This window comes from Barbus barbus, assembly GCF_936440315.1.
Source record: "Barbus barbus genome assembly, chromosome: 21".
NCBI classification, from domain to species: domain Eukaryota; kingdom Metazoa; phylum Chordata; class Actinopteri; order Cypriniformes; family Cyprinidae; genus Barbus; species Barbus barbus.
The window spans coordinates 3,785,802-4,074,159 of record NC_136749.1 but is presented as its reverse complement, the minus strand read 5'-3'; the positions used below and the strand labels follow the sequence as shown (position 1 = coordinate 4,074,159).

General features: G+C 37.7%; 1 protein-coding gene across 1 annotated transcript; it reads right to left on the bottom strand.

The window, feature by feature from the left end:
* Positions 1–143,908: 143,908 nt before the first annotated feature.
* LOC306887162 (glutamate receptor ionotropic, kainate 3-like) lies at positions 143,909–269,894 on the bottom strand (the record flags this gene model as incomplete). The annotated part of the gene is made up of 16 exons (XM_079444707.1): positions 143,909–144,337; positions 145,666–145,916; positions 146,848–147,073; positions 151,888–152,105; positions 156,535–156,653; positions 163,471–163,694; positions 176,880–177,083; positions 184,154–184,267; positions 187,887–187,994; positions 191,749–191,892; positions 195,891–196,061; positions 199,785–199,838; positions 203,699–203,880; positions 204,845–205,102; positions 205,911–206,084; positions 269,795–269,894. The coding sequence occupies 16 exons, from the start codon at positions 269,892–269,894 to the stop codon at positions 143,909–143,911; spliced, it is 2,976 nt and encodes a 991-aa protein (XP_079300833.1).
* Between the last annotated feature and the right edge of the window lie 18,464 nt (positions 269,895–288,358).

Genomic DNA, 288,358 nt, shown 5'->3' with positions numbered 1-288,358 from the left:
GCGCGCTAATCCACACGCGCTGGCAGATCAAAGCGCTGTATGCAGAGTGAAACACACGGGGCTAAGCCGGCGCGAAAAATCACTCAACCTGATTGCTCAGCCTCACTCGCTGTTCCTGTCTCCGAGGTGACTGGGAGAAGAGAAGGGGGGAGGCGGGGCCTGCTACATAGAGGACCGCGAGCAAATCAGAGTAAAGCCCGGCTTTCGGTGAAAGCAGGCTGCCTGTGTGAGCGCAGTCTCAGTGACGCACACACATAACTTTCCACTCCGGTCCGCCAAAGAGAATAGAGCCGCCCAATGAAGGAGGAGCTCTGATTCTCACGTGTGAACACCGGCGGATCCGAGCGCTGCAGGAAGCTCCGTGGCTCTGATGTTTCATTCTCCGAGCTTTGCTGAGAGAGGGGAAACGGGAGAGCGGAGCTGCCTCCACAGAGACGGACAGCGAGCGGGAAGAGCGAGACTCATACTCGAACGAGCTGTCTCAGTAAGCGCGCAGTCAGTGCGTGGGCGAGACCCAGACAGGCGGCACGCGCTCACTGCTCTTTTGCATCGTGCAGGATCCCCTGCACGAGCCACACTCGCTGTTGCGGCATTTGCAACAACGCCGATAAATATGCATTTTTATAGCACTCACCGGATGGCTGCAGCGAACAGACCGGGGCTTCTGCGGGGCTGGAGCGCGGTGAAAGCGGCGTCTCAGCTGGCAGGAGGTCTCTGGCTCAGCTGCGAGGCGTGTCAACGGCGAGGCGGCTTCTTGGGATCAGCGAAGGCGAGATGTCGTCGCTGAAGGAGAAGAAATCTGAGGATCCTATGGCGAGACGGCTGATTATATAGCCAGATAACCCCGCCCATTCTGGCGGGATCTGGCGGGCTCCGTCGCCATAGGCTCGTGCAGCTCCGCTGCCGACACATTGGTTCGTTTTATCACACTGCACAAACCAATGATCGTGCAGTTTCACTGCGTGATTGAATAAGGCTTCAGTAAAGGAGAAAAAAGGCTTTTTCCCATAGCGTCTTTAGCAAGACGCAGTACGAGTGGAGTATCGATAGGGAACTCAGAATATAATAACTCCTAGAATTGTATCAAAATCATCATCAAAAATGGTTTTCCTAAAGAGCATTGCTCTCTATTTTTTCCTGTAGATTTTCATAGTAAAAGAAGAAAATTACTGCAGAGGAAACAATTTTTGTACTCTTGCTTTATACCCCTTTGAGACCCCAACACATGTAATGTAACATTTGTTTATCGGCTCTCAAAAGATTAGGAAAAGTCTTTACATATCAACCTGATATATCAATATATTGCTAATTTACTCACCATTTGCAGATCTGCACTTTTCTGCTTGTGAGAATTAAAGTATTAGAGAGGCTTTCTGAGAGATAATGGCGTGAATGCGCCATGTAGATTCTGATTCATTAATCTAACCTGCAATTGAGCATTGATTTTTCATCAGCATAATCTCATTACCATGCCACTCATATTGATAAGCTGTGCTTAAAAAGGAGCGGCAACAATAGTGTGTTTGTGTGAAAAGCTATAGGAAAAGACATCTTAAAAAGAAAGCACTCTGTACAAAGCAGCACATAATGATTCCATCTGTTTCCTATTCAAGCCTTAAAGACCATTTTCAAAAGCAACATCAAGACTATGAGATTGTCATCTGTTTTTATATCTCCTAACTTGACGTTACATTTGAGCGGTTTCCAAAACAACACTGTCTCTGCCTAAAATCTGTGCAGAAAGAGCAACGCCGCATTAGTTTTTCTGGAAAAATAAGGAATAAATTACTTAAACAGCTCCTCATAAATAGCTATAATTGTTTAACTGACCTCAGAACCATTTTCTCTCATTACGGGTAAAAAGGGGGAAAATGAAACAGTGGGCTTTTAACACAGGCTCTGCAATTGGTACAGTTGCAAATGAGTTTGGTTGCCAGGGAAACATAGTGCCAAAAATCAGGCTTGATTATGCTGCCATCATTGACCCAGCCCACACTGAACATGCACGTGCACGCACACACACACACACACACGCACCCTCCATTTCCCCATTTGTCTCCCTCTATAATTAACAAGGTCAAAACTGTGTTGCCAGTGTCGTCATGTCCCGTTCACAGACAAAGACTCTCTTGTTTTATTCCTTTGTTCTTATTTCCTTTCTTATTGCACAGACTAACGTCGACAGAAGTGAGTATCTCTCGTTCAGCTGAGCCCGTTTACACACTGACTTTGACTATGAGTGCGAGTGTGTGTTTGTGTGAGATGCTGTGACTGAAGCAATTTTTTGCAGCACCAAACTGCAACCAAATCACAACATGATAATTCGTGCCAAGAAGGTCTAATTTACCTGGAGAAGGCTATCTGTTGGCATTCAGTCATCTTAATGTTCGTTGCTCGGCTGGTGCATGCAGCCCTGGAGCAACATGGATGCTCCCAACTTCATTTTATGGGCAATCAACATTTTTTTGTGCCATGGATTCTTAATAGTTTTGCTTCATCCATATTTAACAACAAAGAACACAAGAGCTGGTACAAGGGTACAAACCCATGACTGCAATTCATCTCTCTCTCTCTCTCTCTCTCTCTCTCTATATATATATATATATATATATATATATATATATATATATATATATATATATGTATGTATGTGTATACACACACACACACACAGTTAGGAACCTAGGTGTGCTGTTTGATAGCAAACTTTAATTTGAAAGCCATGTTTCTAGCATCTGTAAAACTGTGTTTCCATCTCAAAAACATATCTAAATTGTGACCAGTGTCAAATGCAGAAATGCTAATTCATGCGTTTATGACCTCAAGGTTAGACTACTGTAATGCTTTACTGGGTGGTTGTTCTGCACGCTTGATCAACAAATTACAAATTACAGTTGGTCCAAAATGCAGCAGCTAGATTTCTTACTAGAACCAGAAAGTATGACCATATTAGCCTGGTTCTGTCAACACTGCACTGGCTCCCTATCAAACATTGTATAGCTTTTAAAATCTTGTTAATTACTTATAAAGCCCTGAATGGCTTAGCTCCTCAGGCGACTTCTTATCACATTATAGTCCTCCACGTCTGCCTTGCCTTGGATACTGTTGTTTGCTGGTGTTGGACCCTGCCTTGACAATGAACCTTTTTAATAAAAGATTGCATTTGGATCTCCATTGTCATGCCCATTCTGTTACACTAGGAAGTGATAGTTGTCAGCCATGAAGGCCTTGGCATCAGGATGACCAGAACAACGTGTTAGAAAAAGTATATGCATGATTTTTTTTTTTAATGCACATTTTGTAAATTTTATTCACATCTTGTTTTTTTCCATTCTGCATGTTTATGGATTATCCCCAAATTCACCAAAACTACATGGATGGTTAAGGGAAAAAAAATCCCTACCCAGTTAGGGAAAAAAATAGATATTTTTTGCCTAGATGCTAAAATTTGATCCCTTGATTTGAGTAGCTTTACTGCATTAATATGCTGACTATGTATCTATATTGGTTCAACCAGTGGTATGGATTTGAGGCAGGAATGCCTGTATACCTAATAATGGCAGACAAGGAGTGTATGAAACATTATTTGAATTCTGCAAGTGTGCATATCATGTGCTGCAGCTTTAAATGTTGGAAATAGAAGACCATAGCAGTACTAAATCTAAGGTGCAAGAACTCCATGTGTTAAAATTACTGAAATACAAGTCCTGCACTACATATCAGTGGCCTGGCATTGACCATGCCACAGTGCCAATCCCTTGTGGAAATTATAAACTGCAGGGTTTCACACGTAGAAATCCTTTCAAACAGACATACACGCCAGCCAAACATTCATTGCCTAGCAGGATAATAAGAAACATTAAAGTGACAGAGAAAATTTGAGAGGACATAATTAATTATGCCACCCTCGGGCATGCTGGGGAAGCATTTCAAAGCTCTTCCACACTAGAAAGTCTCACTGGTGCCTTAATGTGATGTGGCATCCGGTTAGGACTTCCTCAGGGAGCCACATCAGCCGCAGGTTCTACCCAGGGCAGGATGACTTTGCACCCATATGAAAGCTTCCTAACCCAGTCATGACTGGAGTCCATTTCTAGCAGCAAAGACATTAAAGAACACTAAGGAAGTGCAAGTCTCAGTGTGAAAAAAAAAGGTCTAATAGGCAACAGGGTCGAATCTTTGCTCACGGCATTTCTTCATAGGAAAAACAGCATCAATGTTCAAAAGTCATGACAGCACCCATGGGTTATTAGAAAGTGATAGATAGTGAAAAAAAGCTTGGCAAAAGCTAGGTTTTATTTTTTGAAAGAGTGAAGAAAAATTCAAGAATTAACACTGAGAAACTAACTGAATGCATAGTCGATATAAAAAAACAGGATGACGAGTAATTTCTTACTGCAGAATTCTGAAAAAACAGAGGTGTTAATTATCTTTCATTTGAAAGCCATGTTTCTAGCATCTGTAAAACTGCGTTTTTCCATCTCAAAAACATCTAAATTGTGACCTATGCTCTCAACGTCAAATGCAGAAATGCTAATTCCTGCGTTTATGACCTCAAGGTTAGACTATTGTAATGCTTTATTGGGTGATTGTTTTGCACGCTTGATCAACAAACTACAGTTGGTCCAAAATGCAGCAGCTAACGTCCTTACTAGAACTAGGAAGTATGACCATATTAGCCCAGTTCTGTCAACACTGCATTGCCTTCCTATCAAACATTGTATAGATTTTAAAATCTTGTTAATTACTTAAAAAGCCCTGAATGGCTTAGCTCCTCAGTACTTGAATGAGCTCTTATCACATTATAGTCCTCCATGTCTGCTGCGTTCTCAAAACTTAAACTCAAAACTCAAATCTTAATTAGATCAACCGGAACTGGGAACACTCCCCATAACACACGATGTACTCGTTACATAGTAAGAAGAATGGCATCTACGCTAATATTTGTTTGTTTCTTTCTTATTTTGTTTCTCAGTCCGTATCCAGATCAGGGGCCTCATGTATAAAACTCTCCGTAGATTTAATCCTAAAAGTGTACGTACGCATGCGTACGCCAGAACATGCGCAAAAATCCCTTTATAAATCCCAGTCAGGGGAAGATTGTGCATACGTGCATCTCCACCCCGTCTCCTCCCAGAAATCACCATAAATGGAGCTTACAATGCCTAGTTTTACAATGCATAACCTCATCTGCGAATCATTTACATGCATATTTCCATCCATGTGACACCATAATAACACCGTCAAAGGTACAAGACGTTAAGGAAATATGAAATACGGACTAAATGCTATCTGTGCCACATTAATTTTTATTGCCAAAATCATCCAGCATGTTTTAGAATATATCAAAATATCCATAAAACCAAAACTGTTTAGTTCTCAGATAAATAGCCTATTTTAGAATTTACTTGACCTCATTCTTTCCACTGACCAAATAATATTTAAATTGTTTTAAACAACTCAAATCAAATACAATTTATGTAGTTTTGCTGAAAAGGTGAACATCTTTTAGCTATTTTTAGTAGAAACAGGTAAGCTGTTTATTGCAGTGTAAATACAATTGTCTGAATCGCGCGTCATTATAATCGCGTCGCGCTATTATTCAAACCGGTTAAACCATTCGACCACCGAATCCAGCAGTGTCCACCATAACATTAAAGTAATTGTGCATCATTGATCATTGTTCTCGCTAAAAAAAATCTCATAACATGAGATCTGCAGTTTAGTTTAAATATATAAATTATTATGGCACTCATCGCTGTCATTAAAACATTGCATGCCACAGGGAAAGTGATTAAGCGTATCAACTACAAATATGTCTAAATTCATATAATTTTGGTTTAATTTCTGTGTAATCACTTTATGTAATTTCAGTGCCTATCTCCATTGATGAGAGTGGAATATTTAATGTAAATGTGTATTTCATGTAAATGTGTATATCGAAATTAAAACAGTTTAAAATCATTGTTTACTTCATTACTCCAGGAAAAAGAGTGTGCACACAGTCAAGAGCATCGTACGGTGCACACATATTTACGCCAAGTTTATTTTTTATAAATCCAGATATGTGCTTGGAAAACAGCGTACACACATTTCTATGCCCATTTTGTGTGTATGCAACGTTTATACATGAGGCCCCAGATGGTGGATCAGCACCAAGAGATGATATCTACAGCCCTGATCATCAGCGGAGACCGGGAACACCTAGATGAGCCTCAGAGACATATCACCAGTGAAAACCTTGAGTAAAAATAAAACAAAATAACTAAAAATATAATAAAATACCTAACTACATAATACTATTATTGTTAGAAATTGCAAAATACAAAAATAGAAATATAATACATTTATACATTTAAAATTTTAATTAAAACAATAATATACAAATATGAAAAATTAATAAATACATTTTAAATAATAAATAGTATAATATATGTGTATGTATATATATATATATATATATATATATATATATATATATATATATACACAACAGAAGTATATTCAAATATATACAACATAAATATATTAAAAATATATTATAAAATGATAATAAACAAATATATATATATATATATATATATGTCTATAAAAATATAGACCGAGAAACAATAAATGCATTAAACTATACATTACAATTATAGCAAATGAATAAATCAAAAACTTCAAATGACACAAATATAACAAATACATTAAATTATAAATTAAAATGCCTCATCGGGACAAGACCACAGGAATCAGATAAGCCCTTCACACAATCTAGCATGGCTGTGGGTTTCGTCTAGCCAGAGGAGAACTGTCCCCCCTCCTGAGTCTGGTTTCTCCCAAGGTTTTTTTTTTCCATTCTGTCACAGAATGGAAAAAAAAGGGAGTTTTGGTTCCTTGCCACTGTCGCCTCTGGCTTGCTCAGTTCGGGACACTTAATTTCTAGCGATTATCGTCGATTTGATTGCACAAATACTATTTAAATTAAACTGAGCTAGACAATGACATCTCTGAATTCAACAATGAAATGCCTTTAACTGAAAATTTTGTGTTCAATCTTATCATTATACATTACTGACATTCTATCCTCCGATTTGATACTGTTAAGTGCTTTGACACAATCTGTATTGTTAAAAGCGCTATATAAATAAAGGTGACTTTACTTGACGATGGCTTTGGTGAGAATATATACATATATTATTCACTGACATAACGGACATTCATGATTCAAATCAAGACCATTTCAGAAGTTCTCTAAAGTAAGCCACAATGTGGATTCATGAGGTGTAATTTCACTGAGAGCTATGTTCCTTACATGTATTTTTGTCGACTGAATTAAATATGAAATAAAATAATTTTAAGTTTAAGTACTAAAATAACAGTTAATATAGTCAAAACTTAAAGCTAATAAAACTGACATAATACAAAACAAAGTTACTAAAACTAAAAAGAAAAAATAGACAATATACTAAGTGTCACGGTGCACACACGAGGGAGGAACCAGGAACAGTAGACGAGGATATAACTTCAAATAATATACTTTACTAGGACAAGACATCAGGACAGGACATGGCAGGACAAGGCAAGGCAGACACGGACATCACACACCGGGGTTAACGAGTAGACCAGACGACACGAAACTGAACAGACAGAACTATAAATACACACGCAAATCATAGATAATGAGACGAACACGGCTGGACAAGAATTAACTAATGACATGACAGGAAACGAACCAAATATGGGCACAAGAGGCAGGAACACATGACACACACGACAGTTCCCTGACACTAAGATAATAAAAATATAAAAATTAAAGCAAATATAAAATTGTTGGTCACACTTTATATTAGGTGGCCTTAACCACTATGTACTTACATCAAAAAATAAGTACAATGTAATTATTGTGTTCATATTGTATTGCAAAACACTTCTGCTGCTATTGAGGTGGGATACGGGTAAGGTTAGAGAAAGGTTTGGTGGTATGGGTAAGTTTAAGGGTGGGTTAAGGTGTAAGGGATAGGTCAACAGTGTAATTATAAATGTAATTACTGAAATTAAATACAGATGTAATTACATATAGGTATTTAAAAATATAAGTACAATGTAAAAACATGTATGTACACAGTAAGTGCATTGTATCAAATGATTAATTTAAATGTAAGTACATAGTAGTTAAGGCCACCTAATATAAAGTGGGACCAAATTGTTAAATTCATCCTTTTTTGATTTGTTATGGTACTGTTTTCACAAGAAATGTGTAAATTTTCAAAACTTTTTTGTGCAAAAACCCAAACTAATCACACTTGTAACACTGTCCTTTTAAAACCAGAATACATAATGTAATTAATTTCTGTAATTACATTTATAATTACACTGTTGACCCATCCCTTACACCTTAACCCATCCTTAAACCTACCCATACCACCAAACCTGTCCCTAACCTGACCCATATCCCACCTCAATAGCAGTAAAAGTGTTTTGCAATACAACTGTTTCAGCAGCTCCTGTGGCAGGTTGAACTTCCTCAGCTGGGAAAGGAAGTACAACCTCTGCTGGGCCTTTTTCACAATGAAATCAATGTGATTGTACCACTTCAGGTCCTGAGAAATTGTGGTGCCCAGGAATCTGAATGACTCCACATGCAAGTTTGTCATGTCACCTTTACTTATATAGCACTTTTAACAATACAGATTAAGTAAAAGCAGCTTTACCATATTCAATAGGAAATTATTGTCTATAATAATGCAAAACCGTAAACACTCAATTTTCAGTTATAATCAGTTCATCATTGATTCAATGATGTCATCGTCCAGCTCAGTTCAGTTCAAATAGTAGCTGTGCATTCAAGTTGATGTTATCGCTGGAAATTAAGTGTTCCCCAACTAACCAAGTCAGAGGCAACAGCAGCAAGGAACCAAAACTCCATCGGTGACACAAATGAAAAAAAAAAACCTTGGGAGAAACCAGGCTCAGTCGGGGGCCAGTTCTCTTCGGGCCAAATTAAACCAGCAGTTTAATTCCAGGCTGCAGCAAAGTCAGATTGTGTAGAGGACTCATCTGGTTCCCGTGGTACATTTACATTTATTCATTTAGCAGATTCTTTTATCCAAAATGGCTTATTTTTGGGGAATACATCAAGCGATTCATCTTAAGAGGCAAATAGACACAGGAAGTGCTCGTAATACCAAGTTTCAAGCAATGTTCAAATAAGTACAAGGGTAGATTAAATAAAAGACAAAAAATATTATTTAATTTTTTTTTAGGATGAAGTCAGATACTGACGAAAGAGGTGCGTTTTCAGCTGTCGCTTGAAAATTGTAAGGGAATCAGCATTCCGGATGAAGGTTGGAAGATCACAGTCAGGAATGGTGAACGAAAATGTTCTGGAAAGTGCTTTTCTGCCTCTCTGTGATGACACCACGAGGTGTTGCTCACTAGTGGATGTCAGACTTCTGGTGGGAATGTAGATTCATAAAAGTGAGTGAAAGTAGGTGGGTGCTGAGCCTGTGGCTGAACTATATGCATCCAGTGCAGGGAGATAAAGAGAGGTATGACGTGGGCTCTTTTGGGCTCGTTGAAGACTAGTCATGCCGCTGCATTCTGAATCATTTGTAAAAGACTGATTGTGCATGATGGAAGTCCAGCTAAAAGAGCATTGCAGTAGTCCAGCCTTGAAATGACAAGGGCCTGGACAAGAAGTTGCACAGCATGCGCCGTTAGGAAGGGCCTGATCTTTCTGATGTTGTGGAATGCAAACCTGCAAGATTGAGCAGTTTTTGCAATGTTTGAAAGTCAGCTGGTCATCAAAGATTACATCCAGATTTGTGACCAAACTTAATGGGGTAATTGTTGATAAACCTAGCTGGATGGTGAAGTCATGCTGTAGAGTTGGAGTGTCAGGGAAGACAAGAAGCTCAGTCTTTGCCAGGTTGAGCTGTAGGATACCTCCACTCCCCAGGCCACCCTGAAAGACCTACCACTGAGACAGGATTCAAACCAGTGAAGTGGAATTACTGTGATTCCCAGTGATGAGAGGGTGGACAGGAGGATATGATGATTTACAGTGTCAAAAGCGGCAGATAGATCCAGCAAAATAAGAACTGATGATCTGGAATCAGCTTTTGCAATCCGCAAGGCTTCAGTAACAGTAGCACAGTCTTAGTTGAATGGCCACTCCTGAAACCTGACTGGTTAGCATCCAGATGGTTGTTCTGTGAGAGAAATAATGATACATGGTTAAAAACAACTCGTCCAAGTGTTTTTGCTATGACTGGAAGGGGTTATGTAGGAGGAGACTGTAGCTATCTATAAGTAAAGTGTTTAATGTAGGTTTTTGAGCAGTGGGGATACCCGAGCCTGCTTGAATGCAGTGGGGGAAGTGTCTGTGAGGAGAAATGTGTTGATGATGTGTGCGAGTGCTGGTAAGAGTGTAGGAGAGAAGTTGTGAGGGAATAGGGTCTAGTGGGAATGTTTTAGGATGGCTGGAGAGGATAAGTTTGGATACTTCTACCTCAGTGAGGGGACAGAAGGAGAAGAGGGGAGTTTTAGCAGTAGATGTGGTTGGTTTGAGTTCTTGTGTGTGGAGCTGAGAACTCACTACTGATTGTTCTAATTTTGCCTGTGAAGAATGTGTCAAAAATCATCAGCTGTTATAGAACTGGTGGGAGGTGCTGGAGGTGAACAGAGTAGAGAACTGAATGTTTTGAAGAGATTAAGTGTGTCTGGAGCGCTGTTGATCTTGTTGTGGAAATATGAAGATTTGGCAGTATGAACTTGAGTAGAGAAAGATGAAAGCAAAGACTGATAAAAAGAGATGATTAGTAATCAGATCTAGCAGTTTTTTAACGCTTTTCTGAAGGAGAATATACTTTCCTGTCATGCAATATGAAATACTTCTAGTTTGGTTTTTGGTATACTGGCCTGTATACAGTAGCCAGTATAAACATTACAGTGGATTTATCATTCACACTTGTTTATGTGGATAACGTTATTTGAAGCACCATTACTTCAAACGAGTTATACTTGAAAACCGACTTCTGAGAAATACTGAAAATATTGCTATAAATTGAACCAACACCTCCCCCTTTACCTTTTGGTCGCAGTTTGTGTTTATAACGGTAATCACGGGGAGTAGACTCATTTAAAGTAATGTAATCATCTGGTTTTAGCCAGGATTCTGTCAAACATAGCACATCTAGTATATGATCAGTGAATTTACAAAAAGCGCTTTCATAGAAAAATCTAGCATCTAATATTCAATAAGCCAAGCTTTATCATTTGTTTATCAGTGATTTTTTTATTTGTTGAACATCAATTCAATTATTTCCCTTAAATTGGTTTGGACATTTTTTGCTAGTTTGGGGAACAGACACAGTCTCTATACGATGATATGTAGGTGAAAGAGTCTCTATGTGCTGAGAATGAACTGATTTTTGTGACGTGTGGTGGCTAGCAGACGGTCATTTTGGCCAGTCTGTCTGTTTCCTCACCTGAGCCCCAGTTAGTCAAGTACAAATTCTAAGACTATGTGCCAGATTTCTAGAGAGAAGAACGGCATCACCCCAGGAGGGATGAAGACCATCTCTTTTCAACATGTCAGGTCTGCCCCAAAACTCGTCCAATTGTCTATGAAACCTATGTTATTCTGCGGGCACCACTTAGACATCCAGCCATTGAGTGATGACAGTCTGCATTGTATCTCATCACCACGTTAAGCAGGGAGGGTACCAGAGCATATTACAGTGTCTGACATCATACTTGCAAGTTCACACACCTCTTTAATGTTATTTTTAGTGATTTAGTGATCTCCGACTGGCGAAGTCGAACATCATTAGTGATGAAGTTTGAAATAGTCTCAGTGTGTTATCAAAAGGTGTGATGAAGTATGACACGACCTTAGGTTTATGCTACAAGAGAGTTTGCTGTTGATACAATAAATGTTCTCACTGTACCGTATGACTTAATCTGTACTGTAGTTGACCTTTAAACATGAAGGGTGAGTTACAGTAATGTGGCAGTTTGATAGTAATAGCATTATGAAATGATGATTTTGTTTTTAAAGATTAGACACTTATTTTGTTTTGAAAATTATAATATGATATTTTTTTGTATTGTACTAACAATGTGTAAAATTTAAAATGCTCTATTTGAAATTTGATAGTAATAGTATTATGAAAGACAGTTACTGTGAATGAAACAGTCAAATACATGAAACCCTTATTTTTGTCTTGTGAAAAAAGACACTTTGTGACACTGATGTTTTGTAATGCAGTTGGAAACATGGTAAAATATTTTTTTTTTTGGGGGGGGGTGCATTTTAGATGATACTGTGAGAAACTTCATAAAAAAGGGATTGATACAATGATGATACAATGACCTGTGCTGTTTATCATAAATAGAATGTACCTTTTTGCTGTTTTTTTTTGGCAGACATGGCGAAAGTTAATTTGTGAATACAGAAGAACACCGTTTAATCTATTCATTATTTTGGGGAAACCAAAGTGCTGAATGACACTAAATATTCTGGGAGTATTACAAGGGATATAAATTTTGTTTACTTGTTTTCTGTCATTTTACACTTGATTTAGCTGCGCACATAATCTTTGCTTTACAGTTTCCTTTTTAAAATGATACAACTTTTTAAGGGGTAAGATCAAAAACTGATAAACATCATGGTGAATTTCTTATCAAGGAAAAGCATGCATAGCTAATCTTTGAACTATTATGTTGATCAATTAAGCAAGATATTGAGTCTACATAAAACCATTAAGAAACCAATATTTCATATTTTATTCACACAACATCCCAAAGCTAAGGTACGCTTCATTTTTGTCATATCCACAGTATATTTTAGCATCAAAAGCCTCGAGTATAATGACGGACAGTGCTACTGTGTGTTTCATTTGAGCTTTTGTTTATGTGACACATCTAGTCAATGTGCTGCGGCCACCTGGAGGGCGGAGAGTACACATGACATGCCTAACTAGCAGCAGGTTGCAATTAATTGAGACTCTACCCTTATTATTTTGCTCATTTGCTGAAAATGGTTGTCAGCTTATTGCTAATGAGCTGCCAAGGTCATTGCTAAACAGCACTTGAAATGAAATGCACAGGGACAAGCAATCCAGCTGTCTTTTGCTGGCTGAGAAAAGTCATTTTTGTAATTGTCAGTGATTTTATTATGTATCATGGATCATGCATATTTTATGTACATTTCATTGAGAAATAAACAGTCCGTCATTACTTTCAAAAACACTTTAAAGATTGCACATCAATGATTTTCAAACACAATATCTAATTAGACTGGCTTTAATAAGTTAAATTAAGCATTACCTCTGTGTGGATCTATGTTTACCGTCACTTATTAGATTTTAAAATCCAGTAAGCTGTGTAAATTAACATTAAGATTGTTTCAAATCAAGAGAAACATAATAATCATGGTAGCACTTTATTTTACAGTACGTGTACTTCTCTGGTACATACATAGTAAATATCTTTTACCTACAGACAAATGAATGGTAACTCAAGGTACTTACCCGAGGTGTATGTACGTGGTAACAAATAAGAGACATGGCTGTACTTAACAGTTGCACATTCATGGTAATTAGTTTGTACATACAGACAAGCATGGGTAAGAACGATCACTTACAGCTAATGCCTGTACATGGTAACTAATTAGATTCTTTACTGTACTTACTAATGTATATACATGGTAAATATGTAGTACTTATGGACAAGTGGGTACAAACAGGCAGGTCCTTACAGTATCCGTATATGGTAATTAATAAGACACATTACTGTACATACTAATGGTATGTACATGGTAAATGTGTAGCACCTATGGAAAAATGTGCTATTATGTGGTAACAAACAAGACACATACTGTACTTGGTATGCACATGGTAAAAATGTAGTACTTACAAACAAGTGTGTGTTAATGTTAAATTGCTCTCCACAACAGTGCTTACAAAGTTTGAAGAATTGGTAATTATTGTGTAATGTTTATCTAAAAAGGTGCACTTTATTTTACAGTTTGGTTGTGTTGTGATCATTTGCAGCACATGTGTTGTCAAATTGACGAAAGCTATTTTTCTTAATTTGCAGGCGTTTTTTCTATTTGCAGCGCGTTGAGCTCTCTCGGCCACCGTACAATTCTCCCCATTAGATGCCAGCAAAACTCCGCTGGTGCACACAGTGGTTGGATTTGTGATTTGCAGTAGAGTTTCTCTCTCTCAATTTTTACAAGAACACACACATACACACACATCATTTTTTTTATTACATACATACAAACCACACTCTGACATCCATACCAACACACCCACATAAGTACAGCTGCATTATTTATCCTATTGGCTCTATAATATGCAGAAGCAGAAAACAGGAATAAAGCAAGTATTTGCTTTATAGACCCTTTATAGACCAAACCTGAAAAAATGGCACCATATGGTAAAAAATTTAATTGTGAAGCCTTGCCAACAGAATGAAAGCCTATTAACAAAGATAGCATAATTTTACAGTTAAACGGCACTGAGAGTAACAATTTTGTGTACCTAGTGCATAAACATTTTAAGCTTGGCAGCACAGAGTTAAGTTTGGTCTCATTTTAAAGAAGATCCATGGCAGATTATGATTGAAGTAAAAACAAGTTTAAAAAATGAAACCTAAAAAAAGTTATAGAAGTTTATGAAAATGCTTTATGAACAATATTTTATATAAATATATATTTTGTTACATGTTGAACTCTAAACCTGCTATAAAATCAAAGCCATAAATCTAAACAAGTTGTGTTCCAAATTTGAGGTTGATATCTCAAAAAATGAGCTCTCAGGAAGATTTTGTTTGGGCGCAGTACCAAATTTTCCCCCATTAGATGCCAGCAAAACTCCGATGGTGCACACAGTGCTTGGATTTGTGATTTAGAGTAGAATTTTTCTTTCTCAAATATTACAAGCACACGCACACATTTTATTATTATTGTTTTTATGATACACAAACAAACCACACTCTGACATCTATACCAACACATCCACACAATTATAGCTGCATTATTTATCCAATTGGCTCTATAATATGCAGAAGCAGAAAACAGGAATAAAGCGAGTTTTTGCTTTATAGACCCTTTATAGACCACCATCTGGTAAAAAATTAAAAAAATAAATAATACATTTTGAAGCCTTGCCAACAGAATGAAAGCCTATTAACAAAAAATGCATCATTTTAAAGTTAAACGGCACTGCGATTTAAAAATAGCAGTTTTAATGGGTTTCAATGGGGACATTTTTGTCCAAAAGGTGCTGAGTGTTTCACTTTTTTGTACTTAGTGCAAAATAGATTTATTAAAAGAAAATGAGGGTGGAATATTAAAATTCCAATAAAAATACACACCTGAGCCAAAATTGATGCAGTTAGCATTAACACAGGCACAATTATAAAAAAAAAGAAAAAACTAAAATAGACAAAAATGTATAAATAATAATAATAATAAAAAAAGTTTCCATCTATTAGAACCATTATGCCCAATATGTGTGTGTCATGATTTTCTGGCTTGTTAAAGTCATCATTCTCAATGCTGGTCCTGGAGTATCCCAGTATTTCAATTTGGATGTACCCAAGTCCAGGGGCACAGAAGGCCCTTTGAAGCTTTTTACAGTATTGCATGTGCCCAAAATGTCAGAATAAAGAAACAGGATGAACACTAAATTTGTGCCAACTAATTTTCTAGAATCTATCATCTGAGAGTTATTCCAACGATTTTGTTTGTCTGTGTCATTGTCGTTATAGTTGGTAATCTTTTAAATTCTATACCTTTAAATTTGTATTTAATTCTATACCTGATTTTTAAATCTATACCTTTATCATTATCATTATAGTTACCGTCCTTGGTGTGCATGGGCCTTTAGTGAAGTCTCATAGTCTTCATGTGAGGAGAGCTATTAAAGAAGGTGCAGCCTATGGAGATTTTCAAATCAGTCACTTGTGAGTTCTCGTTTCAGTTGCTGCTGTAAAAGGTGGCATAAACCATAAAAAGATCAACTAGGAGCTACGGTCTGTATGTGGTGTATGTCAGTAGTACTTTTATCTTCAACATGAAGAACAGTAAAACCTCAAAGTCATTTCCCACATCAGCTCCCAATTATGAGAAAACGTTCATTCGAGTATATCTGGCAGGTTTATTATTTTTTTATTTAATTTTGACCTGAGAATCTTATGTGAGGCCATTGAAGAGAACTAATACATTAAGAAATGAAACTTCACTGAATCAAACCAATGTATAATACAACATCATTTCTAGAACGCCACTGTTATTTCTGCAGTCCAGCACCTGATCGTAAAGAGCTGTTTCAAATGATGATCGTTAAGCCGGTGTGTGTAATGGAGTGAACGGAGCACACCATTCTGTCACACACTTGGCTTTGAGCTGTCAAACAGAGAACGAGTGGCTACACTCCTCCTCATTGTTAAAAGAAATGTTCTCCTCTCAAAGCCCAGCCTCATTATGTCCAGCCAGTGTTTTAGGCACTCTACTGTCTGAAAGAAACCTTACCAAGACTCTGCCAAACCTCAAACTTTAAAGAACCGATGCATTTCACATTTACTGCGAAGGAACTGCTGAAAAGAACCACTGAAACATTCTTCTTCTGGGCGCCTATTATTTTTGATAAATGTGAACGATATTATCATCCTGGACGAGTATACAGAGCTGCTTTATGAATGTTTGCTGCTTCTTTATGTTTAATTACCAAAACCCTGCGAACCTTCATTTTTATGTTATTCCATGATGGATTTCCTGTGCATTGGATATTTGTGGCTTCAACAACATTACAAGTGGGACAGTAAGTCATGAATATACAAGGGTCACTAATCTTTATTGTGTAAAAGATAATGTATAGCACCAGCTTGGATATTTTTTTTTTGAACTAAACCATAAATGTGTGGCAAGTTAAATAATAAACAATAAATAATGTTCCACACTGCACAATTACAATAAATACTAAAGCCTGGCCCACTACACTTAACTGCCCATATTTGTCATGCATCACTTGAAAGCTCTGATATAGGAGAGTTGGTACTTTCCTTACAGTGGCAAGTAATAAGCATTTATTAAGACCTTACAGAGTCTATTACACACTGCTCTGTTTCTCAATGCACGACTAATCATTTTTTAGTGTGTGACCATTTAAATGCATTCACATGGGCTTTTAATGTAAATGTATGGGATCTTCACTTGGTATCTTTAATGCTTTGCATTGTGAAGATAGTTGTGTAAACTGAAACTCATTGCAATTCGTAACTATTTTATGTTTTGGTGAATTGTTGGTGAATTCCTATGATTTGACACACAAAACTCATGAAATAGTTATGCCTTCTCATTAGACTGGGTTGAAAAGCTTTTCACAATACAGTCTTCTTTTAACTCTGGTAAAGAGTTTAAATCTGTGTTTCTAAGCCCAAACTGCAATGTCAAACACATTATAAAACGTGTTACTAGAATGTAATAATGATGCAATCAATCAATAGCCTCATCGTTAGTGCGCCAGCATACAGTGCAACTACACTCGTGGTGACCCAAGTTCGAATCCCATCTTGTGGTCCTTTGCCAATCCTGCTCCCATCTCTCTCCACCCATTGCTATCCTGTCCAAATAAAGGCATACAAAAGCCCATAAATGAAGCTTCAAAAAACCCTGCAGTGATGGTTTATTAATACAATCTCATGGCCATTTGTAACTATATAATGTTTTGACAAATTGTCAGCTAATGTATGTGAATTTGTACAATCTTATTCATACGTTTTCACACAATCTGCTTATGCCCTATTGACGGTTATGTTTAGGGGTGGACTTGCATGCTTATTTTCTGAAAATCGTACATTTTCATATGGTTCACGTTGTACTAATTCAAATGAAAACACCACCTCGTAAAATAGTTACATCTTCCTGTGAGATCGGGTTTGGTTTGTAGGGATGTCATGGCGAGGAAATTTATTCTCACTTTCGATTTCAAATTTGTGATATTGGTGTCAACGTTGGACAAGAAGGTGCTTTGACAATCTTTATTTTACTTTTATAAATAAAGGTGATTTGACTTAACTTGATAAGTAAAGATCATTGTTTGTTGCACTTACAACTTTACACAAACAATAAAAAAGCCTCCCAAAATGTAATCTAATGTCAGGTAAACAGCAAAAGTTAACAGGCTTTTCAAAATTAAAACAAAAAGAAAATGAAAACTAAATTGGCTGTTGGTTACAGTGCTTGTATGTTTTCTTTTTGCCACGAAAACCATCTTGTTCACCTTCTGGTCATTAATATCACCAAACATGCACTTTTACATTTTGCGTGGAAACCAAATCCTCTGCCGCCATCAGTATTTGCATAATTTTTTGCCCCATGAACCAGGTTTAACTCTTCATGTGATAAGTAAAATCTGATTCCTGCTGCTTTGTTATGTGACTTTGCAGCTGGTTCTGTCTGAAACAGAGCAGCAATTTTCAAATTTCAATTGTAGCATCCATTTTCCAACTGAACTAAACGTCTATGAAAAAGCAAAACGACAGTGGGAGCGGTACAGTGGTGGAAAAGTAACTGAATCGGTCTATGGCTGAAACACTGAGTACTATGTATAGTATATTTGTATTGTTTCACTTAATTAGACACTTATTCATCAACTGGGATTGAATGGATTACTGTTGTGTTCACTTTGTGGGGTTTTTGAAGCGTCAACTTTGGGGGGTGCATACAATTGCAAATACAGTTGTGCTCATAAGTTTACACACCACTTGCCGAATGTGCAAAATGTTAACAATTGAAACAAAATAAGGGGGATCATGAAAATTGCATGTTATTTAATTTTGTTTAACGATCATATTTCTCAGTTAGTACTGGACTTCAGAAGCTACATAAATACTTACATGCTTCCCAGAACACAAAATAAGTACAATTTACCCTGATCATCCAATTTAAAAAAGCAGAATATATAATGGAAAACCGCAGCAGGCAGTTTGAACTGCTCAGGACAATCAAGGGACTCATGAACAACTAGCATAAAACATAAAAAAAAAAAAAAATTGTGGATCATCCAGGAAACTACACACAGTATTAAATTTCAAACGTATGTAATCTTTTGAAAGGGGTCATTTTCATAAATTCAGTTATTATTTTTTCTTATGAGTATAAATAAACATATTTTATGTGAAATAGATTATTCAGGACAGTACTACAAAAATAACATGCAATTTGCATGATCCCTCTTATTTTGTTAAAATGATTAACATTTCCCATATTCTGCAAGAGATATGTAAACTTATGAGCACAACTTTATATCTCAGAGATTATCATTATCTTTTTTTTCCCTTTTGTTTTCTAAAAATCTCCGTTTGCGTTAATCTGAAGAAAGAATGAAACCCATACATATCTGGGATGGCATGAGAGTGAGTAAATAATGAGAGAATTTTGGGTCGAGTGTCCCTTTAGATATTAATTTGAATAGTTCCAGAAACTGTCACACTCACGGGTGACAGCTGACCAGCATGGAATTTTTGGTGAAAAGTGGTCTTGCTGGTTAGACGTCTGGTCGGGACAAACCAGAACACCATCATCTAAAGTAGAACATGCTGGTGAGCAGTTCTTCTGCTCTTTTCAACATGGAATAAATGAAATAAAAATGACAGAAGGAAAGAAAATGATGGAATTCAAAAACTGGATTACAAAAACTGGAATCTTTTCATGGGCACTGAGAACTTCACAGGGACAAAAAGAGTGCCAAACACCCTCCCGTGCAGACTTTACCTACCACTGAGACGGACAGCTGTACCGAGAGAAAAACACTATACGAGCAAAGACAAACACACTCACCGCCTCCTACGTGTATTGTGAAATCAAGAAAAAGTGCACATTTTTGAAAACTACTGCAAACAAACAAAACACAAATGCTATCTGTTCTTTTGATACGTTAAAATCCTTCACAACTTTGCAGAACCCTTATGGCGAGGCTGTGCAAATTTTGTTCTGTGAAATCTCAGCACACTACTGAAGCCTTGAACAGCAAAGAGTGGGAAAACTTTTGTAATTAAATAATAATAACACTATATAAAAATCCCCTGTCTGTCTTAATTAATTGATTTTCATAAGGGGAATCAAAACAGGACTATTTCAATAGCAATGGGGAAAACAGGGGTAAAAGGTTAATAGTTGCCATTTCTCTACAGTGTTTGTTCATTATCCAAATGCCAAACAGGGGAGGTTTAATCAATGCTTGCTGCCATGAATTGGAGTTATATGCCACAGCCTGAATATGTTCATTAGATCCTTCATGTTTTATTTAAGCAATCAGAAGGCAATCTATTCCCATTCAAGCCGGTGAGTGGCCGTTTTGATCCAAAAACAAGAGAGCAGAATGAAGTTTATTATCACGACACCCTGACGCCGCTCTGGGTTGATGATGACTTATACAACTGGAGATGGGTTATTTGGTATGGGTGAATTATGTAGACAAGATGAATTACGCTTTTGTCAGACTTCATTAGTCATAAAAATGTGCATTCTTTCTATTCAGAATCTTAGAGTGTGGAACTACGTGCAAGCCAGGGCAACTTTTTGCTTATTTTTCATGACATGCTCAGACTTATAATGATTCCTAGGGAGGCTGCCTATGAGAAATGTCAATCAATAGAGGAAAACAGCAATATTTTGATGAACTTTCAAACAAAGTCGTCTTCATTAATAACATAAATTACATTTTATTGTATTTTTCGGACTTCCTGTTGTCTACTGCATTCACACATATGCAGTTCATGCATTCCCTGGGAAATGTTTGTTTACTGGCATTAAATTGTCATATCTCTGTAAAAATAAACCTAGACGTTTTGGTTTTAGTGTATGTATGTTTGTATGCATTTAAAAGGAAATTTACATGTGCTTTATACCACGATTGCTGTCTATTAAACAGGCTACGGTGACCAACAAGCGACAACCATGGTGACAATGATAACTTCTGATTCATTTGTCCTCTTGTCACAGACAGAGCAACTCGAAAAGAATCAGCTGCTGATAGCTGAGGCCATTAACTGAAGCCAAGGCTTTAAATAGTTCATTTAGAACATTTATATCACATTTAAAGTCCACACCATAATGCTCTGTTTCATAAAGCACTTAGAAATGAATAAAGCACCTAGAACTGGAAAAGTCTTTTAATGATTTGCTGTCTTTGAAACATTCTGAGACACATTTGCGTGATGAAATCCTGAGTCACTTATCTTGATAAATGAAGTCAACAAAAGACACATTTTCTTGTATGAAGTCAAGTGATCCCAAAGGGTAAATCTACTCAACAGAAGATCAATTATAGCATTAATGCATTACATAAAGGATTTTCCGAATGATCCATGGTAATGAAATTACGTTAAAGTAACCATTCGAAACAAAGTTAGTATTACAGCACAACACATGAACGAGCAAAATATACCTGAGAGAGTGGCAAAATGTATTTTGTAATTAAGTACTACTCAAAAGAGTTTACCTGTAGAGGATATCAAACTTAAAATGCCCCTCCAAGAGAGGGGATGCCATTACATTGAAATCTAAAGGGTCTGGTCGGGAATAATAACTTCACCCAAGCGCATTATATTACAACACTTCTGAAGAGATGGCTGAGAAATGGCAGCTGTTGGAAATAATGCAATCCATTCTGCATTGCTTCGGGATACTACCGGGTCCTAAATGAAGCATGTCTTCTATTAGACCCCTAAAGAAACAAACTAATAGCCTGCAAAGCCTTGCCATTTGTAATATGACTATAACTTGCATGATTCATTAAGCAGAAATGGAAAATGATAGTATAGTCTGATTAAAAAAAGACCTTGGGGAAATTAGCGCTAAATTTATTCCAAAAATCTTAAAGCTGACAAAAAAGGCAACTTTTCTTCATTGTGAATTGTGTTTGACATTCATATTTGATTGCATTGACTGTCACAGTGTATGTGATTTATATCAATATCATCTTAGTCATAACTGAATCAATTAAAAATAAATGTCTCATTTAAATAATTCAGATTATGACTGTTATAGTGTTTTGATTCATCAACAAAAATAGCAAGAGTTTTGAACTATACTGGATATTAAGGAAATGCAGATTCTGTAAAACGTTCAGCTTAAAACATTCTGTCAACAAATGACAACCTTAGCAGCAATTAATGTTTTTTTATGAAATCCATTCCCAATCTGCTTATTGGTATTAGCAATCAAGGTGAGCTCCTTGTGGTTAACTGGAATAGTTTAGCATTTCTCTGTTCAGATTTAGTCAAGTGGGATTTTATACATTAACTGAGGTTGCGTTTTTAAATAACTGCTGTTTACCTTATGGCAACAGGCATATTTTCTGATAAATGGATGCAGGTAATGTTCTAGAGACCACTGAATGACTGAATTCAGAAGGAGGGAAAAAGATTATTCAATAAAGAGGCATCAGTTCTACATTGTGTTGAGTTAGAGTGAGCTGGACCTCCGTGGGACTAATTGTTAGGCATCCTGCCTTCTGGGTCATTTGTCTGGAGGATAATTGCCCTCTGCTTTGCCATCTTTCACCTTGCAGCTGTACAACTCCCTGTGCAAGATGAGAAACTACTGCAAATTGTGTGTGTGTGTGTGTGTGTGTGTGTATCCACCTGCAGTGCAGGAGTTAGTCCATTCATCACATCACATTAAAGCTGCTCCTCTGGTGGTCTTTGCTGTGGGGTCTTCTGAAAGCCATACATCGCCCGTCATGTGTACTCTTTGTTAGCTGGAACATAATTTGTTAATTACCCAGTGCAGCCTGTCAATGCAGGCCATATATCACTGGCCTCTGGTGTAAACACCATACGGTCTGATATAGTGAAAGATAACCTTTCACCTGTCTCCTCTTCAAGGGTAAACCAACTGCCTAGTACATATGCTGCATAATAATAATAATAATCACACTATTATTATTAGACATTTAAAATTATTTAAAATATTTTGTAAAGATACTTTTGCAGCACTTCATTTTGCATTGATTATGCTGACCTGCAAAATCTTGATGTCTTTGTATTGCACTATAACAACACTATTGCAGACAATGCATTAATCGGTAAACAATTTATTCACTTGTACGCAATGTATGTTAATAACAATATATTTCAAGAATCTATTTAAAGAGGCATGAAAATGAACTTAACTTCCATACCTACTTCTTCACAACTCACTTGTCTGACAGATTCAGGTTTTTTTTTTTTTTTTTTTTACAATTATTTGTGGATTGGGGCCGTTTGTGAGGGAACAATGTTCAAGGCAATTGTTTTTCTTCTGTGTAAACTTTGACCTTCTGCAGCACAGGGGTTATTAATTTGTATTTATACGTTATTTTTGTGTAATTAGTCTTTCAATAAAATATTAACAGATTATTTTTTATGACTGATAAACCTTACAATCAAATGTTCCAATGACACTACAATATAATGCCCTTATTGGTTATATAAATATAATTACCATATTTTGTTTAACTTAAACTAAATGCATTATCAAGGTCCTATATACACCAACATATACAACAATGATAATTTATAGATTGGACAGTTTCACTGACTTCAGTTTCAGCATAGGACCCTATTAAACATGGTAATGCAACAAATCCAAATAAATGCCTTGATGTTCTTATGTTTGATAAGTATTTCTGAAAGGTATGTACAGTAGAGCAGGGGTGGGTAATTCTGGCCCTTGAGCTTCATTTTCCTACTTTAGCTCCAGCCCTTACCAAACACACCTGAAGGTCTAACCAAAGTCTTGAAAATGTACTTGAAAGGTATTGGTGTGCTGAAGGTAATCTCAGCAGGATGCCAGAGTTGCCCACCCTTTGATGTAGAGTGGCATCTAGCCAACACCTCGCTTCTTTCGGAACTACCTTCATTGCACTACGAACATCATGAAAATACCACAGGTATATAGTCTGGTGATCTGTGATGCTGATATACCAAACACGTCATGTTCTTTTGTTGGACTTAAAAAGAGGTTTCATAACAGACAGTAGGCAATAATGTGAATTTTCAATTCAGTAGTGTCAGGATATATATTGAATCTTACCAACACTGATGATAATAAGTAAGAAACCAAACTTTATCCTCCATGTAATCTGTCAGAATTATATTTGAATTCAGAATCTTGCTCGAATCAAGCTTGTACATTGCATTTAAAATCTCATCATTAGAGAATGCTAAATCACTCAGGAAACGGTTGGATGAATCAATGGAGCCTTGTAAAACTGTATTCATAACCTGTCTCCAATAGAGTTACATGCTTGTATGGCCACACTTGACAATGTTGCATAAGAGACTGCAATTTGCACCCATAAAAGGATGGTATCTCCTTGATAATGTGTGCAAGCACTTGCAACACCTGACCGAGTAGCATTGTCCTTCTAAAACTGAAGAGATGTGAATAGGATGTCTTAATACTGACCCAGGTGAATTTATTTTTTATTTATTTATTTATTTATTTATTTATTTATTTATTTATTTATGTATTGATAACCAAGCCTCTTGATTTTTGCTGCATCAGGTCTTGTGCCTTTGTAAATTACGTCACCAGTGCAGCATAGCATTAATTCAGAGTTGTTAATGCCCCAGGCCCCTTGCCTCACCTATATAGTTTTGATGTTTTTTTTATTGAATGCATCATGTGCCTGAAATATATAACAAACTGTATGTTGTTGGACAAATAGAACATTGTGATGAAGAACATGTCTCTGTTCACAAAACACAGATTAATTCATACAAAATACACTCTCCAATAAAAAAAAAAACTAAATAAATTAAAAAAGACAAGGCTTTGCATATTCAAAAAACATGTAGGCCTATATGTAACACTTTGTTTATGGATATTATAAATTCAACTTACCAGTTATTACCAAGTTTTTTTGTACTTTGGGTCTAGGTTACATTGCTTTCCCCCATCTTCTCCCCAGTCATTCTTGTCGTCTCCCTAATATCTTATACATAAAAAGACATAAAGACCTTGTTGCTCAGCGATCTGGGCTGCCATCCACTCCTGTGTTCTGACACATATGGGTAGTGCAGCTACTTGAAAATGTTTTCCACTCGTGTGCACACAAATTCTACTTGACTGTACATCACTCCTCTTTCACTGATTTGCATCTGTTTGGGTGGCAATACACTGAAAGACCCACATTGTCATTATTGCAGTTTAGTCTGGCACCCTGAGGTTTTGCATGGTGCCGTTCACATGTACATTGTACATAATGCATTTTTCCCCTCACTGTTTAGTCCATTTAAATATGGCAACTACTAGAAATGTGCCTAAATTGCTATCTTTTTTTTTTTATTATATGCTTCATGTTTTAGCAACTTTTGAACTGTTGTCATTTTAGTACACATACTTTTTGTAAAAACATGTGTAGTGTGGAAAGTTCAGATTCCTTTTTTAAACCATGAATAGAAATCGGTGCTTCAAAATCCAGACTGCAGGCAAACACAACACTTCTTGTTCTTTGGAGGTTGTTCAGCATTTAATCACTGCATTTCAACTCTACCTTTTCTTTTCTCATATGTAAAGTAAGGACCCAACTTGTCCTTTCTGGAGTGACCTCCAAATCAAAACCAGAAAACTTTGATTAATCAATTGTCCTGTCACCCTGGTATATTATCTCATATTCCAGCAACATGAGAACCGACAGTTAAAACTGTTCATTTTGCCACCATCTTTGTGCTTTTGAAGTCCTCAGATGCCCCCAGGTCTTTGGACCCATTGTTTAGCTTTTTGTGAAAAGCACTTCATCCCCGCTGTGAGGTTTAGCATCTTTAGCTGACAATGCTGTCAAAGAAACCTGCCCTCTCACTCACACTCTCCACCTCTGAAGACACCCCAGGCACCAATTTAAAGAGCAGCCTTTAAGTGCCAATACCTACAGTAGCTGCAGATGACAGCCTAAGAGAGGACCGATGGGGCTCGCAAACACTGAATACCTGTTCTGGCTCTGTTTACTGCTTACTGAACTAATCATGAATCAGTATTTTGTCTGTATGTACAAAGTGTGAATGTATATTATAGAAGGTGGCAGCTTTCTTTTTTTTGTACCATGCACCATTTCAGCTGAATCCCAGAAACGTGCCTGAGCTTTCAGTCTTGTCATGTTCGGTATTATTCTGGAGCTATTGGCATCTTGAGAAATCACACGTCTCTTTGACAGTTTTGTAAACAGAGTCAGGAGAATGGCTTGCACATTTCTTAGCCAATCAGAAAACAGTCTCTGTCTGTGAATCATTTTGCACATTTGGGTTTGCTGACATCAGGTTGTCTGACTTGTCTTGGAAGGGCAGAGTATTGGAGAGAGGCTGTGTGGTTGAAGAAATGGATGTGCTCTAATTCTGTGGCTAAAGTGAAATTGAAGAACGAACTGGTGTGATGACATTTTGAACATATTCAGGCCAAAATGATGGTCATGTGGAATTCATTTCAGGAGTCCCCATTTGCTGAGCTTGTGCAAACTTAACCACTTCGCTATAATCAGATGCTTTCCCAACTGCTGTTTTCTCACAACTGTAATTTTTATTGTGCATTTATGTTGTTATTGAGAGGGACAGCGCACACTTATGTATCCTCACCTGTGGTCACAGCATAAAAATACTATTACAAATAGGGATGCACCGAATCCAGGATTCGGATTCGGATTCGGCCGAATCCTGGGCTTTTTGACGGGGTTCGGTTTCGGCCGAACCTTAGATTTATTTTCCACCGAAACCGAACCCTAGACTTGCGCTACGACGTCACACGGCCGTTGATTACGTGAAGGTGTTTACATAGGACCCGTTCGAAAGTAGTATGTAAGAATCTGAAAATGGAACTCGTAAGCAAAAAAAGTTTTGTTTGGCAGTATAATTTCAACCAAAAGAAGGCGATTCAAGTCGAGCTTTATGTTCAATTTGCAATGCCAATTTGTCTCGTGGTGGCAAGTAGAGCCCTGCGCGGGACTGTTTTCTTCATCCTGCGCCCGCCGAATTTCTGACCATTACCGCCCGCTCCCGCCCGCTCCTGCAATATGTATGTCCACTCCCGCCCGCACCCGCAAAACTCTGAGAATTTATTCCCGCACGATAATAGAGATGCATTGATTTTGTGTCTTCTCCCGTCCCGCAGGAAAAAAAAAAACGTATTGTATTGCTATTATTAAAGAGATTCATGTTTGTTCCTTTCCCTGACCTGCATGTATTCTGACGCACTGGTAGGGAAGATGAATATAGCCTGGGCTATCGGGGACATCTGAAACGCTTAGGCTACCGCGCGTTTCTTTAGACTTCAAGTACTTTGATTTTGCTGACAATGACATCATGTCGCTAGGTTAGCCGCCCATTCCCGCCCGCAGCAAAGTTCAAACCGCCCGCTCCCGCGAGATTTGCGTTGGGTCCCAATCCCAATGCAGCCTTGGCAAGGACCCTAAGCAGTACACAACATCGCCGATGTTAAAACTAAGGATGCGAGTAGGATTCGGTATTCGGTTTCGGATTCGGCCGAATCTTAAACAGTGGATTCGGTATTCGGCCGAACCCCAAAAATCTGGATTCGGTGCATCCCTAATTACAAATAAATTTGGGAAGAATACTTATTTATATTGCCTGCCTTTCTATTAATGCATTACATTGAATGACAATCGTCTCTAGTTTCCCAGTAATGTACATCATGGGCATTATGTGATATAACTCTGCCGCATATTTTTTGATTTGGAATCTGTGCAATGAATTGTGTGTGATTGGAGGACATGAACCATACACTTGATGCATCATTCAAAATGCACCGAGAGAAGGACGTGAAATGAAGGCTGATGTCCAAGGATCCTTCACATTGAGACAGGCTTTGATGGTACTTGATGACGTGGCAGACGAGGTACGCAACCTTAGTAGGGCTACAATTCACTTGGCTTTTATATGCCCTTCCCTTGCTAACTTATTTCCATCTCGTTGATTTGGCTGTTCGTCATTGCTTAAATTGCACAAGTGCCTACTACTAGCAGCATCCTTGCAGTGAGTTGAATTAGAACATCCTAAGCCCTTGATCACTTGGAATCCACAATGGAGCTGATTTAGTATTTTTTCTTTCCATGATGAATTTGTTTTATGCACCATGCTATATGCATATACTGGGACTGTTAAAGAAAATAGAATTACAGGTAACGCTTTAGTTTGGGGATCAATTCTCATTATTAACTATGACTTTTGCCTCAATAAACTCCTAATTTTCAGCTTAAAAAAGGTTAGTAAGGTTTAAAGTTGGGTATGGGGTAGGATTAAGGGATTTAAGATATGCTCATGCAGAATAAGACATTGATATAAGTGCTTTTTAAGTATCTATAAATGGCCAATAATGCTGTAAGCAACTAGTTAATAGTCAGATTTTGTCTCTAAATCACAGTGTTACCAAATTACAAAAATTAATAAAAATAGCAATAAAATATATGAGTAATAAACAGTCTGCTTAAGGCATCAACACGTTTTATGTGGTTAAATCACGGACTCATTTATATATCATAATCAAGAGTTGTGTGTGGTTTTGTGTTGTTGTCATGTAAACGTAAATTGCAAGTTTTTAAAAACTATAACTTATCGTCTCTGTGTAAACTGCAAAAAATAAAAAATGTGTGAAAACTGTGGTATCATGCACATGCATATTACATGTTTGTTCCATAGGCATGCACGAGTACGTTTTGACAACATTGTTGTCCGTAAACAAAACCTTTAAAAAAACGCAAAGGGGAAAAAAAAATGTTTCAGTACGTAGATGTTGTGTAATTGTACATTGAGTCACTACAGACTTCCAGCCAGGTATGTCTGAGCTAAATTCCTACAGAAAGGTATCCCTTCTGGAGCAGAATTAAATATTGCTTGAATTATTAATGTCATTTCTTAATAATGCTTCCAAACTTTACTACATTTTTGTTTTCTTTTTATTTGCCTGGTCACTATTCTCCTACTATTCAGTGTCCTTGATAATTAAGCACTGATGTTTAAAGGGCCTGTATAAAGGACATTTACAAAGAGACGGCATTTGATAGAGTCGCGTTTAGTGCATAGTACTTTTGGGGTGTGGGGATGGTTGCTGGTACACTGGCCACATTAGATGTTCTGTACCCATTCTGTTTTAGGTTTTTTGTACACATCACATAAAACCAGGGACATCCCTGTTTTGTTGCCTCCAGTGATGGCTTAAGTGATTTTAAAATTTAACACATGCATGCTGTATATACCCATGAGGTTTGTTCACGTATTTATATTATTAGATATAACATTTTGGCACACGAATGGCTCTAAGTAATCATTCCCATATTGAATTTTTTTGCTTTCCATGTTCTTTTCAGTGCCAGTCGATATTACAGTTTTTCTCAGTCACTTTGGTACATTTCTCGAATCATCCTTGACATTTACAAAACAATAAGTGCATTTCTCAAAACAACTCGTACAAATAGCAAAACACCATGGATTACGTGCAAGTCTCTTGCTCAAAATAATTAGTTCATCTCTCAAAACTAAATATCTGTGTCAATGAACATGTCAGTGCCATCAGAATGACAAGTCCTTGTGTCATTGTGTATGGATAAGACAGTCAAATTGCTTTGTCATGTTGTCAATATAACAGTGTACTCTGGAGGGATGTTCTGATGTAAACTATGGCTACAGTTTGGATGACAGTTACTGTACTGAAATACAGAAGGCTTCACTTCTTATGTATGCCATATTTCCTTTCAAAAGTACAAATTTATGCATTACTGTATGTGGGATATTGATTGAAAGAGACTGTTTCAAAATGTTTGAATTATTGAGGATATGGTCGATCTCCCAATTTTAGCTGCACCCTTCAGCCATTGTAAGGCCATGATTGACAACATTATTAAATCTGATAGGCAGCTCTGTCCTTGGCCTCTTCTTCCTATGTTTTGCCTCTGTACACTTCCATGCATCCTTACTCATCGTCTTCCTCTCGGCTGTTGTCCCTGATCATTTTCTGGATGTTCATCCATCGTCAGAATTTGTAAATTTTGTGTTGTCCTCTGTCTATATATGCTTTCCAATTGAATGAAATGCACCTTTGAGCTATTTCAGAGAATTGGTTGATCTATATTCTCTTCATTAGTGAGAGTCAAGATTCACTTGCACAATTCATGGCAAATGTACAAAAAGTACATAATAGAGATGTGTAGAAAATATGCTTGACAGATTATGACAACTAGATCAACCATTTTGCATTTAATGACTTATACGATGAACTAATGACTAGATGTTTTGAGGGGTAAGACAATAGCACAGAGATCTATATAATAAATTTTGAGCAACATGACATAAGCAATTGATAATGTAGGAAACAGCAGAGAATTGTACATAATCATTTGCATGGATGTACCAAAGCATTTGCAACTTGTTCAAAGAAATGAGAAACTGCTTTTTTTTTACGTGCACAAATGACACAATGATGTGAAGATTGAACACGTAGTTTTGAAAATTTCAATTCTGATCTGAGAAATGTACCAAAGCGACTGAGAAAAACTGTAAGAAACATTTTGGTGTCTGAGTCATTATGGCCATTATGAGTACAAAACATAATGAGTAATTTCAATGTGGATTTGGATATAACGTCAAAGAATTGGATTCCACTTCAAACTAAGACAAGTAAATGTGACTTTTACCTTAGAAAAGCCAGTGTGAATCAAATCTGGTTGATGCCATATACAGTATTAATTAATTCAGTATTAATTATTTATTGATTAAAGTCCATAAAACACACATTCATGACTAATGTCCTATTCATTTGCACACAGTTTCCTTACTCCTCTCTTAATGCATTCTCAGGCTACAATATGCTGCATATTTTCGTTTCTGTTCAACTTTATCTAAATCAAGCTGGCATATGCTAATTGGGGGAGTTCATTTAACATTTATCCTCAGTGCAATTACATATAAAAAAGGAGTATAAGTTTCTAGTGTTAACAATGAGAAGAAAACTTACTGTTATCCATGATCATGAAAGGAAAATGTGCATGCAATTTATTTGCATGTTTTTCAGAATTCCAATAAAAATGTGATGAGTGAAGCTGACTGTAAAGTTTTATATGGCAGAATCTCTAGAGAAAGCCCAGTTGAATGTATCAGCACAATGATTTTAACAGCAGAGCCACAGAATGGGTGAGATCAACTGTGTAGTTCCCATTTTCTCCAGCATGTAGAATTGAAATTGCCTCTTCATATCATAAGATGATATGACACCTGACAGAAAAATTGAAGCCCTGGTTGGTATTCACGAATGCTCAGGAAGGAAATATGGCAGGAATGCGAGGAAGATAAGTTACTATTCTGAATGTAACAATATTATTCTTAGCCCTTTCAGATGAAAATTTCCCAACTAATCAGGCAGTTCACTTGAAAAAGTCAATTTATTAACTACATAAGATATTTAGTTTGTCAAAAAATGCATAAACTTTGTTAGTATTTGGTAGCATTGACTTTGATAAAAGGGACAGTTCACCCAAAAAATTTAATATTTTGTCATCATATACTATCCTATTTCCTTTCAAACCTGTATGACTTACTTTCTACACAAAAGAATATATTTTGAAGAATGATTGTGTTGGAAAACGAATAAATGTATTGTTCAGTCATGAAACTAGATGGCGCAGGATGACTGATTGTTAACGTAACTGATGATATTCAGAGAGTTAAATGACTTGGCACAAGCTGATTGGTTGATGTTTCATATGCAGCCAATGAGCTTACTGGTTATTTTATATGCTATTTGTGCAGCAGAAGTATGTCTTAACCTGTTAACCTTTGCCACAGCGACAGGGCACTGAACGCTCTTTGTTTGCATGTGTCATTGTTTTCTAATAGAATAAATGAAACGGGACAAAGTTAATCTTGACAAACTATATATCATTCTGAAGGTCTAAGCCTCAAGCATTGATGACAGATCACTGTTTTTCGATGGAAAGCTTATAAGGAATGTATTTGCTACATTTGTGTAAGCAGTACACATCAAAACATGCAGAATAAAAAAGCAGTACGTACCAGATTCATTGTAATAACGAGTCACAAACGCATCCACTGCTGAAATCCCAGTTTAGTTAGAGAGGTAATTGTCCACAGAACAACATCCCAGCGAGCACTTTTAGTCCAGCGAAACAATAACGTTGTAATAAGGATGAATATTCCTTTGTTTACATTTCATTTATTCGGGAGAGTTATTGTTTGCGTCCGTTATGGAATAAATTACGCTCAAAAACAGCATCTTGGTGGTAAAAATACAACACGGTGTTGTAGCATACGGTTTTACAAACAGAATGAGACCGTCCACGGAAAACAAAAGTCTCAGATAAGCGCAATATAGTTTATTTGAATTTGGCGCTCTCTCCTGAAAGCGTGACGCTCGCTGTGACGCACCTGTCATCTGAGCGGGGCGTAACTTAGCGATCTGCTTTTTCCATAAAAAAAACTTCTTTTTTTTTTCTTCAACATTTTTTATATGTGTGTGTGTGTATTGTGTGGGGAATGTGGCCGTGTCTGCATGATTATAATATGTATGGACGAACATCAGCGTGTTTATTACCGACTCTATGACGGCTATCATTGTGATTCATTGATCAGCTATTATTGATTATATGGCCCATCTGTTTGATTATCATTTGAATGGAAGCACATCAGCGTGTGATTACTGACTGGATGACCAAGTCTGACAATATCACTTCATGTCTGGCAATCAGAATATATACTTCAGTATACATACTATATACAAAGCAATTTTTTTCTATTTTTTTTCCTTTTTTATTACTCAAATAATTATTTTGTATTTTTTAGTGCTCAAATAAATCACTTATATGATGTCTAAAATTCTGTCTATTATTTTATAATTGAAAAACTATGCAGGAATATGTATAATGACTAAAATAATTTGTATAATTCTGCAATACATTTGGTAGTTATTTTTCCTCAAACAGGGGGTGGGGGGGGGGGGTGGGGTGGAAGGACTATAAATAGTTTCAGGAAAAATATTGCAGGAATCTCATTTTTCATGTTATCTTCTTCAAATTTTAAATATAAACTCATGAGACACGTGGCTTTCAATCCATTACTTATTTTATGTATTTGTATATGAAGTAAAAAAACATTCAGTGAGGAAAAATATTTTTCAAGGCACGTCAGTGTTTATAACTGTTTATCTTTTTGAGCATTATCAACTCTGGATGATAGATAGTAAAGCCCAGAGTGTCTTCTTTCCAAAGATACCTAATTTGTTTGTGTAGCACACTTTGTCAGGAACTGTTACCGTTTTAATTTAGGTAGGTTATTTTCACCTGTGAGACCCAAAATGGGGGGCGAAGGTTAACAGGTTAAATCCTCACAGCACTGTATTGCCATATGCATTGGCAGTAGCAAGTTCCTGTTCTTGCTTTCAGCAGCTCAATAATCTACAACTACAGCAATAGCCAACAGCAGCAGCAATTCAGCAGCAGCAGTGTAGCAGGTCTATTCTGCCAAGACCAAATACAATAACATTCTCATAACCATTACCATGCTAAAATCTTCAGAGAGTTGTCATGATTAAACTATTTTTTTAACTTGAATCAAACGCTTGAATGTAGCATCTCATTTTCTGAAGCTAAACACTCCCATCATGTGATGTTCTCATCACTATGTTTCACAGGTGGGATGGTGCTCTTCAGACTCAAAGCCTCACCCTTTTTCCTCCATACAAAATTCTGATAACTTTTATTCCAAGTGTGTGTGTTAACTTGAGTACTTTGTTACTTTGGAGGTCTTAGAGGGTACCTATTATGCAAAATTCACTTTTTAATGTTGTTTGAACATAAATGTGTGTTGACAGTGTGTGTACACAACCACCCTATAATGATATTTTTGAATAATAATTAATTTTTTAAAATCTCTATAAACCATGAGCAGTGTCTTAGAGCTTACTGATCACAGAATCCGTAAAGTGTGACTTTACCAACCCCACCCACGATAGTTGACTGACACAGACGTATTAGCCGTGACCCTGCCCTGAGTGGGCCACACACACACACTATCTGCCATGTTTATATTCACATCAGAGCATTTAAAAGCAGCATTGAAGTAAGAAATATCTTCTTATTAGCGCTTTAGAAGATGTTCAGTCCAGAGAGCAATGAGTGATTTTCTGCTTTTATTTTATTGTTTGGGTCATATTAACAGCATAGAACCAAACAGCGGTCAGTATAGGTACTGTTTATTATGCTGCTGTCACTTAATACACCGATCTAATATAGACATTTGATTTCTTTCCCAGCTGTTTAACTTCACAGACATAACAGACTGTGTTTTTGTAACTTAAGCGTGTTTTTAACATAAACTTGTGTGTGAAAGAGAACTTTGATTAATCACACGCTTGTGACAGCCGCTCTTTGTTCATGTGCTTTTGGATATGTGAATCCAGAAATAGAAATTTAAGGCAGCGGCTATTTGCACTAAGTGTAAATAACGATAGATGCTATTTATGTCAGGAAACAGGTCCATGGACTGTCAATCGCTCGCCACCAGTGGTCACTCTTCCATCAAATCGACTCTCACACCACACAGAATGTCATATATTACCCTGGACTGCATTTCCCATCATTCATTGCACTAAGTACACACAGCTGTCTCAATCACACGCTCACACCTGAGAATTATCAAACAATCACACACCCTACTTAAACCATGGACTTCCTCTTCCTCTCTGCTGAGTATTATTCTGCGAATAGCACTCTCCTAGTGTTAGCTGCCATACAAAGCCATTCTGTGTTTCTGTTTAGTTCCAGTATTGTTCTGCATTTATTACTCTCCTAGTTTTAGCTGCGATACGGAACCTGTTTCTTGTTTTCTAGTCTGTGTTTCCTGGATTTACCCTTGTTTTGCCGTTCGGACTCTGTTTGTACTTTATCTGGACTATCACTCATGTTTCTGGATTACCCCTGTTGTCAAGGCCTCTGGATATTGTTCACCGATCAAAGACCCACGCTTGCCCTCTGGATTTTTCTTGTATCTTGTCTGTGCCATACCTGTGTGCTGATGTTTGGACCCTGCTTGTGTTTTTTGACCACGTCTTTGTTTAATAAAGTTTGCAAATGGATCCGGATGGATCCGTCTCACGTCTCGTTCGCGCCGTTACACACTAAGTGAAAATAGCTGTATTTTTTTACGATATGCTATTTACACTAAGTGCAAATATCTATAGATTCTATTTACACTATGTTAAAATAGCAAGATTTTCTATTTATACTATTATTGCAAATAGTGGAAATTATCTGCACCTCAGTATTGTAGTACATTATAAAACAGTACACAATAATAACGTACTGAGTGTAAATTATATTTTTATTTAAATTACTAAATGGATGCCACCTTATTGGGACAGTAAAGCCCTCGCTACACCTACCCTAACCCTACCCGATACTTTTATTTTTAAATTTTTTGACCATTTCCTTAATTTTTATTGAAAATAAATGCCTTTCTGATGTGATATGAGATTTGAAATGGGAAAATAAAAGTTTGGCAAAAGGCTGCCTCGAACTCGGGTCAATCGCATCAAAAAGCACATACTTTACCATCTATGCCACTGAGACTGATGCTGAGTGAGTGTCTTTTTCAGTCTTGACTAACCCAATCACAAGTTAGTGGGCGGAGTTAGTGTAAATGGCCTTTGCCAACAAGGTGGGCTATTTGCATTTAGTGTAAATAGACACTCCAGAAATGTGAATTGATATGGCTTTAAGGTGTGATTTCAGTGCGAAATACATGATAATCAAAACCAAACAGATGTTTTTGGCAGAGATCTGAAGAGCCCTGTTCTGTGAAAGAGGGCGGGGAGCATCAGCTCATTTGCATTTAAAGAGAAATGGACTAAAACAGCCTGTTTCTGCTTCCAGACATTTTCAAAATGATATAATACATGATCTGTGGGGTATTTTGAGCTGAAACTTCACAAACACATTCTGGGGACACCTGAGATTTATAATACATCTTGTAAAAAAGGGGCATAATAGGTGCCCTTTAAGGCTGATTTGTTGATTTCCCAGTGGTATCAAATGGGAAAAGGCACTGGTTTTTTAAGAACCTGCCAGGTTCAGGTCACAAGTAATTTAATCAGAACGTTTAACTCTTGTTAGAGTATTAGCACACTGTCAGTCATTTTTTTAGGATTAGATATGATAGGAGTTTATTGGGGAAATAGAGAGGGAATGGGATTTGGGACAAATGAGGCCAAACTCTTGAACCTGTATCATCCGCAAGAGCAAAAAAGTCAGTGCCGTGGGTCCAACTACAATTTCAATTTCAAATTTTTGCTTTGGGAGAAACAAATATTATCTTCTCAGTATGGTACAGAAGCCCTGAGGAGCAAGGTGAAAAAAAAAAAAGAAAAAGTTTTGAATCTTGAGCTATAGATCCCCATTTTTCAGCACAGCAACATATTTGCATATTTTTGTCCCTATGATTATTTTTTTTTTCTAGAGTAAGTGTTCACAATTTAAAACTTAACACGTGTTTAATTATGACTGGTCTATTTACATCCTCTTCCATACTCGATTGTGATTTGACTTGTCTTCCTTGTATATATTGAACATGTGACATTTAATTTACACAAAACTTACCTGATAATATTGATTTACTGTATTACAAGTGTAGGATTCTCCTTCAGGAATAACAGAGAAGTACAGTAATTTAGGTGATACAGCTTGTTGAGATCAATTTAATGATAATGATTAAACAATTAAATATCTGTTGTACAATGGACGCATGCATTATGTGCCAGGTTAGAATAATAAAAAAAAACAAAAAAAAAAAACAACTCCACATACACATATTTGCAGCTGAAACAAATATTTCTTCTTTATTGCAAGTTAATTACAGAAATTAGCATCAGTAGAAAAAAGTAATCTTCAGCCCAGCTGCTTCCGTCTTGATTGAATCTACTGCTTCCTTCCCTCTCAAGTACCTTTAGTCTAATTAGCCGTTTGTAACTGAGATTTGAGCTTCCATGCTAAACCAAACCACCACCAGTTACCATGGCAACTATACATTTGTAAACCCCTAAAAATCCCTCTTCCCTTTTCAGAGAGTCAATCATGCGTGATCCTTCAAGTCAAGACCCTACAAGCTTTTCGATCAGGCATCAGTGTTTAATCACATCTGCTCCATCTCTGAATGGTCTGAGCCCTTCCTGCCTTTCTGAATTAGCAGCCCTCCTGCATTAATGCAGATTCAGTCCCATCACAGCTTGAATGCACATGGAAGTTTTGATAAACTCCAGGAGGAATGTTGTTTGTGCTGGAGAAACCATCACAGCTTGTTTGCTGAAAGGTTTTTACTTGGCCTTCCAGTTACTTTTCACCTCTGGAGTCACATTAAATGTACACCAGATTTTGGAACCTTGGGCAATGTGCTTTTGATATAACTTATCAAAAAGCGACTTCTCCCTGCAGCAAAACAAATTTAATACCAATTAATCTTAAATTATGAGCAATACATTGCCCAAATGAACAATTTGTCTTCTCCACTTCAAAAGCCTTTTCTTTCATGTTCCTATATTAAGTGACATTTGTTTTTACATTGCTTAAACAGAATTATGTGAGTTTGCTTCTGTCAATGAGGAACAGTATACTCGAGGTCAGTGTTTGTAGGTGAAAACTTGGATGCATTTCTTTTCTTTTATATTTTAAAATAAATACCCGTTGTTTTTCAGCATACATTCTATAAAAAAAGGGGATAGTTCAAGTAGTTGTAAGAAATGAAATCCCACACTCCAAAAAGTTAAACATCACACATTTTGAGTGAAGTGTAGAATTCACATTACATTTTATCATTCTTCACATAGTATGTACATTGATATTATGAAAGTAGTAACATGTTTCCAAGACCTAGTTTGCATAAAATCTCTCTATTAAGATACAGATATGAAAGCTATATTGTAATATTTATACAGGAATTAATTAAATGGGACTTTCAAATAAATACTGTAAGTCAGATTAAACTTTATCATAGTTTATTTCTTTATTGCAGATGGATCATTGCCAACCCACACAGCATTGATTCGTGTTTGCAGCGTCACAAACTTTATGTAACTGCAGAATTAGGTATATCAGCTGCACAACAAACTCTGAAGACAAACTTAAATAACTGGGACCATAGTAGGACTGAAATCAACAGCAATTCTTGTAAAAGAGCATTTGATTTCTTCATGGGTGCATGCCCTTTGCATATTATTGAAAGCATGCTTTTTTGGCATCCTCGTTAGTGATGTTTGGCCAGTTAGTGTCACTGTCAAAAATGACTGTCAGAATCACACACCCATTGGTGCCAGGAAACTAAGATAATTAGCAAATAAAAGCTTTGCATATCACTTCCATATTGTTTTGGTGGTTATTGAGACAACAACTTATGAGGTGATTTGGGGAAAAGCTGTTGTCTTTTTATATGGTAAAGGAATGAACATCCCCTGATTTATTCAAAAATTAACAAGCTTGTGTTCTTGCAATCTATGTTTTCAAATGTATATTAAGTTAAATTTCTAAAGCTGTTCATTGTGTGCCATTTAAAACATTCACGCACCAGATAGGAATGTTTTTCAATTAAAGATGCTATCAGAAGAGTGTGTGTGTAAAGTTGAGGACAGCTGGTCACGTGGACGACTCCTTCTTGATCATCAAAGACGGCAAAAATTATGCATACCTCATCGTCTATCAAACACAAAGGAGTATCAGTGTGTCTTTTATGAGCCAGCCAAGTGATTAAAACTGTTAGTGAGTGAGATTTCGTTTTCAGACAAGGGGTATACACCAAAGAGACAAGAGAAGATAGTAGTCTTTCATGTTCTTATTGATGTTTAAATTGGGTATTTTATATGCATGTACATCCATTACCATCCCACCAAACTATCCTAATACAGCATATGGAATGTATGTAAATGTAATGAGAGAGGATGTAATTGTTATGAATGGTATATTTTCATCCATATTTTCATAAACAACGCTTTGTGCTATAGTTGTCAAATTTCTGAAGATGAAAAAAAGATGTTTCACTACACCTTACACTCTTACACCTTCTAACCATTAGAAGAAAAAAATAAAATAAAAAAAAAATATATATATATATATATATATATATATATATATATATTGGAATACCACCAGATTTTTTTTCTATTGTCTACCTTCCATTATCAAATCAAACATATGAGGTGAGCAGATGGTTGAGTAATTTATAGCATTACAGCATATGCAAATAAGTTCTGGCAAATATTGTGAAGGTCTGTTTCCTGTTCACTATCTTCTCTTTTGCCATCTGTTAAATTTGAGCTCAGGTTTCCCTCCGTCTGAGTAATAATTGCAGCTTCACCTGAATCTGTTGCGTGAAGGAAACCTTAAAAATTCTGTAAAAAGTATTTCTTATTTAGTTCCTAATTTAGTATTCCTTATTTAATTAAATGAATAATGTACATAGATGTACTGTATTTTAGTTTGATTTTATGACACTAAATGCAATAGTTATTATCAATTCATTACCTGTTAAGCACTTTTTGAGCATAGACCTGAAAATTAAATCCTCAACTTCATGAATATAACTGATTGCTTTGGAGCACGGACTTGAATTTGGTCTGTTTTTAAAGAATACACATAGAACAAAAATGCTATTGATGTTTATATTTAAAATACATTTTCCAAAACATGTTTTACTATAAAACTATACAATCCAAACCATAAATCTAAACAAGATGTGTTCCAAATTTTAGGGTGAAATATTAAGATATTTCAGTATGATTTAATTTAGGTGCAGCACCAAATGTCTCCAATACATGAAATATGACATTCAGTTCCTGTTGGGGTGTATATGCATGTATGTACTGTATGTTTGTATGTGTGTGTGTGTGTGTGTGTGTGTGTGTGTGTATGTATGTATTTAGCAATATCACACTTATCGGCACGGCTGTGATTTGACTGTAGGCACAAATCATAGCTAAGCCCTAATTCCAAAACATCACTTTAGAACTAGTAACAAAGGAACGTTAAGTTGCATCATTAAAACTTTTGAAAAGCAAATTTTCAAATAGACATATTTGAAGCCCAAACAAGTGCATTCTTGCCTAAAAGACTCTTAGAACTGACAGTATAGTTGATTAGAGCATCCGCCATGCCACTCGCTGTGAGAAATACAGCAACTTCGGCAACGGGAGTGATACAAACAGTGGAACGGCTTTTGGAGTTCTGTTGGACTCTAATATCAACACTCTTATCAGCCAATCGGATTTGAGGACCAGAAACAACTGTTTTATTTTATATATATATATATATATATATATATATATATATATATATATATATACACACACACACACTGCCCTCCAAATGTTTGGAAACACCCCAACCTTCCTAAACCTTCCAACAAGACAATGACCCCAAGCACACTTCCAAGCTGTGCAAATCATATTTGGAGAGGAAACAGTCAGCTGGCATCATGTCTGTCATGGAGAGGCCTCCCCAATCACCCGACCTCAACCCAATTGAGCTAGTATGGGAGGAACTGGACCGTGATGTCCGTAAGAAGTGTCCAACCAGTGTGAATCATCTCTGGGCAATCCTTCAGGAGGCTTGGAGTAATATACAGTATCAAGTCAATGTTTGAATAAACTGACAGCTCGGATGCCCAGATTATGCAGAGCTGTAATAGCTGCTAATGTTGATATTTTGATGAATCGAAAATTTAAGTTTTTTCTATGTATAAGCTGTTTATGTAATAAAATGTTTTCGTAGCTTGTGTTGTCCCTTATTAGTGCAAAATTATCACAAATTAAAGAGCATTCATGCCAATATTATCCAAAACCCCACTTTTCTAGGGCGTTTCCAAACTTTTGGAGGGCAGTGTATATTAGGGGTGGAACGGTACACAGATGTCATGGTTCGGTACGTACCTCGGTTTGGGGGTCACGGTTTGATACGTTCTTGGTACAACAGGGAACAAATAAAAATTCTACTATGCTTGGTTTCTTTTCATTTATTTTGAACAGACAGTAGTACTGTCACAGAATGGCCCATCTCCACCTTCACTGATCACGTTCACCTGCATTTCATCACTAATCATGCGCACCTGATCCTTGTCACCATAATTCAGAACTGGATATAAGCACTCACCTCAGTCACCACGATCGTCCGTTCTTGAAGTAACACTGCTGCAACAACGTCGACCCAACAAGGACCCAAGCTTCACAGAAGCTGCTAGCTGAGTATACTTACCTGAATTCCTTACCAGATTATACTTACCTTCTGTTTTGCTCCTCTTCATCTTCCTCGCCTCCAGATTGCCATCATAGCGTTGAACTCTTGGATTACACTGGCCTTCCGGGATTCCTGTTCGTCACGATCCTGCAAGGAACAGAAGCTCAGTTAGAATCCCAGCTCACTCCCTTCATTCCTACCTAGAATAACCACTTACCTCACTCGAAGACTTTCACCTTTGTTGTTCTTGAGAATACCTGTAATAAACTCACTCGCTTCAACACTTACCTGTGTCTGACAGTTCCGTTACAAGTACAAATGACTTTTTTTTTTTTTTTTTTTTTTTTTTTTTTTTTTTTTTTTTTTTTATAGTATTACATTGTTACATAAAATCTGCAGTACATATATACATACAAGGAATACATTCTTGAAATATATTTGATTTAGTTTACAGATGACCAAGGGGAAAAAAACAGAGTGACACGTAACGTAGACTATATGCTGAGTTTCAGTTAATTTTTGTGCTAAAAAGGTATATAAAAAAAGTATATAGGTATAAGGAAACAGTTGAAGAGATCGCGCCGGAGCGCGCACACACACAAAACACATCAGTTCCAGCATTGCTAACTTGAGAGCGCAGTTGGTACTTTATAAAAATAAAATACAGTGAACCAAAAATCAGCGTGCCTGCCTTTGTGTCACAGTTGGAACGCGACTGAAGTACAAAGCTTATAATTTACATAATAAATAATAGTTTAGCATTCAGATATGTTACATCGTAAATATGGAAATATTATGGAATATTTGGATTTGTGCCGAATGAGAGAGGTAGGATACACAAGCACAAAGCTCCATTTCGCAAACAGTTGAGTGCGCAAGCCTTTAAAGTATACTTTGTCCGTCTATGTGAGAGACGCATTCAGGATCAGCGCATGGTCACTGTCTAGAGGGCTTTGTTTTCAAGTGCGCTACTCATGGCATTCGCTGTTCTTCTGCTGGCGGTTATTAAAGAGCGTTGCATTACTGCAGGACCCTCCTTCTGGATTAGGGGTGATTTGCCTATATTCGTTGTAAGGCCTCATGCACCGAACTGAGATGTCCGTACCGTGACAGTTCGGTACGAATACATGTATCCCCCCCCCTAATATATATATATATATATATATATATATATATATATATATACTATATTGACAAAAGTATTGGGTCACCTCCTTCTAATGAACATGTTTGACTACTTTCGTAATTTCTATGAGTACAAATCTTAATGTTAAAGCATATAATGATATTCTAGGGAATTGTGTGCTTCTAATTTTATAGCAACAGTTTGGACAGGACCCTTTTCTATTCTAACTTGACAGTGTCTCTGTGTATAAGGCACGGTTCAAAAAGACATGATTGATTCAGTCAGTGTGGAAGAACTTGACTGGTCTGCAGAAAGCCAAGTGCTGATCCCAGCTGAACACCTCTGGTGTGACTTTAAATGCAGACCTTGAGCCAAAAACTCATCACCAAACACCAATGACTTGTACATAAGGGTACTGTCATTTTAGACATGTCCAAAACTGTTGCAACAGAGATGGAAATACAATTTTTAAGTACATGAATTATGTTTCCATCTTTATTGCCACAGTTTTGTTAGTGTTTTTTTCTGTTCTAAAGAAGGGGGTGTCCAACACTTTTGTCCTTATAGTGTCTATACAAGTAATTGGTGTTTGGTGATGAGTTTTTGGCTCAAAGTCTGCATTTAAAGTCACACCAGAGGTGATCAGCTGGGATCAGGACTTGGCTTTCTGCAGACCAGTCAAGTTCTGAATCAATCATGTCTTTTTGAACTGTGACTTATACACAGAGGCACTGTCATGTTAGAATAGAAAAGGGTCCTGTCCAAACTGTTGCTATAAAATTAGAAGCACACAATTCCATAGAATATCATTATATAAACATTAAGATTTGTACTCATAGAAATTACTAAAGTAGTCAAACATGTTCATTAGAAGGGGGTGACCCAATACTTTTGGCAATATAGTCTATATATATATATATATTATTTTATATATATACAGTGATGAGAATTTACCATTCACAACATCACATTTTTTTCCCCATTAGAACTGTGCATGCATGTGATTCATGAGCAAACTTTTAACGTCAGCATTTGTCAGGTGAACTCAGTGCTTTAAATTTTGCTCTAACAACCAATGAATTGCAAAGCGCCCTCAGGATTAGCATAAAGGACGTCTCTATGTGAACAGGGTGTTACTGAAACCTTGCTACATGGTGAGAAACATTTATATGTATCATTACAAGCTGACTGAAAAAAGCAGGGTTTAGTGGAACACAACAGGCTGCAGTTTAATTATTTACCGCACTAATGACTGGTGGATTAAATCAGAGTCTTGGTTTCAAAAGAATATGTGGTACACTGCCAGCCTCCAGAAAAACCACATCGATAAGATGTTGTTCAGGCATTGGAGTCTGGATTAACTCAGGCTCGATGTAAGCATTAGCGGACGATTGACAAATAAAGCGCTAACAAGATTGCGATCAGAGAGTCTCGGACTGACAGCCTTAATAATCTGCCATTCCCATTCCACACTGCTTCCTGTAATCTGACTTCACATAATACTTCTGAGTGTTTCTTTTTTATTGCTCCCCAAAGCCCTGATCAAGTAAAAGCTTAATTATGGCTAATGAATTATCTCCAGAGCTCCACAGTAAACACTATCAAAAACAATCACACCAATTTTGAGAAGGAAAGAGACATCCAGTGAGAAACACAAGCAGCAGAGAGGCGATACATAAATATATAAGGATGATTTCTGATCATTTCACGCCTTTGATCAGCCCTGCTGAGCCTAAAGGAGTGAGGCCAAGATTTGTGGCTTTTTTCTGCATGAAACTGCACTAAGAAGAGATGCATGACGTTTTTTCAGGGCCACTAAACAGTTTAAAGCAGCATCCATGAACAACCCAACTGGGCGATGCTTCAGCAAACATTTGCAACTCAGAGAATTTCGGGGGGAAAAAATGCTCAAGAGTACCCCTCAATGCAACACATCTACATTTTTAAAAATGTTAATCCATGATTTGATTGAAATGTTCTGAATGTTTAGGTTAAATGTGCTTGGAGCTCCAAAAGCAATAGGCTTCCCTATTCCATCTAGTTTTGTGAAGCCATTTTGAGACTCATGAATATGGCAGTGATAGTGTCATGTGGGTTAAAATAAATAAAATAAATAAAGATGCGTTTTGGCTGGTCATTTATACGTCTGCATTTGGGGGGTTTCAGAGTGTAAGTTTTTGAAAACAATACCATTATTGTCTCTGTTTAAACTAAAACAAATATGATTTTGTGAAAGTGGTGACGTCATTTCCATGCATATTATGTGTTCAGTCTAGAGGAATAAGTATGTCTGCAAGCGAGTTGTATTACTTTACAAAGTGACATTGCCAACTACTGGTCTGGCATTCATAGTCCAGCAATTTTAGTCAGTTTTGTGGATTTACAGTGATAATTTATAACAATCTGAATACAGAATTTTAATGTAAGATATTACTGTTAAATCATGCAAAATCCTGGCAGCGTTACTGTTAAATCGCAGTCCTGAGCATTGACTACCAAAAACATTATTGCACATATATAGAATAGTTCTTGGACATTTCTGTTTTAACAGACAAACCAAATGTGCACAGGCCTACCTTTGAAAATGAAAGATGTCACCTTGATGTTGTTAAAATATTTGCATGCAACACTGACCTTTGGCAAAAAAGTGGAACTTGGAACAATCAAACCATTGCTTAGGGTGTTTTAAGATGTTGTTGTATTTATTTACAGCTGTTAGAATTGTATGGGCCATTGGCTAATTGAAAGACAGAACAAACATTCTGCCTCATGTACATACTTCAATGATAAATCTTCCCATGAGACTGCAAACCACCCTAAGCAAATTAGGACATTTTTGGTAATGTGTAAGCTATGCTTCCATTGTGGAAATAATGTAGTTGAGTTTTTTTTTTTTCTTCTTTTTCTTTCATTCAGTATAAAATGCAATGGAAGTGCAGCTCTTGATAACCAATAAAGTAAAATAAAACACACACCATTTTAAAGTGCAAGGAGAGGACTAAATGATGAACAAATATAACTGCACACTCTCTTAAGCACAATTTATGTATTATAGTGTTTCAGGCAAAAAAGTAATATTTGTTAAGGTATGATTTCATACAAAATGGAGAACAACATAAATAAGGATGGTAATTTGTTAATTATTGGATGGTGACCCGGATTACATTACTTTCACCTGTGCATGATCCCTTATCTCCATTTTGTAAGGAATCATAGGGTAGAGTGGGGGAAAATGCCCCCTTAAGGACTGTGCAATTTATTTATTTATTTATGTGAAAAGTAATCAAAGTTTTTGTGACAATGACATAAATTAGAAACAAAGTATGAAAAATCCCCAGAGTTTTCATGTTATTAGATTTTCAACAAAAAAATAATTTGTATCAAGGGGGTCATTTTACCCCACACATGGGGTAGTCTGACAAAGCAATTTGCTTTAAACATTTACAGCAAAATCAGCGTACAGACAAGTTTTGCTTAAAACTAAAAATAATATAATCAGTAATTATGAATTACAAAATTGTAATAGCCTATTTGAAACATTTTGTTAGCTGATGCTAACTTGCCAGCTACCTGATGCTAAAGCCTGAAATACACTATACGATTTTTGCCCCGATTTTACAGTCTGAACAAGTTGATGCTAGTTGAGGAAAGTCAGAGCCAGTCTGCAGATTACAGCTGACAGATTCCACAGAAAATCGAGTAGTGTATGATGGTCACAGACTCCGATTTTTTTGCTTCAGACTTTGATTCCATCCAGTCGGAGGATATCAAACATGTTTGATATATTCAGCCGATTTTAGAACACATATTGTTTTCATTTGACATGCGCCTCCTAGCAATAAGGCGCACATTTCTTCATGAGTTTGTCATGATCGGAGCAACTTTAAAGTCCTGTAGTGTATGATCCTCGGTCTTGTAGTGATGCCTGGTGTTTTAAAAGTCGTGTAGTGTATTCCAGCCTTAACTTGAGGTCATTTTTAAATATAAAATCAAAATATTTTTATTCAACCAACTAGTTAGAATATATTTGATGGAAAAAGAAAAAGATTTAATGCTTAGAACAGAATAACTACAGTATTTGCTCATTGCCCCCTCTAGGCATTTTACCCCACCTGGGCTGGGGGCGTTTTACCTCACAGACTATTTTTTTATTTAAAAAAAAATGTCATTCTGAAAATATAATTATATTTTTATTAAATAACACATGCTTACTATCTACAGGCCCTACTGTTATCATATCATACAGTGCTGCTGGAAAGTTTGTGAACCCTTTAGAATTTTCTATATTTCTGCATAAATATGACCCAAAACATAATCAGATTTTCGCAAGTCCTGAAAGTAGACAAAGAAAATCCAAACAAACAAATGAGACAAAAAATATTTTCTTTGTCATTTATTTATTCAGGAAAATGATCCAATATTACATATCTGTGAGTGGCAAAAGTATGTGAATCTCTTGGATTAGCAGTTAATTTAAAGGTGAAATTAGAGTCTATCTGCGCAGAGGTGTTTTCAGTCAGTGCAATGACTGTCAAATGTCAGTAGTGACCACTGTTGGGGAGAGTTACTTTTAAAAGTAATGCATTACAATATTGCGTTACTCTGTTTAAAAAACTAACTGCGTAACTTAGTTACTTTTTATGCAAAGTAATGCATTACCTTACTTTTGTGTTACTTTTTGTCACCTGGGCTGGGCTCGCTTATTTATTTTTAATAACAGAAAACCCCAAAATTCTATTTTTGACAACTGTAAAGGCCCTTTCACACACAGAGTGAAATTAATAAACCTCAAGCTGAAGAAAATCCCTCTGCCTCTACACTTACTCCCAATTTCTCTTAACATGGGAACAGGAAACATGTCAGTGAATAAATAGGAAAACAAAGTAACTTGTGTTACTTATTTGAAAAATTCAGATATTTTCTTGTTAATTTAAAAGTAATGCATTACTTTACTAATTACTTGGAAAAAGTAATCTGATTACGTAACCCGCGTTTCTTGTAATGTGTTACCCCCAACACTGGTAGTGACCTGTTTTATTCAAAGAACAGGGATCTATCAAAGTCTGATAATGTTTGTGGAAGTGAATCATGTCACGAACAAAGGAGATTACTGAGGACCTCAGAAAAAGAGTTGATGTTGCTCATCAGGCTAGAAAAGTTTACAAAACTATCTCTAAATAGTTTGGACTCGACAAATCCACAGTCAGACAGATTGTGCACAAATGGAGGAAATTCAAGACCACTCCAAAAGATCCCTCCAAAGCAGAACGTGTAATAGTCTGCGAGGTTGCAAAAGTTCCCAGGGTAACGTCTAAGCAACTAAAGGCCTTTCTCACATTGGCTAATGTTAATGTTAATGTTCATGAGTTCATCAGTAGAACACTGAACAACCATGGTGTGCATGGCAGAGTTGCAAGAAGAAAACCACTGTTCTCCAAAAAGAAAATTGCTTGCTAAAGATCATGTGGACAGGCCAGAGGACTATTGGAGAAAGATTTAATGGATGGATAAAACCAAAATAGAACTTATTGGTTTAAATGAGAAGCTATCATGTTCAAAGAAAAGAACACACTGCATTCCAGCTTAAGAATCTTATCCCATCTGTGAAACATGGTGGTGAAAGTATTATGGCTTGGGCCTGTTTTGCTGCATCTAGGCCAGGACAGCCTGCCATCATGATGGAACAATGAATTCAGAATTATACCAGCAAATTCTAAAGGAAAACATCAGGACATCTGTTTAAGAACAGAGTTTCAAGAGAACGTGAGTCACAACCCCAAGCACACAAGTCATTCTACCAAAGAACGGTTAAAGAAAAACCATTAATGTTAATGTTTTGGAATGGCTGAGTCAAAGTCCAGACCTTAATCCAATTAAAGGACTGATCAGCATTTACAAGAAACTTTACCTTCAGTTACTGCAGCAACAGGGGGGGTCACACCAGATACTGAAAGCAAAGATTCACATACTTTTGCAATGCACAGATATGTAACACTGGATCATTTTTCTCAGTAAATAAATGACAAAGAAAATATTTTTCTCTCATTTGTTTGATTCGGTTGTCTTTGTCTACTTTCAGGACTATGCAGAAATATAGACAGTTCTAAAGGGTTCACAAACTTTCAAGCAGCACTGTATATAACTGTGATGTTCTACAAAACAACAAGATTTAAAACACTTTTTTATTTACTGTGAAATCCTTTTTTCTCTCCAGTATATCACCAGTGTAAGCTTCATGGTGAAATCTTCTACATCACTCTCGTCAACGTAGTCCATAGTTTTTAGCTTGATTTTATCTTGTGGTTATTTTGGGGAAAACAGTAGGGGGGTCGTTTTCCCCCACTCTACCCTATCTTAACCAAGTCTACTTGTTTGGCCGAAACGTTGGTAATAAATAAATTCTGGTTATTTTATATGCTATTTGTGCAGCAGCAGTATGTCTTAAGAGATTGTGAAGCTCATGATAAAACACTCTGGGTCTCATTCGATTAACTGTACATACAGAACTATTAGTTCATAACATTTACATCCAGAAATCATAACTCATCACATTTTATTATTTTCTTTTTATAGATTTTGAATAAAATTTATAACCAACTGAAACCATATCATTTAAAAATCACACATATGATGACCTTCAAAAACGTGAAAAAACTCTGGATGATCAAAAAGTGTGTGTAGATATAGGTTAAGGAATGAACTATGGTAATAACTACCTGCAGGCACAGGCTCCCTGAAAATACGTTTATCAGCATTAGAAAGGTGATAAGAACAATGTATGTGTCCGCACATGAAATTGTGCATGAGAACTTTAAGAACATGCTATTACCAGTGACTGAAAAAAATAAAATAAAATAAATAAAACAAATATAAATATATATTAGGGATGTGCATCTCCATGACTGAGGCCGATAAGACACGCATCTCGATGCATTGCCAACAATATGATACATTAAAGATACTTATGAAGCAGCTACCAATGCGATGCGATACGATTCACCCCGTTACGATGCAGTGCGATCCGATTTTGATTCAATATGATTGAACACAATGTGATTCGATCCAATATGATGCGATGGAAAATCACTTCTAATGCCTCGAGGCCTGTTTCATAAAACAAGTTTACTAAATAAGCCAGATTTAGTTCAGTTAGTCTGACTCATTGTCAAATGATTTGGTTCCATACAACAAATTTAACATAGACCTAGATCAAGCTTAGTCGCTGTGGCAACTTATGCTGGGAAACTAACATGGTCTAAAGCAGGCCAACTGTCAGGCTAAGCTGAGTTCCTCTAACACTGACCAATAGGAACACAATGATATTACCACTGTCTCACATACTATTATATGACTGTTTTTTACAGTTACTAGCCATGCAGCCTTTCTCTCTGGTTTTATGACAGCTGCACCTTTTATAGTTTGCACAACAGATAGCAGAACATTACAATTAAAAATTGCTTCTTAAAGCATTAACATAACTAAATTAAGGTTTAAAAAATAAGTTCAATGAAAAAAATAAAGAAAATGACTAGATTTTAACTGGTATAAGAAACACACAACTCATTTGAGCTTACTAATTAGGACTGTACAAGCTTACATTTGATTTACCTATTACAATAGTCCCTTTACAGTTACTGCTATCACAAAAATACACTTATATATAGGTTTAAATTTCCACAAAAGACACCTTTAATGTCCAACAACAAATATTTTAGCAAAATGTTTATTTTATTCATAATTATTGCGCTACTATTCGATTGTGCTCTGTCTGTTTAGTATGCATGCGCACAGCAGTGCTCGTTCACTCCTGACAGCAAAATGGATATGTTTGTGTGACTTTCTGACATTTAAACTTTCTGACATTTACTACTACTACTAATATACCTGTGACATGTCAGTTATGCACTGAGGAAAACACAACAACTCAAATGTATTAAACAGCACAGATATATCCGCTGTTTACCATGGTGGAATGATTTGATCCATGATCGACGTTAAGGGCTGCTTAAGAATAAGCGTGCACAAATTAATGAGATTGTGTGGACTTAATTTTTCGTTTATGGAACCGCTTTAGCCCCAATTGATTTGTTAGGTTATTTCAGGTCAGGCTTTGGACTTTAATCCCTGCTTTTCCTCGGGTCTCCGTAGTGTTGTTGTGATACGTCATATTCACGCAGCAGCGGTGATGAGACAAAGTGCTTGAGAAACAGTTTCGAGAGGAGAAATCAATCTACAAATAAAATATCGGTCACAGATTATTGGTCACTTTCTAAGCATTAAAAGTATAGTGCATCCACTAGTAATTATGTATAGATAAATAGTTTTTTTACCTATGCAAATTTGTTAGAAACGATGCATCACGATACAAATGCCAACTTGTATCCGATGTACACTTTTTAAACCGAAGATCCATTACAATTCTTTGCGAATGTGTTTATTTATTAACATTTGCATTTTACTCTTCTACTTGTACACACATATGCACACACACACTTAAAGTTTATATTATTCCATATATTTTTCATATTTGGCACAGATTTCTACTTTAAATGTTGTAGAATACATCAACAGGAATATTACCGGACTGAAGGAGTGTGTAAAGAAAGTACACTTGTCACCTGAGGCATTTGTGAATAATAAGAAAACACTTTCCCATGCAAGTGAGGAGGCTGAATCCCCTAAACACACTTTCCCATGAATAATCCTCTCACTTCACTAGTATCTAGAAATGTTCCATCCTACCTTGATGATGTATAGCAAACAAAACTCTCCGGCTGTCCATCAAGACAATGGGTCTCATTCACTAATAAGTGCGTACGTTTTTCGTGTTTATACGCACATTTGAAGTTCTCACGAAAACTTTCCGCCTAATTCACAACACGTGCGTACGCACATGAGCTTGTTCTTAAACTCGTTCTTCTGTTAGTGAATCTGGAGTCTTCTAAAAGAGCGCCCGCGTACATTAGGTTAGTGATTAGCATAATACACGGCCAAACCAGCTCCATATAAGGACTTTCCGCAAAGCGGTACTCGTCTAGAGAAAGACAATTATGGCATCGAAACAAAAGACAAAGAAAAATAACTTTAACAATAATGAACGTGAGGTTTTGCTGTCGGAGGTGGAAGCCAGAAAAAATGTGTTATTTAAAAGCAACTGAACAGCCATTCGTCACTCTCAGCAAACATCTGTGCGCCAGAGCCGGCGCCAGGGCACCTCCATCGGGGGGCATTTAAATTTATGGGGGGGGGCACACAAATCATGTTGTGTGTGTGTGTGGGGGAGGGGGTGTTTTCGTGAAGAGCGTGCAATCTGTAATCGCGTGCAGTTGCTGACGCTCGCTAAAGCGTTCAATTGCTTTCTTATGTGCGCTGTTTTATCGGTAACTTACTTTCGCTTTCAAAATCGATCGCGTTCAGCAAGGAGGGGAGAGGATGGAAAGTGGGGAGGCACAGTAACTCGTTTGGGGGGCCACGGCTAGTTAACCTCTAGTTACTTTTCACCCACCCTGTACATAACATATCTAATTATAGAGGGGTTCTTTATACATGCTTATAAGGCCCTGGGCGTACATGATTATTGCGTACGTGTGGTGTAAGTTGTTCTTGAATTTTTTCTTACATTTAGAATAAATTTTAGTACGAAAGTTTTTGATGAATCATGATTTATTCGTGAAAACGTCCGTATGCACATTTCACGCAAAAATTTGTGCGTACGCATGTTTAGTGAATGAGACCCATTGATTTTTTGTCAATGAGACAAACCATATATACAGTGTTGGGAAGGATACTTTGGAAATGTAATAGGTTACAGATTACAAGTTACCCCACTTAAAATGTTATAAGTAGTGTAACTTTTCAATTACTTTATTAAAGTAATGTAACTAATTACATTTACTTTTCTAAATTTCTAATGTTTTCAACTGTTAATCATTTTCAAGCATGTTAACCAGGCAGGGTTAACCTTACAGTAGTGCTCAACACTAATTACTGTCAGACTTTCAAAATCTTTCATCACTTGAATTAAGATTATAATATTTTAATTTTAAAGGAGACACTGGCTGAAAAATATCTTCATCTGCATATAAATGTGTCTTAGCAGTTTGTGGACACAACCACCCTACAATGATAGAAATTCACTCCTTTTTTAATCACCAAAAAACCTAAACAGTCTCAATTATCAAGCCATTCTGATTTTGGAGTGAATAGCCAGTGCTCTCTACACCCTCAATACCACAACTGAGACCCTTGAGCAAGGCCCCAAACCAGCAACTGCTCCCTGGGCGCCACAGCAATATGGCTGCCCACTGCTCTGTGTGTGTGGGTGGGTGGGTGTGGGTTTGGGTTTGGGTGTGAGTGGCTGTGTTTGTGTGGGTGTGGGCGTGTGTGCGTGTCTGTCTGTGACACTGCTCCACTGATCATGTGCTGGTTACTCACCTCGGATCACTTCCTCCTCACTCTTAACCTCAACATGATTCCTGACACATCACATACCCTCCACATGTCACTTTTCAGTGTAAATTACGCTCACTCTCACCCTAAACAGCTATCAGTGTTTAAAAAATTATCAGCTAACAGTGCTACTGATACTTTATGTTCCACTCTGACGTCTTGTTTAGATACTTTCTGCCCCTACCACCCCTTCTGCCCCTTGGCTATCTGACGTTCTCCGCGAACATCGTTCTAAACTCAGGGTTGCAGAAAGAGTATGGTGCAAATCACAAAATCCTACTGACCTTAATTTATATCAATCACTCCTCTCTGACTTCTCTGCTAATGTCTCCATTGCTAAAAGGACATACTATCATGACAAAATTAACAATTCGCCTAACTCTCACATTCTCTTTAAAACATTTTCCTCCCTCCTTTGTCCTCCTCCTCCCCCTCCTTCCTCAACTCTAACAGCTTTTCCACATTCTTCATTAATAAAATTACAAACCTCACTGCACAATTTTCCACACCACAATCTGTAAAACACATTTTACCAGCAAACATACACTCGTTCACATCCTTTTCTCCACTCTCTGAGGCAGAAGTCTCTAAACTCATCCTTGTCAGCTTGATCCTTTTCCATCTCATCTCCTTCAAGCCATTTCTCCTGCAGTTGTACCTGCATCACTCACACACATCCCTTCACACTGGTGTTTTTCCATCAGCATTTAAACGGGCTCATATAACCCTACTTCTTAAAAAACCCACTCTTAAGCGAACTCTTTTAGGGAACTATAAACTGGTTTCCCTTCTACCTTTCATTGAAAACACACTACGAGTTGTGTTCAACCAAGTCTCTGCCTTTCTCACACAGAACAACCTCCTGGACAGTAACCAATCTGGCTTCAGAAGTGGACATTCAACTGAAACTGCCTTGCTCTCAATTGTTGAAGCCCTAAGACTTGCAAGAGCGGCTTCCGAGTCTTCATTACTTATCTTGCTGGATCTGTCTATTGCTTTTGATACAGTCAACCACCAGATCCTCCTGTCAACCATATTGAGAAAGGGCATATCAGGAACTGCACTCTAGTGGTTGGAGTCATACCACTCAGATAGGTCCTTCAAGGTATCTTGGAGAGGTGAGGTATCCAAGTCGCAACATCTAGCTACTGGGGTGCCTCAGGGCTCAGTTCTTGGACCACTTCTCTTTTCTGTCTACATGGCATCACTAGGTTCTGTCATTCAGAAACATGGCTTTTCATATCACTGCTATGCTGATGACACTCAACTCTACCTCTCATTCCATCCTGATGATCCGACAATAGCTGCTCGTATCTCAGCATGTCTAACAGACATTTCTTGCTGGATGAAGGACCATCACCTTCAACTCAACCTAGCCAAAACAGATCTGCTTGTAGTTTCAGAAAACCCATCACTTCATCACAATTTCATCTTCCAGTTAGGCACATCAAGTGTAACACCTTCAAAAACAGCCAGAAACCTTGGATTTGTGATTGATGATAAGCTGAATTTCTCAGACCACATTGCTAAAATTGCCCAGTCCTGCAGATTTGTATTATACAATATTAAGAAGATCAGGCCCTTTCTCTCGGAACATGCAACACAATTCATTGTTCAGGCTCTTGTTCTGTCCAGACTTGACTATTGCAATGCTCTCTTGGCAGGTCTTCCAGCCAATTCCATCAAACCTCTATAATTAATCCAAAATAAAGCTGCAAGATTAATCTTTAATGAGCTGAAAAGAACACACGTCACACCTCTGTTCATCAATTTGCACTGGCTACCAATAGCTGCTAGTATTCAATTCAGGGCATTAATGTTTGCCTACAGAACCACCACTGGCTCTGCACCCCTTTACCTAAATTCATTATTTCAGACGTATGTGCCCTCTCGAAGCTTGCGTTCTGCAAGTGAACAACGCATTATTGTGCCATCCCAAAGAGGCACAAAATCACTTTCACGAACTCTTCCCATCTGGTGGAATGACCTGCCCTACACAATCCAAGCAGCTGAATCCTCACCCATCTTCAAGAAACGGCTAAAAACACATCTCTTCCATCTTTATTTTATCCTCTAACTCTAGCATTCTCTATTCTAATTTTAGTTTTATTTGATCTATCTGTCTTCTTTTTATTAAAAAAAACAAATTTGACCCTTTATCAATTGCATACTTATTCTCTAACTGCTAGCTTTTCTTGTAAAGCTAACACTAGCTTTCTTTTTTCTATTCTTGTCTTATCTACTTGTTTCTCATAAAATAACAAAAAACAAACAAAAAAACACTAGGTTTCTTTTTCTAAATTCTATGTAAATGTAAATGCGTGTTCACTGTGTGTGTGTGTGTGTGTGTGTGTGCACTTGGATGGGTTAAATGCAGAGCACAAATTCTGAGTAGGTCACCATACTTGTACTACTCGGAAGAGTTAATAAGAGTTAAGAGTTAATCTTAAAAAAATAAAGCATATACATATACCCATATAGGAAATTTAAGCATTATCTGATAAGCAAGTTATGAACTTCTCAAACAATAGTGTTTCATATTTCATAAATTTCAGCAGTTACTGAAATTTATGAAATAAATCAGTCTATGTGGGAGTGTGTGTGAAAAAATCAGATGTAACCCCCTTTGTAATCCTTTTTTATATATATACACATCATCTTGTATATAAATAATCTTGTAAATGATTGTGTACACACACACACACCTTGGTTTTTATGGTTTACGGGGACTCTCCATAGGCGTAATGGTTTTTAAACAGTACAAACCATATTTTCTATCATCCTACCCCAACCCTACACCTAAACCTACCCCCTTAGGGGTGGTGATGGCGCAGTGGATAAGACACATGCCTTTGGTGTGAGAGACCCGGGTTCGAATCCACTGTGAGACACCAATGTGTCCCTGAGCAAGACACTTAACCCCTAGTTGCTCCAGAGGCGTGCGACCTCTGACATATATAGCAATTGTAAGTCGCTTTGGATAAAAGCGTCAGCTAAATGAATAAATGTAAATGTTCCTTACAGGAAACTTTGTGCACATTTAGATTAAAAAATAAATAAATAATAATAATAATAATTCTGAATGATTAACAAGCCTTTTGAATTACGGTGACACTGAACATGTCATCATAAATCACCTTCTCGTTGTAATACCTATGTCATACCCATGCTGTCCTCATAAAACATAAATACACACACACATACACTACATAATCTTATACTTTATATTAAATGTTCTAGTACGCTGATTTTAATTTATTTATTTCTTGATTTTTAACAACACCCTTTCCTGTTTGCACAGCACCAAAACAACACACTTTTTTCCATTTGTCAAAAGTGATTTAAAGGCAGCGAGACAATCTATCCGGATTAACACACGCCAGCTTTTGTGTGACAAACAAAGACATTCTTAGGAGATCTGGTGCCCTGAGAATAGCTTGTCTCTGTGGATTAAGTTTCTATTGAATGACAAGGCAATCTATATTTACTGTATATATTTATATAGCATTTTATCTGCAGGAGGTCTATCTGATTCAATAGTGGCTACCTCACGGTTCGCTGAAGTCAAGGTTTGCACAAAACAACCTCATACAAATCCCCTGAAATACAGCGAGCAATAACAGCAGCACACCGGTTTGACCTTAAAACCCTGTGCGATTCTAATGACCAGAACAAGGCGCCCTCAGATGGAATGCCCTATGAACTTCTGTAACCAGAACATTTCAGATGGTATTTTCTATTGAGCTTTTCTGGCAGGTAACTAGGGAACAGGCTTGGGTTCAAAACAGGGTCAGGAAATGGAAGTAAAGAAGAGATTAAAAACATGAAAAGATTAAATGACGACACACAAAAAGAAGAAATGACAGTATCTTTCAAGGGGTCATATTATGCCCCTTTTTACAAGATGTAATATACGTCTCAGGTGTCTCCAGAATGTGTCTGTGAAGTTTGAACTTAAAATACCCCATAGATCATTTTTTTTTATTCCATGCTGTAAATGTCCCTTCTCAGATGAAAGCAAAAACATATTGTTTTCATGTGGGTTTTTTATTTTTTAAATGCAAATTAACTGCTGCACTCCACCTCCTTTTCCCTCAGTGGGTGGTGCCTTTTAAAGCCTAGCCAGTTTAAGCCATAACCTTAGATATCCAAAGCTGATAAGCTCTTATTACTTATGAATAGTAGAAAGTGCAACACATTTTATGGTAGAAGAGTCCCGCCTTCACTGTAAAATGTAACTGCTGATCTTACTAATAAAAGTGATTATAACTTATTTTGAATAAATTTGTTGACTTTACTAAGTTTAACAAAGTAATGACAACTTTTTAGCACTGAAAGTTATTAAACTAAATAGGTACAATAATGTGTATTTTGAAATGAGTGGTTATGCACAGTTCCACCAATAGGTTTTTGATCAAATTTTTGCATTGTGCTGGATTGTGTTCATCGAAATGAGCAGTCTAACATTTGCTAATCTCTGCATCTTTGGCTGCATTTTTTTTTATTAAGTTTTTGTTTTGAATGGCCTCATTCTTGAAAATTCACCTGAATGAATGTGTACACTGTTCATTCCGTTCTGATTTCATTTTTTTGGTATGTGAAAGTGTTTTCTAAATGTTAGTAGGTTTTACACCTGCTTCCAAGCACATTGAAAAGAGATTGTAGAGAAGGAGCCTCCAGTAAAAGAGACTACCCAAAGATGGCCATCATTTTTCACAGAAAGTCAGGTATTAAATTACACCATGATAACATAAAATATAAAGAACACTTAATTTACTTACCCTCATGCCATGCCAGATGTGTATTGCTTTTTTTCCCACAAACATTTAAAAAAAAAAGTTTTTAGAAAACTAGTCCATCTCAGTCCGTTTATTGCAAGTGAGCAGGTGCTACAATGTGAAGGCTCAAAAGCACTATAGTTACATTAATACATACACCTCTATATGAACTATATTATTATTTTATATTATACATTTACTCATTTGGATTCATCTGAAGGTAGTCATGAGTGTGAGTAAATGAAACAATTTGCAAGTATCCCTTTAAAAGAATAACAAACAGTTTAATAGACTTTTCTGTTTCCTTTTGCAAATCAGTTCAGAGTTTACAAGCAAAAACCTCAAGCAATATTTTTTCTCTGCACTTCTGGTCAAGAAGTCATGCTTCATAAACATGCTTCATTTCTGATTTCTGGACATTTTTGAGAGCAAGAAAGGGGCTGTTAGAAAAATACTCTGAATTTCTTCAGCAAATCAAACCTGTGGTAAGCTTATCAATGCTTCTTTCTTAAATTAAATTATGTCACTGTCTTATTAACTACTTTCATCTTTAATTTTATGTTATATATACACTGTAAAATGTAATTGTATCTTTTTTTTTTCCAGAGCACTGACATCACTGCAAAGCACACAACAATTCTTCATGGGCTTCCACGCATTCTTGGAGAAGAAGCCTCTGACTTTTTTACGACAGCCCTGGTAAGTACCTTTTACTATAACCCCCACACAAACATCACATATAGGCATTCAATTGTGATTTATTATGATTCAACTCCTTAATTTGGACCAGATAAATAAATTCTGCTTTTGTTTCACTTTTCTTAATCAAGCCCTTGTACTGTTAATTTTGTCAAGATTCTACAAAGTACTTCAAAGGGGTCATATGATGCTTTTTTTAAAGATCAGTATTTTGTGTATTTGGTGTAACAGAATATGTTGACATGCTTTAATGTTAAAACAAACTGTACATTATTGTAGGTCCTCTATGCCCCGCCTCTCTCAAACACTTTGTTTTCTACAAAGTCCCTCCTTCCAACAAGCGCAGTCTGCTCTGATTGGCCAACTGGCACAGTGCATTGTGATTGGCCAAACACCACAAGCACTCGTCAGAAATGTAATGTCCCTTTCCATAATCGTGAGCTTCAGCTTTCAAAATAAAAGTACAGACAGAACATTGTCCTGAGATTTACCATTAGTTCAAGCCCGAGAGGGGAACAGAATCGCGTGACAGACACAGTGATGAAGCTCGTATGTGTTTGCACACAAGCCGCGATTAAGACAGCTGACTCCACTGTGATGTGACTCTCTCTTTCTCTCTGCACGCACATACACACACACACACACACGACGCGTAAGTCCGCATTTGAACAGTCAATAGCAAATACTTAAACTAATAACAAAACATATAGTCGCTGATTCAGAAGCGCCAGATTGTCATAAGAAAGTCAGAATTACCTCCTCTCCTAGGTTCACGAAACGGTCGTCCATAAAATGTGTTGCTGTTCTGTTGTAAGCAATCTTAATGATTCCTAAATGCATCTACTTTCAGAAGGCCAAATAAAGTGCTTTTGCTTTCACACAGAAACACACAGGGTCTCCCTGACATGGCTGCATCAACACTAATGAACACTAATGGGTTACTGAAACCACGCCTTCTTTCTTTGCATGAACATTTGGGCGGTTTTACACAAATATTTCCACATTGTGACATAGACGTGTGGGGGCGTGTTTCAACGAGCCGTTTTAGGGTGGTGTGGCAGAGTCTTAACATTGATAAAGAATATCTCTTTGGTTTTGAGACTTTAGTCTTTGCAACTTCAGGGATCTTATCTATGCACAATTAGCTTGTAACACTCCAAAGAGAAAGGAAAACTTGAAATCGCATCATATGACCCCTTTAACAACAGTTTTGATTAGTTGTACGTAGAACATGGCCCAAGAGATGGTCCTGATTATTTAGGTGACATATACTTTTGTGAGATTTCCCATTTATAATGTAACAAAAATTGTAATATTGCTGTTCCTTTTTTTAAAATTAGGACTGTGAATGTGACACCCCAGATTTCCATCGGGATACTGACTGTGGCACCAGAAGATAGCCAGGATTCCCCACAAGCACTGCCTTCGGAGGCTTCGAAAACCGCAATCATCTTGGAATGAGTCGTTGTGATGGATGATCTTGAAAATCTTCCAGATGCCATGTGTCTACTTTTTGGGCTGATATATGCACTTAATTTGGAGTACCGCCCCAAAGCTCAAGAACACCTTTGATTTTATTCAGAGAGTGTTTCTTTCTCTTGGACACACATCTCTGAAACCAAAACTCCAGTCACTTAAAAACCTGCTGCTGATGTAAGTTGAGGCTGTTTGAGAAGGTTTTAAAGGAATAGTTGAATCCCTTTAATCTTCTGGTTGCACAGAAGTTTAATTAAACTTTTCAACTGTTACCTGTCACACTTTGTTGAAAATATTTTTAAATGTTAAAGAATGTTTAAAAAATGTTCTTAAAACTTTTAGAGCAGTATTATTGCTAAATGTATTTTTTTTTTAAATTGTAAGCACTGTTAAGACTAGTTAGCGTTGATTATTTTAAAAGGTCACCTGTTCATTTTCAGGTCAAAAACTGTCAAGCAGTCAGGATACTTTTTTAAACTGCACTTGCACTGCACTTTTAAGTTGCTTTAGGAGATTAACATGAGTAACGGTGTGTTTTTTTGTTTGTAAAAAATGTTAATGCTACATTCAAAAAAACTGTTTATAGAGTTGGGTCATCTGCCTTTGTTTGGTATGCTGTAGTACGTGAAGATATTTAATATATAATAAACAATGTTAAACTCAGTTTAAGTTCAGTTGTTGTTTTTTATCTTAACTTATTGTTTTTAGTTTAGTTTACTTGGAATTTTTAAGGCAATCGGTTTCCTAATATTTTCCTAGTAATGTGAACACTAATAGAAAGTTAACTCAAATAATGATTTTAAGTCAATAGTACTTAAGTATAATCAAGCAAAAAAACTTGGAGTGCGACTTGCTGAAAGGACCTCCGTTTAATGATCCCAGAAGGTGCTCTTTGGTTGGGTACAAAAATATATAGAAAAAAATGGATCCAAGGCACTTCTTCTGGTTCAAAAATATAAAAGGCCTTTATTAAGACATGGCTCACTCTAAAAACATAAAATCTGCACACTGAAGCTATCAGCATTTTATATTTTTAGCTAAATGCCTTATATGTTTTTTGCACCAGAAGAAGTGCCTTGGATACAGTTTTATCTATAGTACTTAAGTATACTTGATTAACAAGTTGTCTCTACAAATTGTTGTTACGTCAACTAAATATTAATACTTTACTTTACTTGGAAATGTTAAAGCAATCGGTTTCCTCACTTTTTCTAAGTAAAGTCAACTTATTACATTTTACAGAGTTCTAAATAAAAGAGCCAATCAACACCACATCACTGCAACTGCTGTTAGAATCTCTGGTTATATATATGTATATATATATATATATATATGCTGTCAAACTATTAATCACGATTAATTGCATCCAAAAAAAGTTTTTGTTTACATAATATTTTGTTTACATGATATAATACAAACACATGCATGTAGATATTTAATAAAAATATGTGATGTTTATATATTAAATATGTATATATAATATACAATTTAAGAATATAAATATATGCATGTAAATATTTCCAAAATATAATCTGTATGTGAGTGGATGTAGATATACATAATAAAAATACACAGTACACACCCATATATTATATAAAAAAATAAAAAAATATTTTGGATGCGATTAATCGCTCGACAGCAATAAAATTATATATATATATATATATATATATTAGTAAGACAGACAACTTTTAAAAAAAAATAAGTTAAGCGTGTTTCCAATATAGTTGTCACACTCCACTTAGGAGAAGGGAAAGACGGAGGCTAGGAACTTCTTGAATTACATCAGAGCTTTATTTACCAAACTCAGTGATCACTGGAGACACAGAGGAACATGGAATGACGATAAGACCGGACACAGAGGAAGGGTAACACAGGGCTTATGAAGGGCAGACTAAACTAGATAATTAACAACACAGGCCTGGGGACTAATGAACTAATTGATGACAAACAGGAAAATCAAATATGGGCACGAGAGGAGGGGAAACAGGGAGCACGTGGAAACACAAGACACAGGGAAACAAAGTCTGACTACTATGTTATGTTCCAAAAGCAGTGAGACATCCCTTAAAGATAAAGTATTGCTACAGTATGCTACTTGTCTCTCACAGTGTTAAAGTCACCAGTTCAGTACAATGTACAATGCAGCGGTTCCACTTGAAGTCACCATGACAGATCTCCTCAGCTGCACTGCTGCTTAGTGTTTCCCTGTATGGCAACTGAGAGCCTCCTTCAGAGGTCCGTCAGGGGGCACTGAGATTTTCTGGCATCTGTTGCTGACGATGATGAAAAATGTGCATAACAGGAGCTGACAAGCTCCATATGTACTATTATTGTAATCTGAAGGTCTTCAACTGCATAAGTCACGTTTGCAATCATGGTGTTAATTGACTGGATACATGGAACAACTCAAATCTCTGTGGATTAATGTGGGAAGAACCAAAAAAACATATATAGTAGCCAATGCTCAGGGATTGCAGATTGTTGGTTCCATGCATCTTCTAAAACAGCATGTACTTTATGAGACAATCTGATTTTAATTAACAATTGTTCTGCAACTTCTGTGAGAATTGTTCATATTAGTTTATTTGATACCTCCTCTGAATGTGAATTGTGTTTTGTAAAATAATTAGATAGGTTTATAACTTTTTCTCAAGGTAGAAATAAAACAATATTGATTGCCTATTTCTTTGGATTGCATCCCAGGTTAATCCAGGTCATGGCCATATATCCATATTACAACTTTTGAATATCTGCACATAAGACAAGCAGAACTCTGTTAAGCTTCATTATTGATGTGCATCTGAAATGCAGATTTTCTATATTTAGATGTGTGAATTCTTCACCTCAAATTATCATAAAATTACACTTTTCATAGCACAGTTACGTTCTTTCTTTCTTTCTTTGCATTAGTTTAACTGATCTTTATCAGCTATCCTAACAGGGTTGTGTGTTAAGTTTATCTGCACATAGCACAGGTGTTATAGAGGATGAAAGTGAAGTGCCGTAGAACAAAACATCAGTTACCGACACTGAAAACAATCACAAGTAGCACAGCTCATCATTTAAACAGGCATGTGTCTGACAAAAGACATTCATATTTCATGCAGGGTACACAAAATGCAAATGTTAACAAGAAAAGTTTTCAGACTTAGGTGCCCTATTTTAACGATCTAAACACATGGTCTAAAGTGCAAGGCGCAGGTGCACTTAGGGCATGTCCAAATCCACTTTTGCTAGTTTAATGATGGAGAAAACGGTCGGCGCACCCGGCGCATGGTCTAAAAGGTTTGTCCCTATTCTCTTAATGAGTAATGGGTGTGTTTTGGGCATGTGCAGTAAACCAATCAGAGTCTCGTCTCCCATTCCCTTTAAGAGCCAGTTGCATTTGTGCCATGGCGAATTCGCTATTTACACTGCAGAATTTGCAAGAGCAAAGAATAAATGCATCTCCAAAAAGGAAAAGGAGCTGCTCATGCACAAGCAAATACGTAGCCTAATTCTGATATATATACAATGACCATCCATTATGACATATAGGCATTTTTATATTTATGTAGCCTACACAATAATAATATTTTACATTGTAATCCTTTCATTTTTAATATTTGGCATGTTTGTGTGCTGCTGCCCTTTGTGTGTCATAAGTAGAGTGTACACACGCTGTGGACCTGCCTGTAGGTGCATATTATCTTTAAATAACAAAAACATAAAATAAAAAAAATATACTGTGCCATTGACTTTAGAACAGGTTTTAGTTGATCAATGGCGTAGTCTATTTCAGTTGCCTCAAAATGGCAACGTGACAACAATGCGCCTGAACACACCTGGTTTTCAGACCAGCACGCCCATGAGCGCACAAATGGGTGCAAATGCATTTGCTATTTAAACAACTTGGTGCAGGACATGAAAATGATAACTGCGTCGGACTGAAACTAGCAAAAAAACACTTGTGTCGTGCCTGGCACTTGCATTGCACCAACATTAAAGACAATGTAGTGGTTAGTTATTTAATTAATTGTGTTTCAAGGTAAAAACAGCACCACGCAGGTTAGGAATGAAACAAGGATGAGTAAATAATTGCTGAATTTTAATTTTTGATCATAATCCTTTATATTATTGATAAAAGTATATACATAACTGCTACAGTTCTTGGTTGATTTATCCAAACCTTGCTTACTCGAGGTATGCCAGTTCCAAAAACACATCCGGGACTAAGTTCATTCAACCTAGAGTATGTTCCTGGTTAACACAAAAGACATTCTGAACAGAGAGACAAATCAATGCGTCACTATGGAAACGGAAGCTAAGAAAAAGCATGCCATACTGTTTCTTTCTTCTTCTTCTTCTGTTCAAAGATCATTTACATGCTTAGTGCATAATGCCACCTAATTGATGGCTGTGCATTCTTTAATTTTTTTTATTTATTTTTTATCTTTAATAAGAATAAGAATTATATTGTTTGTTTGATACTAATTATATAAGTCATATCACATATGTATTTTTCTTAGTGCTGTCAAATGATTAATCGCGATTAATCACATCCAAAATAAAAGTTTTTATTTATATAATATATCTGTGTACTGTGTATATTAATTATGTATATATAAATACACACATATACAGTATTTATTTTGAAAATATTTACATGTATTTACATTTAAATACATGCATATAATTTATATTATATACATATATTTAATATATAAATGTAACATATTTTCTTAAATATATACATGCATGGGTGTGTATTTATATATACATAATAAATATACACAGTACATGCACATATACTATGTAAACAAAAACTTTTATTTTGGATGCCATTCACAAATTATTTGCAGCACTAATTTTTATTATTAAAATACATTTTAGAAAATACCGATCCATGATGTGTGAGCTATTCAAATATAATAAACATATATAATAAATAACATAAACTTTACCTTGTCATAATAGTGTTTTATAATTTATACAGATAACTATTACATATGCCAATTAGGTTCAACTTTATATCGATAGTCCACTTTAGACATTCTAATAACTATAAGTAACTGTAACTACATGTCAACTACATGTCTACTAACTCTCAGTAGGGTAGGTTTATGGTTGGTAGAATAAGTTGACATACTTGCAAAGTTTTTCATAGTCAGTATGTTGCATGTTGTGGACCCATCAAAATAAAGTGTTACCACCAATAAAATAAATGTAATAACCATATTAGAACAATATATTAACATATTTTAATTATATTAGTGCTTCATAATTTACATATTATACAACTCTATATATATATATATATATATACAGGTGCATCTCAAAAAATAGAATATCGTGAAAAATATTTTTTTGTAAAAATATTTGTTACTTTTTTTTTGTAACATTTCAAAAAGTGAAATCTTTATATATTCTAGATTCATAACACGTAAAGTAAAACATTTAAAATGTTTATTTTTTTATTATTTATTTATTTATTTTTAATTTTGATGATTAGATCTTACAGCTCATGAAAGTCAAAAATGCAGTATCTCAGATTATTTACATTTGAGTTTCATTAAATGACCATCCCTACAGTATAAATTACAGGTATCAGTAAGAAGACTATCATCGACACCTCCACAAAGCGGGTAAGTCACAGAAGGTCATTACTGAAATGGGTGGCTGTTCACAGAGTGCTGTATCAAAGCATATTAAATGCAAAGTTGACTGGAAGGGAGAAATTGGGTAGGAAAAGGTGCACAAGCAACAGGGATGACTGCAAGCTTGAGAATACTGTCAAGCAAAGCCGATGGAAACACTTGGTAGAGCTTCACAAGGAGTGGACTGAAACTGGAGTAAGTGCATCAAGAGTCACCATGCTAAGACGTCTTGAGGAAAAGGGCTACCAAGGCACTTCTGAAACAGAAACAATGACAGAAGCATCTTACTTGGGCTCAACTGGACTGTTGCTCAGTGGTCCAAAGTCCTCTTTTCAAATAAAAGTACATTTTGCATTTAACCCTCTGGGCCCTGAGGGTGTTTTGGGGGCCTGGAGAACTTTCAACATGCCCTGATATTTGTGCTTTTTTCAGTTGCTTATAAAAATATAAATGGCTAAAGTCTAATAACACTGTAAACAGCACAAACAGGGCTACACTAATATGTTAGCAGCATTTATGTACATGATTGTGTTTTTGAGAAAACAACGTTTATGCGTGGTTAGTGAAAAACTAAAATTTTGAAGTCACTGAAATAAGACCATAAAACACATACAGAACAATTGTTTACAAGACTTTTGAGAACCGAATCTTGTAAGATAGAATTTTTACTTCACAATTATGTGAAAATCATTCTGCTTACTCATTCACAGAAAACAATACATTGATTTACATTTTTAAAGACATGTTTTGTGATTGAAAGACAATATGCGAGGGAGTGGTAATAGTCTTGAATAGTAAGTGGTTCTCACCTGAGAGACAAAGGGCCCTCCCCTAAAGGTGCTAATGGCCCATCAGTGTGACTGAGGCAGGTAAGACAGAGTGAGGAGACTGAAAAAATGGGTTTTTAAAATGATTTGTATTTTATTTACAACACAGTATAATCAAAACATACATAATGAAGGTCAAAGACACATTATTGTGCACACTGATCTAACCACAGAGATGTGAACAGACTTTGACTCGTTCCTGCAACAGATTCTGAACTTCTGATGTTGCTGCAGCGAGGAAAACAGTTGGAAGAGACTGAAAGTCAGCAGGATTCATCATCTGTGGTGCAGGTGTCTGATTCAATAAAATACAAACAACCAAAAAAAGAGAAAAAAACATTTGTGAGCATGTTTATATCAGGAGCATCTATATATATATATATATATATATATATATATATTATATATAGGTTTTGTGAGTGAGTGAAGTGACATTCAGCCAAGTATGGTGACCCATACTCGGAATTCGTGCTCTGCATTTAACCCATCCAACGTGCACAGCAGTGAACACACACACCGTGAACACACACCCGGAGCAGTGGGCAGCATTTATGCTGCGGCGACCGGGGAGCAGTTGGGGGTTCGGTGTCTTGCTCAAGGGCACCTCAGTCGTGGTATTGAGGGAGGAGAGAGCGCTGTACATTCACTCCCCCCACCTACAATCCCTGCCGGCCGGAGACTCGAACCCGCAACCTTCGGATTACAAGTCCGACTCTCTAACCATTAGGCCACGACTTCCCCCTTTGTAGTCATAGACTCATTCATGCTTTGTATTATCGTAAAAAAAAGACATTTTATTTTTGAGAAACAAATTATTATTGTTTAGCACGCTATTAAAATCTATTTTTGAACAGAGTAGGTTATTAATAATAAACATGTTGTAAACATACTTAGACTCGTAGCATTCATCATGTTACAATGTACTCTCATATTACTTTTATTGTTTTATAAAAAGCATGAAATTTAAATATAATGAATTGCCCATCATATTCAAAATGTTTTACTGGATTTCAAACATTTTAGTCAGGAATTATAGTTTGGGGAAAACCCAACTATGATTTTGTAGTCATATAGCCATCCTGAACATCATGTATGATTTTATGACTCAAGCATGCTTTGTACTATAAAAGGATGTACTTCGTAATATAAAAAAAGGATATTTTATATCTGATAGCTAATTGTTATCGTTTAGCACACTATTCAAATATATTTGTGAACAGATTATTAATAATAAACATGGTCTAAACATTCTTAGATGCGTAGCATTCATCGTGTTGTAATTTGGGAACAACCCAACTAGTAATGTGTTCAAGTTTATGTCACAATAACAGTTAACTAATGCAAAACATAAACATTACTTACTCATTAGATCGATCAGCAGCCTTTACTCAGCGCGTCTTCTTCCAGAAACTAACAGTATCAGCGTTGAACAGTCTCCGTGTTTGTTGTTGGGCGTCTCCAAGCGCGCGCGCGTCACGTGGTTATTTGCATGTGAACACGAGGGGGCGGGATCTCATTAGAAATAATGAGTTAGACGGGACAGACTGAACATCGTGTTGGTTTCATACGGATTACTTCATCACAGAATATTTGTTTTCGATATGACTTACTTCATTTGAAAGAAGACACTTCAAGCTTTCTATAGAGATAACTCTCATGTCTGTGTGTAGAGTATTCGCTGAGTTACACTTCATTTTAGTGACGCATTTCTGAAAACAGATCGCGGAGACGGAGAAGACAGAGAGCGCACCCTGATTGTTTTCTTTATTCTTCAAAAGCACAAAGTTTAGTTGTTATTATGAGTGAATACAAATAAAAGAAGACCCCTTACAGATTCGAATGGTGTATTGCTCTTATCTGAACGATCAAAAATGGCAGAGTAATTCAAGCTCATTTCTGCCTTATCAGGAAAATCTGACCCAAAACGCGTATTCGCGTTTGTCGGGCTCAGAGGGTTAATTTGGAAAGCAAGGTGTGGAGTCTGAAGGAAGACTGGAGAGGCACAGAATCCAAGCTGCTTGAAGTCCAGTGTGAAGTTTTCAAATTTCAAGTTTGTAAATTTGTGTTTTCAGAACGGTGAAAGCTTGTTTAATCTAGTCACAATGTTATATTGAGTCAAGTTTATAAAAAACAAACAAAAAAAAAAACACTGATAAAAGCATATTTACCCCGCTTTATTGGTATTTAAATAGTATATGAAGAGTTCATTTGGAAAAACAGGTAACTCCGTTTTTAACAATTCACATGTTTTTTTCATTTATGTTTTTGCAAATAAACTCTTCTTACGTTTATTCTGAAATGTATTCTTGACCAGATGGTGCTGTATTATGCAGTATATAAAAAAAGTGTTTTTTGTTGCTTTTGAAAATGTTCGGAAACATCTGTGTATTTGACAAATATTGCATTTAATCCACTTCATATGTGGTAGAGCACTGTATGCAAACACTGCAAGAGATTCACTACCGGAAGCAGAAAGTATCCGACTCCGCCCCCGACTGCAAGTGGCTACTCTTGTTGACTGCCTTCTGTATAGTGATGTTACGTTCGTGAACGAATCGTTCTTTTTGAACGAATCTTTTAGGTGAACGAATCATTCTCGTTCACGTAATCCATTGACTCATATTTCTCGTTCACTGAAATTTCTCCCTCCACCGCAGCGCGCCGCTATTGCGCGCATGCGTAGCTCTGGACCGTTTCATCTGTCAAAGAATGACTAAACCTCGAGCCAATAGCCTTCGAGTATGATACGAGGACGGAGCATGTGATTTGTTGAATCTAGTGAACGAATACGCCCTTCATTGAGTTGCTTTGAGTTTGAAAGAGTCAAATGAACTGTTACATACATACATCTCGTCTCATTGTTACGTTCGTCGTTCGAACAACTGGTTCTTTGTTTTATTTTTTTATATTATTGTTTTTTTTTTTATTTTATTTTTTTTATTTATCATTTTGTTTTATTTCTTTATATTATTGTTGTTTTATGTTTGAACAGTTACATACTTTTAAATAAAAAAATATTTCATTATGTTAGTCATGTCATGCACTTTTGTTTGTTTAAAAACTGAAACATAAAAAAATATGGCAGTATTGATTATTTGCGTCACGTCATCCCATCTCATTTGCATCACGTGACTCACGTCAGCAAATAGCATTTCAGCTCGGGTTTAGAAGGGGCATGTAATTGGTTGGATCGAACGAACGAATATAATAGCATCATTGACCGAGATGGCTCTGTTTTGAGTCTGAACGAGAGAGAGATCTCCCGTTCGTGAACGAATTGAACGAACTGGTAGCTATACCCAGTTCGTTGACCGGGTAGGTCGGCCATTCTGTCAATCTAGTTCATCAATCAGCAGAAAGCGGATACAAAGCACAGGTATCCGTACTGTGCACGCCACGCTTGTTTATATTCATATTTTACATACAGAATAACTCCTCGTTTAACATAATCTCAGATTTGAACGTGTAAATCTCTGCCTAAACAATTAAATGTTAACTAGCCTAGTATGCAAACAAATAAAAAAACACTTGTGCTTTGGTCATCCGAAAAGAGTGTAATTTAAAAGATAAAAAGAGTAATGACTTTGATCACTTATTTAGACTTATTTTATTCATTTAATGAGAAGGGCACACTTTTTAATGAAGCCAAATCGGTTTTTATTTTGTAACAAGTAAATACGTTAGTTGAACAACACATTTTGCCGCACATGCTGACGTATTTGTGTAATATGGAAAAATGGTCACTGAACGAATTAGTGAACGAATCTGAACGAATCATTTTGGTGAACGAACGAAAAATGAACGAGTCTCTGGAAAGAATCAAAATTTCCACCACTACTTCTGTAGCCATGGTTCAAGTCGAACACACCTAATTTGAACCATGGTGAACACACCTAAGACACGAACACCAACAAATCCCAAAACAAACCCTGACCGGACACAGGCACAATTTTTATTATTTTAGCTGCTGACCAAAACCATATACTGTATGCTGACCATATTCAAGTTACAGTTATATACTGAGTATGGTCTTAAATTGTAATTTGAGGGTATTCTCATCAAAATTGGAGGGAAGGTTAAGGAATTACAGCTCTTTATATGTACCTCCCCCTTTTTCAAGGGAACCTAAGTAATTGGACAACTGACTCAAAAGCTGTTTAATGGACAAGTGTGGGATATTTTTTTCATTATTTCTATATCAATTAAGCAGGTAAAAGGTCTGGAGTTGATTCTGAGTGTGCCAATTGCATTTGGAAGCTGTTGCTGTGAACCCACATCATGCAGTTAAAGGATCTCTCCATACAAGTGAAAGAGACAATTGGTAGGCTTCAAAAACAAAACAAATCCATCAAATAAATGGGTGCGAACAAGGCCAGATTAGACTTTGCCAAAAAACATCTAAAAAAGCCAGACCACTTCTCGAAAAGCATTCTTTGGATATGTGAAATTAAGATCAACCTGTATCAGAATGATGGGGACAAAAAAAGTATGGAGAAGGCTTGGAACAGCTCATGATCCAAAGCATAAAACATCATCTGTGAAACATGGTAGAGCAGTATGATGACATGAGCATCCATGGCTTCCAGTTGCAGTTGGAATACGGAGGGGGCATTGACTAGGCCATACGGCATGACTCGGTATTCATAGTGACCGGTGGGCGTCACAAAGGCGGTCTTCCACTCGTCCCCCTCACGTATCCGGATGAGGTTGTACGCACTGCGGAGGTCTAGCTTCATGAACACGGTGGCACCACGAAGATGTTCCAGGGCTGTTGGGACGAGAGGAAGGGGATATCGAAACTTGACTGTGATTTTGTTCAAAGCTCGGTAATCAATGCAGAGCTGCAAGCCTCCGTCCTTCTTGGCCACAAAGAAGAAGCTGGAAGCAGCAGGGGAGGTGTACGGGCGGATGTAACCCTGTTTTAGCGCCTCGTTGATATACTCCTCCATGGCCTTCTGCTCCGGCAGAGAGAGTGGGTATATCTTACCCTTGGGCACTGGCTCACCTGGCAAAAGATCGATTGCACAGTCCCATGACCGATGCGGAGGTAACTTAGAGGCCTTCGTCAGGCTGAACACGTCACTGAAGGGGGCATAACAGGTTGGAATGTCTACGGATTGACTCTCGACTGGACTTTCTACAGAGGTGGAAATCACAGGAATCTTGGACACGACAGGGTGGAGTGGCTGCGGGACTTTCGGGAAGCAACCTGGAAAACATTAATTGCCCCACTTCAGGACCTCCCCGGTGCGCCAGTAGATATGAGGTTTGTGTTGGACGAACCATGGGCGTCCGAGGACTATGTCCGTGTGCGCTCCCTCCAGAACCAGCAGAGTGATGATCTCCTCGAGCAGTTGCCCAAATCTCAGGTGAACCGGTCCAGCACTGTATCGGACTGTTGTTCTTCCGATGGGCCTTCCAGTTATCGAATGGATTTGGTAGATGGTCGGGTTTGCAACTGTCGGGAGGTTGAGTTGGCGGCAGAGGCTCGAGATGAAGTTACCGGCGGAGCCGGAGTCAAGAAGGGCTTGGACTGGGAGGGAGACAGTGGAGGCAGTAAGCAATAATTCAGCTGTGAGTGGCTTCATATTCTGAAGGATAGGTTGAATGGCACTCACCAAGAGTTGCGAGGGATGTACAGGGCAGGCTACTCGGATGTGGCCACTGTCTCCACAGTATAAACAAAGACCTTCCTTCAATCGCCTCTGCCGCTCATGATCCATAAGGGGAGTACGATCTGTCTGCATGGGTTCCGGGCTAGGTTCTGGAGGGAGACAACGGGCTAGAGATGGTAAGTCATTGAAACAGGATTGCATGCGTGTGGAGACATGGATGGATTGCTGGATGAATCTTTCTAATCCACAGGAGTCGTCTAAACTGGCGAGTTGCAACCCTAATCTGGGCTCAAGACCTTGACAGTAGGTAGTGATCAATGCTCTTTCGTTCCACCCACTAACCGCCACCAGGGTTCTGAATCGCAGGGTGTAATCGAAGATAGAGCTGGTTTCCTGGCGGAGGTGGTAGAGCTGGTCACTAATAGCAGGATCTCCATCTAATTGCCCGAACACTTCCCGGAGGTGAGTGGTGAAACTCTGGTAAGACTGGGTAACAGGTCCTGATTGAGAGAAGATAGTTTCAGCCCATTGCAATGCTTTACCTGAGAGAAGTGAAACGATGAAGGCGACTTTAGACGTTTCTGTGGGGAACAGATGCGGTTGCATATTGATATGGAGAGAACATTGTAGTAGGAACCTGTTGCACTCCTCCGCCACACCAGTGAAGGGCGCTGGTCTGGCCATGGGACTGTGAATCATGGGTGGTGAAGGAGTCGTGGTTCCGGTGACAGGTGTGCTCGACGGTGCAGAAGGTGATGGTGGAACAAGAACTCGTCGGAGGTGATCCACGAGCCCCTGAAATGGATCCGGGTTACTCATCTGTACTGTCGGTGTGGTCCGGTCTTCTGTTACGGAAGCAGACGGACACACGGGAATATAAAAAGGTAGGGTTTATTGTACAGTGAGTTGGTTCAGGGGAATACCAGGAACGGTGACAATGGTACTTAGGCTGGATTGTGTGGTTTGTTGACAGGAGCTCATGGATAGCTGAACGCCACACACCTCGACGCTTCGATGTGACTTGAAGGAACTGACAGACAGGGATCCAGGACACGGAGGACAACACTCGGAGAAAGAACAAGCGGTAAGTTCACAGGCAGTGTAGCAACAGGTAAGTATCAGCATATACTTGCGTAGAGTCCCCTTCGTTGGAACGAGACCGGACATTTGACTGAGGTGAGGTGTGTGGCTTTATAGTGGTGCTTGATGAAGTGATGATGCTGTTCAGGTGTGCTGATTAGAACTCGGGTGATGACGTGCGTTGTGATTGGCTGGGGTGAGAGCCTAGCCGATCTGTGACATTACTCATCATTATACTATTTACACATTTATGGGCATGTAACTCATGCCCTGCCCCTATACCTTGCATTTGTCAATAAAACACAGGATATAACAGGCAGATACAACTACAGTCACAATTTATTCAAAAAGTATTAATAAGTCTTCAGAGGTAAATGATTGATTTGTGAGAGGAATCGATGCGATCGCCGTCTCCATCTGCTGTAAAACTCATCCTGTGTGCTGAAATTTGTGTGCAAATTAAAAAAATGCCGCTAGAAGAAGCCTTACTTCAGTCTTGGTTGTGAAATGTCATTGGCTCTTGTGTGTCTCGTGATGATTGTGTCATGCTACGGGAATATCTTTTTGAATGAGCGCATTAAAGAAGCGGGATCATTTACAGCGATTAAAACCTTATGTTTTACTCTCTTCTTTGCATAAAGATATCTTAAGGCTTCAGAAGACTTGGAATGCAACACAACTTGTTTGTAATATTTTTATACTGCTTTTTATGTTCAGTTTTGCAATATATACTGTAACTGTACTTATATTTGCCTATTACATGTTTCATATTGATCAGAAGTGGATAGTTTTAGGGTAGGGGTGGGGTTAGGTGCTCCAATGAATGTATAAATTTCTATAAAAGTATTTCTATTTTTACAAATGTACGCAAACCATTAAACTAAGACAACCAACTGAAAACAATAGAGGACCCTGTATGTTGAAAAGCAATGCCAAGGGGTCCTGACCATGTGTCAATATGTGACAAATGTGAATGAGAACGTGTTGGATTTTTGCTTTGAAATGAGTGAACAAACTACATTTATGATTGGGAATGGACTCTTTTTGTGTTCCGTACATGTGCATGACTTTATTTAGTGGGTATTTGTGTTGCAATGAAATGCAAGCTATGAATTCAATGAATTTAACAAGTTCGGTTGCATACTGTTTAAAGTTGTGTCTACTTTTGAGTTTGAGTTCAAGATCTAAAAGATTCACTGATGCTGTCTGTTTATCATCGTGCACTCTGCTTTTGTTTAATTGACAAACAGAGAAGTGCAACTTCAGAATATGAGAACACACAGATCCATTTCAGCTTAAAGAGAAAAAAAAGAAAAAGTTTACTACAGTGAATTGTTTATTTTTCTTTAAGAACAACTTCTTTAGTTTGTAAAAACATAAATAATGCACTTACTATTGTTAGTTATCACTGACATCCACATTTTCCCCCACACCCACACCAGGTCATATTGTTTTATAATGAGTTTCATATATACTGACACAAAGTTTTTTTTTTTTTTTTTTCTTTTTCTTTTTAATATGGTTTCATGCTAGGTGGTAAATGCATGCATTTTAATTTGGGCATTTATTGTCCCCAACTGTGAGCTCACATAATAGGGCCCATCGTCTTACTCCTTAATGAACCTCATCTACATTTTCTTGATTGATCCACATGCATTGATTTGATTGTCTGTCATTTGTAGCATAGTTTGCACTTTTGATACTTATTTGGCAGCAGTGAGAAATATGTAACAAAGACACTCATTTGGAGAAGAAGAATAAATGCACACCAAGTATTCACAAACGCACAAGTGCATATGTGTGCATACATACTAATACACTCAAATTGGCATATCTGGCCATTCTATATGCATTCCATCTTATGTACAATATGTATTTAGGTACAAAAGCAAATCTTAGTAGAACTACCAGTGTTAATCAGTGTTAATCGGCTCTGACTCTTGCAAACTAAACAATTGCATATGGAAAAGACAAATATCTTGAACAAGATCCAGCTGATTAGAATAATGACTCATCTACTAAGAGGCTAAATGACATGGCAGCTTAGTTGAGTGAGTGGGCAGAAGACTAAAATTGAGTTTCTTCTCCAATAATTTTTAGAATGCAATCTTAAACTGAATCCACCATGCCATTTAACTAAAGAAAATAAATAAATAAAAATGGCATGATCTAGAAAATAAATAAATAACAAATGGCATGATCTAGTAGTTAAAACTAGAAGCTGACTTTTCTCCCTAGAATTTACATGAAATATAGTTACAGTCTTGGTATTTTGTGTCCATATGTCAGTTATATCTGGACAAAAAAAAAATATTTAACCCACATATAGTAAGCAAACTGAATAAATTATGGATCTAGGGTCAATCTATAGTCATTATAGTTATATCATCAATACAATATTTTAAGATGTTTTATAATTCTTATGTTTGTTTGCATATACAAACCCGATTCCAAAAAAGTTGGGACACTGTACAAATTGTGAATAAAAACAGAATGCAATGATGTGGAAGCTTCAAATTTCAATATGTTATTCAGAATACAACATAGATGACATATCAACTGTTTAAACTGAGAAAATGTATAATTTTAAGGGAAAAATAAGTTTATTTTAAATGTCATGGCATCAACACATCTCAAAAAAGTTGGGACAAGGCCATGTTTACCACTGTGTGGCATCCCCTCTTCTTTTTATAACAGTCTGCAAACGTGTGGGGACTGAGGAGACAAGTTGCTCAAGTTTAGGAATAGGAATGTCTCACTTTCAACATTTGATATGTTATCTATATTCTATTGTGAATAAAATATACGTTTATGAGATTTGTAAATTATTGCATTACTTTTTTATTCGTAATTTGTACAGTGTCCCAACTTTTTTAGAATCGGGTTTGTACATAGCAAATTATTTAACCCACATACAGTATGCAAACTGAATAAACTATTTGCAAGCAAGAAGTAAATACATAAATAAATGTGAAAACAATCAAATGAAGCAAATAATAATTTGGGATAATTTATGCAATATCAAGACAAAAGAAAAGAAAAGAAAAGAAAAGAAAAGAAAAGAAAAGAAAAGAAAAGAAAAGAAAAGAAAAGAAAAGAAAAGAAAAATCATATTTGATTCACTTATGCATTTTATGTTTAAAGCTCTGGTATGCTGCAGGTTAAAAACTTGATCTATGAATTATCACAGTCTGTCCTTGATCAAGGTACTTAACCTCCGGTTACTCCAGAAGGACTGAGTCTGTTATACTGTAAATGTACTGTAAGTAAGTGGTGCAGGCAGTGTCTGCTAAATTAATACTTCATCTCCTACACTTGAGCCTCTCACCCACTGTGACTTTACTTCACCATCAAGGCCCCTGAACACCATGCGATCACCCTTCTGCATCTCTTCATTTACTTACAGTAAGAGCCACATACAGTCCTCTTCTGAGTGCTTAATCCTGTTTTGTACACACATAGTTTGGTTATTTACTGAAGAGACAACAGCTTTCTATGACTCAATTCACTCCCCAAAAAAGGCAGTGACAACCAGATAACATTATATTCAAGCATTGTACACACTCTTAAAAATAAGGCTCTTTGTTGGCATTGATGGTTACATGAAGAAACTTTAATATTCATGGACAATTTCCACTCCACAAAAGGTTATTTTTAGTGGAAAAAAAGGTTCTTTCAATTAACAAAATGTTATTCACACTAAGACGACAAAAAAAAAAAAAAACTGAAAGGAAACATTCACTGCTGTAACTAAATGTGACTGTCATTACAAAAACTTTGCCATGTGTCCGTGGCCAGTGGCATTTATCTCCATTCCCCATCGTACAATTAATAGATACCCTTTTTCCATTTAAGCAGCTATTATCTTTTTTTTTTTTTTTTTTTTTGCTGTATCATGGCATGTCTGAATATGTGGGCTACACATTTATGGGCCTGTGGAGAGAGAAAACACTATACCATTTTTTTAATCAGCTTGAAACAATTTTAATTTTTTTTTTCTCTCAAGCTACAACCACTAAGCTTGAGTCTGACTTTCAGATTAGTCTGAAATGTTTGTACAATAAGCAAAGCGTAACAATTATCCCATTATGATGTGCTAGCATGCTAGCAACAAACTAAAATTTTAAGCAACATGTTTAAATATACTAGCAATGTGCTAAATCATGCTAGGAACAGAATACAGTAAAACATTTTTAGCAACATGCCAAATCATGCTAGAAGCGTGTTAAATCATGATAGCAATGTTAAAACATGCTAGCAATGCTAAGAGGTGACAGGGATAAGATAAATGCGGATCCATATGCAAGGCTTTTATTCAGAGACGTGGTCATGAAATAGGCAAAGTTCAGACAATGGCAAACGGGTATATTGGGAGCAAGAAAAAAGATAAATCAAAACGGCCATGAGTCAATCGACAGCGAACGATATCAAGAGGCCTTGACAAGAGGGGTAATCCAATAACACGAGCGATAGTCCAGGAGAGGTGCAAACACAGTCCGAACGGTGAGACAAAAGGGTAAATCCAAGATACACAGGCAAGAATCAGGTAACAGGTAATACATGACAAGTCTAGACTAGACTATGAACTGAGACTGGAAAAAACTAGACTGGCTACGAAATGTAGCTATCGCTAGGGTGAATAAACTAGCAGTGAGGAGGAGGAAGTCCATGGTTTATGTAGAATGTGTGATTGGCTGCAGCCGTGTGCATAATCAGAGTGAAATGAGAGCGAAGCAGGAAGCCAGGGTGGAGCAGGGAACCAGGGTGAAGCCAGCAAAGCAGAAGACCACCAGAGCAGGACAGAAGACCACCAGGCTGGAGCAGACGGAGCAGAGGACCAACAGTGCAGGACAGAAGACCACCAGTCTGGAGCACATGGAGCAGAAGATCACCAATGTGAGACAGAAGACCACCAGTCTGGAGAAGATGGAGCAGAAGACCACCACGAAGGAGAAGACCACCATGCCAGAGCAGATGAAGCAGGAGACCACCACGGAAGACCAGGCAAATCAAAGAACCCTGGCAGAAACTGGAACCTGGGAAAAACCGAGACACGAGACATGCAGAGCATTCACAGCATCAAGGATCGAAGCAGGAAACACAAAAAGTTCCTCAATGTGCTCACTGACTGAGACAGGACAGGCAGACAGTTCATAAACAGGCTCACTGACTGAAACTGGACAGGCAGGCAGCTCGTAAACAGGTTCACTGACTGAAACTGGACAGACAAACCATTCAGAATCAACTGTATTGGCTGGAGTAGAACTAGCAGGTAGCTCAAAACCAGGGGCATTGACAGAAGCTGAAGCAGACAGTTCAATGACAGAAACTCGACAGGAAGATAAATCATACACTGGCTCATTAATTAACATAGGACAGACAGATGGTTTGAAATTAGAATTGGTGCTAACAGGAACCAGTTCAGCAGATCTGAGTCAGATTCAACCACTACGTTCGTACGGACAGAATGGTCATAACCAGTTGCATCGATACAAACTGGACTGGTAGACATTTCAGTGAGAAAAACTAAACTGGCAGACAATTCACAGTCAGACTCATTTGTTGAAACAGGACAGACAGTTCAAAATCAAGAGCATTAATGGCAACTGAACAGGAAAACTTTGACTCCCTGGTTGGAACTGGACAGACAGATAGTTAATTGACGGACACTAGGCTGACAGGAAGTTCGCAATCAGTCATATCGCTTGAAATAGAACAGACAGATAGCTCATTTTCAGAATTATTGGTCGAAACTGGAAACACAGATAGCTCAGGACAACCTGGTCTCACAGAATTCCGTCTAATGACCACGGACCCTTAACTCCGAATCTGTGGTGGCATCACGGAATCGCCGAAAATTCCGTGATTGGCTCACAGAAGTGATACCAATGTAAGTCAGTGACAGGCATCAGCCGTGGTCCACACACAGATAACCGGATTCAAATACAACTGAATCAGAGTCACTCTTTTTTTTACGTGGTCCACACAGGGATCCACTGGTTCAACACCAGCACTGCCTCAATTGACGTTGGTTTCTAATTTGGAAACATAAGCCTATCACTTTAAATATTCTGGGCTTTTTTAGACCTACTTAAAAAATAGTTCACGTGAAATATTTTTTCACCATGCTTGAATCATTGTTCTGCAGTCGTTTGAGCGCTAGCTTCCTCTGATCGGCTCAAGTTCCGTGATGGCATCACGGAATCTTCCGTGGTCACCACAGTTTCACCCTCACTGGACGTTATTTAGGCCATAGGCCAAAGTAGTTTGTTCGTTTTGACACTTGAAGTCTTCAAGACGGTGTCTGCGCCAATCCTTCCCATTAACTTCGGTGGAGAGCAGATGCATCCGAATACCATGCGACAAAAATATGAATTAAAAAAAATAAAAATACCACGCGACATCTTCTGGTGATGTCACCAGCAAGGCTCAGTTCGCCCGGTTCACCTGATGCCTGTACACCTTCAAACAGGTAAGTAAGGGCAACAATCTGTTTATGTTACGAGATCACGGGTTTACCGGTATTATTTTAATTATTTCAGTGTTTCTGCATCACATTAGATGAGGTAATGTGTTAAAATGGCAGCATATGCGTTCAAATGAGTTGTGAGTGGAACAGTGGTTTACTTAGTTAGCACAACTGGTAGCCTGCCATTGCCATTAGCCTAAGCTAACTTCTACTGTGTGTTGACCTGTTGCCATTTGAAATAAATAAATAAAACCGTTTCTAATCATGTTGTGACATGGGTCTTCAGCTTTTAGACATGGCTGATGACAGCACAACAAATCAACCAACCCAGTATTTTGTGATAATGTAGTGCTGTGTGATCAAAGTCCATACATTTACCATATTTTTACCATAGTAACTTGCTCGACCATGTCACGTGTAGTCAATACACAGTAACTAAAACATATGAAGTGAAGTGACATACGGCCAAGTATGGTGACCCATACTCGGAATTCGTGCTCTGCATTTAACCCATCCAACGTGCACACACACAGCAGTGAACACACACACACCCGGAGCAGTGGGCAGCCATTTATGCTGCGGCGCCCAGGGAGCAGTCCGGCCCGAGACTCGAACCCGGAACCTTTGGATTATGAGTCCGACTCTCTAACCATTAGGCCACGACTTCCCCATGAGACTTGTGGTATATACCATGCCTCTCATCACCGTAACTGTAGTTTTACTGTGGTATTTTTGTAGGTATGATAACCACAACACCTTTTCATGATTTTACCATAGTAAAGTAACTGTGTTTACTGTCTACTCTTTGTGTGAGTTTACCACAGTAACCGCTGTTTTACTGTGGTATTTGTAGTTAAAGCACAACAACCACAACACATATTATTAGTTTACCACAGTAACCATAGTTTTACTGTGGTATTTGTAGTTAAAGCACAATAACCACAACACCATGCTTTTACCACAGTATCTGTACTGTATATTATTTGCAAAGCAGTAACCACAATGCTTGCCACGCCTTTAATATGTTTTTGTGAAGTAATTCAATATTTTTTTTCTGTCTTGCAGTTACATCATATCACATTCTCCAGCAGCTCTTTTAAGAAGCCATCTCTCTCTCTCACTTTTTCAGCTTTTTCGTTCCTATTTTTTCGAACTGTAATTCATAATTTATTTATACATATTTTGCTCTCTCTCTTTCTGTGGTTCATCATGATATATTTTTAAATCTCAGAATTAAATTCTGACAGAAAGCTGCTGGAATTAACAGGGAACTTGAACTCAAAGCTCCCAATGCTGATCTTGAAGAAGCTGCCAAGGAGGCTGAACAAGTCCTTCAAAGATTCAATCCTTCACAGGTTTTGTTGAACAAATTTATCTACAGCTGATTTCCTTTAATGAACGCATCCTTATTTTACGTGTTAATAATAACTTTCCTTACAGTCCTTCCTCTCAAATATTTTGGTCACTTTGGTCATTTTTAACACTGTCTCAACATGTATATATTTATCTTCATTTCAGCTGAAAGGGAAGACCAAAGGAAGGCCTGACATGGGATTTGATTTTGGCCATCTTGCGTGTTTACGAGAAGGCCAAAAGCTGCAAAGTCAAACACTTGCAATGGTGCGTCTGTGTTGGTCTGAGAACCTTGAGTGAACTTTACTGCAGTTACATTTCCACATCATTTGATGTTTAACTTTGGTTTACATCAGGAAGAACCCTCAATAAATTGTCATGTAGAAGTAGTAATAATTAATACAATTTACAAAGTCAGCAAATTCATATGATATTGTACAAGCGTACTCATACAAAATTCTACAACTTTTACTCCTGCTGCTGTCATTGGCCATTGCCTCAACTCTCCTGCAGACTTAAGTCATTATTATTTGTATAGCACTTTTAACAATGCAAATTGTGTCAAAGCAACGCTTGATATAAAGCTGGGTGGTTTTATATCAGCTTTGCAGTATTCATATGCAGATTGTGCCCATTGTAAGTAGTCAGAGTGTTTGTATCAAAGTTTATTTTAAGTCTATTGTATTCTTTATTAACCTTTACAAATTGGTGCGGTCTCTTCCCGTTCTAACAGTACATGATATCTGTCCACACTTCATAGTCTACCTTTCTTTCCATGTTGAGTTTTATTGAACACATCTGTCTAAGTGTGATGGTGAACACACGAGGAGGATACAGGAACAATCAGACGAGGAGTAAACTCAAGATAAGAGTCTTTAACCTGTTAACCTTCGCCCCCATTGTGGGCCTCATAGGTGAAAATAACCTACCTAAATTAAAATGGTAACAGTTCGTGACAAAGTATGCTACACACACAAATTAGGTATCTTTGGAAAGAAGACACTCTGGGCTTTACTATCCATCATCCAGAGTTGATAATGCTCAAAAAGATAAAAAGTTATACACACTGACGTGCCTTGAAAAATATTTTTCCACACTGAATGTTTTTTTTTATTTCATATACAAATACATGAAATAAGTCCTGGAGCAATCCAGAAAAGTAATGGGTTGAAAGCCATGTGTCTCATGAGTTTATATTGAGATTCCTGCAATATTTTTTCTGAAACTATTTATAGTCCCCCTATCCCCCTGTTTGAGGAAAAATAACCACCAAATGGATTGCAGAATTATACAAGCTATTTTAGTCATTATACATGTTCCTGCGTAGTTTTTCAATTATAAAATAATAGACAGATTTATTTGAGCACTAAAAAATACAAAAATAATTATTTGAGTAATAAAAAAGGGAAAAAAAATAGAAAAAGAATGCTTTGTATATAGTATGTATACTGAAGTATTCTGATTGCCAGACATGAAGTGATATTGCCAGACATGGTCATACAGTCAGTAATCACACGCTGATGTGCTTCCATTCAGATGATAATCATACAGATGGGCCATATAATCAATAATAGCTGATCAATGAATCACAATGATAGCCGTCATAGAGTCGGTAATAAACACGCTGATGTTCGTCCATACAGATTATAATCATGCAGATACGGCCACATTCCCTACACAATACACACACACACATATAAAAAATGTTGAAGAAAAAAAAAAAAAGTTTTTTATGGATAAAGCAGATCGCTAAGTTACGCCCCGCTCAGATGACAGCGTGCGTCATAGCTCGCGTCACACGCTGGCAGGAGGGAGCGCCAAATTCAAATAAACTATATTCCGCTTTTCTGAGACTTTTTTTTCCGTGGACGGTCTCATTCTGTTTGTAAAACTGTATGCTACAGCACCGTGTTGTTTTTTTACTACCAAGACGCTGTTTTTGAGTGTAATTTACTCCATAACGGACGCGAACAGTAACTCCCGAAGAAATGAAACGTAAACAAAGGAATATTCATCCTTATTACAACGTTATTGTTTCGCTGGACTAAAAGTGCTCGCAGGGATGTTGTTCTGTGGACCCTTACCTCTCTAACTAAACTGGGATTTCAGCAGTGGACGCGTTTGTGACTCGTTATTACAATGATAAAGGTACGTACTGCTTTTTTACTCTGCGTGTTTGGATGTGTACTGCTTACACAAATGTAGCAAATACATTCCTTATAAGCTTTCTATCGAAAAACAGCGATCTGTCGTCGATGCTTGAGGCTTAGACCTTCAGAATGATATATAGTTTGTCAAGATTAACTTTGTCCCGTTTCATTTATTCTATTAGAAACAATGACACATGCAAACAAAGAGCGTTCAGTGCGACGTCGCTCTGGTAAACGTTAACAGGTTAATAAATCCAGACAATGCAAGGCTGAAACAGAGAGGAACACTGGGGAGTAACAAGTAGACAAGACGCAATCAAACTGAACAGACAGGACTATAAATACACAGGATAATTATAGATAATGAGACAAGCACAGCTGGACAAGAATTAGCTAATAAACACACTAGACGAGGACAGGAAACAAACCAAATAAGGAAACATGAGGCGGGAACACATGACACACACGACAGAGGACTGACATAACTCCCCCCTCCCGGAAGGCGCGTTCCGCGCCTTAACAGTTCCACCGGGGAGGGAGGGTGGGTGCTCTGGAGGCCTCTCAGGACACATACACTGACAGGAACACAGGACGGGGACCTCCAGAGCGGAAAAAAACAGAACGGAGGCCATGGCGGAGCTGGGAGCTCTGGAGGCCATGGCGGTGCAGGGAGCTCAGGAGGCCATGGCAGGTGGTCTCCAGCCGGAACACTTCTACCCCCCCCCAGAGCCTTTTCCTCCAGAATGAGACCAAAGACATAGGTGCAAGTTATGGAGAGAGCAACAGAAAAAATCTAGGCTTAAGAGAATGTTGCAGTTCCAGGGCCAGGGCCTTCAAGGTTAGAAAGGGCTACCATCACAGTATCACTTCACATTACAGCTTGGAGATAACAGAGTGATACCATGGTAATATCTACATTATTACCTAGAAAATGATATGCAATTTCCACTATTACCATGTCATTTCCTAAGTAATAATGTAGATATTACTAGAGTATTACCCTGTTGTTACTGTGCCGTAATATGATGTGGCACCACAGTTACTTTACATTGTGCTATTCAGTTAATGTCTATTGATTACATTTGCTATATCATAGTAAAATATACTTAATAATATATAAAGTTATAATTCCATAGAACTACACAGTTATTGAATAGTGTAACCTTTTAATGACTGTTAAATGGCATGATATGCATTTCTCATAGTTTAACATGTCCTCCATGTGACTCAACATTCTGATTTAATAATAACTAAAAAAAATCCCAAGATTTTTACAAATGGAAATTTACATTTCTGGTAGAATGTCCCAGGACGTCTGTGGCTTATGTAGAGTGTGTGATTGGCTGCAGCCATGTGCGTAATCAGAGTGAAATGGATTGTGGGAACTGAAGTCCAGGATAAGTGTAACAGTCTGTGTAGTGTGAGAGTCAATATGATGGAAGGGCGACCTCTGGTGACAATCTGACAGAAGGCCACGGGCCGGATTCGTGACAAGCAACATGTTACTGTAGATCAGTGGTCGCCAACCTGTCGATCGCGATCGCTAGTATTGAAATTGGCCATGGAAAATCATGACTGGTGCATCACTAATTAGCCTAAATAAAAGGCCTCAAATTGGAAGTACAGTCTGGGCTGTCTTTTTCAATCAATTCTACAACAGGTACATCTTGTCTTTCATAAAGGCCGAGGTCAAAGATCTTGTGCTTAAAAAGGTTGGTGACCACTGTAATGCCAGCAACATACTAAAACATTCTAGATCATTCTAATTCATGTCAGCAACATCAAAACATGCTAGCAACATGTTAAATCATGGTATCAATATGCTAAACCATGCTAAAACATGCTGTCATCATGTTAAATCATGCTGGCAACATGCTAAAACATTTTAGCTACATGTTAAATTATGGTAGCAGCATGCTAAAATGTGTCAGCAGCATGTTAAATCATGTTAGCAACATCCATTAACATTTTAACAGCATGCTAGAACATGTTAGTAACATTTTACTGAGTTCAAGTAAAATATTCAAACTTCAAGCTTTTCAAAGTTATGTCAAACTTTCAAACAAAGCTTTGTCAAGGCATCAACATTTGTTTGCGAACATCTAGTTAAATAATTGATTTTGATAATTTTAAACCATTGTTCTTAGTGCACATTTAACTGTGTTCATCTGCTAATAATCTATCTTTGTGGTGTTTCAGCTCCTTGTAGTTCCAGCAGTTTTCATGGTGTGAGTACATAGGCTGCAACGTTATACTAATTTAACGTGTGGGATATGACCATGGGCTTATAGAAACAGTTCATTAATTCACTGCAGATGGACTGGACTCACGCAGAATGATGATGCACTCAAGATTAAAAGAAACTACAAATTTTAATGGGCAAAAATAATAAGATAAAATAGCAACTCAACACCATCCCCCCAAATGAGAGACACAGTTATTGTGTTTAATAAGCCAATAACACAACCAAGGAAAGATCATGAACAGCCTGAACAAAAACCAATTGAGACACCTACATTTATTCCAGTTAGTTTGATTTTCACTTAAGAAACCCCTCTGTATGTTTAAGGTTTTATATTGAGAGTGTTGTCAGTTTATTGATTTGCATGTAAACTCTTAAAACAGCTATTTATTATGAGCTAGATATTGACAGTCACTAGCATTTGCTTGCACGTCAATGCACACACCTCTCTCTCGCTCTCTCTTTTCCTTTCAGTCGTTTACATTTGTAATTATTCAGCATGTCAATTATGCAATGACTCTTTGGAAGGTTGACTTTTTAAAATAATTTACATAGTTTATTTTCAGGTTGAGACTTCAGAGAGATTTTGGACATTTTTTTTTTAAGAATAGATTTCAGGGCAGTTTGTCTCATGCAATGCAAATGTGTGTGTGTGTGTGTGTGTGTGTGTGTGATGTATTGGTTGTATGTAAATGTATAGTATAATAAAGTGATAAATAATGACAGTTCTTGTCATGTTTTTTCAAGGCACTGCCCGATACTGATTGCAACAAAAAGCTCAAGCAGCTAACTGTTGCCATGGTTACTTCCTTAGGAGAATGCGACTTCTGTTCGTTAGCATTTATTTGGCATCAGGTGAAAATATGAGCTCTGACTAACTTGTATTCTAACTTTTGTGGTTACTAGAATTGTTGGAAAGGTACATTTTGTTTTTAGTCAAAAATAATGTAATCAAGGCTTATTGATCATATTATTATTTAAATACTATTAATACATATTGATACAAATTAGGGGTCACCCCGAATAGTCGAAGATTCGATGCTTCGATAGGAGGAGCCTGATTCGACTACCAATCTCACAGTCAAATTTTCGCAGAGGTGTTATGATCATGCCATTTTGGCTATATGGGGTGCTCAAATATCTGATTTCACATAGAACTATTGATTTTCTCCCAATAAGTTAATATACAGCCTATTATGATAATGGTGTTGTAATGAGCCCACTGAAGGCCAGCGTAGTGAGAATCTAAGTGCAGATTTTATTAAACAACGTGCATTCCACAATACAAACGAAGACTTGACCAGACCTTACAGCAGTAAATAAGAACCTGAAAAGAAAGAAGCTTTAAATAAATATTTTAACGTGCGTGAATAAATCCAACCTCCCCTATAGATTTAAGTTAAGTTTCCGTTCCATAATCCGTGACCGACAGAGGAGCATCTTGGCGGCAGGGATTTAAAACTTTAACAAGACTCAAACTGACACAGGCAGAGTGAAAGATAGGATTTTTTCGATCAGGTAGGGCAAAAGTGATTTCAAAACATTTCAGCCAGTTTATATACGTATATTGTGTATATATTATCTCATATAAAATTTATTTGGTTGAGTTACTTCTGCAGTAAATCACTTCAATAGGGACTTTAAGCAACAGCCACTGATGGAACGGCAACACGACGTCATATTGCGCATGCCCGACTTTAACTGCTACTTTGTGCGGTTCTAGGGTGTAGCATTTGGACCAATCAGAAACACAATTTTGTTTGTTATATTTAACAAATACTCCATAACACCCCTCAATCGACAAGCCAACTATGGGGGTCTAACACCTCAAAAAGGCAGAACAGGCCTCTGGTTCTGTGGCAACCAATACTAATAACACTGGTATTATTGCCCAAAGGAATGCGGACAGAGCAACACTCAATTAATTTACCCATAGGAAAGACACACGCGAGGAGGCAAACGACGCCGGGGTCTTCCTCGAGGTCTTGGGGCAGGCCTGTCCGGATGGTCTCTATGGAAATCAGTAGTGAGTGAAGGGTCGAGAATATCATCAGCATTGATCCAGGACCGCTCCTCCGGACCGTATCCCTCCCAGTCCACGAGATACTGGAGGAACCTGCCCCGACGATGAGAGTCCAGGATTTCATGGACCTGGTAAGCCTCCTGGCCGTCGATGATGATGGGAGGAGCTCTCTGGTCACCAGCCTCCTCTAGCCTATCCTCTCCTCTCGGACCACCAGCGGGCTTGAGCAAGGAGACATGAAAAGTGGGTGAGATACAATAATGGGCAGGTAAGGCTAATCTAAGAGAAACTGGAGTGATTTGTCTAATGATTTTGAAAGGACCCACGTACCTGGGACTGAGCTTCTTGCAGGGTAACCGGAGCCATATTTCATGGGTGGACAACCAAACCCATTGCCCTGGTTGGTAGTTGGGATTGGCTCGTCGATGACGATTGGCCTATTCTCTGGTGCGACGAACTGCTCTTTGTAGATGGACATGAGCATTGTTCCACGTCTCCTCACTGCGCTGTAACCATGAGTTAACTGCAGGTAAGTCTGAGGGTTCTCCTGACCACAGGAACAATGGGGGTTGGAAGCCTAGGATGCATTGGAAGGGGGCGAGACCTGTAGATGGCTTGAGGAGTGAATTTTGAGCATACTCGGCCAATAACAGATAGCGACTCCAGTCGGACTGATTTTTCTGGCAGTATGAGCGAAGGAAGCGGGTGAGTTCTTGGTTCAATCTTTCCACTTGACCGTTGGCTTGAGGATGGTATGCGGAGGTGAGGCTGACATTAATGTTCAGTTGTTGACAGAAGGCGGACCAGATGCGGGAGGTGAACTGCGGACCCCGATCAGAGACTACATCCTCCGGTAGACCATAGAACCTAAACACATTATTGCAGAGAACTTCAGAAGTTTTAAGGGCAGTGGGGAGTTTGGGAAGTGGTATCAGCCTGCAGGCTTTGGAAAAACGATCAATTACCGTGAGAATGGTAGTGTGGCCCTGAGAGGATGGTAAGTCGGTCACGAAGTCAATGGCGATGTGTGACCATGGCCTTTGTAGGATGAGTAATGGATGAAGACCGGCTGGTAATCGATGCGGTGATTTGTATGTATCGCAGATGGTGCAGTTTTGAATGAACATGATGGTGTCAGTTCGAAGAGAGGGCCACCAGAACTTATTGTTGAGGAGTTGTAATGTGGCCGCTTGTAATGTGGCCGCTATACCTGGATGGCCTGAACTAGGGTTAGTGTGTGCCAGTTGCATTATTCTCTGTCTTAGGGCCTGTGGAATGTACGTGAAGTTGGGTGGAGTTTCAGCCGGTGGTGGCTCGGTGACCTGGGCTTCGGTGATTTCAGTCATGATGTCCCACTGCACGTGTGCGAGAATGATAGTGAATGGAATGATGGGTTCTTGATCTGGGGATAGGAGGTCAGACTCATGAAGTCGAGAGAGAGCATCCGCCTTAGTGTTTTGAGAACCTGGACGATAAGTAACTTTGAAATCGAATCTGGTGAAGAAGAGTGACCATCTGGCTTGTCAGTTTGGCTGATTTCAGATACTCTAGGTTACGGTGATCAGTGAGAGCAGTGAACGGATGCTTAGCCCCCTCCAGAATGCTGCCTTTATTGCGAGGAGTTTGTGGTTGCCAACGTCATAATTCTGCTCTGTAGAGTTCAATTTACGGGAGAAGAATGCACAGGGGAAAAGTTTGGGAGGTTCACCCTGGCGTTGTGAAAGCACTGCCCCAATGCCTGTGCTGGAAGCATCTACTTCTACTATGGATTAACATTCGGGATCGGGATGGTGCAGGATGGGAGCGGTCGTGAATTTCTCTCTTAGTGAACGGAACGCTGCTATAGCCGCCAAAGACCAGGTGAGACGTTGGGTTCCCTTTTTGATCATGGACGTCATGGGGGCAGCGATCGTGCTGAAGTTACGGATGAACCGTCGATAGAAGTTGGCAAATCCTAAGAAGTGTTGTAGTTCCTTGAGAGTGGTAGGCTGGGGCCAGTGAACTACCGCCTTTACCTTCTCGTCCATGGCGACCCCTCCAGAGCTGATCACATACCCGAGGAAGGAGATGGTCTCTTGGTGGAACTCGCATTTCTCTGCCTTGGCGTAAAGTTGGTGTTGTATGAGACGTTTCAAGACTGCTCTGACGTGTTTAACATGTTCCTCATCAGTTTCGGAGTAAATCAGGATGTCATCATTGTAAACAATTACCTATTGGTTCAGCATGTCTCTGAAAACGTCATTAATGAAAGTCTGAAACACTGAAGGACTATTGGACAACCCGAATGGCATAACAAGATATTCGTAGTGCCCCGTCATGGTGGAGAATGCCGTCTTCCATTCATCCCCTTCACGAATGCGAATGAGATTGTAGGCATAACGAAGGTCCAGTTTGGTGAAATATCTTGCTTGTCTGAGTTGTTCGAGAGCCGCAGGGACAAGTGGTAGAGGATAGCGGAACTTGGTTGTGATGTCATTGAAGGATCGGTAGTCGATACAGGGACGAAGACCTCCATCTTTCTTCTTAACAAAGAAGAATCCTGCTGTTGCGGGTGACGTGGAGGAACGGATGAAAACTTTGGCGAGCTCCTCCTGAATGTAGGATTTCATAGCCTCTGCTTCGGGTTGTGACAGCGAAAAGACTCTGCCCTTGGGAGGTAGCGGTCCTGGGAGGAGATCTATGGCACAGTCGCTGACTCGGTGAGGAGGTAAGTGTGATGCTTTCACTTTGCTGAAGGCCTCGGCTAGATCCTGATAGACACTGGGAAGTGGGTCTTTTAAGGAAGTCTCGCTCCTCCTCTTGACGGGCATGCTGTGAAGACAGTTATGAAGACAGAAGTCTGACCATTGAATGATTTGTCTCTTAGTCCATGAGATAGAGGGGCTATGCTGCTCCAGCCACAGACGGCCGAGGATGACAGGATTTTGTGGTGATTGGAAGACAAACAGGCGGATGGTTTCTGTGTTGAGGACTCAGGTGCTCAACTGCAGATCTTCAGTGGTGAATTTGATGCAACCGGAGCCCAGAGGTCAGCCATCTAGCACTGCGACTGCCAAATGAGAGTCATAGGGAACAAGGGGAATATTATTATCCTTAGCGAATGATACATCGATGAAGTTTCCTGCAGCTCCTGAGTCGATCAATGCTATGGTCTCAATGACCCTCCCATTGACCTCCAGAGTGACTACAATCTCTAAACTGGTAGTAAATTTGGAAATTGAACTCACCGCAGCGGGATTGCGATATGGACGAGTGGGACAGGCTGCGCGTAGATGTCCCGGTAATCCGCAGTACAAACATAAGCTCTGTCGAATGTGTCTCTATCTCTCCTCCTCGCTGATGCGTCAAGCCAATTTGCATGGGTTCTATGTCTGAGTTAGCTGCTGAAAGTGTCATGGGAGAAGTGGGCAGACGGTTGGTGCGACGAGATCGAAGGAGATTGACGATCTTGATGGACAGCTTGATGAATTATTCCAGTGATTTTCCCTCGTTGCGACAGGCGAGTTCGGACTGCAACTCCATAGACAAGCCTTTATGGTAGTGGAGCTTGAGAGGAGATGATAGAGCATAATACACCGCCGAACCCCTTCCTTGCCGGAGAGATAGCAGTTGCTCACCCACTTCCTTTCCTCCAGCAGAGTGCTCGAACACCTCCTTGAAGCGTTGAATAAATGCTCTGAACGAAGGGAAGGTTGGTCTATCCTCACTCCATACTGCAGTAGCCCAATCCAGCGCTCTCCCCGTGAAAATTGAACACACGAATGCTATGCGGCTCTTGTCTGCAGGGTACAACATGGGTTGTCGATTGACAAACATAGAACATTGAAGTAAGAAACCCTTACATTTGTCTGGAGATCCATCAAATTTCTCTGGAAAGGCGAGACGAGGGCTGGAGGTGTTGGGAATAGCATGTGCCTGAGGTGGATTGGGGGGTGGAGCAGGATCGTTGGGTGCTTGGAGATGAAGCATTTGTAAAGCCTTTACCAGTTCTTCGGTAATCGAGGTCAATCGGTTAAGCTGCTACTGGTGTGTGGCCAGGACCAATGCTTGAGCAGAGACCTCGGTGGTGAAATGGTAGAATGCTGCTGGATCGAGATCTGGCGAAGTCTTCTGTAACGAGGAGTCAGTGATGTTAGGATCCATGTGCAGCTTTATTAAAAAAGAATGCAAATCAAACAGGCAGAGTTCAATCACGGGCTTCAAACACAACGTAGATAAGGCAGAATCAAAGTCAGAGTTCAGGCTAGAGATCAGGGCAGGCGGCAAACACACAGGATAATCAAATGACAAGGCAGATTGAATCAGAAAAGCCAGGCGGCAGAGGATCAGAGTCCAGTAAACAGTCCAGGTCATACACGGGGAATCACACACGGAATAAACGCTCCGTAATGTTTGCATGGCAAGACAAGACTTTGCAATAAGGAAGCTGGGAGAACAGTTTAAGTAGTTGAGAGTCACAGTTGAGTGAAATCAGCCACAGGTACGGGGCATGTGGGAAATGAAGTCCAATGATCGTTAGTACTCAGGTGACGGTGCCCTCTGGTGGTGAGTGGAGGGCGCCACAGAGGCTGAATTCGTGACAAATGCCATATAAATGGACTCACATTCACAGACAAATTTTTCTTTGACCTTCCTATCACATATCCTCAGGTCATTCAGGTCTATTACTGTTCTTGTAAATTGTCTTTTGTATTGTATACTGTTTTATGCATGCTTATGATATAATCACTCGTTCACGTAAGCTTACCTGTACCATGTTTGGTCTCTATGAATTTGTCTTCAGATGATCTAATTGAGAGTGTATTTTATATGTTTATACCTATGCAAGGCTTTGCATCAACATCCAGTCCAGTTAAATATGCAAATTACCATGTTTGGAGACTGGTGAACTTTCCCTCTAGAATTACAAGTCACCATTGGCTCTTTGATCTCCGAGAGGTGTGACCTCCACAGAACTTTAAAAGTCCTCACTTCAGTGAGCCTCCTAGCTTTTTAGTCTCTTGACTCATCTCTCATCACCTTTTCGTCTTCTGGTGACTAAGTTCCAGAGCCGGCGCAACCACGCCTGGCAGCCCTTGACACAGGCAGTCTAGCTTCTTTTAGATTCTGAGAAGATGGGGATGCTGAGCTAGAACTCTCCTGGAAAGTTTCAGTGTGTAAAATTAATACCCCTTTACGATTCAGATCAAGCTACATGTCCTAATGAATTAATGTTGTAAGAATGTTATTTTCTGTAGCCAAGAAAATATCATTGCTAAGAGATGATGTGAAATTACACTAAATTTTCACTGGACGACCAGATTGGTTGATGACAATATTAATTCTGCTAGAGTTACTACTGGCAGCTGATATAAATAATTGTTATTAATTATAATCAATTTTAATTATTTATACATTTCCCTTTTGAGCTAATTTGCTGCAAGGGATTTTAAGCAACAGCTCCGAATGGTACGGCTATGATGAGCGAAAGTAAGCTGTCACACCATCGTAGCCGAGAATGTAAAAATCACTAAGCAACCATAAACAAGACAGCTCGACGTGGTATTCAGTCATTTATTGAAGTGATATTTAGGCAATACTTACATTGTTTGCTTCACATCATCTCTAGTCTCAGACATATATTTGTACTATGGAACAATCGTTAAAATCAGTTTCATTTTAAAACATATTAACTCAGATTAAATAAAAGACTAATGGAAGAATCGTATACTGATGCAATTGCAATTGCATCTACTATAAAATGTAACATTTACCGGTAACACTTTATTTCGATAGTCCACTTTAGGCATTCTACTAACAGTAAGTAACTTTGCAACTGCATGTCAGCTAGTAGCAATTAGAGTATTAGTAAACTGTCTGCTTAATAACTTCTAACACTTTACTTTGATGGGTCCACAACATACAACATACTGACAATGAGAAACTTTGGAAGTATATGACAACTTATTCTACTAACCCAAGCCAACCCTAACGGTCTACTCTGAGAGTTAATAGACATAGTAGTAGTTAGTAGTTAGTAGTTGCAAATTAATGATAATTAGTTGAGATGTAGTTACAAAGTCACTTATAATTAGTAGAATGTCTAAAGTGGACTATCAAAATTTACCATTTACCAACCTAATCTGTCACATTGTAATGACTACGGTAAACCAGCTGTTCTCCCGTAATAGATGGTTACAGTAGATTAGAACCTCACGAAGAAGCAGTTAAAGTCGGGCACACACAATATGACGTCGGAATGCAATTGCCGTCCCTTCAGTGGCTGTTGCTTAAAGTCTTTATTGTAGTAGGTTACTATGGTGATTATCTCTTCAGCGTACAGTGCTAGCAGGACAAACAATAATGAATAATAATGACTATGACTGGGGCTGTCATATACTTTACTTTACTTTACTTTTAGTCATTTAGCAGACGCTTTTGTCCAAAGCGACTTACAAATAAGAAAAAGTAACTAAAACTAAAAGTTACAACTCTATAAATACCTTATACCTACATATTTAAGAAAATAAAGAAATTAAATAAAATTGACACATGCATATAACATTTCAATAATAAACAAATAAATGAAAAAACTACAATAAAAAGTGATACTTCTATCCCTTGCCGGTGTCCCTGTCCGGTGGAGTCGCACGGTAGAGTCGATGGTCTTTACACTCTTTACTTTTTACTTTTAGTCATTTAGCAGACGCTTTTGTCCAAAGCGACTTACAAATAAGAAAAAGTAACTAAAACTAAAAGTTACAACTCTATAAATACTTTATATACATAACATTATAATAAGAACACTATTATAATAAAGTGCTGTGAATTTTTGCTGTTTCTGCACATTGTTGCATGACGAACATGTCCACAAAAGGAGTTCATTCAGAGCCATGCATAAATGTTCTTGTGCATTCGGGGCGTTTTATGCAGATAGCCTATAAATCATAATATTAACGTAATGTTGAATAAAAATCGAAGCAAATTATATATGAGATAAATGAGTTAAATTCCATTGATTAAAAACCTGCTATGCTTCATTCTACTGGTCATCTTCAGCACGAGCAGCACAAAACACAAATGCAGAACATGAATAACTAATCATAAAAGCGTTGTGAATTCTTAGGGTTTTGCTGAAGTTTAATATTAACTATCTTTTAGTCAAAACATAAAAGTTTATTTACACCATGTGTATCTGCGAGGCATCCATTACACATTTTACCTGTGTGTTAACAGCAGTAATTATGACTCGAATGTTTGATGTCATTTTTAAAATAATGACGGTCTACTTGACTCTTCGTAATGTATTTTGCCCTGCCCCCAAATATGTTTCGACTACCAGTCGACTATCGGTAATTCGAAAATTCCAATTCGACTATGAAAATCCTTAGTCGGGGACACCCCTAATACAAATAATACAATATTATAATATTAATACAATTCAATCACAGAAGCTTAAATAGCATAGTCAAGATCAGATAGTTGTTAGAAACAAACAATCTTATACTGTAGCTTTAAGGCATACCATGATCAAATTCAACCCAAAAGTAGCAATTGCTGTAGTTTACTTTTGATCATTTTAAACAGACTTTCTGAAATCCAAGTGGGCAGAGGATGAAATTAGTCCTGCAAAGACTGGAACTTCACCTGTGGTTTAGAAAAAAGTATTAGAAGGAAGAATGGTTATAGATAAACAGATGGTGCATTAAATCCAGTTGAACCACAATAAGGAGCTTTATGAAAAATACTGCAGATGGGAGAAGCCATTACAGACTTGCAGGTTTGAATTACAGCTAGATTTCTTCAACCACCCTTTGGTCCTATCAATGAACTTCACAAAAGGCTTCCATATTCCAATATATTTTCAGAAAGAATTTAGATGCTAATTTTTTGGTAAGTACTGATTATAATCTTGGTTTGAAAGACACAATCTAGTTTTGCGGCATTATTGAATTGCGTTCACAGAACCATGCTTTAGTCTGCTCACATGGCTTAATAAGAAACTGTTTTTAGTGAGATTTTCAATAAGCAATACTTCAAAATACAGTTTGGTACAAAAAAAAAATCCTCTTAGGGAGCCATCTTGTTATTAGACTTATACTGCCTATTTTATTTTTTTTCTTCCATTCATGCACAGGTTTGAAAACATGCTGGAACAGAAGCTACAGTTCTGTTCTACCGATTGTAATTGTGTTTCTGACAAAATGAGGGAACACTGTAATAAAAATCAGGACTATTGCATTAGGCTCATTCAAAATATGTGCCTCTAAATACATTTCTGCAACACCATTATTACATACTTTACTGCATGTTGGCAGTTTCAAAGAGAAACGTCCAGGGAGTAGCACTAAAATGCGGTTTCAATACATGACCCTGACATGTTTTTGTTATGTTGATATAGACAAGTATTGCTGTGTTTGTCTTACGTTGCTTCAGGTGCAGATCTGAGCTGTTTTGTTAAACCATAGTTTCACGGGGTTCGTACCGAAGCTCTACATCTCTCATGTGCAAGACCATATTGCGTGAGCTACCGAGCAAACCAACTGAATTAGAATACTCGTGCATATGAAACTTGATATGTGACACATTTAAAAGTAACAGTTTTCAAATCTCGCAGGATGTTAAAATTGATTTGAATTCATAACAATATTCCTAAAGTAATTATGCAAAAACCAGGCTTTATTAATCAAAACTGTGGACCTGCAAATCCTATTTTGTGTGAAAAAGAATAAATGTTGTCATGGTTTTACTGCCTCTAGTGCTCATTTCAACTGGAAACTGCAGCGATTCGTCTGTATAGGTACGCTTTTGAGTTATGCAGAAATGTAGGTAGGGCCATGTATTTCCAATGAGCCAATGTCTGGGGTACAAAGAAATAATAAAAAAAAGGGCAGGAAAAGACCACCTTTTTACAAATCAAGAAATAAATGGCATGTGAACAAATTTGAAACCTCTCAGTTATCTAGATAATTCCTAACTGTGCTTATGTGGTATGAATGACATTCTACTAACTATTAAGGATGTACATCTCCATAACTGAGGCCGATGCGATACGCATCTCAATGCATAGCCAACGATACGATACATTGAAGGTACATATGAAGCAGCTAGCGATGCGATACGATTCACCCCTATTACGATGCAGTGCGATTCGATTCGATTCAACACAATGCGATTCGATGCATTACGATGCAATGGAGAAAATATGATTGCTTTCATGTCTTTGGTTCAGACAGACAGCAAATCATAAATTAACTTGTGTCTTCTGACTTCTAACGCCTCAAGGCCTGTTTCATAAAACAAGTTTACCAAATAGGCCAGGCTTATTTCATTTAGTCTGATTCAAAGATTATTTGGTTCCATAAAGCAAATTTAACAAAAATCAACCTCAGTCACTGTGGCTACTTATACTGGAAAGCTAACCTGGTTCAGGGCAGCCTAACTGTCAGCCAAAGCTGAGCTCACTGACCAATAGGAATGCAATATTACCACTGACTCTCTCACATACTATCATAACCATGCAGCCTTTCTCTCTGGTTTTATAACAGCTGTATCTTTTATAGTTAGAACAGATAGCATTAGAACATTACAATTTAACATTGCTCTTTAAAGCATTAACAATCACTAAACTAAAAGTTAAAATCACTAAATTAAAAATACATTTTAACTGCTATAAGAGACACAAATGAACTCATCTGAGCTTAGTAATTAGGACTGTATTAAGTTTACATTTTATTTACCCATTACAATAGTCCCGTTAGTTACTGCTATCATAAAATGCATATTTGACGAAATATTGCACTCCTATTTTAGCACGCACTCCTCACAGCAAAATGGATATATTTGCATGACTTTCTAACATTTACAGATGAGAAACATACTCGTGGCATGTCAGTTATGCACTGAGGAAAACAAAACATCTCAAATGCATTAAACAGCACAAATATATTCGCTGTTTGCCATGGTGGATTGATCCATGATCGACATTAAGGGCTCCTTAAGAAAAAGCGTGAACAAATTAGTTAGATTGTGTGAACTTACATTGTCGTTTATAACTGCTTTAGTCCAGATTGATTTGTTAGGTTATTTCAAGTCAGGTTTTGGACTTGAATCTCCGCTTTTCCTCAGGTCTCCATGGTGTTGTGATTCGTCATATATTCACGCACAGCGGTGATGAGAGAACGTGCTTGAGACACAGTTTCGAGAGGAGAAATCAATCTACATATAAAATATTGGTCACTTTCGACCAATCTTCCCATCCCTACTAACTATAAGTAACACTGCAACTACATGTTCACTAATTCTCATTAATTTGCAGTTATGTCAATTAACTCTCATTAGACTATCAGTAGACTGGTTGGTTAGAGTTAGGGTCAGGGTTAGGGTTAGTAGAATAAGTTGGCATACAGTGGTGTATTAGAACACTAGTATTTTCACCAGCTAAAATGCTTTTAAATTATTATTTATGTAATAATAATATTATTTATCTCCTTTGCTGTATTGTGTCAGTAGGAAATATGAGTTTTTAATATTTTACCATTAATTGTAGTAATCCAGTGAGATTTGTTATAATAATCTAATTGTCACGTTCCCTCTCGGGAGACAAGGAGCGCGGAGACGTGGAGGTACCAATAACCCTTTTATTGAACACACACACACACAATGAGACGAGGAGCTTGGGGAGAGACGAACATCAATGACGTTAAGACCGGACACAGGGGCTGGGAAACACTGGGCATATAACCACTGGAAATCAACATGGACAAACCAAAACAGGTGTGGGGCAATCACATGCAGGGCTGGGGACACATGAACTACTAATTAACTAAAGAACACATGAACGAGGAAGGCCAAACTGGGACACGAGAGGAGGGGAAACACAAGACAAGGACTGACATTACGCCCCCCTCCGGAAGGCGTGTCCTCATGCCTAACACCATCCAATGGGGAGGGGGGGTGGGCGCTCTGGAGGCCTCCAGGGCGGTGTCCGTTCCGGGAGACCATGGCGGGGCTGGAGACTCGGGAGGCCAGGGCGGGTCAGGTGACTCGGGAGGCCAGGGCGGGTCAGGGGACTCGGGAGGCCACGGCCCTATTTTTTCGGACCCGAGGGGTTCTGTGGCCTTGGCCCTTGGCCCAGCCACACAGGCTGTGACCCTCTTACCCCCCCCCAAAAATTTTATTGGGGAAGCTCCCCCCTGGGAGCCACAGAGGAGCGGACTCTGTCGGGCGCTCTTGCAGCGTGGACTCTGTCGGGTGCTCTTGCAGCGCGGACTCTGTCGGGTGCTCTTGCAGCGCGGACTCTGTCGGGTGCTCTTGCAGCGCGGACTCTGTCGGGCGCTCTTGCAGCGCGGGGCTGGATGGAACCAGAGGAGACGCAGGAGGGCACGTGCGGGGAGCCGGCACTGGAGGGCACGTGCGGGGCGCAGACACTTGGGGATGCTCTTGAAGCGCGGACACTTGGGGGCGCTCGGGAAGCGCGGACACTTGGGTGCGCTCGGGAGGAGCTGAGCTGTACGGGACCAGCGGAGACGCAGGACAGCTGGGCGGGACCAGCGGAGACGCAGGAGTCCACCTGCGAGGAGCAGGCACAGGAGGGCGCTCTGGAAGCCCGAGTTCGCGGGGGCGCTCTGGAAGCGCCAGTTCGCGGGGGCGCTCTGGAAGCGCGAGCAGCGGCGGGCTCGGGAGAGCCGCGGACGACAGCGGGCACGGGAGAGCCGCTGATGAGGACGGGCTGACACTGGAGTGTCAGCCCGTCGTCATCAGCCGTGGAGGGAGCGGGGAAAAAAGGAGCAAACAAAAACTTTTTCAAAAACGGAAAAAAAAGGCGGGGGTGGAAAAGCGCCGCTTACTTTGTAGGTCCGGTCTTCTGTCACGTTCCCTCTCGGGAGACAAGGAGCGCGGAGACGTGGACGTACCAATAACCCTTTTATTGAACACACACACAATGAGACGAGGAGCTTGGGGAGAGACGAACATCAATGACGTTAAGACCGGACACAGGGGCTGGGAAACACTGGGCATATAACCACTGGAAATCAACACGGACAAACCGAAACAGGTGTGAGGCAATCACATGCAGGGCTGGGGACACATGAACTACTAATTAACTAAAGAACACAGGAACGAGGAAGGCCAAATTGGGACACGAGAGGAGGGGAAACACAAGACAAGGACTGACACTAATAGTCTAATAACTGGTAGGCATGTATGTAGTTGCAAAGTTACTTATAGTTAATAGAATGTCTGAAATGGACAATTGAAATAAAGTGTTACAGACATTTCCTTAATTCATAAAACACTACATAATGCAATGTGTAATTCAAATTAACAACAACAACATCTATATGTAAAATTATTTCAAATTAGCACAGTACAAATATGTTTACAGAATAGTCAATGATGCAATAAACCTTTGTTTGGACCTCAACTAACCAATTTAAAACATCTCCTTTTATTAATGTTGGTATTCTCCAGGGTTGTGCACTGTTTCTCTTTCCACCTTTTCTCTATAAAAATGCCTGCACTGCCAGCCATCCTTTCTGCCAAGACTTCAGACAACACCAATGTGGTAAGTTTCATCAGCAACAGCGATGAATCCATCGATAGGTCCAGAGGAATTAGGCAGTCATCTTGGTGCTCGGCCAACAGTCTGATGCTCAATGTTCCAATGGCTGTGAAGATGATAAGAGACTGAAAGAGGCAGCCAGCATACTTTCCCTAATAATTAACAGTACGGCTGGGAAACTAGTAAAGTCACTTAAGGTCTAGGGGACTATCATATTAACAACACATAATCGTTCATTTAATGTTTGACTAACCAAAGTGCTTTATCATCACATATGATTTTGATCAGTAATTTGAAACGTTACCTGCTAGAAAAGAAGAGCTACGTATACAAATCAGTGCTATTAAAGCAAGTTACTATACAAACACCATATAGTGAGAATAAATCAAATAATATGTTGTTTCTTCTTCTTTTGTCACATGTTCTCAATTTTCTGGCATATGCCTATTCCATTTTCCCCAATACATAGTGGTTAAGTATTAAAGCACAGTAAAGTTACAACCTAGAAATTGTCAAAATCTCTTTTTTATTAAATGTTGACTGCTGATCTCAAATGTGCTTATCATAACACTGACAAAATTATTAGTGCTAATGTCCTGAGTGCCCTTATTATCATATCACTTCATTAATCACAAAAAAAAAACATAATCAATAATCCAGCAGAAGTTTTCACTGAACCTAACAGGACAATCATATGACTTTAAATGGCTGTTTTCAATTTTAGAAGTGATGATGTAAGATGCAATAGTCAAACAGGTTAATTAATGTGCAAGACACATTCTTTTCTTTACATGACCTTCTCTTACCATCACAAAGTCTCTTTAAAACAAGTCATGTCATTCGGCGGCCATCTTTGAAAAGCCTCTTGGGCATGCAAGTGAAGCTCCTATCTCTTTGAATGGGGAAACATCAAATTCTCCAAAACTCTTCACTAAGCTTACTATTAAATTTCATATTTGAAAACACCTGTATCATACATGTTGTTTCTTTTGCTCAAAAAGCATTATAAAAAGCTTGTTTTTCAGGCTAGATCAGCCAGTGTGCATGCGCAGTCCTGAGTGCTCATCTCAGAGCGCTGACTGTTTCTATAGCAACCAGGACTTCTAACGGCAGCTGCAGTGACGTGCTGACTTTACTGATTAGGAATTGGCTCTTTCCCCTCACATCCACGCAACTGAGAGCGACGTTTAGATGAATATGTGCTGTGTGATTTCCTCTCAATAACAAAATAAACACAAAAAATGTCCACGGTTAGAAAACAGCAGATAAGAATGCATCTGATCATAGCAATGTGGATATGTTTGGCCCAGTCAAGGCTGAACAGAAGAACCTGATATTGGTAAGCTTCGCCCCCGAAAGCAAACCCCAGGAACTTCCTGTGTTGAGGAAGGATGGATATGTGGAAATATGAGTCTTTCAGATCTATTGTGATCAGCTGACGCAGATCTAGAAAAGGATGCAACCCCCATCCTTCTTCGCAATGATGAAGTACCGGCTGTAGAACCCGGACTCTCTGTCAAGAGTGTCTACTTCTTGTTCCATGACCAGAGCCTGCTCGGGGCCCACCAGAGTGGGAAACACCCTGCTGAACTAAGGTGGACGAGACCTGAACTGACCAGTGTGCAGGACCCATTGAGACACATTTGGCAGAAGCTTCCACGCTGCCAGATAGTCTACTAAGGGAATCAGTCTCTCGAGACTGACCTCTGGTGTACTTAGAGCGGCTAGCTCTCTGCCCTGAAGCGGAGGACCTGCAGGGGATGTCCAGTCTAGCTGCTCTGGATACCTCCTTGGAGGTAGCAAGCCTCCCAGAACCTCTATATTTCTGGACTGATACTGAGAGATGCACTCACTGGAGACTGCTGTGCCCTGAAACACCAGAGGTGGCAGGTTTCACAGACCGATCTCCTGAGGGCACCATATGATGAGGTGTACACTGTTCTTCCTCAGAGGGGCTTGCCCTCAGAAGTTTTGACACGCTTGTGTCAGGACTTTTTGGCCAAAGCCTTCTTGTTGAAGATGGCAGTCTCCCTCGAAGACTTTGACCTGGAGCACCACCCTGACTTCAGCTATTTTTATGGGGGAGTGCGAGTGGCAATGTTTTTGGACTCCTCGATGCGAGGAGCTGGTACATGGCTGGGGCTGTTCCTGCCTTGCAGCCCATGAGAGCAGCAAGGGAGAATGCGCAGGAACGCCGCTGCTTGTTTCTTGGCCTCCTAGAACATGTCGACGACTGTATTGACAGTGTCGCCGAGCAGGCCAGTATGCACTAGCAGGGAGTCCAGCAGAAAAACCCTGTCTTTATAATTTAAATTTGACAGGGTCAGCCACAAATGTCTTTCCATGTCTACCAGGACTGCCATAGACTGCCCAATAGCTCTAACGCAGTTCTGTGATGTCGTTGCTTTCATTTTTTCTTCCTCATCAATCTCTTTGATCAGGTCAGCCTGGTATGCCTGCAGCGCCACTATGGTGTGTATGTGGCATGTACGCCTTACCCACCAAAACCGAAGCAGTCTGAAGCGGCTTGGTGGGTAATGCTGGGGCCTTGAGGGATGATGCAACGGCAGGAGAAAGATAGCCCAGAGGCGGGCCGAGAATGGCTTGTTCCACGATCTGGACACCTCAGTATGCAAATCGGCAAAGAACTCATCTCATTCTCTTCAGACTCTACAGCGCCTTCCTCATCCTTCTCAGAGGAGGAAGGTAGGAGGAGTGCCGGGCCTTTCAGAACGTGCCTCAATACCCTGAGAGAAGGCACTGGGTCTGGCAGGTGAGGAAGAAGAAATGGACATGCCTGTCTCCATTCCTCTGCCAAATCCACTTCCCCACGATCAGAGCCACCACAATGGGGAGAGCACCCTCTCCTCAAAGAGCATTCTCTGAGAGCAGAGCGTATATATGTCATACAAAGAAAAAAAAAATTCAGTTTTTTCCAAACAATGAAATTCAATAACAATCACCAGCCATGTAGATACTTGGGAAGAAACATCACTCTTGCTTGTTTAATATTGCTAAAATATACCATATGATAATAGGCATAAGACAAAGAACTCATACAGGGCTATTTTTCTGCCCCTCACATCTTGAAATTTATTCTCATAGTCTAAAAGGATTAATAATAATTCATAATTTTAACGTCCAATTAATCTAAATTAACATGTTAAATCAACTTTTTGTTTGTTTTGTTTTGTTTTTTTCCCCTCAGGGTTTTTTTTTTTTTTGATGAATAGAATGTTCAAATAAACATAATCTATCTTAACGATCTTCAATAAAATCTACTTTTTTCAACATTGATTGTAATAATCAAATTCTCAAACACCAAATCAGCATTTCAGAATGATTACTGAAGGATCATGTGACACTGAATTTGTTGTTGTTGTTGTTGTTTTTTACTATTGATCACATGGATGAGCCCAAGAGGAATTCTTCTAGTGCTCCAGATGGCCAGTCCAATACTGGGTAAATTAATAGGCATATCATTAAATCACAGGTTGACTCAACAGGGATATCTAATCTAAGAACAGAAGCATGCAAAGCTTTGTTAGGCAATAATAAAGCTACTGTTGTTTACAACAAAGAGCGCCGCATGCACAAGTCACTCATAACAAGCACTAGCCATCTGTCATGTCTAACTCCATGCAAAGACTCCTCCTTTTCTCTAAAAGCTGCTGGGACAATAAATGTTCATTCCCTTCACTAATGATCTGAGTGTACATGAGTAAGTCACTTCTATTCTTCATAAGCAACCTGGAGTTGAGATATATACAGTAGTTGTCAAATGTGTGTCTCTTAAATCTGTAATGAAGTTAAAGGCGAGCCGGCAGCCGGAGGCATTCTCCCAGTGGGAAGAGGGGCATATGGCATGAAGATGGAATAACTTGTTTTCCTGTGTAAGTAATCCCACAGGATCAGTTAAACAGTAATAGTGCTATCAAATAAATCAGTGATGTCACAGCCCTACAGGTAGTGAAAAAACATATGTATGGTCGTACATTTAAAGACCATTTTTTCTTATCTGTGCAAAGCTCTCAGCCTGTTGGACATTTGCTTTTGAATCTTTATGGAAAAAGGACATGACATACTATAAAATCAAGCCGCAATATTTAAGATAAAAACAGTATACCAGAATTATTTAGACAAAATATAACCCATAATTTGTCATTCATTTTGTCACTTACAGCTTAATTAAAATCTCAATTAAATTGAGTTATGACTGGAAATAATTATTTGCTAGATTCCTTTAGAAATAAATAAAAGAAACAGTTCACCCAAAAATTAAAAATGTGCTGAAAATTTACTCACCCTCTGGTTATTCAAGGTGCATTTTATTTTATTTTTTAATCCAGATTTGGAGAAATGTATCATTACATGACTTGGTCTCCATTGGATCCTCTGCAGTGAATGGGTGCCTTCAGAATGAGAGTCCAAACAGCTGATAAAAACATCACAATAAACCATTGTGCAATTTTTCACTTCACAAGAGGTTAATTGATGGACTGGAGTGGTGTACTCCAGTCCATCAATTAACCTCTTGTGAAGTGAAAAGTTGAATGTTTCTAAAAAAAAACAAAAAACAAAAACAAAACGATCATTAAGGCATTTTAACCTTAAAATGTTGCTAAAATATGAGTCCATAAACCATAATACCATTTCCTCCAGTGAAAAAGTCCATCTCCTGTTGTCCTCTCACATCCACCAGCATATTTGTTTAGAACTGTTTTGGACTGTTTTTACTTGTAAACAATGCTTTTGAAGTATTTTAATTAAGTTTTGAATCCTCAAAGGTAGTTATACAAAGTATTATAAACGTCATAAGAAGTATATATACTTTCCAGTAGTGTTTCAAACAACCTTTCATGAACTTTAAAATTTGCATTACAAGTGCATCAGTGCACACTAAATAGACGAGAACAGCACAACAGTTGTGATTGCCTGAGGAAGTACTTTGGTGACAGAACACTGATCAAGTATTGGCCTGTATGTCAACAAAACAACCTACCATAATTGTCTCTTTATTATAGATTTACATACAGCAAATCTAATAACAACAACTAACATATTGTCATGTTTAAAAAGTTTTAGGATAGTTGATGGTTGGATAATTGTGCTAGGGGCTCTCAAAGACTATTTGAGGAGTTGTACAAAGATAAACCAGACTATGCTCTAATTATTACTGACAGAAAGTCCTTTAAAATGTCAGATACCCTTAAAGCCATTGTATAATTCGCACACTGAAATTAGTGATGCTACAGTAATAGACTTGCGTTGCAAAAACTCAATAAAATAATGGCACAGCAATTTTTTTTTTTTTTAATGAAAACATTTTCTGAGACTTTTTGTAATGAAACCCAACAACCCTGAGGGTACATCTACATTCATATTCAATCACACAGACTCAGTAAGATGAACCAATCATGCCATATAATTGCATTATTTGTTAGGCTTAGACTTACTGTAATAGATTGTATAAATCATTTTGTGTGATAGAGTAATAGAGGTATTATTTATTTATTTAAATTTGTGGAATTGTTAAATGTGTATAAGATATATGAAATCAATTGATTGATTGATTGATTGATTGATTGATGTAAACTGTCTTCACTGTAAAATCTGTGATGGAAACAAAGACATCATCCTTGAATTCACAGCATCTGAATGGAAATAATGTTAATTTTTGGTGGATTTGATATCTATACAGTAAAATACAAGGTTAGACCAAATGGCAGTACAGATGTCATGACGTATTGTCATAATTGTTTGTTCACTGCTGTCCTGTGACTACTTTTCTAGATTTCTGTAAATAACCACCTAAGCTGATACGTGTTGCCCTTCACATGTCAAAACCATGATGCCAAAGGCCAAATCACACTTATAGATAGATGAATAATACAACAGCAGAAACAGTATTTTCAGTAAAATAAACAAAATAAGCAAATGCCAAAAGTAATGGTAAATACATTTGTTACAAAACATTCTCATTCAAATAAATGCTGATCTTTTGAACTTTCTAATCAAAGAATCCTCAGAAATAGAATGTATTATGGTTTCTAAAAACAAACAAAAAAACCTACTGTTTTCAACCTTAATAATAAGAAATGTTTCCTGAACAGCAAATCAGCCATACTGGAGGAAAATGTGACACTGAAGACAGGAGTAATGTTGGTGAAAATTAATCACAGGAAGAAAAAAAAAATCATGTTAATTCATGATATTTTTAATCAAATAAATGCAACCTTAACGAATATAAGAAACTTCGAAAAAAAAAAAATCTTACTAATTATTATTATCAGTATAAGTATTATTATTTATTTATTTTGTATTTTTTTTATAGGCTCCAGCAATTACAAAATCACCAGCACTTTTGCTCATATTTCAAGTTCGGAAGACATGATAACTTTGTGTGATGTAGAAAATGAAATGTTGAAATATGTTGTTATTACTTGAAAACGTTCCCCTCTGCTGTACCTCTATAATAATTATGCTGCAATATAAAAATGATACAAAATACAAAGAAGCCACTGTGTTTCATGTCATTCAAACAGACCAAAACAAAACCAAGCAAACGGTAGAAAAGAGCATGTTTGATGCAGCATGTTTCCCTTTTGAGCCACTCTGACAGATCATATTACACTTCTGGATAAATGGACAATAAAACAGCTGAAGCAATATTTTATATTATCTCAGTTTGATAGTATCTTCTGTCAAGGGCAGGGCCAGTAAAATTCAGAGGAAACATTGTCCGCCCAAAACTGCCATGATTAACATTGATATTAACCATTCAAAATCCTGACCTTATAAGAAGGATAAAAAAAGAGAGGAAATAAATCCCTTAAGAATGGAGCCGTTGCGTTGGGCAGCAGTGAAGCACATCTGAGTGTGCACATTATCAGCAACTAACATCAGGCAGTTCCCTACAGATATCAGCACATTATCACAGCTTCCACACACACTCTTAATCACAACAGACGCAGAAATCCATTACTTTCTGTCAGTCTCCTTGCAACACACACACATACCCTCGCGCCGATGAAGCCTGATCTCTATCATCCATTTGAATTTTGTGCTCCCTCTCGCTTCTCTTTCTCCTTTTTTATACTGTTATAACCTTTTTAGAGATACAGCTAAGACCATTGTATCCCATGTAAACCATTCGCTGCTTATATCCATTTCAGCAGTGTGGGTGAAAAAATCTCCAGACGTCACATCACTTGCTTATCTGTCAAAACCTTTAAATACGTGTTGGGCTTCCTGTTAGTAACTGCTCTGACAAGTGCAGTATTTCAGTCTGGCGGCTGACATTTACTCAAGCAGCATTTCCAGTCATGTTAAATTGTGCCTGTGTATTATATGTAGAGCAAATTATGGTACAGTGCTGGTATGTCATTGAGTGTAGCCTCTTCCACTTTTGTACAACCCACTAAACTAAAATATAAAAACCTATGACAAAAAAATATATATATTTTCCATTTAAAAAAAAAAATTATTTCTACAATCAGTTTCTCTCCAAAGAGTAGTGCCTTCAAGAAATAATTAAAATATAAATTGTTATTCTAGTTTTTGTTTGTATGTTTGTTTATTGTTTTCTGGTGTGAGTGAAATAAAAGGTTTTTGCAATTGTATTTGATTTTAAATACTAAATAAATGCCAATATGGTTTCTTAATCATATCTATGGAACATCTCGGGTTACTTGACTGTAACCCTATTCCCTGAAAAAGCGGGGAACGAGATGCTGCGCTTAAAAGGGGCAGTCGTGGCCTAATGGATAGAGAGTTGGACTTGTAACTTGAAGGTCGTGGGTTTGAGTCTAAAGTCTGGCAGGGATTGTAGGTGGGGGGAGTGAATAACCAAAACTCTCTCCACCCTCAATACCACGACTGCTCCCCGGGCGTCGCAGCATTGGCTGCCCACTGCTCCGGGTGTATGTTCACTACTGTGTGTACACTTGGATGGGTTAAATGCAGAGCACAAATTCTGAGTATGGGTCACCATACTTGGCCACACACCACTTCCCTTTCCATTTAAAGCGCTATTGGGAACGTTCTTTGTTCAACTGGTTGTTGAAGCATGTGTGTCAAACACGCCAAACTTTGTCTTATATAACCTTGGTTAAGGGACGTCACTCGATTACGAACACCTGGAGGTTATAAATAGATGTGACGCGGATACATCCTCAGGTCAAACTTTTGTCTGAAAGGATGTCCAGTCATGCTTTCAGTGTGTCATAGAGGCAGAGCATCTTGTTCCCGCTTTTTCAGGGAACAGGGTTACATTTGTAAAGAATTAGCCCTTATTTTAATTTAGCTTTTGGGGAATCTATTCTTAAGATTCAATATTGATATTTACATGATTAATCAATGTTAATCAAAACGTCCAACTTATACCTTGTTAACGATACCTCATTAACGACTTGTCCAGCAAGCATTAAAATCAGTATGTTATCTCTTAACAATTTCGTTTATCTTATTCGTGGCCAACGATAAAACAAACCAAATAGTACTTTATCAAAATTCATGAGCATAGGTAACGCGATCTTTGGCAAATAATTTAAGACTTGAAAATCACACAGCACCAGACAAAGTTTTCCTAATAAACTCAAAGTTTATTTTACTACTCTACACAACTACTAAGCTGAATAACACAAACAGAATACGTAAACACACAAACAGACACATTGCAATTAATTGTTTTGAGATGAAGAGAGTTTAAGGTTCTAATGCTCGTTTTCAAGAATGCTCTAACTTCAACCTGAGGGAGTCACAAGCAAGGAACTTTACTATCTTTACACTTAAAAATGAATGCAACCAGTGTCCAGCAGCATTAAGAATAATTGTTTGATTTTACTTCCTTTAAGTTGAGTTCCGTTCCTTTCCTGGTAGAGGGTGCAGATTGGCTGCTGAAATCGCTGTTGCGTGATGTCACTGGGGATGCCCTCTTGCGATTGGTTGGTTTGACTGAGTCTTGATAGTTGTTCGATGCTCGGCCAGATGTTAATGGCGGGAAGCGCTTAACAGCATGATCAGAGCAGGAGCCGAAGTTTCAAACAGTGCGCGAGCAAGCAAAGAGATCACAGCACTCCCAAAGGTGGGTGTCTGTCTTTTAACAGGCTGACTTCAGTCCGCCCCTTTTGCTGTTTGATCCAATCACAAGTGTCTCTGTAGGGTGGCGCCCCGCCCCAAACGGCTCAGTTTTCCGCCCATAAATTATCTGCCCAGTTATTTTATCACATGAAGAAACTATTGAAAGCAGATTTCTATACGTGTTGTAATCATACCTTATGATGATAAAAGACAATTTCCATCCACACCAGATTATTGCTGATGAAATCAGCTTTCATTCGAAATCAAACACCAAGTATTTTGCATACCCAAAGTACATATATCAATTTTATCTATTACGCGATTAATCTATTAGATTAAACGATCCTAAATTCTAAATAATCACATCAAGCTTGTGAAACTAAACAATAGTGATCGGGAAAAATTAGACATCAAAAGATTACAACAATACCATAGATTCCAGTACACAGCAAGCTTAATTTCATTTCACGAAATACAACCTGAATATATATTGTAAATATATTGTACATCTTGCTTTTGAGTATATTGCTTTAATAGAAATAGGAATAAATAAATATCTGTTGGCAGAGAGTCAATAAAAGTTTGGGTGTTCTTTGCACAAGAAACAAAACCACATTCCTTTGGAATGCAGGGAGGACGAAAGGGAGAGAGGAGAGTTGTTCAAGGTCATGAGAGATTTCCTTAGCTCGGACGTCGGTTGTAAAACCATCTCTCCTGGTTGATACGATCATTGAATTATATGTTAAGCAGTTAGGAGGTCGTGTCCAGATCCAGAGGTCTTTGTCCTGTTTCTGGTTGAATTATCGTTAAGTGATAAGAAAGCCACAGTAAAGTCCTGTTCTGGAATACGTCCAGATGCTCCCTCAAATTTATCCTGGTTTTTAGAGGTCTCCTGAGATAAGGAGATTTAGGGCAGGATATCGGCCAGCCAGTCAAATGCTGGGAGTGGAAGGCTTGCTCAGGAATGTTAGCTGTCTTGAAATTACCTGTGTGTGTCTTGGTCTACTATACACTACAGTCAAGTAACCCGAGACGTTCCCTTATCAAAAGCAACTCTCGATGCTGCGCTTAAAGCGCTATTGGGAACGAGAATACCAACGCCGCCACACTGGAAGTTTCTGGACCCCCAACGTTGTGTAGTGTGTGCACAATCATTGAAGAGGTCTCAGACATGACTCTGGGATGTCGACTCAAGGACGTGCGAGCCCGGAGTAGCATGAACATCCAAACTACACCAATTCTCGAAAATGTGCCATTTGAAAGCATAACTCCTTCTAGTGGAGGGAGCCCTAGCGCTTAGAATAGTCTCTACTACGTCGGGCAGAAGCCCACCATCTGTCAGTTGGTCCCCCTCAGGGGCTAGACATGAAGGTTCCAGAGCTCGGGCCGGGGATGAAATACTGTCCCCTGTGCCTGAGATAGGAGATCTCTCCTGACCGGAATCGCCCACGGCAAACCGTCGAGGAGAGATATTAGACATGAGAACCATATTCTGGTCAGTCAACGGGATGCTATCAGTAAGAGGCCCCTGTTGACGGACCCTGGCCAGGACTCCCGGGAACAGAGCGATCGGGGGAAATGCGTAAAGACCCCGTCTGGGCCACGTATGGGCTATAGTTTCCAGACCCAGGGGAGCTGGAGGAGTCAGAGAGAAGTAGAGGGGACATTGTGCTGTCTCCTGTGAAGCAAAGAAGTCCACCTCCGCTTCGTAAAATCTCTCCCAGATTTGATTGACTACTTCGGGGTGGAGTTTCCATTCGCCATATGTCACAGCTTGTCTGGACAGCAAGTCTGCTCCCACATTCATATGCCTGGGGATCTAAATCGCCCTGAGGGACAGGAACTTGTCCTATGCCCAAAGCAGAACCTGCTGCACTAGCCTGTTCAGGTGGCGCGAACGCAGTCCACCCTGGTGATTTATGTAAGAGACTACCGTCGTGTTGTCCACCAGCACTAGGACATGGTAGCCTCTCAACTGTTGGAGGAAGTATTTCAGGGCCCGAAATAGAGCCATCATTTCGAGCCAATTGATGTGCCATTCGAGAAGATGACCTCTCCAGATCCCTTGGGCTGGACAGCTATCCAAGACCGCACCCCAGGCCGTGAGGGAAGCATCTGTCGTTAGCATCTTGCGACGACAACATGGACCCAAAGTCAGAAACTGGGTTTTGCAAATCCTGTGTCAACAAATATACTTGTTCCGGTTTCACGGAAGTGGAGACCACGCCGTTGAAACGCGGAGGCCGATATGCATACTGAATCCTGTAGCCTTTCTCTACAGTCCTTTCTACCCATGGAGAGATATTTGGCAGTAACTTCCACGCTGCCAGCTTCTCTGAAAGGGGCAATAGTTTTGACACTTCGCTTTGATGGGGGGGATGTTAGATGTGCGGTGTCCTGAAATGTGGCAGGAAGCAACCGAACACATAACATTTTGCTGGAGACCGCTGCTCCTCGAAACACCAGTGGCGACGGAGATTGAACAACAGCCTCCTCAGGGTGCCAGGAAGGAGTCTTTATTCTCTGTTGGAACTTTTCATGCCCCTCCCGGGGCGGGGGCACCCCCGCAGTCCTGGGTGCGCATGCCTCAGGACTTTTTCTTGGAGCAGATGATGCTCCTCAGGTCCGGTCTCTTTGAGGCGAACTGTGAAGCGCAGCGAGTCGCACACCAGTCTCTACGAGGGGGTACTCTCTTTTTGTGCTTCTCGCCTCAAAGAAACCGGACCTGTTCGGGACCGGGTGGCCGACGGTCCCAACTCTTGACCACGGCGGGGAAGAAACCTCACAAATGCCTCATCATAGTGTTTGCCTCCCGGAACCTCGTGGCGACGGTGTTAACGGCGTCACCAAATAGGCCCGAAGGCGAGATGGGGGCATCAAGGAGGAAAGCGCGGTCTTTATCCCTGATGCCCTTGAGGTTGAGCCACAGATGTCTCTCCGTGGAAACCATTTCAGTCATAGAACGGCCGATGGCACGGGCCGTCTGCATGGTCGCACGGAGATAAATCTGTGGCCCGGCGAAGTTCTAAAAACACCTCTTCGTCAACTAACCCGCCTGTCCTCAAATCTTTCAGCAGGTCAGCCTGGTATGCCTGCAAAACCGCCATAGTGTACAAAGCAACACCAGCCTAACTCGCTGCTTGAAAGGCTTTCCCCACCAGTGAAGAAGTTACTCTGCATGGCTTGGTGGGGAGAGTTGACTTCTTTAATGATGATGAGCTCCCAGGAGAGAGATAGCCCACGAACGTCTCTTCAATCTGGGGCATCATCGTATAGCCCCGTGCCTTTGCATCAACGATAGTCGAGTAGATCAACGTCGATGGCACAAAAACATGGAACGAATAAGGTTTGTTCCATGAAAGAGTTACCTCATCATGGAGATCACCGAAGAAGGGGAGAGACCGTCGCTGAGGCCCCTCCCCCCCGGCCGTCCAACAGATATCTGTTATCTAACTTTGAGCATTTGGGGGTCTCTTGTTCCTGCTCCTTGCTCTCTTGTAACCACCTCGAGTTACTCCTCATAAGCTGTTTTTTTTTATTTATTATTATGCAAGAATATAAAGAATGTGACAATGTTTACATGTACCAAATACAGAACCCCATAGATCAAACATATAAGAGAAGAAAAAACCCCGGCCACTATCTCCATGCCACAATTATATATTTATTTATTTATCTTTTTAATGTGTAGATGTGTATATGTCTCAGCTAGTTTGTGATGCATTAAAAAAGTAAGACATGTAGTGCAGCCCAGGTCAGGGACCTGGCCCACCCACATGGCCCACTTGCCCTGTATGTAAATTATATTATTTTAATTTTTTGTGATGCATATGTCTCAGCGACTTTGTGATGTATTACAACAGTGAGACGTATGGTGCAGCCTAGGCCTGAGAGCCCAACCCACCCACACGGCACACTTACCCTGTATATATATATATATATATATATATATATATATATATGTTTGTGTTTGTATTTATTTATATTTATATATATATACTGTGTATATATATATATATATATATATATATATATATATATATACACATACATGCACAGGTTCGTAACAGGTGTGCATGTATTTCAGCTGATAGGTGATGCATTACAAAAAAGGGAGGCATGCAAGTCAGAACCCACCTGGGCAAGTGGCAGTGGAAGCGATAGCTCAGGGAGACGGCGGGGAGACACAAGCCCCACCTCACAGCCACCCACCCGTATTGCAACTCCACCACACCAGATACAGACCTGGATGTCATAGCCAGTGTTGGGAGTAAGGCGTTACAAAAGTAATGCATTACAGTAACGGATCACTTTTTGCTGTAACGCAGTAGTGTAAGGCATTACTAATCAATTTTCAGTAATATTTTACTCGGTACATGTTCAGTAACGCTTGTGTTACAACACACTTTTAGCCCCAATTATTATTATTATTATTTCATTTAAAGTCGGGCTCAGACTTTTTTACATCCCTAGGGCCGGGCTTCGGGCCAATATTCACGTCATAGTTCAGACGCGGGCCGGTCCTCTGGCCTGTTTTAGGCTTCTCCTTATCTTTATATTTTAGACATCCGTCAATTATTGATGAAAAAAAATTGCCGTTATTCCAAACGTTTTTTCTAAATGAACTTAATAAAAAGCCGGAATGAAATATAAACACTTTGTCATTAGGGCAGGGCTCTAGTACATTTTGTCATTTTATAATGTTAAGTTCTGCTTCTGTAGATATTTTGGTGAAAGTAACTCAAAAGTAATACAGGAGTCATGTAACGCATTACAATCCTGACACAGTAATATTGTAAGGTAAAGAATTACTTTTAAATAACAGTAACAAGTAATCTGTAATGTATTACAGTTTGGAAGTAACTTGCACAACACTGGTCATAGCCTACTGGGGACCGGAGGCCAAACAAAAAAGATGATGAAGAAGAAGAGGAGAGAAAAAAAATCTTATCGATGTTGTCCTCCACCCCTTCCCAAAACTCAAAGATTAATATTCAAATTAAGTTCAAATAGTAGTTTAGGTGAGGATGTGTTGTTGTGACTGGTCTCAGACAAAGAATGTCAACAGATTTATGACTGCTGGATGGTGATGAGAGCTGACCAGAAGGGGTGTAATTCTACTGTATTATGAGATGAACTGGATATATTTTCCATTGAGATATAATCAATTAGTAGGTTTTTCCAGGATGCAATATGTATGGATTTTCTTGATTTCCAGTTCATGAGGACAGTTTTCTTGGCGATAGCTAGCACTACCAGGAGTAACTGACTGTTTGTATTGTCTAAATTGATTATAGATATATCGCCTAGTAAACAAACTGATGGAGAATTTGGGATGTGACATCCCATAGTGACGGATAATGATTCAGTGACTTTTTCCCAAAAATGTATAATTGGGGTACAATACCAAGGGCGTGAACATAAGTATCTGTTTCATTTTGGGTGCAATGTGAACGTTTCTGAAGTGAATCCCATTTTAAACTATTTCTGTCCAGTTAAGTGAATTCTGTGAAGTACCTTATACTGTATAAATTGCAAGTTGGCATTTTTTGTCATAAAGTAGATATTTTTGCAGATTTGTGTCCAGAAAACGGCATCCGGAGCAATAGATAAATTTGATTCCCATTTAGCATGTGGTAAACTTAATGTGTTGTCTGATTTTAATATTATTCTGTATATTTTGGAGAGTAGTTTTTTTGAGGACGATATATTAATTAACTCTGAGGTTGAAGGTGAAAATTCTAGATTAACGGTTCGAATGTTGATTTTTGATTGGATAGATGATTTGATTTGTAGATATTCCAAAAAACTATTAATCCCAATGCCGTATTCCTGGACCAAATATGAAAATGAGGCCAGATTATTTCTATGAAAGATGTGTTGGAGTTGTGTTATGTCCTTTTCTGCCCATGTGTGTAAATTAAGTATCTTTTTATTAACTGTATAATCTGGATTATTCCAAATGGAGGTGTATTTAGATGGTACAAGAGGAGTGTTTGTGATTTGGTGAAATTTCCACCAGGCTGTCAGAGCTGCTGCTATAGTTGGTGCTTTAAAACAGGAGTGTTTTTTGATTGTCTGACTATAGAATGGTAAATCTGAAATTAGAATATCCTTACAAATAGTTTGCTCAATATCTAGCCATATGTTTTCTGATGAGTTTGGGTGAATCCATTTGTATATCTGTTGAAGCTAATTAGCCAGAGAGTAGTGGTAGAAATGTGGTGCTTCCAATCCTCCTTGTGTTTTTGGTTTCTGTAAAGTAGCTAGTTTAATTCTTGGGATATTATTTTTTTTTATTTATACAGTAAAATTTGATAATAATTGAGTCTAAAGATTTAAACCAGGTGAGGGTGGGTTGTGTTGGGATCATTGAGAATAAATAGTTTAGTTTAGGGTGTATAGTCATTTTGATTACTGATATTCTGCCCATAAAGGATAATGGTAAATTCATCCAGCATTGAAGATCATCATTTATTGTTTTGAGTAATGGGGTGAAATTAAGACTAACCAGCTCTGACAGCCTGGTGGAAATATTAATGCCTAAATATGTCATGTGATTTGGTGCATAGAGGGATAGGTGATGTCTGGGAGGTCACATCCAAGCTATTGTGATTTAATGAAAGAATGGAAGATTTACTCCAGTTGACTGAGTATTCAGAAATGTTTGAAAATGAATCAATAAGTTTAATTGTTTCTTGTAATGATGATGAGGGATCTTGTAAACATAATAAATAATATGTCATCTGCGTAAAGACTGATCTTGTGCTGTATGTTTGAACTCCTTTAATGTAGCTGTTTTGGCGGATGGATGCTGCTAACGGTTCAATAAAAATGGTGAATAATGAGGGAGAGAGTGGGCATCCTTGTCTAGTCCTGCGGTGCAGTGTGAACCTACGTGATGTTAGTCCATTAGTGATGACAGTGGCTGAAGGTGATGCAAATAGAATTTTAATCCAATTAATGAATGACTCCCCAAAACCAAACCTCTCTAATGTGGAAATCCTGAGATACGGAACGAGTACTGCGTCTTGTTAAAGACGCTATGGGAAAAGGCCTTTTTTCTCCTGAACTGAAGTCTTATTCAATCACGCAGTGAAACTGCACGGCTATTGGTTCGTGCAGTGTGTATAAAACGAACCAATGGGTCGGCTGCACGAGCCTATGGCGACGGAGCCCGCCAGATCCCGCCAGAATGGGCGGGGTTATCTGGCTATATAAGCGGCCGTTTCTCCATAGGATCCTCAGGTTACTTCGACTGAAGCGACGACTGAGTCGTGCAGCTAACTGGCACGGCAAAGTACGCAGTACTCGTTCCGTATCTCAGGGAACCGAGGTTACGAAAGTAACCGAGTACGTTCCCTATCGATACTCCATTCGTACTGCGTCTTGTTAAAGACGCTATGGGAACACAATTCAATCACGCCATGCCAAGGTAGAAGAACGACCGTCCAATGCACTTCCATGAGCATGTAAAGGCTCCTAGGTAAGTCCAACAGTGTACTCCAGGCTAAAGTGAGCTAAACTCATCGAGGTCATACTCGGCCTGAGTGATCGTTCCATGAAACTCTTACACACTAGGTACTACTAGGACCAAAGTATGCAAGGAACCCACCAGAGAGCTTGAGCGCCTCGCGGTCAAGGATTCTCTGTCAGGAGTATTCCCACAGCGTATAATCTATGCTCATCTAAGCAGAGAGGACCCTGGCCTGTAAGGCCGGTACATCCAGGTAATAAAACCTAGCAAATGTGGACGGCGAGGCCCAGCCGGCCGGCGCACAAATCTCTGTAATGGACACACCGCTAGACCAAGCCCATGAAGAGGCCATGCCTCTAGTCGAATGGGCTCGTACTCCCAACGGGGCATTGTAGGCCCAAGGAAGAGTACGCCAGCTTAACAGCATCCACTATCCACTTAGAGAGTCTTTGCTTAGTAACCAGAAGCCCTTTGGCACGGTTACTGAAGCTAACAAAGAGCTGTTCCGTATGCCTAAAGGAAGTGGAACGCTCAAAGTAGATCCTCAAAGCTCTGACAGGACATAACAAGGACACCTCCCCGTCCTCCTCAGAGGGAGGAAGCGCGGAGAGTGTAATGACCTGGGCTCTGAATGGAGTCGAAAGTACCTTAGGTACCTATCCATGCCTTGGTTTCAGGACGACCTTGGAGTCGTTGGGCCCAAATTCCAGGCAGGCAGGGCTAATAGAGAGCGCCTGTAGGTCCCCTACTCGCTTAACCGACGCTAGTGCTAATAGCAGAGCAGTCTTCAGGGACAGTGACCGAAGGTTCGTAGACTGTAGCGGCTCGAAAGGAGGACCTTTCAGGGCCTTCGGTACAGTGGGTAGGTCCCATGTAGGGACGGTAAGGGGCCGAGGCGGATTCAGCCTCTTAGCTCCCCTCAGAAAGCGGACAAATGTATTGTCTCTGCCCAATGATCGGCCCGCTATAGAGGCGTGAAAGGCCACTATACAGTAGATGCTACGAACACCTTGAGTGTAGAGGGAGAACGTCCTTTATCCAGCAGCTCCTGCAGGAAGGACAGAATCACCGCTAACTCAGAGGTAGAAGGGTTTTCACCATGGTCCAGGCACCAAGTGGAGAAAACCACCCACTTATGGGCATAGAGGCATCTCGTAGATGGGTCTCTAGCCTCAGAAATGGTGTTTAGCGTTTAGGCTCCCGTTGAGCGGCCAAAGGTAAAGGGCCCACAGTTCGGGCTGGGGGTGCCATATTGTACCGTTCGCCTGAGAGAGGAGGTCTCGTCTCAGGGGTACGGGCCAGGGGGTTGCAGTCAGCAGCTGAGTCAGCTCCAACAACCAAGGTTGGTTTTCCCATAGAGGAGCCACCAATAAGACCTTGTGTCCTTGTTCCCTGATCCGACTGATGACCTGTGGAATCAGGGCGATCGGAGGGAATGCATAAAGGAGGAGGTTGGGCCAGTCGTGGGCCAACACGTCCTTGACCTTCGAATAATAAGTTGGGCAGTGAGAGTTGTCTTTGAAGGCGAAAAGGTCTACTACGGCCTTGCCAAAGATCTTCCAAATCAACTGAACCGTTTGCGGATGGAGCATCCACTCTTCCGAGGGGACATTGCTCCGAGATAACATATCTGCTCCCTGGTTCAATCTGCCCGGTAAGTGTGCTGCTCTCAGCAAGCGCAGGTTGAGCTGAGTCCACTCCAGAAGGAGATCTACTAGAATGAAGAGGCGCTTCGAGGAGAGACCTCCCTGGTGATTTATATAGGAAACCACGGACATGTTGTCTGAGCGAATCAGCACATGGCGGCCTATTAGCTCTGGCAGGAAAAACTGGCAGGCTCGACATACTGCTAGAATCTCTAAGCAGTTGATGTGGAGGCCTTCCTCCGCCTTTGACCAAAGGCCAAAGGTCGGTTTACCTTCGCACAGCACCCCCCAACCCGTGTTGGAGGCGTCTGTCGTGACAACTTTCCTGTTGCAGACCATCCCCACGGCCATGCCCTTTTCCATCCATTGTGGGTGCTTCCAGGGGGCCAGGGCTGTCACACAGGCCTGACATGCTGGCGACCGTGCTGCCATGCATGAGGTGGAACCTGTGGTTTCAACCAGCGCTGAAGGGGGTGCATGCAGAGCAGGCCCAACTGTAGCACTGGCGATGCTGCGGCCATGAGGCCCAGCATTCTCTGAAACACTCTGAGGGGGCGAGTGGTACCGCTCTCGAAGGAGGCTGCAAGCTTTTGAATGGCCAGAGCGCGTTCTGGCGCTACCACAGCTCTCATCTGAGCTGAGTCCAGTACTGTCCCCAGGAACGACACTCGTTGGCTGGGGAACAGTGCGCTCTTGGCAAAATTGACCCTGAGCCCCAGGCGCTCTAAGTGGCTGAGGAGGAGGGTTCTGTGCGAAAGTAGCTGCACCTCTGTCTGGGCCAGAATGAGCCAGTCGTCGAGGTAATTGAGAATACGGCTTCCCATCTGTCTCAGAGGGGAAAGAGCCACGTCCATGCACTTCGTAAAAGTGCGGGGGGCCAGAGACAGTCCAAAGGGAAGGACCGTGTACTGGTAAGCCACACCCTCGAAGGCGAATCTCAAGAATCGTCTGTGATGGGGGCTGTCTGGATGTGAAAGTACGCGTCTTTCAGGTCCAGAGAACAAGAACCAGTCCTCTGTGCGAATTCAGCGTGATCATCCTGAACGACCGGAGGCCGCATTCCTTTTTGGGAACGAGGAAGTAACGGCTGTAGAAGCCTGATTCGCTCTGAGCTGGAGGAACCATTTCTATGGCTCCTTTTTCCAATATCGTCATCACCTCTGAGCGCAGAACGTGAACGTTCTTGCCCTCCACCGACGTGGAGACCACGCTGCTGAAGCGCGGGGACCTTCGAGTGAATTGAAGTGAGTAACGTCGTTTTATTATCCTCATAACCCATTCTGACACTCCGGGGATGGCCTGCCAGGCCTCAGCCCGCGTGGCAAGGGGCTGGATAAACCCGAGCGATCAGCTGCACGGAGGCAAGGCGCTCGTGAGGGAAGGAAGAGGAAGTCTGCTCTCTTTTTAAGAATTTTTGTGTTTTATTAATTTTTTCCACTATCACAGCGGATGGTTGCATGGGCGCTTGTACGGGCCCTGTATTTGCAACAAACACAATGTCCTCTGCACCCGGCAATGAGCGGGGTGAAAAGAGGCTCAAGAGAGGCTGTTTGGCGGGCGGTCCGGCCGTGGCGGGACTCGGCCCTCTCCTCTTCCTGTCCTGCATATCAGGAAGACGCCGGAGGCGCAGGGTCCAACGCAATCCTGGGTCGGGGGCCCTGGCGCTTCGGAGGGGGGTGGCGTCTGGCCGAGCGAGAGCGTCCTCGTGGCTGCTGAGTCTTGGCAGTCTGAGGAACGGAAACAGCAGGTGCAGGCTGCTGAGTCGGCGCAGGTTTTGGGCGATTATTAACAGCAGCAGAGCTCGAGCGCTTGGGCAGGAAGTGTCGCATGGCCTGTGACGCCTTCTGTGCCTCTGTGAAGCGCTCAGCGAATCCTTCCACCGCTGGTCCAAAGACGCCACTGGGGAAAATCGGAGCATCAAGGAAGGGGACCTTGTCTGCGTCATTGATCTTTGTCAGCGTGAGCCACAGGTTGCGCGTGAGCACCACTAGGCTGGCCATGGACCGTCCTATCACCGGGGCGGTGGTCTTGGTGGCACGCAGAGCCAGGTCTGTTGCACTTCGCAGCTCCCTCCTCGTCCACAGCAGAGAGGAGTTTGGCCTGATAGGCCTGTAAAAAGGCCTGGACGGGTGGGCGGCCTTTGCCCTCCAGCCGATGGCAGTGGGTGGGCAGAGATGTGCAGCCACTGACTCATCCAGCTGGAGTATCTGCTCGTACCCCTTTTCTTCAGCGCCATCAACTGTAGTGAGGGTGGATGAAGCGGAAGTACGGAGGCGAGCAGAGTAAGGGGAGCGATCCAATCCCAGCTCTTCAACCGCTCTCGAGAAGAGAATAAGACTTCAGTTCAGGAGAAAAAAGGCTTTTTCCCATAGCGTCTTTAACAAGATGCAGTACGAGTGGAGTATCGATAGGGAACAGGAATTTCCAGTTGACCCTGTCAAAAGCTTTTTCTGCATCCAGGGTGACTATGATGGCTTTTGCTTTTTGAATTGAAAAATAGTATATTAAGTTGAATAGTTTGCGTGTATTGGTGGATGCTAGTCTACTTTTAATGAAACCGGTTTGATCTGGATGTATTATAGATGGTGTGACCTTTTTTATTCTATGGGATAATACTTTGGCGATGATTTTAATGTCAGCATTGTTCAGAGAAATGGTAGCATGATGGTAATTTTGGATCTTTATTGGGTTTGAGAAGAAGTGAAATTGTGGCAGTATTCATATTAGCTGGGAGTTTTAATTTTTGTTGTGACTCACTTAAAATTCTGATGAAGAGTGGTGATAGAGTGGACCAAAAGTGTTTGTAGAACTCAGCGGGGAATCCATCAGGACGTGGTGCTTTATTATTAGGCATGTGTTGTAGTGCTGTAAGAAGTTTGGGTTGTGTGATGGGTGATTCTAGGCTATTTCTTTGGTGTTCATTCAGCTGTGGCAGATTGATACTGTTAAGAAATGAGTTGATGTCATTTTGATTTGGGTCTTTTTCTGATGAGTATAATTTGCTATAGAAATCTGGTTAATTTCTTCTTGTGAGTTGGTAGATTTTCCTTCTGGGTCTGTAATAACTGAAATTGTTGCTTTTTCCTTGTTTCGTTTGATTTTATTTGCCAAGTATTTACCAGATTTATTACTATGATGAAATTCTTCTTGTCTGAGCCTATGAATCAGGAATTGAGTATGTTTATTGATTATTGCATTTAATTTAAATTTATATTATCTTAATTTATTTTGTGTTTCTTCTGTTGGGTTATTTATATTGATGTCTTGAAGTTGTAAATTTTCTGCTCCAGTTCTGTTTCTTGTTCTTTTTCCTTCTTTTTTTTTGTAAACGGAGAATGAGATTATTTTCCTTCGTAGTACTGCTTTTCCTGTTTTTCCTCATAAGCTTTTTCATCACACACTTTCCACCTCCACAGAAGCAAGAGATGAAGTCTCCTCAGCCCGTTCAGCAGAAACGGTTCATGATCCGCCGAGAGCACAAGAGAAAGGTTTCACGGTTTCCACAAAAATATGTAGTGCATGTATCTCTCCATCTGTGGGAAGTATCAACCAGTGTTTCTCAGTGCTCAAACACTGCACATTTTAGATGTCTCCCATATGAATTAACTCATTGCCATCCTCATAATAATATATTGTGATTATTTTATGCATCATATAAACTTTTTGTATGTGCTGTACTACCTTGAAATTACATACTAAATATTTGGTTTAGTAGGCTTACATATTCTAAAACTGCCATTTTTATATGCTTTAGGGGTAAAATATTTAATTGAACCATTTGTGGTTAAGGTAATGGCACTTAATGCCTTTAGTAGAAAGATAAATTAGTGAGGATATTTCAATACATAATCATATTCAGTAAGTATTTTTTTAGTATACAAAATCAAAATAACAGTAATTTAAGATCACTAATTTTTATTAAAGTATAAAGGATAAGTCATAAATTAATGAGAGTTTCTCAAAAAGCTTGTGGATAATAGAGTAGTATGTTTTCTTTGGCATTAACATAAGAAGTGCTAGCAATACAAAATTTCAAACACTGTTGTGGTGGAATGATCTTACTAACCCTATCAAGACAGCCAAAATCCTTCTTCTAGCTTGCATTTTGAACACAGTATAATTGGCAACAGTATTCATTGATAAAGTCCTGATGCTAATTCGGGACACAAGACACTAGTTTTGTAAAACGACCCCAGAGAGATCACTATAAAACAGAGTTTGTTTGACACTGGTGATTCATGACCTTGGTGAAATTACTCGCATTATACAACCTTTTTCTCAGTGGACAAGCCAAAGGTAAAACAAAGAAGAAAAAAATGTGTGAGATAAAAAGGAGAAACTTGTGATAAAAAAAAAAAAAAAAAAAAAAAGAAACAAACTTTGGGAGGTTGTCACCACAGATGTTGTCTATGCATGCCCTGAGAAAGACTATTTTTGCTTATAGAGAAATCAATTGCACTTGAGTTATCAAATCCAGTGTGCTTGGAGAAGAGGTTGAGGGTGAGCAGCTGTAAAAATCGATCTGAAGATATTGCCTTATTGAGTAGACACTGTAAATAGCAGCATTATGATGTTGAGTACTGCTGAAGCTATCAGGAGGACAAGACGAGGGCAGGCAGTGCCCAATTTCTCAACACAGACATACTTTTCACATGACCATCTCTATGCGTTCCACCAATTTGCACCTTTGCTCAAAGTCAAAAACAGTACAAATGTAAAATGACCACAGTACATTTGGATAGTGCCCCAATCTGACTACTATGTTAAAAGGCAGGGGTGCCAAACTCTGTTTCTAGAGATCTACCTTCCTGCAATTATCGAGTGTTTCTGAAGATCTTAATGAGCTGCTTCAGTTGTGTTTCATTAAGTTTGGAGCTGAAGTTAACAGGGAGGTAAATCTTGAATTTAAACCATATCTGCAAAAAAAAAAAAAGGTGTTATTTGAGGCTGAGACTATGAAGCAGTTGATAATGTATTAAATTTCAACCCAAGCTCATTGTACAAACATATCTGTGGTTATGTTTCTGCAAAGTTGCAGTTCAGTTTTATCCAAGAGAGGATGAACGTGAATCTATTTTATTCTTTTAGTAATTTTATTATCACTTGTGTTTCACAAGACTTGCACTTGAGCACTTCTTGTCACAAATGTAACACTTGTACCAGGTGGGCTACCAAGCAAGCTTACTATGTCAACAAATCTATATATATATGGAGCTGGTGATGTAATGCAAACATCAAAATGTATTAATTTATATATATATATATATATATATATATATATATATATATATATATATATATATATATATATATATATACACACATATATATATATAAATATATATATATATATATATATATATATATATATATATATATATATATATATATATATATATATTCAATAAACATTTTAATACAAATTATACAAAACTAAATTTGTACCAAAAAAAGTATTCTTCAAACTAAATTTATGAAGTGGTCAAAAAGTGCGTCTGACCCACTCCATTTCTCCCAGCTTTCTAACGTCCAATTTTACCATGGCCCTTATGACGTTTTCTTTCTTAAAGCTGCAGTCTGTAAGTTTTCCCTCTTTGTCATCAGCTCTGTTTGAAAACCTGAAATTGCAGTTACTTGTGGAATTATCTTCGGTGCGTGGGGTTGGGCTCTGGCACGGCTCCATCTAATGTTATGAGTATGTGTGGCGGTCAGTCACCGCACCAGTGTGGATGTTTACTGTACTTCACAATCACAGATTCTAACCTTTGTCTTGGAATATATGACCCAAATAAGAATTTTCACCATATATTACCATCTGAACAAGTAAGTCTGCCACGATTGTTCTGACCAACTGTGGAAAAAAGCATTACAATAAATCGTGCTACCAATGGTGATTAAATCTTACAATCGGTTAGCTCATATCACATCAAACCATGGCAAATTATTATTATCATTATACTTTATTCTCAAATGATTAATGTTAACAACATCAGCATTGCATGACTATGAGTATAGTATGTATTAACGTGTAGATTTCGATTTCTGTACAATCTAATCTAATTGTCACGCCATTCGAATTTCATATTAAGAAATTCTTCTAACCCAAAAAGCAAACTATGCTCCCTTCGAACTGGTTTTCTTTAAAATATAAATCTTGTGTAATCTCAGGCTGTCTGTAATCAGAAGCACATTTAAAACTGGAATATAACTTAATTTCATTCACATGTGTTTCATAAACACATAATCCTCTCTGGAATGCAATCAGCCATCAAAATGATACATTTAATTATTCCAGCTGCTGTGAGAAAAGGCTAAACGATCTGCAGGATCCTCACGTGCGATAGCCAAGTAGTCGGGACAACTTCTTTATGTTTACAGACTTGATGTAATGACACAGTTCCATGCTTGAATGTCCCGCGAAAACCTACCCGTACCACTCAAATTAGAAAACAAATTTAAAAAAAATATGAAAAACTTATGCATTTCTGTTTTATGAATTTCTTCCATCTGCTGTACAGCTTTGAATAATGAGTCCAAGGAACATCTGTCCAAGTTGGGAGTGCCACAGATGGTTCTCAGGCAGAGGGTCACTCTCACAACAGGACCAGGACACAATGTCCCGAGCCCTGTGTGGAGGGAAGCTATTTGGCACGAGAATTCATCCAAAGCCACAGTCAGGCAATGATTAGCTCTTATAAGTAGATATAATACTATATGTCTCTAGATCACACTGACCCTTATCAAAAGATGGACAGTGACAACAGACAATGAACAATAGACAGTTCTTAAGGTGTTCCAGTCAAATGACGAATGGAAAGAGTGAGAGAAGTTGGCGGGGACATAAACGGGTAATGACAAGCACTCTGGGGTTATTTCTCGGCTCATTCACAAGTAAAGCGTCCGTTGGGACCTGGCAAGAGCAACTGCACCTGTGTCTCATAGCCCGCCATTTCCAACTAGAAACTGGACATGGACTTGAAGAGTGATGGATGAAAGAACGATGATAGAGAGAGAGAGAGAGAGTGAGAGTGAGAGAGCCTGAGAGAAAGAAAGTCAAGCAGGGGTTATAGTGGGCCAGAATGACCCTGATTGGTGTTCTGGGACCTTCAAAACAAATACGTTTGTTAATCCATCTATTCCATTTATTGTATGCTACAGTCCAGTACATTTCATTTAGCATTTTTAATTTTAATTACTATTATTATTATTATTTATATATATATATATATATATATTTTATTTTATTTTTTTCCCATTGGGAAGAAGTTTTTTTTCATTGGAGTTCATCCATAGCCAAATTGTCAATTTAATCGCTAAAAATAACAAGACAGCAAGAAGTACATGCTACACAGAAGATGGAGAGTTGCAGAAGAAGAAGAACAACAACAGGGTAAAGACAACTCTTGAGTTATAGGTGAAAAGTCATACATCTAAAGGAAAGGAAACCCTTTTATCGACGAGCCAGACTGTGCCCATAGAGGAACACCATATGGCCACGGCTGATAAAAACTGAAATAGCAGGTAAACTATCAAAACTCTTTCAAGATGCATCAAACACCCACATACATGGATGACTACAGCACTGTAACGGTAGCTACTGGAGTGTTTGAGTGATAGAAATGCATCAGATGAGTTTAGAATAGATGATGTGGGAAAAGCCAGGTCAGTTTGAAATCAAGCACAACTAGACTTCAGAAAGCACAACTGAACCATCAGTCTGAAGTTCTTACTTGTCAATAGACGAGAATGCTCATGCTAAACTTTCTCAACTTTTGGCTGCCTTTGAACTAGTAGGACAAGATCACATGACTTGTGATTTATGTGTGTGCGTGTGTGTTTTATACTGACAGCTCAAGAAGCCAACATAAGCTCAATTGAAAAATGTCCCACTATACCTACATTTTTGAAAAACTCAAACTATAAAACTAAACTAAAAAAAAAAAACATACCTAAAATGTGCTGCAGTTTACAGCTGAAATGCATTATATTGACAATGTAACACCAACTTCTATTATTATTATTATTATTATTATTATTATTATTTTATTTATTTATTTTTAAACACAAATCATGAATAAAATGCTACATTTTACATTTCAAATAACCTGATCCATATGTATGGCTTTTTTGATTTTGTAAACTTGTTTTGTTTAGTAGCCCATCCGGTATACATGTAGCATTGGTAGCTTCAATAAAGGCATTATATTTCATAAATAGAGAGTTTAGTTTAGAGCCACTTGCTGGACTTTTCATTTCTGAATTGCTGCAAATAACCAACATAAAACGTTTTCGCATTCATGTTCAGACACTCACTGGATGTTTCACTTCATGTTCATTTTGCAGAAATGTTGCAACTGGCACATTTTTCCAATGAGTCTGGGTTGCAAGATGCATAACACTGCCAATGGATTCATTTTTATGTGCATCATCTTAGTTGTTCAGAAAAGAAAATACAAAGCATTAGATTAGGCAGAAACAGAAAAGATCACTGAGTCTGCACAATGCATTTTAAGTCATTCATATAAGGCAAACATTAACCTCTGCAGGCCAGTCAAAATTAATTGTCTGACACAGAATAACTCTAACGTAGGCGGTTTAAACTAATCTAAAAGAACTGGCAATGAATAAATATTGAATTTATCAATTTAGCCCCTTTTTTTTCTCTCAGGAAGCGCTCCATCATGGCATTCGCTCACATGAGTGTTTCTTTCTGAGCAGCTGTTTGGGGTTATTGATGACCGCATTAGAATTCTGCCTGCAGCACACGCTGTGCAATAGCAAAACTTGCCCATATGCGACAGCACTAACCGTCACCCCAGCCCAGTCAACCACCTCTCTTGTGAGCTAGAATTTTAGCTGCAAAATGAATCTACAGGGAAAGGAGGAGGAGTTACCGAGGGTCAGCACAGTCCCAAAACGGAGGCTTCTCAGTGTCTGTGTTTAATTACCTTTCCCTGCCTCTCATCTGACATTTTCACATTGCAGTCTAAGGCTCATGCTGACAATTATCTGCTAAATAAATTATCTTGTTTGAGGAGTTCCTGACACAGATACATTTTAACTGAGGATGTGAACTGCACGTGATATTTTCACTTGTATCACAGAAAAAATTAAAAAAATAAATACTGTATAAGTATATCTCCATATTTGCCTTAAATTTCAACAGCACAGAATTTAAACAAAACATGAAATCAAAAAGGATCCCATCTACAGTAATTTCTTATGTTCATGGATATGCTCATTTATAAAATGTTGCGCAGAAACCATCCTAAATTGGATCTTACGATCATTTCTCAGCTATGCGTACATGTGATTCATAGAATGAACATACGAACAGAAATCGCGCCTACGTCTCAATTTCAGATTTGAAATCTATGAATCGCAAATGATCTTAAACTTGCGCGCAATTGAATGGTTTCAACTCTCTGCCTTGTAAATGACTTCAAATTAATGTCATTAACATATAGAATATCACCAATCATCACAATTTAGAACCGCGAGCTGCGAGAACAGCATACATTTTCAAAAACCTGCAATACTCCGACAATAAAAAGTGCGTACGTCTGCTCAGACCCTAATGTGACGCGAAGCACTTTTCCACGTCAAAGACTGTCTTTAAAAATCTGAGCGTACGTACGCTTTATAAATGAGACCCCTGGTAAATGTTAATGTTATAAATGTTTTGATTTATTTGATGAAATATACATTAAAACAGTAATATTTTAAAATATTCATACAATTTATAATAACTGTTCTGTTTGAATATAATTACAGAAAGAAAGAAAGAACGAAATCTTGTGAAAAACAAGGTCACAGTACTGCTTTCTAACAAAAAATAAATAAATAAAGGAACAAATGAAGATATGGAAAAAAAAAAAAAAAATAGTTACAAACATGTTAGATTTCATTGTCTCACTGTAATGTAAGCCTTATAGTTGTGCATATATAATGAACTCAAATAAATGTGGTGTCTATCGTGTTTATGGTGTCATCTGTTTTTTGATGGATTCCAACGTTAGGCTGCCATATGGAGAGTATAAATTATACAGCTAGCTATTTCTTACAGAAGACAAGGTATATGGGTTGATCATTGCATTTTAATTGGCAACAGTAAAACAGCTCGGCTGTGATAATGACAGCAGTGCACTTTTCATTGGACATTTATAGGCCTTGACATAAAACACTGAAATTTGAATGTCACTGACACATTCATAATATGAGTTGATGTCTATATTACCCAAATCGCAACCAGTGCTATAATCAAGACAGCAGTTTTAACAGTATAACTGCGTATTTTTACTTGTCTGTGAATGTTGAGCCTGATAAAACTGGATAAACAATCCAATTTTGCAAGCAGTCATTTAATGGATGCTTTTATCCAATGTGACTTCCAGCACACTTTTTATAGGGTCAATCCCCCTGGAGTAAAATGGGGTTAAGTGTCTTTCTCAAATTAAAGGGCACATGGATAACAGCTCATGTCTCACTTCTTGCGGGGAACAAGCCTGCTGGCTTCTGCATGACACCACAACATTTTTTTTTTTGTCTTTGACAATGATAAATATGAATGTCTTGTGAGACTGCAGATTTTTAATCTTTAGTGAGCTTTCTAGACACCATTTTAAGACATCATAGGAGTTCTGAGAATGTGTGTTCAAGGCAACAAAATTATACTGCTTTGTAAACACATCATAGGGGTGTAACCCCGGTGTCCTGGCCAAATTCCCTCTACTGGCCCTTGTCTATCATGGCCTCCTAATAATCCCTATACACTTGATTGGCTCTATGACTCTCTCTCCTCTCCACCTGTAGCTGGTGTGTGGTGAGCGCACTGGCGCCGTTGTACTGTGGCTGCCGTCGCATCATCCAAGTGGATGCTGCACACTGGTGGTGGTTGAGGAGAGACCCCCCCACATGATTGTAAAGCGCTTTGGGTGTACAGCAATACACAATAAAGCGCTATATAAATGCATCATTCATTCATCATTTTGACAGTTTGAAAGGCAGCACCGATTGTATCCTAAAGACACAATAAATATCAATTGCATTCAAGCTTTATTGCATATTTATTACACAGATATTACACCTTTATTACAACAAGCTAACTTTTATTCATTTACTTAATCCACTGAGGTTTCTAGATGAGTCAGGAAATGTTTAATGTAAATTAACTGCAAAATATTTTACCAATATTTTATGTTATATGCATTTTTATGTTTATTTTAGTAGTATTGAGTTGTCAATGTCAACAATGTCAAACTCTTTTGGAATCAGCTGTGAATGGAGTTCTCACAAGACGCATGCAAGACGATCTGTGTGGTGCATGGATTCCCTGTCTTTCAAAAATGTTTCAAATTACTCACTAATGAGGTTCAGTTTAGGACTGGTTGATGCCTTAGAACACGGCTCCTTATGACAGCAGACTGCAAGACAGCTTACTTTTTTTATTTTTTTTTAACAGAGCTTTACAGTCTGACATATTGTGATCATCTTGAACAACAGTATAATGCTAGGGATCTCTCAGAAATGCAAGGAGGATAAAACCAAAGCTTTTTCGTGAGGAAAATTGGTTACATATGAAAATGAATAACTAGAGGAATGTAAAAATCTCATACATTTTGACCTATAGTGTAGTATGTAATAAACTGTTATTGGAAGACTGCCAGGAAATTGCTCTGACAAAAAGAAACCACCTTGAATTTGATTTTAGTACTTTTTAAAATTAACTTTTACTTTTTTTGGGACATTGAAGTGACATGTTATTATGGCATATCTAGCAACATGCACAGGCAGAGAACATCGCTGCCAAACAGCAGTTTGAAGGCAGAATTAATTGATCTGAACTACTACAGTCTCCGTGAGATAGCAGCCATCGCTGCCAGCACCATCCAACTGTCAGTTCCTTATAGAATATTTATGAGAACTTCACACGACAAAACGTTTGCCTTGTTGTATTTCCTATTTCAGGATGCTAGGCAATGTGTCGCACTCTTTCCGGTTCGTAAGTGTGACTTTTTTGATATTCAAGGAGCTTGTAGGAAGTGACTGAAAACTTGAGTCAGCAGACAAGAGCTGTGTCATTGTACAGCTAAAATTGGCCTTCACACCTCATAAAGTCACCCAGTACACTGCAAGTCTTTCTGAAAAGTAGCAAGGACTGTGACATCCCTCTTTTTGGAAGAGATACAGTTATTGGTGATGCTCTGGTCTGGTGAGTGTCCACTCCTAACGCAAAATTTAGCTCCAGCCCTAAATAAACACACATGAACCAGCTAAATAAGATCTTCCAAATTGCTAGAATCTTCCAGGTATGTTAGGGCTAATTCTGCACAACATTGCAATGGCCCTTCATGAGCAGGATTAGGACACCCCTGACCTAGGACATTGCACAAACTGGTTTCCACAACCCATTTTATATCTTAAAAACAGATGTATCACAGAACAGGACATTCAAAAAGCAGAAATGTAGGCCGGTACTTGGCTGGAACTGGCCTTGTTTCATATTTAATGTGCTCTTAATATGTGAATAAAAACCTATATTACATCTTCTCATCATATAAAGTGACCATTTCTCTTGACTTGGCGTGAACAGCTTGATTCATATGGATTATGTTCACAGTGTCCTCTTGAACTTTGGTGGTATAGACTTGCAATGGAAGTAAAGCAAAATAAATCTCTTCGGTTTCATATAAATATCATAATTCAAGAAAGTCTCATGGGTTTGGAACAAAATTACACTGAATTTTTATTTTTGGCTTTTTGGCTCTTAGGCTATTTAAGAAGCCTAGTGGGAAAACCAGCATCTCAGACCAGCATTCAAAAACAACATCCAACGATAACCAGCAGATCTGATTTTACAAATTGAAAGCACTGATCAATAATGCAGGCTCATGTATGAGGTGAAATCTCTTTCATTGTCATGGCTGCCATTACCGTGCACACTACAGAGCTGTTCAAGACTGAAGCACTTACACTAGTACCAAAACAAAGATCCACGGACATAAGCAAACCAACAGCAGTCATGCTGAAGGACCCGCACTCATTCTAAAAAAGTACTGATTATATAACAACCCTTGGAATTGAGTGTGTGTGTTTGAATGACCCCTTTTTGGATTATCATTTATTGATTTTGGTAGGGTAGGTTGAAAGTAGTAGACAAGTCCCTCAGGTCCATGGCTGGAGTATTCATGCAGTGGACACAGGTGTAGTTTGTTTTTATTACATTGTTACAGATATTTTATTAACAATTACATTGTTACATTGTGACATATTGCTGAGTTTTTATTACGTTGCTTCAGGTATGTATTGCAGGGGGTCAGAATTCAAATGTCCAGGGAGTGTCGCTAATGCTCTATCGTGCTGGAAAATAACAAACTCCCACACCCAACCTTGTTAACAAATGCAAAAGTGCTGTAAAATGCATTTGTTGATGCAACCATGCTATTTTAACTGTTTTCTATGTGGGTTTGTGCTGTTTTGTCGAAGCTGTTTTGTCGTAGTGTATGTAGTGTTTGTCGTACTTATTTGCTTAATAAATTTTAAACCCAGCGAATGTTTTTTTTTTTGTGCATATGCTATACTTCTTTATAGTAAATGTCTTTTGGTTTGATTATTTATTTATTTAATTGGCATTTACACATTTTGAAGTGTGACTTAAATGACCCAACACAAGCCCAAGTGTCCAAATACATTTTAAAGTTTATATTACAGTGGATTACAAAATGTTCTTCTCACTTTAAATGACTTCAGGTTCCAGTACAATCCATAACTGTAAATTACCTCAATAAAGTTCCTTTCCAAAACTGAAAATAAATGGCTAGTCTTACCGGTTTCTTGGACATCAAAAGACTAGCTGTAGGCATTCGGCAACCTTGGAAAAGAGATACAAGCAGTTTTGTTTTGTTTTTTTCTCTCCTCAGGAAAGAAGGAGGGAAATATTAGAAGTTTGCCTTTGATGAAGAGCCTCTTCAGAAACCTGTGGCAGTCCCGTAGGAAACAGACACGGAACACATGGCTTGTCATCTGACATTAACCTTAGTAAATCAGTCTGAATCTGAATCTGATAAATTAAATAAGCACAGAAGGGTGTGATGTTATACTCTCATTGCCACCGAATCCACAACCTGAGTTACAGTAAAGCAATGTTTCACTTGTTCACACATTCTTATAAAGCAAAACTGTTTGAAAAACACTGCTGATAAGAAGTGAAAAGAAAAAGCTGCATTAATTCTCAGCACAAGAAAACGCCTCAGAGGTGATGTATGTTTTTCAGTTTGACCCAAACTTAAATGGTTGTTAATGATAGTCATCACACATCAGACCTCCACTGATTTAAAGATGCTAGAAGCTCATGATCTCATAGTCCAAGTCATTCTGTGGTGTATAAATACCACAACTAATTAACATCATTCCCAGCTGTCTATGATGAATAATGTTCTTAATGGTCTCCAAAATGAATTAAATAAATTAATGTTCTCAAATAGCACATGCTTTGCAATGAAAACATTCAAGATTGACTGTATCTCACCCACAGCTCACATCTGAAATTACACTCATATAACCTGACCTCATGAGTTATTTGCATGGATTGGGTATTGAGTAGAATAAGAAAACTTTAAAATGTAAGCTAACAACTGTTAACTCATTGTAGTAAAATTAATATGGGTAAAGAATGTAGGATTCCTCAGAAATCAAGCTCTCTTCAAAATAAAGAGCCCGGTCTCATGAAAATGAGTATAAATAGTACGCCAAATAAAAACGAAAACACGTGGTATTGATATGCATAAATGGACTTTGGTGTATATATGATACGAACGTGTTTGGCGTGCATAGATTATGCAGTTTTCGCATGCATATGATACAAATCTACCCCACAACCCTAACCTATCGCGTAGCATATACACTCCAAAGTTCATTTTTGCATATCAGTACCACAAGTTTTCATTTTAATTTAACATACTATTTGTACGCACTTTCACGAGATCAGGTTGAAAAAAAAAGCATGCTGTTTGCAAAGAGGCTTGTAACATAATGACACATGAAAGTGGAAATATGGAATGTGCGTGTGTATGTTTCTGTGATTTGAGGGGACTTTCCATAGACTAAATTTCAGGTTTTACTATCTTTGTAGGGACATTAGGTCCCCATAATGTAGCATAAACAAGTGCACACTCACACACACAAAGTTATGTTATTTTATTCAAAATATCTTCTTTTGTGTTCTACTAAAAAAAATAAAAAAAACTCTTTCTGGTTGCACTTTATTTTTTTACCACATTTTTTTTTTTTTGAAGGCACCAGAGAATTGACACACAATTTTAGACAGAAGTAGCAGGAAAGGCATCCGGAAATTACTCGAGCTGTATTCAAACTCGAAAGGCGTTGAAGTCAAGGCACGTACACTAAGACTAACAAACATCTTATGTTAAGAAAAAGTGCTGCTCTACACTATATCAGGTACAAAAGAGTTATTGTCGCCGGCTCTGAGGAGGCTTGCAGTGAGGATAGCATCTGCAGCCCTGCTGGGAACAATATCTCTGGTTCAGTCACCTCCTGCGCCAAGGTGAACACCTCTATCAGAGCAAACCTCCTGCTCCGCTTCAGTGCAACTGCACCTTTCACCCATGATTCCACAGAGATGCAGAGAGCAGTGGCTTAACTCATAACAGGTCAGTGATGCATGGCTGCTCAGCTGCAGCAGCGCTCTGCAGAGACATGGACCAGACCAAGGTCACACGCAAGTTAAGGTCATGTGGAGAAATTGCTGGCCTTTCTTGAATATGATAGCCTTCCTAGAAAATCTTCTGTAACAAATACATTACAAATATTAGGGGTATTTAGAAATAATAATAATAATAAAAATGCAAATTACAATAGTAATTAGAAATGATTTCTCTTTTTTTTTCTGCCTTTCTCGCAGACTTTTCTTGCCCTGAGGGATTAACTGATGGTGAAGAGTTCATAAATCTCGTCATTATGAGGGAGATTCTCACCGCTCATTATTCACTCACAGACCCGGCACTGCCTGTCCCAGAGCTCCTTGAAATGTTTGGAGAGACGTCTGAATCCTTGTCACTGTCAAGGTTAAATTCGCTCCAACTGTCTATCTGCTGCTCCACTTTATTACTGGCAACTTGAAGGTAAATTAACACGAGTAAATCTTCATTAATGCTCTTGTGAGACAGAACAACCACGTGCCTGGATTACTGATGCATGCAGAAAAGCAAACAACATTGGCTATAAGAAGATTAAATAGTATTTTAACCAAAAAAAATTGTTATCATTTACTCATCCTCATGTTGTTCCAAATCTGTATGATGCTTTATAACATGGAACACGAGGAGATCTTTTTGTAAAATGCATTTAGTATCTATCTATCTATCTATCTATCTATCTATCTATCTATCTATCTATCTATCTATCTATCTATCTATCTATCTATCTATCTATCTATCTATCTATCTATCTATCCTGACCCGCCATCTCCATATCAGACGCGCCTTTAGAGAGAACTGCATCTTTATGGATTATGATTATAATGAAAGAGTTTTTGATTTAGTTTTATTTCATTAAGTAATGCTTTCTATAGATATATTTGTCATATCCGTGAGTTTCGGTTAATTTTTGTGAAGCGCTCCTGTCCAAGACAAGATGGCAGAAAGCACAGCATGTTTGTGTTCTTTATTTTATAAAAGCACAATGTTTTGTTGATATTGTGAGTGCACAGAAATAAAAGTAGACCCTTTACTGTTCCGAATGATGCATTACTCTTACCTTTATGAACAAAAATGATGGCGTATCCACTGAAAAAAAAGGCAAGTGATCGAACTTGCAGCACATTTATCTAGGTTTAATGTATAAACACGTTATATGCTTATATGTGACGTTGAGTTGTTGTTTGAGTAACTTTTTTTTTTTGTGTGTTCTTTTCTTTGAGTTTTTCTTCTCTCCTTTTTACTTTCTTTTTCGCAGGTGACGTGTTGATTGGTCGTCTTACCTGTCAATCATTGGGGGTGAGCTGATTGGCTGTGATGATGTGAGGGGGCTGTTCTTCAGTTGTGATCGCTGATTGACGATGTTCAGCTGACTATATAAGGAGAACGCCAGTGTATTAGAGCAGCCGGCCTTTGTGAACTTGAGCTGTGATATTTGTTGTTTTTGTGTTTCTTTCTTTGTGGTTTGGTTTAGTTTATAATGTGCTTTGGTTGCCATATAATCAAATATATTTGGTTAATATATTTTAAAATATATTTGGTTGCCCAAATATATAACCTATGTGGGTTGTCCTGAAACTCTTTATCCGTTATATTTGAAAGCTTTAGATATATTTTCAGAAATGTGTTAGAACTGGAAGGAAGTGAAGGCATAGGTAAGTAATGTCATGTAACATACATGTTGGACATTTAGGTTGACTTTGTTGTATAGACACACTAGGCGAGGGATCTGTGCCGCCTTATGTGTTTTTTTATTTGGTTAGTCAGTGCAGTTGAGTTACGATGTCTTGGAAGATGTTTTTTTATATATATTTATCCTTTTTAGTTTAGGATTAGATTCAAATGGGTTAGTAAGATTACTTTTGGTTTTGTTTTTTCCTTTGGCACGATCCGGGTTCCCTTCAACTTCCCCAGTTCTCCAGTACTGTAAACATTGCCGGTGTGTCTCGTCTTTTTTTTTGTGAACAGATTTGATTTTCTCCTTTGTAAATATTTATATTTTGTTATTCTCACATATATATTCTTGAAAATAAGTGTCACAGTCTTCAACAATAAAAAAAGTTTCACTTGACTTAGTCTCCAGTTGTAGTTACTCTCAGTCACACCCAGTTTATAATGCCGACAGTGGGCCGATCTGGTCTAATGTTCCCATTCTTAATCCCCAGACATTTAACAATCTAAGAAGGGACATAATATCTATAGTTTTTTTTTTATTTTTGTAGGCAAGTTGTGATGGTTTGAGATGTCTAAATTGATCAAACATAGACTATGATCAGCTTACTGTATGCTGCTGGCCCCTTGGTCGTTAGTCTACTTTAAAAAAACAAAAAATTATAACGAACAGAAAATGCTCCAAACTTTTTTCTAAATTAACTTAATAGAAAAACGAAACTAAACAATAATTTTGCCATTACATACAAAACTGAACTATTTTAATAGCTGTAACAGTAGTATAAGCTCATTTGGGAGAAGGGGGGAAAAAGACGAGCTCAGGTTGGACTCGGGCCGGTAATTCTGATGAGCGTCTCTGGCCAGGGCAGGGTTAGGGCCTGAGCGTCTCTGGCCAGTGCAGGGTTATGTAGCACCGTGGTCCTGCGAGACACGACATTTCGTTCCACTGTATGTCCCCACATGTAGCGGAATGACAATAAAGCTCAACTTGAACTTGAACTTGAACTTGAGCATCTCTGGCCCGTGCAGGGCTCTAACTGTTCTAAAATGTTGACGTCCGGATTTCTTGTGATTATTCCTAAAATGTTCTACCAACTATTTTCACTCAAAATAAAATGCTATTTGAACATTTATTTATCATTTATCAGAATGTGCTACTAATGCTATACTAAAGTTATAGTTAAGATTTAGAGCTTGTTTCAGGCTGTTTGTTTCAATCATGCTTTTTAGTTAAACAATGACCATTGATTTGATTATATAAAAATATACTTGTATTCCTTATTAAGTTGTTTGTAGCATCTCCTAAATTAATAAATGCCAAGGAATCAGACCCTTTCACGCAGTAATCCTAGTCAGTTACAACAAATTTACATTTAAACATATTCAATTTTATCTTTGAAATCTACATTTAGAAGATAAAAGCATTCAAATCTAAGTCTTTCACTTCTGCCAATATGGATCAACAAATCTGAGAGCATCATTCTGCACTTCAGCTTCTCATCAGATTTCCTGATCAATCTAATGCTCTCGAGAATCTAAAGCGACACTGAAACTCACTAAAGCTGTGGCTGAAAATGATTGCTTCTTCACAAAATGACCATGTTATATTTGGTGAATGGCACAAATTGTACTATATTCACACGCTTTCAATTGGGATGAGCGGTTTTACGTCAGTGTCACGTGAACCTCCACAGCGTTTAACAAGCGGATTATATGTGGAAGTACGCACGAACCACAAAACGCGTCCAATCTGAATTCTACAGAACACTGCATTTTAAAGCGCAAAGGAGATCAAACATTGCAAACAGTAGTGATGAGGAGAAGAGATGTCACACATTTAGTATAACTTATTATTATTATTAAAGGGATGAGCAACTTGATATGTTCTGCCCCAACTTACTGTTTCAGTCGAAATGACATCAACACACAGTATTAACAAATGTCATGCTGTTCAGTGGGACTTTAACGGTAATTTACCAGTACATGTTGTATGTGTGAAAGGGATTATTAAAGCATGCAAACAAACAAACAAAAAGCCAGTATATTTTTCACTGTTTCAAAAAAAAGATGAAAAATGTCATACAGGTTTGAATAAATAAATAAACCTTTTACATGCGTGAAATATACCTTTTAAATATCCTTGTGGTCATAAATATTAGACCTTCCTTTTGCACAACTGATGCCTCAGAACATTCCAAGAACATTGTGTCTTTCCTCGAACACAATATAAGCGTGGGCTTTAGCAATTCACACTGCTGCTCTGTTGTTCTTTGAAGTGAGAGTGAAATGCTCTCCTAGCATGAGTCTCTTTATCTGAGAGCTGCTGAGCTCAGGTGGACGCTCACTTCAAAGAGTGCTCCTGCTACAGGCAAATTAAAACACGCTGCACAAGCCATAGTTCTTCAAAACACTCTTCTCTGTGTTCAGCGCACCCTATAAAAGACCACAGACTGACCTTCTTAAATTATTCCACTGTAGACGAAGCAGAAAATAGACAAAGAGGGGAAAATCAAATGGACGACTATGAATAAACACCACAGGCAAAATATCAACGAAACAGAAGATTTGTAAAAGTTGATTTCATTTTATTTTATTTTTGTTTCATACAATTTTGTAAAACAGCAATGTTCACATTGTTTCTTCATTCTTTTTATAAAATCGATGTTTATGCTCCGTAAATAGGACTGATTGAACCAATATCCAAAGTAAATGTTCAATGTAATGTAATTCATAGAAGATAGAAACTAATACGTCATGGTCTTTCATCAGTTAGATATGAAGGCATGTGTAATAAATATGGTTTTCACTCTGTGTTGCTGCAAATGATACTAAGTCATTAATTACAATGAATGGGGCACAGTGTAAATATATGATTTAATCCGATTCAGTAATAATTTTGTGTTCTACCACCATGTTTTTCCAACATCCTTAAAGTGCTACACACAAGGTGACAACTCCTCATTGAAAGTAAAGGAATAGTTCACACAAAAATTAATATTCTGTCATAATTTAATAACCCTCATGTGATTTTATAATGTTTTGAAAATACACACATCGCTCATTTCCATTACGAGAAAAACTGGCAATGACCAAGTTTGTCAAAAAAAAAAAAAAGGTAAATGTATTAAAGGTAATGCAGAGGCCTGTTGCTACTACTAGTTTCAGAAAACCAAACCGAACACTTTGTGATTCACTCTGAAGCATGTGCACCTGAAAGTATGACATGTTTACCAAACAGCCAATCACATGAAACACGGAGAGCCAGTTCACTTCTCAGAGTTGGCGGAATTCATATTTGTGTAGAAGATTGAGTGATCATTTTGAAAATGTCAAGATTTTAACATATTTACAAAGCAGAACGTAATACTGTACCTCAGCTGCAGCTGAAAGACTATATAAATGCTATATGACTAAGTCAAAGTGAATCAGCTGAATTTATTTAGTTAGTAATTGATATACGTTCACAACAAACTTAAAAGAAAACATGTACGCTTTTAGCCATTTTAAAAGATTTCAATACTAATTCTAAATAATTTATTTACAATAATGTAAATCTTTTCATTACATAATTTATATTAAAAATGTCATATTATCAAATTTTCTCATATGCAATGCATTCAAACGGCTTTAATTTACAGTAAGATATAGCTTATTGCATCAAACGTGTCATTTTTCGCACAGCAAACATTTACACCAATTTCCGTTTCCAGTCTCTTACCCAGAATAAAACAGAGCAGTTTGTCCATCTTGAGACAAAAAAATAATAAATAAATTAAAATAATTCTTGCTTAAAGCAATTTCGGTAGCCCAAAAATTGCCTTAGTACAATAGGCCTCAAATGACTTAGCACTATATGTCAATTGTATTAGGTTAACGATTGAAAAAAAAAAAAAAAAAAAGTATATATATATATATATATATATATATATATATATATATATATATATATAGTTCCTACAACCTGTGCTCAGTATTCCAAGTCTTTCCAAGAGTTTGTATGATAACTCGGAATGAAATTTGACTTTGAAATCTATTCATGAATTATGATAAATTAATATGTAGAATGGAGAGTGAGGTTTGAAAGCTGAACAAATTAAATTTCAGTCTGTTCCTCACACAAAGATATCATATGATTTCAGAAGACTTGAATTACTGTCACAATTGTTTTTTTTTGTTTGTTTTATGTTACGTTACGTTACGTTACGTTACGTTATGTTATGTTATATGGAAATAGCTGTGTAAACATTCAATTTTTGTTCCACTGAAAACAGGTTTTAAACCACATGAACAACAGTAACGAAGTTTCATTTTTGGTGAACTATTCCTTTTTCATGTATTTATTGATTTATTTATTATCTTTAATGATATAACTTTCTTTATGTTGTTTAAGGGGTCTGTTTTGTAAAATTGTTTTCCGACAACCTGTCAAAGAAACTATTTAGTGAGCAAGAATCGTACTGTGATATATATTCACTGAATAACATTTCTTAATTAAGTAAGTGATTATACGTAGATTTGAGAATGTAGAAATTTCTACAGAATCTATCGAGCCTTTTGAACACTGTGGGAGAAATAAAGGGAAAAAAATCAAAATAAATATAAACATAAAATAAATAAGCCAAATATACATAATGAGTGTTCATGGAAAGTGATAGAAATGACACGGAACCGGTCATCATATTCTTCTCTGAATATTCTGTTATATGTCTTATTTATATACATCTGATATGAGTACTTTATGTTGCAGAATATCTGGAGGTCTCACACACATCACTCAGATTTCCTATCAACTCCTTCTATTAATGGAACTGAATGTGCTGGAATTGGGGCCCGGGGCTTTAAATGATTATTCTTTAAATCCATTTTAGTAGTTTCTCAAGAGTAGATCTTATATTACAATATGCATGTACCACACTCGATACAGCATTGCACAAATTATCAAGAGCTGAGGAAAAAAATACAGGAAAAAAATCATCGGTATTTAGCAAAATACAGTAATTTTCTGTTCATCTAATATATACCCTACTTTTCAAGAGAGTGTTAAAATTACACAGAATTTGAATAACACATATACAATGAGCTTTCACCAAAGAAACATCGAGTCACATGAAGTTATTCTGATCGATACATAATTCACCATAAAAACACAAAAATGTTTTTTTGTTGTTTTTTGTTTTTGCTTTTGTTTTTGACACTGTCCGTTAGATTGACCTCACGGAGGTCTGTCATTGGTCGAGCTGCCGCGGGGGGGCGGGCAGCAGGTGAAGACTCTTAGCACCTACACCTCATCATGAGAACGTTTAGTAGCTTAGTAGAGTTTCCCACATGTAGACGACACATGGATTCAACTACCTATGAGAACTGTCACTAAATGCTCATCTGAAAAATTGCCACGTTCAGAGATGAGAGGGTCCAGTTCAGTATATCTGTGTTGTAGTTTTGATGTTCAACGTGCTTGTATTGCAATTTTACTGTAGCCGCCACTCTCTTTATTGAATCAAGAATCAAATATGCAAATGTGAATGCCACATTTACCCTCTTACACTTAGCATCCTGATCATCTGAAATCTTAAAGTCAGGTTTGGATACAGGAGGTGAACAGTCATGCAAAATTAATTAAAGAACAGCAGAAATGCTTTGAAATGAAGCACACCTAAATTATGCCGTTAAAATATGAACCATATAAACCACATGGAACATGGAACCACCCAAAGATACCTGATGATTTACGAATGATATTACGGAAAAAAATAAATAAAACTTTCTATTGGGCCGATTCACCCACTCATTGTCATTGTTTACTGACCCTCATGTCTTTTCAAAGGGGTACATTTTCTTTCTTCTGTGAAACGCAAAATAAGTTTTTAGCCAGAATGTCTTTTCAGTGAAACAAAAGTGGGAGATTATTCATTCTGCCAAACTCTACATATAACAATAAAGTCACCATAGGCACAACACCATAGATAATAACTATAACTAAAGTTTTAATTATTGTTCGAACTCTGTAACAATAGGAAAGTTCTAAAAGCGCACCCATGAATTGTACCCAAGTCTGCTTAAAAAGGGTGATATGGTTAATGCAAACTCTGGTATGGTTTGCTTCTGATGTGAAAACAATTCATCAAAATCATCACGGAATTGAGCCGCTATTAATGACATATGGATTGGTTAAAAGTAGTGTTAGTTCTGGCAGGTCACGCTAGTATCAGCTGACTCTCAGCTGATCCATGTCTACCTATAGGGATCCTTCAGTATTATCACCAGCTGCTAATTAGCCTCTTCCATCCCCAACTCCTCCTCTCTTCAGTCAGGAGTCGGCCTTCTGATTCTCCTTTGAATCAGACTAATTTCTAAAATGTTACATTGAATTATTAAACTTTTTATGATATCTGCAATTCATTTATGTTGTTTCTGCTATGTTTACCCTTGGGAATTATTGCTGCTCTTATCCATGCTAGACTGCATGGATGTGCAGGGAGTTCTTGCCCAGAACAGAACCATACCGCCAATCCAAACCGTATGCTAATTGTCAGTCATCTATGATGATAGTGGTCCTGAAAGAACTGTGCATTTATGTTTCCTCACTCGCTTTCCTTTGAGAGAATTTATATCTAATTTCTGCTCATATAAATTGACTCCAGCATTCTTCTGAAACCTTTGCATTACAGTTGTGGTGCTTTGGAAATGTGGCGCTTTGGAAATGAATGGGCATTTTCAAATTCCTAAGGTGAGGTAAAAAGGAAGCAAGCGAGCATCCATTCGTTTTTGCCTTCTTCTGCGTAGTTGTTACCCAGCAACAGGGGTAAACAGCTACCACTCTGATGACGCAAACGTGGTTTGGAACCAAAAACTACCGTGTGATCATAGTCCAGTGGGGCATGGGGAGAGGAGATCACTCAAACTCTGGTATGGACTAAGCAATCAAACCACATGTGAAAGAGCACCCTAAAGAGCTTCAACATTTAAATCAGCAGATGACAAAACTTCATGCACACAGAACATTACTGTTTTTGTCAAAGCTATCATTCCATTTGTGTGGACCCTAATGTAGCCATTGTTATAGTTATCGTTCCTAAATGGGTAAACGAGTCTTAAAATTAGTCTATACTTGTACATTATTTGCAACTACATGAGAGCTATCTGTGAAAAACATGCCAAAATGTAAAGTTCATTATTCAAGATAGTCTTTTATTCAGAGCCAAGGTTTGAGATCTTATCTTGGACTAATTTTAAGGTGCATTTTATCCTTTTTTGAGCTTGGCAGTATAAATCACCTTCAGCTTTCAGAAAAGTGCAGCTTGAACATCCTGCCCAACATCTTATTTTGTGTTTCAGGGAAGAAAAATAAATAAATACAGGTTTTGGAACTATGTGATTTTCAGTTAAAGTGTATTCCTTTAAGCAAATTTATTGAGTTTGTTTTTAGTAATGTAAGATTTGAAAAAAAAAAAAAAAAACTGACAAGAATGAAAGATGGAATAATAATAAAAAAAAAAACATCCAGATGTTTTCTCATTTAATGTTCTGACGAAGGCCACGCCACTTACAAATTCTGTACTTCAAACAAGTTGACACTGAAAGGTCTCACACAGATGCAGATGGAAAAAGCCACTGTAATCACAACTGACTTGACGAACATATACACGGCGAGAGACATTCTCACTCATGTACGTCTTAAAGCGGTTTTGTTTCCTTTGTATTAGCTCTCCATACGGCAAGCTCTGTGTTTGTGTCGAATCCTCTGTATGTACCGTGTGAAGTGAGCATTCTTCACGGAGATATGAGGGCTGTGATTCTCAGGAATAACTCATTTAACAAACACAGCGGAGGCAACGTGTCACTCGGTCGCTTGTCTGTAGGGGAAGCTGCGTTTCAAGTGTCTAAATCCATTTGGACGACAGATCTTTGGCAACTGTTGTGTTTATCTGTCATTACCATTAGATCTTGCTGTGTAAAAAACATCTGCTGGCAATGTATGAAGCACAAATAAATCAAAATGGCTGCAAGTCTTGCTCAAAACTGCCGTACAGAATTGTTACTCGTTTTTCAATTTGTTTCGGTGGCTCGAATTAAATCAACCCTGTTTGTTTGTGCATTTCCGTGAGCGTGGGATGCCGCTACACTCTACTTTGCCTTTGGGTTTTCTACTATTCTAGCAGGTCACACTGGCTGCTGCGGTACAGCGTATTAAACTGAACTGCTCCTATGGTCCGACGCTTACCTGTAATGTACATCGCATTCAGAGAGACGGCGCTTTTTTTTTGTTGCGTCCCCACCAAAACGCCGCAGCATTTAAACGAAATCAAAAGATAAATCGTCAGAACTCTTCGAAATGAACTTGATGTGCTATAAATTATACGCTAAGAAAACTACTTCCATTCACGTCTGTTCGTAGTTTCATTTATTGCCATGCTCAAAAAAAGCCTCTTTTTCCACATTTTCACATTGTTCCAATGAGAATCATATATTTTCGTTTGATCGGGGGGCTCCTTCAAGTCAGATCATGAGCTTCGCTTTTGAGTGCCATTTGTAAACATCAGACTCGGGTGCGGATAGTTTCGCAGGCGTGGCTTGCTCTCACAGGAAGGATACCGATCGGCCTCCCTCTCGCAATGGCATGGTGGGATACATTGGTTTGAGGATGTGGTCACTACCTGGTTTGCTGCTACTGCCACCGTTCTGACTGGCCATTTGGTGTCGGATGTCTCTGCGGTTGATGGTGAATGCCGTAATCATCTCGGGGCCGTAGTCCCTGCTCTCCGGCACGGCGCCGGGGACGTGCCTCAGGTGGCCATCGCCCAGGCAAGTCATGGAAACACGGGCGTCATCGCGGTGTTGCAGCTCATGTTGTCCTTTCCTGGCAGGCGACGGTCGGTGAAGGAGTGCATGTTGATCACTGCGTCCGTCTTCAGCGTGGCTGGCGGCTGGCGGTGGAGCTTGTGTTTCACCCGTCTCTCGCATGTGAACGACAGTTTGATCTCTTCCATCACCGCACTGCAGAAAGACCTCTTGATGGAAAAAAAGGGACATGGTTGGGGGGAGGGCAAAGAGAAAAGAGGAAGTAAGTACGTTCATGTCCATTAGCTTAAAGAACCATTTTGGGAGAAAGATAGAAGAAACTGTGTGTGTCAGCATAATAAATATATTTTTTGTTAGCCTTGCTTTTGAAAGAAATCTCTAATGCTCACCGAGGCTGTATTTATTTGATCAAAAATACAGTAAAATTTCTTAAATATTATTACAATTTAAAATAGCTTTTAAAATGTGATTTATTGCTTTGATCATTACTCCAGCCTTCAGCGTCACATGAGTCTTCAGAAATCATTCTAATATGCTGATTTAGTGCTCAATAAACATTACTTATTGTTGTCAATGTTGAAAACAGTGCTACTTAATATTTTTGTGGAAACTGATATATATTTAGAACACTTTGATGAATAAAAAGTTACTCAACAGCATTTCTTTGAAATATAAATATATTGTAATATTATGATTATAATTACAGACACTTTTAAGTAATTAAAAAAAAAAATGACCCCAAAGCTTTGAATAGTATTACAGAGAAGATACACAAAGTTATGTAAAGTTAATGTTCAATACAAGTTTTATGTTTATTCTGTGTCCGTTGTTTATACAATGTAAATATTACAATTTATTTTGACCAGATATTTTTGTGTAACCTTTTATATAATTCAGTCTTTCTTCATTTTTGACAAGAAAAAGAAATGTACGCTATGCTTCTAAATCAGTGAGACCATAAACAATCATATAACCTCCAACATGTGTGGAAAAATAACACAGTGTTCTAGTTCAGTGGGGAATATAATTCATTTTGAGGTGAAATGTGTGATAAAAATTTCCCATTTTTGAGTGTGCTTTTATACTCAAATACATGATCAAAGTGGTTTAAATATCAACCACCAGCGCTGGCATCTTATCTGTGAAATGTGTCTACATAAAAAGGAAGTGATTTGTTTGCTATGCTTTTTGATGTTCGATCAGTTATTCATCTCGTTTCTCAAATAACTGATCCATTCTGTGATGTTATCAGGTGTGAATGAACACTCAGCTTTAGTCAGTGTGCCGAACGTCTTCATTTCAGGATGTCTAAAATCTGTGACTCTGCACAAGGCCTTGCTAGGCATACTCTGGGTCTTATGGGTGGTTGCTTGGATGCTGTGGTAGTGTTCTGGTAGGACATTGTTTGATGTTTAGTTCTGCATAGTTGCTAGAGCATTACAGATGCTGGGTTTAAAGTCTAAACGCAACTAATAATTGTGCTTTTCTTTGTTGTCAAGCATCATATTGTAAAATCAATTTCCAATCAATCTCACCTGTTCACGGTCTGCATTTTTTCGCAGCTTGTAGATGAACTCTCCTATAGCCACAAACACTGACAGCACCAGACCAGACGCCAACACAATGAAGATGCCGCCCAGATTCTGGATGCCCATGGGACCCGTTTCATACCGCTCGTCTTCCAGACAGCTGCTGCCACTCCACCACTTCTCTTTGAGCATGTGAAGACGGCCATCTTCCAGGATACTGAGGATGGCAATTGTGATTTTATCCCTGTATGGTGAGCCTGAAAGAAATTAATTAATAGATGAGAATCTTCATTGCAACCTTGAATACAAAGAAGACTAAGAACAAGTTTTTTTTTTCTTCTTCTTCTTCTAAAGATTTAATTCAAGAAAGGCATCTAATTATCAACTAACTAATAAACTTGACAAATCTGAAAGGTGGAATAATACTCTCTTTCTCACACACACACACACACACACACACACACACACACGCACACACAAATGATACAAACATTTCACTTGCATAATAGGCTCTGAAATTCCATTTACAACATTAGCAGAAAAAAAAAATCTAAATAGACTTAACATTCTGACACTGACTCCACAACTGAAAGTAATGTTTCAACAAAGCGTTATATACACACACAAACACACATGGTGTAACCCACTCCATTTCACGCTCAGTTTTTTAATAATTACTGTGTAAATTTGCAGTCACACAAGGCTTTAAGCATGTAAAATGACTTCACAGCCCTCAACACTGCAAACTATGCAGCCTTTAAGTTTTATGAATTCAGCTAAGAGGTCAATATAACATCTGCTATTGGTCAAATGTCTCTGTGCTATACATATTCACAGGTCAGAGTTCATTAAACTTGAATTCTGATTCACATGCATATGAATGTAAGTTAATAGAGCATAAAGTCTGCTGTGACCACAGCTTCACTTACATAATGTGAAAAGTATTCAGTATTCTTCAGCATTCACCCCAAAGCTTGTCATCAATGCTCAATGCATGATCACATTTGTTTTTAAATATAACTTAACTAAATACACAGTAATTCGTCCACCAAACTAATTAATTGAGTAAGATAACAAGTAGAAAGTACAGTCAAAAGTGTGCACAAATTACCATTTTACAACCGATTATAGTGTGTATCATCCAATCAGAGTCAGAACTATATGTGTCATAATGTTAGGTGGTTTTACCTTTTGGGGTGCCGACGCCGTAACCTTTGCTGTCGATGATGCCGCCGACTTGCGTGAGATTGCAGTTTCTGCGTGTCACATACTCAATGGTCGTTGACTCCATTAGTAGGGCGTAGTCTGACTTTAACACTCTCTGAATCCCATCTTCAATGGACTTGACAAACGACGTGCTCTGCCTGCTACTCATGAAAGCCCACATCTTCTCAAATGTAGACACTCTTGATTTCTGAAAAAGAGAAGCATCTTTTTGTTCGTTTTTAATCAAAAGTAGCAAGTGTTTGTATTCTTTGGAAATCACTCTGGTTGGTGGTCAGTACAATATATATGCATGGAGAATTTAAAAGTAAAACTAAAGGGGGATCAATCGAACCACAGACTCATTAAAAAAAAAAAAAAAAAAAACATACCTGTGGCTACATTTCAGCAAAATTATATTACATTGCTTCTACACCTTTTGCAAACCCTATCCTAAACCCAACCGATAGTGTAAACAAAAATGTAAGATAAAAACACATTTACTGAAGAAACAATATCATTATAGCATGCTTATATGCTTCTAAGTCTTTAAGCTTTTTCTCTCTTTTCATGCATCACAAGTACAGTGCTTTACCAGGTGAGCTTCCTAGCAAGTTTACTTCACAGGAAAAGCTATACATATAAAGCTGGTTATGTGAAACAAATGTCTAAATGTATTATGTTATGATATATCATAATTTGTGTAAAAGGAATATAATGCGTTGCCATTAGTGTCCATTTTACTTTGGAACTGTATGCAAATGTAAATTGTATGCAAACCTTCATGTTTTTAATTTTGCAGAAGTGTAGGAAGAGAGACATGTTTCCACTGATCTTATGTTAAAGTAGGATGGTGGCATAGTTGATAAAGATTCGGGTTTATATGTGAAAGGATGATGCACAAGGGGAGATTCCACCTTTGTGCCCTTGATTAAGATACTTAACCTCAGGTTACTCCAGAGGGACTGAACCTGTAATAAATGTACTGTGTATTGCTTTGAATAAAAGTGTATGTTAAATGCTGGCTGATCAACCAGAAACAATTTTCCTCTTGCAAAACTGGAGCTGCATGCTAATTTTTATCCAGAATGTATACAACTGCATACTGTTATGCCATTTCATAAGAATCTATGAATGCATGTTTATCCAGAAATAGTTTTAACAAAAATATCAGCCTCCCTGCATAACATGCTTCTTTTCACAATTGTTGTGTGTTGTGACTTGTCTTTTTTGTCATCTTCCAACAGAAAACCATACAGTTACAAGCAGAAAATACAGTAGAAAGTGTACTAGTTCCAACATACTGTACATGCACCATATCCTCAAACACCTCAAAAAAGGCATTTCCCCCTCCAGAGCCTTGGCTCCATTACAGTGACACTTTCCAGCTTCACACTACGGCATGCTGGTGTTTGCGCTGTTCTCTTAACCTTGAGCACCTGTTATTGTTCCTCCCCCTTCAAACACTATTTTCCCTGGTGTCTCTCAATATAATTGAAAGTGGCTGGGAATTGGCTTCAACGTTGGACTGCACAAGAATGAATAAGCAACTGGAGTGATACAGCTGACACTTCCTAGATTAAACAGTCACTGTGTACACTGGATTATGGCAGTTATAATGCTGCCTTCACCACAGCTGTGCTTGTTTTACTGTACAATAAGGTGGCGGTCTGAAAACTAGCCTATTACCTACTGATTACTTTGCAGCATATACTGCCAATTATATTTTTGAAATTAATATGTGAAGCAGTATGGGTGGGTTGTTTCACATATCACGGCATTACGTAAATTTAATATCTCACATTTAAAATGAAAGCACTACCTACACTGAGCCCTACCTTAAACCTAAATGGTAATGTTACATAAGCAATGTGAGATAAAAATGCAACCATGCCATTTTAGCTTGCTTCTATGAGTCATTGAGCTCTTTTGTCATGACTTGTATTTAACAGAATCATACCGGAGTGCTCCACTTTGTAAATGCAACACTGTACCAGGTGGGCTACCGATCAAGTTTACTACAACAAAAAAGCCATACATATGGAACTGGTAATGTAATGCAAATGTCAAAATGTATTTATTTCCAAATCAAGTATGGTCTTTCTTTATCAATAATTTGCCCCATAATCATAAATTGTGTGAAATGGAATAAAAGCAAACTGCAGTGCAATGTATGTATGGGTACAGTACATGTATGCATAGGTAAATGTAGGCAGAGTCACATTTTTCCAATAGGGCGGGTTGGGTATTTGTCAAAGTGTGCTCAAGAAGCATTCTACACATTTTGACAAATATTCAGGTCACCCTGGTATTTGATGCATACAGAAAAATCACATACTATGGACAGTATATTATATCTGCAGAAATTGTAGTATGCTATTCTGAATATTGAGTCTCCTTATAAAAAATATATTCTGATTTAGAAGCAGAACTAATTGTGTGTGTGTGTGTGTGTCTTGCTGTCTCTAGATAATGAAACTTTAACATCACGATTAGCACTCAGTTTAAATGGCATTTCATGGTTTTTTAAAGGAGGTCACGTTAGAAACCATAGCTAATCAAAGATAATTGTTGGCTCAATTCCATGAAACATTTAAAATGACCCAAGAAAATGAACAAGTGTGAGTGCTCTTTGATTACTCTTGATAAAATGTTAAATTAACATTTGATGTTCCACGTCTGCTAACTGTAATACCGCATCTGAAGTTTTAGAAAGCAAGAAGAACTGAAGGTGTTTAGGCAGTGACAGCTTGATATTTTAATTGCAAACACTTGTTTTTGTCATATTCATTTCTAATGTTGCAATCATACACTTCAGGAGACAAGAAGGATGCACAATCAAAGAAATTATGCAAGCTAAATGTCAAAGTCACATGGAATCATATTCATTAGATTCATACACTGCGTCATTTGAAATTTAAAAATATAATTGATCTTTAAGAATTTTGAACTCAAAAGTAAAACAACATTTTTGGAACATGGTTATTTATGGAAAATGTTCCATCTACGTTTTGATAGTTAGTTTGTTTTTCAATTTGAAATTAAATAAGCAGAAATGGCTCATTACTACTTTTTTAGTAAAAAGTAATGATGACAAATCTGATTAAGCTCACACAGTTAGGATATGGTACATTTCATCAATTGCAGTCATTCATGTTACTGCAGTCTGTTTTTTTAGGCTGTCAAAATGTAAATGCCTCTATCAGGGTTTGTGCCAGAGTGCACAAAGTCAGGGGGCATGCACCGTTTTTGGGGCGGGGGACCTGATTCTGAATATTAATTTATTTAAATTAAAATTTTGTAGACTACTAGTGTAGAAGTAGTTTTCAGATGCAACAAATAAAACGGCAAAACACAAATACGAAACTTGTAAATAAAACAATTTGATATAGCCTAAATGTATAAAATGTTAAAAATTGTTATAATGAAAAATGAGTGCACGATTCCAATGTACGTAGGTAAGATGCAAAAGCTCTGACATGGAGTGGATAAATATAGTACGGAGTGTCTATTTACACTAAGTACAAATAGTACTTTTCCGCCTTGTTGGCAAAGGCTATTTACACTAACTCCGCCCACTAACACAGTCAACCCAATCAATTTGAGTTTGAGCCCACCTTTTGCCAAACTTTTTTTTATCTTTCTTCAAATCTCATATTGCATCAGAAAGGCATTTATTTTCAATAAAAATAAAGGAAATAATCAAAAAGTTAAACTTAAAAATATGGGGTAGGGTTAGGGTAGGTGTAGGGAGGGCTTTATTGTTCCAATAAGGTGGCTTCCATTTAATAATTTGAATTAAAACTACAATTTACACTCAATACGTTATTACTGCGTACTATTTTATAATGTACTACAATACTGAGGTGTAGATAATTGCCACTATTTGCAATAAGTAGTATAAATAGCATAAAATCATTTTTTTTCAGAAAAGCTATTTTAACGTAGTGTATATAGCTATTTGCACTTAGTGTAAATAGCATATCGTTAAAAAAATACTGCTATTTTTACTTGGTGTAAATAGAATCCATTGCTATTTGCACATAGTGTAAATAGTGTAAATAGTATATATCGCTAAAACATATTTCTGTGAAACGCGTTAGGTTGCGTTAGGATGACATCACGGGGACAGATTTGATTGACCAATCGGCGTAAAGGGGCGTGTCATGACAGCCCACAAGGGGAAAACAAGTTTATCGTTTATCCGTTTTCTACCCATGAACCAAAAAAACGAAAATCGAGAAAAAAACGATTTTTTTTTGACCAAACAAAAAAATGAAAAACGACCATTTTCTTGTTTCTGCTTATTTCATTTCAAATTGAAAAACAAACTATCCAAATGCACACGGACGATTTTCCATAAATAACCATGCTCTAAAACATTTTGTTTTATTTTTGAAAATGTTTTAAAAAATTTTCAACATCAGCCAAAAACATGAAAGCAGTCTATATTTTGAAATAATGTATAAATATTGGTTTAAAGTCACCTCGATTTTGTGTCACTCAGAAAATTGGTATATATATATATATATATTTATTTTATTTTTTCTCTCTGCTTGGCACTACAGCATCTGAGAGTGAAAACTCAAAGCCATAAAAAAGTAAAACCCTGCAGGCAAAAGTTGAAACTTCTGAAAACAAAAAAATCATTATGAAGGAAAACTTCAAACATGCAAGAGAAGTAAGAGCACGGGAGAATTTTATTTTACAGTGGGAAATAGGATCTAACTGGAAAAGCTTAAACAATTCTTTTGTGGAATTTTATTGATTTTTTTTTTCCTCTCTGCACCACTCAAGAATTGAAAAGTTGCTCCTTTTTTGAAAAGTTAGCTGAAGCTGTCTTTCAAAAATCTTCTGTTAATATTCTACAGTTGTTCTCAACACTGGTGACAAACAGCCTGCGACATGCTTCAAGAAATAATTAACATGTCAAATATATCACAAACAATGAATATAAACTTAGTGAAATGCCACTGTGATGTATCAAAATTACAGACTTTTAAAACATCTTGATCGTTTCTGTACCTTAAAGAAGGACATGGTTGCTCCATCTTTGACAACGCCGTACTCTATTTTGGTCTGTTTGGCCAGGTCATCGGCTGAGTCCACGGGCGAATCCATCCTCTCTACAGTGAGAAAGGCGGCCAGATTCGCTGTGTAGGAGGAGATGATGATGAGGGTGAAGAACCACCAGATTCCTCCGATGATTCGAGTAGAGAGAGCTTTAGGCATCAGCTCTGAACCTGGAAAAAAATGAAATGCATTATCAGCTTATTACATAAAAATACACAAGTTTAGCTTAAAATTGATATTGATGTTTATAAGAAGAGAAAGAGAAGGAATATCAGACTATCTAAAGTATTGATTCAAGTCCACATGCAGCTCATCTCATATACACAGAGAGTCGAACCAAACAGAAACAGAGATGATGGACAAACAGAGAATTCCTTCAGGATAGGAGCCACTGAACAGTGCAAACCCCTGAGTGTCAACACACAACCACACACACAACCACCTTCACCTTCATTCAGCTCGGGATTGGCTAAAATACAGTTGACAATCTTTTTTTTAATAAAATAATTTTACCACAACATACAGAATCAAATGGGCTTTTGTGAGAGAGGGTATTTTGTTTGTGGTCTTGCTGTTTTGGATGTTCCTTTATCACAAGCTCTTAAAGAAATGCTGACGTCATGACAAACAACCAGCTGACAGATTTTCCAGCATAACGCTGAAGCTAAACATCTGTTTATCGCTGTGTAAAAGTAGGGAAGGCAAAGTTGCTAAACTGTGGGCCGTCTGTGGGTTATTCTCTATGGGTTTGCTTCAGAGTGATATTAATTATGATGACCTGCTTTTCCTTGTCCTGCTATTTCTTTCACAAGCTCTGAAACACATCAGCCTGGATGAAGTTAAAGCATTTCCCAATGAGAATAATTACCTGCACTTAACATTCCCACCTTCTTTTCGTAAAGAAGAAAGACAGTGCGGCTCAGCGCCGGAGGCTAGTATTCAATATTCAGCCCACTACTTAGCCCTTTTCACTATCAGTGTGTGCCAAAGCAATAATGTTTTAAATAATAGCATGAAGAAGAATTAAAGATATCTTCACAATTAGGGAAACTGAGCAAACCGATAAAGCTCAGCAGCCACCAAATGAACATTTTTGCAGTAAGTCGATGGTAAACACACTTACCCCTGCAGAAATAAACCAGCCTAAGATGGTTTGCTGGTTTAAGCTTGTTTAGTTGATCAGCCCCCTCTATAACCAGCCAAGCACCTTAGGTGGGTTTGGAAGAGGTTTTTTTTTTTTTTCAGAAGCAACTTGCAAAAACAGACCATTTGTCATGTAATAATCTGCATTTTGCAGAATGAAACATCCGTTTTTGTTGAGAGGGCTATGTCTAACTTGAATAATTTTTGGACAGAGATGAAAAATGAGCTTTTGTGCTTTTATCAGTTCAGCTGAACTGCCGCGTACTAGCATGAAGGAGCTTCCTGTTTGACAGGACATGTTTGAAAAATGACAATGTAGAAAAGAATTAAGAGAACAACTGTCTGGTATTTTCTGAAATGTGAAAACATTTATTTTGTTTTCATGCCAATTGTTTAGTGTCTGGTTTTATTTGTTCTCATTTTTTTTTTATCAGTAGTTCCTGCTGTCTAGCTTTAGCTGCTGTAATATTGGATTTACTTCTTGGATTATCCTTTCTAGACAATAATTGTATTACTCTTACTGTGTGTCTCATTACGCTCTCAACTTTGTCTCAAATGTTTCTCTTAAAATTTCTTAGGAAAAACAGAATAGACATAGAATAAATAACTGGCAGACCGGACAGACCAGAACACCACCTTGTGCTTTTTAAAATGCATTTTCCCCAGTAATTTAATCCCATTGATGTGCAGAAGAAAACTTTAATGAAGAAAAAAAAAAAGAAAAGATAAGAAAATTAAAAATAATTAGCATTGTCTTTCTGAGAAGTAAAGTTATATTACATTTATACCAACTGTTCACTAAATAGTTGTGTTATGTCTGCTGTCTTGGCTGCAATACCAATGAATTCCCTTCATACACAAACAAAGTCTAACATTAGTTGATGATTTCACAGTGCTTAAACTTTAAATTGCCGTTGAACGGTAAATCATTATCAATCATTCATGCAACTGGAGTAAGTAAACAACAAAACGAACACATCTCACAACTTTTAAAGTCAAGAGAGAACTTCTAACTCCATCCAATCAATACATAAACTGCATGGCTGCTAGTTTCAGTAGACCGTTTCAGATTGACAGGTATCGTACACATATCAGTGGAGATTTTATGCGTAATAAAATGTGTGGCAGATTTGCGCTCCCCGCGAGCAAAGATTCACCGTGGGCACAGGAAGAGTCTTTTCTATTTGTCTCCTTACATGAGGTAAAACATTTCATTACTCCCTGGCCTGCTTTATTATGCCGTTTGGTTTTGAGGGTATCATTTGCTAATGTGTGCCTGTGAGGGGTGTGAAAACAGCTTCAACCCCTGCGTGTCTTTAATAGCTTACTCCATCTAATTCTGTGAGGTGGCGCCTCGGCACAGAGCCAAAGAAAATATTTAAAATGGTACTAGAGGAAATAATATTTGAGAGAGACTGCCATTTACTTTGGTGTTGTGTTAAGATAAAAACTCTGATTAAGGCTGGAAATTGCTTCTTATTCAAAGTCGGTTCCATTAAAAGACTAAAATACTGGAAGCAAATTGATTTTGGTTCCGTTAATGATTGTTGAAAGTTTGCATTTTTAATGCATACCGAACAGAGTCCTGAAATACTCTGACTAAGTTTCCCAGATCACTATTTAGTGGTGATGTGTCACAACTAAATCTATAAAGCCAATGCAAGATGATGAAAGAGTTTTAGATGAGTTTGCAGTCTTAACTGAACATAATAAGAGAGAAAAACTGAATGCCACAACACAATCTTTGCATTGTTTTGTCTTTCCTCATTGCAAGTAACAACAAAGAAAGTGCAAGCAGTGTAGTCCAAACTATAAACACATACACTGAAAGAAAAAAAAAAAGTGTAGAAACAATTTCACTCAGAAAAGCTAGTAAATTATATCATAATTAATTACACACAAGTTACACAATTAATTACACTGGATTTAATTAAATAGTATTGTTTTGCCAAATTTACTCCAATAATTTTACGCAACTTGAAAAATCATATAATAATCTGGTAACACTTTATATTTTAAGGACCAATTCTCACCATTCATTAGCATGAATATTACAGTACTAGCATTTTGGCTGTTTATTGAACCTGGTCTCAAAGGACATTTTTCCAGTGGCGCTAAAATTCGGTTTCAATACGTGACCCCAACGCTATGTCGCGGCAATTTGTATGTATTTTACGAGGTGGCTAATTTGTACGAATTCATACGACCTCACTCGTACTATTTAGTACGATTTGTCTAAACCCCAGTGATGGGTAGGTGTAGGGGTGGGGTTAGGTGTAGGTAATTCGTACAAATTCATACGAATTGGCAACTCGTAAAATACGTACAATTAAGCAAAAATCGTACGAATTAGCCACCTCGTAAAATATGTACGAATTGCTGTAAGATCGGGCTGGTGACCCTGGTACGATTTTGTTACGTTGATATCGACACGTATTGCTGTGTTTTTATTACGTTGCTTCAGGTATGTATTGTGGTGGTTCATAATTGAAATATCCAGGGAGTGTTGCTAAAAGTTAATGCTCTAATATGTTGGAAATATCCCCTACACCAAACCCAAACCTAAAACTACCCGATAGTGTTAACAAATGCAAAACTGCTATAAAAACACATTCACTGATGCAGCCATGCATTTTATTTTTATTTTTTCTTCGTACCGGAGCTGCTACTGTGTTATGCATTTACATTAGGACAGTTTGAAATGAGCAAATTCTGCGCAGAACTCACAACCGGAAGGTTTGAAGGTGGTTAAAAATGCTGTCCAAGTCATGCTAATGTGTTGCGAGAGGCAGCTGCAGTGTTTAGAGTCCGTTCATCTGCTTTTGCTGGAGTAGATTGCTGATCCACTACGAGAAGCAGGTTTTGCCTGATTTACTGCTCTTTTCTGTCTCCTCCCCTGACAGTAATGGCCTACTCTCTTCTACATTCAAAGCGAAGTCACTGGCATCTGAAACGAGTCTATTAATTTCCCTATGATTTCCTTGTGTCACGCTGAAGCCACGTGCCAGCTGTGGTGAATGAATGAAACACTGCATTGAGGCGAGAAATAAAGAAGAGCAATGTATGGAGGGCGGGACATCTGGCCAAACGGAGATGAGATGAACCACAGAGACGCCCCACTGTGCATTTGCTACGATAGAGACAGTCTTCTGTCGACTTTCATCCCAACCTCAAACTTACAATTGTGAAGGTCTCTGATGGCAGCTGAGTGTCAGGAAACAAACGCTGCTGTTATCCCTCTAACCTGCCAGTGTGTATGACAGATGTTTGACACCCCTCATCTCCACCTCACTGACAAGCAAGATGACTACTTCCTCCTCCTGTCAGAAAAGTCTGAACTCAACAAGGTTTTGACAGGTAAAGGGTGGAAGACAGTCACATCACGCTGTTGTCAGGTTTTTCGGCTTGTTTGCCTTCTTTGGAAAGTTCATTGAGTTTGCAGAAGAAGCACTGTACCTTGCTGCATGAGGGAGCCCACGCCAAACCAGAAGCTGTTGAGAAGGGTGAAGTTGTTCTCTACCACATCGGAGCCTGGGTTACACGGATGGGCGTCATACCACTCGTACGGGCTGAACCTGTAGCAGGAACCAGAGAGAGTTCTCAAACATGACCGCTGTATGGTAGTGTTTTGCACTACCAATGACACCAAACAAATTTCCACATCTAGGGACCATAATATCATAGAGGGCTCTTCTGACTTGCGTTGGAACTACTCAGAACATCCCAGCAACTATTGAGCGGCACCCTAGTAACTGCACAGCAATGTGCTAAGAATAGCTCAGAACACTTTAGCAACCATACACAACACCCAAGCACTGTGCAAAAACCATTTAACGGTACATTTTCTGGAAATGTAAAAATACACCATTTTAAGAAAGAAGTACACTGGCATTTTTTTTTTTTTTCAAAAAGAGTAGTTATTACAGGGAAGGAAAAACAAAACAAAAAAAAACTTTAAAGAATATTCAACTGAGTTTGTGATAAACTAACATATACTTAATAGTAACAAATATACTTAATAATGCAATGTTTAGCTGAACATTTCATGTAACTTATTTAAATATATTTGTAATTAAACATTTGTAATGAGTTACCCTTCCAACACACATTTATGTTCGAACAACATGTAATGTGAATTTTTCATCCGATGACGCTTTAATTGTACTCTCTTTATGTGCATGCAGTTTTTTTACATCACCCTCCACTAATATTGGCACCCTTGGTAAATATGAGCAAAGGCGGCTGTGAAAATAAATCTGCATTGTTTATCCTTTTTATCTTTCATTCAAACAATTGACAAAATTCTAACCTATCATTGAAGTGAAACAATTGAAAGTGGGGGGAAATCTCATTGTGAAATAGATGCTTTCTCTAGTTCATGTTGGCCATAATTATTGGCACCCAATTAAAGCAACATCCTTTTCTCAAGATAACAGCTCTAAGTTTTCTCCTATAATGCCTGAGTTTGGAGAACACCTGATAAGAGATCACAGAACATTCCTTCATACAGAATCTCTCCAGATCCCCCAGATTCATAGCTCCATGTTTGTGCTTTTTCTCTTCAGTTTACCCCACTCCTTTTCTATAGGGTTCAGGTCAGAGGACTGGTACGGCCATGGCAGAAGCTTCATTTTGTGCTCAGTGACCCATTTTTGTGTTGATTTTGATATTTGTTTTGGATTATTGTCCTGATGGAAGATCCAACCACGGCCCATTATAATATTTCTAACAGACCGAGTCAGGTTTCATTTTTTATCTGTTCGTATCTGATAGAATCCATGATGCCATGTGTCCAGGACCTAAAGCAGAAAAACAGGCCTACAATATTAATGATTCAGCAGTATATTTAATCGTGGACATGTGATACTTTTTATCCCTGTTTTTATCCCATCTGGTGGGTTTGCTGCCAAATAGCTCTTTTTTAGTTTCATCTGACCATAGAAGCCAGTGCCATTTGAAGTTCCAGTCGTGTCTGACAACTTAATATGCTGGAGTTTGTTTTTGGATGAGCAAGGAGATTTTTTCTTGAAACCCTCCCAGACAACATGTGGTGATGTAGGGGCTGTTTGATTTTTTTTTTAGGCTTTCTGACCCCAAGACTCAAATAAAATATCTATAATTCTCCAGCTGTGATCCTTGAAGAGTCTTTGGGCACTCAAACTGTCCTCCTCACCATGCATTAGGACGATAGACACATGTCCTCTTCCAGGCAGATTTGTAAGATTTTTATCTTTAGTTGATTGGGACCTCATAATTATTGCCCTGATGGTGGAAATGAGGATTTTCAATGCTTTAGCTCTTTTCTTACAGCCACTTTCTATTTTGTGAAGCTCAACAATCTTGTTCTGCACATCAGAACTATGTTTTACTCCTTGTGATGGATGATTAAGGGAATTTGGCCTTTGTGTTGCTCATATTTATAATCCTGTGGAACAGAAAGTCATGGCTGGACAATTTCATGCTCCTAGTCACCCTGGTGTGCTAAAAAAAATTAAAAAATAAAAATATCAAAGGTAATTTCAATTTCATACTTCAGAGGTATTTTACTCAAAATAATTTCTAGGGGTGCCAATAATTGTGGCCAACATGCATTGGAGAAAAACAATTATTTCATCATGAGATTTTCTACCCACTTTCAATTGTTTTACTTCAGTGATAGGATATAATTTTTTGAACGAAAGATCAAAAAGATAAGCAATGCAGATTTATTTTCCACCTTTGCTCATATTTACCAAGGGTGCCAATATTAGTGGAGGGCACTGTATTTAGGTTATATTTTATTAACTTTTTATATACTTCTTAGATTTGAAGTATAATACAATAGTACAATCAATATAATTAAACACACTTATTTTTCACAAGGGTAATCATTAATGCATGTTATAAAATTTCATATTGTGAGATTTGCTACACTATTATATTACTAGTACAAAGTAACTTCTGACTTCTAATTATGAACTGTGCACATTAGAGAAGCTCTTTACTTTCAGACTAGACTTTACCATTGTGCCAAAGGCATTCATAACCATGGGGAAATATTACAGATTGGCCACTTCAGTTTTTTTGTTGAAATCAAGTCAAGTACTCGCTAACTGTGACGAGAGCGCACGCTCTTTTCAACAGCTTGTTAAACTATAAAGTAATTAACTCTGGACACTTCCAGCAACTGCAGATGTTTGTAATTTCCCTTATAACACCTGTCCTTTAACATCTACAGTACAAGGAACATCTCAAAGCAGATGCTTCAAAAGATGAGAGACGCAGGTATTGCCAAGGGACTTGTTAGCAGAGCACAAGCACCGTAGCTGGAAACTCGCAGAAGACACATTGTGGATTTGTCTATGTACATGTTTTCACTCACTGCTTGAAAAAAAAAATAGTAAAAAAAAAAAAAGGAAAAGGAAAAATCTGCATGTTGGATAATATAACCATGTGTTTTATTTTTTTTCACTGTCTTTGTGTAAAAGTTAATGTGTGTGTGTGTGTATGTGTATATATATATATATATATATGTATATATATAATTGTATTTTTTCAAAGTGAAATTCTCATTATCTTATTATACATCAATACATGCGATATATGTACCTTTTTTCAGGCTGATTTCAATTTTGCATTTTGAAAACATTGCTCTGTTTGTTTAAACAGCCCAACCAGCTCAACATAGCAACACTGACTCAACAAATGTGTGACCAATGGGGCAGGGCCATCTGTTTACTCAACCAATGGCACACAGGAAGAGTTTTTTGGGAACCTGTTTGACATAATTATTATTATTATTATTTATTTTTATTTTTATTTATTTTTTGTCAGGTTATGCTATGTGTACAACCTGGTTATTTACTCTCACTTATTCATGTACAGAAATTAAAAAAAAAAAAATCCAGCATTCTTGCTGGTCTGTGATTGTCTTTTTTAATTGTAATTAAAAATAAGCCTATGCATCTTTTTTTGTCTCCAAGCATTGAACTACGTATATGAAGTCCTAACTCCTGGAAAATAGGAAAAGGGTGTTAAAGAATTGTATACTTTATACTATAATAACAAACAAATACAACTCAGTGTCAAATTAAGTGGAAAATACAAGTCTAAAAATGCTTATAATAGCTGGATCTGGCAACAAGGAGTCAACTCTCTCAATGAAGCTAAAGAGGCTTGTCTACTTCGTAAGCATCATCTCACAACGATAATTTTCATACCATGGATGCTAAAATTATTGCAAACTGCAAACTAAATTATACATGTCATGCAGACATTCATATGAGGAGTTTAACAGCAAATTAGTCATTCAGAGAACACATTTTATTTTTGAACATAAAACATTTACTGAGGTCCTGATGATGAGTGATTCCTCAATTGACTGATTCTGATTTGCGTTGCTAAAGTTTGTGCTAATTTCTAAAATAATATGCATTAACCATAAGAGAGCAGCATGGAATGTAAAACTGTCACTGTATTAGGAAACAAACATACATAAATGAATAAATGCTACATCCCATGTAGCCGGAGTGCATATACTGTATAGTGTACATTTTAGGACATCCTCAGAACTCAGCCATTTGATGAAACTGCATCACACCTCTTTAGGTCTCAGGAAAAACAATGTCAGATGTCAGGTCTCGTACAACGAGGCACCAGATAAAATGGCCTCTCTCAAAAAGCACTCTTCTAGTGGAGCGTCAACAATTTTCCCCTCCAAGCTCCGAGCATTTAATCGCTCACTGATATCAGAAAAACCGCTCCGACTTCGCTCCGCATATGAAGTATTTCAGTATGTTTGAAATATCATAGTTCTGTTCATATCATATATTAAAGAATAAAATAAATAAATTAGCAGGAGAGTTTCAACGTGGCTTATTGGAACACTGGTGTGCAAATTTTTTTCCTACCACATGACAAGCTAATAACATGGTTGTCAGCATTAAAATGTATAATTGCTACTTTTTGCAGTGCAAATTTTGTTTGTGATGAAAATAACTACATTTCATCAGTTACTTTAGGTCGATTCATTTCTTACAGATTTCTGCTCACTCAAAATCGGATACAGATGAAGTATCACTTTAAGATTACATTTGTTTGAATGCATTATTGAGAGAACGATTGCGTGCGAATATGTATTGTAGTACTTGTTTAAATCATGCTTTCAGATAAAAATATTCAGTATCTATAAGGAACAAACAAATTCCTTGAGAACTAACTTCCCGCTCATGACCATGTCCTGCTCATGAAATCTTGAATTGTACTCGCGATGGAGCTGTGGTGGAGCGCTCCTGGAGCGAGTGAAAACCACGACGCTCCAACTTTTAAAAAATCCGCTCCTCGCTACATTAAAAAATCACACCACTCCGCTCACATACTCTGGTTGTGATGCAGTTTCATCAAATGGCTGAGGTCTGAGTGTGTCCTAATATTCAGAACGGAAGTCTGACTTCTGTAAAGTCTCTAGTGTCTGTACTCTTCATTAATGGTCACTCTGAAAGCCCCTTCAGTGAGAGGTGCTATACACATTTCTGATTAAAGCAGCCCTACAAATAATGACTATGGCACTGAAAGGACCCTCAAGCAGGTTGTTAAACCCTGTTTGGAAAGCAGGATTTAAATAACTGAATGGATGACACATTGTGTGATATTTTAATGTTAGTTTGATCAGTGGCAGCGTTTATGACAACCCTTTCTGCTGCTTGACTATGTGTTACTATACAGACACCGAAAGTGTTTTCAATGAGAAACCTTTGGTATAAGGTTTAGGAGTAGGGATGAGCTTAAGGGCCATTAAAAATATTTATACTGTAAATAAAAATATCTTTCTTACCTAAAAACGTATGAAAATAAAAATACTAATGTAAAGGTCTCTGCACACTGAGTCCGAAATTTTCGCATGCGTTTTTTCGCATTCGCAATCTTAAAAATTCGTCACGCACAGAGATCTTGCACACTGAGTCCGATGCGTTTTAATTAATCCGTTGCGAAAAAATTCGCAAAACTATACAAAATGTCTTCAAGCAGTGAGGATGATTTTGTTGTCCTCTCTCTTTTTAAAAAAAGAAAAAGAAAAAGGAAATATTGGGTCCATCCAATCCTTAGATTGCGCAGAGAGGAAGGAGAGTTCCACCTCCTTATCAAAGAGTAGCGGGATTATCCCGAGAGATTCAAAGTTTATTTCAGGATGTCAGTGCCTCAGTTTGATACTTTGCTAGCGATACTGAATCCACATATTAAAAAAAGACCACCAATTCCTGAACAGAGACTGTCTGAGGTATGGATACACCAACAGACACACACACACACCGAACTGCGGCATCGGAAAGGAGCGCGCCAGGCATAAAAAAATAGGCTACAGCAGTTCTTTATATTCTGTATCTTTGTATTCTGCAATTTGTTTGTCATAAAGTGCTCTGTGCTGCAAGACGACGTATATTAATTTGTCTGACACTATTTTGGATTTTGGCTTTCGCTTGTACGGTGGCTCTGAATTGTCAAAACACCTTCTCAAAGCATCTCAAAATGCTTTATACGGATGCGAAAAACGCAAAAATCGAACCCGATCCTAATTTTTTTTTGACGGACGAAAATTTCGGAGGCAGTGTGCAAACGTGATTGAAAAAACGTGAGGTCGTATTTATTTTTCAACGTGCGAAAATTTCGGACGAAAAATTCGGACTCAGTGTGCAATGGCCTTAAGGTATTATCAAAACCAATGGGCTTACGGGGTATGTCAGTAAACATTTGGTGCAAAGCTTTTGGAGTTGATATGGTGGCAATATCTGAGTGAGAATGGGTCATGTATTATCATCTATGTAATATACTGTATAGTGCAAATATTTGTACGAGCTACATTTACAGATGTACGAATCTGAATAAGAAAATTAAACCCAGAGCTATCTGCAAACAATTTGAAGTTACCGCTTTAATCAGATTCTTTTTTATTTTTGAGCCTTTTTGGCAATGACATTTAAAGGCATGAATTTGACCACTTACACTTCAGGTTAAAAATAGATTTTTGATGCTTACCTGTGTAAAACGTGCTGTCATTATGTAAGAATGCTGTTTTTGTTTGTTATGATGATGCTATGCAGTTCTTAAGATGTTCTGAATTTCTTTATTTCTTTTTTTATGTGCATTGTGCTCCGTATGTACTATTCAGTTGCTACATCGTTCTGGGTGGTTGTTAAGATGTTTGTAATGGCCACAAAAAGCCCACCAGCAAGTCTCTTTGATATTCTACTCCCTAGGTATGGTTTGGTCCCTTAGCCTTAGCAAACACCACTAATAACACATTTCAGTTTGCCCTTTGATGCTTTACCGTGTGAATTCCAAGCAAATATCGGAAGGTACCATGAAGGTTAATAGTCCCAGGTGCACAGGCCACAGGAACAATTGGTTGTCGCTCACCTGGCGATGACGAAGAGTACACAGCTGACTCCCAGGTAGGCCAACAGGATGTAGACCCAGATATCAGGGGTCATGGGGTTCATGAAAGAGAAAAAGCCAGAGTTGGTGCTGTTGGGTCTGCGGTACAGGATACTGATGCCAGTGTTCAAGAAAGGTTTGGAGAAGTCGATAGCTTTCTCTCGCATAAAGGTGATTGTGAGAGGAGCCACAGCAAGGTCAGCCCTCTAGAGCACAGGAAACAAAAATTAGGATAGAAGAAGTGTTCAGAAACATTGAACAGAGACAGTCTAGTCAATAATATTCTTTGAAAATCAAGGTGAAACCACACTGGCAACCCGTTTAGTTGCCTAATGAAAAAGATTTTCAAATTAAACAAGATATTTAACTATAAAGATATGTTAGGAAGGTCCTGACTATCCATCAGAATTTTGTCATCAACCCATGCTCATTGAAAAAATGTGAGATTTCTGTCAAACGGCATTGCTCCCTGCATGAAATGTCCAGCCAGTGGTGCTGAAAGTAAATTCAGTTTTATCAAAAAACAGATTACATGAATGAACATTGCAATGTTGTATTTCTTTGGTTGATGTATCACAGCAGTAATTACATGATCAGTATGTGGCTGCGATCGAGATTAAAGCTCTATTGCATTTGAAAATAATAGATAATAGGACATTTTAAAAGAAAAAAGAATTAGGGTGAATCAATAAATTGCTGTATAAATAATTTGTTGCCATTGTGTGAATAACACGTAATCATGTAATCCATAAAAAAGTAACTGTAATCTAATTATGAACATTTTAAAACGTAATATAATCTAATAACAAATAGTTATTTATTTTAATCTGATTATGCAATCCAGATTACATGTAATCCGTTACTACCCATCTACAGTGGCGTGAAAAGTCTTTTGCCCCCTTCCTGTTTTTTTTTTTTATTTTTTGCATATTTGTCACACTTAAAAGATTCAGATCATCAAACTAATTTTAATATTACACAAAGGTAACGCGAGTAAATACAAAATCCAGCTTTGAAATGGTGATTTTATTTATTAAGTGAAAAACGTTGTCCAAACTTGCCTGGCACTACGAGAAAAAGTAATTGCCCCCTAAATCTAATAACTGTTTGTGCCACCCTTTGCAGCAACAATTGCTATCAAGCATTTGCGATAACTGGCAATGAGTCTGTCACGTCACTGTGGAGGAATTTTGGTCCATTCTTTGCAGAATTGTTTTAATTCAGCCACATTGGATGGTTTTCGAGCATGAATGGACTGTTTAAGGTCATGCAACAGCATCTCAATCAGATTTAAGCCCGGACTTTGATTTGGCCACTCCAAAACCTTAATTCTGTTTTTCTTGAGCCATTCAGAGGTGGACTTGCTTGTTTGTTTGGGTTCATTGTTCTGCTGCATAACCCAGGTGCAGATGGAAGGACATTTTTCCTTCAGGATTTTCTGATAGAGTGCAGAATTCATGGTTCCATCAATTATGGCAAGTCTTCCAGGTCCAGACAAGCCTTTGTGTTCTTTTTGGTCAGCAGTGGCTTTTGCCTTGGAACTCTCCCTTGGATGCCGTTTTTGTCCAGTTTCTTTCTTATTGTTGAATCATGGACACTGACCTTAATTGAGGCAAGTGAGACCTGTAGTTCTTTCGATCGCGGCATGTTGTGTTGCTCTTTAAGCATGCTTCACTTTGTCAGACAGGTTCTATTTAAGTGATTTTTTGATTCAACAGGTCTGGCAGTAATCAGGCCTGGGTTTGTCTAGTGAAATTTAACTCACTTTTCTAAAATAATGTGTTTAATCAGTTCTTTCATGATTTAACAGGAGGGGGCATTTAATTTTTCACGTAGGTCCAGGTAGGTTTGGACAGTTTTTTTCCCTTAATAAATGAACTCATCATATAAAAACTGCATTTTGTATTTGCTTGCATTATCGTTGTGTAATATTAAAATGTGTTTGATGAGCTGAGTCTTTTAAGTGTGACAAATATGCAAAAAATGATAAAAACAGGAAGGGGGCAAAAACCTTTTCATGACACTGCACACTATACCCTACCCTAAACCTAACTGATAGTGTTAATAAAAGCAAATATGAGATAAAAACCTATTTGCCAAAGCAACCGTGCCATCTTAGCTTTCTTATCATGTTTTGTGTTCCATGGGACTTGTACCAAATTGCTCCACATCACAAGTACAATGAAGTACCAGGTGGGCTACCAATCAAGTTTATTATGTCAGAAAAGCTAAACATTTGGAGCTGTTATGTAATGTATACGTAAAAATGTATTAGTTTTCTATGCACTATGGTAAAAGTGCACTGGGGTCATAATATGTGTCCCTGGACCAAAAAAGCAGTCATAAGGGTCTTTTTTTTTAAAATTGACATTTATACATCCTCTGAAAGCTGAATAAATAAGCTTTCTTTGATGTATGGTTTGTTAGGATAGGACAATATTTGGCCAAGATACAGCTATTTGACAGTCTGGAATCTGAGAGTGCAAAAAAAAAAAAAATGTTGAGAAAATGTGTCCAAATGAAGTTCTTAGCAATGCATATTACTAATCAAAAGTTTTGACATATTTACTGTAGGAAATTTACAAAATATCTTCATGGAACATGATCTTTACGTAATATCCTAATGATTTTTTTGCATAAAAGAAAAACTGATAATTTTGACCCATACAATGTATTGTTGGCTATTGCTACAAATATACCTGTGCTACTTATGACTGCTTTTGTGCTCCAGGGTCACATATAGTGTTGTGCAAGGAACTTTGCATTTATTTTGCAAAGAACTTTGCAGTGAATCGTATGTATGTGTACAATTTTGGAGTTTTGAAAATAATATATAATAAATATTTTGAAAATAATAATAATAATTATATATATATATATATATATATATATATATATATATATATATATATTGGTAGAGGCACATTTTTCCAATGAGCCTATGTTGGCATACACGTATACAAGTTTTTTGTCAGTTGTGGAAGACTACTTTTGTTCTGAAACACAACAAATACAAACAAAACTTTTATTTGCACCCAATAATGTGAATTTTCAATAGCATATGAGACACAGTAAGACTCAGAATGTGTATTAAGAAAGTAAATAGAGGCAATTCTAGTTTCATGCTGGCACAGTTGGCCTGCTTCAAAAGGCACAGCACATAATCACTGAATTAGCCAACTACTACAAAATGAACATGATTGGCTGAAAGAAAAAAAAGAAAAGAAAAAAAATTACAATAGCTATTAAAATAGATGAAGTCCATTGTTTGAAAATCCATTGTTATTTTTGTTAATGGAGGTATCTAGGCTCTGTACTGTTGTTGGAACAATTACATGCTGAATATCCATTTGACAAAACAGATCAATTGTTACACATTTATCATTACAATGTAATGGTTACCAGAAATTATATAAAAAGGTCTCTCATGTAAGAAATATGACAGCATACAAACCATCCTATCACACGCCGTAACACGGCAAATTCACACCCCAGAGGCTCAAAGTCAGTATTGCCAAGGTGACTCAACTGTTGAAACAAGTGGCCTAGTTTCCTCGCTGTCTGCTATTACATTCCCTCCCTCTCTTTGAATCGCAAGAGCAGGGAGGCGTTCACTTGCTGATATCTGGCTGCATATTTAGAAGGTCACCATTTACATCGCCTTACCCTGCTTCCTTCTCTCCAGGGTTGGACAGGAGGTTAATGAAACCAGCTGCTTTGTGCACGCTTCACTGCGTTCTTCCCCCTAACATGATGAAACTCGTAAAGGGGTTCAGACTCTGGTCTTACAAAATACTGCAATCCAACCATCATGGATTGAAGCATTTTCATCACAAGGTGATGCCCTTTCTTCCTCTTACAACAAGGCTGCTGTTACATTTTCTTGGCTTTCTGTGACATTTCATTGCTGTGACCTGTCCTGGTGGTTGAACGGTGAATTGTATTGCCTTTCTTTGTATTATTCTATCTTTTCCTGCAGCCTGGGCTTTGGTCTCGTTCTTTTGGACAGTGGTTATGAAAAGAGCCACAGTTCTGATTGACAGACCTGAGTGCCTAAAAATATAGTACAGCATGTGGCTAACAAGGGGAAAATAAAGAAGAAGAAGAAGAAAAAAAGAGAGATAGAGAGAAATAAAACACGTTTTTCTACACGTTGGATACCTGCAATCTTATTAAATATTTAGAACACAGTATTTTTGTTAGTTTTTTTGTTTCTCTTGGCCTTCCGTGGTAACAATTCAAGACTATGGATGGCACCTGCAGGGCAATGAAATCCCTGATGAAAACATAGCATGATGATCATGATGTGCTTTGGATGATGATTCCTCAGCCAAGCTTCTTAACTGATTTAACAGCAAGACTTTCTTTGTCGCCAAATTCACCAGCTAATTAAAAGAAAAAAGTTAACCCTTGTGGGTTATTTTGTACTTATTTGTTTATTCTTACGTCCTTTTGTGCTTTTATAAATAATAATAATACGACACTGCTCTAAATCTGACATTTAAGGGGGTTAAAAGCGGTAATTATGATCAGGAGCAATGTTAGTAAATGATTTGTGTTATTGAAAGAAAAAACAATTATGTGATGTTTTATTACCATTTTTTTTTTTACATTGACACTTGTCTCCTCTAAGACCTCTGTGTACTTGTTTTAATACGACACACAGGAGTTAAAAAAAAAAAAAAAAAACATATAAATATAAGTTATCATATAAAATTTTCCAATAACACATCTCACCGAGATGAGATTTAAAAGCTTATTTTTAATCAAAGCTCTTATTTTTTTAATTGTGGGGGACAAAACATACAGCGCAATGCAATACAATGATGAATGCGAGATGTACAAATAAGCATTCCTCAACATATACTGTCTGTTTTGCAAAATCTTAGAGCATGGCCCATGGAATAAGATTTTTGACCATGGCCTACCGTTTTATAAAAACAAATATATTTGCATTAGCGGGAGGTAATTATACCAAAGCCAGAGCCAGATTTGAGACACAATGTCAATATTTGCTCATGGACAATGGACTTGTCAATATCATCTGTGATAATCCTTTAAGGACTTTGCCTTTGCTTGTAAGGTCCTAACAAGAACGATTTAGCTCGGCAAAGTGCTCAGGACTGTGAAATGTATTAAAAGGTCCTACATAGTCCAAGTCAAAGTTAGTACAGCGAGACAATGAGCCAGCGCTGGTACATAACCTTCCGGCTTATTCAGCGGAGCAAAGATTAATTACTATAACAGGAAGAAATGAAGTGCTAAGGCAGCTGTTAACACTGGCATGGCTGGATGATTAATGAGATCATCAATTATAACTAAATCAAGTATAATAAGCCTGTTGCATCATTTAATGCCTTTACCACCATGACCTTTAGCTTTGGAGTGGGATTTGTGGGCACTTTTGGAAAAAGGAGAAAAATAAACTCTGATGTCCTACTTGACCCAAAAGCCCTTACTTTAATTAATATCCAGTTGAGTATTTAAGATGCACTCTTTTTTTTCGCATTGTAGCTACTCTTCACGATAAAACGAATTAAGAAAATAAATAAATATTTAAAGCTCTTGTTTTTACTTTGACATCATATATTCCATGAGTCTCCTGGCATCTCCTATCAAACTCCCATGAGTGATCCATAATCTCCCAGAAATATGTCACTGTCAGTGCAGCAGTCGTAACACTTTTTGTATGTCGTAACACAGAAAGGTGGAAAAGAATTTTTTTTTTGTATATATACAGTATATCATCTTATTTATCATCAACTTGCTGATTATTATATAGTAATGCATTTTTGCATTGTGAAAAATATTTGCTCTAATCAGAAATCCAGGAAATATAAACAATATCTGAACATCTTTAAAACAACATGATACATTTAAATGTATACATTCAAAATTATTTGAAATAATATAAATACTAACTGAAAAAAAAAGTTGAACTTGTACTTGAACTTGAAGTACTAATTAAAAGTAAATTAAAGTTGGGGAGAGTCGGGCCCAGTACCAAAACAAACTTGTAGCCAGTCAGCAGTAAGCAGCGTGTCTACTCATGATCTGGAAGAGAGAGCGCTCAGTGCACATGACGGACATTAGCCAAGCCGAGTGATGACGGAAAGATAGAGATGGTGGATAAAAAACAAAATAGGAAAACATCTGTGGAACAAAAGAAGGTTTACACTGTGTTGTGGCGCCGCGCAGCTAAAGTCTGTCTACACTGGAAGCGACAAAGCGACCATTGAAAATCATTTGATATGTCATAAATAGAATGTGGCAGCAGTTTACTGTCGGGATTTGTCGTGTCTCGCCACATCCAGTGTAGACAGCATCACTGATTATAATGAGTTCTACAGTATTTTGTCGCGCAGCGCCGCTCACGTCTGGTGTAGACATGGTGTTACGATAAGTCAAGAAGTAGGACCCGTGTAACTATCGGAACAGCTTTCCAGCGCTGGAGAGAACTCATGGAGTGGGAAGGCATGCGATTGGACGCCGAGGTTGCTTTGTTTCTTCTCGATAGGTGAGTAACATTTGTTTTGCTTTGTTTCACAGAACTAATCATTGCCTGGATTGTGTACGTATGTGTGGGGTGGAGCTATCACCTACACTTTTGCGGTAGGGGGTGTGTTTTTTTTTTGGTGATTTCAAATATCAACATTGGCTACCAGACTTACCCCTCCTTTAACTATTAAATAAAAAAAAAATAATAAAAAAGACACAAAAAAATTAAATAAAAAAATGACTCCACTAAATTAACATGAAAACAGATAATATAAAAAACAACGTTTAGAATACTAAGTTCATAACAAATTCATATGTGCACATGTGGACTAATTGGAATTTTGTTGGTGAGTTGTTCTCATGTGCATATAAATGCAAATAATTCATGCAATTATTAGTGAATGAGACCTAGTGATTTTTGGCAGTGGGATGCCTATCACTGAAATATTGCTGTGTGAAAATTGGGATTTTATTTTTATTTCTTTCGCATAGCTGATTAATCTTCGTTTCAAGGGGCTTGGTGACCTACAAAGACGAATGAAGACGTCTAACTTATTTTGATAAACCTACATGAGCACATGCTGTTGAATAGATGTACTAGGGCAAAGGCGTTTGGTAATTCAGTTATGAAACCATGATTTATGTGAACACACGGGGTGACAGTTAAAATGTATCACCCTATGATTTAATGGCACTTTATCAGCTGAAAACAACCTCGTACTAATCCGCTGTTGCTTGTTGTCTTCTTTAAATCTACGAGCCCTCGATGGATGACCCTACACCCGCGTGTCACGGGCAGCAATAACACACACTCATCGTGTAAAGAACAATACCGAAGTAATGAAAATTCTGTAAGAGCTAATAAAAAATACTGATGAAAATAAATTGAGCTGATAAATAACTTTGACAAGAGCCATTAATAACAGCCTCTCAGTTCCCCGTGCACTCACAACAAGGCCTCTTGTTTGAGTTCTCTTCTATAGCTGAAAATACTCCATGTTTACTGCAGCTTACATTGACGTACAAATGGCGAGGCAATCGGAAAAGCCATTCTAAGTTCATGGAAATAACTTCGGAAATCTCATTCCATTAAAAAAATTCCCTCCTGCGCTCAAGTCTTAAATTGTTTTCATGAAAGGCTCAAGCTGCAACATTTGGTGAGAATCGGTTGAGAAATCACCGAGTCCATAAATCCGTCTTCAGAGATAAGGCTTTGAGTTTACTCACATGAAAACACTCTATCTAGCTCAGCCTCATGTGGCAGGCCGAGGTCAGGTCCCAGAGCTTGTTTCTTAGTTTGCTTTTCAGGTCTGCTGATTCCAGATCAGCTTATCTATATAGACAGCAGCAAGAAGGGCACTCAGCCGCAAAATGAGTGCTCCTAAAAATACACACCGCACCTTCGATACTGTGCAGGCCATCTGATAAGGCTCAAGTATACTACACACCCAAATCCGTCGCATTGAGCCCAAAGCTTAAAACATTCCACGAGAAACTAAAACTGGTCAAAATCTTCAGAGAGGTATTTATAGAAAAGCAATGACTAAAAACACCAGGAGATCACAGACTGAGAGCTGGGATTTGGTTGTGAAAACCATTATAAGTGAGCTTGCTACTAATTGTTGTCAGTATGAATACAGCTAAACAAGATGACTTCTTCAACTACAGATTAATTGGCAAAATGTACAGTAGGTCACATTAAGTAATGCATTAACCAACATTAACTAACGACGAGCAATACATGTGTTATTTATTTAGCTTTATTAATGTTAATTATTAAAATTACAACAGTAGCACTATCAGTGTTTGGAAGGTTACTTTGGAAATGTAATAGGTTACAGATTACAAGTTACCCTACTTAAAATGTAATACGTTTTCAATTACTTTATTAAAGTAATGTAACTGATTACATTTGATTACTTTTATAAATGTCTAATGTTTTCAACTGTTAATCATTTTCAGCACAGGCAGTAGTACTCAACACTGATTTCAGATCTCAGATTTTGGAAATCATCCATCACTTGAATTAAGATTATATTTCGATTTTAAAGTAGACATTGGAAAAAAATCACTTTTACATGGTGTTTGCATATAATGTATCTTAGCAGTGTGTGGACACAACCACCCTACAATGACGAAAATCCATTCACTCTTATTTTAATCCCTCAAAATCCTAAACAGTCTAAATTATCAATCTGTTTTGATTTTCAGAGCAGTATGATGTCATATTGCTCAGGCCCCACCCACAACCACTGAAGTACTGGCCAATATTAGCATATTTTTTTCCCTCAGCCAGTTGTATGAAGTTCTTCATTTTCTCCAAGCTCCAGCAGCTGTAGTGACAATGTCTTGTAAGCAATGCAGGTGTTTTGTTGTTTTGTGATGTAGAAGAACATAAGAATCTTATTTTTTTTCCCTGACATCAGAGCCACCGAGGACACATTGCATTAGTTTTGTTTTTAATGGTAATGTGCCACCGAATTCGTTTATGTCTGCACAAATAATTTTTACTCCAGACTGCTTTCTGAACGAGGGACAATTTAAAGCAGGTTTTGTTATAAAGTTAAAACTCAATGATAGATTAGTACCCATTGTTTGTGATCCAGCTGCACCTCCAGAAGAAGTAAGTCTGACACTTTATATTTTTTATGATTATTTGCAAATCACCTTTGCTCTTCCACAGAAGAAAGGGGCGGGTGAGCAGAGCTCATTAGCATTTAAAGGGACATACCCCAAAATGAGTCGCTGTGAACAGAGCAAGGTAAAAAGGTGTTGTTTTAAATGACCACTGAGGAATTTTAACCAAAGTATGTTGCAGACCTTTCATGAAGTCCCTAAAGAATCATACCAACTTGTGGAAGATCAATGTCCCCTTAGAAGCACAGCCACCACAAAATCAGACTTACTTTGAGATCATTCTGAGGTTAAATACATATTTAAAATCATAAGAAATATTTTATAAGCTATGATACTGTTTTTGAAATTGAACCTTTGCATAGGTATGATGGGAAACACTGGAATCTAACAATGCCATGGAAAAAAACAGTTAATCTTTAAAAAATGAAGCATAGCTATACATAAACCCATATAGGAAATAAGAATTATCGAATAAGCATATTTTAACCTCCTGAAACATTGGCATTTTATATTTTAGTGTAGTTACTGCAATTTATGAAATAAATCAATTAAATCTGTTTGTGGGAGTGTGTGTAAAAAATCAGATGTAACCCCCTTTGTAATCCTTAACATTTTCATAAGTAACTGTAATTTAATTAAACATTTTTTATCAGTAACTGTAACTGATTACACTTACTTTTATTTTGTAATTAAATTACGTAATTCTAGTACATGTAACACTATTTCAAGGACCGATTCTCACTTCTCACATATTATTGTAGCACAGTTTGTGCTGAATGCTAAAAAAAAATACATGTTGGTCAATAGTATGTTATAAGTAGCTGAAATAAGCCCAAATATCAGGGCATGTCAAAACATCTCAAGGGCCCCAAAATCACCTCAGACCCAAGAGGGTTAACTAACATGCATATTACTAGCATATTGGCTGTGTAAGGGAACTGTTGTGTGTCTGTATTGTGTTCCTGCCTCTTGTGCCCATATTTGGTTTGTTTCCTGTCCTTGTCATATGTAATCATCAGTTAATTCTTGTCTAGCCGTGTTCGTCTCATTAGCGTGTGTATTTAAGTTCCTGCCTGTTGAGTTTCGTGCTGTCTGGTCTACTTGTTAACCCCGGTGTGTGATGTCCTTGTCTGCCTTGCCTTGTCCTGTCCTGATGTTCAGTAAAGTATGTTATTTGAGTTTATATCCTCGTCTGCGTGTTCCTGTGTCCTCCCTCGTGTGTGCACCGTGACAGGCTGTTTATTAGTACTTATAAAGCAAATATTAATGCTTTAATCTGCATGAACATATTTTAAATACTTTAGTCATACAACATACTTAACTTGACAACTACCTTACTAGTCTCAGCCTCAGACCTCATGCCCACAGACCGTTGGCTAAACGTCTGATGCATATGGTACACCTTTCTGGAAACACAGGAGTTTCGAAGTCTTCATTGAATTGGTTAGCTTATACAGGATTTCTGGGAGACGTGTGTGTCTTGTTCTTTAACGTTCTGCCTGGAGACAAAAATGCCATTGCGCTAAACCTCCTCAGGAAAGAAGAAAGGTGTCGTCTTTACAATGGTGACGGTGAGCGCTTATCAGGTCAACTAAATGCTGGATTTTCAAAAGTATGTGAAATATTTAAAGTTTGCTGCAGAGAATCTTTAAAATATAACCAAGAGTTTTACACACAGTCTGTTATTGTGGCGACATTTCCACGCCCCTAAACATGACGCGCCACAAAACGAAACGTGATTGGTTGCTTTACCTGTCAGTCATATTTCCTCTTGGGTGGGCCTTGGCCATTCAAAGCAGCCAAAGTTCCCAGACCTTCAGCCTTCAGTCTGAAGGTCTGGCTACGCGAAACTACTATCTATCTATATATATACATATAAACTCACTTCATCAATATACTTCACTACGACCCACACACCAAATTTTTACTTAAAACTTTGCAATATGTAGAGCTAATTTTGTTGTTCTGATTGTAAGATTATAGAAACAATAAATGTGTTTCGGAAATGTGCCTCAGCAATTTAGGAAAAACTGTGATTTCTTCAACCCTCATGCTCATTTATTTTTCTTTCAACTAAGGGGACTAACTAAACAATAGTGTACCACATGTTTACCAGATCTTTTTCCTAGTGTTTACTTTGTTTGCCTGACTCTACTGAGCTCAGCTGGGGTTGGCTGAAATATGAGGATTCACAGTTTTGACATGTTTTTTTTTTCAGTGCAATTCTTTGCTGTGTATTTTTGATGAAAAATACCGGATGTCCATATTGTGTCTCTGCTCTGTTCTACACTCATTAGGCTACTCTGTCTGACCGTGTCAGTGCGTCGGCAGCTCTCCTCGCAAATTATGCGGGGGAGAAGAGACGTTAGTACTGTGAGGGAGTAAAAGGTTTGAAGCTACAGCCCTGAAAACATATGCCCTGTTTGGACTGAATAATTACCTCAAACATATGACACTGGCTCAATAGGTTGCTTGTAAGATGTGGTGTACACCAAATGCATAGACTAATTTGACATACAAAAAGTTGAATTAAGTTTCACAGTAAGGTATTAAAGTTAATAGACTAAGGTATCCATTACCATTCAAAAGTTTAGATCAATAAGATTCTTTAATGTTTCTGAAAGAAGTTTCTTATGCTCACCATGGCTACAGTAATATTGTGAAATACTATAATCTAAAATACTATAATGTATTCTATTTGAATATATTTTAAAATTGATTTAACTCATATGATAGTACAGCTGAATTTTCAGCATCATTACTCCAGACTTCAGTGACACATGATCCTTCAGAAATCATTTTAATATGCTGATTTGGTGTAACAGTGGGAACCAGTTGTGCTGCTTAATGTTTTAATATAATTACATTTAAATATAATTAAAATATATTTAAAAATGTGACTTCAAACTTTTGAACAATGTATGTCATAACCATTTCAGTATAAAAAAAGATGAAAGAATTGAAAAGGAGTACTTTAAACAAAGAAACACACACACACACACACACACATACACACACATATATATATATATATATATATATATATATATATATATATATATATATATATATAATAATCAAATAAATGTCGGCACAATAAAATTACACTTTCAAAATGTATTTACCAAGCAGTTCAATGTTTAACCAGTCAGGTTTTCATCAGGAACAAAATGTTGCACTGCATGGTAAATACATTTTTGTAATTTCACTGTAATTTCTTTTTTTGTTTTTGTCCAGCACTTTTTTTTTTCCTAATCATGTAATACTGTGGTCTATGTGTGTAGATACAATATACCTAAATGAGGTTCAAAAACATTAAACATTTATACTTTCATGCCGAAACTCGCACCCCACTTCATTTGTTGGAGTTTAAATCTGAATTAGCCTCAACCCTGCATAATTTGCACCTTGAAGTATCTCAAATTCCAAGCTGTAATGACAATTATTTTATGCGTTATTACTTTTCATTACATTTAATGAGATACTTATGTACTTCTTGTACTTTTTCACCTCCAGCCATTTACACACACCCATACCCCATCTCCATTTTTGACTCTTCCAGCCATAATCCCTTTGTTCCCCTCAAGGTGACTGCAATCGGGCCGGATCTGGCCAAAGCACAAGGAAGATTAAGTGCCGCTGCAGTAAGTCACCTCTCCCAACCCTTCCAGCACCTTGCCATTGACTCCCTCCATATGACTTCTTCCACTAAATGCCACTTAAGCTATTACAGCTCTCCAGCCCCGGGCTTCTGTTGACCTCAGAGGGTGAGGACAGTGAAAGGGCGATGGGATGGGAAGCCAGCACAGCAGCACCCTTTCCTGTGACAGGGCTTGCACCCCCAGCCTGACAGCACTGAGACTTGAGAGAATGAGTTGGGGGTACATTGAGGGGAATCAGCTTTCAGCATTGTCTAGTTCTGCTGACTCGGTTGAGGCGATTAAACGTGTATTCGCTGTGGCAGCACTTGCCGCCGTGTCTTCGTGGTGTGTCAATGCGATCCAGGTGTGTTCTGTCACCTTTGCAGCACGCATTTTGTGAGAGGAAGCAGTATTGGAGCGAGCAACACGTTCAGCTTATTGCATTATTGTGTCATCTTGGCATTTTGTTTAGACATCAGAAAACCAGGAGAAAGGCTTTATTAAAGTGAAAGGCATAATTAGAGATGCAGGTACTGGTAAATCTGACTCAGCAGAAACAGCATTAGTGGTGTTCGTTACTTAACAGCTATGATGCTGTGCAACGTGAATACTTACGTGTTCCATGAGTTCCTTTATCATCCCATTCCACTGGCCTTTATCATCTTGAAACCCATACTTTCCATCCGGCACCAGGTGGATCTCATAGGAAAAACCCAGAATGCTGGCCAACTCCTTAAGCAGGTCAATACAGAAACCCTCAAAGCGGTCATTGCCGACGAGTGCCTTGTCAGACTTCTTAAGCATGACGTATGGCTCCTCCTGTACAAATACAAAATATCCAATGAGAAGCATCTTCAAATGAGCTGAGGTTTCTTTTTCGGTTTACTTCACACACACCTTGCTGAGTGTAAGTAATCCCAACTGACATCTGGCTGAGTTTCAAAGGCAAACAAATAACCCGTGTAAAAAAATAAAAAAATAAAAAATACAGTTGATGTTAAAATTGCACCAAGCAATTTCTGTGTCACTAGTGGCACCAAATTAAATGTAATATTGTTTGTTTGAATGGCCCGAGATAGCAATGTTGGCTCACCAAATGATTTGAATATCAGGCTGGATTGTCTCAAACCATTTTGAAGTAATTATATTTGGCAGCCCAAGTTGCATAGAATTTGCATGTTTAAGTATAGTGTAAAGTAGTTTAATGATCCCATAAAATGGCATTAGATTTCAATAAATTTGTCTGCATTAGATTGTTGGGCTACTTTAGGAAACATCAATGGAAATACATTATGCATTCCCATGTCTCGACCATCCCACCTAGACATTATTTTACTCCGACGGTCCATGACAATCTCTACAGGTCATTATTTTGTCTTGCCTCCTGCATTCCCTCACAATGAAGAAAGCTGTGCTGTACATGAAAGACCCCAAGATGTTCCTGTGTTTGGCTCATGCAGGAGAGCTGGCATGAAGTACTCAAGTGTTGGCCAGAGAGCAAGAGAGAGAGAAAGAACAGCCACAACCCTAGAGACATTGGTCCTGAGGGGCTCTCAAAACTGAAGCACTGGCTTGTTGTGCTGAGCCACAATGATAAGCCGATATTACCCTGGGATGTTTAGGAATAAAACATGTTGGCATGTTGTACATCTTCCATGACCCAGACATCCTTAACATGTACAGTACATGTGGAATCCACAATGTAAGGGTTGATGGGAAGCAAGTTTCGGGAAAAGCAGTCACATTGGCCAAGCCAGCTGTCATCACCAGCTGCTACACACACCTCTAGAACCATTCCCGTCATCTGTGTCCATGGAAATCTTTGCTAAATCCTGTCCGTACTATTTCCAATTGGTTTGAGAAGTGGCTTCGTGTAGAAACCAACCCAGGCTGAAAATAAGTGCTGGTGGCGACATTTTGGATATTACCCATGTTGCAGAAACGTCGCCATAAGCATATATTTATTGCTCGTTTTGCAGAAGTTTTAAAGTAAAATATCCATGGAGTGGCGCTAAAACACACATTCAGTACGTGACCGTGCACATGTTTTTTTTTTTGTTTTGTTTTTTATAATGTTGGTATAGGTACATATTATTATGTTGCTTCAGGTACATATTATGCCTGTTCAGAATTCAAATGTCGCTAAAGGGGGAATGTCGCTAAAAGGTTAATGCTATATCATGTTGGAAAATAACAAACCCCCACTCCAAACCCAATCCTAAACCTACCCGATAATGTTAACAAAAGCCAAATGAGAGCTATCAAGCAAACCTACTGTGTTAGAAAACCCATACATATGTGATGCTAATGTTTAAAATGATCCGTTTTCATATCTTGCAGAATCTTACAATTGTTTTTGGTCATAAGCAAGGAACTGTGCGAAAAGTAGGCTTTCTGAATTGAAACCTGGCCTGTAAATCATAATTTGTGTGAAAGGAATAAAAGTTGTCAGAGTTTTATTGCCTCTAGTGTTCATTTCAACTGGAAACTGCAGCGATTCGTAGGTATAGGTAATTTTTTTGTGTTTTGCAGAAATGTAGGTAGAGACACGTATTTCTAATGAGCCTGGGGAGGTAGATCTGTCTGTCTCCTTGCTGTTGGGCCTGAACCAGGTTCTACGACATCTGAAATGATGTTAAGTGTTCTCACAATGCAGAGGTCACTACCTAGTCCTCTGACACCACATATGATTGAGATTCCCTTTAAGTCCACTGAAAAGGCATCTGATTGGGCAGCTGCCAAAACCATCCAGAATATATCTTTTAAATTGTAATTTATTCTACCTAATCTACAGATGAGTTCTCATTATAGCATCAAAATACTGTTATTATGGAACCATGTAAGTATGCCAGCTTGTGACAGGCTGGTGCAAGTTGCTGTACTTCAGTTTCCCATCTACAAACAGATGGTTTAGTGGAACGATTTAATCAGACATTAAAACTCAAGTGAGTGGGTGCAACTGGTATTCTTTTGTAAAATTGTCTATGTACTTGGAGATCTAAGAATTGCCCAAGCCAATGAAGGGCTTTACATCTATTGAATAACTCTTTGGACACCAGTCTTAAAACATGCAAGGTGTTGCCAAGGAGCAAAGGAAGCAGCAGACATTGTCCCTTATATTCAGACCTATCAACATATGATGGATATTAAGCATGCCCGATATCACACCTATCATCACATTGATAATTTTGGGCTTTTTGATATATTCCATATGCACTTTCTCACCTACTGGATCTACAGTACCAACCAGGCTGGGACTAAATGTGGAATAAGAGGGAACCAGCAATATTTAAAAAATGCATTCACTTGAGTGAACAACTTTCCTTACAATAGGAGCAAAAAAGTACAGTACATCAAATGTTTGAGGTATTTAAAAGCAAGTGATAGCAGAATGGCTTCTGTTGAGGGCTTATTGAGGAGGAAATGCATTGGATTAGTCCTTGAGAAATCAGATCCCTTGACCTGTGACTTTTTTCGTAATGGAGACAGATAAAGATGTTTTAATGAAGCATTATGTCAGCACCAGTAGTTATATAGTTATTTCAGGATTGCTCTATTTATTGCTTGCGGTGCCTCTGATCAAACTCCCTCAAGGTGACCTTCACTATCTGTGTGTTTCATCAAACATTCTGTGACATCCTTCTAGCCCTGACAGCATTTTCCATTTTAGCCAGAAAAGACAAAATGACACAATTCAAGCTGGACAGAAAATCCAAAGTATTCAGCTGGCAGCTGGAAATAGGACTAGCGTTCCTGTCATGCACGTTCATCCTTGAACCGAATTGGAGAATTAGTTTCATTGCAATTCTATGCCCTGTCCAGGCTTCTTAATAATAATAGATGCTTTAGAGTGTTGTGAACAATATTTCAAGTGGGATCTGTCAAGATCTGAGATCTGTGCACTCTGAAAAGGCTGTAAAATAAACTATTTATTTCAGAGACCAGGATTAGTTGTCACACAGGAGAATTTTCACAAGGGCTATGTCAGCACTCTCAGTAACTAAATCAGTCTGGTGAGTCAATTACATAAATAGTCCCATTACACCAATTTGGACCCACTTTATATTAAGTGTATCTAACTACTATGCACTTACATTTTAATTAATCATTTGATACAATGCACTTATTGTGTGCATACGTGTTTTTACATTGTATTCTTATTGAGAAATACATTCCTGTAATTACATCTATAATTAATGTATGCAGTTACATCTGTAATTACCCTACAACTACACCTAAACCCACATTTAAACCTAACTATATGGCCAGATCTGTCCCTAAACTTAACTTTATCCCACCTCAGTTTCCATTTTGGTTACACTTTATCTTTAGGTGTCCTTGTTGCAGTGTAATTATGCATTTAAAAACTGAGTAATAGTAATTAACTACTTGTACTTACTAAATGGTTAGGGTTAGGCGTTGTCTTAGGGTTACTTGCATGTAAGTCTGCATAATGTATTATTATAATAGTAAGTACATGTAACAATGACACAGTGTGTTATCTCCCATTTTCATGAACTGCTTTATATCATTATATATTGTTTACTATCAAAGTTTGTCACAAAACATCAGTGTGTGTTAAATTAATGGTTATGTTGTCTGTCAGTAACATCTAATCTAATAAGGATCTATAATATAAGCATCTTTAATATGTGCCTATACAAAAACTGACTGGGAAATATTATGTGGAGTTCAAAATGTGACAGCTAGCCCCAGTCTCCATACAAATACAAGGGAAATTAAGCTACATGCAGGTGTCATAAATCGTTGACATGCAACACATCTAATCAGTAATCAAAATAAAGTGATTTATATATTTTTAATATAAAACATTTGGACTTAAGACTTTTTTTGTGTCAGCCTGTTTTAGATGAAACCATGAGCCATGGATTGAATGGATGTAGAATGAAACAAAACTTTGTACAAAAAGTTGTCCAATTATCTCGATCAAAACGTTTGTGTGGCCAAAAAAAATAAAAAATCATCTATAACAGTTACCATCTGTTCTAAGCCCCCAATCAATAAAATTCCCTAAGGTTCGATGGCAAATCATTTTTTTTTTTTTTTCTTTTTATACCTTCTCCCTCTTTTCCTGTATGAGCAGTAAGAGAAATTAACCATTTATCTAGACTGAAGTATGAAACAAGCTGTTTGATCAAAGGAAGACAGTGTTGAATGATGCCTCCATCATTTGAGTGATGACATCAGACAAAAGTTTTGGGCTTCTTAATTGTCAGCTGATGCAATCATATGATAATATTATATTCTAAGGTCCACAAATTCGACTTTGGCAATCTCAGCACCTGTTTGCATTTTTTATTTATTTTTTCTGAAGGAAGTTGTGGTCAGTGTGCCTTCAGGATGTTGGCATACACCATAATTCTATTAGTCATAATTGTCATGTGTGATGTGTTATTCTTCGTTTGTATTCAAAATTGTGTCACTTTAAAGTGACCCTTATTCAATACCCCTATCGAATATCTAAAATATATATTTTTTTACTATCTTAAGGTTACTATCTTAAGATAACAATACCCAGGACCACTGCACGATACTAGAAAATCACTGATTATATCCTATCAAGACCTTAACTCATAATTATAGCCTTGCAGCTCAATCCACATTTAATGACAGTGTTTATCCTTGTTGATAACTCATCTGCCTGTCCAAAATAAGTCCACAGAGGCAGTACCACAAAATCCCGAAACATTCCTGCGACATGCATAAATGCAGCCCTCGGGGCATCTGTGAGAATGCAGCGTTGAATGGGCACATATTTATTTTAAGATGTGTCATTTGTGCTATTATCTGGCAAATGACATTGGGTAAAGCAGAATTTCACCCAGCATGCATCTGCTTGTAACAGTAATAAGTTAAGGCCACATGTCTATAGTAAATCTGTGAAAATATGCTATAGAGAAAACCAAACTGGAACGGTTCAGTGGCATTATCCAATAAGTGCGCTGATTGAATTTTTAAAGTACCTGTGAAAAGGTTAGCCGTTCAAGCTCATTACTTATTTTTAGGGCTGTCGATCATAATTTTCAACCAAATTAACTAATTAAGCAAGTAACAATGGAAACATTTTATTTGACAGTGTCCTGATTTCACATAACTTCACTACTATATATATTTACATACTATTTTTATATTTCTATCCACCTTAACTTAAACAGGGGCACAGCTATTTGCAACTTGAATTCACAATTTATAAGCTTGGTGTCATTCGTATCCAGTTATTTTAGTTGAACAAAACCTGTTACGCTGCTTGCTATTGCAAACTGATATTTGTTATCATGTTATTTAAAATTACTATCATAATTGTAAACACACTTGTAGTGTAAATAGTTTTACCATTTACTGTACTTTGTTATTACTCTAGTTATTCATAGCGACAAAAATAATAGAAGTATTGCATATTCACCGAAAATAAGTTACTTCCACATAGAAGTTAATATACTGTATTGCTCTTTCCCTATTAAACATATTAAAAATAGACATTGTCTACCACAGTCTGCATTAAACCATTTCGCAAATAAGTTCAGTATGTTTTACTATTTTTAATAGTTGGCACAGAATGTGTCAGAAATCTTTGACCGTTGCTGTTTTCTTGTTTTCTTGCACCATCCTGCACCAAAAGGCCACCATATTATAAGCTCACGCTCACGTCTGCCCCTTTAAATGCTAGAACTCTTTAAATGCAGTTTGCCAGTTTGAGGACACACATCATGAAAGAGCACATTTTAATGGGTTGATTTATCTGCGTTTTAATATTTCTGTGGTCATAAAGATTTTTAGATGGACACAGAGGAATTTTAGGTCAGGGGGAATCTGCCATTTCTAACCCAGTTCGTTTACTGGCTTCCGATGGCTGCAGTACACTGTGTTTTTCTGCCAACTGGTCAACAGTCAAAAAAATCACATACAAGATGTTACTGTCCATGGTGTGAACGGGCCTCAAGTCTTCATGTCAAGTTACCAGTGCAAACAGATAATAATAATAATAATGTTTGAGCTAATATATCTCCATATATATCTCCAAACTTTTTTTTAATCATTATTCATCAAAAGTTATAAGAAAGACGTATGAATTTTGAATGGGAAAAGGTGTGTGGCCAAATATGCTGACCCATACTCGGAATTTGTGTTCTGCATTTAACCCATCCAAGTGTACGCACAGTAGTGAACATACACCCAGTGGGCAGCCATTGCTGCGGCTGCCCGGGGAGCAGTTGGGGGTTCGGTGCCTTGCTCAATGGTCTCACCTTAGTCGTGGTATTGAGGGTGGAGAGAGTGTTGGTTATTCACTCCTCCACCTACAATCCCTGCCAGACCTGAGACTCGAACCCATGACTTACAAGTCCAACTCTCTATCCATTAGGCCATGACTGCCCTGTAACTGCAATACCTCGAATGCTCACTTCCATGTACAGGAGGACAATAAAAATAATGAAAATGAATTTAATTTATTAATTGTACTAAGGTAAATTTCCTTTTTTAAATAGGCAAACTGTGTTGAGAGCTGGTACTGTCTTCAATTCAGAATTGTCATTCTGCTTACTACAGCAGTCATGGTAGATGGTTGAGCCTCAAACTTTGTTTCAAACAGGGGAAGACATCTTCTGTTGTTGATTCAGCCAGGTCAATTTATTTCAAGGACTGAGACACTGAAAGGGACAGAGTTATTTGGCATTTCTGTAAGAGGAAATGAGTATCTGGAGCATGTGCGTTTCATTACTTGAAAAGCAGCCCATACGCTGACCTGAAACAAGGTACAGCACTCTAGAAAAGATAGTGAAATTTGGAGAAAGAGTAAATTAGATGCAGCATGATAAAGCAGGAGACAGAAAGAGCTCTCTCTTTCACACGTAGCAACTCGATGATCTTACCAGGATGGTGGTGATGACCAGCGAGCGGTTGGAAAGTGAGTCGGTGATGTTCATGCCGTTCTGCCTGGGCATCTCGGTGATGTTCAGCCCCCCAGATGCACTCCACTTCCCCACCTAGAAAAGATGAAATTTATGTAGTCAGAGCATGCTTCTCTTACCTGTGTGACCCATCCACATCGCAATAGCCCATCTGACTGCATTAGCAGCCCTGAGCTCAGCTCATCCAGAAGCATTAGCTGATTGGCTCTTCTATTTGTATGCCAATAGGTCTGTGCTTGGGCTCATGAGTAGCTAGGCCCTTGCATACACTCTGAATACATTAACATAGAGGAAGGACAATTGCACCAAAGGTGATTGCTTTTCAATTCAATTTTGCAAAAAGAAAATGTTGAACAAAGGAAAAAGCAGAACATATGGTATGAATTATAATCTGAAAACATTGTAAAGGTGTTACATTTTTCTGGTGATCAAATACTCATATCCCAGATTAATATGTAGTATCAACTATAAACAAGCCATTAGTTGGTTAATTTCTAAGTTGCACTGTACAAAAATATCTTTATCCTAATCGTTATTTTGGTATTGTTTTGTCCAGTAAAAATGTCTAAACATACACTTGACACCATTACATGAGATCTATGGTTCTGAATGAGTTCTAATGTTTCTGAATTGCATGTTGACAGATTTTGCATGTTTGAAGCTATGTTTGCGTACTTGGGAAAACGTTTATGGCCTTTAAAATGAATTTCTATCATTATGTGTATATTATTCTAAAAGTCAACAACTTCATGTTAAACAAGTATAGAAAGACAAAAGGTGTATAAGTGTTATCAATAGTGTTTTTGATCTTAAAAGAACTAGCTGTCCATTCTTTGACACTAAAAATATGCATTTAAAGCATTTTAAGTTTTGGAATATTATTTCTTCTTTTTATCCTATGTATATTTAATAATTTAAACTGCTATAGTGTGACGGTACTACTACTACTACTATGACTACCACTACTACAGCTAAATTTTTCTTGAGCAGCGAATTAGCCTGTTAGAATGATTTTTGAAGGGTCACGTGACAATGAAAACTGGAGTAATGCTGCTGAAAATCCAGCTTTGCACCACAGGAATAAACCACATGTTCAAATATAATTCAAATAGAAAACAGGAATTTTAAACGGTTATGTTATGTCACAATATTTCTGTTTTTACTGTACTTTTTGATCACATAAATACAGCCTTGGTGAGAATAAGGTACTTTATTAATACAATCTTAATTATTCCAATTTTCGATTAAATGTAAATTTGTATAAGTTTTGTATTAACTGGTCGTACCTTATCCAAACTATCCAGATATATCATACAACTGCTCAAGACAAGATATATTGCTCCATATTATCTTGCAAGCTAATTTGTTTAACTCTGCAGTGGGACCAATCAGATGATTATCAGTCAATGAATCTATTCTAGCTGAAGTTTTCAATCTGCCTCGAGGGATATTAGAAATGAAAATAATACTTACAATTAATTAAGGTACAAACACACATACACAAACACACAGCAAACAAATACACTGCAAAAGGCAGACAGCAGAGGGAGTTGAAATAGCTGTACTGTGAATAATCCCTCTAATATCAGTACATAGCGAATTTGAGCAAATTAAGCTAGTTTTGCACAAACAATCCCCTGCAGCGAGAAAAAGGATGTCCTGCATATTGTTCAGTCACTCCTCAACAAATCATTACTACAAATGGACTCATAGCTGTCTGTATCCATCTCTGTCTGAGGGAGTGCGGCAATTCCCTCTCCCGCACCACCACTACTGCTCCCATATTCATAAAGCCACAAGAGCGGCAAATCTCACGCAGGAGCACAAATCAACCGATAACACCTCTCACCTGATGCAAAACCTAACATATGCATATGACTTGACACATGTATTAGTTACAGATTGTGCGAATTCAGGGTGATGCACGTTTCAAATGATATGCTACGCCACTTTATAGTGTGATGTTCCATTATTGCAAATTGACTGCAATTAACTCAATTCATTAAAAGTGATTATCAGGGGAAGGCACGATTATTTATTCACACTGCCGACAGGAGACTTCCTTGGCCTTCTCAAAACGTACTTATTCAAATCGAAAATGTAGATTAATATAATTTTTTCCCTCTCTAAATGTCTACTTCTAGAAAATGTTACATATGTGGTGTACTAAGATAAATCTGTACGTTACTTGGAATTGTATTAGATTTCCCTACAGAATTATGGCTTTTATCATCTTGCATGTATGTGCTACTGAATTCGAGTTGGTGATAAAGTACAGGTTTTGTGGAGGTGTTTGGTGCTGTCGAGCTGCACAATGAATCATATTATATTCATGATCGTGATTTCTGCTTCTCTCGGTTTATTAAGCATAATTGTTTGCGATATGTGCCCACTGGTTATCCCGAAAACATTTCAATTTGTAATTTGCGTTATCATGCATTGTTAACAAGCCTCCATAAGTTTTCATGGTTGTGGTTGCCAGATGTCAAGCCTTTAAGACCCCCAATCAGAGGTTTTTTCTTAAATTGATTTTTTTTTTTTTTTTTTTCAGTTGTATACTTAATATTCCCAACGTGGCAACCATATGCACATATTCGGTCTACATCATAGGGAAAAAATGCATACGAGCTGAAAAGACAGACCAATATGTAAGATGGGATTCTGTTCAAATAAAAGTGTAATACAGCCAGTGTGTTTTCTTTCATGTAAACAGTTATTTATCCTGAAAACATTTCATTTTAATTTGTAACATGCCTCTACAAGTTTTTGCAGTTGCCAGATTGCAGTTGTTTAAATCCCCCAATCATTTTTTGTTTTATCTTGTTTTTTTTTTTATTAAATCAAGCTGAAAACACTGGTAAACATGTAGTTTAGTAATCTAAGTCTGAAATATAAATTAAAACAATTTAATGAAATTAAAATTTCTAATCGTGATTATATTTTTTTGCGCAAAATAACAGTGATTAACCGTTGTTGTGCAGCTCTGTGGTGCAGTTTAGTGCAGTTTTGTCTTCTCTAACAGTGTTTGCACAAACACACTTTGCATAATTTAAATTTTGTATCCAAAGTGCGACAACTAATAAATACAATAGTAGTGCTAATTTTGCACTACTCGCACTTCTTCTCACAAAAGTGAGCGCAGCTATACTTACATACCTCATTACTGCACAAAAGCATGCTATGTGCAACTTCAGCCGGTCATTAACGGAGGCTTGTAATTAACAGTACTTTTACACTAATCCAATTTGCTTTATGATCCACTAACTTATGCTTATGTTTAAACACCTCATTTGCTTCCTTGTTAGGAGCTAAATTAAACGTAAGACACAAATTGCTCTTTATTTGCACAGCAATGGTGACCAAATGAGACAAAGTACAAGAGGTTTGAGTATGCTAGGCTGCGAGATCAGAAGGTTATTTGAGGGAAGAAACTATCCTTTTCAATTACGCATTTGTTCTTAGGCAGCATGAAAGTTTCTGGCATAATCGACCATGCAAAACAAAAATGAATTATTGCACATTGTTTAACAGGCAAGCATTAGCAAAGAAAACAGCTTTTGATCATTTTATCCCTCCTGCTATGCAAAAAAGCATGAAGACACAGCAAAAGCATTACTATCCAGTGTGTGCTTTGTGTGCGAGCTATGTTGTGTCTGATTCGAGGCAGCTGTTATGTATTTGTGTGGTGGTTTACCTTTTGAAGGCCATCCTCCTTAAGACTCACAATGTCAAGATCAAAGTCGGTGCGCAGACCTGTAGTTCTGTTGAAGCACAGCCGTCCCGTCAGGCCATCCCAGTGAGACTTCAAAGAACAAAGAGAGAGATTCAACAATTAAAACACACCAGGGTTGTGCAATATTCAGAATTGAATTGAGAATGTTATTTCGATCCCAATTGAATTCCCCAATTTGCAAAAAAAAAATAGAAGAGAATGCATTTTCAGTTATTTTTGGTGCCACCACATACAGTGAATGCAGTTTAAATCAAATATAATAAAAGAGAGACACTTTATAGCTTAAACAGGCATGCTATGTTATAGAGTTTACAGGGCATATTCAGAAACATTAAATTATATTAATATTAAACAATGAAATGCCAACTACAGCACAATTAGTATTTAATTTGCTTTCATTTTATTTAACAAAATTAATATATTATGCTAATACATGCTCTATATAACCACAAAATCTTCAAAATGAGCCAAAATAAAGTTGACTAGAATTGAGAGTACATGGGAAAATGGAATCTCCTGATACTTATTTATTATTAGCACACTTGAATAGTTAAAATTTTTCAAATAATGTTAATATTTATTTATATAAATAATAATAAACAAAAAAAATGTAATTGACATTTTGTGATGTTGTGGTATGTTAAATATTTTGACCGCACTAAAATTGCTTTACCGAAATATATCAAACCAGTTGAGGAAAATGTTTTCTATATATTAGGAAAAAATAGGAAACATGACATGATGTATGATGTAATTGATGTTTTATTGGACTAATGCAGTTCATTTTTTTGGTACATTGTTAAACTAAATAAAAAAAATGTTGCAATGGTAACTAGCTGAAATAAAATAAGTTTTAATTAATTTTCCAGTTCAGCTTCCTGTGGTGTGTGTGTCAAAATCCATTCAAATTCACACTCATGAATTCAAAAGGAGTCAATTCTTCAGTTCTGAATTTTGTCCAAGTATGGTACACTTGTGCTTGCACACACACCCCGATATACATCCTTATAAGCATGCGCACACACACACACACACACACACACGCACACACAGCTTCTATTTCCTTTTTAATTACATTTTACATCTCAGCGCCTCAGACACATCTTCCCCCAAGACCTCCGTCCTAATTAACGACCATCTCAGTTGCAACAATCTCTAGAGACAGAAAAAATTACATTGCAACTCCTCCTCCCCATTCCTCCCTCGTCCCCTAAGCAAAGAGCTCCTCCCCCAAACAACACACACTGATCTCCAGCCCTCTCCATAACCTCTTCCAAATGAAACACCTCCGTTCTTGTTCAGGAGCGAGGACATTTCACAGGAACGCGTGTTCTCTGCTATGCCAAAGAGAGACAACGCTCTCCACGCCAACTCTACGGCCCTCATTTTGCTCTTCTCTCGCTCCACAGAGCTGTGTTCAACAACTCTAATCTGCCTATTATGAGTCCCAATCAAAGTCTCTCTTGTGAGCTGAAATAAGAGCTGATTATGACGAGCACATTTGCGTGCGAAGCACACGGTGATGAGAAAGTGGGACACTGTGAGTTTAGTAGTGCAGGGCCAGAATAGTACGAACGCAAACTCGTTGCAATCAACTTATCTACTGCACTTAAACGAGGCAATTAAAATGGATGGTGAATGGTGATTGTTTATCAGCTAATATCCACCGTTAAAACTAAAGATTGCCTCTGAATAATGATGCAGTATTTATCAGTAGTAAAAGTATTTACTAATGACTAATTGGTAAAGGTATTTGGACATTTAGGTCACAATTAAATTTATAGGAATGTCACTGATAAGAAAACATCGGAGACAGTGTTCTTTATTTCACAGAAAGATACCACAGGCACACTTTTCAAGGTAAACAATTCACAAAATGAGTCTGCATTAAATTATATCAATAGATAGATAGATAGATAGATAGATAGATAGATAGATAGATGGATGGATGGATGGATGGATGGATGGATGGATGGATGGATGGATGGATGGATGGATGGATGGATGGATGGATGGATAGACGGACAGACACAGACACAGACAAACAGACAGATAGATGACAGACAGACAGACACAGACAGACAGATAGATAGATAGATAGATAGATAGATAGATAGATAGATAGATAGATAGATAGATAGATAGATAGATAGATAGATAGATAGATAGATAGATAGATAGATAGATAGATGACAGACAGACAGACAGACACAGACAAACAGACAGATAGATGACAGACAGACAGACACAGACAGACAGACAGATAGATAGATAGATAGATAGATAGATAGATAGATAGATAGATAGATAGATAGATAGATAGATAGATAGATAGATAGATAGATAGATAGATGACAGATAGACAGACAGACAGACAGACAGACAGATAGACAGATAGATAGATGATAGACAGACAGACAGACAGATAGATGATAGATAGATAGACAGACAGATAGACAGACAGACAGACAGACAGACAGACAGACAGATAGATGATAGACAGACAGACAGACAGACAGATAGATGATAGACAGACAGACAGACAGACAGACAGACAGATGATAGACAGACAGACAGATATATGATAGATAGATAGATAGATAGATAGATAGATAGATAGATAGATAGATAGATAGATAGATAGATAGACAGACAGACAGACAGATAGATGATAGACAGACAGACAGACAGACAGACAGATAGATGATAGATAGATAGACAGACAGATAGATGATAGACAGACAGACAGACAGACAGACAGATAGACAGACAGATAGATAGATAGATGATAGACAGACAGACAGACAGATAGATGATAGATAGACAGACAGACAGACAGACAGACAGACAGACAGATAGATAGATAGATAGATAGATAGATAGATAGACAGACAGACAGACAGACAGACAGACAGACAGACAGACAGACAGACAGACAGACAGACAGACAGACAGATAGATAGATGATAGACAGACAGATAGATGATAGACAGACAGACAGACAGACAGACAGATAGATAGATAGATAGATAGATAGATAGATAGATAGATAGATAGATAGATAGATAGATAGATAGATAGATAGATAGATAGATAGATAGATGAGTGTACTCGTGTGACAGTCATGAAAATTCTAACCTTTGTTTTTTATGTTAATCATTTTTTAAATTATATAATTTAGTAAATATGATATAAATACATATAAATGTATAAATATAAAATTATTTCCGCAATTATTATGCATGTGTTTTTCACTATGTATATGAAGAGTTTATTTGCAAAAACAGATAACCATATTGGTTAATGATTAAAAAATAAAAGCTTGATTTTCTCTGTATAAATTAATAAGAAGAATATTACTGTAACCAGCTTACCAGTCAATTTCAACTGATTGGTATGCCATGCAATTTTTAAAAACTGTATTGTTCCATACAATGTCTTCAATTTGAGTTGTGTCTCTATTGATTCAACTTTCAGACCTACCAAACTGTAAAGAAATATTTAACTTGAAAAGTGTGCTTAAGCTGCCTTTCTTTAAAATGAAAATTAAAAATATTGAAAATTTTTCAAATTTTCAAATTAAAAGTTTGTAATCATCTCTAACGTGTGCAAATACTTTTTGGGGGGTCACCGTATACAATGAATGCAGATTAAATCAAAAATAAAAAGACAACCTCTTAAAATGAGTTTGAACAGGTATCAGTGACAAGTGTTCAGCAGAGAAGCTGATACTGTGTTATTTAAACAATATCTTATATATCTTATCTTGTCTCTGGAGAGCTGAAGTGTTTGTGACAGCACTGCCATGAGCGATTGTCATTACCTCTTTAATGAAACTCATGAAGCGTCCTCCGAACCTCCAGGGTTTGTGGCGATGACACTGCAATGAGTTGACAGTCATCTGCGGCGCATGCTGGTAAGAAACCGACACGATGTGGACTGCGTCGTACGTCAGAGCAGCATCTGTCTGGAATAAATAGGGGGGCGATATGTCAGCTGAAAGGATCTGACAAACTGGAGGAGTGCAACCTGACCGGTTGACAACCTTGTGAAACAGCAAACTGGGCCAATGCTCAGGACCATTAGTACACTTGAATCAAAATGTAAGTAGAAAAGAACTCATCAAGCTTTGATTCAAGTCTGATGCTGAGAGACAGTGTGCATGAGTACATGTTTTGTTGTTTTTGGAGGAGGAGGAGGAGGAAGGAGTTGTGGTTCAAGAAATAGCCATCATTTTCATGTTGTTGTGTGCCCAAGTATCCAGGGTTCATACTTGTTTTTATAGTGTATATGGGTTAATAAGGGGTGCTAATTTAGTGAGTGACTAACAAGCAAGTGCTTTTTTTGCAAATTAGATTAACTGCACTTGATATGAACAAGGCTTTTTTTTAGTAATGCATCATTGTTCATTATTCTTTAACTGAACAATGCTAGAAGTATACATGTCTATAAGTTAAAGAATAAGTGTTTGACAACTAATTGTTTCTATATTTGTACTGTCAAATCAGAATCCAATGTATTGCTTGATTCTACATTGCACATCTTCAAACTGTGACTAATTGTCGCATTTTATGAGTTTTCTTCATGCTGGTGTGACTAAATTTTGTTTGCATTTCGTTCGCTACAAAGTTGCACAATTGTCTTTGATTTTGCTCTGCTATTTTTGATGAGAAACCTCAAGCGACAAATGCTCCAAAAGTGGAACAAAACAGCAGTACTCATTTGAACTCAGAGCAGGTATGTTTATTTGCGGACTGATCTCGATCATGTGATCCAGTGAGAAGCACTTGAATTCAGCACAGATTTATCTGTTACAACTCCCAGATGTTTTGGTGATTTAAAGCCAAATAAAACAGAATGAACTTGAACCGAAGATTGAGAATGAACAGAAGAAACTTTGTGGCATGAATGATCCAGTTAGAAGTTGTTTCAATCAACAAATTACCAACATTTGTTATGGATGTTTATCACTATCATTACAGTAACATGTTTTAACACTAACCATGGCATTTTGGCAGAAAAAATTGAATATTCATATTGAATGTTATTAGATTAACATAGTCATGAATATACTGCATTAACTTATTACAGGAGTAATGGGACTGTTGTTATGAAGCTGGGGCAGTTTTTTGAATTTATATATACTAAATGTGGTTAATGTTGTATATAACAAATATTGCAGTTTCCTAAAAGTTTTTTTTACTGTGGTAGTGAGAAACAGTATGTGGTTTGCCATGATCTACAAATGCATGATAGCGTGAAAGAACAAAGTCCTATAAAAATTACACTTAGACAGTAGGTTTTTACAACTTACAAATGCAACACAAACTCAGTTCTTTACTGTCCAAAAACTATTTCCATGAGACAAATAATTTAATATATTACGGTACTAGTTCATGTACCCTCCGCCAGTGCTACCAAATCAGGAGTCAGTGCCCCCATTTTGTAGAATTTGGTGGCACCTGTATCTCTCATATGTTAGAGTTCTGATTTTGATGGACAAAGATAAAGGAATCTATCTGCACGGTCCATCAAGCAAGCACAGCAGTAGGAGATTTTAGTCCTCCAACCATTTTAGCATCTGTAACCACTGTGACTGGAGTTGAACTCTTTCCACAATCTCTGCATTACCAAGTCATACTTCTCAGCCAAATCCAACCACAAGTTCCAATTGAGACACACTCAATCTACAGCAAACAGGCTTCAGCTAAATGTTAAGGATTGTCAGACACTGCTTCCTTCAGTTTGTTCTCTCTCTATTTTCATAACACTGTTTTCCGGTCTACAGTAAGCTCAAATAGTGGCTTTTATCAAAACCTCTCTAAACCGAATGAAAATGCTGAACACCCTCTGCATGTATGATCCAGAAAAATATGTCAAATTTATAAAATGCCTTAAAGATGCCCTACATCAGAATATGTTTTAAGAAGAGCTATGAAATTGTACATATAAGATGCCTTAAACACACCTCCAAAAGTAGTAAAATTAAGTCAATGAACTCAAAATGAACAGAAATGTATTATTCCAACTAAGATACTAAGGGAGCCATTGACACACCAGTGGCATTACTGCAGCTGCTGTTATACTGTATTATAAAACTATATGCATTTCATAAGAGTCTTAAAGGGTGATATCCTGCAGAGTTAAGCTTCATCCCTAATCAAACACACCTGATAAATCAAACCAACATTTTCAGGATTACTCAAATATTACAGAGAGTTTTGTTTGATTAGAGATTAAACTCTGGAGGATATGGTGACCCTCTTAGACCAGAGTTCCTTCTCTCTGCTTTTAAGTGTTGGCAAAAGAACAAAGAACATCGTCCAACAAAGTTCACAATGTATTCCCCTACATGGCAGGGTAAGTTTTATTTTGCACATTGAATTATGGCAGTTAGCTTCACCAACTCCAGGAGCAATGCTGGCAGCAGCATAGAACCTTGTACCTCACAAATTTGACCTAGGTTTTTGATCCCCCAAGATCAGCTCATCAAATAACTTTAACATCTACTGTGTCTTGAATGTATCTGGTCTGCAGCCCCCTCCAGTCGGTTTATTTATATGCACTTAAAACATTCCCTATAAAATTTACCAGGAGTGTCCAATCGTGCTCTTGGAAGGTCACTGTCCAGCAGAGTTTAGCTCCAACCCCAATTTAAAACACACCTGAACCAGGTAATCAAGGTCTTCAATTTGCATGATGCTGGCCGTTCAGGAGCAGGATTGACACCCCTGACATATACATTTTGAGGACTGACATGCACAGAGAGACAAGAATGCTTGTCCGCTGACCCTCATGACCCAAGCAAGAACCAAAATCCTCAATATAGACAACAAAATGTTACTTTCCAGCTCTACTACTGTCACCAGCAAAGCAACAGCTACTAGACTGATTCTTTCTGTAGACACTTTGGACAATGAATAAAAAGCAAGAAAATAACTGGTACACCATCCACTTGCCAAGTCTCTAACACATTCTACTGTAACCATCTTCTGGAGAGATGAGGGCTTGAAGTGTGCATTGTTCAGGCAAAGTGAGCTACTCTAGATCGAGCGTGTCCGCAGGAAGGAGGACGAGTGTTCACTGAGATGTCCTTTATATTGACCTTGCCATAGGCTTCTTGTAACCAGGCAAAAAGTTGTTGTGATTTGAGAGCTGTGGATAATATGAGAGTGCTGGGAACACTAGACCAGATGGAAAAGTACTTTCAGTCAATAGCTGGACTGACTAAACTGAGTGGTTGCAATGGTCTGTATTCAAACATTCAACACACAGATGGATATGGCAGGAACTATATGTCTCACATCAGTCTTGTTAGCTGTTGCAAATCCAATGATACATATAAGATGTGTATGCCAGCATTTTCAACCTTGCACAAAAGACATAATGTAGTACACGTTGATATGCATGAAACAAAAAGTCAATTTAGAGTAAATGGTAGCACTGAATGCAGTTTTTTCTGTAATAACAGTACTCCTCTACATCAAAATAATCAGAAATTCTACAGAACAGCGTAGGAGTATTTGAACTACTGTGAAATAGATTAATAGATAATCACAGAAGCCATACAGTTGAATCCAGTCTTTATGATATTATGGTATTCAACACTGGCAGTGCATGAGGCATACCATTTGGGATTATTAAATCTGAACTGCTGCAGTCTAAAAGATTCTATTACCTAGCAAATAAAAGTAGATACTTTATTTAAGTCTCAACCATGGCAATTACTATTATTACAGACACCAAATCCATCTGAAACAGCTCACAGAATATATTAAGAAATAAATAAATAGCTCCTTTAAAGGTTATTTTTTCAAGAGTATGGATTAACTGAATAAGTATGACTATGGATTACATTGGTTACAGTGAAAGTGGAACCTATTCAAAGCTTTTGTTCCATTGTTTATTTGGCATTTCTTTTCAGGTTAGCTGGCGGTGATATTCAGGGAGAAAATGGAAGCATACCGTCATGATCCCTTCCAGGAGGCCGGAGTCTGGTTTTGGGGGAATCTGCCTCTCAAGGGACCACTTCTCCACAATGGAGGCAACCTGAGGATTGTCCACGTTTAGGATGCGGAAGCCGGTCATATTGACACCGCAGAAGCGGTACGGCTCCAGGTTTATGGCCATGAGATCCTAGAGGAAGAGCAAGAGAGAGAAAAGATCTCATTTAACCAGCCTGAATCAAGCTTCATTGTTGCTGGATGAGAGGCTTCTTGTCTCTTTGTCCCCTAATAAAAGCAGCAGATAGAGAGTGGGGTAAAAAGAAGATAGACAGAGCAAAAATAAAAGAGATTAAGGATAATACCATGCTTTCCATGCCGCCTGGGTACAGCCAGATGAAGCATAGTAGGACGTACACATCTGTGCCAGCATGTATGATATCATAGACAGTGAGCCAGGAGTCATTCGCACAATAGCTGATTGAAACAGTTATTTTCTCTGTAATCCGGTCTTCATTGCTCCCATCCAGCGAATTGAACCGTAAACACTTCACACCGCTCTGAATGCCGACCTGACACTGAAATGTATCACTATGTCTGGGCATTCAATGATTTTAACAGTGTGGATTCTTCAAAAAAAAAAAGGATCTGAATTTCGCATTCGCAATGCAGTGATGTGGGATGAAACACTCTGAAAATGAAATTGCTGGGGTGGAAAATAGCATTAAGATTAAGTGTAAATTAATCGAGATCTTTTCGTCTTACGAGGTCAAAGCAAAAGGCGCAGCTGTCTAACACAGGGTTCTGTAAATCTGAGAATGAATGGCAAAATGAGCAAGACCGTGTTCATTGAAAGAACTTCCCGTAATGTGCTGAGGCTAATTAACGCTCTAGAACAATACCAACACACCCACACTACGCATGCTATTGTCTGGAGTGTTATTCTGAGAACAGTCGCTATGTTTCTTGTACCATCCTACATATTGCCAAACATGTTGGGAAGGTGGGGGCGGCGAAGAAATGTGGTAGAACATAATAGACAATTTCATTAACACCCTGTGGGGCTGGAACTGTTCGGAGAGAAGCATGAAAAACATGCAGAAAACCGCTTGCCCCGAGAAACAGCACTTTTTGAACTATACCATAAATGATTTCTTGTTAAATGTAGATGTTACGATGGAAGTTAGTTTTATGGCTTCTTTCCATCTTGATGTTTTACTGTATTATTGTGGCATTAGCGTATAAGCAATGATTGATGCTCAAATGCTTAGAATGTAGTGCAATTCTTGTTGGATTATTGTAAAAAAATATATCATCACGGAAATAGCTACATTGTTCATTTTATTATGTCTTAGATGGGGAGGTCTTAGCAAAATTATGTCATGGAAATCCAACATCGTTGTTCGCCCAAAACATAAATCCAGCTGAGTGGGAGAACAACAACCGTTTAATATACGATGGATACATATTATATTATATATATATATATATATATATATATATGTTTTTTTTTTTTTTTTTGCAACAAGCAGCCTTTCAGTGTGGACAGAATTTCTGCTTACTGGAATCTTGGTCTGAGCATCACATTCGGTTAAGACACACTGTTATAGTAATAAAAATTAATAACTTAGTACTGCTAAATTGTTTCAAAACAATCTGAAAATAAATACACAAAAAACTAAATTAGTTTTCATTTACATAGGAAAGTGCTGTTTACCAATGGAAGACACCTGGGTTCAAATCCAGACTGATATCACACCGGCAAAGAACGTGTGATTGACGTAGTGATATTGCATTATACAATTCAACATATAAAAATGTAAGCAAAGAAAGAAAAACCAAGGACTGTCACAAAATCCTTCATGCGTGAGACCATTTTGCCCGTTTATCAAGTTTTGCTCCGTCAACAAAAGTTACAAATAGTTCCAAACAAAGACATAGCATTGCACTGCAACATGGCATAGGTGCTTCGCTTATGAATGAATCTACATATTTCAATTAATCGATTGCATAAATGATTCACGACTCACTAATAACGACACTTGCTGCCACCTACTGGAACGTCCACACAGTTAATTTACAGATCCCAAAGCAGAAAGTACTTTGGACTGACCAAATAATCTGCTACAGCACTGTCGTCAAACACTTTTTTTTCTAAACAAAAATTTGGGGCAGCAGCTATTTATGCTATTTGTAAGCAGCTAGTTATGCTAAGCGTAAATAAAAAGGCAGTGTCTAGTGCAAATAGGCAACCTTGTTGCCAAAAGCCAATTTCACCAACTTTGCTTACTATTGCTCAGATATTTTACCTTCAGTACACACAACATTACTTCTGTTTACACTTTGAATAACATCTATAACCATCTGTATATTGTGAGAACAATGTGTTAATTATACTTGGTGTAAACACTTATCTACTACTATTTTTATACTTAGTATAAATGCCTCAACTGCCTAAATATTTTGACAAATCCACAGCTTTAGAAATGAAAAAAGCACATATATACACATTTGCTGTGCAACCATATATAAATGCACAGTTTCTGTGCAATCATATATAAATGCACATTCTAGAACCATATGGGACCCTGGAGCACAAAACCAATCTTAAGTCGCTGGGGTATATTTGTAGCAATATCCAAAAATACATTGTATGGGTCAAAATGATCAATTTTTCTTTTATGCCAAAAATCATTAGAATATTAAGTAAAGATCATGTTCCATGAAGATATTTTGTAAATTTCTTACCATAAATATATCAAAACTTGATTTCTGATTAGTAAAATGCATTGCTAAGAACTTCATTTGGACGAATTTAAAGGTGATTTTCTCAATATGATTTTTTTTTTTTTGCACCCTCAGATTCCAGATTTTCAAATAGTTGTATCTCTGCCAAATATTGTCCCATCCCAACAAACCATGCATCAATGGAAAGCTTATTTATTCAGCTTTCAGATATTGTATAAATCTCAATTTTGAAAAAAATGGCACTTAAGATTGGTTTTGTGGTCCAGGGTCACATATTTTATGCACAAATACCTATATTTACGAACAAGATCACATTGTGCAGTCAGATAACGCAGTTGAATCATATAGAGTACATTCGTTTGCATTATCTTCCAGTCAAATTCAACTTGCGTATCTCCTCGGGGTGACTGCTATGGCCTATTTATCATAACAAATGATAAATGTGTGAAAATATCATATATCAATTCACATGGGCAGAAAAATTGTAATAATCTAATGAAAACACACAGTTGATTAGTTTTCAGTGTGTTGGGTAGTAATCAAGCCTTTAGCAAGGATCAGTAAACCGCAGCCATAACTCAGATGCTTGACATATACGGTGCATTACAAGGACACTCAAACTCTGTACCAAAAACCAAGTGAATAAGTTTAAATAATAAAAAGGCTTCTAGAAATATTAATAAATATAATAATAAATTTGAAATAAAACTAACTATAGACATAGAAGTTTATTCAAATCATTAATAAATACTATAAATGATACTGAAATAACAGCAGAGCTTTCTGAGTATGATGTATATATGAGTCCTCTGTAGTCGGCTCACTAGATTTAGCAACAGTACCAAAATCTGTTCAAGATAAATTGTGTTTGCGAGACAGTGAGGAACTTCTGAGCATCAAAATCTAGAGGTGGAACACAGTTGTCAATCACTTTGTTGCCTTTGTAAAGGCTTTTGAAAGACGTTTTGTTGATCAGAGCTTGAGGGAAGGGCTAATGTTTACACTGGGGTGCCGGTAACTCCATTAAGGCGGTTTTGTCAAGTGAAATTGATATTGCAGACTGGATCCAAAGCTCATCTGCAATTAAAAGCCATTCATCAAAAAATAAAGTGGGAGCAGCACAAGAACAAATGACATTCAATTTTCTGTTAGTACTGCGGTACATTACCAGAGTGGTGAAGATGTAGTGATAGTACTCTGTCATCATCCCCATCATCTGGGCCTACAGGAAGAAGAGGGGTGGGGTAGAAAAACAATGAAAAAGGTCACTATGTCATAGAGTAATTTGCAATCATTGTGGCAGCCAACACACACAAAAAAATAAACAAAATAAAAAATGACAACAACTGAGATTGAATCAAAATAGTGGAACTATGAAGAACTATTCAACTATTCTCTCACCATCTGTTTTTCTTGTATCATACAGCACAACAGTTAGCGCAGCTAGCTTTTAGCGGTGATAAGGGCCATTCAAGAAATCACCCTCAAATATGACTTTTGTTCTTCTACTGGACACAAAAGATAAGAATATTGATCCTGATCTTTTGCATAAAACTGAAGTGAAAGGGGACCTTCGACAAAATGACCTCAGGATGAAAATTAATTTACTATTTCTACAGGGCCCTATGAAATCCATACCCCCCCCCCCCAAATTCTATTCTATTCTATTCATATTTGTTTGTATGTTTGTTTGTCCAACTTCAAATTCAGTTTTTGTTTATTTTTTTCAGGATTCTGTTCTAATTGTTTAGTTAATAATCAAAAAGTATTTCTAATCAACTGGATTCATACAACTTTAACAATTTAATAATCTATTAAAATGTTAACAATTACAGTGCCCTATGAAATGTGTTGTTTATTTGTATGTATGCATGCATTTATTTAATTATTTATGAAGTTCTATATTCTGGATTCGTTTTTATGGTTAAATATAAATATAAAATTAAAAAGCGTGTTAACGGATGCATCAAACTTATTTCAAATGCAATCTTTTAAAATGTAGTCAAATTAGTATTATATTATTTGATTAGATTTTTTGCAAAGTATGTACAGCAGCTATGTGCCACTCATTAAGACTAAGACACGTGGATCAAACAGACTTCATATTTCACATATATTTCTTTCACAGTTTTTATTTTTTTGTGCTTCATTATTAACAAACACTATTCCATATTGCAATTTTATAAAGCTTTTGATTTATTAATCTAAATTTGGCCAAATTCCATGGCATTCTGGGTTATACGGTTCCATTTTAATGTCTGGATTCAGTGATTCTGTTCAAATTTTCTGCATTATGGCAATATTAGTGCCATATTCCTGTATTCAAACATAATGATTGCTTCATACATTGGTCATATCTACTCCCAATACATTTCCTTCAATGTTCATACAAATGCTCACTTTTCCCTTGGTGCTCATATGTCTGCTTTAATTATGCCATCTGCCGTGAGGAAAACTCAAGGTTATGCTGAGCTCTTTCCCTCTTCTACACCGTAATCACTCAAGTTTGTGAAAATGTCAGAAATGGTTTCATGTCTTACAATGGGTTGCAGAAATAGCCCCTTCTATGTCTGTGCCTGTACTTTCTATATCTCACAGTCCCTCTCTCTCTCTGTCTCTCTCTCTCACACACACACACACACAGCCACAAGCATAGACTGCCTTTTAAAGACTTCTGGGATTTAGCCCACAGACGTCTCAGACAGACTCTGTGTCCGACTGCATTTCCTATTTCTCTTTGGCCTGAGGGGGAGTACATGCACCGACAGAAGTTCAGGAGAGGCTGACAGAGAGAAAAACGAGCCGCAGACAGGTTGTAGACAGGTGACCGCGGGACAAAGCTTATTAAGAGGACTCGGGCCACAGAGAATGACACAACTTTTTCGTAAGTTCAAATGTGAAATAATACAGCCTACAGTTAAACTGGAAGATACATGCAGGGGCGTCAATGCTAAATGAAATGAAGAGCAAAATATGGTACAAGGTTTAAAGCAGTATCTGCTTGGACATTGTTTTCTCAGATATAAATAGAGAAAGAAATATTCAGTCCCTATTTGACCCGTGGTAAACATTCTACATAGCAATTGCGATGTTATCAGATGTTGCAAGGACAAGTTTGTGAATGCAAGACCTAAATCTTCCCTTCACATCAACAGCTCTGGATTAAAAAAATAAATAAATACTGATTTCTTTCAAAACCACACTGCTAAGTTTTTAACTGACATCCCAGAATTTGCTTTATGTACTGTATTTATTTTTCAGGCTAATAAAAGATAAGAAATAGTGTTTTTGTAATGGCCCCAATAAGTATTTAGACACTTAAATCACACTTAATGAATGCATTATCCTATAGGCAACATCGCTGACCGTGGCAACATATTTAATGACCAGTAGGTGTGCAGTAAGAGGCAGAGACTTCAAATTTGTAAAATTGTGTTTATTTTAAGGGCTGTACTCTGAAGACTTAAATATGCATAGAGTACGTAAAGTGTGCATAGAATCTGTGACGTATACAGCCCTTCTTCTTTTTTTAAGTACATTTGCACAACATAATAAAATGTTTTGAGAAATCATAACTATGGTATGATAAATAAATCTTAGAAAATTATGACACAATTTTAAATATTTAAATTTATGAGGTGTAATTATGCAGAAAAAGTTGAAATTATGAGATATTGACATTTATGAAAACAAAATCATTGTTTTATGTTCTAATTATTCGTTTTTATCTCATATTTGTCACTTCTTATGTCATAATTCGTACTTTTATCTGATAATTTTGATTTTGTATGCCATAGTTCTAACTTAGTATCTCACATTTTTGACTTGCCATGATTTCTATCTATATCTATCTATTTCTATCTATTTTTTATCTTATAATTATTACTATTTATCTCGTTATTACATGACATAATTTCAACTTTTTGTCATAATTAAGATTTTTTTTATAATTAGTCATAATTATGATGTAGTATCTCATAATTTAGACTTTTTTATTTCATAATTATGACTTCATTGTATCAATTATATATATAATACACTTCGAAAAACTATACTTTCAGATGTAAGTATATGGTTCAAAACTGTCAAAGTCAAAACTGAAGCTTTTGCAACATTTGTCTATACAAGTCTATGTGCTGCTATCTCATAGTTTCAAAATGTTATCTCATTATGACATTGTATCTCATAATTCAGTTTTTTTTTTTTTCTCACAAAAATGACTTCATTGTATCAATTATATATATGATACACTTTGAAAGACTATACTTTCAGCTGTAAGCATATGCTTCAAAACTGTCAAAGTCAAAACTGAAGTGTACTGTACTTTGAGCTTTTGCAACATTTGTCTATACAAGTCTATGTGCAGCCATAGATTTAAGCTTTGCAAAACTAACACACTTGTTTAGGTGCCTACAAACCTTTGATGTTTAATTCTCTAAAAACATCAAAGCAAATTGCATCTTCAAACAAATGATGCAAGAGGTACTGCAGTACTCACAACTCCAAAGTGACTAAATACTTTTACCCTAGTCTTCGTTTTGGGAAGCATATCTATTGTTTTATCCTCATTTCAAATATAATCCCTTTTTCTGGCACTGAAAAAATACTACAGGTGCTCTAAAAAAAAGATACAAAATTCAAACCTACAGCACTGGATATTTCTGTATGAAATTAAAACATACATTAGCAACCAGGCACTCACACTGATTTGTTATAGAGACTTTTTTATGGGGCTACAAAAAAATCAAAAATCCAATTTGTATCGACTCATAGGCCTTCATAAGGGTGCCAATAGAGAAATGACTCAATGGCTTTTTGCAATCACATTGATATTTTTAAGGATAGCATTAAGAAATAGTTCACACATGTTGGGGCCACTGTCCATGTTCACATGTATGTGTAGCTTCATCTCCATTCTGCCTCCAGCAAAAAATATACCATATTTCATTTAAAACGTCAGATCCAAATCCAATACAGCTTCTCCAGATCTGGACTAAAACTTCAAACGGGCTTGAGTTCTGAGAGAACATCAGTGGATAGTATGATATGAGTGTGCATCACTTTACAAAAGTATGAACTCACTTGTTTGAGGATCTGGGCAGCCATTATATGGCTGCAGTCGAATATAATGCGAAACTCTCTGCTCCTTTTCATCTCTTTGAGCAGAGGTCTGGTGTCCGTGGTGTCCAGCGGGAGCTGTCGGATCTTCAGCCTGATGTTATACCTGGATGGAGCCATAATTAACTCCTGGAGTCTGATTAAACCTGCACAAGAAGAGTTGAGTGCCAGAGTCAATTACTTAGCATATCAGTACCAGCTCAAACCAGCCTATGGGAGTCAAGCAGGTTTTGAACAGGTATGTTGCTGGTTGAATGTGGCCTAACAGCCATAACCACCTTGAAGAAGATGGTCTACCACACTGATATCACTAGACACAACCAATACAATATATTGGCTAGTTCGGTTAATGGGCCAATATTTGATCAATATTCAATTAAAGTTCCAATTGTGGGATGATTAAAAATACTAAGATCTCATGTCATTACTGACTACTGACCAGTGGTGAAAAAATCAATCAATCAATCAATCAATCTTTTCTGCCAGGACATTATACAGTACAATGAATTCACAGATGAATTTCCTTTAATTAATTTCCATTAATTTGTACTTGCCATTTGAAAGACCAAGTTGACCAACTGGTCTAGACTATGTTAGATCAATGACCGTCTTGGACCAGCTAAAAGCCATGTAAAATTTTAATTGAAAGAGACAGGAAAATCGGGACACAAACAAGGCCACATTCAAACCCGGGTCCCTTGTGAGCAGATCTACTAAAATGTTGAAAGCAAAATGCTTCCCTCTGTGCCACAGCTCTGAAAACATGTACTGTAAAGCAGACATTCAATCTAACATGCCGTTATCCTGGTTGCATTTTTAATAATACATATGTTTTTATCACATATTTTGCATCTCAGACGAATTGCTTTCCATTCCCGCTCCTGTCAGAATCAACATTGCTCGATTACTTTGATGCAAACTATTTCTAGAATATCAAGGCCTGAAGACTCATTCTGACAGCAACAGGAAAATTAAGAGACTCCTGCTTCTTATCACTGAAGTACAGAGTCTAATACACTTTTAAAGGTGGCGGACACTCTTTGGCTGCAAGTACTTCCTCAAGTAACACAGTTTACAATGACACACTGACATAAAGCCATTATCTCTCACCTGTGCTGTCATCGTAAACCACGGTGGCTGTCTTCCACTTGAGGAACTGCACCAGGTCTAAGATAGCGTAGCTGAGAGAAGAGTAATCCGGGTACAGGTTGGCATAAAATGTATCCCTATTGTCCATCGGGTGGTGTTTCCATCGCACTTGAATGTGTGGCACCTCCAGGGCATTGCAGATAGACTGCACAGCATTCGATGAGGAGCTGTGAGACGGCCCAAATATGGCAACTACACCTAAAGACAGCTGGTCGCACGCTGGCGAAAGCAGACGGTGGGTCATGTGGTAAGAAATGTCAAAACAGAAATGTCACTGCATGCAAAATATTCCTTTGTATGTTTTACGACACGGTGGTAAATTTCATTCTGTCATAACCATTTGTATAGACAGAATACAATTTATTCAAACAGGAAATAGTTATTTTAAATTTCACAATATTACTTTTTTTTTTTACTATGTTTGTGATCAGAACATGAGCCCTTTAAAGTGGGAAAGAAATAATAAATATATTAAGAGTTAATACAAGTTAGTGCTTACTGGTAAGACTTAAAGGTCACCCCAAAATAAAAAAAAATGCTGAAAACATTACTCACCCTCAAGCCATACAATGTAAATGAGTTCTAAACAAAAATGCTGGTATATATACAAGACAAAGGGACATGGGCTGTTTTATTGGAGGAAGCATTATTAAGGATTATGGGCTGGATTATGTCCAGAAGTGACTGTTTAAAGTTAAAAGGCCTTAATAGCGGATTTGTTTCTTCCAAACATGCAGCTTTTTACTTCACAAGGTGTTAACTGATTGAAGTTGTGTGGATTGCTTGTGGATTATTGTGATGTTTTTTTATCAGCTGTTTGGACGCTCTTTCTGATGGCACCCATTTACTGCTGAGGATCCACTGGTGAGCAAGTGATGTACTGCTGCATTTCTCAAAATATGCTACCTTGAACAAACTAACATATATCTTGGATGACCCGAGGGACTCAGTTTTCAGCAAATTTAAATTTTTGGGTGAGTAATAGTCTAAACACAACCACAAACCTTTACATTTTTACACAACTCACCTTTTCTGGAGGCCTCAAAGCTATCATAGATATTAATCCTCTGAATGTCGTACGTTAACGTTGTGTTGGGCAATAATGTCCTGTTTCTGTTGATATTATTAACTGCAAATTTAAAGGCCAGTTCCTCGGAGCTGACGAGCGCCACGGGTCCATCCATTTGTTCAAAGATCCCACCTAAAAAAACAAGAGAAATCACTATCAAATGAACCAAAGCTGAACCCGGAGATGAAATCTGGCACCACATCCAAACCTCTGGAGGTGTTTTGCATTTAGAGCTGTCGGCTAGCTTGCTTGTGTACTTAAGCAACCCTTTTCGATCTGCTCAGCAGAAAGAAAGAGTGTCTGACAGTCACAGCTCAGGCTTTTAAAGTTCAAGGCCATAATGGAGATGAGGAGAGTGAAAGAGAGAAAGAGAAAAGTAAATGGCTTCATCAAAGGTACCTTGCCTCCTTAAGGCCTGCAGGTCACCTTTCATTCTCTGATAAAATAAAAAAAATAGATCCATACACAGGCCTATAGCTCGTGGATAGAGTTTTTGCACAGAAGTTTGAAACTTTAAAGCCGTTTGGGCAAATTCATTTTATAACAATCTGCTGAGATTTCAAGAAATGCATTTTACTGCCAAGATTCCACCAATGGAAGAGCTGGAGAAGTAAACTCTGTGTTTATTGACTTTACTGTGCAATAGAACCCTATAAAAACAATAAAATGATAACATCTGGAGCACGCTGAGCAATCGTCAGCCCTTGAGGATTAATGCTGTTAGACCTGCTTCACCTTTCCAGAGTATATCAGCGATATGACGGTCTGGAAGCCAAAGACATATGAGCAGAGAGAAATATCGGAGGAGCAAAGTTTGTTCGGTTGTACAAAATTCAATTTCACATATTATCGGTTCATGCTATTTGGGATTTAAAATATTATTAGTATTTTCCACAAGAAGAGTACAAAATAATGGCTGAAACTAAAGCATGTGAAACTTGAAGTGGAGTGATTTATTATTAATATTATTATTATTATTGAAAAAAATTATAACTGATCTGAATAAATTATTATAACTGAATTTTTTTTTTTAAAGTTTACAGCCCTGGCTTGTGTGTATATAGACACAGTTGTCTATATGACACAGTTGCAAGTTGCATAGGTTGCCTAAATTAAGCTAGTTTTAATATTCGTTTTTATTTATTGATAAATATATATTTCCCATAAATGCAAACATATACAATACATAAAGTGTGCATAGGCCTACATTTTATTTCTCAATGTTCTTACATTATTTTTAATAACATGAGTAAAATGCATGAAATAAATAGTCAATACTTGTCTTGTGTTGACATCCCCTTCCTGTATATCACAATATTGATTGATTGATTGATTGATTGATTGATTGATTGATTGATTGGTTGATTGATTGATTGATTGATTGACGGATTTAAATGGGGTTTATGAAGAGATTGCCCAGACAACTGATTTGCTTAAAATTCCCTATTTGTCATGCATGTTAATTTATATAATCATTTATCTAACATGTTTAATACTTCATACCAAAACTATGGGATTTGTTCTTGTAAAGCTTTAAAAAATATCAGCAATGGGACACCAACCTTATTTGTGGAAAGTGCCTGCTGAATTTTACAGTGCGTAAGCATACCAGAAAAAACATTATGCCAAACACAGAAGAACCCTTGGGCTTTTTTTTTTTACTTTCCTTTTTAATATTTCCAATCCTGCTTTTAGAGTCTGTAGCATGTAGATCCATGAATGCATGAATATTTAAGAGTTCTTGAGTCAGACCTCAGCACAGGTCAAGAACGACCTGAACATCGCTGTTATTCTCCCAGAGGAGAAGAGCTCAAGTACGAGGCTGCAGGGGAGATCACAGGCCTACAATCTAGAGAGCTGCGCAGCATTGAGCCATGCACACTATTTATGACTCCAGCGCTGCTTGACTTCTGAAGGGACATGATGCATAAACTCCCTGGAAAGAGCCCCGGCGCATTAAAATAAATGAATCCTGCCGTTTTGTGGGGAAATCTCATTAGAGTACATTAAGTAATTGCTGGGGTATATACTAATTTGACTATTAAGAGGATAAAATGCGCATTGCTCGGAAGCACTAAAATAGATTTAATAAAAATGGGAGATCAGCTGCTGCGAGGAGAAAAAAAAAAAAACGCCCCGCAAATAGCTTTACAATGAATGCGGCTGTTTCCAGATATACAAGCCATAAAGGAAAAGGCTTGCGACTCCTCCATCAAACAGCAGAGAAGAAGCTTTGTTTCCGATCAGGAGAATCTCTATGAATAAACAGATATGACAAGTTAATGGCGCAGGATATTTACGCTGATGTACTGCTCTGTGCTAAACGGGGTCTTTAAAGGGCTAAATGTAAATTGAGCTCTAACTTTTGATCTCTGATTTCTTGCACACCTTTCTCGAACATCAGTCAGTTTAAGTTGCGATTAAGTTGTTTCCTGTTTTGAAACAGCTTTACAAAGGCGGCCTAATTAATCTCTTGGGTTGTAGCCTGATAGAGAAAACATGTGCTCATTACAGCTGCTACCTTTACTAATACGGCTGCTTGTAGACCTCTTTACAATCCACGAGCTTTTAAAGCACTGCAAAGTAAGACTGTAAATCGCAACACAATTATATAATTTCTTAGCACGCGATTTGCATCAGGGCTAGTGGTGAAATAGTGTTCCTGAATGAATCTCTGATATTTCATATACTCTGATACTGATATTCCTTTCGAAGCATGTTTTTTTTTTATGTGATGCCGGGCAAGTTTTCAGTTGCTGAGTTTAGGTACGGATATATAAGCTAACATCTAAATTGCTCAAATTAGCTACGTTTTACGGTACAAAATGTTATTTGTCTATTGCGCAATAAAAATGATTGGTTTTCTTCAAAAGAAAAAAATTCTTTAAAAAGCTAATTATGAAATAAAAGAATATGAATTGAGCGGTTTAATCAGTTTAATGCGTTTAATGGTAAATGGAAGCTCAAATGTGCCAGCATGATACACGAAGAAATAAAAATCTTTTGAGCTTCCGAATAAAAGCCTATATTGAATTTGATGATCATATAAAGCAATCATGCCTTTTCAGAAGACTTGCATTAAACCGTTCATATGGATTACTGCTATGATGTCTTTATGAACGTTTTGATGCATCACAGTTTTGGTGGATAGGGACATAAACCTCTCACATTTCATTAAAAATGTCTTCATTTGGGTTTTAAAGATGAGCAAAAGATAAAATATGTTTCATTTTTGTGGTGATGGCCTATTTAGCATATCAACAAAGAACCTGTCTTGCAATTTATTTTTTACCCATAATAAAACATCATGCAAACTTTTAAAAGGTTTAAAGTTCAGCAATAAACAGAATCAAAGTTAAAAATCTCTGAACTGTTACAAATGAGCACTTGCCATGTGCCAAATGTGAGTAAAAACGTATATGAAACAATGTTACTCACCAGTTGGCTATTTGTATTTATATGTATTTACATGTTTTAAATATTCTACCAATGGCTGAGAATGTGATATGGTTTAGTGTGATTACCAAATAGCAAATAATGCAATGAAATTATACAAATCTGATGCACTGTATATTTAATACAAAATTGGGAAGATGCTTGGCACATGGTGCATGTTTTAAAATACACACTATATATGGCTTTCAGAGGTGGTGTTTGTGTGGAGCAGCATTTACTGTGAACCAAAACACACATCATTTCAATCTGTTAACATGAGCTGCTCATGTGAAAAGATAACAGTTAACAATGGTTTATAAATCTATTGTCAACAAAATAGAAGCATTTCATTTTCATCAAAATAAAAACTCTATGATTTAATATGTGAAAGCGACATAAATAAATAGTTATTATTATTATTATTATTACTAAACATATTATTAAATATTTTGCAGTTCAATAGTATAACTGTACAAAAATAATAATAATAATATTACTACTACTACTGCTAATAAAAATAATAATAATAACCTACAACCAGAAGCTCCATGGAGAAATGTATGACATTTCTGTTAAATAATTATCTTTCTAATAATTGATATGTTAAGCGGTACAGTATATCGTATGGTAATGCTATTGCGCTCAATCAAAGGTATGATAAAGTGTTACTGAGAGAAAAAAAGTCTAGAGAGACAGAAAAGAAGGAAGAACTGAAAATACAGTGTATTTTCTCCTAACATACTGTATGGTTTTTCATAACGTTACGACTCCAAAAAAATCCATTAATGCACAAGGCAAGTTTATAGCTGTGGGTCAACTGACACTGCCCCTGCGTTCTGGCGGCTCTATCGGTGCCTTGTACCCAAATATACTGTACCAGTCTGAACACACACTCACCACACACAGCCAAGCCAAAGCCTCAGCCAAAAGCCTAACAATGAGACAATATCATTATGTTTTGGATGAATGTCTGCATGCAGGCTGAGCTTTTCTAGAGGGAGCTCTTTTGTAGCACACCACTCCCCTGGTCGCTTTCCCAGCATGCCTGTGAATAGCTGTGCTGCTCCCTGGAAGCTGAAGGTACCCTGCCACACAATGGCAGAGGAGAAAGCAACAGACAATAGTCCGCACTAAACAACTACGGCAAAAACCAGCATTGTGCACAACACTGACCAATTAAGGAACGCTGTATTGCCCTGTTATCCCCTTCCATCTGTCTATTCCCGAAGGAAAACAAGAGGAGAACTCGGCGTCTGTCTCGAATGAACGAGTGCAGAAGTCAGACATATTACAGTGGCAGAAACAGACATCATCTATTCCTTAAACTCAATCTGTCATGATTGATAACGCATAATGACTTTCAGATTATACGACAAATTGACTAATGCATTCCCGGCCTATATTTACTTACAAATGCAATAAAAAGCTCTGAAAGAACAGAAGGAAAGGAGGACTGTTTATTAGCTTTGTAAGATAGACTCTGTTTCTCATTTTATCAACGTCTTTTCTCTTCTGGACTTTGTTTGGTATATTACTGAATGTTTTATTCTATGTCATTTGAAAACTAACTACATTCATTTGCCCATTGACTCTTGTTGTACTATGCCTTCTTTAAAAAGAATAGTGGCCTTGCTTTTTTGGTCTGTTTATTTACACATTTTCCATTCTTATCTATCTATCTATCTATCTATCTATCTATCTATCTATCTATCTATCTATCTATCTATCTATCTATCTATCTATCTATCTATCTATCTATCTATCTATCTATCTATCTATCTATCTATCTATCATCTATCTATCTATCTATCTATCTATCTATCTAAAATTAAATGGCATAACTGCAATTATGGTGCTCTAGATGTTGTAGATGAGTGGAAAACTCAGCATCTTAATAAACATAAATATCAAACATAAATGCTTGAGAAATGCGAGTTCCTTCCTTTATACCCTTTTCCATGAAAATAAATGACTGTCTACCTATCAAAAATCAAACTAACCACAATTAATTACATATATCATAGCAAAGGCCCAAATAAAGATAATATTTTTAAAAGATAATAGATCAGGTTATTATGGAAATTAACAGAACATACAAAAATGGTCCTTATTTATTTAAAATCTACAATATATTGTCATCTTTTGATACCATGTGTGCTATGTTTGATGATATTTAAAAATAAGCAAACAAATACATGTATGAATGAATCAAGTATTATTACACAAACTTAATATTAAAATTGAAAATAGCCACCTTTTTTCTCAGCATTGCAAAGCTTCACTGAAAAACCTCCATTCGTCCAAAACGTCCATCCCCACTAACAATGTGATAGCGGTTATCTGAAGAGCGTTTCATGGGTTTTTTAAACCAGGATTTTAGTCTGTTACAGAGCATTTCAAATTACCATATAAATGACAGCAGCCAATCAAGCACAAGTTTAAGTCTGCAGTGATAAAGAGGGGTAAATTAAGATCCGTCCCCGTCAAAGCCCCCAACCTCTCATTTATTCAATATGATTAGCAATATTCATATACGTTCCAGTGTTGCGATATCTTCTCTGTCAAATAACTGTCAGGTAACAACACATTTGTAAAATCTAATTTTATGCTCAAGTGACTCGTTTTCTCGCTTCTGCAATTTATCACAGCGTTCGCTCGGTTCCTCCCTCTCACACTCCCTCTCGCACACAGCTTTTGTGTTGCTTTCCAACCCTCCATGGCTCACTTGCTTTCCATATCTCTAGCATTGCAGGGATTTTTTTTCTTCTTCTTCTGAAACACTGCACTATTACATTAAACACTTGACAGGATGACAAACACAGGGACATAAACAGAAAAGTGACATATAATGTTCACCCTCCCTTATACAAGGGGACAAATATATCATACATACCATGCATTTTGTATAACATACCATATTCTGTCTGCTAAATGAGTGAACATAATAAAACCACAATTGTATACATTAAGATAAGTGACAACACTGTGTCCACTTTATTATGACGATTATGACTGAAAAGTTTGTCTTTCAGGCTCGGTCAAGTTATTATATTGTATCACAAAGTAATTTTAACAATTGTGACCCTGGACCACAAAACCTGTCTTAAGTATCAATTTTTCAAAGTTGAGATTTATACATCATCTGATTAAATAAGCTTTCCATTGATGTATGGTTTGTTGGTTGGAATGGGACAATATTTGACCGAGATACAACTATTTGAAAATCTGGAATCTGAGAGTGCTAAAAAATCTAAATATTGAGAAAATCTCCTTTAAAGTTGTTCAAATGAAGTTCTTAGCAATGCATATTACTAATCAAAAATTAAGTTTTGATATATTTTTGGTAAGAAATTTACAAAATATCTTCATGGAACATGATCTTTACTTAATATCCTAGTGATTTTTGGCATAAAAGAAAAATCGATAATTTTGTCCAATAGAATGTATTTTTGGCTATTACTACAAATATACCCCAGCAACTTATGTCACAATTATCATCGTTTGCTTGACATGTGATATAAGGATTTAAATAGATGAAATTTAAGCACATTCACATTATTTTATTTAAATTTCATATGTGCTGTTTGAAATGTTGGGTTAGGTAAGGTTTGTTTGTTTGTCTGTTAGTTTTTAAGAAATTCATATTTTATTCTGTGAGGATGCAATAAATGTGTCAAAAGTGACAGTAAAGACATTTACATTATTGCAAATCATTTATATTTTAAATATATTTTTTTTTGGTTTCCACAACAATATTAAGCAGCATAACTGTTTCCAACATTAGTAATGGCTGATGAAAATTCAGCTTTGCAACTTTACATTTGATTAAATATATTGAAATAGAAAAGAGTTATTTTAAATTAGAACAATATTTCACAGTATTACTGTTTTTACTGAATTCAATTCAGCCTTGATGTACGGAAGTTCTAAGCGGCCATGCATTATTATAATTTTTCTGTCTTGTTTTCTCGTGATCACGACTTAATTTTCTCGTGATCTCGACATAACGAAAGTTGTTTTGTCGTTATCACGACTTAATTTTCTCGTGATCTCAACATAACGAAAGTTGTTTTGTCGTTATCACGACTTAATTTTCTCTGTGTATTCGGCATGAGAAAATGCTATAGAAGCAGCATCATCGCTGCATCATGGATGATCGTATTCGCTTTTACTTTGATCAGGGACTCACTCAAACTGAAATAATAAAAATAAAAATATGGTATAAGTACCATCCCAAATATTGAAGGTGTTGTGTGTGTGACCGACTACATTGATCCATGATAGAATACTTGTCATGCATATAATACTCGGACATTTTAGCTCTGTGTCTGTCAGTGATTGACGACTTACACATAAGTGTTGGACACTTGAGAAGGAGGCTGTCGGGTCTGCAACTTTATCGTTGAAGACCCTGATTTTCTCACGATAGCTACAATTACGTCGTGAGAAAGGTTTTAGGTTGAGATCAACAACTTTCGTTATGTCCAGATAACCACAAAACAAATTTTGTTATGTCGAGATCACAAGAAAATTAAGTCATGATAACGACAAAACAACTTTTGTTATGTCGAGATCACGAGAAAATTAAGTCGTGATAACGACAAAACAACTTTCGTTATGTCGAGATCACGAGAAAATTAAGTCGTGATAACGACAAAACAACTTTCGTTATGTCGAGATCATGAGAAAATTAAGTCGTGATAACGACAAAACAACTTTCGTTATGTCGAGATCACGAGAAAATTAAGTCGTGATAACGACAAAACAACTCGTTATGTCGTGATCACGAGAAAACAAGACAGAAAAATTATAATAATGCATGGCCGCTTAGAACTTCCGTATTGATGAGTATAATATATAAATATTTCTAACAATTGACCTGTGTATACATTTAATATTTTTTGCATTATTGTGTTTTATAAATTACTTTATATATTCCTGAAAGTGATCAAATATATCATATTTTCACAAAAGTATTTTTCTCAAATTTCAATTGCCTGAAAAGTGATTAAATAATGATAAATATGTGTTTTAATTATAAATATCCTGTGAATGATTGCTTTGCTATTTCAAAATGTATTTCATATTTCAACAAAAGTGTTCTCAAATCTGTTAAATAAACACCAGGTTTCCATTGTCAGTCCTTACCCCATATAGGGTGAGAGTCGCCCAATGGGGCACATTGTCACAAAAGGTCAGCGTGTGCTCATTGAACAGTATCAGTATTTTTCCTGGGTTATACCAAGTGTAAATGTTCAATAGCTTTTTTGTAGTCAAGACTTAAGTTAAGTGCCTATACACAGATGTCAACTTTCTGAATACAAAATATAGTGCGGCTATAACATTGCAAATGCGGGAACACCTCTTATACACCTCTGCTACACCACAGCCCTTCCATATCAGCAAAGTAACGCTATTGTTGAATGTAGGTGGTTCGCTCTGGGTGCCAGACACCCTGGTCATATTGTGCCAGGTAACCTCTGCCAAACTCTGCAGAACAATGAAGGGCGCAGGCCAAAAAAATAATGGACCCAAAACACATACACGCACATGCACACACACACACACACAGAGAGAGAGAGAGAAAGAACCCGGAGCAGAATCTGGGCCTTGCCATCCATATGCATCAAGAGAGAAAGAGAAGGTAGCACCCGGCAGGCGAAAAGCCAGACTTTTTCATTAGCAGATGCTTTAAGTACATCACCGTGTTCCTGAGCTCAGCACTCACATCACGTAACCATGAATACATTTTCTATGATAAATTCACATTATGCAACTGATGCTGATTGGTCAATACAGAGTTCCAGTCATGCTAAAATTTACAATACACAGTTCAGGATACATTACTTTCAAGTTGTAGTCCAGTACTGATTCCAGATTATATGACAAAAATTGTAGTTAGTATTGTTAGGTAACATGTTAGGTAATATAATCTAATTACTTTTTTAAAACCTTTAGATTATTTTTGACACATTGATTTAGGATTATGACTGAAATAGGACAATATTGTGCCATATTGATATAAAGAAAAAAAGAGAAAGAACATATATTGCATTTGCTCTTATTAACAATACGAGGTGCGTTAACCTGTTAACCCGCACCAGGACGCCAGTGCACCAAAACACTCTTTGTTTGCACGTGTCATTGTTTACGAACAGATTAAATGAAACGGGACAAAATTAATCTTGACAAACTATATCATTCTGAAGGTCTAAGCATCGACGACTGATCGCTGTTTTTCAATGGAAAGCTTATAAGGAATGTATTTGCTAAATATGTGTAAGCAGTACACATCAAAACATGCAGAATAAAAACGCAATACATATCAGATTCATTTTAATAATGAGTCACAAACGCATCCACTGCTGTAAATCCCAGTTTAGTCAGAGAGGTAAAGGTCCACGGAACAACATCCCATAGTCCAACGAAACAATAATTTTGTAATATGGATGGTTATTCCTTTGTTTACATTACATTATGTCAATGTCTCTTTTTGTGAGATTTTCTTTTTCAAGTAAATATATTAGGGTGAAAGAGGTCTGGCTGACAAAAATGGTTTAAAAATCCCTGCAATATATTATGAATATTATAAACTAGATGAATATGTGCATTTTGATGTGTTTGAAAGTGATAATTCAAGTTAAAATGAATGTGTTCATCAGTAGTTGATGCAGTGTTGATGTGTTGAGAAAACACTTCTTAAAATTAAAAAATGATTTTTGTAAATGCAGTGGTCAAATTCTGTGTGGCCTCCTATTTTCTGTGTAATTAAAGCCATCTGTGTTGTGACTGGTCTTTGTGAGAATGCCAACAAAACTGGAAGAATTTATGAACAACATGAGGAAAGAGAGGAGAAAAAAATAGTCCTCACACTACGCTCCTGAACGAGAGTGAAGTGTGAGAACAGACAAAAACCTCAGCATAGAGCACAGTCAACACAGGAACATAACTTGCATAGTAATCCAGTTCAGATGAAACAGCCATCCGGCCTGCAGCCATTACAGCGCGAACACAGACCCGTTATCAACTGACGGGATGAAGCGACGAAGGCGTGGGATGGGGGTAGGGAGGTGGATGACAATCTGTATGTATGAGCGTATGAGTGTGTGTATGTGTAAGTTCGTGTGAGTTCGTAGTAGTAGTGAGTAGTGACCCTAGTAGTTTAACTACATTTCTCAGTAGCGTGGTGGTAGCATCACTCTTTTCTGAATCAAATAGCTTTTCAGTAGCGAAGCTCGATCAAGTAGCGCAGTAGTGTCAATAAAAGCTAACATTACATTTTTCCAAAGCATTTCAGAAACTCAAGCTCAAATCAGAAATATAACAGCCAAGATCACTGATCCTGGATCAGTAAGTGACGTCACCTCCACTAAACTTCGTAACTCCATTGGCTCAGTCAAACCTCATTATTCCTCCCGCCTCTCTCATCAATGAAGTGCGGCATGCAGTTTTGCAGTCTGAAGGTAAATAAAGAACTGTTGATTGAATAAGTACAGCGTTTTCTTTACTATATTTAACACTATATGTATGCTAATGTTTATTGTTTGTTTGTTTTTAAGGAGCAGAGAGTGCCTTCGTCTATCATGTGTTGTCGAGTCACAGCCAAATAGCTTGTGTGAAGCGCTGAATATTTTATATTATGATATTTTGGCCAAATAACAGAAAAAAAAAAAACGAAAAAACTGAGCGCCCACATAGAGACGGAAAACTGTATAACCTGCAAGTTCATGAAAACGTAAATGCGATGCATGTACTGCCACTCGATGTGGCGGTAATTACGAGGAAAAAACATTCGCTGGTCAAAAAATTCCTATTTGAACTTGATTTTGGTGAAATGTTAATAATATAATGACACATGCAATGATGCAAATGAACTTAGCCTATCTATTGCCCTATACATTTATATGGTAACACTATACAATAAGTTTTCATTAATGCATTTACTAAAATGAACAATACATGTATTACAGTTTGTATTAATCTTTGTTAATGTATGAAAATACAGTTGTTCATTGGTAGTTCACATTAGTTCACAGTGCATTAAACTAATGTTAACAAACACAAATTTTGATTTTAATAATACATTAGTAAATGCTGAAATTAACATTAAGATGAATAAATGCTGCAGAAGTATTGTTCGTTCTTAGCCCATGTTAACTAAACTAGTTAGCTAATGTTAAATAACGAAACTTATTGTTACCTTTGTATAAATGTACCTGTATACAACAAAGCCAGAATACCAACTACCAATAGAACGTTTCCGGCCGACAGCAAAAATCTCACAATATGAGGTAAATCCGGCCCTTTACATGATACTGATTTTTGATGACAAATTGGTTTGTAACAGTTGTTGAATAAACAATTAACCTGAACTATTGTGCCTGTCTATCTGCTTGACTGACAGTTTATAGGGTAAATACTTATATATAGTATACTTATAGTTCAAATCTGTCAGTAGGTTAGTTGTGTATAGGTTTATAGTGTTTTTTTACTTCATTGTTGTATGTCTGTATTTATGTAGCACCGTGGTCCTGCGAGGCACGACATTTCGTTCCACTGTATGTCCCCACATGTAGCAGAATGACAATAACGCTCAACTTGACTTGACTTGAACTTGAGGAGCAACAGGGGACAAATAGGATATCACTGCCAACATTGAGGCAAAAAGGGCACTGTTTTTCCCCCACAAAATTACATTACTGCAAGATAAATGACTGTAAAATATGGAGAGATATAAATCACAAGTATGAAGTGAGAGGACACAGTGTTCTGCGTCTCTGCTATCATTTTTCTAGAGACATGGCTCTGTCAAAAAATAATTTCTGCCATCATTTACTCATCATTCCAGATCTTTCTGGTGGAACACAAAAGGAGATTTTTGAGTCCTCATGCTGTTATTTCTCATATAATTATTGTAGCAATAACAAGCATATCAGTCAAACTCCATATAGGACCAAAACACAATATAAAAGCAGCCAAATGAAACATAAAAACAGTTTATTTGAATCATGAGTCAAAATTGTGAAATATAAAATTGCAATATAAAGTTAAATACATAATAATAAATAAAAGCTAAATAAAAAATTAATTGCAATACAAAGTTTGTATCTTGGAATTCTGAGTTGAATTGTGAGAAAATAGTCTAAAGGCCTGTTTACACCAGGAACGATAACTATAAAGATAACGATGTTGTAAAAATATTTCTTATTATATTAAAGAATAGCAGAGTCCACACCACAACTATAACGATAAAAGCACAGAGAAACAATTTTTTTGGCATCACTTTCAGAACGATTTTTTTTTTTCCAGCAGAAGAACGATTAAAATATTGACAGCCAATCAGAATCCATCCTACTGTCACCTACGAGAATTTAAAGAGGTATACGAGCATGAGCTAAGAATAAACAGACGATATCGCCCGCTGGTGTGGATGCTAATATAGTTATCTTTATAGTGATCATTCCTGGTGTGAATGGGCCTTAAATTGTGAGATAAGTCACCGTTACTTCATTCATTCAGTCATTCATTCATTCCATGGTGGAAACAAACATCCATTTCATTACGCATTATTCAAAATTTTGAGCTTTTCAAACTTGCATCAGGCTTCAGTCACACCAACCTTAAAATGTATTTTCTCATGTCATGTTCAAATAAGAATTGAGGACACAGGACTTTTTATGTTTTAGTGAGCAACTGCTCACTATATAATTGTGCTGTATGGAAAAGAGCAGCATTATTAATCTTCCAAATGAATCGTCTCCTTTTGTATTCCATGAAAAATAAGTGAATAAATGATGATAAAATTTTCTCGGTGTTAATTAATTATAAAATGAGGACAGCAATGTAAATCGTAGGTGTAAAGTGGATCAGCGGATCATTTTAACAGTCTTACAGTTTGTCATTCTATTCAGCTGAGTATTGACAAAACCACTTGAGACACAAGCCACCGTTTAGCTTCACAGGATAGAAAAGGCTTAAAGGTTTAAAACTGAAAACAAGCTTGTGCATGTGTGTGTGTGTGTGTGAAGAAGACAGTGGCAAGGGGAAAGACAAAGAGAGAGAAGGGGAAACCAAACATTGTGGGTGTATGAGTGCACGTGCAGGGATTTATTGTAATAGGCCCGTGCATCGCTTAGGGGCATCGTTTTCATTAAGACGACATGAGGGGCGCTTTTAATTCCCAAGTCCTGAACCAACAGCAGAAGGCCTAGACATTACCTGAGGGTCAAACGCTCCCACGATGAAAATGGATCTCCAAATCAGAGATCACAAGGTTAGATAACCACTAAGCACTACCAATACTCAAGCTAGTGTAATTGCCATTGATTTTACACTTAGGGAAGCAATTAATATTTAGACAGAGTTTGGCCAGTGAATAACAATTCCTATTTTACAAGCAGATGGGTGACATTGTTTACCCATTCCACTTGATTAGCGATCTATGCTAACCTCGCCGGTTCCCAATTGTCTTTGTAGCAAGACTTTGCAGCCGTGCATCTCCTCCCACCATAACATCCTAACCACTGCCATCATTGCTCTTCATAAATGTTAATGAAATCGTAAGGGTCTTAATGACAAATCCTTTTCACTTTTACTGTTGTGTGAAATGTGAAGGTGAAAATGTCTATAAATCTATGCCGGCTACCGCAGAGTCCTAATGTTCGAAGTGATAAATGAAATGTTAAATGCACAAAGTGTTACTGCAGAAACTGTGCCATCATCTCTTCAAGATTTGAGTTTAAAGAATAGATTCAGTATTGAAAATCAATGAACAGTCAGTACAGATATGTGAAAGAACCATTGGGGTGGCACAGAGGACTTTATTATTGAACTAACACAAATGGCCTGTCAGCTGAAGCCACTGTGCCTTGTATCTTTTGAAAAGACGAGGCGCGCGCCGTCACACAGCAGGTGATATATTGCTATTGGACAAAGTAAGGCTATGTACTTGTGTACTGCTTATGCACAGTATCCAGCTGAATACTGTCTGTTATTTATTGTCAAACAGTATGAAGTATGCAGCAAAAATCTTTCAAACTGTCGTCATATGAACCTACTGTGATGCAGTTTTAGTTAAGGGTATCTCAGAAACCTGTCACCATCTCAGAAACATTCCTGGCAATTGGGTCAGTGAAATTATGCAAATTTTTCAGTTTGAATCTTTTAATTTATTCAAAATACATAACAAATTTTATTAAAACATACAGTGACTTCTAATCCACCCGTTTTATAGTCTTTAACTTCTGAACTAAAATCAGTGTTATTAAAAAAATAAATACATAAAATTCAGGGTGAGACAACTATGATATCATGTAGAAAATAAAGAAAATTATATATATATATGATATATGAATATATGAATTATTATTCCACAATTATTTTTATTATTCCACAAAAAAAAAAAAACTGTGACATGTAACCTTGGAGGTTAAACCTTGGAAAAGTCAAAATTTTGAAATTTAAACTCAGAATTGTAAGAAAAAAAGAAAAAAAAAAGAAGAGAGAGATACACTGTGATGTTAACCTCAATGAAGTGATATTATTGCTGGTTCATTTGTCACATTACATTTACAAAATGCACAATCTGGTATTCCATGCATACATTAAACCTTTATACTATTTTCTTTCGATGATAATAGGTAAAATGACTTATAAACATACTCTAACATAGTCATCATACATCCAGAAACCAAAGCAGATTCACCTGCACACTGCACAGGGACTGAACCAACATTAACCCAGGTGAGTGAACAGGCTACACCACTTTCAAGGTGCAAGAGGACGGGACTAAATATAAAAACTGGCCTACTTATTACTAAAGAGACCATTGCCATGCAAACTTAATGCAGACAAATGGACAGAGGGTCCAGTGCATGTCATTTGGGACACCCCTGGCTAATTTCTAGGACAGGATCTACTGAAATGGAAATTGAGCATGCCTTACTTTGATCGCTCACACACCCCCTGGAACAAACGCAATAATGAGCAGATGACTTTGGGACCACCTTCCGGCCCGCTCGCTCTGTACTCACAAATAGCAGAACCACTAACGTTTTAACAAAGTGCTCACATTAAAATGACTGAAACTGGGTGAACAGAATATGTTTTTAGAATTTGATTGCAGACATCAACTCCACATATGATACTTTTGAAACTCGACCATATACAGTATGATCAATAAAGCACTGTATAGCGAGTATGTTAGTGAAGCATATGGGCTTTATGGGTGCAGCCTACATTTAGAGGACTACTGGGAAATCACTGAAGAGGCCTTAGATGTTTAGAACCTCTTTTTTTAAAGCATGAATGTCCCTTCGCTTAGTATTATCGGCACTCCAATTTTCTTTTTTGTTTCTTCTTACATGAACTGTTTTTTTTTTTTTAATCAGACTAAGCTTTTTCAAAACCTGCCACCTGTAATGCTGCAATAAGTCTGGCAAGGTGGATGTTTATGTGCAACAGTGTGGTTTGAGTCTTGAATAAGTGGTTTGTTAACCCAGTATCACCACTCAAACTTGTTTGCTCATGGTAAACTGGGCATTACAATGCAACTGATTTCAGGGCAGTACTATTTGGTTGCTTGGGTGTTTTCTGGGTTTTTTGGATGGTAGCTTAAAAGGATCGTTCACCCAGAAATTTACATTTTGAGATCATTTACCGTCATGATGAGTTTCTTTCTTCTGTTAAACACAAAAGAAGCTATTTAGAAGAATGTTGGGTACCAATGAGTTAATGGTAGCCAATGGTTACTGGCAAATGTTTGGTTATCAGTATTCTCCGAAATGGCTTCTTGTGTGTTTAACAGAAACGTATACATGTTTGGAACAACATGAGGGTGAGTAAATGATAACATAATTTTCAATTTTGGGTGAACTATCCCTATGATCGAATTCAAGAGTACCCAGACCCAAGTCTTTCAGTGCAAGTCTAATGGACTAAATATTTAGCTATTTTATCATCTGCCAGGGAAATATAATAAGTTTAGAAAAGCAATACCAAACAGATTATTTAGCAATACTTAAACATGATTTGAGGCATCATTCAGTTTCATAGAACAAACAAAGCAAGACCACTTAAACATTGAAGACAAATATAGGGTTAAACTTATTTTTTAACCAATACTTCATCCTAAAATGAATTTCTTTTGTTATTGCACACCCGTATATAGTAGTTTTTTGAGTTTGTCATTTGTTATATTATCACCTCAGTCCTTTCAGATTTTCTCAAGCATCTTTACTGCAAATTCGGCAACATCTTTTCGAAGCGGATCACACACTTTTTTCCCCCCACTTAGGCATGCACAATGAATTTTAATATAACCTGACATGATTTAATATTTACTTTCACTGGGATTCACACATGAGCAATTGACACGGGTCCTCAGAGACAAGTTTCATTACCTGTTCAGGTCAATTTAAACACGTGTATTACTTGTCTGTGTTCAACACTCTTCATGGAGGAACCTTCTGCCTCAGAAGAGAGAAATTAATGCAGAGAGCCACGGAACAATGTGGAGATAACACAGGGACGCCCATACTCCCACCTCTAGCATCATATGAGGGTAATACTAATAGACCCTTGCCCTTGCTTTAATATATAGTCCAACATTTAATGCTGAATTTATTTTGGTATGCCTCAGTGAACGCATTTTGGACGACAACCAGAAACACCATTAGACCACTTAGAGGAGGAAAATCCATTAACTTGGAATTTTATTAAAAACCTGCCCATAAAAGCCTTTTTTTACACACTTGGATTAAAAAATAATAATAATAAAATTATTTATTTCTTTATCTATTTCTTATCTATCTATCTATCTATCTATCTATCTATCTATCTATCTATCTATCTATCTATCTATCTATCTATCTATCTATCCATCCATCCATCCATCCATCCATCCATCCATCCCCCCCCCCCCCCCCCCACAACTTAAGGCTTTGTCATTCGTCAGTTGTTTTGACAAGAATTTAAATAATTAATGAATTTATTTGAATTTCGAATCCGTTTAATATGACTTCCCTACACTTGAGACTGTAAATTAGTTCAAATCGATTTTGATGTTGCAATGTTGCTTGGCAACCTGCCATCGTGGGATATAACGTCATACCGTCCATCCCTATAATCAGGTAATCAAATAAAAGCTCCACATGCTAAGCATCAGAACCCAATTAAAGACATGATCTGATCTATATTGAATATGTTAATTTCATAATCAAAGGTAACTGTGGGAAATCAGTCACAATGGAAGCGCCGGATGCTTTGTCGAACAATCCAGTATCTCGGAGAAGATTTTCGCACAATTGTTAGAAGCAGCAGTCATGCTCATTGCACAACACAAATTGTTCACTCTATTCTCTCTGATCTCTGACATACAGCAGGCTACCAAACTGACAGCACGGACCCCTGACACTTGACATGCCGCAATTTTTTGTTAGAAGAGAGCAGAATCTTTGCTCAGCCCACATGCAATGGTTTACCATACTGAAGTCTGGAAAAAACAAAATCAACATCTGTACGGTAGTTCTTCTGCATATGCATGCTAAGCTGTTGTTAAGGGGATTTTGCTTCCTTATCTCCTTATATACGGGGTAATAATGAAGTTAATCGCCATTGTAGCTGTGGTGAATTTAATGAAAGACGCTGTTTGTAAAAACTGAGCATTTAGAGGCTCGCTGAAAACAGCTGTGGCTGAAACTATAACAGCCTGTAATCTTCAGATGGCATTGAGGAACTCTATAGGAAGGGATGGAAGTACATGAAGCTTATCACAAACAACCTGCACTTTTTTATTGTATTGTATTGACTGGCTAAACAATTTACCAAGCGCCCTCTTATATTTTAGCCACACTTGTTTTGAATAAATGTAATTTTGTTGCAAATATCAGTAAAAAAACAAAAACTTTAATATTGTAAATCATTTCAAGAGCAACCCTGCAACTATAATATTCCCGCTAACATTTATCTGGAGCTTTAACATTTGAGGTAATTCACAGTGGTGCTGCAAACAGCAAACATTATTTGTTTTAAACAAGGGCCAATAAAATACCTGGGGTCTAGTGGGAGTAAGCAGAAAACAGGAATTGCTGGAAAACAAGAAGCCTGGTGTGGCATTTGAGAAATCGGTTGAGGGGATGGAGGGTGAACACAACGCTGAATTGAATAATAACAACCACATCAGGCTCAGAACTCTACAGGCACAAGGCTGACAAGTTCATTACCACTGGAAGTCGCCTGGCTGCAGGATTTTTGATGGAACACTATTGCTGTGTTTTTATCCTCTGAAATTGCTCTGTGTGCAACCACACACAAGCCACAGAAGCCGTAGAGAAATGCAGAAAGATCAGATTTTTCTAAATCTTAACATAGTTGAGAACAAATATCACAATCTGGTAATGTGATGTACAAGCCAGGCAAAATGTTAAATTAAATTACTTGAAATTACTGTGCAAACATTTACAGATATAAACATTACGGGTTAATATTGTTGTTGTTTTTATTATTAAATTGACTGGGTTCCTAAAAACATTAAATGTAATGTCATTAACAATGATTGAAATATTAGCTTCATTCATTAAAGAAATCTCAAGGGGTACTTCAAGAAAATATTTTATGTCAAAGGGTTCCAGCTGATAGTAATTTTGAGGAATCCCTGCTTTAGAACATCACTTAGCATGAGCACACATCTTCTGTCCTTCTAAGGACTTACATGCCAAATGAATGTTTGACCATTTTAATATTATGCATTTTAAATAATTCAATTATGCATTGTAATATTCATCAGTACATTTTTTTTTTAATATAACATTCACTGCTCTTTTCAAGTGTCCAATTAAAACGACACTGAATTGAATATGAATGTAGAGCTATTAAGCACTTTTGAGTAGTTTTAGACCAGGTTTTTACAGTATCTAAATTGGCTTTTTGACTTTTAGTGATTAAGTGAAAGGAAATTATTTGGGAACAAAGAGGGGGAATGTGATCAAACCTGCAAAGATCATTCACAAACCACTGAACCTCAGCTCTGACATTTACTTGAGCAAAATGGCATGAGAGACTGTGCTATATTGTAAATATAGGTATGGTTCAAATTTGTTGTTAGTCACAACACGCAGAGGATTGACTGTATTAGCAATATAGCACAGCTGCAAATGCCTTATTACTTTTACAAAACAGTTACTTTAAAATTCAAATATTAAGGACATAATTTGTGCTCAATCTTTTTTTTTTGTCCATTATAAAATCCATTAAATTTCATTCTTACACTAGATATAGATTGATTTAAATTTGTCAAATTTTATTTTAATTTGTCTATATATGTCAGTCATGTGTTGTGTGTTTCCCGCCCTTTTGTGTCCTTATATGGTTATTTTCCTGTCCTTGTTTAGAGTGTTTATCAGTTTATTCAGTTCAGCTGTGTTTTATTAATTATCCTGTGTATTTAAGTATTTGTCTGGTTTACTCATTACTCCCGGTGTTCCTGTCTGTCTCAGCCTTGACTTGTCTTGCCCTTTTGGATTTATTAAAGACTGTTATTTTGAGTTACATCCTCCTCTCGTGTTCCTTGTTCCTCCCCGTTGTGTACCTTGACTATATATATATATAAATACACACACACACACACACACTGAGTAATATTATTTAACGGTACACTAAAAATTTAATTCAGAACCTGTGAGTAAACATCACAAATAATTACACTCAAAAGATTTAGTGTTTAATCTTATTATTATACATTACTGACACTCTATCCTCCAATTTTATATTGTTAAGTGCTTTGACACAATCTGTATTGTTAAAAGTGCTATATAAATAAAGGTGACTAATGACAAAGAAATGGCAAGTAACGCGGATATTTGAATCAGAGAGACTGCAATAGTATTATAGTAATGTCTTATAAAATGTACTCCAATTAATCTTGTAATATATACATATTAGTGCTGGGCAATGACTAAAATTTTCAATTGCAATTAATCACATGGTTTTCTATGATTAAATGCGATTAATCACATTGTTATGCACACAATTCAGTAATGCATTCAAAATTACTGTATTGTGCACTTTTTTCATTTAAATGTACTGATATATGAACAAAAGTGCAATAACATTTGGATTGCAAACACTTTAAACCAATAAGGTGCTTTTTTTACAGTAGTATTCATTTTGCATAGCAGCAGTTAAAATATTTATTGTAAATCTCAACTTATAAAATTAATGTAATCAAATTAAATACAATACCAAAGCTATATGACACTGCCAGGGCATTAATGTTTTTAACGAAAATATTTTATGGTTTGTGATAGAAAAACTAGTTATACATGCAGCATGATTGCATGCACATTTCTGAGCAGCAAGCCAGTGAGCAATGGCTTTCATAATAAAAAAAACTATGTTAATGCACGACAAAATAATTGCCTAATATATATATATGTCAAGCTGCACTGGGAACACAGAGAATTCCAATCACAAGGTTTATTCAAATTCAACACACGGGACAAGGAGCTTGGGGAAAGACAAACAATACAGGACATGGGAGACAGGGAGACACAGGTCTTAAGAACAAAGGGAAATCAACGAGGAAGAACAGAAACAGGTGAGGAGTAATTAAACACAGGGCTAGGGACTAATGAACTAATGATTACAGGGAACGAGGACAGGAACAGGAAGGCCAAATATGGACACGAGAGGCGGGGAAACACGAGACACAGTCTGACATTACGCCCCCCTCCGGAAGGCGCATCCACGTGCCATACACCATCCAATGGGGAGGGGGGGTGGGCGCTCTGGAGGCCTCCAGGGATCAGGAGCTCCAGAGCGGGGCCCGTTCCGAGAGCCATGGAGGGACAGGAGACTCAGGAGGTCATGGCGGATGCGGAGACTCAGGAGGCCATGGCGGGACAGGGAACTCAGGAGGCCATGGCGGGACTGGAGGCTCGGGAGGCCACGGCCTTATTTTTTCGGGTAGCCAAGACGAGTAAAGGTGTTCTGTAGCCTTGGCCCTCGGCCCGGCCACACAGGCCGTGACCCTATAGCCCCCCAAACACCCCCCCCCCCCCCCCCCCCCGCCAATTTTATTGGGGAAGTTCCCCACTGGGAGCAGTTGAGGAGGAGCGGGCACTAGGGGGTGCTTTGATGGCGAGGTCACTTGGGGGCACTCAAGAGGCGCAGACACTAGAGGGCGCTCTGGAGAAACGGGCTCTGTGGGGCTCTCAGGTGGTGCGGGCACTTAAGGGCGCTCGGAAGGCGCGGACTCTTGGGGGCGCTCTTGAAGCGTGGACTCTTGGGGGCGCTCTTGAAGCGTGAAGCCGGACGGAACCAGCGGTGTCGACGGAGAGCTGGACGGGACCAGCGGAGATGACTGAGAGCTGGACGGGACCAGCGGAGACGCAGGAGGGCACCTGCGAGGAGCAGGCACTGGAGAGCACTTGGGAGGAGCAGGCACTGGAGGGCACCTGGAGGGCACTTGCGAGGAGCAGGAACTGGAGGGCGCTGTCGAGGCGCAGCCAACTGGAGGACCCTTGTCCATATCTCAAATTCAAATTTTATTTGTCACATACATATACATACATAGTACGACATGTAGTGAAATGTATTGTACGACTGTCCAACAAATTGTCCAACAAAATTAAGAAAAACCTCAAGTTTACAAAAATACAAATAGAAACAGTACAGTAAACATATATACAGAAATAAACTAGCAATAAAATAAAATAACAAATAGATATGAGAATAAAAATAGAATATGATTCTAAATATATTCTATAAAAAGTAAAGTGTATGTCAGTGATAAAGTGTCCGTGTGCTGTGCAGTGCAGTAAAGTGTAAGTGAGTAAAAGGAATAATAAAGACAAAAGACAAATGGTATGTAAGTCCCACTCATTTATCCTCACGTAACCTTCTACAAATTAGTGCAGATTGTATTGAAAATGTGCAAAGTGGAAGTGTGGGGTGATGTGCTTAGAGTGGAGAGAGGTTAAGACTCCGAATGGCCTGCGGGAAGAAGCTCCTCCTCATTCTCTCTGTGTTTGCCTTCATGGAGCGGAAGCGCCTCCCTGAACGCAGCAGAGAAAAGAGTCCATTGTTGGGATGGCTGAGGTCCTTCACTATCTTCCTGGCCCTGGTCAGGCACCGCTTGCTGTAGATCTCCTGCAGGTCAGGGAGCTCGGTGTGGATGGTACGTTCCGCTGAACGCACCACCCTCTGGAGGGCTCGTCTGTCCTGCATAGTGCAATTCCCGAACCAGGAAGTGATGCTGCCCGTCAGGACGCTCTCGATGGTGCAGGTGTAAAAAGTCTTAAGCACCCGAAAGGGAAGTCTAAAGTCCCTTAAGCGTCTCAGATGGTACAGACGCTGCCTGGCCTTCTTCACCAGGGTGCTGGTATGACAGGACCAAGTCAAGTCCTGCGTGATGTGAACACCCAGGTATCTGAAGCTGTCCACTCTCTCCACTGGAGTCCCATTGATAGTGATCGGCTGGTATGACCGCTCCTGCTTCGTACTGAAGTCCACTATCAGCTCCTTAGTTTTGCTGATGTTCAGGTGTAGACTATTCACCTGGCACCAACTCTCCAGGTTCTTAATCTCCTGTATGTAGGCCGTCTCATCGTTGTCTGAGATCAGGCCCAACACAACAGTGTCGTCAGCAAACTTGATGATGGTGGTGGAGTTGGAAGTGGCTACACAGTCATAAGTGTACAGTGAGTACAGCAGGGGGCTCAGAACACAACCTTGAGGGGCTCCAGTACTTAGGGTGATGGAGGATGAGGTGTGTTTACCCATCCGTAAGGCTTGCGGTCTGTCCTTCAGGAAGCTGGAGATCCATTGGCACAAGTATGTGCTGAGACCAAGGACCTCCAACTTGGAGGTGAGTGTGGAGGGAATTATGGTGTTAAACGCTGAACTGTAGTCCACAAACAGCATTTTTACATAATTCCCTTTTCTGCAGTCCAGGTGACTTGTTGTGGTGTGGAGGAGGTGTGAGATGGCATCCTCCGTGGAGTGGTTATGTCTGTACGCAAACTGTAGTGGATCCAGTGTGTCTGGTAGTGATGCAATGATGAAGTCTCTGACCAGTCTCTCAAAGCACTTCATCACCACTGATGTGAGGGCTACAGGGCGATAGTCGTTTAGGCAGGTGGGCTGGGGTTTCTTGGGGACAGGAACAATGGTGGACTGCTTAAAGCATGAGGGGACTATGGACTGTTCCAGGGAGAGGTTGAAGATCTCAGTGAACACCGGTGCTAGCTGGTCAGCGCAGGCCTTCAGAACCCGACCTGTGATGCCATCTGGTCCTGCTGCCTTCCTGATGTTCACTCTCCTGAATGCCCTCCTCACGTCATGCTCCGTGATGGTGAACACGTTGTCCTCACCGGCTTCCTCAGCGTGCATGCAGTTAGCACTGCTAGCGCCGCTAGCGTGATTAGCTGCAGCCTCGAAGCGAGCATAAAAAGTGTTTAGCTCGTCAGCCAGAGAAGCGTCCGCATTCCCCGATCTGGAGGGTGGTGTTTTATAGTCCGTGATGGTTCTAAGTCCCTGCCACAAGCTCCTAGAGCCGCCATGTTGAAATTGCGACTCTAGTTGCCTCCCGTAGCGCTGCTTCGCCTCCTTCGCGGCTCTGCGCGCGCTGTAAGATGCAGCCTTGTAGTCATCCATGTTCCCGGTGATGAGCCCTGTGTTGTAGGCAGCGGAGCGGGATCTCAGGGCGTCGCGGATGGTTTTATCCACCCACGGCTTCTGGTTGGGAAACGTCCTGATGATGGTTTTCTGCACCGTATCATCCATTAGTTTCTCTATAAATCCCACAACCGCTTCCGTAAACAAGCTGACGTCATCAGAGCTGCGCCGGAACATGTCCCAGTCTGCGTCATCTAGCGCGTCCTGCAGAGCGGCCACCGATTGGTCCGTCCAGCGTTGGACCTCCCTCTGCACCGGGGCTTCCTGTTTCAGCCTCTGTTTGTAAACAGGCATGAGGAAGATGGCGGCGTGGTCCGATTTCCCAAACGGTGGTTGTGACTGTGCCTTGTAGCTGTTCTTGTATGGGGTGTAACAGTCATCTAATGTCCCTTCGCCCCTGGTGGGGCAGCCGATGTGCTGATGGAAGTTCGGCAGTGCACGCTTGAGGTTGGCACTGTTGAAATCTCCCAAAACAATGAATGCGGCGTCCCGGTGCTGTGTCTGGTGAAGGTGTAGTGTTTCATGTAAATCCCATATCGCAGTGTCCGTGTCCGCTTGAGGTGGAATATAAACGGCACTGACGATGACCGAGCTAAATTCCCGAGGAAGATAAAAAGGGCGACATTTGATGGTCAAGAGTTCAAGATTCGGTGTGCAGGAGCATGAGAGGGGAACAATGCTCGCGCTGTCGCACCAGTGTTTGTTCACCATCAGACATACTCCACCTCCCCTAGTCTTCCCCGAGTCCAGCGTTCTGTCCATGCGGTAAACCGAGAAGAACTCGGCCGGCTGGATGGCGTGGTCTGGTACCGCTGGGTTCAGCCATGTCTCGGTGAAGCAGAGAAGGTTGCAGTCCCGAATGTCCCTCTGGAACTTGACTCTTGCCCTGAGGTCATCGAGTTTGTTATCCAGCGACTGGACATTGGCGAGCAGGACACTTGGTAAGGGAGCGCGGTGTGCGCGTGCCCTCAGCCTGTTCCTGACGCCGGGTCGTTTCCCTCGAGGACGCCGGTACGGGTCGCGTCCTTTGTTCCTTCTCAGGATCTCGCTCGGCCAGGATGGGTCCGGGTTCAGAAACGGCGAAAGGTGAGTGCATTGTGCACCAATAGAAATAAGAGTGGCCCTGTCGTATGTAAGAATGGCCATCTTACAAAAAGAAACCGGTGATTATGGTTTACAATACGAAAAAATAACAAAAGAAGACAAGGTTTGGTCGGAGCAGTCGTGACGGCAGCCGATCTCACCGGCGCCATCTTAGACAAATCTGGCGGGCTTGCCACATTCTCGTATGGCTGGCTTGCCTTATCTTCGGCAGGCGGGTTTGCCATATTTTTGGGTGGCGGGCTTGCCTTATCTTCGGCAGGCGGGCTCGCCATATCTTCTGCCGATAGGCTCGTAGGAGTGCTCGGGGGAGCCGTGAACAGCGGTGGGCTCGTGGGAGTCGCGGACGAGGACTTGCTGGCTCCGGCTCGGGAGGTCGATGGGGCAGTGGAAACAGGCCCTGAGCCGGAACAGATGGAGAATGTCCGCGTCATGTAGCTCCGAACTCCTGGCGAGCCCGCAGAACTCCCCGGCATACTCCACGAATGGCAGATCGCGGAGTATAAGGGCGCGGAGGCCTTATTGGGAGTTGGGAGGTCTGAAACAGTGTATATATATATATATATATATATATATATAGTATACTTACTATAGGTTTATTATTTTAATTCAGCATTAGTTTCTAGTAATTACACATTATTGACTGTTATTAGTAACTTATTACTACATTATTAATCTGTTATTACATGTACCAGAGACAAATTCAACTAAAACACTTAATAGGTGAAACATAACCCAATTCTTGCGAAGAATAATCTCCAAATTCAAAGACATATTTCATGGCCCACAACAATACCATATTGACCAATCAGAATCCAGAACCAGAACTATGTATTATAACATGGTATCTTAAGAGTCAACACATATTTTCTGTCCTCATATCTCCTGCCATCAAAAGGCCTAATTGTTCACCCCGCCAATTTCACTGCGGTAAATAATAGGAATACAGCAGGGAAGCAGCTTTGAAATTTGCCAATTTCAAGGGTGCTCCTCGGATCAAGAGAAATGTGAAGATCTAGTCTGGGGAGTGATGAGCAGCAGGCTTGTTATGCTCCATGAATCGGCCTTGATAAACCGCTGATATATAGCCTGAATGTCTGCGGTATAAATTGAAGTATTCACCAGAAAAAGACAAGAAAGAAAAAAACACCTCGACAAAGCCTGCTATTATACTCAACAATCAGACCTCTTTGTTGGCTTGTGCCAGCACAGGTTGAAATATACAGTGGGATGAAATGAATCGCACAAAAGCATCAGAAATCTATGTTTGAATCAGGGAAGATTAGGGTGCGCCTTGCAATTGAAATTATGAGCCATTTGGATGCCTACAATTTTCCAGCTGAATGCAAGGCGAAGTGGCACGTCGCTCGCTTTTCTCTGCGCTCTTTGTTCCTGGCCGCCGCCTGCTCCAGATTCGCTGCCTTACCTGCTTCGCCAACACACATGTCATCACTGATATTCTGCATTACCCTTTTCAAATTGATGTTGGGGGATATTCATATTCCTGCGCGAGTCTCTGACGGTACCCATATTCCTACGAGGCCGATCATCTGATGCGCTGGATGTGTGTTTGTGATAGTATAGATAGTGCTGAGGAAGTGCTCAGGAGATCTCAGTTTGTCTCCACACACAAACTGGTTTAGAATGCTTGCCTTCTCAGACACTTTTCTTGAGCAACAGTATTCATTAACGGCACAACTTGTGCTCTGGTGCAAATGTTTGACACGCTTGACACACTTCATGTTGATGTTATGTAGTGTTTTCACAGTTGTGTTCACAACCAGCAGTCCACCGTAAATATATCCGCATGATACTTGGTCTGTTCAGTAATTCATATCTCAATCTTTCCCTGCACATGAATCCCTACTGTCACTGCAAAAATTAAGGGGTATTTGTGAGGTCATTTAACGATTATTTTGCCATTTTTTGCTCGAGTGGTGCTTTTGGTGCAAACCTCATTGTCATCATTTTAGATTGTTGCAGTGGTTGCCATTTCATTGTTAATCTAAATATTTGCAAGGCACCTATTCAATGAATTTTTCTTTTTTGTTTCTGCCAAAAAACACAAACATGCTTTCTTACGAATTTAGTAATAGCACAGCTTTCTTAAATAAGGCATGCAATTTTGGTAAACATGTCCGTAGCACAAATAGTCTTCATGCATACATAAACCCTGCAAATGTGCAATAGCAATAATAATTGATTACCTACATATTTCAAATATCTAATCCTGATCAGCTCAGCATGTTTGATACATTTTACATACAGTACAGGATGTGGCCTAATTTGCTTTTCACACACACACAAATGTCACAATCTTGGCCCAAACAGGCAAATTCTCTAATTTTGCCCTTTGCTGTTTATTTTGCAATGCCATGCATCAGTGATTGTTGTATTTTGTGGTCAGTGTGGTCAACAGCTCAATATGCAATGAAAAAGGGTCATGAAACATCTGACCTTTAATACTGTTCTGCTACTTACTGGGATTAGTTTTGGTCAGTCTCTGGATCGGTAAGGCTACACTGAGCAGGAAGCCTGCTGATTTAGCCTGTGTCTTGTCTATCATGATTTATCACAGTTATGTTTAGGGCAAACTTGTTTGTTTGGGAGCTGGTAGTGTTGCTTTTGGTTCTTGACTACTAAGACAAACATTTTGTGTTTAATCAAATCAAAATATCAAAATCGTCATGTTCGAAATGGAAAACGTCAAAGTTTACTGTGCAGTAAACACTGAACACTGAACACAACTATGTACATATTTCTTTTAACAGTATGTGGAACATTTCTATCTATCTATCATCTATCTATCTATCTATCTATCTATCTATCTATCTATCTATCTATCTATCTATCTATCTATCTATCTATCTATCTATCTATCTATCTATCTATCTATCTATCTATCTATCTATCCTGGTGTTTTCATTGGAGCAACATCTAGGTCACGTTGTAAGGAGAACTGATATATTCATGAAATACAGAATAAAGGTCATTGCACACGGAGTCCGAAATGTTCCCATGTGTTTTTTCCGTTTTTTCGTATTCCTCATCCTTTCCTATCAAAATGCATGCTACGAATGCGAAAACGCAGAAAACGCAGAAAATCGAATCTGATCCAAAAATTTTTGGAGGGACAAAAGTTTTGGAGGCAGTGTACAAACGTGATTGACACAACGTGAGGACGTATTTATTTTTTAACGTGTGAAAATTTCGGACAAAGTGACCTTAAATAAGTAATTCTTCTACACTATAAGCTTTTTAGTGCCAAAACATCAAAGCAGAAGCACAATTTATTGTATATTGTGCAAACATCTAAGTTCTGTGTCTTGAAACACATGAAAAAAATTGGATCCCATAAGCGGAATTGTAACTGTTGTTGCATATCTGCTAGCACAGACATAATGACATGCATGCATGTTCATCGCTCGATTTGTTTCTCAGGCTTTTCTGCTGAGAAGGAACTACACAAACTGAAGCTCGCCATCTGTCTGAGCGTCAGGCTCCTGAAGCTCTGAAAACAACATACGCGCTTCTCTTCCACGGGTGACAAGTGTTGGGTTTGTAAGGGACGTTTTAAGGATGGACATCATCCATTATTGGTATCTCCTGAGAGACATCAAGTGACATCGGTTGATTAAATACCGTCTACACCTAGTTGGTTATTGTTTGTGTGTCGTATAATAATTCTCAACAATCCAGTGTGCTGTATTACAAAGAGACACCGAGTGATGATGCAACAAATTTAATGCATCTTCTGAGAGCAGAAGTCAAAGTCGTGACTTTATGTTCGGAATCAATTTCAAACTTCCTGACCTCAGGAAAAGGAAGGTAATCGGTGTGCAAACTGGCAGACATCGCTACTCTAAGGAGAACATGTCTGTCACAGCAGCTTGTTCATTTTTCCTTCTGAATGAACTTCAATCCAATAAATCATCATTATCGCACAGAAAAGGATCATGTTCCAACCGGATTTATGCAGGATGGGCTGTCTAAGCACATTCAAATTGCTATTTTGCAACATGAACATGCTTCTTTTCATATTCATGCAGATTTCCTGTCAGCAGCTTCACACAGTCGTATGCATGACCCTCGTGTGGTCTGTCACACAGCTGCATTAAAGACTCCAGCGTTAACTCTGTTACCTGCTGTCAGACTCTCCTCCATTTTGTGAAAAACACCAAACGCTAAATCTGAAAGTCGAATATTCTCTCCTCATGTAGTTTCATTAAAAACAGAGCAGCACAGACAGGCACTATTTCATAAAGAGCTTAAAGACATAGTCAAATCAAAAAGACGCCTACTTATTTAGGATAGGTTCACCCCTAAACAAATCAAACAATGTGCTCTCGTGCACAGAACCCCACACATGATATGTGGAGGAATAAAAAAAAGATTTGTAGCCACAAATTTGTTCCCACAACTTATTAAACTGTTCCCTTACTTTAAATTAAAACAAGGGAATGAATTTGTACTACGAGACCATGATTTAACTAAAATGAGGGAATGCATTAATTCACAATAGTGGGTATAATATGTGGGAATTAATTCTAAATTGTGGCCACAATTTCTCATTTTTCTTCCTCGTATCTGTACTTGTGTCATTCCAAACCCTCTATTTAATTTCTATTTTTATTATTATTAATGTTATTATTTTTATTGAACCATGAGATACAAAAGGAGAGGTTATGCAGAAGAACAGTGGATAGTGATTTATACTAGAATAATCAAAGTACAGTACCATATTCTACATAATATAAGCCATTATGTTGCTTATAATGAATGCTGCTATAATTTGCATTTGTTTTATACTTATAGTTGTCATGTTCTGTTGTGAAGTGAGAGGATGTTTTACATTATTTTACTATTGTTCCAGAATTTAATAATAAAATGTTTCCCACCTATGCTGGGTGGTTTTCAACCAACAGTTGGGTTAAATGTTTAACTCAACCTTCTGGGCAGTAACCCAACCGCTGGGTCTAAACAATCCAATTGCTGGGTTCGTCCATATTTTACCCAGCGTTGGGTTGTTTTTAACCCAGCATTTTTTAGAGTGCAGGAAAAATTTATATATATATATATATATATATATATATATATAGCATGCATGAATTGCTTAGTAGATTCTAATCTTCCATAGCTGTACAATACAGGAGTACATTTAGAATTTTTTACTTAGTACAATAACGCACATGTGCAAGAGAGCAGCTTGAACATTCTGTCTAACTTCTTCTTTTGTCTTTTATAGTCTGAAAATTATATTTATATATTTATATGTGTATGTATTTATATAGATGCACACACACACAGCATCATAGGCAAATTATGGCTTAAAATGCTGTCTCCTCAGCAGCTTAATATGTTTTGGAATAGAGCGCATGTTATTTTCAGTAGAGAGGAGGTCAGTGTGAATTTATTGCTCTCCTCTTTGACCTGGTTGAGGATGAGGTGGTTCTGTTAGCTCATGTCTATGTCACTGCTCTTGGACTGAGTTAATCTGTTTTCTCCATCAGCGGTTCAAAAGTAGTCCACTCTCTTTTTCATTAAGGGCCTGACAGAGTCCGAAGGCGGAGTGGCAGTGCTAGCAGACAACTCAAGACGTCCATCTCACAGCTTGGTTTAGAACATACAGACACACGCAGATAAAAAAATAAAAATACACAGCAGTGTCCAAGCAAACAAACAATGTCCCAGACTCCCAGTCAAAGCTTTACATGTTTGTATTTTTCTGGCAGAAACATAATAAGAGTAGAGTTTATTATTATTATTAGCTAAAAATGTACTCATTCTCAAGCCATCCATCATGTAGATGAATGTGTTTCTTCACAGAAACAGATTTGGAAAATGTAGCGTTACATCTCTTGCTCAGCAATGGATGCTCTGCAGTGAATGGGTGCTGTCAGAATGAGAGTCCAAACAGCTGATAAAAACATCACAATAATCTGGAGTGGATCATTTTTGGGTTATTGTGATGTTTTTCTCAGCTGTTTGGACTCTCATTCTAATGGAAACCATTCACTGCAGAGCATCCATTGCTGAGAAAGTGATGTAATGCTTATTTTTTCTTAATCTGTTCCAATGAAGAAATAAACTCATCTATATCTTGGCCTGAGGGTAAGTAAATTGTCAGCACATTTTAATTTCCGGTTAAACATTGGTTTGAGCCGTTTCTGTTATTCTTTAGTTATTTAAATAGTTTCCATGGTGTCTGTATTATAAAAATACAGTGCAGTGCATTACAAAAATATTGGTACCACTTTATTTTACAGTCCTGTTACTCATGTACATACTATGTTCTTCTTTTAGTAATTACAATAACTAGGTAAAAACTAGGTACTTACCCTGAATCTAAACCTAACCCTACCCCATAGTTACCTTATTTGACCAAAGTGCAACCAAAATATTAATTGTAATGTTTTATAATATGCCCTATAAGTTATTGTAAAAACGAACCAGTTATAATAAATGTAATTATTGGACATTGAAACCCTTTCTTATACTTGCACAATACTCTTTGAAGGTGAAACCATAAATAAGTAACTATTATGATGAATAATATAACTATGGTTACAATTTTTAATGAACAGATGAAAAAAAAAACTGCTTAAAAGAACAAACATAAATATTATAAGGCATTTTAAATGTCTTTATGATGCATTATATATACAGATTCATTGAAAGTGTTTTCTGTATTTTTACATATTAATTTTTTATTGTAATTTTCTTACTATTCTAGCTTCTTTACTAGATGTCTGGGACAACACTGGCATTTCGATCAACACACACACACACACACACACACATACATGCTGAAGATGAAAGGCCTGCAAAGATCCATATACAGTATGAACCAACCAAGCAAACAGCTCCACTATATCATTCCAATCAATACTCTTGTGAATCTTTTCATCCTGTATGAACAAACCACCTCCGAACTCGCAGACCTCGTGCAGAACCACACGAGTACAGGAGACGCGTGATGCGCCTCCTGCTTGCTGCGGAAACACCCCTTATTTATCTGAAAGAAAGACAGACAAAGCGAGAAAGGGAGAGAGGGAGGGATGGGTCCTCTCCATCTGTCTACGCAATCTTCCGGGGGCTAATTATCCTAATCCCCGGAATCCAGGATGTGGGATGGTGGCATGCGCCACATCCCAGGACACCAGCGTTTTGCCTCCCAGTTAAATGTGAAAATTAATTACTGCCCGCCCTACTGCCGAGGGGAGTACGACCATGACAGAAGCGCTGCTCCCTCTCTTCACAGGCAGCTACATGAGGGGGCAGTGTGGGTTTTGGTTCATGTGGTCAGTGCACGTCAGACCTAATAAACGTCCAAAGGTAACGCAGCCTGAACAGAACGCAACACTCTTTCGGGCTTCAAACTGATGCAAACAAATGACTGTAATCAGTATTACGGAACCGTCTGGACTGTATATTTGAATTGGTTTATTAATCGCGTTTGCTCTCTAAATCGCTATTATTATTGCTTATACTTGGCATTAGGGGTTTGTTCACATTTGTTCCAACTATAAGCTATCCCACATAACCTTATTTGTGCTGCAGACATATTAGATATCACAAACTGCGTGGCTTGTTGAGGAAAGGTGTGCTATTACTTTTCAAAGCAATTGGATTTACAGATTTCACCTGGCGGACAATAAAATGAAGAAAGCAATATACAGACCAGAATATCCAATACAGGTTCACTGGAAAAATGTGCCTGCGGTGGCATTTTGTCAAAATGATATTAAATCGCTTGCATGTTTTGGAGGAGTTTCAAAGTGAAATGTCCAGTGAATAGAGTATTTTGTTTGATCAGAAACAGATGAACTTGAATCTGACAACATTTAATTATGTATCATGGCAATTCATAAAATAAGTGCCTGGTGAGCGGTGCTAAAAGATTAATTCTCTACTGCGTTTGAAATTACGTATCACCTACACCAAACCCTACTCTAAACTTAACTGATAATGTTAAGGAAAAAAAGTGAGATAAAAATGAATTTTAGAAGCAACCATACCATTTTAGCTTGCTTCTAAGTCTTTGGGCTATTTTATCATGATTTTTGTTTTATGGGACTTATACCCAGCACATCAGAAGTGCAATGCTGTACCAGGTGGGCTCCCGAGCAAGTCATTATGTGATACAAATGTGACAAAGCATTGATTTACAAATCATAGACTATGGTGCTAATAAAAGTCATTGATGTTTTACTGCTACTAGTGTTTTTAACTGCTGTGAATTTTTTGGTATATGTATGTTTTTCCAATAAGCCTATGTTGAGAATAATATATATATATATATATATATATATATATATATATATATTCTCTTGAATTGGACAATAAGCAGCCACACAGAATACCCTAGGCACCAGCTTGTCCTAACAACCATCCAGAACATCATAGAAAACATATAGAAATCATAGCAAATGTATCCTGAAAACCCTTTGAAACACCTTAGCATTGTGAGTTTCGTAGGGATGAGCACCACTCATTTTTCCTGAAAATGTGTAATTTATGATTTAATCAGTCTTCCTGCTGTGTCAGTTCTAATGATTCCTACAAAATGAGCAATAAATTGCATTTTTGTCCAGTCTACATTAGCAACATTTCAGGCCAGTCATCAAGAAGAAAGTCTCCTTTAGCTCTTAAATCGTGTTGTTAAAACGAACAACGTGACAATCAAATAGTATCTTCTTGTTTTCAGTTGTGCGACCTCCCGCTATGTTGAGATACGTTGCTGTATCATGTCCTAAAAAGAAATCGAAAAAAAAAAATTTGTGTGGCTCATCTAATGAGCGCATGTTTGTAGAACATTTCATATTTACAACGAAATCCGCGATTTAACTTTTAACAAGTTGGCCAAACACGCAATGGATGTGCATGAAAAAATACCCACAGGCTGTTTTCTTCCAAGTCTCTTATCCATTCCTTCAGTTCTTTCCAATTTTTCTTCTCTATCAATTAAACAAACAACGCTGCAATTGTTTTAGTCTCTAGCCGACAGTCATGCAATCAAACAGAAATGCTTCTCAAACCCGATGCTTCACGTAAGAACAGCTGCCCCCTTTCTCACTTTAATAACAGCTTAGTAAGTCAAAGTGGATACAAATGTGAAATTGCCTCCAAAAGGAGGAGCGCTTCCTGTCAGCTCGACTTATTTTCAGCTCATGCTCTCAGTGGCCTTCTTCTCCTCCAGACATCGTTCCCTTTCCCGCAACACGCAGCGCGGCCTGTCACCAACCACCCAATCAACTGTGCACCGAATCAGAGAAGGCATTTTTCCCCAGTGGTGCAATTAACCCCTAGCTGTGGGTAAGTCGCCCCCTTTGGCAGGTCTGTCCAGAAACACAGCGGCATGTTCCTAAAGAGGAAACCCCTAATATCACGCTACGCCCTCTATCTTGCCTTCAGCGAGTCCCAGCCTCACATCTGTGTGTCATGTCACATCGAGAGAGACGAGCCTGATGGCTGAGCGGGAGTCTCGCTAAAACAGAGGGTCTATTTTTCCGAGATTGAATATGTCTCTTACTTAACCACTTTGTAAAATTTAATGTCCTCCGAGTAATTGAGAGCTGTAGGGTTTTCTGGAGAAACGTGTTTTCTCCCGATCAGATCAGCAGACGACAGGCTGCGGTGAAGAAGAGCAGGTGTTGAATAAGGTCGCCTGTCAGCAGGGTCACTCTTAGCTGGGGTGGCAATCAAACAGCCAGAGACAGCGGTGTGCCACGTGTGATAATGTCATTCTAGGTCAATGTCTACATGCAGTGACCATCCCGTATCCGACAACATTCCCTCTTGCCTCTCCAATGCGACTTCAAAGACAACCTAAAAAAATAAACATTCACCCTGTTTCGTTTCTTAATAGGTCTTGTCATATGTCACCCCAAAGGAAAAGAAAAGAAAATTATATTTTTTCTGTATACCCGTATTTTCTAAGAAATTGCATTGTTGAGCGAAAAAACAAAGATCAGTGTGGAAGTCACATTTTATTATTGCATTCAGAAATACTATTGAATACTTGTAAATAATAATAATAAAAAAGAATAAAATAAGAACTGAACAAGAATGTAAAATATAAATACAAAACAGATTATATTTGCATCCAGTAAAACAAATGTATTATAAACGCCAAACCTCAACACATTTATTTAAAGCAAAACTGAAACTACTATAGCTTGTGAAATGTGTCTGACAAATAAACTTGAGTTCATGTAACTCTCTAATTTGGTACAAATCTAAATGTGTGTTTTTATGCAGGTTTTGCATACTTTATGTTAATTTCATTATACGAGTCGCTTTGAAATATAAGACGCAACCTGTTTCTGATGACAAAAAAAATTAAATAATAATAAAAATGCACTGCAATACAATGTATAAAATCAAGAAATTAAGCTCCATCACCACATTATATCAAGCCAAATAATGAAAACCTTAAAATATTCATCATTAACTCTCCCTGACTTTGTTCCAAAGCATTGAGGGAGATTTTCAGTGATTAAAAACTTATATTTGTGGTAACACTTTAGCATAGGGACCAGATTTCACTGTTAACAAGTTGCTTATTAGCATGCCTATTATTAACATATTGGCTGTTTATTAGTACTTATAAAGCACATATTCTGCATGACCATATTCTGCATCCCTAATCCTACCCAATACCTAAACTTAACAGATTCCTTACTATTACTATACTAGTTTATTGAGGCCAAAGTCGTAGTTAATGGTTTGTTAATAGAGAATTGGAGAATAGTGAGTATATGTATAATCACGTATATTGCATGATTTCAGAAGACGTGTAGCACATGAGTTATACAGATTGCATTTATGATATATTTATGGTGCTTTTTATTCTTTTTTGGAGTTAGGTGAAAATTAGGTCAGATGGGTTTGGAATGACATGGCATTGAGTAAATGATGACAGTATTTTCATTTTAAGATTAACCAACCATTTACTTGCATTCAGAATGGTGTTTCATGTTGTCTGTAACACATGCAGCCCCCATGCTCCCACTCTGAGCTAACTATCTGCTGGATTTATTAAGGCTTAACTGTTTGACAGAAAATCACAAGCTAATACTGCAGCATGGGGTTGATTAAGGTAACAGGTGGTGGCGACCTTGGTTGACTACGAGGACTTTTCTACACCAAAATTAAATTAGCATTCTCCATGAGCACGGACACGCTGAGCTGGACAGATAGAGGTGAGATCCCACCCTTAAATAGACCCATTAGTTTTTTTTTTCCTGATCATTAGCTGCGTAAGTGCCTTAATTGATGCTCATCCCACAGACAGATGACTTTCTGATTAGCAAATGCTATCTTCTGCTTGCCAGGGGAACAATGATCTATTTGTTCTGTACGAGTCTCAAAGGTGCTATTGCCTTATAGTGGTCAAGTCAGTTCCTTCTTATATGACACCTTGTGCAGCCGAAGAGAGGCCTGTGGCCAGAAAAGTTAGAGCAGTTAATAACTGGTCCTGCTCTCTGTCTGTTTAGCTGCTAAAGCTCGGGCTTGCTTTACACTGAGCTCTCTACCTCAATAGTACACATCTCTACTTGAAAGCAGTGTAAGTGTTATATTACTTGACAAATGTTTTAAATATTAAGCTTAAGTGTGCAATTTGTGAAAATAATGACAGCATCTGCCATTAGTCATACAAACATATGGCCACGCCCCAAATTCACACCATTGGTTGTGGTGGATTTCTCGAAAGCATTGTTAGCCAACTATGGTCTCAGGTTCCATCAATACCAACATAGTTCAAGGATTTTTGTTGTTGTCGTTTATTAAAACCATACTTACAATGAACATTTGCAAACAGCATTGCAAACTTTTGTTTTTGAAACTATAGCTTTCAACCTGAGGATTTACTAAAGACGCGCAGTGAAGAATTAGTGTTGAAAAGGTGTGGACAGTTATTTTTGTTCCTGACCTTATTGAATATGCATTTGTAGGAGTTTCCCTTTCAGACCGAAAATTTATGGGAGGAAAGTGTTCAAATGAATCATGCAACACGATTTGCAAATTTTTGCGCTTTTCAAATTACTTGTATTTTTGCCATTATTTAAAGCCCCAAAAAAACCATGTCTATTTAAAAGCATGTCTTAAACTATTTTGTGCCTCTGTTGTAAGTAGATCACCTGCACCTGATGAGCATCAGCTGTGTTTATTTGTGACTGTGCTAATTTGCGCTGCGCTTGGTATAATGTGTTGGTCAATTGGTAAATGAGATGTTGTGTCTGTGTTTTTTAATTTGCGTGTTGTCTGTAAAAAATCACCGCAGAAATTTCCATGCCCATCGGTGTTGTTTTAGAATTGCACTCTTTCGCTAATTTTGCACTCTTGGCTCATAGTTTCTTGTTAGTATGACTTTAATAGATCACACTTTTGGGCACAATAAGAAAGGTAACATGCAGTGCATTCTATATCTTTCATTTCATTTAAATACATTGCAATCTATATAAAAGTGTGTTGAGAATCATCACTGATTTTGAAGAGTGAGCTTGTACATACATTTGTAATGGCACCCCAGAGTATAACATAAGAGGGAACCTGTGATGAATCAGATATAACGTAAAGCAAAAACAACAGGGAACAAATATAGTGAAGAAGTCCACAGATGCCTTGTTCATTACAGCAGCATCACGGAGAAATTAAGTTGTCAAGAAGGCTGCTGACTGAATGAAGCGCATGTTTTCGGGAGTAAAGGGTATACCAATTGCATACTGAATAACTTGATTTAAACTGCTTTCTGTTGTCCATATTTGAGTGCACTCAACAGACAGGTAAATTCCTACCATTGATAACTATCTGTGGTCTCCATTGGTTTACTTTATGGACATTTAGCATTATGTGATTAACTGACAACACAACGAAAGAAAACAATGCATCCATCTTTTTTAACTACCAATTCATAATGAGTTCAGTGTTTAATCATTTTCCATCAGTTCACTTTTTATGAATAGAAATGTACGCAGAAGATTGAGGGTGATTAGAGGACACAAAGGATGTGCTCAATGCATTCATCTAGATATGAAGGGAGCTAAACAAAGTCTGCATTCCAAGTATCCTTCAAATTCAGACACCATCCAACAATGCTTTATGATGTGCAGCCAGGATATGCAAGCTTACTTCTGATTGAGAAACAGCCACTGTGTGACCTCTCAGTGCAGGTCAATTTATACTTTCCTCATAATAAAAAAAAAAAAGAGAGAAAAAAAACTAGGTCTGAAAGTGACATGTGAAATGTAATTCATTAGGCGGATATTTTTAAAAATGTAATTTCATACACTAATCTAAATATTTCTGCTATTTTGAGACCAACGCACTACAGGAAATGAATAAAGTTTAACAGCAGTTTCATTGATCCTTAAAGCTAGACAGTTATCCGTGCTCAGCAGCATACGCTTGTCCCCATATTTGCACTCGGGCATTCAAAATTACATTAATTACCATCTGGAGAGACAATCTCTACAACAAAAAGAGCACAACAACATCTGACTGCCAGGTACACCGCAAGGCATATAATACGCTAATGTATCCCATTACACCCCATTTGGCAGAATGGGTATTCTCTTTGTTGAATCCCAACACCGCTCCCAGATTTCGCATGGACTCGGCATAATGGTTCTGGGCTTTATTCGCTTTCTTTATGAAAGATACGTGGGTAACCCTGCTGAGAGTCATTAGGAGAGCATTTACGCGGGCCTTTTTACCCTTTTTACCCACAGACATTTGCAGTCTTGTTACCGTGGCGCTTTGAAGACTCCACAGAGATGCTCCGCCTGTAAAAAGAGGCTTGAAGCCACTCGAACAACACACCAAAAGACCATCCAGCTCCTGCCTGGATACTCTGGTAATATTTTTAAAGAAGGTATGGACTTTGTAATACCCCTTAAAGTAGATAGGCTTCGGAACAAATGGAAAAAATCCCTGGCAGCCGAGGGTTGGCCTTAAAAAAAAAAAAACGGTCGTTTGGCCTGCTTTTGCGGAGCATGAAACATGAATTAGCACGCTGTGACGCTGGCGGTGTGGGGAAAATCACAGCCTCCTCTCTTGGCTTCTCTTCTCTGGCCGCCACATAACCATTCTGTCCTAAAATTGAATCTGCAACTGATTTGAATTCCACCACTGTATAACCTCTTATTTATTCATTGCTTTTCTCCCCCTACATACCATTAAATCTAATAATTCGTTTTCAATACTGCTACAGCACGGTCGGCCAATTCCACATCCTGGGGCTCGTGCTCCAGCCATGAAGAGTGAAAAGAAAACGAATGAGAACATGATCAATAATGTTTTAAATACCATATTCCGTCATTGCTTTGATAGCTAATGTGGCGGCTGCTCGTGCGAAGCCTCTCAAGTGTGTGCGAGTTGTTGGTTTGGCCGTTTATTCAGACAGCCCACGTGGATAAATCATTATTGTAAGGAGAACAGCAGATTCTATGAACATTTTCTTAGACACCTGTTTCCTTGGGAAACTAACTGTATCGTCTAATTAGGCTTATAACTGTGCAAAAACACCTGAGAATACCGAAAGTACAATTTATGCTAGTAAAAACTAATATATCACTGAAAAATGATGTGTATTAATGCTATTATTACACCTAAAGATAGTCTCAAAATGTCAGGTTGACAATTCAAAGTTTGTCTTCTCAGCAATTCAAAGGAGGAAAAAAAAGAAGGATCAAAATTTAATTCATTCTCAAAATAAACAGATGATCACACAGCACAGTGAAAATGACAGTAACTTTTTTGATGTAAAAATATCTTTTCAGGCTCACACTGGAATTGTTAAAACGCATATGACAAGCTTCCAGGCTTGATCGGTATTTTCATTATAAAAATGCATCATAAAGAACATTGCTCTAAACATATGTCAATGAATAAAATTAAATAAAATAAAATAAAATAAAATAAAATAAAATTAAATTAAATTAAATTAAATTAAATTAAATTAAATTAAATTAAATTAAATTAAATTAAATACTATTTTCTGACCTACGGGTGTTTAAATTATGCCAGATTATGTCATATAACAGATATCATTCTGACATTTCAGAGACACACTCTTACAGAGCTGCAAGTTTCTCGTGTCAAAATGACAATGCGGAACAAAGTATACAAGCTTACTCTTAAATTCACATTTTAAAAGTCTGCCTGCATGAGTTGCATTCTGCACTCTGAATATAAATGCAGAAGACAAACAATCCGCATTCACTGCAGCAAAGAGCACAAAAAAATGTTTTTTGTTTTTTTTTAATCAAGACATCCATTAATGGGTAAACATGTCACATAAGACTTATTCTTCAATTACGATGGCATAAAGCAACGCTGCTGCAGTATTCACTGCCCGCCCATGGACATTATTCATGCTAAATGCTCATTGGTAAATTTACAATGAAATGATACAAACTAGAAGCAGCTTTACTGTGCTCATTATTATCTGATATATAAAAACATCAAAATAATGAAACAATTGAAGTTAGTGGCACAAAGACCAAATAACAAAAACAAATGCTGCACATACATCATTACAGAGCCATTGTAAGAATAAAAGGACTATTTTATGCACAAAACAATAATGCAATTCAAATTGCAAAACCTCCAAAGAGGCCCGTATGCAATTACACTGAAGCATGTTTAGAAAATTTAAATCAAAGCTCTAAATCAGATGTAACACCTGTGATCTTCTATTGAAATACAAAGTGAGATTCCTGCTTGAAATATTGCCATGAAACAACTACTGAATCACGTATCACATCAAATCAAACGAGTCCCATATTTGCAACCTAGAGAGCACTATGTGAAATAGACATCATTTTATTCTGTACATATTCTGAGCTGTAACTACACACACATCCAGACTTTCGTTTTCACAGTTCAAATATATAATGTAAAATGACACTTCCACCTAAACTGACAGCGACTCTAGAATTTATGCCCTTAAGGGAAGGTCATCTGAAGTATGTACAAGTATAAAAGATACAGTATACAGCATTATATCATGAATTTTTATTTATGAATTTGGCAGACGCTTTTATCCAAAGCAATTTACACTGCACTCAAGGTATATACAATTTTATAAGGTTTTGCATTCTCATGACCTTGGTGTTGCTATTGCCATGCTCTACTGTTTGAGCTTCACAAAGGCTCAGGACAAGGTGGTTTGCATGGTTTACGTTAGTGTTTCTCAACAGGGGAGCGGCATCCGTTTACTGTAGCGCTTGCGGTCATTTACTGAACAACTGATTATAACGGGATCCATGTGCTTTGATGCAACGTGTCATGCCGTTCGCGCCCCGTGTAGTAGTGTACTACCGCTTCTAGACTAGAAGGTGTATCATTTCCATAGCAATGAGTCGACTCTTTACTTTGGTGTTCGCTCGGCTTTCTGTAGCGCAGCTGATGGACTTCCTGTGGAAATATGCATTTTAAACACAAACCATGACATGCTTTTTCGTGTTTAAAAAAAATAATATAAATGCTTTTTGTTTGCTGATTGACAAATTTCTAAAGAGTCTATTCAACGCACATAAATATAGCCTAATTTATATTCACGTGGCTTTTTATCTTCTTGGAAAACTTGTGGTAATATTTCAAATCCAGTCAAATCAAATAAGTCATGAATGCCATGTGCCATTCAGTGTTACCTATATGGGTTAAAATACATGCTTTTGAGATATATATATATATTATACATAAAATATAGCCCAGCCTATACCACCAAAAGGTTTTGAAACAAATCCTTTCTGCAGTAAGTTTGCATTTATTTGATAGAAAATACAGTAAAAACAGTAAATCTACAATTTGAAAGAACTGTTTTCTATTTGAATATATTTTGAAATGTGTTTTCCTCTCATGCTAAAGCTCTATTACTCCAGCTTTCAGTGTCACATGATCTTTCAGAAATCATGCTGATTGTTGCTCAAGAAATATTTATTATTTTTATTATTATAGCTGGCACACTACAACAACAAAAAAGCAAGATTTGAAATTTAATTGATAACAAAAAATATATATATTTAATTGATATAAGAAAGATATAAATCAGGGCTGCACTAAAATAATAACTATTTTGAAAATGAGAAGCATATATTTCCCATCTTTCTACAACCCCAATAGCAGAAAAGTTGGGACGTTTTGTGAAATGCCATACAATCATACAAGAAAATGTTATGTGTTCATTCTCTTTAACCTATATTTAATTGACTGAAGTACAAAGAAAAATATCCAATGTTTATACTCGCCAAATTTTCTTTTTTAAATATAAACTATTTTGGATTTTGATGGCTGCAACACACTCCAAAATATTTGGGACATTGGCATGTTTAACACTGTCGAATCGACTTTCCCTTTAATTACAATGTTTAATTGTTTGGGAATTGAGGATACTAATTCTTAAAAGTTTTGTGAGCAATATATTGCCCAATCTCACTAGATACAAGACTTCAGATGCCCATCAATCTGTGGTCATCGTTGTCTGATTCTTCTTTTCATGATGGGCCATACATGTTCACTAGGAGACAGACCTGCTGGCCAGTCTGTCACATGCACATGTATCTATGAAATCATGTTGTTGTAAGCACATGCAAAATGAGAGCTGGCCTTGTTGATCTAATAACTATGGACTTCCCATGAAATACGTCATCTTGATGGCAATATATGTCTCTGTACAATACCAATATATGCCACCATGTTAATGGCACCTTAACACCCATACAGTTTGCTCTGCTGCACCCCCATACCGTGACAGACGTGTGCTTTTGCGTCTGTCGCTGATGAAAAGTCTGGATGGTCCCTTTGGTCTTTGGGACTGAGAACTCAACATCCATTTTTCCCAAGAAACAAGTTGAAAAGTGGATTAATTTGAGCACAGCACACATTTCCACTGGGTTATTTTTAATTTAATTTTTTTTGACTATGTGAGATGAGATTTGGTCCTGAGAATCTGGTGTTATCACTGCATAAAGTTGATAGCTTTCTCCTTGAGTAACAGAGATTCAAGTTGCATTTCTTGTTGCAGCAGCAGACTGTGTTAAGTGACAGCAGTTTTCTGAAGTACTCCTTAGCCCATGTGGCTATATTTAACACTGCAGCATGATGGTTTTTAATGCAATGCCATCTGAGAGCTTAAAGATCATGCAAATTCACCTGAGGTGTTCTGCTTTTCCCTACACAGACTGAGATTTATCTGGATTCCTTTAATATTTTCACAGTATGGTAGTTGGTGAAAGACCTAAATTCTTTGTGATTTTGCATTGAGAAATGTGATTTTTGATTTGTTTGGCACAAAGTGATGAGCCATGACTGAGAATGAGATGATCCTTTTATACCCAAACATGATACCCTGGCCTATATTACCAGTCCACCTGCTTACTGTGAACTGTTTCAAAATATATTAATTTGGATATTCTGTAGATTTTTCATTTTTATTTTCCCTCTGTCCCAACTTAATTGGAGTGTGTTGCAGCCATCAAAATCTGTTTATATTTATAAAATGCATTTATGTTGGTCAGCAAAAACATTGTAAATAGTTTCTTTGTACTTCTGTCAATTTAATAAAAGTTAAAGAGAACTAACAAATCACAGGTTCTTGATTTTATTGCATTTTATAAAACATCGCTAAAGGTTAGCACCACACCATTTCGCCAGCTGTGCCACTTCCTCTCTGTAGAGCATTTCATTGTTGTTGTTGATGAGGCCTACCACAGTTGTGTCATCAGCAAACTTGATGATGTGGTTGGAGCTGGACTTGGCAGGGCAGTCGTGGGTCAGCAGCGTGAAGAGCAGCGGGCAGAGCACACAGCCTTGTGGAGCACCTGTGCTCAGTGTGGTAGTGCTGGAGGAGTTGCGGCAAACACGGACTGACTGAGGTCTTGCAGTTAAAAAGTCCAGGATCCAATTACAGAGGGGGGTATTAAGGCCCAGCAAGTTTAGTTTGTGGATGAGCTGTTGTGGGATTATAGTGTTGAATGCTGAGCTGAAGTCGATGAACAGCATTCTTACATAAGAGTCTTTCTGTTCCAGGTGAGTAAGAGTTAGGTGGAGAGTGGTGGATATTGCATCGTTCGTGGAACGTTTTGGACGGTATGCAAACTTGAATGGGTCCAGTGTGTTTGGGAGACTGGACTTGATGTGATGCATGACTAACCTCTCAAAGCACTTCATCATGATTGGGGTCAGTGCTATGGGACGATAGTCATTCAGACAGAACACGGGTGACTTCTTTGGTACTGGAATTATGAAGGTGGATTTGAGACACGTGGGGATGACTGCCTGGCTCAGCGAGGTGTTGAAATTATGGAGGTGGATTTGAGACACGTGGGGATGACTGCCTGGCTCAGCGAGGTGTTGAAGATGTCTGTTAGGACATCCGTCAGCTGTGCAGCACAGTCTCTCAGTACACGCCCAGCTATGTTGTCAGGGCCCGCAGCCTTTCGTGGGTTAATCCGGGACAGGGTCTTCCTTACGTCGGCTGGAGAGAGACAGAGTACCTGGTCGTTTGGAGATGTGAGTAGTTTCAGTGCAGGTGTGTCGTTCTGTATCTCAAATCATGAGTAGAAGTGGTTGAGTGCATCTGGTAAGGATGTGTCTTCATCACTGGCCTGTGGTGGGGGCTTGTAGTCAGTGATGGTCTGAATGGCTTGCCACAGGGACCGAGTGTGAAGTTGTTAATTTATTTAGCATATTGTTGTTTTGCCTTCTTGATGCCATGAGACAGATTGGCTCTTGCTGTTTTGAGGGCTGCTTTGTCTCCTGATCTGAATGCTTCATCTCTGGTCTTTAGTAGCCCACAAACCTCTGCTGTCATCCATGGCTTCTGGTTGGCACGTGTGGTAATGGTCTTGGTGACTGTCACATCATCAGTGCACTTTTTGATGTAAGCAGTCACAGTTTCAGTGTACTCCTGCAGGTCTGTGTGGTTGTTGTAGGTGGCTGCCTCTTTAAACATGGTCCAGTCTGTGTCCTGGAAGCAGTCCTGCAGTGCTGAGGTGGCATTGTTTGGCCATACTGTGATCTGCTTTTGAACCGGTTTGGCGAGTTTGAGAAGTGGTCTATATGCTGGGATTAGCGTAACAGTGATGTGGTCCGAGTACCCGAGGTGGGTTTCAGCTTTGTATGCGTTTTTCTCTGTTGTATAAACAAAGTCCAGTGTGTTGTTTCCCCTTGTTGCAAAGTTCACATGTTGGTAGAACTTTGGTAAAACTGTCTTTATGTTTGCATTGTTGAAGTCACCGGCTATGAAAAAGCCGTCGGGGTTATTTGTTTGTTGTTCACTGATGGCGCTGTACAGTTCACGAAGCGCGTCCTTAGCGTTTGCACACGGGGGGGATGTAGACCGGGAAATTAAAATGACATCCTTTTAGAAAAATTGTCATAATACATCAAAAAATTGGCACTCTTTTTTTTATTTGTAAATCTAAGAGATGAAACAAGTCCAATTCAACAAGAAAAAGGTGGAAAGACAAAGGTGATTTAAGCCATTTTTGCTTATGAATGAAGAATTTTGCATTCAGTATAAGAAAATTAACGACATATTAAGCAGATAAAACCTTTGGATTTTCATAATAAAAAATAACATATTTGAGGACGAAGGTATGTGTTACATTTGTAAGATTAGAAACATAGTTGCTTAAGTCAACCCATAATTTTTTGGTAACACCACAATCAAAAAATAAATGGGCAGCTGTTTCCTCAACAAAACCACAAAAAGATCAAGACTCATCAACATCAGAATATTTAGAAATGGACAAATTAACGGGATACATTTTATGAAGGATTTTATAATGAATCTCCTTAACCTTGTTAGATATGCAAAATTTACTTGGCAAAAGCCAGGTCTTCCTCCAATTTATATGTGTTATAAAGGTACCCCAGTAGAATTTCCCTCTTGGAGTAGGCTAATCTTTCTTTTGGTCTGAAATATTTAGCGAATATGTCTGTTATTGCATTTCCAATCTAAAATATCGATACCACCCAAACATAAAGTCGGATAAACACTGTTACCTTTACTCAATTTTAGGTGGCGCGCTCACATCTCATTCAAAAGCATACTCCAGTAGCATGACGCAATCGGTCACGAGACACACAAGAGCCAATAGCATTTCACAACCAAGGCTGACGTAAGGCTTCTTCTGGTGGCATTTTTTGAATTTGCATACAGAGACTGCACACAGGAAGAGCTTTATGACAGACGGAAAAATCTCACAAATCAATTGTTTTGCCTCGGGAAGACTTGGAATATTAATACTTTTTGAATAAATTATGACAGTAGTTGTATCTGCCTGTTATATATTGTGCTTTATTGACAAATGATAGGTTTAGGGGCAGGGGTTGGGTTACGTCCTCATAAATGTGTAAATAATGCAATGTATATAAAAAAAAAAAAAAAAAAAACTGTTGTGACTGTTTACATTGAAAAATTAGACCCCAACATATATGCAATAATGGCAATATTATTACCCAATATAAAATTTATTCATGATGCTAAAATTCCCAGTACCTTTTGAGTTGGCATATTGACGTCAAGGGTTTCTTATTTAAAGCAACACTGTAAGTCGAAAAATTAAGCTAAAGGGGTACCTTGAGTGTCAAAAAGCAACGCCAAGTGGTCCTGACCGAGCTTCAGCAATATGTGATGAGCTGGGAGTGAGAACGTGTTGTATGCAAGCATGCTTTAAAACAAATCACAAGGGGATGCACATAACATTGTTTTAACTAGAATAATGATTACAATCCATTTTAAACATCACTGTAATATGGCTATAACTGTTTTATTTTATTTATTTTTTCTTACCAAATAATATAGTTCAACTACTTTAAACAAGGCTCAGTTTAAAGTCAGAATGATCCGTTTAAGGCAAGGAACATGTGAATAGGGTAAAATTGTGTATATATAACCTTACTTTCCCCAGTTTATTAATCATGGCATGCTATTTTTTTGTATTATACATTTTCTGAAATGTTATATTTATGTAAAAAAAAATCAGAATATGAACTTTTGGTGCAAATAAAACGATGAGTTTGAAAAAAAAAAAAAAAACCTTTGAAATCTACACATGCAACTTACATAAAGTGTAATAAAACAAGTGTATTTTGCAGGTTTTCTTTCCACTATTATAAAAAAAGGTGAGTTATGGAAACAAAATCACCCAAAAATTGCCCAGTGCCTGAAAAAAAAAAAAAATTGTTTTAATTAAATAAAATGGTTTCACCTGTAGTGTCTTGCCTTCCCTTTGCAGCCTCATGAATTGGCATCAGTCAGAGTTTCTGTGTCCTGCCATGGAGGTCCATGCAGGTCAACTGTCCAGAACAATTTTTCACAACCGAGAGCAAAGGTCTAATCTGGTTTGCCTATAGTCTGGGATTTATTGACATTTAGAGTAGACTTTTTTTTGGTGAGAATGCAAACAAATCTTTGAAAAATCCAATCTCACATTCACGAAATCTGGACACATGAGACAAATCGCTTTCAGCTGTCACTTATGATGTCCCTCCAATTATTATGCCATTCACGAATATTCATCCATTTTTAAAGGTCCTCACCCAGGCTTCACTGAACAAACATGGAACGCTACTGCAAACTATTCTTCTGCAACTGACTTCCACTTCTTATGTAATTGCAATTTAGAGAGCAATCGGATTTATTTTCCTCGCCCTCTCCTCTCTTGCAGTGACACAGGTCTATCATCAACACAGACACGTAGTCCTCCACACTAGCACGTTTAATTATACAAATTCAGTATTGTCACATTGTAATCTTCTCTGAGGGGACAATAGGAAGGAAATTTTCACAGGGCAAGACAGAAAAACTAGAAAAACGACTTGCATGCAAATGCATGAACAATGTACGAACTAGATAATTGTAGAGGAAGAACCCGAGACAGGCTGCAGGAAGAGAGAGCTCATCTCATCCTCCTCATATGGAAAGAGAGAACGTGTGAAGAGATGCTGCTGACAAAAACATTAGGGCACAGATCCAGCTAGACACTATTCTAGCTTCTACCCGAAGGGCTACGGAGTAGACATAGAGAGTTTGGGGACGATGAAAAAAAAAAAAAAAGTTGGACTCCATTTTCAACCGAACACGAACTTGCCTGCGGCTACATTCACCACTTCATTTAGAAAAAGATTAGATAATAGTTGGCAGCCGGTGAAATGCAATTGCACACATCAAGGGGAAGACAGTAAGATTAAAAAAAAATATGCATTTTTACAAGATGTAAAGATTAGCCTGCAAAACCAAAAGCTTATGCTTCCATTTAAAAGATAAACGAAGAAAGAACACCTACTAAAAAGCATTACAATGCATGGTGACAACATGCAACAAGTTCATTTTAATCAGAACATGATCATTATAAATGATGGAGAAAATGAGTTGGTTGTAATCCTTTTTTCTTCAACTTTAGGATGAAATTTAGGATGAAATAAAAAATAGTCTGGTAGAAATTGTAGTTGTTTCGAAATCTACCGCTTAACCCTAAACTACGTAAACTAATCTTAATTAAAATAACTAAGAGCACTGTTGTTTTAAACAGTAGGTTTGGTGGGTTGTAACACACACATATACAAATGAAAATTATTTAGTTAAAAAAAAATGTATACCAACTCCCATCAACCCATTTCCCCAAACATCCATTTGATTTTAAATTTTTTTAATGTTAAATAAAAACATATTTAAAAAAAAAAACAGAAAAACTAATCACTAAAAGGGAAACATACAATTACACATCACAGCTGTATGTTGTCTGCCATATTTCTATAACTTTTCATATTTAGGTTTAAATTTGTTACAAACAGCCCCTGTCTCACCTACTTCAGTAAAAAGTAAATAAATACATTTTTAATGTTTGCTTTATTGTATGGGTGTTCATTTCTAACATTTGAACTTAAACGTAATATTTAAAGCACACAGATATACAGTAGCATAAAGAAATGCATCCCTGTATGTAGATTGATATGGTGAAGTAACATTGACCTCCATCAAAGGCACTGGTTAGATAATAGTTTATGATGGGTTGGAATGGAAAGGTCATTGTAAGTTCACCTTGATCTGCAAACTGTAACTAGCTTCTTTGCAAACCGTACGTCCAGCACCTACTGGCTATTATTAAATTCAATATTGAGAGTTTTTCCTCAAGATACATCAACGACATTCAGAGTGCTGTTCTGTATTTAGTATTCCCTAGCAGTTACCGCCCTACAGAGGAAATGCATTTCCAGTTTGTTTTTTTTCACATTGTCTGGTGTGAGCTTGTTCCTCTATTTGTCTGGTTAATGTCTTAAACGTGCTGATGGATAGTCTGAGATTCAAGGCAAAAGTAGATATCACAATGAAATGAAACTTCAGTGAATACACTCTCCCAAGAGAATAATACACTAAAGAAAAGAACATTGAGTCCTTCATATAGATTAACAAAAGGGAAAATGGCTTTTTCTTTCTTTCATTTCCACATTCTCTTACTTTCAATCATGTCTCCAAATGAAATTATTGTCAATGCTATTAGAGATATTCTATTAAAATTGTCTTGCTAAAAAAAATCATTACAGCACCTCCATTTTGTGGACGGACCATGTGATAGTTGAGAAAAAGCAGGTTTCCATGTCAGTCACTGCTCAAAACCTGACAACCAGAGAGCAACTAGCACTTATCTATTCTAGCCATACATTCCCACAATGCTCTGCTCTGACATTAGCACGAATCTGGCTGATGTCAGAGCAGAACATTCAGATTTCCTCAGCTGACCCTAACAAAGTACAGTATGCATTCATTCAAAGTCAGTGTGCTGTTGCATAAAAAAGTGGTTTCATGTGCTCACTCTAAATGAAGGATATTGTGGGGAGTTCACAAATAATAGCACTGATCATTCACTGGAATTATCTGGAATTATCCCTTTATGAAATTCATGTTGATGTAATTCCTGAGTGTAAAGTTGTAGCTGCAGACAACTGCAATCTGGTATACTTTACTAGCCCTTCCCAAACTGAACAAATTTGCTCACACTGAGGTTACACATTAATTGTTTATATTTCTGCAAAATATATTAGACAGCTGCTCTATTGTGAGCTGTATACAGAGTTTAAGTTTTGAACCAAAGCATAAAAATGCTAAAAAAAAAGAAAAATGAATTGCAAAAAAAAAAAAAAAAGCATCAGAACAAAAACATTTCAATAATAACACTCCAGACATGTTTCTCTTGCAATGTTCACTAATTTAAGATATATTAAATTGTAGTGCTTATTTATTATTTGTGTGAAAATGTTGTTATATGAAAAACAGCCAAGGCTGTGTTTCCAAAAAGCATTGCAAGCCTAAGTAGATTATAGAAACCGTTGGTGGCATGCTTCGGATCCATGTGAAAATGCTCATTTGAAATCCAGATATGTTCATACAAAACTATATTTTAAACATATTTCACCACCTTAGCGGCAAACTATACAGCATATTAGGCACTCTCTACAAATTTCAGCAGTCTTACTTTAGACTTTGACATTACAATTGTACAGTGCAGCCTACCACTGGTGAATAATAGAATTGCAATGAAAATAGAGAAAAATGAATACTTTTGTACAAATTTCTGAAACGACATTCAAATCACTAAAGTGCAATAATTAAACACTTATTGGTCTAAAGCATCACTCCACAACTGCAATCCAAGCTTCTTTAAAATGGCGAAAGTGCACTCGTTTACATCTGGAAGTATGCCTAAAACGTACTTCTCTGTCATTTAATGAATGAGTGCTGGCATGATCAATAGAAATTGAAGACAATTGTCTCTTTTAAATAAAATTCAGTTTACAATTTTTTAGTTGTGGCAGAAAACTAACTCAGAACTTGTGAATCAGGCACAATATATAATGAGCCTAATTTACTAGAAATTAGGCATGATTGCGCTGCACAGGGTGACTATTATGTTATTTACATATATACTTGGTGCTACTTGGTGCACCTGGTAAAACTGGATTGCAAGTAGGGTTTGCAGTGAAATACAGTGTGTGAAAATGGTACAACTGTTCAACAATTGTCTTGGACATTTTCTTGTTTTGCTACAAAAAAAAAAAAGGACTCCAAAACAAGCAACCAAAGCAAAAAGCTGATGGTCCGAACACTGTGTACATAGAACACAGTATAGGTCATTTCTATCCTGTTATTCGGTTACCAACTCATCTCTTCATCTTTCCAAATATTGTCTGGAGTCCGCTGGTTGAAACATCTATCACCCTTTGATAATCTAACATGGACGCAACATTTGTGAACAGGGGCAAATTCACACAAGAGAATTGATATACTTCAGGCTCGGCAGGGCAGAGAAAGTCTTCCAATCATGAGGACTTTGTCAGGTGTACCCGCGCTACACAGCTAACATGTCAGCCAGCACTGTGAGGGCCAAGAAGCCAATCAGTCCCCAGAGGAGCGCGTTCCTTCTGTGGGGAGAACACTCTGACTTGCCATCAAGACCTGGGGAAGGCAATCAGCGTTTATTCCCTCTATCTGAGACAAATCAAGCCACTCAGATTACTGGAAAATCACAGAAAAGGTACTTTCAGCATGACAGTGTCAGGATGTGATGTCACAGACCAGAGACACTGGGACTGACTTGACTGGATGGAACAGTAGTTTGAGTGGTTAGTGAGTTAACTGACTGACTGATTGACTGATTGATTGATTGATTTAATAATTAATTTAAGCACTGTTGTCACAGACTAGAGATACTGGGATTGGTTGACTTGTTGGTATAGCAGTTTGGGTGGTTGGTGAGTTGGTTAGCTAACTGATTGATTGATTGATTGATTGATTGATTGATTGATTGATTGATTGGATGGTTGGGCGTTTCATTGACTGATTGACTAATTTAATGATTGACTGAAGCACTGATGTCACAGACAAGAGATACTTATTAGCAGTTGGGTGGTTGGTGGTTAGAATTTATTGGGTGGTTGGTGAGTTGGTTAGCTAACTGATTAATTGACTGGCTCATTGGATGGTTGGACATTTGATTGACTGATTGACTTATTGAATGGCTGATTGAAGTACTAATGTCACAGATCGGAGATACTGGGATTGGCTGACTGGTAGTTTGTGTGGTTGGTGAGTTGGTTAGTTGACTGACAGATTAAATCATTGGATGGTCAGGTGACGATTGATTGATTGATTGATTGATTGATTGATTGATTGATTGATTGATTGATTGATTGATTGATTGATTGATTGATTGACTGAATGAAGCACTACCATCTCAGACCAGAGAAACTGGGATTGATTGACTGGTTTGAAATTTGGTTGGATTATTAATTAATTGGTTGGTTGGGTGGGGGGGGTGAAAATCATTCTCATTTTTATCTGCTAATAAAATCCTTAAAAATGCACTTGAGTCTGTTCTGTCAAACTCTGTATAGGATAGCACAGACCCAAATGGCATTAGGGCCATTATATAAAGATGTGTAATTGGCAATCATTACTCAAATAGAGACATTATAATCCAGCCAGATGAGGCAGGGGTTGGATGAGAAATGAACAGACCATTGTGTCCCAATGGGGATTACAACCATTTGCACATGCTGGATAGGATTAAATTTGCAATTTGACAGGATGAGATCTACTTTGCAGTTGAGTCCCCCACAAAAACACTTTCCGTTTCAGAGAACGGAGGGTGTTTTTCTCAGGACTTTGAAAATGCTCAGCCCTGCATCGCTGCTCTTTAAGTAAAAGAGATGAGAGGGCTGAGAACGAGGATGTGGAGATCGAGCGATGAAGGAAAGGGGAAAGGAAGCCACTCTATATCATCGTAAGGCCTCTGAAAAAGAAGTTGATGTGTTGAGAGCATGAGAGGGCTCATCCTTCCCAGTTCCACTCGATCACACTGGTCAGGAAGCCCCATAATTGGAGGTAATATCTTCTCAAGTCTTTCATTTTTCAAGTCTGTCAGCAGCTCAAACAGATCTCGGTCTCTAATAGGCCCCATCCTGCAGACGTTCACTGTGTGGATTCTGTCATCTTTGTAGAGTTGCAGCCACACCGGATTCTGCCCGAGCGCTAATGCCCATTTCTATGCACGAGGCGTTCCAGATGTCATTACCGGCTGGGAAAACGGCACAAAGACCCACTGATTGTCCCCTGGCCTAGACGTGCCTCTTTCTTTTCAATCACTGCTTCGTTTCATGTTGTTCAATCACAGGGTTTCATTCATCCTTTTTGAGACCCACAACCTGGAGTGAACTAATGTTAAACACAACCGATGATTTATCACTGAAACTTTAACGTGTTCATGTGTGGATAATGACTTTCACGACTACAGACAAGTGCGCAAATGCAGACACTGGTCTGCTTTTTTTAAACATCCAAGGCACAAGCTACAACAAAGACAAATCAGAATTATGATAAACATCATTCACAACAATATTGAGCCGTGCTTGTTTACATTATAGAGGCGCTTATGTGCGGCTTTCAGTAGAAACCCTGCCTTCTGAATCATTTGACTGTCCATGACATTTAAAACCAAATCAATTTAGGCATTTCAAAACATTGCTGTTTCTGAGCTTTATAGTGGTCCAATCTTTATGCACTGCCTTTCAAACTCCAGACGTCACATTACTGTCAAGGGCGGCTGCAAAAGCCCTTGTTTTCTTGTGTTTATTGGTAATCTTTTAGCTCCCCAGATCAGAGTTCACCTTGCTGCTCTCATCTCCTGCCTGAATGACTCTACACTACCCCTGACATTTCCTGTACTAGCTGTTGGCTTACGGTTCAGTAATGACTTTGTGTTAGTGGCTTACAAGCTAGGGCACATTGTATAGACATGCCAAGATTAAAATATTGTATTAATAATAATTTCAGTCTACCGTTTTCATGAGGTGCATCAGCAGTCTTAAATGTTGCCCTACAAAACTCAATTCCAAAGTGTTGTGATAAACCGTTCGGCATGATGAATAAACCAGTGCAACCACAGCAATGCATGTCAAATTAACAGCTATTGTCTAATTGCGAAATTCTTTTTGCTGGAGGATCTGGAGAAGAATGAATATGCATTTATCTTGCTTTGTAAAGCTAAATAATACCCATTGATTACCAACTGTGTCTATTCATGCAAATTTCATGATCTCAAGTTCACGTCTGATGCCGATCAATGAACAGAGTGGTAATTAATTCAGCTAATTATTCTGTTTCACCATCATTCTGTATTCAAACGTATTGTTCAACACAGTCCGTTTCCATGCAGGGGATAGTTTTTTTTTATTGAATTTATACAGTGCTGGTGATCTTTTAATCTACTGTTTATTATTTATTTCCTACAGGCAAGAACATAAAAACGGCCTAAGTTGAACAATGAATGACAACAGAAAGTGAGAATCTTGTGATTGGTTATTGTTCTTAAGCAAACAACACCCAATAACGTCCAACACTTTGAATTGTTTAAGTCTCTTCTTTTCCAGAAACATCATATAACTTATATACTATTTCACCTTTTCACTTCGAAAGTGTTGTTTTGGAGCATCCATTTCAGAATTTCTGGGACTTGTGGGTCTCTTGACCTTCACAACCGCTATATCTGAGGTCAACACTCTCTGCTCCTACTCCAATCTCTCTTGCTACAAATGTATACAGAGAAAAACTTGAATGGATCCATGAAAAAACCTTGCTACTCTTTACTGGATAGCTTTTTCATGGTTGTTCAAACAAACCTAGACTTGTCTAACAGCATTTAATTTATGAAAGTTTTAAAATGCTGAAACACAATAGTTATATTCTCTTTTAATTACATGCCTTCATGACCAGAAACGTTCCACAGCACTTGTGGATTCTCAAAAGGACAAAGTAGACATGGGAGAAAAGAGCTGTTGCTCAATAGAAATTCAAAGGCAGCTCTCATTCAGCTAAGCTCTGGTTGACCTCCACAGACCTCTTTGAGTGCCAATGGACTGATGATCACAATAAGTAATGTCTTGCCTGTAGATCACGGGTTAGCGGTTGTAACTGGAGCATATTAGGATAAATAACAGACAGTGTTATTTTCCAGTTACTTCAGACTGACCATCAGGTATATGTCAGCATTCCTCCCATGAAACTCACGAGTGGCTATTTTCGCCAAGTTTTAACTTGTGTATTGTTATTCGACCCAATAAGATGAACTAAAAAACTGCTCCCTTTTGTTATGAGATTGTGTTCCTTGAACCAGTCCTGCATTTTTAGCCGTGTTGAGACTTTGAAGGCTAGAGCTTACCCAACTTTTTATTTTATTCTTTCATACCTCAAGTTTGTCTCAAATGCTTCTCTAAAATTGACACAAACTTTTACATATAGCAAGGCATGGAGCTACAAAGTGTGGATAGCATAGCTCAAATAATTTAGTCTTGGAAAAAGAAAAAAAAAAGTCCTTTTAAAAAACATCTTAATATACAATTCTCAGTTATTGCAGACTTTGATGTGTTGACATATCTGAGTGTCATTTGAGATCTTTTCTTTAGATCTAGTGGTGTTTCTCAGGACCATCTATGATAAACTTTCTGCATTATAAAATAATGACTGTTTTCAGACAGACATCCAAAATGACCAAATGTCCCTACAAGAATAGTAAAGCCTGAAATGTTTTGACATTGTGGGCCTGCGGTCCCCACGAGGAAAAAATAAATAAAACATTATATATATATTGTGTGTGTGTGTCATAATAGTGAGTCACTATTATTAACTTTTTTTTCTCATTACATCAAATATTTCACAAATTTTAAATCAATCAAACACTCAATCTCATGGCCAAGTAGAACGAACTGAGAGAAAATATTCTCTTTTGTGAATATTTCTTCCAACCCTGTGGGAAATGTGTGCCGTAATGTTATTAAGTTAGACCAATTAACTATTTTTAGTGCATCACATATATCACACACCAAAGAAATTGTACACTTAACCTTTATAAATTTAACCAAATGTCTCCATTTGCTCTCAATTTAATCGTATTATCTAGTAGAACCAATTGAGATAATAAAATAATCTATTTTGTGAATTTTCTTTTCAAACTGATGAGAAATGTCTATCACAATGTTATTAAGTTAAACCAACTGACTATTTTTTTAGTGCATCAGAAATTTCACACATCAAAGAAATTGCATACTTATCCTTCAGAAGTTTAAGCAAAAGTCTCCATTTGCCATCAATTTAATCGTACTGTCTAGTAGAACCGATTGAGAATAATAAAGGAATCTCTTTAGTGAATTTCCTTCCAACCTACTGGCTAACCTACCTCTTCACAGACTGCACATTTAAATCAATATACCTTAATGTCATCAATGCTCAGTGAAGCTGAAGGAAACGGACTGCCGCTGTATTATTGCAGAAGCAGGTGATCCATACTCTAACACGCATTTCTACGGGAACCGGGCATGTCGGCAGACGGATAAGGCAGCTCGCATCAAACGGGAGGGAGTATGTGAAGGGGGAGGACTTGAATGCCACACTATTTGAAAAGCAAAGGGGGAAAATGGGCTTCGTTTTATTTTGCTCCAGGCAATGCACAAAAGAGGCGAGTGCTGCAACGTGGCAGGTTTTTAAATTGGGATCAAAAGGTTCGAGCTAATTAACAAACTAAATAAGAGTCTCCCAAGCTTGCTTTCTCCTCTCACTGCTTCTCAAAGGCCGAGTCACAGCAGATATTTAGTCAGTACATGAGCGTCGATCGGAGCACTTGTCTGGTCACTCGCATGACTGAGAAACGGTGCAACGGCATCTCGACGTGTCTTTGCCTTTGTTTATTCCGACTGCCGCTGTGACCTGTGATCACACAGGAAAACATGGCTGGGTTTTCCCCGTTTGGACGGTTTAATTCTGTTTGACTTTCCCAGCAGGGGCGGCTGACGGGAGTGAGTGGGAATCGGATGCGTTAGACAGGGGCTCGTAATAAAGACAAATGGGTGGACATGAAATTTGATTCTGTCTGCTGGTGTAGCACCTCCCACAAGAAAAAAAGAGTAAAGGACAGAAAGAGTGAGATTGAAAGAGCGAGACGGAGAAAACAACTACATTGACAAGCTGTGTATTTTTCCGAGAGCTGTCATATTCGGAAGGTCACACACATCCAGGGCCAAGGGCCCACTATTTCTGTTGATGAGATCGTAGACTACTGGCGTATTATTTGATTCTAGCCCACCCTTTCCTCTCCAAGGAGATGTACGCTTGCATTGGTGTAAGATTAGTCAGCTTATTATTTATTATAAAGAACATATGTTCCCGAAAGACCTAGTGCTGTGGAGCGCACACTTTATAGTGTGATATGAAAACACCATCTGTTCTGAGAACAGAAGAGGGCTCCTGGTGAAAGGGAAGACCTCATGTGTCAGTGAATTAGTTCACTGTTGTGCCATCATTGTAATGTTATCTCTATTTCCTGCTGACCATCTTGTTAGGCGACTATGGAAAGAACAAGGCAAGTTTGCATGTGGAACTTGAAGCCGGCATTTGATTGGCCAAGCGACTTTCCAAGAGTAGACCAGCATTGGGACGCTTTGCTCCTTGTATCACTCCGCTAGTCTGAATTCATGTGGAGTTGGAAATGGATCTGCCTGGAGCGAGGTGCCGGATTTTTTAAAGTTTCTGCTGTCTTTTGCTCTGTGATTCCTCACTAGTGATGAAAACAGAAAAACTTTGCAAAACACTTTGAGGAAGAAGAGGAGCTGTCCCAGACCATGTTTGAGCATGTGGCTTGGTGGCGAGTGTTGGGGAAAGTTACTTTTAAAAGTAATGCATTACAATATCGCATTACTCCCTAAAAAAGTAACTAATTACATTACTTTTGAGTTACTTTTTTTCTAGGCTGGGCTTGCTTGTGTTTTTTTTTTTTTTATATATAAAAAGTTATTTTACAAATGTAAAAGCCCTCTCACACCAAAAATGCAATGATTACGCGTCAATCTGAGGGAAATGTAAATTAATGTCTGTACAGTAGAGGGCACAGCTCAAACAAATTGCATGAAGAATATGATGCAGGAAAAGACATTGAAAATAGGATTAAATACATAAATAATATTTGTCTTATTTAACGTTTAATTATTGCACGTTTGTATAATATTCTGAGTTTGCATTTGACTGTTTTTATTCACTTTGAGGAAAACTGAATCTGTTTTTTGTGCAGAGATGACTAAATACATGTTCATATTTAGTCTAGAACTACAGTAACATCATGTTCACACAGCAGCGCACACAACACCTCTGCACTTATTCCTGATTTCTCTCAACATGGCAACACAAGAGCTGTCAGTCAAGATATGGAAAACAAAGTAACTGGCGCTACATATTTGAAAATCAGATATTTCCTTCTAAATAAAAAAGTATGCATTACTTTGCTACTTTACTAAGTAATCTGATTACGTAACTCATGTTACTTGTAATATGTTTTCCCAACACTGTTGGTGACACACTAAGCTTGACGCTTTATCCTTTGGAAGTATTTTCATTGGTGGAAAAGAATGTTTGGTCTAAAATGCACAGTAAGTCACTCCTTGTTTAACTGTTGTATAAAAAAATATCACACTCACCACCATGCTGTGACTATCAGTACGACTGTTATTAGCTGCAGCCCTGAACAATAGCACTCTGGCTTATGTGATATTGCTTAAGTAAATTACTAACAAATGATGTGTGTAGTTTTTTTTTTTTTAAATGCTTTCTCCTACTACCCTTAAAGTGGAAACAGCAACCAATATTTTCTTCCATATTGCTATCGCCATTTGAGTGAAATGCATTATCGAAAAAGAAAAAAAGTATAGTGGTAGTTCAATCCACTGGTTATTGATTGGATGTAGGCAGATCTGGGTGCGAACTTGCAGTTGACTATATAAAAAGGGGTTAAAAGATTAATATGTCACCCGAGAGAAGTTGGTCGATTCACCGGAAGATTGAGATATGACATTTTGACACGAGTGGAAAAAAATGAAACACATGCATGGATGAATCAGTCACAATAAGATCAATAGCATGCATTTAGAAATGAAATAGGGTGAATTTCCATTTCACAACTTTAATAAGCAGAGGCAACAATAAGTAAGTCATTTGTAAGCTGACAGAAACACTGACTCAACAAATGGTGTGTTTGGTGTGAGACTACATATTTGTCCATCCGATTGCAGATCTGTTTTTAAGAAATCTATTTGAAAATGCAAAACATGTTGAGTGCAATTCCATTTGTCCATGCTGGTACTATAGTGCACATACTACACATTTACCCTATTGCCAATATTTTAAATGAGCTAAAACATTAATATAAAACTATAGCTACAGTATTTGACTATTTCTCCTTTAACCAAAAGCCTGTATAAACTGATAGTAAAAAGGAAAGTCATTTCAATCACACACTTAAAGAGTATAAAAGACATGAATGTGTATTAGGTAAGTAAAATGGGTCTATTTCGATTCTCAAAGCTGTGATAAGACAGTCAAACATGCTTATAAGTGCCTAAGGACCAACCCGTGCCTTCTTTTCAAATCAAAATGCTTTATTTTCAATTCTTCATGTGCGTCAAAAGCATACCCCCTCTGAAACTTCAAGTTCTTGTAATTATACTCTACCTAATGTATAGATTTTCAGATTAAGCTTCAAATTCGTGTAATGGAGATTTTCTGCTGCATTAACATGTAATCAAATCATGTCACATGATGTGTGTCACTATGCACCATTTGGTTTACTTTTCATTAGTTTATTTGTGTGTGTATGTACATACTGCATTTATGCAAAAACCTGCAAGTGTGTGTGTGTGTTGTCGGTCTTTAAGTAGATCTCAGCTTCAGAATAACAGAGTGACACAGATTTGAGAGAGCATGGAGCATTTGATTCAGGGTTTCATGTGAACAAAACCGACATCTGCTCGCTCTCATTAACGGCACTGAAGCTAATCGGCAGGCCATAAGTGTGCTGACTCTGTAAATGGAAGCGCGTGTACAACAGCTTCAGTGAAATCACACAGCTGTGTGCATGCATATAAACCACATGCATTTCTGTATGTACATGTGTGTGTGTGTGTGTGTGTCGTGTTTGTGTGAGACGCTGCTGTCTCCCCACATCTCCGCTACAGTAGACAACGGCGGACATCAAAGAATTTGTGCACTGGGCTCGAACCCTTCCGTGCAGTGTCTTGCACTTCACACACACACACACACAGCACAGACGCATCAACCTCTAGTCTCTGCCAGAAGAATTCTGTCTAAGGTCGCCCACGACAGCTTATAGATTAAATTTGCACAAAAATTAAAAATTCATTTTTCACTGTGCAACTGATGGCCATCTTTTACCGATGGCGCAATTCTTGTTGTCAGCTTCTTTAGGAATTTATCTCCACATCCTGTGCTCTTTTGTCATGCGGAAATTCAGTCGCCCACTTGAAACACGTTTAGGGGACACACACCTCAGAAACCATCATGTGCTTTTAATGTGAAGAGCATTTTAATTGCTGTAAAAGATCCAAAGTGCTGAGATACTGTTATATGAAGCATCATTATATATGTCAAATACACTATACCGTGAAGAAGGCTTTTTTCTGCTGCTACATGTGATGTGGATTTGCAGCTAATTTGTGTTTTAAATCGAGTCTCTAGAGTATGAAGCAGCCATTTGAAGAAGAAGAAAAAAAAGGCTTTTAGTCTTTTCCAAATCCAAGTGTGCCGTGGACCAAAAAAATCAGGCAACCTAAAGCTGCACTTCATGTGGTCAACAGCTAAATTAACTGACGTTTTACGTAAGATGTTTAAAAAGTCAGATGTTAGAAAGTTAGAATGATTCAGTTATTATATAAAATACTACTACAATGACTACATAAAGATTACATTATTAATAGTATTATTAGATGGAATTAGATTAAGCTCTCTAAGATAATGCATGTTTTTAGTGACATTTTATATAAAATATGTGAAAATATCACTTTAGAAGGAATGCAAACAAAAAAAGAAAAGTGACATAAAACTGTGAGAGATTGATTAACTGTTCATAATGAAGCACTGTAACTCTTAGGTAGATAAAGCGATTGATTTTTCAATAAATCGTTCTCTGGCGCTGATTCTCTCATTTGAAGGCATTAAATGTATTCCATTAATCGTATTCTTAAACAACAACGGAGACAACCTAAATGCATAAGCTTATCTTAAAAAAAAAAATTCAAAAGATACTGAATTTATGAAGCCACGAGTGTAAAAGTGTACCAAGGTTTTAGAAAAATCTTATTCAATCGACTATTTCTAAAGGTCAACCTACGCAAGGTAAAATTCCTTAAAATTAGGATTACAAAAAACAAATCTCTTGAGAGTTTGTCATCATTTTCCAAGACATATGCACTACTCTGCAGTGACATTTGGATGCGGTCCAGAGCCATTCGTGCCAAAACTGGAGTGGATTCTGATAGGCTGCAGCTGCCCTGAATGATATTGAAAGGTTTGAGTGACAGCGGCGAATCCAAACTAGACTGAAAAGTCAAGCTGGGTATTGAAAACCCATTGAGTTTGACCTCAAAGGCTGTTGTTGGATCTGCAGCGATTGGACGACTGTGCAGTTTGGAGAGGCATAAAAACATGTGACCCTACTGAGATCGTTTCAGCACATATGTGAAAATGCACGGTCCTATATCGTCCGGTTAGCGAGTCTTCCCCTGCACTGTGATACATTAAATATTACTCAGCTACTCCAGGCTTCTCAGTACCGTATCAACCGGATCACAGTTTCTGCCATGCCAAACAATCCATGCCGAGCGCTCAATCGGTTCCAAACAACACAGATCTAAATACTTTGATTCTGCAAAATCCTACAGCTCTGCCACAAACAAACGTCGTAATACTGTAATGAGCTACCGCATTGTCCTTTTCAAAGCGTTTCCCATTTTAGTTTCATAGCAGGAGGGCAAGACAGCTAATAACACACAGGCACAGCAGAAACGCTCTTCCCCTCGACATTTACAGTCTTGCAGAGTGAGTTTGATCGACCATCTGGCCTCTGAGAAGTGCGTTGTAAAAACAGTGAAATCGATGGAGGCATCTCTACTGTGGATGCCCACCATTACACAAGCCATGTTGATGGTGTAACACTTAAACTAGCACACGGCGAGCGGGCGCGCATACAGCCTCCCCCTGCAACCTGCCTGCTCTCTTTGGACACAAGCCTCTCTAATGAATTTACGTGCTATGATGCTTGCAATGTGGCAAACAAAACCTCACGCAGGCCCGCGGGGGAACAGTAAGCCCTCTGGTGGTACCAGCGAATGCCTGTGCACATAGCATCATACGTGCAGACTTGCCGCGCAAATTTTGTGCAAGAAAAAAGCACAGGCAATACTTATATATGCACTCCCACAAAGTCATGCATTTTCAAAATCACATTTATGGGGTACTTTAGAAGTACCCACTGCACACTGATCAAAAAGGACACTATATTTTAATTGCATCGTGTCTGTTTAAGAGATATTAAAGCAGATTTTGCAGGGATCTGTCATATTTGTTTCCTTTCAAATATGCAGTGGAAATATTAAAGCAGCTGTTGAGACACTGCCGCAAAAAACAAAACAAAAAAAAAACAGATCTGAGCTGTCAAAAATCACAAATCTCAAGCACAATGTCATTGAAGTCACAGACACAGTCATCAATCACATCCGTAGTGGGGGAGAACCAGAACATACAGTACAAAAGAGTCCTCAAAATGTGCCCTAATAACAGTGTATTATTTAAAAGAATAAAAAGGCTGAAAACGGAGGTTGACTCCGTTATCTTTATCTTATCTTTCAGACTAAATGTAGTTGGAGGAAAATAAAAATACATTTAGTGCCAAAGTAAAATGGAATGAAAAAAAATTGCAACTATATCAAACAAAAGTCAAACTGTATAAGTATAAATGGAGCAGCTAAGTATAATGCTTCAATTATGTTCTGTTTTAACGGCATAGATGCAACACTACTGTCTCTTTTTTGTTGGAGAACTTGAAGGCTGTGCTTGGACATGTTAATGTCTCATAATGGCATTTAGAGCCATTTTTCTGCATGGCATCGAACCACTTGTCAAAAGTGATCTGCCTTCAGACAAAACTGTATTGATATTTATTGGGCTCCTGTCTCCACGCGGCACACATATTTCAGCTTCTCAGACTGAGAAAAATCTTTCTTTGTCAGATTTCATGAGTGCACTATTTGTGACCGTATTACCGAGAAGCTACAGTCTGGCTACACGGTGCGTAAAGGTGAGGTTTCCAGGAAAACTTCGGCGCAACGTTTCCTAGATCACCTGTGAAGACTGTGAACTTATGTTTCAGGCGTATTTTACAAGAAACACCGCAATTCCAGCGTTCTTTCCAAATATCATTCATTTCTAACGTGCTACAATTTTAACAGTTAAAATGTTCTCTTAGAGGCTCCAAATGTTTGTGAGATCACGGAATCGATGCAGCACCATCTGTTCCTAAAACGCACGGCATGCTGATGGACGCGCAACTAAATATCCAGCGCTTAAACAGCTCCGTGCAAGACATTTATTCTCATGTTCCACAGAGTTGTTAAATGCAAAATGTAAACTAACAGCAGCTGGACCCAAACGAACAGCAAAAGCACTTTCAACACTCACTATAAACAGTCGTTTATTCAGTTAAAGAGTCGGTGTCCATTACGCACTCTCTTACCTATCCGTATGACATGGGGCATCCCGACAGAGCTGTGAATCCAGAAGAGAGACACTATAATCGCGCTCCAATAATCCACATATTCCCTCCTGTTCTTCATGACTGGAAAACACTGGGATCAATCCAAGGAGCTCTCCAAAAATTGCTCATCAAATTTTAAATGTCTGGGAGTCATATGAGGATTTGACTGACTGCGACAGATTTGCTCTCATTGTAGTTGGTTTGAACACGAGCTCGCTGTATTAATTATTTTATTTATTAATTTGGGCGAGTGAGTGAGTGAGTGCGCGCGCTCGGTTGTCAGACGAAGCTCCGGATCGGTGCGCGTCTCCACCTGCGAGTGCTGAGCTGCTGAAATCAGCCTGCAGGAGTCCCTGTATCCCCTCTGTATCTCCTCCTACCGCTGATGCCGCAACAACCGGGCTGGAGTCCCGCGTCAGTGTGGATGGGGACCAACGCTTCACGTTACGCCGTCCGCGTTGCGCGGTTCGCATATTGCGCGTTATTAGACATGCAATGGCGATAAAAACCGCCAGGCATGTCGCTGTGATGTGCAGTGACAAATCTCGTATAGCCTATACAGCAGGGTCCAAAAGTGTCAGATCAGTGATTATTTTAATTTAAACTTCAATACAAAACATATTAAGGCTTTAAAATGTAAATCAAACAAACATAAGACGTTCTGATGTGAATTTAAGATGCAATCATTCAGATTTTGACTAATAAAGTGGAGGCATGTTTGTGATATTGTCCATGTGCACTTTGTATAAAAGGTCAGATTTCTATTGAAGCTCAAAATGCTCTTTGGAACATTCTCAAATCATGCTGGATAACGTGGATCATGATGAAGTGTTGCTTTTGTCTACAGTAAATGAGCAACACAAACAAACAAATACAGAAATGAAAAGCTTTTTTGTCAATTCAGCATTTTTTAGTTTAAAAAATTTAATAATGTAATAAATGTAACAATCAAAATATAGGGAATTAGATATTAATTGAGATTTTCAAAAGGTGGAAATTATAGTAATAGTCTTTTATCATAATATCACAATTAAGTGAATTTAGGGTGAATTTTAAATAATTGCAATACTTTGGTTTAAGACATTCTTGCCATTTTTATTATGTACTTTCTTAAATGCAAACACTGGCACTTTATTTAGAAATAAGTTTATTATTCTTATTATTCTTATTATTCAATTTCCTGTTCTTAAAATAAATGTTTCTTTATTAAACATATGTGACCCTGGACCACAAAACCAGTCATAAGTAGCACGGGTATATGTGTAGCAATAGCCAACGATTCAAAATGGTCATGTTTTTCTTTTATGCCAAAATCTTTAGGATATTAAGTAAACATCATGTTCCGTGAAGATATTTTGTGAATTTCCTACCGTAAATATATAAAAATTTTATTTTTGAATAGTAATATGCATTGGTAAGGACTTAATTTGGACAACTTTTTTACTATTGGATTTTCTTCTTTAGAAAATATATATTGCACCCTTAGATTCCAGATTTTCAAATATTTCCATATATTGTCTTATCCTAACAAGCCATACATTAATGGAAAGCTTGTTTATTAAAAAAATATTACCCTTATGAAGTTGCTACCACCAACTAAGTATCAGATATGGATTTACTGAGTTTTGTGATATTATTTGTTTTGTCTCATTCTGAACATTTAATCTCGTAATCAACACAAGCATATTCATGTCACTGTGTTCAATTGATACTGCAGAAAAGAAACGAGTCATGAACAATTATGCTTTAAGTGCTTGTTGTTCATTGGTATTACAGTATTTATATAGTAATTACAGTGTAACATGAATACTGTAATGTAAAGTGTGACTCCAGAGGATTTTCTTGACAATGTCAGCAGGCCTGATGATAATAAACCATTTACTGCACAGATCTGTGCTTGAGTGTCCTCTCAAGTGCAGGGCGGCATGTGAAACAAATATTTGCATGGGTAGAGTGGCTTTGTTTTTATGCTCAACTCAACAGCGACGGCGTGGAGCATAGAAAACCTCGGCATTTGAAAAACAGCTTTTTTAACACAATGTGCTGAGTTAACTTCATTTGATAGAGTTTCATAAAGACTCGATTAAATGATGGTCTTTGTAATTGCCTCTGGTGTTCACACTTTGCATGAAACGTTTAGCAGCGATATCATCGCCCGTGTCCCACCTGAGGCTAGCAAAATATTATTACGCAAATGATCCATCTGTAAGATGCCCTAAAATACCTATTTAATATATATTAGTATCTTTCATATTTGCCTTAACTAAAAATGAGATATAATACTGTGACTTAGCTTGACTTCACCCAGTCTATCTAAATGACATTTAAATTGCCTGACAGAAAGAAAATAAAAAAAAGTAATTATAATAGGACACGATTAAGCTGCAGCAACATAAAACACTATTAGAGTGATGAACACATACAACTAAAATGAAACACAATAAGCTAAATGACATAAAAGAACCTAAAGCAAATAAATTAATAAATAAGTTGAACAATAATAAACTAAAAGTGCACACATGGAAAGTCATGCAAAGACTTCTGGGAATGCCACCTTCTCTATACATACATTGTTAAAAGTGGTAACCTGCCATTGTTACCTTAAAGAGCCATTTCTACCTAACTTAACCACCCATAAAAACTAGTTTTATTGGTATAAATTATTGTTAATAGGTTGGTTCAGCGATGTTAAATAATATTTGACTTGAATAAAGACAGATAATATAAATGATAAGCCATAGTTATCATTTTTAGGTTACCTGTGTGTGTGTGTGTGTGTGTGTGTGTGTGCATGTGTGTGTATTATATACAGAACTGAATTATATTATATGAACTGACAGAGGACTAGAATGCCTATTAATTATGGCTAACATTACTTTCAGGAATAAAGTAAGAGTACACTCTAAAAAATGCTGGGTTAAATACAACACAGTGCTGGGTAAATATAGGACAGAACACATGCTGGGTTGCTTTCAACCAACAGTTGGGTTAAATGTTTAACCCATCCTTCTGGGCAGTAACCCAACCGCTGGGTCTAAACAACTCAATCGCTGAGTTCGTCCATATTTTACCCAGCGCTGGGATGCATTCAACAGCATTTTTTAGAGTGTAATAAAAGCTTGTTACGCCACAGGAATAAATGAATGAACAAACAAACAAATAAATGCATAAATAAATAAAGATAACACTTTCTATGAAGCCAGCATTATGTATGCATTATTATGCATTCAGAATACCTGTAAAATGCATTGTAAATACAGGGTTCATAGAAAATGGTACCAAATAAAAATAATTAAAATCTTTTTTTTCTTCTTTTTTTTCACATAATTCACAAAAAAAAAAAAAAAAAAAAAAAAAAAAAAAAAAAACAAAACAAAAAAAAAAAAAAATATATATATATATATATAAATATATATATTATTTTATTTTTTATCCTGTGAAAAAAAAAAAAAACCTTCCATACTTTTTATATAATGAATGGCTACACAGAGCTGAGTTTTGGTCATTAAACAATAAACCTGAACAGGTTTGGGTTGCATTACCCATGATTCTACTCAGCATACTGCCCCTACATTCATTAAATGACATTGTGTTTATTGTGACAAGATTTTCCAGTGTTATGAACCGTATTTCTGGTATTTACTTTATTAGCTGTCACTATGGTTGCATGGTTTACAGCTATATTGAGAATATACAAGGAGCTTGAATAAGCTTGGCTTATTCATTTATAGCCTACAGAGAGTAAAGCCGCTACTGTGAGCTTTTGAACAGGACAATTTAAGATTTAATGTGTTGGATGTCAATCCCCAACACAGGCTGTGTCAATGTAACACGCATGCTTTGTGCGTAACAAAGGTATTAGACAGGCGTCAACATCTTTGAAACCCAGCTAAAACTAATCAGCTTGTTCTTAGAGACAAAGATTAATTCTAGGTGACTGCCCAGTGGAATGAAGAATTACAGCAAACCATTAACATGATGGAGAACGATGGCAAGGCTACAAGGGAAGAAGCTGTTGACAGAAAACGACACTTACGCTCTTTATTTGCGCCACTTGATCTGTGTCAGTGAGTACATTAGGCCTACATAACCGCTCATTGTGCTTATCTGTCTTTCTATTTCTCATGTTTTATGTGATGCTGTCAGCCGCACGCTGCAGGTGAATCATGAAGGTTTCTGCGTAGAATACCTGCAGTCCTTCTCCCAACACTTCACACTATACCTCTGAGTAATAAAACTGAATAAGTGTATTTATTCCCGTCTGTGACATGAGCAGTTCATTATGACATGATGCATTCCTAATAGTACGTGTTCGGTCTTTTATAGTGCAGAGTGCATTCATGTGGCCATCTGTTGGGAGAAACAAGATGGATCATAACAACAGAGAGTCTCCCTTCATACAATGCATGAAGGACATTGTATTGCACAAGGGTTGCTCTTTCATTGCTCAAGAGATTTTAAATTATGGGTCATTTAAGTATCAACCTTGTCTGATTTGACTTTCCTAAAATTCCTTAGCAAAATTAGACAGCTTGTGGAATATAGAGCTATAAAATGAATTTAAATGCACTGGCTCAGATTATTTTGTCTTTGAATAATTTAATTATAAACCTTTTAAAATAAGGCAAAAATTGCAATACCGGCTTCCTTGTCCTGATAGGCAAGATAAATACAGATTCCTTTTTTTTTTTTAAGTAGTTATTTTTAAATGATGTCTATACATTTTGTTTACATTTATTTATTTGTAAACTTGCAACTGAACTGATTTATTTTTATAATTTTTTAATGATTGAAATACATGCACTTAGAGTTGTGTTGGCTGGAAATGGGCAATTAAAAAAATTATAATAATACTCTAACAATATTTCTGGTTTTACAAGATTGCAAATTGGTGCCTGCATATTTTACACTTTATATATTTCAATAAGTGATATAATGTGAATAAACCTGTATTTGCTCACCCTCAGATAATCCAAGATAGGGATGCAGAGTTTGTTTCTTTTTTTAGAACATCGGAACAGATTTGGAGAAATTGAGCACCACCTCACTTGCTCACCAATGGATCCTCTGCAGTGAATGGGTGCCGTCAGAATGAGAGTCCAAACAGCTAATAAAAACATCACAATAATCCACAAGTAATCACCACTCCAGTCCATCAATAATATCAATTAAAATACCAGTCCGTATTCCATAATAACACTTCCTCCAGTGCATATTTCTCTCCTGGTTCATACAAGACAACTTTTTTTCACTGAAGCAACAGTTTGAAGCCAAAAATGCTTTAATGTTGGATTTGTTTATTTCAAACACGAGTGGTGTGGATTACCTTGATGTTTTAATCAGATGTTTGGACTCTCATTCTGACGGCACCCATTCACTGCTCATGATCCATTGCTGAGCAAATGATGGAATGCTACATTTCTCCAAATCTGATGAAGAAACAAATTCATCTGCATTCTTTGGTGAACTATTCCTTTAAAAAGCAACCACCACAAGAATACAGGTGGTGCAATGACGCATGATGAATAAAAAATTATCGTAAGTGGCCTGTCTATAAAACATGGCCAATATTCATATATGGATGGTGCACACACATGACACCAAAATAATGCAATAAATATTTACTTAGAGAATGTGTAACACAAAACACTGTGTTACTGTATGTGTCATGCAGGAGCTTGTGGGGATGTCATTTTCCACATAAACTGGTAATTCATAAGTTTTATTTGTAAAACCATAAATCTGACAGTATTTTACAGTAAAAACACAATTCAGTGTTACATTTTCAGTTAACCAATTAGTTTTTAATGTAGCCAGTTTACAGTTATTTTTATTTATTTATTTTATGTAAGATTACAGTATGGAAAAAACAAAAACAGCTTTGACATTTTAATAACAACTACCTCTGTGTTTCACTGTGGAGGAAAGAACAATCAAAATCATACAAGTCTGGATTGACGTGAGGTGGGTAGATGGTGATTAAAAAAACAAAATGACACAAAACAACTTGAGAAGTGCTGCTAACCCAAATTTGGAGATGTGAATTTGGCACAGCAATTTAGACAAACATGATGAATGAGCACAATGCTGTTGTAAGGCATATTTGATTTGAATGGGAAATTAAAAGTCCATTTACCATAATTAGTGCTTTTAACTTTACAGATATCTTGAATGACCTCGAGCATGTTATTTTAATTTATTTATTTTATTTATTTTTTTAAGTTGCTGTCAAACTGATTGTATCAGTGAAACTATCTGCAGCTGCTAGAGTTGACTGTCAATGCATATTCATGTCTCCAGACCCAGATTTATAACTGCCTGGCACAATACAAGGGCTATCAATGTGAGTTATGTGCCCAATGCTCGCACATTATCAAGATTCATTGACTGCCACTTTCAGAAATATAAAATGTACATTGCTTTGGCAAACAAAATGTTGTGCAAAGGAGCCTGGCCCCTCTGTCAAGAGGCCTGTGTCTGGACTGTTCATTAGCCTGAGCGATAAATGGAACTGATCAATGTTTCTGATCAGTAATTTTGGCAGACGGATGCCAGACAGCACACGAGGGAGGGACAAAAGGAGAAATCATTTAGTTCTCCTCTATGAATATTTCTTCCTTCCATGAAAGCGTCATCCCACTAGAGCAAATAATATTAAACATATGCTCCATCATATTTGTGACTACCATGAAACTACTATTATGGAGGAGAAATTATCATTTATAGTGCTTCTAGCCATTCTGTCAATAGTCTGTGGCACATTATTTGGTCCCGGTTTTAATAACGTCATTTAACAAGAAGTTCTGCCACTTTCAATTTATCTGTGATATGTGTGTACTGACAATATTACTGAGCTCACATCACACAAACAAAAAAAGCTTTTTTTTTTTTTTTTATGGAACGAAAGTAGTGATCATTTAGATTTTCGGTTACTATTTTTCACTGCTGTAACTTTAAGATATCTGTGTGGAGTCCCTCTTTGCATGTGAAATTATATGCAGTGCTTCAGGCAGCCGGTTTGTTGTCGTGTCCAATATCGTTGGAAAAGCACAACAGTTCTTGGACTTTGTCCATGTGTAACTGTTATGTAACTGTATAAATACTGGAAGAACTTTATGTCTTTTTTCCCCTTTTCTCTTATGTAATTAATATTATTTATTGCGTAAATTCTGACCTGTTTCAGCTTAAGATGTATTAATGTCGCTGGGCTTCAGAATTAAACAATATCTGATGTAACCAGTTGTACATACATACATAACTACATACATATATACATAAAAATAGCAAAATAAAAACACACTTAGTGTTTTCACAACTTTCAAAAAGAGGAAAAAAAATAGAGAGAGACTGGAAATGGCAGTCTGAAGAGAACACAAGGTCAAATATACTCTCACTCCCCATAGAGGCTGTATTAAAAACATTTTCACAGCAGAGTTAATAAGTACTCAGATATAATCAGTCATGATGCTAAAAATTAAACTTTGCCATTACTTTTTTTTTTTTAAGTGATATGTTAAGAGACTTGAGCGAGTTAAAGTCTGCAGTGACTAGAGATGTGTGTATGATGATAATCACAGTGTGTGCTGGTTAATGGATCAGAGAGCGCACTACTCTCTTTGTAAAGCCTGAAACACTGACAAGTTCCACTTAGTTGACTGGATTGATCAGAAGGCATCATTTCGTCCTCGAGCGACTGCAGCCGAATGGAGAGGCGATCAATTCTTGATAGGTGTCCTGAAGTTTCTGCATGAACTCCCGCCCTGTCATCGGCTAGCAGGAGAGACAGCTGCAAACTTGTGAGTTTGTTCATAATTGTTCGGAGAAATAGTGGAACTCGTATTGAGCATACAAAAAGAGTCTAGTGAAACATTTTTATCATTGATTTTCATTTGCTCCTTTAGAAAAATATAAAAGACTTCTCCACCCAACTGAAGATAATGTTAGAATAGAATGCCTCTCCACAAGAAAAGACTAAAATGAGCCAGTCTCTTATATTTAATGTGGCTGTGAATAGTGTGTCATTCTCTGGCCTGCTTTTGAAAGAATAATTGCTTTTGTGGTGCTGTGCTGAGTGTTTTGTGCCCCCCCCCCCCCTAAACAATATGCAGTATACTTTCAGTCAACTCTAATAGATGTTTACTCGAATTAATGTCTAAAAAACAAAATAGTACAGTGAAATGGTCGGCAAACATTTTTTGGGATTTCATTAGTACTGCTTTATGCATTTACGAAGTCAGAAGCACAAACACCATGTGGAATGCATTATACCTTAAGGTTGTGTCTTTATGCATAAACCTAGTATAGAATTTTGTTTAGTTCAAAATATATTGCGCAGCCCTTTAATGTAATAAGTTGTTCTCAAGATAGTCTGACAGTTTTTTTTCTTTTTCTTTTTTTTTTCAAAAAACATTTATAAAATTTAAAATAGTCTTACGCACGACTAAAGATTACCTGTGAATCAAGCTCCTCACGTCCTCACAGTAAATTCAAAAATTGTCATAATGAGAAAAGATATAACATTGCCATGTTTCTTGTGCTGCTTTTCATTTAAAATTTAGATTTAAAAAAAGAGTGTATTACAGTAATAAGAATCATCAACTAGAAGAATGATAAATTACAGTGATGAGAAAGTGTGTGGTTAAAAATGAAATTATTATAATATCATCATATTATAAAATTATAATTTTAATAATAAAATACTTTACTACATTAAAAACCTGATAATTGGTCAACAGTAAGTTTCTTACGAAGAATAATTGTAATAGATGAAATAGGACATTACATGTAATTTAACGGAAAAAATTATCTTATCTTATCTTATTGTTTTTTTGTTACCTCATATGAATGTTGAAATAAAATGAATGTGTATTGCATTATTTTAATGCCATTCATGTTACCCTGATGGTCTTATGTTTTGTTTCTGTATGCACCTTCTAATATAATATTTACCTCAGCTTGAGGATAAGCTAATTGTGATGAACTTTGATTTGGGGGAAAAAAAATAAAATAAATAATAATAATAATAATAAATATAGCTGCAAGCAGCGATTATCGGGGTTCAAGCATTTATGCACATAAGGGGAAAAAATTGTGTTAACATTTCTGCAACCACCTAAATCCATGTTGGGCAAATTCAGGTACTTTACAGAAGATATATGATGATTTTTAACATTTATGACTGTTGTAGCGCCACCTATGGTCTGATCTCCATGAAACTTTTTTGAGTTTCCGTTTAGGTTTTATAGGCTTTTGGCTAAATTTGGCCATTCCCCTTTAATAAATGACCCCGTTATAGCTAACCAGAGGACATTTTTATTTTTATTTTTTTATAATTATTGATCTAGAGACTCCAGAGAATATTACTGCAGTGGTTTGGTTGAGATTGAGTGAAAAACCTAGGACTAGTTTGCAAAGGTAGGCTTTTAACATATTTGTGAATATTAATTTTTTTGCCATTTGAGGTCATTAACTATAGAAACATTGTGCTTTTGAGGCCTTTTTAACTGTTATAGCGCCACCTATGGTCTGATCTCCATGAAACGTTGCATGCTTGTTAAGAGTCCTCTCTTACATGTTTACTCCAAGTTTTGTAAAGTTTTGAGTTTTTGTTTAGGCTTTATATGCTTTTGGGAAGATTTGGCCACGCCCCCTTTTTAATGACACCGTTACAGCTAAGCAAATGACTAAATTCAACATATTTTTGATAATTATTGATCTAGGGAGTCCAGAGAATATTCCTGCAGTGGTTTGATCGAGATTGAGCGAAAAACCTAGGAATGGTTCGCAAAAGTAGGTTTTTAACCTATTTGTGAATATTTAATGAACAATTTGATTGACAGCATTAGTCTCAGAGGCAAAGTTGTTCAGAATGAGGAGAACTATCACATGATATGAAGATCTATTGTTTGTGTGAATACATGAACATGTTCTACAATTTGAGATCATTTTCTATAGAAATAATTAGTTTTTGAGGCCTTTTTAACTGTTATAGCGCCACCTATGGTCCAATCTCCATTAAACTTTGCATGTTCTTTAGGAGTCAGCTGACACATGTTTTCACCAATTTCGTAAATTTTTGAGTTTTCTCGTAGGTTTTATAGGCTTTTGGGTGTATTAGGCCACGCCCCTTTATTAAATGAAGCAAATGACAAAATTCAACATTCATTTTTTTTTATAAATATTGATCTAGAGAGTCCAGAGAATTGCACTGCAGTGGTTTGATCAAGATCAAAATCTCAAACGAAATTTTCATACCAATTTTCAGGTCGATCGGACTAATGGTTGTGTCGTTATAGCTGTTTTTATGTTTTTTCCATACTATAGTGCCACCGAGTGGCCAAGATGCACAATTTTGTTTTACTTGACCAAAGTTTTAGCTCATACACTTGTGTACCAAGTTTGGTGAAGATATCTCATTCCATTCATGAGTTATAGCTATTTGCGACCGTGAGTCAAAAGTTCAACTTTTTTTTATAATTATTGATATTCACTCTCCAGATAATATTTCTGGGCTGGTTTGGTTCCGATCAGGCGAAAAACCTAGGACTAGTTCGCAAAAGTAGGTTTTGCAAAAAATGTGAAATGCCCGAAAAATTTCACGATGAAATCTCATGATCGAATCTGAGCTATGCATTTTGTCCGGGATGAGCCAAGGATTCCAATGACAAAACGCTTGAGCCTGTGACGGACGGTTTAGTAGTTACAAACGATTTTGTATTTTCGATTGCTGTAGCGCCCCCGTCAGGTTGATTGGGGTGAGCCTCGGTCATGTTGTAGACGATGTGAGTACTACCATCCCTCCAAGTTTCAAGTCTCTATGACTTACAGTTTGGTCTGCACGATCAGTTTTACATGGAAATCGCTCATCCGTGACCATTCTAACAATTACAATAGGATTTCAGCGCTATGCGGTTGAACCCCTAATAATAATAGGCTTGGTATTATTTCAGTTCACTAAATGTACTTTTTTATTGTAAATTTAACTTAAATCTGTAAAACATTTTATAATATCACTACTTAAAATAAATAAATACATAAATATACATATATATTATTGGTAGAGATTATTGTTTTTAAATTTATTGTTTTTTTTCTGTATGGCAAATATATATATATGTTTTTTTATTCCTGCGTAAATTACGAACTGAACATGTATCTGTTAGTTTCACCCTGGACCTGGAATTGTCTTTCGAAGAGGTCATCTATTTTTATTTAGCCAAAAATATACACATTTGTGCTGTGTTTCTGAGTTTACTTCTTTTAGCAGTTGAGTGTCTGCTTTAGTGCACTATACTGTGTGGCAGTTCTCTCATGTTGCTCTAATGTCCTTGCAGCGTTAGCAGACAGACACAGATGATTAAGTGTCTATTTACTCACCTATGGTTTACGAGAGCAATGTCGCCACTTTACCCAATGCTGACAGATTAGACGTGGACTGTGGCCTCGTACCGCAGCACTCAAGGCAAACTGATGTCTGCAAGCCGGCACATGAGGAATCGTCCTAATTTTCACATTGATCATTGTGTTAGCCTCAGCGCTCGTCCTTTCAAGCCAACTGCGAGAGATCGCAGATTCATCCCCACTGCAGGAATTTAATGAGAGGACCCAGGTTAAGAAAGATTGTTAAGGTGCAGGTTAAGAGACTGGGCTCTGTTTATCAGTGGCTCGCGGATGAAACTGTAATAATGAGGCCTGAATGCTCACGAGCGCTTTATTGGCTGGCTTGACGTTACTTGAACAAGTGCAGCTGTACTAGAGGATAAATCAATAGCGCTGAGAGAGGAAGGAGCCCACAGCGTTGACTCAAAGGACACACTGCAACAGACACCCGATCACCGCTTCTATGGATTCTGCACTGTTTGGATATTAGTCTGGGATAATACTCCCTCATGTGGGTGTGATACTCGAGTGGACCCTAATGTAAAAGCAGAATTCTAAATTCTTTATCGCCTTGTTATGGTGAAGTTCTTTTTTGCTCTTCACTTGTGGTAAAAAGAAGCTTGAAATACCTGAGCAGCAGTTTACTGTTAGCAAACAGTTTGCGCCGCTGAGAAGAGTGTTTAGGGAGAGTTTACAGTATATTCTCTTAATTGTGATCAGTTTTAATTTTCAATTAAGGCATTAAGACATATATGAAGAATAAATGGCATGCAAGGAATGGCCTGTATCACAATTCCCTGCAGTAGTAGCCTTGTACATTATGCACTTATTGTAAATTGTGATTTTTTTTTTATTATTATTATTTTGGTTTGAATTTAATGTATAATCAAGAAGAAACTCACTTTTACCCTTTTTGTGCATGAGATTGAAACCCTCCCAGGCTTTACAATCATGACTGCTATCAAAATGGCAACACGATCATTCACAAAGGAAACCTAAAAGCAATGTGTTTATAATGAGGTTATGAACCCCTTGATACCAAGAACTGAAATTAACATTAGATGAAAACCAGGTCGCTGTCTTTGTTTCTAACCATTTTCTATATCACAAATGAAAATCCTGAGTTAATGTGCGTAAAATCTCATGGATGAAGCACACTTAGCTATGTAACAGAATTAAGGTGGTTAATTATGTATTAGGCTAACTAATACATGATCAAATCCATTAATACAGTGGATTAGAGCATAACATTCAGATCTGTTATAATGTGCATTAACCTGCTCCATCTGTGACGCAAGAGTAATTATTTCTCACAATGCTCAATACGCCCAATAAAAATACGAATTACATATGCATCACAATATTAGAGAATTCAAAGCACACACAAAACTCTTAGATTAGTCCTTTACAATCTAATGGATATTGTATTGATAAAGAAAATATTTTATAATGATTACACTTTTATAATTAGGATTAGAAATTACTGTATGATTTGTATAAAATCCCAATATATAACTTTAACTTGCCCAGACCAGACATTTATGAAGAATCACTGTCCTGAGAGCAGTTTCACAAATGAATCTTGTTTGAAACCAACATCCATGTGTACATCTATAAAAAAACAAGCATTTGTGACATCTTGACCCCCACAAACAAAACATGAAGCTATGAGTTATTTGAGACCAATTTTGCTCATGCTGGCAATCTGCAACATTTGTTCAATTGTTAAGAGTCCCACACACTGAATTTGGCAGACCCTCCATCTGCGAGCAATAAAGACAGCGGGTATCTGATTAGCCGCATTGTCTCCTAATATCTGTCAGGTGCTTCAGTGAGACTGACATTGTTTTTGTTTATTCTCTCTTTGCCTGTCATTGGCTGACATAACCTGCCGTCTATTTTAATATTAATTAAAGACGATATACTGTACAGGCAGAAAGTGTGGCTCTCTGCCAGTGTTTTGAAGTAAGACTCAATTAACCTGAATGACCCTAGCCAATACAAACAAGGCAAATTAATTACATTACATCTATTCCACAGGAGCTTAGCGAGCTCAGAATGGCTCTTAAATACTTTAGGATGTAATCTCTCTGGTTTGATTTATACCTGTGTATTTGTCAAGCCATGCAAATCATTAATGATACAAGAGCATGAAAAATTCACATCAAAGCAGACAGATTCATATTAGCCATTACCTCTGTTGTTTTAACAAATGCTTTATGTATCGTTGTATACACTATTATGTTTTAGGACTTTTGAGTTATTATGTGACACTTAAATGAATCAAAATGGAATAAGGACAGTCACACAAACAAATGTAACTGGCAGCACACACACACACACACACACAAATGGTCAGAAATACTTACAAAGAAATTGCAAGTATCATTGAATAAATGTGAAATGTTGAGGTAAAAAGAATGAAAATGTATTTTCTAATACTCCAATATACTTTTTTTTATTATTTATAAAGTTTTTGTTTTTGTACAGTGTAGGCTCATAGGAAAATTAGGCCTTTGCTGACATTTCTGCAAAATAGAATCATTTTCCTTCTTGATGAACGTGAATCTTGCAACATTTCATTACTCAGGATTCGCAGGATTTCAGAAATGAAATATCTGGTGAGTGATGATAAAAGATTAATTCTCTATTAAGTACCAACTAAAAAAATAAACAAGTCAATAAATAAATAATAATGATAATAAAATAGCTGAATAAAAGCATTTACTGAATTAACCATGCCATTTGTTCTTGCTTCTTCATGTCTTTAAGCTCTTTTAGACTGACTTGTGTTTCATGGGACTTGAGCACAGTGCTGTACCGGGTCAGCTACCGGTGTTGAATGTTGTTGGTGTTTGACTGTCCTTAGTGCTCATTTCAGCTAAAAAAAACGCAATAAAAATGTGTATGTTGGTAACTGGACATTGAGTGATGACCTAACTCGGTGTCAAGACTGTTTACCATACAAAAGAAAATTTAAGATGCAGAAAGAGACAATGAGTTCCTGCTCCTGTGCAGCATACGCAATTTTGTATCATTCTTAGTGATATGTTCAGATTCGGTTGCTTTCTTTTGAGGTGAAAAAAAAGTTGCAGGCTTGACTTGAGCCTGTGATTTTTATTTGATTGTTTTTTAACTACTTTTGATGGTTTCATGCTTTCGGTAGCCAGTAATAAACTGCAGTTCATCCCTCACTGCAAGTGAACATGCATTTTATGTAGCTTTTGACATCTGCGTAATTTCACTAGCTACTATCAAGTGACAAATGCATTTGCGCTAAAAATACAGTAGTGTTTGATTGAACATACAACCTTTGATGTCAACATACAAAGATAAAATAAGATAAAAGCTAATAATCCTATTTACTCTGCTATCCTTTCGATGCACGATTGTATGGTAACTGTCTGCATGCTGCTCATGACCCAATCACAACAGACCTGCAACCCATTTATAGTTTGAAAATCGCTGATATAACAGAAAATAAATCAATAATCCAAACTTACTCAATTACTGTAAAAGCTTAATGTCTATCATAATGTATTGTAGTGCCTAGTAGACCAGGACACACACAGACAAAATAATTTCAAGACAGCACATTCCTTAGCAGGAGTTAAGACTTCCACTCCCAGCATCTGCATTTGACTGGCTGGCCGATTTCCTGCCCTAAATCTCCTAGGAGACCTCTAAAACCGAGGATGAATTTGAGGGAACATCTGAAATGGATTTAGAACCGAATCTACAATGTTGTTCCAGACCGGTTTACCATAAATAAAAGTCGCATAATCAACAGTACAAAGCATGTGGCATCTTGAAAGGCTCCAGCACAGACCCTCCCTGATATCTCCTGATCATTTAACGCAGTAATTCAGTGATGGTATCAACAAAGATGATGTTTTTACAACAGATGTCCGAGCTAAGAAAATCACCAGATCTCCATCCGGAGTGACATTCCCATTACCTCCCGTTTCTCCCCTGCAGAGAAACATGCCTTTTCTTCTTATTGGCAGAACAAAGAAGATCGGACCTTTATAAGTGTTCCCAAAAGGACAAATAATAATCGCTGCTGCTATTAAAGCAATATACTCAAAAGCAATATATACAATATATTTACAATATATATTCAGGTTGCATTTTATAAAATTAAATTAAGCTCGCTGTGTCATTGGAATCTATGTTATTGTTGTAATCTCTTGATGTCAAATTTATCCAGATCACTATTGTTTAGTTTCACATGCTTGGTGTGATTATTTAGAATTTAGGATTGTTTAATCTATGCCTTAACCGCGTCATAGAAAAAAATTGATATATGTACTTTTGGTATGCAAAATACTTGGTGTTTGATTTTGGATGAAAGCTAGTTGCGTCAGCAATAATTTGGTGTGGATGAAAGTTGACTTTTCTCATCGTAATGTATGATTAAAACACTTATAGGAATCTGCTAGGATATGTTCTTCATTTTATGAAATAACTCAGCAAAGGATTTACGCACGGAAAACTGAGCCGTGCGGGGCGGGGCTCCGTCCTACAGAAACACTTGTGATTGGATCAAACAGAAAAAGGGGCAGACTGAAATCAGCCCAATAAAGACAGACACCCAACTTTGGTGTGCTGTTGCTTGCTGCTTGCTTGTGTGCTGTTTGAAACTTCGGCTCCTCATCTGATCATCTGTTAAGCGCTCTCAGCCATACACCATCTGGCGGGGATCCACACATGCCTTCAAAGCTCTGACCAAAGAAACTTTAACACCTGAGCCCGAAAGAACTCTAAACAGACTTCCTAAGAGCGTCATCACGTCACAGAGAAACCAACCAATTGCAAGAGGGCATCCCCAGTGACATCACGCAACAACGACTTCAGCAGCCAATCCGCACCCGGGGTTCCCTCAAAGAGGAAAGGAATGAAACAACTCAGAGCAAGTAATCAAATAATTATTGATAATTCTGCTGGAAACTGGTTGCATTCATCTTTAAGAGTAAAGATAGTAAAGTTCCTTGCTTGTGACTCCCTCAGGTTGAAGTTAGAGCATTCTTGGAAACGAGCATTAGAACATTAAACTCTCTTCAGATCAAAACAATTCATTGCCTGCAGCGTGTATGTGTGTTTGTGTGTGTACGTAATCTGTTTTGTGTTATTTTAGCTTAGTAGTGTTGTAGAGTAGCAAATAAACTTTGATTTATTAAGAAATCTTGTGTCTGGTGCTATGTGATTTTCAAGTCTTAAACTATTTGCCAAAGATCGCGTTACCTATGCTTGTGAATTTTGATAAAGTACTATTTGGTTTGTTTTATCGTTGGCCACGAATAAAATAAACAAAATTGTTAAAGATATACTGAATTTAACGATTCGCAGGATGAGTCGTTAAAACCTTAGAAATTATATGTTTTGATTGATATCATAGCAATATCGAATCTTAAGAATAGATTCCCTAAAAGCTAAATTAAAATAAGGGCTAATCCACACAGTATATATACTGGGGTTTTCTGTAAAACCCCAGATGATGAGTCTAATCCAGGCTTAAAGTAATGCTAGAACTAATAGATTAAAGTAATACCAGAACTAAAATGATTAAAGGACTACATGAACTAATAGATTAAAGTAATACCAGAGCTAATAGACTTTGCAAGTTAGAATGTGTTTACAAACTGCAATTCATTGTGATCAGATAAAGAGACTCGTGTATTTCAGTAATAACTCTGATATTTGGAAATGTTATTAATAATTCTTTGTATTGAATTTTTTTGTCAAACTTTATTTGGTCAGTGTAATTAGAAATGATTAAATTCTTTGGAAAGTTGGAGGGATAAATAGACGGATGGATGGATATTATTAATGTTGCTACTCAATAAACAAGATATACGCCTCAGCCTGTTAAAAGACAAAATACTAAGGACGAACCATCATTCCACTTTTCCGCTGTGACTGCAGACATGCCAATGACATCTGCTGCTACAGAAAGTCTTTTAGCGATGCACGGCTCGTTGTGTGTCAGGTAAAAACACTTGAGTCACAGCTGATATGACTGAAGTGTTGCCAATATGAGAGAGAGGACATCTGTGTGTGACAGAAGCGCTACTGATCTTAAAAAGAATCTCACTGCGTCGACTTCACGCGTCTTAGACAACAACATCATAGACGCAATCATCACACAGTAGGACAAGAATTTAGTTTTGAGATTTTTTTTACTTAAATTATAGGGAATAACTGACAACCACTCTAACAATAACAAACCATTCCTCTTAAGGCATCAGTAAGCTGCCTTGTGCTTTTAAACTGGATCTTTATGGTTGTTTTCAACGCTAGCAAGCAGAAGTTTTCAAAACCTCTATTGGTGGCTAACATGCTGCTAAGTAGTTTTATCCTGATATGTGATGAATAGGCCCCACAGCTGTGGAACACAATATATATTAGACTCTTTCTTCTCAAATCCACTGTTAGCGTCATTGAGAGTATGTTTGTGTAGTACAACACCACAGTAGAGCAGGTCACAACGGAACGGATGAAGAAAACTAAAGTTGATAACACAACATTTACCCACAGCACCTCAACAACAGAACTGAAACATTTCTGAGAACAGCGTATTTAAGAAAGCAATCCATTGCCTGCCATATTGCAACAGTGAATTAGGACACAAAGCAACAGCTCACAGCGCAACAGTAACAGAAAAACATGTGCAGAGTGGCGTACTTACAAAGAAGAACAAAATGTCACAGGCAGCAAGACGACAAAGCTTGGACCGATGGATCACAGGAATGATGACTCAAACATGGAGCCAGTAAATGGAAAATGTGATTTGTAAAACATACAAAATGACATCAGCGAGCCACGCTTTCCCTTCTGTATGTGTCAGACAGTCACATTCATTGACTTTTGACTTAAAGAAATATAATGATAGTGCTGCAAAAAGACTCTTGCATCATTCTCAAAAATATCTTAGCCATTATTTTCACTGTTATGAAAGAGAATAAAAATTAAGGTTGAATTAGGGCTGTCCTTGATGTAGATGAGGTTGTTTCTTCAACAGATTTGGACCATCACTTGCTCAACAATGGATCCTCTGCAATGAATGGGTGCCGTCAAAATGAGAGTTCAAACAGCTGATAAAAACATCACAATGGTCCACAAGTAATCCACATGACTTCAGTCCATCAGTTAACATCTTTTGAT